The sequence below is a fragment of the Dendropsophus ebraccatus genome, chromosome 9 (assembly GCF_027789765.1).
Source record: "Dendropsophus ebraccatus isolate aDenEbr1 chromosome 9, aDenEbr1.pat, whole genome shotgun sequence".
In the NCBI taxonomy this organism is placed as follows: domain Eukaryota; kingdom Metazoa; phylum Chordata; class Amphibia; order Anura; family Hylidae; genus Dendropsophus; species Dendropsophus ebraccatus.
The window spans coordinates 42407178-42636024 of record NC_091462.1 but is presented as its reverse complement, the minus strand read 5'-3'; the positions used below and the strand labels follow the sequence as shown (position 1 = coordinate 42636024).

At 44.5% G+C, this 228847-nt stretch overlaps 5 protein-coding genes across 13 annotated transcripts; 3 read left to right on the top strand and 2 right to left on the bottom strand.

The window, feature by feature from the left end:
* Positions 1–17346: 17346 nt before the first annotated feature.
* NDUFA10 (NADH:ubiquinone oxidoreductase subunit A10) lies at positions 17347–111721 on the bottom strand. The gene is made up of 10 exons (XM_069983113.1): positions 111604–111721; positions 102873–103041; positions 102540–102755; positions 36006–36092; positions 34205–34326; positions 34049–34128; positions 33909–33963; positions 27142–27227; positions 24849–24957; positions 17347–17604 (listed from the first exon to the last, which is right to left on the bottom strand). Exons 1-10 carry the CDS (start codon positions 111664–111666, stop codon positions 17536–17538), a joined length of 1056 nt encoding a protein of 351 aa, XP_069839214.1. The 5' UTR covers positions 111667–111721; the 3' UTR covers positions 17347–17535.
* On the top strand, positions 63778–123718 carry LOC138800911 (microtubule-associated protein 1B-like). 2 transcript variants are annotated; one of them, XM_069983115.1, is made up of 11 exons: positions 63778–63863; positions 69026–69099; positions 85389–85460; positions 86183–86257; positions 91052–91126; positions 91782–91853; positions 95775–95849; positions 96590–96665; positions 101110–101189; positions 112452–112572; positions 123661–123718. In XM_069983115.1, exons 4-8 carry the CDS (start codon positions 86192–86194, stop codon positions 96605–96607), a joined length of 306 nt encoding a protein of 101 aa, XP_069839216.1. In that variant the 5' UTR covers positions 63778–63863; positions 69026–69099; positions 85389–85460; positions 86183–86191; the 3' UTR covers positions 96608–96665; positions 101110–101189; positions 112452–112572; positions 123661–123718. The 2 variants fall into 2 exon arrangements, with proteins under 2 accessions (XP_069839216.1, XP_069839215.1); XM_069983114.1 differs by lacking the exon at positions 123661–123718 and having other exon boundaries at positions 112452–112634.
* Positions 123719–124929: 1211 nt separating this feature from the next.
* On the top strand, positions 124930–126003 carry LOC138801765 (reticulon-4 receptor-like 2). Its single transcript, XM_069984861.1, has one exon. The coding sequence runs from the start codon at positions 124930–124932 to the stop codon at positions 126001–126003; it is 1074 nt and encodes a 357-aa protein (XP_069840962.1).
* Positions 126004–132062: 6059 nt separating this feature from the next.
* PRMT2 (protein arginine methyltransferase 2) lies at positions 132063–147965 on the top strand. 5 transcript variants are annotated; one of them, XM_069983109.1, is made up of 9 exons: positions 132063–132872; positions 134302–134490; positions 134567–134728; positions 138930–139094; positions 139835–140010; positions 143489–143618; positions 143705–143838; positions 146319–146487; positions 146570–147961. In XM_069983109.1, the coding sequence occupies exons 1-9, from the start codon at positions 132117–132119 to the stop codon at positions 146600–146602; spliced, it is 1914 nt and encodes a 637-aa protein (XP_069839210.1). In that variant the 5' UTR covers positions 132063–132116; the 3' UTR covers positions 146603–147961. The 5 variants fall into 5 exon arrangements, with proteins under 5 accessions (XP_069839210.1, XP_069839209.1, XP_069839211.1 ...); XM_069983108.1 differs by having other exon boundaries at positions 146319–147963; XM_069983110.1 differs by lacking the exon at positions 146319–146487 and having other exon boundaries at positions 146570–147962.
* DIP2A (disco interacting protein 2 homolog A) lies at positions 147659–210338 on the bottom strand. Of its 4 annotated transcripts, XM_069983097.1 has the most exons (39): positions 209950–210334; positions 171749–171820; positions 169031–169150; positions 168208–168327; positions 167743–167985; positions 167258–167386; positions 167052–167171; positions 166744–166941; positions 164941–165032; positions 162792–162902; positions 162584–162707; positions 162030–162139; positions 160187–160289; positions 159180–159244; positions 158994–159087; positions 157777–157896; positions 157560–157674; positions 157305–157444; positions 157081–157217; positions 156909–156989; positions 155721–155848; positions 154613–154727; positions 154321–154522; positions 154103–154212; positions 153935–154015; positions 153528–153651; positions 153264–153385; positions 152719–152830; positions 152151–152260; positions 151875–152005; positions 151549–151717; positions 151168–151338; positions 150937–150966; positions 150540–150601; positions 150404–150461; positions 149342–149416; positions 149086–149260; positions 148885–149008; positions 147659–148790 (listed from the first exon to the last, which is right to left on the bottom strand). In XM_069983097.1, the coding sequence occupies exons 1-39, from the start codon at positions 210038–210040 to the stop codon at positions 148538–148540; spliced, it is 4737 nt and encodes a 1578-aa protein (XP_069839198.1). In that variant the 5' UTR covers positions 210041–210334; the 3' UTR covers positions 147659–148537. The 4 variants fall into 4 exon arrangements, with proteins under 4 accessions (XP_069839198.1, XP_069839200.1, XP_069839199.1 ...); XM_069983099.1 differs by lacking the exon at positions 169031–169150; XM_069983098.1 differs by lacking the exon at positions 150937–150966 and having other exon boundaries at positions 147661–148790; positions 209950–210333.
* Between the last annotated feature and the right edge of the window lie 18509 nt (positions 210339–228847).

Genomic DNA, 228847 nt, shown 5'->3' with positions numbered 1-228847 from the left:
CTACCTGGACACCTTTATTATTTATGTAATTACAATGGAAAACTCCCTCCTCTAATTTCAAGGGGGTTTTGCACACAACTATTTTCTGACTGATTGAGAACAAAGGGCTCCGGCTTCTTTCTCTGTACAGTGTTATATGCTGGACACTAACAAGCAGCACAAAATCCCATTACAACCCCATAGGAAGTTGGTCCCCACTTTCCAGCTATACCTGCATTTTTGCCCATTAATCCAGCGATATCCCTCTAAATAACATGGAGGATAAGTAGCCTTCTCCATTATGTGCGTGTGCCCAGTAGGCCTGGATATTCATGAGGAGCCGCAAACACTGCCCACTAGCTGCTGATTGGCAGCTATCTATCCATTCTGTGTATAGGGAGTCAACTGTCAATCAGCAGCTGGGGGGCGGGGTGTGGAAAGAATCCTTTTCTCCTGCATATTAGGAGAACGGCTGAATAAAATGATAGAAGTAATACAGCAATCTGTTAAGCATTTCCGTCACTAGTTTATGCTGCCCTCATTTAAGGCAACATATACCTAGTGACAGATTCCCATGAACATCCAGGACTACTGGGCTCATGCACATAATGGAGAGGACTACTTATTGTCCATGTTAGTCAAGAGGAGGAGATCTCTAGATCAGCTGCACAGAACAATGTAAGTGATACCTCATTCTGTCCAGCTTCTCTGCCACTAGATTATGCTGTCCCTAGATAGGACAACAGAAACCTACTGACAGAGTCTCTAAGATTTCCCTTTCCCTGAAATAGGGGGTTCTAGGGTTAGGACCTCCAGATAAACATTGCAAACAATATGGGTTAAGGAGTTTATTATGGGTTCAGGTCACTATAGGCGCCCTCTGTCCACCAGGGATGGCAAACTTTGGCCCTCCAGCTGCTCCATCCCAGAGGTAACCCATGCTTGGACTAGCAGGTCTTGCGGACAGAGGATGATACAGTCTCCAGCAGGCCCAAACAGGAACCTTACTAAATGAAGCATCTTTTACCGGAGATAAGATGTTAATTACTTCTCTTTCCAGCCAACTGAACAGACAAGTAATGAAGGTGATGCCAGAATGCTAATTGTTTCTACTATAGGTGAACATGAGAAACATGAATGTTGCCTAGAGATTGGATTGTGTTGCCATTGTTCCATGGTTGAGTAGAGGAGATCAGGTGTTCCAGGGTCACACCTTTATTTTGTGAACAGGCCCTTTCCTTTCATGGCTGAGCCTTATACCTGGGGGCCGTATTACACAGCCCGATAGTAAAGAGTATGTACCACTGCTACATCGCTTTTGTGATTTTTGAATGGATAGACACTGGCGAAGGGATGTTGGCACCGGACAGGGGTGAAGCACTGAAGGCGGGTCATCTCTCTATCATAGAAAGAAAATTGGGTGTCTGGTTCACCAGTTGTCCTTGTTTCGACCACTTTTAGTAGATACTAACCTAGGCATACCAGGGACACCCTACTAGACACCATAAATAAATAAACATATATATATGCACAACTACTATATATTTTTTGACTAATCATATGATCTTAGGGTCCTATTACACAGAGCGATTTTTAACTATTAACGACTAACGATCACAAACGAGATTGTTTATCGTTAACCTGAAATCGTTCATCATATTACACAGAACGATAATCCTTAGTTACGATCGTTATTGCGATCGTTACTATGATCGTTTACTCCTTATGATCCCAGCAAAACAATGAACAATGTGCAATTACACTGAACGATTAGTAAGCAAATGAACGTGGAATTACACCGCACGATTAACGATAATTTTAGATTCAGATCTAAATCAACGATCAACGACATATGAACGATTTTTCAATAGTTGCCTGCAATTACACAGAACAATTATTGTTTAAAACGAATGATTTAAAGATTTTTCGCACGATAATCATCCTGTGTAATGGGCCCTTATTTTCCACATTTGCTTGTACCAATGCTAGAAAATAGATATACAAGTTGTTTGGACTATTTACAATCAGGATACACTGTAGAAATCAAAGGTTTCCGTTAATTTATCTGGCAACAAAGTGTATGGTGTGTGGAGGGATCATAGGGCATCCTAGGACAAGCCTATTAGTTTGTGCCCTAGACGGCAAATAAAGTTTACATGACTAGTGTGGGTGGTACCACGCTGAAAATTTTGGAACCAGCCTGAAAATTAATGATTGTTCAGTGTTATGATTTGTTTTGTTGTAAAGTATATTGTACATCTATTAGTTCAATGTAGTGCAAAGCCAGCACAGAGGTCACTCTGTTACACATTGGCACACAACTCAAAAACGGAACAAATTTACCCTTGAAAGATGCCAATTTGTTCACCCAAAAATGTGGCACTTTATGGGGTATTAAATAAAAGCGACAAGTTTATATTATGGACCTCTGGTGTTGTGATTTTATGATTTTGAAGTAATACATGTATTATCTGGTCTTTTCACCAGATCTCTTTTTAACCCTTAGGGGACACAGCCAGTTTTCATTTTTGCGTTTTCGTTTTTCCCTTCTCGTGTATATAAGGCCATAGCGCCTGCATTTTTTCAGCTAGAGACCCAAATGAGCCCTTATTTTTTGCGCAACTAATTGTACTTTGCTATGGCAGATGTAATTTTTGCCTAAAATGTGCCGGGAAACCAGAAAGAAATTATATGTGTGGTGAAATTGAAAAAATAAATGTTCTTTTTTTATTTGGGGGGGGGGTTGTTTTTACTCCGTTTGCCCTGGGGTAAAACTGACTCGTTATATATGTTCCTTAAGTTGTTACGATTACAACAATATGTAACATGTGTAACTTTTATTTGATTTGATGGCTTGTAAAAAATTTAAACCTTTTAAAGAAAATATATGTTCCTTAAAATCGCTCCATTCCCAGGCTTATAGCGCTTTTATCCTTTGGTCTATGGGTCTGTGTGAGGTGTCATTTTTTGCGCCATGATGTGTTCTTTCTATCGGTACCTTGATTGCGCATATATGACTTTTGGATCGCTTTTTATTACAATTATTCTGGATTTGATGCGAACAAAAATGCACAATTTTGCACTTTGGGATTTTTTTGCGCTGACGCCGTTTACCGTGTGAGATCAGGAATGTGATTAATTAATAGTTCGGGCGATTACGCATGCGGCGATAGCAAACATGTTTGTTTATTAATTTATTTATTTATTTTTATTTATAAAATGGGGAAAGGGGGGTGATTCAGAGTTTTATTAGGGGAGGGGATTTTGTGTTATTAAAAATACATTTTTCTTTTACTTTATACATATACTAGAAGCCCCCCTGGGGGACTTCTAGTATATGCACTCTGATCTCTCATAGAGATCCATGCAGTATAGTTATACTGCATGAATCCATGAGATCGGTGTTCTATTGCTTTTGGCTGCTGCAGCCAAAAGCAATAGAATGCCGAGCCGGGATCAGCGCCAATTACGGAGCAGACCCCAGCCCGGGATGGATGCGGGGATCGCCCCCCACAATCGCGCCGCAGGGGGGCGATCCCCCCACTAGACCACCAGGGATGGATATGAGCAAGTATTTAGAAGCAGCTGTCAACTTTGACAGCTGCTTCTAAGTACTTAATTAGCGGGCACGGCGATCGGACCGTGCCCACTAATAGCCGCGATCCCGGGCTACATGCGGCACCCGGGATCGCGGCAGTTCAGAGGGGGGTCGCCGCCCGACCCCCCTCTGAACTCCCATAGCGGCACGAGGACGTTCAGTAACGTCCTGGTGCAGCTATGGGTTAAAGGACAACTCCCACATTTTTTTTTTTTTGTTTTCTTCTTAAAGGGGAACTCCGGATAAGAAAAACATGTTTTCTATTAAAAGTACATTAAAAGTTATATAGATGTGTCTATACAATGTATTACTGTATCTGTACACTTCTGCCACACTGGTAGCTGATAGAAATCCAGGAAGTGAAAAAAAATGGCCCCTGTGCCAATTCACATTGTCTCCTGCTCCCACTGCTCTCCCCCCCTTAGGAGACAAATCTCCCATGCCTCTGTCTCACATTGTGTGTGTTTGCTGATGATGCAGACAGGGGGCAGGGTGTGATGTCACTGGAGGCTTGGCTGGATAACCCAATCCCCTGAGTGATCCACCATCTCTGACCGGCCAGAGGCAGCTGCTGCACTAATTTTACTGATTGTAATGGGTGGGGGCTGTGATGATCACATGAGGGAAAGCATTGCATTCTGGGAAATGCCAAACCAGGAAGAACAGAAAAACAAAACAGAGTAAACCCCCCCCCCCCCCCCCCCCCCCAAATGGATTTTTGGTAGTTTCAAAACTGGGGTAGACAGGTAAGTAATGCGTTATGCTTCTGCAGAAGTTTCATTTTTTTTATAATTTTTTGTTATATAACTTTGTAATAAGTGTCAGTCACCTGCCTGGAGCTGTTCCGACTCTTTTCCTTCCCCGACCACTAGGGATGAATGAACCTGCTGAGGTTCGGGTTCGTATGAACCTGAACTCTCGGCTTCTGATTCATGCTGTCCGCAGCCTCCGTGGAGAGGGTGGATGCAGCCTGAGGACCGCCTGGTAAATTGTGATACAGCCATAGCCATAGGCTGTATCCCAGTTTTCCAGGCGGTACTCAGGCTGTATCCACCCTCTCCACGGAGCGGGCAGACAGCAGGGAATCAGAAGCCGAGAGTTCAGGTTCAGGCGGTTCGCTCATCCCTAACGTCCGTCACCCTACCAACCCCCCCCAATGTCGTCACAAGCGCCCGGGGGGGGGGGGATTAGGGCCTGGTCTTCGCACCAGCAGCCTTTTTATTGGCTGGAATGCATCACATGGCTTCCAGCTTGCTCAGCTCTGACTGGAAGCCATGTGATGCAATCCTGCCAATTAAAAGGCTGCTGGTGCGCATGCGCATCGGCAGCCTTTTCGCTCGCGTTCATGCCATTGGAACCCAGAACTAAAGAACATCTGAAGACACGGACAGGGGTTGACCGTGACCGCGGCCGGTGGGATTTTTGAATGGCAATAAACTCAGGAGGGATGGTGAGTATAGGGTCTGTGTCTGGTTTTTTTTTTTTTTTTCCTGATGCCGGAGTTGTCCTTTAAGTTTATTTCTAATTTCATTTGTCCCTGAGCTTTTGAGGGACTAGCTGTTATGGCTTCCATACAATGCACACACAAGGGGGATACCTATTGCAAGCCTTCAGAACGGGTAACAGCAGCATGGAGGACATTATAGAGCACTGTAATCTGTGAATACAGTGACATATGGTGCCTTTTCTTTATGTCACTCTCTTTCTGCATCTATCTCTAGCCACTCCCATTCCATCTTCTACCCTTGATTTCTATGGGCAGCTGTAACATGACACTTATTGTTTCAAGATAGGCTTCTATATGTCCTGGGAGTAGGATTTTTTTTCTGACCAGTTTACCCCTCTGCAGGAGTGGGTGGAAATTAGCTGCCGAGATCTTTTCCATATACAGGACACACAAATAACAGAACATCCTATCTCTCTGTAGCCTTCAGAAGCAGCAGCTGCATGGAGGACATTATGGAGCAATACTGATCAGTGTAAACTGGGATTCCAGTTCTGGAGTAAGACAGTAAGCAAGCAGTGTCCCTGTTTGTGTTTCTGGCCCTTACTGTGCACTTCCTTTCTCATCCTCTATAGACTTCTATGGGCACACTAACCTGTTCTGCATAGTGATGTGGTGAACACATGTAAAGCAGTAGTTGAAGAAGGAAATTAGCCTGATGAGTGGAGCAGTGAGCATTTCTCTCCAATAAAATATGTTAGAGTTTAAGCAATTTTTTTGTAATGACAGCAACTTTTTAAGTGAATTGCTCTCCAGAGTTTGCACAGTTTGTTGAAAGTGTATTGCTTATTTAGGTGCCAGGCCTTCAAAACTGCAAGTCATTCATGCTAGTATATTTTGTTCACCCAAATCAAGGGGATTGTAAGGTGGCCAAGACCTACTTATGGCCCCAGATCACTATCGGTTTATCTCTTCATATGTTCCTAGTTTCTACTGTGTTATGACTGTCAACCTGTACATACTGAAAAAAACATGTTGGTCTAAGATCTCATGTAAGTACAATGGACGGGTACAGGAGAGTATATTACATAGCTACCTACAGCTGGAACTATAAAACAACCCAGACATCACACCAACATATGCATGTTAACAATAGGCACATAAGGAGGCATGGATGCACTTTGCACCCTTAGGCTATGTTCACACACAGTATTTTTGCTCAGTATTGTGCAACCAAAACCAGGGGTGGATTGAAAACACAGAAAGGCAGGTTTTTGCTGCCAAAGATTATCTTGGCTTTTTTGTGGCATTTTTGACCCTAGATGTGATTGGCTTTTTTTTTTTGCCTTTGCCGTTTTTCAAACGAACAGTATGCTGCTTTTTTTTCTTTTTTTCAACTGCCACAGAGCGCAGAAAACTTCACAGAGGAGAGAAAAACTTATTTTTTGCAATAATTTTGGCCAGTGTGAAACCAGTACACAGGAGACTGAGGTGCAGAAGAAGACCTAGCTGCATGGACTAAGCTGGATAGGCAGTGAAGAGGCTTTGGTACTTCGATGGACACTGCAGCCGCTTAATTTTACTGATCAGTAGGGTACTGTGCAGGGGTATAGCTAAAGGCTCCTGGTGCAGCTTGAGCCCCCCCCCCCCCATCCCCAGGCAACTTATATTTAATGTTGTGGTTGCATTCATTCTAAACCTCTGTTTCCATTAAGTGGGACGGCTACGTACCTGGAATACTGTATAAAGGAACATGATATACAGGATCACATATAATTCAGGTACACAGTATTAAATATCCCTGGTGGCCTAGAGCAGAGAAAGGGTTAAAGTGAGAATCCCTGGGATCTAGAGAATGAAGGATCCTTAACGGCCCAGAGCAGTGAGTGGTTTAGGTAAGGATCCCTGGTTGTTTTGTATAGCATAAAGTTTATGTCACAATTCTAAGGGGTCTAGGGCAGGTAGAGGGTTAATGTTAGAATCCCTGGTGACATCTTCTGTGGTTGGAGTAGTCCTTTTTCATTTTCTTTTCTATTCATCCAAGACCGCCATGAAACCCAGCTATGTCTGAACTACTGCGACATGCTGTGCTTCCTACATATAATACAGCCACAAACAGTTCCCCTGAATACTGCTACATGCTATCCCTGTGGATATAATACCGTCACAAACTGTGCTTCTAAATACAGTGCTACTAATATACTGTACCCCTGCATACAATACTGCCACACCTATGCCCCCAGTATCAGCATCTTAAAAAGACTGTGTACCCACAATCTGAGCCCCTCTAACCGCTTGTACCTTCGGATAGCTGCTTTTAACCCAAGATCTTTCCTGGGGTCCGTTTGGCAGGTGATGCAGTTATTGTCCTAAAAACCAACTTTTAAACTTGCAGCCCTGTGCCAAACTGGTGTGGCCTAGAGTGTCTGTGCATTAGGCTGGCACAACCTCTCTATCCCTCCTCCCTGCCCTCCTCATCATTAGGAATGCCCCTGGCAGGTATTTTCCTATTCATCAGCTGTGTGAACACTGCACATGGGCTGGATCGTTAGGCACCTGTGCAGTTTTCACTCCAGAGGAATAGGAAAAATCCTGTCAGTGGCATTCCTAATGATGAGGAGGGTTGGGAGGAGGGATGGAGGGGTGGTGCAAGGTTAGGGCACAGATACTCTAGGCCACGGCCGTTTGGCACGGGGCTGCCAGTTTAAAAGTGTTTTTTAGGACAATAACTGCATCACCTGCTGATGAGATCTTAGATTAAAAGCAGCTATCCAAAGGTACAAGTGGTTTGGGGGGGGGGGGGGGGGGGGGGGGGCAGATTGTGGGTACAGAGTCGCTTTAAAGACACCAATACAAATGAATCCAAGTCCTGCAGAGACCTCCTTTTGACAGTTCCTTGAACCGGCGGAGGCTCCTCCTTGCGATCCCCGTCACTAAATGTTGAAATCCTGTCCTGTAGGGCATTGACATATTCCACATAAAAAGTTGTGTTGCCTTGGGAATACATTACATTACCCATATCATACCTACACTAATTTACAATCACAAGCAGAAAACAGTTTTGTATAAACCTTTTCAAAATTATACTTGTTGCAAACCTTTAAGCCATATAAAAGCCATAACAGTCATTTCCCATTTTTACAGGATTGTCCAGGATTAGAAAAACATGACTGACCCAACCATCGGTTGGGTCTGGTATGTCAGCTCGGCTCCATTGAGGTAAATGGGACTTAGCTCCAATACCACACTAAACCCATGGTGTTACTTTTGAAGAAAGCAGAGATGTTTTTTTCTAATTCTGGGCAACCCCTTTAATAACATGCAACACTTTGCTGAATATCAGGTCTCACAGATGAAAATCTAGGCTACTAAAACATATATCCAAAGATTATTCGCTGTGTATGGGGCTTGTCAACCACTGTTCTGTTTTCAGTGGATGACATGACTATAATTTATTAGCATTCTGTTTATTATTTTATGATGCTTCGCTGGTAATTAGAAAAGGCTGCACTGAAGAAGGAAAGTACATAGCGCCACCTGCTGGGTATTAGGTAGCCCTACACTGGTACTGATGCATAATACTGGATGTTTTCTTAGGGAACGTCTCACTTTTCCTTAGTACTGGGATCTATTTCTATTTTTACATAAAACTCTTAAAGAGTAGATGTCCTAAACATAGTCTGAAGCCTTAGGCCTCATGTAGAGTATAATATTCTCTCGGCGCTTAAGCTGCAGGTAAACAGTCTTGAGAAGCATCTGACACCTTGTTACTTGACATTAAAGTAGTATTCCCATCTGGGACGTTTATAGCATATCCCATATATAGAGGATGACGTACATTGTCCGATGGTGATGCTGCAGCCAGCCGCTGGCCTTCACAGTCTTGCTCTATAATGCAAGCAGAGACACCAAGGCCAGTGACCGGCTTCAGCATCATGTTAACAGCAGGAGACTCCAGACGGTGGCAGCATTAGAGTGCTGGGGATGAATATTTTAGGTAGGCCACTCAAGAAGGTAGACAGGTCCCCACAGTATGTATTTTCCCCAATATACAGGTTCACCAGTTAGGCAGTTTCCCTAATAGTATATACAGTAGGTGCCCCAGTAAGTATTGCAGGGTCTGGTAAGTTAGCTGTATCTGTTTTCCAGGCAACATTAGGGTATGTGCACACTATGAAACCTGGATGGATCACCCTGCGCAGATCCTGCAGCTCGCCTCCACTCGCATCTCCACCTGTGTTCTAAACTCCATTCTATGCACTGGCAGACTCAACCATCCATGCAAAGAATGAACCTGTTCTGCCTGACTATAAAATGAAGTCTATGGGACCGGCGGAGATGCATGCGACCGCGAGCGGGGCGAGCTGCGGAATCCATTGTTGCTGATCTGCGTAGTAGTGTGCAGATACCCGTAGGGAGCATTCACCTGCCCTCAAAATACTGTCCGTGCACACACAGTATTCTGTGTAGCAGACCTTGGCGCTCCCGGCACTCAGAAACTGTTTAAGAGTTTGTGTTACCAGCACAAGCCGGAGTGTGGAGCAGGTAATGTATGCTCCGGCCGGCGGGGAGGTTAACTGGGCGGTCTCCTTACATAATTTTGCTATACAGCTGACTGGAACCAACTAGCATATTCTAGCCCACTCCACCTTAGACTTTGCTTCAGTTGACAACTTTTATTGGGGCCATATTTTCTTTCAATTCGAGAGGTACAGGCTGTAGGCACTTTGGGTACTAATACACAGGCTGATGGGGGCCCGATCAATACTGTAAACGATTATCAGGCCTATAACACGGCCTGATCATTATTTAGAAAGGGCTGCATGGACATTGTTACCGATGCCCGGCCACTCAGCCAATCACTGGCCGTGACCGCAACGGCCTGTAAGCTCAGACGGGCCGTTCTGAATCTGCAGCCTTCAGGACCAGGGAGGAAGTAGAGCGCAGGAGTAGCACTGGAGTGTGGATGGATAATGTACACTGTTTGTAGAATCATCAGCCCCACATTGCTATTACACATAGCAATGCGCGGTGGGCGCCCGATGATTTTAGGTTTGGGCCTAAAGGTCCATTTACACAGAAAGATTATCTGACAGATTATCTGCCAAAGATTTAAAGCCAAAACTAGAAACAGACTATAAACAGAGATCAGGTCATAAAAGAAAGCCTGAGATTTCTCCTGTTTTCAAATCCATTCCTGGCTTTGGCTTCAAATCTTTGGCAGATAATCTGTCAGATAATCTTTCTGAGTAAATGGACCCTAAAGAAACGATCAGCCGATGATCATTTCATCGGCTGATCCTTGTCTCTATTACACTGTTCGAGAATCAGCCGAATCTGCTAATAATAGGGCCCTTACCCTTTTTACTGCAGACTAGCCTGTACTGATTTTACTTAAAAAAAAATAAAAATAAGAAAATAAATACAGTAAGGTAATCCTTTATTGTTTTTCCCCAACACTGAGTAATGTCACAGTTCCCTTCTACATGATTTGGAAAAACATATGCCATTAATTACCATCATTTACTTTTCATTTGTTTGAGGGATATTTCATGAAGACAAGAATGTTCAGCTATTAAAAATTGTTTAGTGTCACATCTGTCCTTATTTATTTGCCAGGTAGGCAGGCAAGTCTCTAAACATGACTTTTTTTTTTTTTTGGTCAGGCGTTTTATGAAGTTCCATTCACTGGAGCGACAGTAACTTGTATTACAAATAAAATAACTATTCCCACAATGCATTGTTTCTAAGAATGCTGCAGTCCTTATGTATCCAGCCATGGATATATCTGTTACAATATATTATAGTAGGAAAGGAGCTCTTAGATCAGCAACAAAAAGCAGGATGTTGGGCAGCAACATAATGGAAAAAATTGTACTTATCTCAACTTCTTCTTCACCAGTTTCCTGTTTGTCCATCTGAATTTAGAAGGTCTCTGTAGTGTAGGAAAGCGTACATGAGGATCGTTTTCTTTATTTATATGATGCTCCATTAAAAGTTATCAATGTACAAACAACTCTGTTCTCCCTGGGACGGAGTTTAATGTGTGCACATTATTGTCTTCTGAATTATGCAGGATACTTAGTGGAAAACCTGTTTACAAGTTCAGTGCAAGTATATTAGCACCGAACCCCAAGAGCAAAGGAAGGAAACTAAAGTTAATTTGATCCATCCAGCAATGATCTCTATCTGAAGTAAATATGGATGTTCTTCGCTTACCAGGTGTAACCACAATATGTAATAAAGGGATAGATGGGATGTAATACATGTTACGTGGACGACACTGTTTTATAATTTGCTATCAGGCTCTAATATTACACTGACCAGGAAACGATGTACACATCACACATGCATCTCACTAAACAGTTCTTATTGCTCTACAGTATATGTTTGTGTGAGTGTATACAGTACAGACCAAAGGTTTGGACACACCTTCTCATTCAAAGAGTTTTCTGTATTTTCATGACTATTAAAATTGTAGATTCATACTGAAGGCATCAAAACTATGAATTAGCACATGTGGAATTATATACTTAACAAAAAAAAGAGTGAAACAACTGAAAATATGTCTTCCAGGTTCTTCAAAGTAGCCACCTTTTGCTTCGATTCCTGCTTTGCACATTTTTGGCATTCTCTTAATGAGCTTCAAGATGTAGTCACCGGAAATGGTTTTCACTTCACAGGTATGCCCTGTCAGGTGTAATAAGTGGGATTTCTTGCCTTATAAATGGGGTTGGGACCATCAGTTGCGTTGTGCAGAGGTCAGGTGGATACACAGCTGATAGTTCTACTGAATAACTTTTAGAATTTGTATTATGGCAAGAAAAAAGCAGCTAAGTAAAGAAAAACGAGTGGCCTTCATTACTTTAAGATATGAAGGTCATTCAGTCCGAAAAATTGGGAAAACTTTAAAAGTGTCCAAGTGCAGTTGCAAAAACCATCAAGAGCTACAAAGAAACAGGCTCACATGGGGACCGGCCCAGGAATGGAAGACCAAGAGTCACCTCTGCTGCGGAGGATAAGTTCATCCGAGTCATTAGCCTCAGATATCGCAGGTTACCAGCAGCTCAGATTAGAGACCAGGTCAATGCCGGCACACAGAGTTCTAGCAGTAGACACATCTGTACAACAACTGGTAAGAGGAGACTTTATGCAGCAGCCTTCATGGTAAAAAAGCTGCTAGGAAACCACTGCTAAGGACAGGCAACAAGCAGAATAGACTAGTTTGGGCTAAAGAACACAAGGAATGGAAATTAGACCATTGGAAATCTGTGCTTTGGTCATTAGTCATAAGCCCAAATTTGAGATGTTTGGTTCCAACCACCGTATCTTTGTGCAACACAGAAAAGGTGAACAGATGGACTCTACATGGCTGGTTGTCACTGTGAAGCATGGAGGAGGAGGTGTAATGGTGTGGGGATGCTTTACTGGTGACACTGTTGGGGATTTATAAAAAATTGAAGGCATACTGAACCAGCATGGCTACCACAGCATCTTGCAGCAGCATGCTATTCCAACCGGTTTGCGTTTAGTTGGACCATCATTTATTTAACAGGACAATGACCCCAAACACACCTCCAGGCTGTGTAAGTGCTACATGACCAAGAAGGAGAGTGATGGGGTGCCACAAGATGGTTTGGGGTGAGCTGGACCGCAGAGTGAAGGCAAAAGGGCCAACAAGTGCTAAGCCTCTCTGGGAACTCCTTCCAGACTGTTGGAAGAGCATTTCCGGTAACTACCGCTTGAAGCTCATCAAGAGAATGCCAAGAGTGCAAAGCAGTTATCAAAGTAAAAGGTGGCTACTATGAAGATACATATGAACAGACAGGGGCGTAACTAGGATTCATGGGGCCACATAGCAAAAAACCTTTTGCCCCCCCCCCCCACACACACAGCATGATGGGAGATGTAGTTCTACTGTGCCACTGCCTCCCCCCTCCTATACTATGTCAACCTCTTATCCCTTGCAGAACTTCAACCCCCACTATGAACTGTCAATGGGGCATGATGGAGGTTGTAGTTCAGCAACTTGAATGTCCATAGGCTGCAAAACTACAACTCCCATCATGAACAGTTAGGACATAGTGGGGGTTGTAGTTATCTGGGGGTAATCTCACCTGTCCTGGTTCCTGCTCTGTCCTCTGGTCCTGTGTGGCTTCTGTGCCTGCCTCCATCTTCTCTCTGGTCTGTGGGGGGCAGTGATGATGGTGATGGTTGTTCTTTACCACTGACGTAGGGGACACTATATGGGGAGGGGGGCTGCTGCTGGGGACACTATATCAGGGGGCTGCTGGGGACACTATATGGGGAGGGGGGCTGCTGGGGACACTATCAGGGGACTGCTGGGGACACTATGGGGGGCTACTGCTGGGGACACTATATGGGGGGCTGCTGGGGACACTATATGGGGAGGGGGGCTGCTGGGGACACTATATCAGGGGGCTACTGCTGGGGACACTATATGGGGAGGGGGCTGCTGGGGACACTATATAGGGGGGCTGCTGGGGACACTATATGGGGAAGGGGGCTGCTGGGGACACTATATGGGGAGGGGGGCTGCTGGGGACACTATATGGGGAGGGGGTTTGCTGGGGACACTATCAGGGGGCTGCTGGGGACACTATGGGGGGCTACTGCTGGGGACACTATATGGGGGGCTGCTGGGGACACTATATGGGGAGGGGGCTGCTGGGGACACTATATAGGGGGTCTGCTGGGGACACTATATAGGGGGGCTGCTCGGGACACTATATGGGGAGGGGGGCTGCTGGGGACACTATATAGGGGGGGCTGCTGGGGACACTATATGGGGAGGGGGGCTGCTGGGGACACTATATGGGGAGGGGGGCTGCTGGGGACACTATATGGGGAGGGGGGCTGCTGGGGACACTATATGGGGAGGGGGGCTGCTGGGGACACTATATGGGGAGGGGGGCTGCTGGGGACACTATATGGGGGGCTGCTGGGGACACTATATGGGGAGGGGGTTTGCTGGGGACACTATATGGGGAGGGGGGCTGCTGGGGACACTATATGGGGGGCTGCTGGGGACACTATATGGGGAGGGGGTTTGCTGGGGACACTATATGGGGAGGGGGGCTGCTGGGGACACTATATCAGGGGGCTGCTTGGGACACTATATAGGATGGCTGCTGGGGACACTATATAGGGGGGCTGCTGGGGACACTATATGGGGAAGGGGGCTGCTGGGGACACTATATGGGGAGGGGGGCTGCTGGGGACACTATATGGGGAGGGGGGCTGCTGGGGACACTATATCAGGGGGCTGCTGGGGACACTATATGGGAAGGGGGGCTGCTGGGGACACTATATGGGAAGGGGGGCTGCTGGGGACACTATATGGGGGGCTGCTGGGGACACTATATGGGGAGGGGGGCTGCTGGGGACACTGCACGGGACACTGTATGGGGGGGCCACAGGACTGGGACAGGGGCCGCAGGGGGAGACAGGATGGGGGGCCGCAGGGGGAGACAGGACGGGGGCCCGCAGGGGGAGACAGGACGGGGGCCCGCAGGGGGAGACAGGACGGGGGCCCGCAGGGGGAGACAGGACGGGAGCCCGCAGGGGGAGACAGGACGGGGGCCGCAGGGGGAGACAGGACGGGGGCCGCAGGGGGAGACAGGACGGGGGCCGCAGGAGGAGACAGGATGGGGGCCGCAGGAGGACACAGGATGGGGGCCGCAGGAGGACACAGCTTACTTGAAAATGCACTCCTCAGCCTCAATGTCCCTGGCTAGGAGGAGGAGAGTGTGGAAGCACTTCTGTTCCGTAGGGGGACGGGCTGTAATGAAGAAAAGCTGGCCACATGTTTCAATGCGGGGGCCCGGGCCCCTGGCCCCCCCCAGGCCCCATAGCAACGGCGTACCCTGCCCCCATGGTAGCTACGCCAGTGTGAACAGAGAAAGCAGCACTCCAATATACGTGGAATAAATGTGTACCTTTATTCACCCGCCATGTGCTGTGCAACGTTTCAATCACTGAAATGTTGCACAGCACAGCGCAATGGTTCACAGCACATGATGGGTAAATAAAAGTAATGCTGCGGGACCTAAACTCCCATGGCCCCACCACCCCAGAAACCCTGTTTTAGCAATAATGTCCACAGCACGGCACCACACCAGAAGAAGCAGATTGAATGTCTCACCATGTGCTTTCATCCAAACGGCTGGAGAGAGGGGACAGGGGGGTCTAGGTTTGACGGCACTGGGGTTACTGGACTAGTAGGTTGCTCCCTCCTTGAGCACTTTTGTTGTGGAGGTGATGGTCCCCATTTAGGTTAGGGACCCTCGTGAATCAGGAACCGTGAAGTGGTGTGTGGGCTTACACACTATGATCAAATTGTAACTAACTTCTGATGTTAGTACTAATAGTGCTGACAAGTAATCAGAAACAATCAGAGTTAGGCCTTATTCCCACGTTCCGTGTAAGGCCTATAACGGACTCTTCCTTAACAATATATTGTTTCCAACTTTTTTCCTGAAAAACAACTTGTAAATACTATAAATAATTTTTTTTTGTTAATATAAAAAGTGATTATACTAATTTCCGAGTGCACTCTCCTACGGCAGTCACATTAAGCTTTTAGAAAAGCACTTTGTGTTTTAACTCAGTTTTTTTTTCTTTGTATTTGACAACAGCTTCATGCAACTAAAAGCAGCCGCCATCAAATATTAACTATAAAGCTAATTACAATATTTTATTATTTAGCAGTCATGATACTTTCTGCTTTCTTAGAATTAATATTTTAAAACAGACTTGGTAATACAACCTAGATTACAGAATAAGATGTGTACTTACATTTAGAGCACTGTGAGGTGACACTGTCTGTCAGAGTCACTTTTAAAGGAGAACTATCAACAGGTTAGAATAATATAACCTGCTGATATCTCCCTAGTGCACACGAGAATGAAGGTATGTCTTACCTTTATCCTCGGCGCCCTTCCCGTGCTGTTTGTCGTGAATTGCTGTGCCCATTAGGATCACTGGGGGTTAGGCTACCAACCCTGACGGCAATCTTCCCCTTCTAATGATTATCAATGTAGTGGACCGGATCGATGTATGGGGGGCAGTAGCCCCAACCCAGTGCTCTTCATGGCCCTACTGGGCAGAGCAATTCACAACAGACAGCACAGGAACCACACCCAGGATGAAGGTAAGAGACATACCTTCATCCTCAGCGCCACGTGCGCTATATGGAGATATCAGGAGGTTAGATTCAGCTAACCATCTGATAGTTCCCCTTTAATGTGCTTCCTTAGTGTCCTGTCCAGCTAGATGCCAGGCATAGTCCACTACCAATCCATGTTGCAATATAGTGGAGTTTTATTGCTACTGTTGAACAATATTATTTAGCAATTCAAATACTAATTCTACCAAAAAACTAAAAGGTATGTTCACACAGCTTTTTGAGCTGTAATTTTACAGGTCAAAAAACAGCAGAGATTGCAAATTAATTTTTAGTCCTTCGCTATCTTTTGGGACAATATGCAATTAGTAAATATTTTGAGCCACTTACATCCCATTATACTATATACTCATGGGGTAACAAGCATTTAGAGATAATCTTTACAGCAAGTTTCATGGACATAGAAACAAGGATCGTGATCCTATTCCCTAGAATGGAAGTGTTTTTAGGCAAGCTCTGGGACCTTTGAAGGGGTCAATGTATAGGAAGGGGGAGGCGAGATTGGAAGATCAGGCTATTGTGCATCTTACCTATACACTGGTGTCACATCTCACTGTACTCCTTTAAGTAATAAGGAGGACACTGCTAGAAAAGCGCTGTGGAATCTGTTGGCACTATACAAATAAATTATATTATTGTTATTATTATTATTATTATTAAAGTGATCAGTACACAAAAAATGTGTTAAAAAATAAAGTGTAACATATAGTTACACAGTTTATACGGTTGAAAAAAAAAAGCGCATGTCCATCAAGTTCAACCAAGGAGGGGATAGATGCAGGGAAGGGGTATATACAAGGAGGGGATGGATACAGGGGAGGGGGGCGGATGATGATAGGTTTTATACATATGCATTTATGTTATTTTGGTCTAAGAAGCTGTCTAGGCCGGTTTTGAAGCCCTCTAACATAAAAACATATGTTCGTTTATGTTTAGAAGGCTGAAACAATGTCACATTTAGACTATGTTTGGTCTATTAAAATCTATAAGCACATTGGCCATGCTGTCCATGATGTTGGAAACTGTGAACAACTCTGTTCCAAGACCAGCACCTAGGTGTAAATCAGATAAATGCAGCCAATGACAGAGTAAAAGCTATGAACATAAAACATGACAATATCAACAGAAAACATATATTTATTAGTCACTGAGACTGACAGCTGTGACATACAGATGCATTCTTGGTGATATACACATCACCCATACTACTCCCTTATTGCAAATAATTGGATCTAAAGTACATTGTCAGTCATTGTGGTGGACACATTGGAGAGAGCAGATGCTGGGCCAAAAAGGCCTCTGAATAGTTCACTTCAGCCAAATGTACTTGTCCCCAATATCTTCATTGTATCCTTTAGCATATTTTCTTCCTTTCAACTGCAAGGGAAAATAACAATATCTCAATTATAAACAAATTAAAAATGACACCTTTGCTTTAGAGTCACATGCATTTATTTTTTATTTTTATTAGGCGTTCTAGTTCCTGTGTTGTTTTCAGCTATCACAGTACAGCCATATAATTCAATGACTCCTCTTTGTATCTCCTGTTTCATAATAAAATCTTTTCCTGACTGGTGAAAATTTCCAAAAAGGGGCAAGAAAAAACAAAAACTATGAAAGTGTATATGTTCCTTTTTCTTAAATGAAATTTGTCACCCGCTGTGACCCTTACAAACCAGCCACGCTATAATAAAACACCAATAGAGAAGCCTGAAATTAATTTCATGCTGCCCGAAGTCTTTGGCACAGTCCCGGATGGCTTCTCCCTGCCCTTTTAAATAGCTTGCCTGTACAGTGGAAATGGCAAAAGTCAAGTTTATTCCATCCAGCTGATGGTAGTGCCAAGATCTGAAAAGCCAAAGGCTGACTTGCATCTAGTCCAATGGTCAGTGACACTCAGAAAATCTTATGCATATGTCATGAGTGTTGATGTAGGTGCATGTTCAGAGACTCCCTCCACATGTGTTCAGCAATAGACTCTCAGAGGTTGCACTGCTCTGAGAGAGCTCTGATAAAGGTACCAGCAGTCTTAGTATACTTAAAGGGGTTATCCAGCGCTACAAAAACATGGCCACTTTTCCTCCTACTGTTGTCTCCAGTTCAGGTGTGGTTTGCAATTAAGCTCCATTTACTTCACACCCAAACTGGAGACAACAGTAGGGGAAAAGTGGCCATGTTTTTGTAGCGCTGGATAACCCCTTTAACCCCTTAAAGACAGAGCCTGAAATGGCCTTAAGGACAGAGACAAATTTTATAAGTTTAACCAGTGTCACTTTATTCATTAATAACTTCGGGATGCTTTTATCTATCCGGCTGATTCTGAGATTATTTTCTCGTGACATATTGTACTTTACATTTCTGGTAAATTGGAGTCGATACTTATAACAAATCTTTATGAAAAAACCCAAAATAATGTGAAAAATTGTGAAAAAATGCATTTTTCCAACTTTGAAACTTTTTTGCTTATACAGAAAATGGTTATGCCACATAAATTATATATTAAATAGCATTAGCAACATGTCTACTTTATGATGGCGGCATTTATTAAACTATCTTTCATTTTTTTAGACAATAGAAAGCGTAAAACATTAGCAGCAATTTTCCAAATTTTCAGTAAAATTTTTAAATCAGATATTTTTAGGGACCTGTTCAGGTTTAAAGTGTATTTGAGGGTCCTGTATGTTAGAAAGCCCCACAAAGCACCCCATTTCAGAAAATGCACCCCCTAAACTCTGCAAAAGCACATCCAGAAAGTGTTTTAACCCTTTAGGGGAGTCACAGAAATAAAAGCTAAGTGTGTAAGAAATTTTAAAATTTTAATTTTCTTTGCAGAGATTTTATTGTAATCCAATATTTTTCATAATTATAAACCTATTGCCAGAGAAATGCACCCCATTAATTATTGCCCCGTTTCTGCAGTTTATAGAAATACCCCATATGTGGCCCTATTGCGCTATTTGACACAACCACAAGCCTCAGATATAAAGGAGCGCCTAGTGAATTTCAATGCCTCCGCTATATTTGGTCATTTCTGACTGTACCACTTCAGGTTGGCAGAGGCTCTGGGGTGCCAAAACCTAAAAAACACCCCTAAAGGGACACCATTTAGAAAACTACACCCCTCAAGGAATGTAACAAAGGGTGTGGTGAGCATTTGGACCCCACAGGTGCTTCACAGATTTTCCGAACAATATGGCGTGAAAAAAGAAAAATTTATTTTTTACACTAAAACTTTGTTCTAGCCTTCAATTTTTCATTTTCACAAAGGGATAAAAGGAAAAAAAAACACAAAACGTGTAGCGCAGTTTCTCCCGAGTACAGAAATACCCCACATGTGGACATAAAGTGCCAAGCGGGCGCAGGACGAGCCTCCAAAGGGAAGAAGCGCCAATTGGCTTTTGGAAGCTGGATTTCACTGGAATGGATTTCAAGGCCCACGTCGCATTTACAGAGCCCTCGTGCTGCCAAGACACTTGAAACCCCCCACAAGTGACCCCATTCTGGAAGCTACACCCCTCAAGGAATCTAACAAGGGGTGCAGTGAGCATATGGACCCCACTGGTGACGGGCACAAATGTGGAACAATGTGACGTGAAAGGGAAAATTTTCATTTTTTCACTTTAATGGCACAAATGTGCCCGTCACCAGTGGGGTCCATATCCTCACTGCACCCCTTGTTAGATTCCCTGAGGGGTGCAGTTTCCAGAATGGGGTCACTTGTGGGGGGTTTCCAGTGTTTTGGCAGCACGAGGGCTCTGTAAATGCGACATGGCGTTCATGATCCATTCTAGCCAAATCCAACCTCCAAAATCCAAATGGCGCTCCTTCCCTTCGGAGGCTTGCCCTGCGCCCACATGGCACTTTATGTCCACATGTGGGGTATTTACGGACTCGGGGGAAATTGCTCTACACATTTTGTGTGTTTTTTTCTCTTTTAACCTCTTGTGAAAATGAAAAATTTAAGGCTAAATAAACATAGTGTAAAAAATGTAATATTTCATTTTCACGCCACATTGTTCCACATTTGTGCCAGTCACGAGTGGGGTCCATATGCTCACTACACCCCTTGTTACATTCCCTGAGGGGTGTAGTTTCCATAATGGGGTCACTTGTGGGGGGGTTTCAACTTTCTTGGCAACACAGGGGCCTTTTGAATGCAACATGGCTCTCGAAATCCATTCCATCCAAATCCAGCCTCCAAAAACCAAATGGCGCTCCTTCCCTTCGGAGGCTTACCCTGCACCCGCATGGCGCTTTATGTCGACATGTGGGGTATTTCCGTACTCAGGGGAAATTGCGCTACACATTGTGTTTTCTTTATCTTTTAGCCCCTTGTGAAAATAAAAAAATCATGACAAGATCAATGATTTAGAGTAAAAATTTTAAAAAAATTACACTAAATGTTGGTCTAGCCTTGATTTTTTTCAATTTCCACAAGGGGTTAAAAAAGAAAATAAATGCAAAACGTGTAGGGTAATTTCCCCTGAGTATGAAAATACCCCACATGTGGACATAATGTGCCATATGGGCACAGGGCAAGCCACCAAAGGGACAGAGCGCCATTTAGAGGCTGGAATGGAGGATGGAGGCCATGTCGCAAATACAAAGCTCCTGTGCTGCCAGGACAGTAGAAACCCCCCACAAGTGACCCCATTCCAGAAACTACACCCCATAAGGAATCCAACAAGGGGTACAGTGAGCATATGGACCCCACTGGTGACGGGCACATATGTAGAACATGCGCCGTGAAAATAAAAAATAAATTTTTTTCATTTTCACGTCCCAAATGTGGCCGTCACCAGGGGGCCATATCCCGGCTGCCCCCCTTATTAGATTCCTTATGGGGTGTAGTTTCCAGAATGGGGTCACTTGTGGGGGGTTTCTACTGTCCTGGCCGCACAGAGGCTTTGTAATTGCATCATGGCATCCTCTAATGGGAATGGCAGCCATACCTATTTAGTTGGGGAAAAGGGACAATTCTAATTTATTTGGGGGTATTAGGCCAATTATTAGTTTATAAGGTTGAAAATGACAGGTGTCCATCAAATTCAACCTGTGTTGATCCAGAGGAAGGCAAAAAACCCTTGTGAGGCAGACGACAGTAGCCTCATCACAGGAGAAAAATTCCCGGATCAACGTGACCCCTGAAATAGGAATAAGGGACAGAATTTAGATAATGTGGAACCCCGATGACGTGTGGTGCGCCTTGGAGCGATCCAGTATGCAGAGGCCGGGGTGATCAGCACAGGTGTCACACTGGAAAATGGTGTCCTTCCTGATCCCCCTGTTACGCCACACTCTGCACTTCTTCTGGGGTCTCCTGTTTTCCAGTGTGGGGGACGTCACCTGGAAAATGTTGTCCTGGTGCGATACGGGGTCCTTCATATCCAGAAGCGCTGGGTCCGCTCCATGGCTGCTAAATATTAGGGCTCTATTACTACTTCTGACATGTTCGGATCGTGCCGCAAGCTACAGTAGCTCGGGCAGCGAGGGACCAGAAGATGGGGGTGCTGGTATAAAAGTCATCCCCGTACAGGTGGTGACCTTTATCCAGCAGTGGGAAGATCAGTTCCCCAACGATCTCCCCACTAACTCCGAGGATGGGGGGGGGGGGTCATCTGGGGGCTGGATTCGGGTGTCCCTTCCTACATACACTCTAAGGGTACGTGCACACTGCGGAATCGTGACAGATAACCCTTCACACATTCCGCAGCTGGCACCCACCGGCGGACTGATGTGGGCGCGTGTCTCCACCCGTCTCACACTCCATTCTATGCACGGGCGGATTCCGCTCTCCATCCAACGTATTCATTCTTTGGATGGACGATGGAATCCGCCCGTGCATAGAATGGTCTATGACACGGGTGGAGACACGCGTCCACATCAGTCTGCCGGCGGGTGCCAGCTGCAGAATGCACAAAGGGTTATCCTTCGCCATTGCGCAGTGTGCACGTACCCTAAATCTGTAAGTGTACCCTGAGGTACTCTCACAGAGTTTGGAGAATTTCACGCCATACCGTCATCTCTTATTGGGACGGTACTGGCGGAAAAAACGTGTCTGGGGGGCAGCGTACGCTACACTACCCCCAGACACGTCACTGGATGATGATGAAGGATGAGGATGAATGGAGGGAAGAAGGATCCCCCCTTTCATCCTCACTGGCTGTTTCGCTGTCGGAGGCAATAATAGCGTATGCGTCCGACACCGGAAACACGCCAGGGGGCCACTTTTATATGGAGATTGGTATATGGGGTATGTAGTGGTGTAGTGTCAAACTTTATTCAATGTAGTGTAGTGTGGTGTAATGTAGTTTTTTTTTACGTGTTTTTTTTTTACAGTAAGTATTAAAAAAAAAAAACTACGCCAAAAATGGTGTTGCCGATAAATGCCGCACTTATGTGCGGCACTTATCAACAGACCGTGGCAGTAGGATATAGAAAAAAAACACCCTACGCCAAAAAGGAGGAGTTGCTGATTAGCAGCGCACTTTCGTGTGATGCTGATCAACACTCAGCGGCGATAGGGTGCAGAAAATAGAAAAAAAAAAATTGAATAGCGGTGCGCGGCGGACGACCAACGATTTGACAGCAGCAGCATACATTACCTGTCAGGTCTTCTCCGCGTTGTCTTCATCCCCGGGTCCTGCACGCTCTATCTTCGGAATGGCCGGTCAGCTGACGGAGCGCTCAGCCAATCACAGGCCGGGACCGCCGCGGCCTGTGATTGGCTGAGTGTGGCCTGTCAGCTGACCGGCCATTCTGAAGATAGAGCGCGCGGGACCCGGGGATGAAGACAGCGCGGAGAAGACCTGACAGGTAATGTATGCTGCTGCAAGGACATCGGTAACGATGTCCCTGCAGTCCTCGCTCAACGATCATCGGGCCGTGGAATAGGCCCAGTAAACAAGCGGCGATCTAGCAGATTGCCGCTCGTTTACATCGTTGATCGGGCCCTCCTCGGCCTGTGAAATAGGACCCTAAGTGTTCAGGCCCAGACTAATCATTAGAACAGGCAGTAAGAGAAGTCCACAGCTTCATGCTTCTCTCCTTGCTCTGTCTCGCTCTGAGCTTATTCCATAGACATGCAGTGTCTCGGTTGTGTGACACAGAGTCAGGAGAGAAAGCGCTAAGCATGGCTTTTTCTAGTAAAACAAAAAACTTTTACTACATTCTAAACATCCCTATAGCTGCTGATAAGTGTATTACACTTGTGTAAGTGTAATTACACTTATCAGCCGCTAGAGGGCAGCAGAGCGCAAAATCCGAAAAAAGACGACGCTGGAGCCGAAAAAAGCAGAACGGGAAGAAGCCGAAGACCCGATGAGGAGACGAGGACGCTGCGAACCCGGAAGACGCCGATCGGGACCCCGGGACAGGTGAGTAATGTACAAATACCTGCTCTGGACCCCTCAGCTACCTAGCTGAGGGGTCCAGAGCAGGTATTTATTACATTTGGGGACTTGTTCGGCGTGAACGGCCGCCCGTTCACGGCGATCGGGCCGGTGGCACCATGACCACCATTACTTTTTACAGTAATGGCGGTCGGTGCTGTCCGAGGACAGCACCGACTGCCATTTGCTCCGGGTCATCGGGTCACTGAATTCATCAGCCAATAACAGCGATCGTCAGCACGGGGGGGTGTTAACCACCCCCGTGCCGAGAAGCTTAGATGGACTGCTATGATTTATACCAGGCCATCTTCCCCGATCGCTGTGTGTGAACACACAGCGATCGGGGAAACCGCGGGCGTACATTTACGCCCTGTTGCGTTAAAGCCCAGGCAACGGGGGCGTAAGTGTACGCCCGATGTCGTTAAGGGGTTAAAGTGTCACTGTCGTTAAAATTTTTATTGCAGAAATCAATAGTACAGGTGATTTTAAGAAACTTTGTAATTGGTTTTATTAGCCGAAAAATTAATTTTTATCATGAAAAAGCAGTTTGAAGCTCTCACCCCTGTCTGGTTTTCCTATGGAGAGAGAATGTAAAAGCAGCAAAACAGGACAACAAAGAGTTAATTTACATTCACATCCGGAGGTCTCTCCTTTGTCAGGCACCATGGACCTTTCCGACCTCTAATTAGGGCTCTGAATAGTTTGGATGACAGCCGGCAGGGTCCATGAGCAGGACGTGGTTCTATGTGGGCACCGGGACAGGTGACTATAGTTTCTTTTTTTTTATTTCCCCCCCACCCCCTGCCCGCAATGAATTTTACATGTATTTGCGTTACAAATATCCCTCTTGTGTATCGTTTCCCATGTATTTTTTTCTGGTCTAATAAATGATCATATGAAGTATTTTATGTTTTCCAATGGTTAGAATTTGACAGTTCCGCATCTATACAATGTTTATGGTCATAAAAAGTCCTTTAAAGGATTGTCTCAATATTAATCCTGAGAGTAGATAATAGGTATCTGGTTGATCAGATACGCTGGGAACCCCTCGGTCACAAGAATTGGGGTCCCAGTAAAAGAACTCTCAACAATCAGCTAGTATTCTGTGGATTGGTGACTATCATCAGGAATATAGCTACAGCCTCCTTTACAAACACCTACACGGGAATTTGAAGAGCAAGAGCATTGATTATTATTCATAATTAAAAATCAGGAAAAAAACTGTCTTACAGCTCGGAACTGATAATACAGCTTGTCGAACGCTAATCCACCGACTGTGACTTCAGGGAGGAAGATGGGAAGGTTAAAAAGGTTAAGAACCTTGATTTTGTCCTGAACCCTGGAATTAACAAAGCACAAAAGACATAATGAAATTCAGACATAACACATACACTTATCTTATCTTGTAACCATTTATATAGGGTTGTATACACTGAACAAAAGGCAAGGTTTATAAGGTGCTGCCTCCTTCAATGCTAGATACTGTGGAAGGAAATGCATCTCATTGTGACACTTTTGCTTCTGAGGAGCAAGGTGCAGTCTAAAAGGTTTCCTGGATCAATTTAAACCTTTTTAGTTTGCTATAACAATAGAGGTCCTTGAAAAAGAAAGCAGAGACCTGACTTGTCCCCACTAGTATCAACCATCACACAAGATAGGACACATCTCCACCTGGCTGAACACACTTGAACCCTCTTAGATCCACGTCAAAAGTTTTTAATCGGTTAAGGTCTGAGGGCCCTATTTCACAGTAACGATAATCGGCCGGATCGGCCCCATTTGGCCGATTATCGTTTGGTGAAATAGAGAGAACGATCAGCCGATGATCGTGTCATCGGCTGATCATTCATTTAGGGCCAGACCTAAAATCATCGTTCCCCCATCACTACGGTTGAATAGCTGTGCGCGGCGGACAACCAACGATTTGACAGCAGCAGCATACATTACCTGTCAGGTCTTCTCCGCGCTGTCTTCATCCCTGGGTCCTGCACGCTCTATCTTCGGAATGGCCGGTCAGCTGACGGAGCGCTCAGCCAATCACAGGCCGGGACCTCCGCGGCCTGTGATTGGCTGAGTGTGGCCTGTCAGCTGACCGGCCATTCTGAAGATAGAGAGCGCGGGACCCGGGGATGAAGACAGCGCGGAGAAGACCTGACAGGTAATGTATGATGCTGCAAGGACATCGGTAACGATGTCCCTGCAGCCCTCGCTCAACGATCATCGGGCCGTGGAATAGGCCCAGTAAACAAGCGGCGATCTAGCAGATTGCCGCTCGTTTACATTGTTGATCGGGCCCTCCTCGGCCTGTGAAATAGGACCCTAAGTGTTCAGGCCCAGACTAATCATTAGAACAGGCAGTAAGAGAAGTCCACAGCTTCATGCTTCTCTCCTTGCTCTGTCTCGCTCTGAGCTTATTCCATAGACATGCAGTGTCTCGGTTGTGTGACACAGAGTAAGGAGAGAAAGCGCTAAGCATGGCTTTTTCTAGTAATTGTTCAGGATCTAAACACTCAGACACAGACCAGTTAAAACTTTTCATATCTCTATGACATATCAAAAGTTTAAAGAAGCATTCCACATAATTTTTGTTAATTTTTCCCCTGGCAGCAGGCTGGGACATATACTTCCCAATGATGATCAGTGTCTAGGTGCCCGACTTCGTTCCGGTCCTACGGTACTGTTCAAATCCTGTGCGCAGTGATGTCACAGCTCTTCTGATACCGCTTCTTTCTTCTTCCGGCTATTGATGGCTGGAAGTTGGGACCTCCAATGCATCTCTATGAGAGCGCTGTCATAGAGATGTATTGGAGATCATGACTTCTGGCCTCTTTAGCTGCAAGGCCAGTCAGCAGATAGGTCACAATGATGCCCGCGGGATTTAAATGGCGCCACAGTACCGGAATGAAGTGTGCGACGCGACACAGATTATCATTGGCACCAGTATAGTATATGCACCAGCCTGTTTCTAGGGGGAAAATAAAAATAATAGTAATGTGGATTGCTTCTTTAGGCTATGTTCATACTATGTATATTTTCAATAAATAATGGCCGTTGTTGCAGATGGCTGGGTAAACATGTCAGACAGCGGCCACTGTTCATACATAACATGAACATTGCCTTAAGTTGTGTTATTTGCAGGGAGACAAAAGCCACCTTTTATCTTATGTAATACCTACCAGAAGAAAATTAACACTTTGGATGTACACTAAAACTAAAAAAAAAAAATGCAATTGTAATATGTCGTAGAGATATGTATACAAGTAGTTACAGGGCCAGATACTAAAGTTGCGTTAAACTCCAAGATAACATCTGGCTGCCTGTTAAAATTGTAGCAATACTGCCATCTTTCATGTAAATTGTGGGCGGCCTATGCCGATCACAAGAAATCAAACTTAGCCCCAGAAAACTGCAGATTTAAGGGTGACATCTCAGCTTAAAGAACCTCATTTGAACTCTATTATAAGAATTTAGGGAACATATAATCCACCTAACCACAGTAAAAGCAAGAAAACAGAACACTCACAGAATTCGTAAGTGATGGAAGGTGGCGTCATTCTGTTCTGTCCAAGGAGCTTTAGTGATTTTTACATATTCAAGCTCTTCAACAATCTGCAAGATGGATATATCTCATTATAGCTTCCACACGCCACAGATGAATACACACACTAAACATCTTAGTGACCATAAGATGTCTAATGTTTAGGGAATGGGAATATTACAAGTCAGATTTGCCAACTAGTGGGAATTTCACACCAGTATTACACACCAGTCTTAAAGGGGTTGTCCAGCAAAAATATCTTTCTTTTAAATCAACTGATACCAGAAAGTTATATAGATTTGTAATTTACTTCTATTAAAACATCTCAAGCCTTCCAGTACTTATCAGCTACTATATGTCCTGCAGAAAATGTTGATTTATTTTCAGTCTGACACAGTGCTCTTTGCTGACATCTCTGGCCGAGCAGGAGCAGAGCAGGAGAGGTTTTCTATGGGGATTCATATAAAACCAAGACCGAGTTCCTGTCTTGGCCAGAGAGATCAGCAGAGAGCACTGTGTCAGACTGAAAATAAAACATTTCCTGCAGGACATACAGCAGCTAATAAGTACTTGAAGACTTGAGATTTTTTAATAGAAAAAAATTACAAATCTATATAACTTTCTGATATCAGTTGATTTGAAAGAAAAATTTTCGCTGGACAACACCTTTAAGTAAGCTCCCCGCCGCTGTCCACCCGGCAGATTTATTAAGAAGTAATGCCTTTATAAATATGTCACTATGCAGCTCTGCTTGTGAGCCACACAATGAAATCTATCCCAGCTCTGACCTGCTGTGGATTTCTGCTATGATTTATGTAAGGTCACTGATTTTTTTTAAGCCAGTTCTCTGCCATAAACCAATAATTCCCCCCCCCCCCCCCCCTCAACCAAAGAATTGTACTTCTGCAGATGTGCCAGATCTGCATAAGAAATCAACCCACTTATTTTCTGGTGCACAAGGTGATGAGCAAGGTATAAAATATCCCATTTGCTTAAAATGAATGACAGACAGCAAATTGGATGAAGATTTGGGTGAGAGTTCCACGATCAAATCCTCATCATACCATAAGAATGATACCTAGTCTAGCAAAAACTGTCAGATTAGAAGACTGGCGCACAGTGATCTATTCTGTAGTGCTAGTGAATTTGGATGTCACATACCAAGTTTAGCACACTGAACAGAGTCTACACAAATCATCTGATAGCAATGGCGCTACATTTGAGTACAAGCCAGACATCCAGCTACAGGTGCTCCAATGCCCTCATAGGCTATCAAGGCCCAAAGCAAAATGGCAACAGATGCTGGATATGAGGCCTATTTTCTTCAGCAATGAGTCCTGCTCTTGTCTCGGATGCAATAATAGCTAGAGACTGGTGCGGAGACGACAAGAGGCCTTCACAAGAACTCATCACACTGCTCCTACTCCTGGGATTGTGGTGTCGGGAGGCTAATGACCAGACCTCCCTAACTTCATTCCAGGAACACTAACAGCCCAGGGTTACAATGATTTGGTTGTGACTCTGGGGGCACGCCCAATCCCCTAAACTGTTCCAGGATTTGTATTTCAACATTTCAAAAATAGTAGTGAGAAAAATAATTAGGTGTATGACCACCTGTACCTTAGCACCTCCGGATAGCCGTCCTTTAGTATCTCCGGACTCTAGAAAGAAATCCCCGAAGTCTTGATCATCAATCCATAATCTTTTATTATTCAGAGTGCTGGTACAAACATTGCTCACAAGGCTGTTCATTCACCCAGCGTCCACCTGTTGTCTTGCGGACGTTTCGGAGGATAAGCTCCTCCTTCCTCATGCGCAAGAACGTAACGGGTGGGAGTTCAATATATGAGAAAAAGCATTAACTCTTTACCGCACATAACTTTTTAGCAATACATTTTTAGCAATACATTTTTGCAATTCATATAACACTCGCATGATCCTTACTGAAGGAGAACCAGTATTAAAGTACATTTATAGAAACACTCGAAAACTGCAAGTTTCATTCAGTCCTTTAGGACTCAATGTCTCAAGCTCTGTGATCCAATACGCTTCCCGTTGGAGTAACCGTCTGCGGTTCTCCTCACTGTTGTTACTAACCTCAAGTTGTTCTATGACTTGCCACCTTAAGTCACAAATATTGTGCCTATTTTCAAAGAAATGGCGTGCGACCGTAGTCTCGCCGAATTCACCCCTTCCTTCTTCTTTCTTCTCCTTTACACCATTAAATCTTCTAATAGCTGATTTATGTTCGTTTAACCCTTTGAGGACCAGGCCCAAAATGACCCAGTGGACCGCGCAAATTTTGATCTTAGTGTTTCCGTTTTTCCCTCCTCCCCTTCTAAGAGCTCCAGCACTTTCAGTTTTTTATCTACAGGCCATGTAAGGGCTTATTTGTTACAGGAATAGTTGTACTTTGTAATGACGTCATTCATTTTACCATAACATGTATGATGGAATTCCAAATATATTATTTATGAAGATATAAATAGGTGAAATCGTAAAAAAGAATGCAATATGGTAACGTTTGGGGGGTTCCTGTGTCTACGTAATGCACTATATGGTAACAGCGACATGACACTATTATTCTATAGGTCAGTACGAACACAACCATATGCAGGTTACACAGATTCTCTAATGTTATATATTTTTTTTTTAATGAAATCATTTTTTTTTGCAATTAATTATAAATAAAATGGGCCTATTGTGACGCTTATAACGGTTTTATTTTTTCACCTACGGGGCTGTATGGGGTGTCATTTTTTCCGCCATGATCTCTAATTTTTATTAACACCATATTTGTGAAGATCGGACGTTTTGATCACTTTTTATTAATTATTTTATATATATAATGTAACATAAAATCGGTAATCCGTGCACTTTTTTCCCTCTTTTCGTGTACGCCGTTTACCGTTCGCAATGACGCTTGTTATATTTTAATAGATCGGACAATTACGCACGCTACGGTATATTATATGTTTATCTATTTATTTATTTTTATATGTTTTATTTATATAATGGGAAAGGGGGGTGATTTCAACTTTTATTGGGGGAGGGGTTTTGGGGTAGTGTGTTAGTGTTTTTAACTTTTTTTTTTTTACACATTTGAAGTCCCTTTGGGGGACTTTTACATTCACTACTTGGATTTTTACACTGATGAATGCTATGCCATAGGCATAGCATTGATCAGTGTTATCGGCGCTCTGCTCATTGAGCCTGCCTGTGCAGGCTCAGTGACCAGAGCGCCGATCGGACCGCACGGAGGCAGGTGAGAGAGCTCCGGCGGCCCGTTTTACCGATCGGGACCCCCGCAGTCACACTGCGGGGGTCCCGATCGGTAGGTGACAGGGGACACTTAAGGAGTTAATGACACGCGGCAGCGCGATCGCTGCAGCGTGTCATTACCGGTGAGGTCCCGGCTGCTGATTGCAGCCGGCCCCCACCTGCTATGAAGCGCGCTCCGCTCCGGAGCACGCTTCATAGCGGGAGAAACACCCAGGGCGTACAGTTACGCCCTAGGTCGTCTGGGGACAGACTTCCATGGCGTAACTATACGCCCTGGGTCGTCTAAGGGTTAAACGAACCTTGATCTGTCTGCTAGTTTGACCAATATACACCATGCCACAAGGGCATTTTAGTAGGTAAATCACGTTGGTATCATTGCATGTATGAAACCCTTTAATTACATATTTTTTACCTTGCGTAGGGTGGGAAAACTCACCACCTTTTATTATGCTATTACAATGTTGGCACTTCATGCATGCAAAGGTACCCTTCCTGGCAGCCGCCATGAATGTCTGTCTACTCATTTTACGTTTCCTGATATCACTTCTGACTAGTTTGTTCGCTTCGCTAGTGATTTATTTTTCCTGTAACCAAAAATGGGTTTCTCTCTGAATAATGACCCATATTTCGGGTCACTGCTCAGTAAACCCCAATGTTTTAACACTGATTGTCTGATAAGTCTGGAATGCCTATCATAGGTCATACTATACATCATCTTAATTTCCTTTTTTTCTTTCTTTATCTTTCTTTTCCGTACCTCACTTCTACTCATCTGTCCAACCTCCCTGCACATTTTCTCAAGTTCATGTTTTTTGTAACCCCTCTCCATAAATTTTCTAGTTAATTTTCTTGCGTTTTTATTATATTCACCTAGGGAACTAGAAATCCTCCTAGCCCTAACATATTGGGATTTGGGCAAACTTTTAAACACATGTGGGGCATGTTGACTAGTTCTGTGTAGCATGTTATTTTTATCAGTGGGTTTGGAGTAGAGTGTGGTCTCAAATTTCTCATCTTTCTTGCTAACCTCCACGTCTAGGAAGTGAATCACATCCTTGTCGTACTCCAAGGAAAACTTAATAGATGGATGACATGAATTAATACCTTTCACAAACTCTTGTAATTTTTGTTCACTCTCCGTCCACAATAGGCAGACATCGTCCACGTAACGCATCCACGTGGACGACTCTGGCAGATTGTGCACGACAAACGATTCTTCAAAATTATGCATAAAAATATTTGCAACGCTAGGAGCCACCGATGAGCCCATGGAAACTCCATGCCGCTGCAAAAAATAATCATCGTCAAATCTGAAATAATTCCTGGACAGGACAAGATCCAGGAGCCCCATCAAAAAACCAATCATTTTATTATCCAACATTGCATTCTTGCAAAGCTGCTCTCTGACACATGCCATACCCTCATCTTGGGGAATGTTAGTATACAAACTCTGTAAGTCTAGTGTACATAGAAAACTTACGTCTTTGCTAGAAATCCTTTCCATAGAGTCTAAAAAATGGCCTGTGTCAGAGAGACAGCGATCAAGACCTCTCACAATACTCTGCAAAAATCCATCAACATATACCGACAAGGACTGCAGCAGCGACCCTGACCCCGATACAATCGGACGGCCGGGTGGGCTGCTGCAGTCCTTGTGGATCTTAGGAAGCAGATATAGCACAGGTATCCTAGGAGAATCCACACATAATAACTTAGCTGTTCTTTCAGTTATAATGCCCGAGATTACGGCTTCACCCACATATGTATCCACCAATTTTTTAAATTCCTTTGTGGGATCGCCCTTGAGTTTACAATACACATTTGTATCGGACAATTGCCGCATAGCCTCAAGGATATAGGAGGCGCGATCCTGGACAACTATCGCGCCCCCTTTATCCGCTTTTTTTATAATTATAGAGGCATCGTTTTGCAAATCCCTCAACGCCTCGGCCTCTGCCTTGGATAAGTTCGTATGCATTCTGGCAACTTGATTCCATTGGGCTCGTACGTCATATGCAACCATCCGTTCAAACATGGCTACAGAGTCACAGTTCACATTGAGATCATATGTGCTCCTTTTCACTAGTGTTTCAGGTACTATATCAAGGGGGGATGGAAAGTTACGTTCCTGTCTTTTGACATCGTAGAATTGTACCTTTATACGTGCCAATCTGCAGAACTTGTATAAGTCCACCAAAAAGTCAAATTCTGATATATCCTTCGTTGGTACAAATCCCAATCCTTTGTCCAGTACCCTAATCTCCGTCTCTGTTAATTGTCTATGTGAGATGTTGACCACCAGACTATCTTTGATTGACCTACACATTTTTGTTACTTCTTTTTTGTCTTTTGTTTTACCTTTCCATTGCCCCCTTTCTGTGTTGTGGTTTCCTCCGACTGTGCGCTGCTGTCCGTTTCTTCCGTGTTCGTCTTTTTTCCTAAAAAACGATATGGTCTTTTTTGGTCACCTTTCACACCTCTGCGGTTTTTTTCCGTGCTAGCTGTGTCTGTGGAGTAATCACTAGATTCATTAGATTTATCACTCCTTTCTTTCTGATTATCGTCCGCAAGACAACAGGTGGACGCTGGGTGAATGAACAGCCTTGTGAGCAATGTTTGTACCAGCACTCTGAATAATAAAAGATTATGGATTGATGATCAAGACTTCGGGGATTTCTTTCTAGAGTCCGGAGATACTAAAGGACGGCTGTCCGGAGGTGCTAAGGTACAGGTGGTCATACACCTAATTATTTTTCTCACTACTATTTTTGAAATGTTGAATGTGTGGGACGGAGTGGAGTCCCGAAAGTGAGAATTCATTGGATACGTATATAGTGCGGTTTTGCTGTTTTTTATAAGGATTTGTATTTCAACACTTTATCGCTTCACACTCATCATTAAATAAATCAAGATGTTGTGAATATTTGGTTTCCTTTAATAATTTTCTTATCATTGTCCATCGATTCTATGATTTACATAATCCCAATGACTTTTCCTTTTTGGTGCTGCTATTTCAATTATAGAGGGATGCTGGATCCTTAGGGTACTATTACACGGGCCGACTACGGCCCCAATCATTTTAGAAAACGAGCGCTGATCTGCTAGATTAGCGCTCGTTTACTGGACCTATTAGACGTTAGAGATGTCCATGCAGCACTTGCCCAAAAACCTGATCCCTTACCTCTCCCCGCTCCTGGTCTTCTCTCCTTGGCCCGTGATTTGCTGAGCAGCATGTCAGCTGACAGGCCGCTCAAGCGATGCAGCCATCAGCCGTGCATAGCTATGACATGTATAGATGCACGGTTGGTGCCTTTCAATTTTAGGTCCAAACCAAAACCAACAATTAGCCGACTGGTTGTTGTCTCTATTACACTGAGCGATAATCGGCCCGATTCGGCTGCTCATCACTATGTGTAATAGGGTCCTTAGAATCAGTGAACCATAGGATACTTGGCTCCCCCTCTCCTTACCTGCTCCACATTCTGTGCTTCAGCAGCAGTGTACTGCAATACCTCTGATGTCTCACTAGAATGGAGCAGAAAGACAAAGGGATCATCAAGCAATCGCTGCGTCAGTCGATGGCTCCACAGAGCAAACTCAAAATTCTCACCTAATTTGTGGGAGGAAGGATGATTTGTATGCGTCTTCAATATTCTGCAGGTAAGATAACTCAACTTTCTTCTCAGCTGCCTGAAAGGGAAGCAATGGCTGTGAGAGTGAAGATACATATGTTAGAAGACATTACGAAATACTCCTATTCATTTACATTTCCTCTTTCTTGTATTTTCTTGTACACATCAGCCACTGGAGAGTCCACGTATAGAACTATGTGCGGAGGCAGGAACTCATCAATGCTGACGTTCTTGATTTCATTGTAATGATTTACACCTGGGGAAAAAAAGAAGGAGGATTTCTAAGTGATGTTTATGCATAAGACTTAACACTAGAGATGAGCGAATTTACAGTACAAACAAAGCAAATCTTTGTTAGCCTGGCAATCTGCTTATCAGCGGGCAGACCTTGAAGTTTGCGCAGTTCCACCCCGGATGCCTCTACAAAAACTGAATCCAGTCCTGGGAAAAGTTTCCCAGGACTGGATCCAGCTTATCCAAACACTTGATGTGGAGTAGCACGGAACTGCATGGACTTCAAAAGAAGCAGGCTGATAAGAAGATTGCCAGGTTAACAAAGATTTGCTTTGTTTGTACTTTAAGGCTGGGTTCACACTACGTATATTTCAGTCAGTATTGCAACCAAAACCAGGAGTGGATTAAAAACACAGAAAGGATCTGTTCACACAATGGTGAAATTGAGTGGATGGCCGCCATATAACAGTAAATAACGGCCATTATTTCAATACAACAGCCGTTGTTCTAAAATAGCAGCAAATATTTGCCATTAAATGGCCGCCATCCACTCAATTACAACATTATGTGAACAGATCCTTTCTGTGTTTTTAATCCACTCCTTGTTTTGGTTGCAATACTGACTGAAATATACTGACTGAAATATACATATACTGACTGAAATAAACGTAGTGTGAACGCAGCCTAAATTAGCTAATCTGTGGTTGGCCACTTTATAGTAAAATTGTTTTGTGACTAGTATAAGTTAGTGTTTTCACATTACTTACTGACAGCAGCTCCCAGTGTACTTCAGAGCTAAAATCAGATTCTCCTTTTACAGGCTGAGCTGTCCTGCTCTGTAGTTTGTCCATAAGATGGCTGACACGGAGGAGCATGTTCAAAGGGTTGTTCACCAAATTATTTTTTCTTTGAAATCAACTAGTGTCAGAAAGTGCCAGAGATTTATAATTTACTTCTATTAAAAAGAATTCTAAAGTCTTCCAGTACTTATCAGCTGCTGTATGTCCTGCAGGAAGTGGTATTCTCTTCAATATAGAGAGCAAGAGAGGTTTTCTATAGGGATTTGCTACTGCTCTGGACAGTTCCTGTCACGGACAGAGGTGACAACAGAGAGCACTATGTCAGACTGAAAAGAATACTCCACTTCCCACAGGACATACAGCAGCTGATAAGCACTGGAAGATTTGAGATTTTTTAATAAAAGCAAATTACAAATCTCAGTCATCACCAGTTGATTTGAAACAAAAAATATCTGGGGCGAACAACCCCTTTAAGGCCTGATGACAGTGGCCATTTTACAGATCTACAATCTCTATGGGCCTATGCTATACCTCAAAGAAGAAAAACAGAGATCTTCTCTTTTTTTTTTTTTTTTTAAATCTCCTACAGAACTCATATATAACATAGACCCAAAGGGACCTGGCATGCCATTGTACTGGGGCCAGGCACAATGTTTTGCCAAGTGCATGGGCAAATAGAAGCGTCCCTGTCATTTGACAGAAGATATGAAAGAAGTTTTGATGGGCCAGAGATTGAACATTCATATCCCCACTGATGCTTAGAATGAGTAGGGAAAAGTGCAAGACTGTGCACTTCACCCCCCAAATCACTGACCTATGCCCAATTTAAGAAAACAGGATCTATTAGAAGCTTATGGAGCACAGAGAAAAACAAAATCATACTTAGCTGGAATCTACTTACATTCTTTGCGGATGTAATTGCTTTTGAACATGGCTTCAAGGAAAACGTAATCACTGAAGGGTGAGCGCTCCAAAATCACCCCCTGACCTGAAGAAGAAAATGAGCATGCTCCAGTTAGGGCTGGGCGATATGCCCAATAAATATAATCTTTTTTTTTTTTTTTTTTTTTTACATTATAGACGACTGTCGATTAAAAACTACATTTTTTTCTCCTAAATAAACTGAATTTAATTGTTTTTTGAGGCAGCAACTGTGCTGTTTCAGGCCATGTTCGCATGGCATAAGACACCGGCCGCTCCGTGACCCGGTCGGGTCATGGAACGGCCGGTGTCAGAGAAGAATATGCTGTCCGGTACTGCAGTACCGGCTGGATAATCTTTACTGCTGCTGAACTGGGATGCGGGCGCATCAGTGTGTGCCCGCATCTCAATTCGCCGCTGCACACAATGGAGCGTGCGGGCAGACATATCTAATGAATAGCAGCCACAGAAAACTGACATCATTTTTTTGCAGCGCCCCTAGGCATTCAGGCTAGGAGTCTATAGACGGCAGCACTGCGTAAGTTGCGTACTTATCACAGCCATTGTTGCAAATCTGCAACAATGGCCATGATTATTACGTAACTTACGTAGTGTGAACATAGCCTCACACTAACCCTCCTGTAGTAAAATCTCCCTATATGTTATGGGAATACTGGCTGGCATTATTGTGGCACTATAGGTGGCACTGTTATACTCTAGCACAGTGTACTTGCCACTCCATATATGCATTCATCTTGATATAATAGCATTAGTAAAAGTCTATGCATCCCCAGCCCCTTAACTACTAATCCCAACATGCTATGTTCTCATGCTTCGGTTCTACTACAAGTAAAGGCATGCCAAGCCGCAGGCCTTCCTATAACACAAGAGGCCGCCCGAACGATCATCATGCATGATTGTGGTCTTTTAATGTCTCATTACAAAAGATTATTGTCTGGAATGGCCCGTACTCAGTCACGTACGGCTGAAAATCATTAAGTGTAATAGGGCCTTAAGACAAGCTTATCTACACAAGCTAAGCTGAGTGTGTCACTTATGATGAGTCCTGCTCCTCGTTTACAGAACAGAGGTCAGAGGTTATCCGTGCACCCATGAACCCCTACCTTAATTTTTACTGGCAACAAGTAGGAAGATTTGGGGGACGTAACCCGGAAGTCAACAGTAACAGTGTAAGTCACCCAGAGGCGTGTGGCTGTGTTATTACAGCGCTGTCCATACTCATATCGTTTCCCCACTCCCAGCATTATATTGGAGATGCGGCCGTGCAGAGTGGGGGTGGGATTCCTCTACAGGCCTTCCGTGTCGTCAAACACGGAATGTTGGAATGAGGTCTCCAGGTGAGAGGATGATTCCACGTGTATTTTACCTGACCAGAATACCCCTTTAATAATTAAGATTCATATAAAAGCAGGATACTACCGTTGGTAATAATTACCCAATGCGATTTTGAATTCCCATTACATTACTACTTTGTATTATAGGACTACAATACAACGCAAGCGCATATGGGCGGCATATTGTTGCGGTATTTTGTTGTCTACCAATCCACATGGTTCTCTGCAGAGGGTAAAATATGATCTCATGCTGCATTATTGCTAGAGGCCCAGATATATTGTATTTGATATGCAGACAGTTGTAGTTAGGGATCAGGCTCTTTCTCCTTACCACTATAAGCAGGATATAGACTTGTGTATGGATACCTTGTGTTATTATGGATTGTTATGCATCAGGCCTTTACCAAACACTGTTTATTCTTATAAGATGCTTTCTACAATAAACTACATTTGATGTGCAGCCAATAACGTTTCCATAGCAACCTTATCTTCACCATCTATAGCTATGACATCATCACTGTTTAGCACTTAGAGCTATGCGTGTCAGCCACAAGTACAGTTCCTGCCTTATCCACCAGAGGGAGCAGCACACACACAGCCAGCAGGAGACGTGCAGGAGGAGATGGCCGCACAGGGGAGGTAACAAAATCCTAATTGTAAGTCAGAACAGATCTAAGTTCTAGTCTTTCAGGTTCTGGATAATCTTTGTGCCATAGATATAAGCATACTGTTTATTTATCCTCATCTGACATAACAAGTGCAGAGCGGCCCAACCTAACACCCCACATTTGGGATTGTAGACTAAGAATGACTATTGTAAAATGTGTCAAAATATTCATGTGAATGTAAAACATCTAAAGAGTTAACTAGACAGTTTTTCGACATGCAACTGGGCATGTGTATTTTTCATACTTCCTGTGTACAATTTATAGCTGTAACTATATACAGTACTTTGCTGGGTTTCATAGTCTGCAAAACATATACTGCAGGGGTCAAACTTAAATACACAGTGGGCCAAAACTAAACAATTGGACAAAGCTGCGGGCCAACCATGATAATTATTGAAGTGCGAATGCAGCGTTCCTGGCACTGTCAGTGGTGTGCGTCCCCCAGCCCCTTACACTATGATAAATGACATGATACATTACTATGACATGATTAAACCCCAAACCATATAATAGCCAATCCCCCAAAATTGCCCCAGATATTAGCCAGCCATCCCAATAGTGCCCAAATAGTAGCCAGGCCTCCCCAATAGTCTCATATAGTAGCCAGGCCTCCCCAATACTCTCATATAGTAGCCAGCCCTCCCCATAGTCTCATATAGTAGCCAGCCCTCCCCTGTAGTCCCATATAGTAGCCAGCCCTCAACATAGTCTCATATAGTAGCCAGCCCTCCCCATAGTCTCATATAGTAGCCAGCCCTCCCCATAGTTTAATATAGTAGCCAGCCCTCCCCCATAGTCTCTTATAGTCTTATAGTCTCATATAGTAGCCAGCCCTCCCCCACGGTCTCATATAGTAGCCAGCCCTCCCCAATACTCCCATTTAATAGCCAGCCCTCCCCAATAGTCCCATATAGTAGCCAGCCCTCCCCATAGTCCCATATAGTAGCCAGCCCTCCCCATAGTCCCATATCAGGGCTCCAGACTAAAAAATGTACCTAGGAGCCATTGGCTCCTAACCTGAAAAATTTAGGCGCCAAATAGAATATTTGGTCGCCAACATTTTAAACCATGTAAAATTAATGTTATGTTACATGGGACTTACTGTGTGCAGAGGCCACGGCAGCATCCTCCTCCTTTAGATTCTCTCTTTTCTTAGTTTGAAAACGTTCAACATGGAAACTTGCAACTTGACAACCATATACCCCCCTGCTGCCGGTGTGTTCCCTCAGCCAGCTGCCATCTTACCGGCAATGATCTACTATATATAGCCCCCGGCAGCCGATGACATATAGCCCCTGTGGCAATGTATATGGGAAGTGGTACTGTGCAGTGTATACATACACACACACTGAGGGAAGTGGTACTGTGCAGTCTATATATACAGACAGAAGGAAGTGGTACTGTGCAGTCTATATATATACAGACACTGAGGGAAGTGGTACTGTGCAGTCTATATACATACAGACACTGAGGGAAGTGGTACTGTGCAGTCTATATACATACAGACACTGAGGGAAGTGGTACTGTGCAGTGTATATATATACAGACACTGAGGGAAGTGGCACTGTGCAGTGTATATATATACAGACACTGAGGGAAGTGGCACTGTGCAGTCTATTACACATACAGACACTGAGGGAAGTGGTACTGTGCAGTCTATTACACATACAGACACTGAGGGAAGTGGTACTGTGCAGTGTATACATACAGACACTGAGGGAAGTGGTACTGTGCAGTGTATACATACAGACACTGAGGGAAGTGGTACTGTGCAGTGTATACATACAGACACTGAGGGAAGTGGTACTGTGCAGTCTATACATGCAGACACTGAGGGAAGTGGTACTGTGCAGTCTATACATGCAGACACTGAGGGAAGTGGTACTGTGCAGTCTATACATGCAGACACTGAGGGAAGTGGTACTGTGCAGTCTATACATGCAGACACTGAGGGAAGTGGTACTGTGCAGTGTATACATACAGACACTGAGGGAAGTGGTACTGTGCAGTCTATACATCCCCCCCCCCCCACCCCCACGCACTGACTACTGCACATGGCCGCCATCACAATAGACACACTACCCAGGCCGCGGTCCCCCCCACACACATTACTGGCCGGCCGCCACCCCTGCCGCCCCTCCGGTTATACTCACCCAGTCACCAACAATCTAAGTATGGTGCCGCTGGGGTGAACTTGAGGATCCGCCGGGTGAGGAGAGGCGGGAGAGAGGCGCTGGATGAGTGTGGCGCCTCTGCGGCCGTCCGTCCAATGAATGACGGACGTGCTAGATGACGTCACTGGAGAAGCGTGTCCCCAGTGTGCGGAGACACGCTTCGGTGCAGCGTGCGGAAGGCGGTCACTGTCCTTAAAGAGACAGTGCGCCGCCGCCGGGGCCAGTCGCAAATGGCGCCCAGATTAATAAATCTGGGCGCCATTTGCAAGATGTCAGTCGCATTGGCGACCATTTTGGTCGCCATCTGGAGCCCTGATATAGTAGCCAGACCTCCCCAATACTCCCATATAGTAACCAGCCCTCCCCACAGTCTCAAAAAGTAGCCAGCCCTCCCCAATAGTCCCATATAGTAGCCAGCCCTTCCCATAGTCTCATATAGTAGCCAGCCCTCCCCAATAGTCTCATATAGTAGCCAGCCCTCCCCATAGTCTCATATAGTAGCCAGCCCTCCCCAATAGTCTCATATAGTAGCCAGCCCTCCCCAATAGTCCCATATAGTAGCCAGCCCTCCCCATAGTCTCATATAGTAGCCAGCCCTCCAGAATAGTCCCATATAGTAGCCAGCCCTCCCCAATAGTCTAATATAGTAGCCAGCCCTCCCCATAGTCTCATATAGTAGCCAGCCCTCCCCATAGTCTCTCTTATATAGTAGCCAGCCCTCCCCATAGTCTCTTTTATAGTAGCCAGCCCTCCCCATAGTCTCTTTTATAGTAGCCAGCCCTCCCCATAGTCTCTTATATAGTAGCCAGCCCTCCCCCATAGTCTCATATAGTAGCCAGTCGTCCCCAATAGTCTTATATAGTAGCCAGCCCTCCCCCATAGTCTCTTATATAGTACCGAGCCCACCCCCATAGTCTCATATAGTAGCCAGTCTTTCCTATTGTCTCTTACATAGTAGCCAGCACTCCCCATAGTCTCTTATATAGTAGCCAGTCCTCCACATAGTCTCTTATATAGTAGCCAGTCCTCTCAAATAGTCTGTTATATGGTAGCCAGCTCTCCCCATAGTCTCATATAGTAGCCAGCCCTCCCCCATAGTCTCATATAGTATCTAGCCCACCCCCATAGTCTTATATAGTATCCAGCCCTCCCCCATAGTCTCTTATATAGTAGCCAGTCCTCTCAAATTGTCTCATATATAGTAGCCAGCCCTCCCTCATAGTCTCTTATATAGTAGCCAGCCCTCCCCATAGTCTCTTATATAGTAGCCAGTCCTCTCAAACAGTCTCTTATATAGTAGCCAGCTCTCCCCATAGTCTATTATATAGTAGCCAGCCCTCCCCATAGTCTATTATATAGTAGCTATGGCAGGCCAAATGTAATTAAAACTGAATTGCCTGTTGGGCCAAAAATAATGGCACCGTGGGCTAGAGTTTGACATGGACTGCATGGATAGATTAGGTTTATTCTGATAGTTTTCTTACTATGTAAAAGCGCCTGTATCCCAGCATCTGTATCCCAGTTAGAGAAATACAGCCCATTTCCTCTACTATGAACATGAAATCAAGTGATAAAGAAAAAAATATATATTTTGATAATGCACAAGCCGCAAAGCCTGTGCCCACAGAGGGGAGCAGTCCAGCGACCCCTGTGCCGCAGAACCAAGCTCCCAGGGCCAGAGCCGCACCACCCCACAGGCACGGCCAACAGAGGCAATGGCCGCCAGCCAGCACCTTGTGTGAACAAATCTAAAAGCCCACTCCATGTGCTCCCAGCTAGACCAGCTAGTACCATGCTAGCAGTGCCTCCTGCAGCAGCTCCTGGACCTTCCGCCTCCTCTATTATACAATCGCACAAGCTTGCAGGGCTGGCGGTCCCGATCCACCTCCTGCAGTTACCAGCGTACAGGGGATCCTGCCGGGTGACTCCCTCGCTGCCGGGGCTCTTCTAGATCCGACTCCCCTAAACGACTGAGCTCTCCTGACAGGAGACTCTGTGCCTGCATTAACCCCCCGTGTCCAGCAGCATCTCCAAATGTCCACCATGTCCCTCCAGCACCTCTCCAGCCATAAATGCCTTTGATATGCCGCCATCCCCTGCTCCCTCTTATATGAAATTTCTACAGTATACAGCGCCCCCGGCTAAAAACATTAGGTAGATACAGTACACAGGATTCAAGATGTAATTTTTTTTTTTTTTGAGAGAAAATGAAGCCTATCTGATAAACTACATTGAGGTAAATAGCACTATATGTGCAGGTCCCATAATTAGTGCATATTAGGATTTTGTCTAACTTTGCCTATGTAATAACGTATCAAAAATTATATTTTGGACAGAGGTCTCCTTTAAGTATTCCCTCAGTGTCAGGAACATGTCATTATAGTGTTATGTATATATCACGGAGTCCATTCAAGGAACATATTATCGCACCTGTCATTTTATTTTACTCTAGGAGGACGATAAGAAAAAAAAGAATCCGCAAGGAGACAGACATTCCTATCAGAAGGAAGAAGGAAGTCGCAGGACAGGTTCTTGAGTAATGGGCCGTTTACACAAAGCGATAATTCGCCCAATCAATCGTTCAACGATTTTGAAGCAACGGTTTGGTTTTTGAAAGATCACAATGAATAAACTGTTGGGACTTATTCCCAAGTTCCATGGACATGGAAGGCCTGTAGTGGGATCACCCCACCCTGCTTGGCAGCATCTAAATTATGATGCTGGGAAAAGAAAACTGTATGACTATTGGTGCGTTTACACAGATTTATCTGACAGATTCTTGAAGCCAAAGCCAGGAATGGATCTGAAAAGAGGAGAAATCAGTCTTTCCTTTATGACCTGATCTCTGGTTAGAGTCTGTTCCTGGTTTTGGCTTCAGAAATCTGTCAGATAAATCTGTCTGTGTAAACGCACCATATGTCAGAGATGTAATGAAGCAGCCGTGCAGCTGTGTCATTACAGCGCTGTTTACATTCATAGTTTCCCCACTCTTAGCATCATATTGGAGATGCTGCTGTGCAGGGGGGGGGGGGGGGGGGTGATTCCACTACAGGCCTTCCATGTCCAGGAAAAACAGGATGTGGAAATAAGGCCTTAGTCTCCAGGAAAGGGGATGATTCCACGTGTATTTTACCTGACCGGAATACCCCTTTAATAATTTATATTCGTAAAAAAAAAAAGCAGGATACTACCGTTGGTAATATTTACCCAATGTGATTTTGAACTTCCAATACATTACATTATAGGACTACAATACAACACAAGCGCATATGGGCGGCACTTTGTTGTGGTATTTTGTTGTCTACCAATCCACATGGTTCTCTGCAGAGGGTGAAATATGATCTCATGCTGCATTATTGCTAGAGGCCCAGATATATTGTATTTGATATGCAGACAGTTGTAGTTAGGGATCAGGCTCTTTCTCCTTACCACTATAAGCAGGATATAGACTTGTGTAAGGATACCTTGTGTTATTATGGATTGTTATGCATCAGGCCTTTACCAAACACTGTTTATTCTTATAAGATGCTTTGTACAATAAACTACATTTGATGTGCAGCCAATAACATTTCCATAGCAACCTTATCTTCACCATCTATAGCTATGACATCATCACTGTTTAGCACTTAGAGCTATGCGTGTCAGCCACAAGTACAGTTCCTGCCTTATCCACCAGAGGGAGCAGCACACACACAGCCAGCAGGAGACGTGCAGGAGGAGATGGCCGCACAGGGGAGGTAACAAAATCCTAATTGTAAGTCAGAACAGATCTAAGTTCTAGCCTTTCAGGTTCTGGATAATCTTTGTGCCATAGATATAAGCATACTGTTTATTTATCCTGATCTGACATAACAAGTGCAGAGCGGCCCAACCTAACACCCCACATTTGGGATTGTAGACTAAGAATGACTATTGTAAAATGTGTCAAAATATTCATGTGAATGTAACACATCTAAAGGGTTAACTAGACAGTTTTCCGACATGTAACTGGGCATGTGTATTTTTCATACTACCTGTGTACAATTTATAGCTGTAACTATATACAGTACTTTGCTGGGTTTCATAGTCTGCAAAACATATACTGCAGGGGTCAAACTCAAATACACAGTGGGCCAAAATTAAACAATTGGACAAAGTCGCGGGACAACCATGATAATTATTGAAGCGCGAATGCAGCGTTCCTGGCACTGTCAGTGGTGTGCGTCTCCCAGCCCCTTACACTATGATAAATCACATGATACATTACTATGACATGATTAAACCCCAACCCATATAATAGCCAATCCCCCAAAATTGCTCCAGATATTAGCCAGCCATCCCAATAGTGCCCAAATAGTAGCCAGCCCTCCCTAATGGTCTCATATAGTAGCCAGCTCTCCCCATAGTCTCTTATATAGTAGCCAGCTCTCCCCATAGTCTCTTATATAGTAGCCAGCCCTCCCCATAGTCTCTTATATAGTAGCCAGCCCTCCCCATAGTCTCTTATATAGTAGCCAGCCCTCCTCCATAGTCTCTTATATAGTAGCCAGCCCTGCCAAATAGTCCCATAAAGTAGCCAGCCCTCCCCATAGTCTCATATATAGTAGCCAGCCCTCCCCATAGTCTCATATAGTAGCTATGGCAGGCCAAATGTAATTAAAACTAAATTGCCTGGTGGGTCAAAAATAATGGCACCGTGGGCTAGAGTTTGACATGACTGATATACTGCATCGATAGATAAGGTTTATTCTGATAGTAAGAAAACTATGTAATAGCGCCTGTATCCCAGCATCTGTATCCCAGTTAGAGAAATACAGCCCATTTCCTCTATTATGAATATGAAATCAAGTGATAAAGAAAATATATATTTTGATAATGCACAAGCCGCAAAGCCTGTGCCCACAGAGGGGAGCAGTCCAGCGACCCCTATGTCGCAGAACCAAGCCTCCAGGGCCAGAGCGGCACCACCCCAGCAGAGGCAATGGCCGCCAGCCAGCACCTTGTGTAAACTAATCTAAAAGCCCACTCCATGTGCTCCCAGCTAGACCAGCTAGTACCATGCTAGCAGTGCCTCCTGCAGCAGCTCCTGGACCTTCCGCCTCCTCTATTATACAATCGCACAAGCTTGCAGGGCTGCCGGTCCCGATCCACCTCCTGCAGTTACCGGCGTACAGGGGCTCCTGCCGGGTGACTCCCTCGCTGCCCGGGCTCCTCTAGATCCGACTCCCATAAATGACTGAGCTCTCCTGACAAGAGACTCTGTGCCTGCATTAACCCCCTCTGTCCAGCAGCATCATCAAATGTCCCCCATGTCCCTCCAGCACCATAAATACCTTTGATATGCCGCCATCCCATGCTCCCTCTTACTTTTACATGTAATTTCTACACTATACAGCGCCCCCTGCTGGACACATTAGGTATATACAGTACACAGGATTCCAGACGTGATGTTTTTTTTTTTTTTTAAATGAAGCCTATCTGATCAACTACATTGAGGTAAATATCACTATATGTGCATTTCCCATACTTGGTGTATATTAGGATTTTGTCTAACTTTGCCTATGTAAAGACATATCATAAAAAAATTATTTCAAGTATTTACCACGATATGAATTTTTCTGGCTAACACGGTACCATACTATACAAAGTATTTTAGGAGTGATACCTTTATTGGCCAACAAAAAATTGTTAGAGCTGTGAGCTTTCGGGATTCACAAGATCCCTTTCTCAGACAAGTTCACAAATGAATGACTAACAGAAACAGCACAACATTTTAGGGATGTTACAAGCAAGAAGGGAGAGACATCTGTGAATATAGGGGGGGGGGGGGGGGGGGGGGTATATACATAAAATAGACAAACCAGCTTCTTAAATTCGGGGATTGTTTGAATGAAAGAAGAGGTAATTCTGGGAAAATCTCTTTCAGTCTGTTGTCCCTCTGGAATATTGGTTGTAGTTCAGCAGCTATCTTTTTTAGGATCTTCATGTGAGGGTTATAGGTGACCACTAATGGCACCCGGCTGTTCTCCTCCTTCTGCTTATATTCCAGGAGGCTTTGTCTTGGAATTCTTTTGGCTCTGTGGATCTGTTCATCAATCTTGGACTTCCAAATAACCTTTAATTTACAAAGTCCTTTTTATTGCCCTGGCTTACTTATGTTATGTATATACCCCCCATATTCACAGATGTCTCTCCCTTCTGGCTTGTAACATCCCTAAAATGTTGTGCTGTTTCTGTAAGTCATTCATTTGTGAACTTGTCTGACAAAGGGATCTTGTGAATCCCGAAAGCTCACAGCTCTAACAATTTTTTGTTGGCCAATAAAGGTATCACTCCTAAAAAACTTTGATTTCAAGTATTGACCACGATATAAAAACATATCAAAAATTATATTTTGGACAGAGGTCTTCTTTAAGTATTTCCTCAGTGTCTGGAACATGTCTTTATAGTGTTATCTATATATCAGGGTCTCCATTCCAGGAACATATTATCACACCTGTCACTTTTATTACTCTAGGAGCAAAAGAAAAAAAGAATATGCAAGGAGACAGACATTCCCATCAGAAGCAAGAAGGAAGTCGCAGGACAGGTAATTAATATATTATTAATTACTGAGAACTGTCAGGCTAGACTATTGGTCTAGACCTGCACAGGTGTGATAATATGTTCCTGGCCCATGTAGATATATGTCTGTAATGACATATATCTTCTATGGACACCTGATATGATAACACTGACATTAGGGAGGCACACTGACATTAGGGATGAAGAGAAACATGGCACATTTGCTAATTCTCTCCACTTACGGTAAAAAAACATTACACACACTCTAATATGGTCACCTTTCAAAGAGAAGTATAAGAAGGCCTATGTGATGTCCCATAGCGTATGACACACAGTGCAAACCCTGTGTAGTATAAGCAGGCCTCTGTGCTGTCCTATAGTGTATGACGCACAGTCCAAACCCTGTGTAGTATAAGCAGGCCTCTGTGCTGGCCCATAGAGTATTAGGCACAGTGTAGGCCCTGTGTAGTATAAGCAGGCCGTTGTGCTGGCCCATAGAGTATTACGCACAGTGCAACCCCTGTGTAGTATAAGCAGGGCTCTGTGCTGGGCCATACAGTATTACGCACAGTATAAGCAGGCCGTTGTGCTGGCCCATAGAGTATTACGCACAGTGCAACCCCTGTGTAGTATAAGCAGGGCTCTGTGCTGGCCCATAGAGTATTATGCACAGTGTAGGCCCTGTGTAGTATAAGCAGGCCTCTGTGCTGGGCCATACAGTATTACGCACAGTGCAACCCCTGTGTAGTATAAGCAGGGCTCTGTGCTGGGCCAAACAGTATTACGCATACTGCAACCCATGTGAATTGATTATTCATTTTTCCTTTAGCCTCTGAAAAATATTTTTTAGTGTTATCTATATATCAGGATCTAAATTCCAGGAACATATTATCACACCTGTCACTTTTATTTTTTAACTCTAGGAGGACGGAAAAAAAACAAAAATAAGGAAGGAGACAGACATTTCCATCAGAAGCAAGAAGGAAGTCGCAGGACAGGTAATTAATATAATTATTAATTACTGAGAACTGTCAGGCTAGACTATTGGTCTAGACCTGCACAGGTGTGATAATATGTTCCCAGCCCTTGTAGATATTAGGGATGCACGATTCATGGTGGGGATTTGTTACACCTGTTGTGGACGTGCCCGAAATTGCATTGGTATTGGAGTAATATTAGAAGGGTGATAGAAGAGAAATTAGAGGTTAAGATGGTTGAAGATCCCGGACTATATTTGCTATCTGATATATCAAGAATAGAATGCTCCACCAAAAAAAAAAAAAAAAAAAAAAAAAAAAAAGGTATTACATAAAGCTCTTTTCGCGGCAAGGATGTGCATCCTATGGAAGTGGAAGACGCCACAGTCCTTGGTAGTGGGGGATTGGAGAAGTTATAATTGCTGAACAAATAAAAGCAAACAAAAGAAAGATAGTTCACGAATTTAAGGCAATGGGGGCGGTTTGGATGAACAATGAGGGTATTGATATAAGCGATAAATAGGGGGGGGGGAGTTGGGGGGAGAGAGAGGGAGATTAGATTATTATTTACATTTATTATTAGATTTATTATTAGATATTATTATGAATATAGTTTTGTTTTTTTATTTAGTTATTTATTTATTTTTTATAGAAAATGAGGTAAAATCCAGTGACTTAAGGATTTGGTGTTGTGAACTGGAGGCTGGATCGGAGACCCCTGAAAGAGCATAATGATTTAGATCAGGGATGTAGGAGAGATCTGGTCCCACTAGGGGGGAAAGGGGACGGGGTGGTAGTGGCCTGGATGGAGGTGTGGGGTCGAGCTCAGTGCCATGAGAGGAGCCTAGGACCTAGGTCGCTTAATTACCTAAGATGTTTAAACAACAAGTAAGTTGTAATATTATTTAAATTTTTTTGGGTTAAAATAGAATAGGGGTGATACGGAGAGCTGTTGGTTCATTATATATGGATCTGGGCTTGAAGTAATGCCCCTGAGTCTAGGGGTATACTATTATTGTTAAGGTTCATAACTAGATTATGGAGTCTGAATTAAGGGGGAGTAACAATGGGGTTTAGAGGTTCATAATATATGTATTTCTGCCTCGGAGTGAAATATCCCTTATACGTATGTGCATAAGTTTTTGTTGTACATCGAGTATTTCAGGTGATTAAGGGTACCTGGCGACATAATGGTGAGTTGACTCGGCCCTACTATCCTGTGGGTTCGTGTCCTTCCATCCTCCGGCCTAACTCATGGGGATAGGATTATCTCATTAGAGGAAGGCTCTTCGCTTTTGTGCTCTCTCTCTTTCTGGGGCTGTTTAAGTTATCTCTTGGGTAAATAATTAGTAAGGGATACTTCTTTAAAGGGGAGTGAGGGGCCTCCAAAATGGTCTCCGGTAGGTTGTAAAATGTCATGGTAATAGTCATAGCCTTCTAACCCCCCAGATGGTATTAAAAAGAAAAAACCAAAATGCCTCTTACTTTTCTATCATTGTAACAAAAGTATATTGTCCATTGTACTACAATATCTCAAGTCACATGATCTTCTTATAGCATTTGGGGGGGGGGGGGCATCAACCTTTATATGACACTTGTTTTAAATTAAGTTTTATTAAAGCAAAACATGATTTAGTCATGCTACTATTACACTCTCTTGCAGGGGCGGATTACGTATAGGATAAATAGCGCCATATTTACTGTGTACACGGAGCAATGAGAAATGAGTCTGTCGCTGACATGATCATGATTTTTCAAACATGCTCAACGATCACAGTCATTTAACATGTCCTATTACACCAAATGATTATCGTCTGGAATGGGCGGCAATTGGCTAAATACGGCCGATAACCATATGATGTAATAGGATCTTGAGTAATGGTCCGTTTAAACGGAGCGATAATTCGCCCAATCGATCGTTCAACGATTTTGAAGCAAAAATTTGGTTTTTATAATGATCAATGTTTAGATGAAGTAAAAAATTGTTATTGCGATTGTTTTAAGATCGCTTAAGCCCATCTCACACATAGGGTGCATCGGTGAAAGTCTGTTTACACAAAGCGATCTGAAAATGTTTAGCGAACGACCAACAACGATTTGAGAACATGTTGAAAGATCACAATGAACGATTTCTCACACGTCACGTGATCGTTTGTTGTGTTTACACGAGCCGATTATCACTCAAATGTGATCGTTATAGCAAAAATTTGAACGATAATCGTTCCGTGTAAATGCACCATAAGACAAGCTTACTACACCAGCTCAGCTGACAATATCACTCATGATGAGTCCTCCTCCTCGACCTTCTCTGAGCTGCAGCATATCATTGAGAACAGAGGTTATCAGTGCACTGATGAACCCCTATTCTCAATTGTCGCTGCCATCAAGTGCGAAAATATGAGGAATGGGACCCGGAAGTCATCAGAGCAAGAGCCAAGGAGAAAAATGTGCTACTTAACGCTTCCTGTGCTGCAGCATGTAAGTGACGCGGAGCTTAATTACCCTGAATTTCCTGAAAATTAAATTTGCTATTTAAAAAACAAATAAAAAAAATAAATAATTATACACACACACACACACACACACAGTCAACCCCCCTCGGGGCAAATTAATTTGCTAGAAACATTTCTTCTGCTGGAGAACCCTTCTTTTAAACAAACCGCCTTAGAGATCATCTACAGTCAGCCAGTGATTCCTACACAAGATGTACTATATCTTTTCAGTCTCCTTCCCCCAGATCTAAGCCTGCTGCTTTGTGCTGTAAACACAGAAAACTGTGTGTGTACTGTTTGCCGCTTTCGTCCAGTGACAGCCTGGGTCTTATGTCCAGTTTGGGTGCAAGGTTTGCAACTCAGTTCCGTGAAAGTGAATGGAGCTTAACTGCAAACCATGCCTGAACTGGAGACAAGAGTCTGGTTGTCTATGGAAGAAAGTGGCCATGTTTTTCTAACACTGGATAACTCCTTTAACCCTTCTGAGACGGCTCATGAAAACAAGGTCCCTGGCCAGCTGTCTCTGCAAGTATTAAACAAAACTGTTGGGACTTATTCCCAAGTTCCATGGACGTGGAAGGCCTGTAGTGGGATCACCCCACCCTGCTTGGCAGCATCTCAAATATGATGCTGGGAGCAAGAAAACTGTATGAATATGTCAGAGATGTAATGAAGCAGCCGTGCGGCTGTGTCATTACAGCGTTGTGCACATTCATAGTTTTCCCACTCTTAGCATCATATTGGAGATGCTGCTGTGCAGGGTGGGGGGGGGGGGGGGGGGGAATCCACTACAGGCCTTCCATGTCCGTGAAAAACAGAACGTGGAAATAAGGCCTTAGTCTCCAGGAGAGGGGATGATTCCACGTGTATTTTACCTGACCAGAATACCCCTTTAATAATTGATATTCATAAAAAAGCAGGATACTACCGTTTGTCATAATTACCCAATGCGATTTTGAATTCCCATTACATTACTACTTTTTATTATAGGACTACAATACACAAACACAAGCGCATATGGACGGCATATTGTTGCGGTATTTTGTTGTCTACCAATCCACATGGTTCTCTGCAGATGGTAAAATATGATCTCATGCTGCATTATTGCTAGAGGCCCAGATATATTGTAATTGTTATGCAGACAGTTGTAGTTAGGGATCAGGCTCTTACTCCTTACCACCATAATCAGGATATATACTTGTGTATGGATACCTTGTGTTATTATTAGAGATGAGCGAACCAGGTTTGGGTTTGAGTCGATCCGAACCCGAACGATCGGCATTTGATTAGCTGGGGCTGCTGAACTTGGATAAAGCTCTAAGGTTGTCTGGAAAACATGGATACAGCCAATGACTATATCCATGTTTTCCACATAGCCTTAGGGCTTTATCCAACTTCAGCAGCCGCCGCTAATCACATGCCGGAAGTTCAGGTTCGGATGGACTCGAGCATGCTCCAGGTTCGCTCATCTCAAGTTATTATGGATTGTTATGCATCAGGCCTTTACAAAACACTGTTTATTCTTATAAGATGCTGTACAATAAACTACATTTGATGTGCAGCCAATAACGTTTCCTTAGCAACCTTATCTTCACCATCTATAGCTATGACATCATCACTGTTTAGCACTTAGAGCTATGCGTGTCAGCCACAAGTACAGTTCCTGCCTTATCCACCAGAGGGAGCAGCACACACACAGCCAGCAGGAGACGTGCAGGAGGAGATGGCCGCACAGGGGAGGTAACAAAATCCTAATTGTAAGTCAGAACAGATCTAAGTTCTAGCCTTTCAGGTTCTGGATAATCTTTGTGCCATAGATATAAGCATACTGTTTATTTATCCTGATCTGACATAACAAGTGCAGAGAGGCCCAACCTAACACCCCACATTTGGGATTGTAGACTAAGAATGACTATTGTAAAATGTGTCAAAATTTTCATGTGAATGTAACACATCTAAAGGGTTAACTAGACAGTTTTCCGACATGTAACTGGGCATGTGTATTTTTCATACTAACTGTGTACAATTTATAGCTGTAACTATATACAGTACTTTGCTGGGCTTCATAGTCTGCAAAACATATACTGCAGGGGTCAAACTCAAATACACAGTGGGCCAAAATTTTAAATTGGACAAAGTCGCGGGCCAACCATGATAATTATTGAAGCGCGAATGCAGCGTTCCTGGCACTGTCAGTGGTGTGCGTCTCCCAGCCCCTTACACTATGATAAATGACATGATACATTACTATGACATGATTAAACCCCAAACCATATAATAGCCAATCCCCCAAAATTGCCCCAGATATTAGCCAGCCATCCCAATAGTGCCCAAATAGTAGCCAGGCCTCCCCAATAGTCTCATATAGTAGCCAGTCCTCCCCAATAGTCTCATATAGTAGCCAGCTCTCCCCTGTAGTCCCATATAGTAGCCAGCCCTCCCCTGTAGTCCCATATAAAAGCCAACTCTCCCCCATAGTCTAATATAGTAGCCAGCCCTGCCCAATAGTCTCATATAGTAGCCAGTCCTCCCCATAGTCTCTTATATAGTAGCCAGCCCTCCCCATAGTCTCTTATATAGTAGCCAGCCCTCCTCCATAGTCTCTTATATAGTAGCCAGCCCTCCTCCATAGTCTCTTATATAGTAGCCAGTCATCCTCCATAGTCTTATATAGTAGCCAGCCCTTCCCAATTGTCTCTTACATAGTAGCCAGCAATCCCCAATAGTCTCTTATATAGTAGCCAGCCATCCCCCATAGTTTTGCTCATGAATATATGTTATGAGCAACATAATATAATATAAGCCCTATTACATAAGGGTGGTCGGGAAATATATCAGTAATAGGACACTGGCCCTATTACATAAGGGGGGTCATGGAAAAGTTCTCGGTCACTATTTGGCAGATTGTTTCTGAGCTGGAAGAGTCAATTGTGTGGGGGGAGATCTGTGCTGTTCTCTTCCTGAATGGTGGACTGAATATGAGCAGCAGTGTAATATGGAGATATCCTGTGTAATATAGAGAAGGAGGAGAAGACATAAGTAGTGTAGCAGTAACCTCTGTCCTCAGTGTGGTGTTTTCTCTTTGGGAAAAGATTGTGTATTTTTCTTCAGTGTTCTATGGCTGCAGCTGTGTGTGTGTGTGTGTGTGTGTGTGAGTGTGTGTGTGTGTGCAGGCTATGGCTGCAACAGCCTGTGTGTATGTGCGCACTATGGCTGCAGCAGGCTGTGTGTGTGTGTGTGTGTGTGTGTGTGTGTGGTGTGTGCTATGGCTGCAGCAGGCTGTGTGTGTGCTATGGCTGAAGCAGGCTGTGTGGGTGTATGCTATGGCTGCAGTAGGCCGTGTGTGCGTGCTATTGCGTGCCCCCACAGTGACCTTCTATATCACTATGTGTGACCTCTATATCACTATGTGTGACCCCCTGTATATCACTATGGCTGACCTCTATATTACAGGCATCTAGCATTGTTACCAGTGTTTCTGTGCGTATGGTGAATATTTAGTTAGAAACATAAAAGATTGTCAGCAGGAAAAGACCACCTGCTCCATCTAGTCTAGTTGTGAGTAGTTCAGGACAACGAGGCGGGAGACTGGCTGCATCCACTGCACGCACAGGAGAAGCTTCCTTTGTATGTTTCATAAGTCGCCCCAGGATCATGTAGGACAGTGGTACTCAACAACTTTTAGTGAAGGTCCACTTACCGGGGTCTATTGTCAGGTGAAGGTCCGAGCTGAACATCAGTAGGAAACGTGTTTTGTTACTTTGTCACAAACGTTCAACTATTTATATACAGAATTGCTGCTTATTAGCGGAAAAACTGGCATTTTTTTCTCTCTCACCAGGCCTTTGATATTAGGTACAAAGGGGGTGACTGCCCTGGTAGTATATAGCCCCCCTGTTGCTCCCCCAGTAGTGTATAGCCCCCCCTGTGCGCTCTTCCTTTAGTAGTATATAGCCCCCTGTTGCTCCCCCAGTAGTATATAGCCCCCCCCTGTGCGCTCTCCCCCTGTAGTATATAGCCCCCTGTGAGCTCCCCCCAGTATTATATAGCCTCCCCGTGCGCTCTCCCCCTGTAGAATATAGCCCCCTGTGAGCTCCCCCCAGTAGTATATAGCCCCCCTGTGCGCTCTCCCCCTGTAGTATATAGCCCCCTGTGCGCTGTCCCCCAGTAGTATATAGCCCCCTGTGGGCTCCCCCCAGTAGTATATAGCCCCCCTGTGCTCTCCCCCTGTAGTATATAGCCCCCTGTGAGCTCCCCCCTGTAGTATATAGCCCCGTGAGCTCCCCCCAAGTAGTAAATAGCCCCCCAGTGAGCTCCCCCCAAGTAGTATATAGCCCCCTGTGAGCTCCCCTGTAGTATATAGCCCCCCGTGCGCTGTCCCCCTGTAGTATATAGCCCCCCCCCCCCCGTGCGCTGTCCCCCTGTAGTATATAGCCCCCTGTGAGCTCCCCCCAGTAGTATATAGCGCCCCTGTGCTCTCCCCCCAGTAGTATATAGCCCCCTGTGAGGTCCCCCCCAGTAGTATATAGCCCCCCTTGTGCTTTCCCCCTGTAGTATATAGCCCCTGTGAGGTCCCCCCTGTAGTATATAACCCCCTGTGCGCTCCCCCCAGTAGTATATAGCTGCCTCAGTAGTATATAGCCCCCTGTGAGGTCCCCCCTGTAGTATATAACCCCCTGTGCGCTCCCCCCAGTAGTATATAGCCCCCTCAGTAGTATATAGCCCCCTGTGAGGTCCCCCCTGTAGTAAATAGCCCCCTGTGCGCTCCCCCTCAGTAGTATATAGCCCCCTGTGAGGTCCTTCCTGTAGTATATAGTCCACCTGTGCGCTCTCCCCTTGTAGATGCCCCCCAGAGAGAAAAAATAACAAAAACAACTCACCTAGCACCTCGTTCCCCGCTGCGGCTGGCCGACAGCGTACACTGAGGTCTGTGGTGCGCGCTCTGCTGGGGAATCCCCGGGACATCCCCAGAGCGCGTATCAGCCGGGGGCCGGACCGACACTGCCCCCAGCCCCACAGGCGTACTGACATCTAAGGACAGTACGACTATGGGGCGGGAGGCAGTGCGGTGGGGAGCGGGACCTCCTAACCGCCCCGGGACGGACCGGATCCGGGGCGTTTAGGAGGTCTGAGCAGGGGTCCGGACAGCCGGTCCGCCAGTTGAGGACTCCTGATGTAGGACATTAGGGAAAAGCTGCTGAGCCAGTGTGATAAAAAAAAAACTCCCCTGGTATATGACTGGCCATTTATTAAGGAGATGGAGTCGGTCCTGATAAAATTCAGGAGTCGGAGCTGCGGCTTACTGACTCCACAGCCCTGTTTTATAGCCAGTTCTCACCTATAGTCTCATATAGTAGCCAGCCCTCCCCAAACAGTCTCTTATATAGTAGCCAGCCCTCCTCCATAGTCTCTTATATAGTAGCCAGCCCTCCCCATAGTCTCATATAGTAGCCAGCCCTCCCCAAACAGTCTCTTATATAGTAGCCAGCCCTCCCCCATAGTTTATTATATAGTAGCCAGCCCTCCCCCATAGTCTCACACAGTAGCCAGCCCTCCCCCATAGTCTCACACAGTAGCGAGAGCTCCCCCATAGTCTCACATAGTAGCCAGCCCTCCCCCATTGTCTCTTATATAGTAGCCATGGCGGGCCAAATGTAATTAAAACTGTATTGCCTGGTGGGCCAAAACATGACTGATATACTGCATGGATAGATTAGGTTTATTCTGATAGTTTTCTTCCTATGTTAAAGCGCCTGTATCCCAGCATCTTTATCCCAGTTAGAGAAATACAGCCCATTTCCTCTATTATGAACATGAAATCAAGTGATAGAAAATAAATAATGCTCTGTGCCTGCATTAACCCCCCCCCCCCACCCCGTGCCCAGCAGCATCAACAAATGTCCACCATGTCCCTCCAGCACCTCTCCAGCCATAAATGCCTTTGATATGCCGCCATCCACTGCTCCCTCTTACATGAAATTTCTACAGTATACAGCGCCCCCGGCTGAATACATTAGGTAGATACAGTACACAGGATTCAAGAAATCATTTTTGTTTATTTTTTTGAGAAAATAAAGCCTATCTGATAAACTACATTGAGGGAAATAGCACTATATGTGCAGGTCTCATAATTAGTGCATATTAGGATTTTGTCTAACTTTGCCTGTGTAATAACGTATCAAAAATTATATTTTGGCTAGAGGTCTCCTTTAAGTATTCCCTCAGTGTCTGAAACATGTCTTTATAGTGTTATCTATATATCAGGGTCTCCATTTCAGGAACATATTATCGCACCTGTCATTTTATTTTACTCTAGGAGGACGATAAGAGAAGAGAATCCGCAAGGAGACAGACATTCCCATCAGAAGCAAGAAGGAAGTCGCAGGACAGGTAATTAATATAATTATTAATTGCTGATAACTGTCAGGCTAGACTCTTGGTCTAGACCTGCACAGGTATGATAATATGTTCCTGGCCCATGTAGATATATGTCTGTAATGACATATATCTTCTATGGACACCTGATATGATAACACTGACATTAGGGAGGAAGAGAAACATGGCACAGGTGCTAATTCTCTCCACTTACAGTAAAAAAAACATTACACACACTCTAATATGGTTATCTTTCAAAGAGAAGTTTAAGCAGGCCTCTGTGATGTCCCATAGCGTATTACACACAGTGCAAACCCTGTGTAGTATAAGCAGGCCTCTGTGCTGTCCTATAGTGTATGACGCACAGTGCAAACCCTGTGTAGTATAAGCAGGCCTCTGTGCTGGCCCATAGAGTATTACGCACAGTACAACCCCTGTGTAGTATAAGCAGGCCTCTGTGCTGGCCCATAGAGTATTACGCACAGTGCAAACCCTGTGTAGTATAAGCAGGCCTCTGTGCTGGCCCATAGAGTATTAGGCACAGTGTAGGCCCTGTGTAGTATAAGCAGGCCTCTGTGCTGGCCCATAGAGTATTACGCACAGTACAACCCCTGTGTAGTATAAGCAGGGCTCTGTGCTGGCCCATAGAGTATTACGCACAGTGCAAACCCTGTGTAGTATAAGCAGGCCTCTGTGCTGGCCCATAGAGTATTAGGCACAGTGTAGGCCCTGTGTAGTATAAGCAGGCCTCTGTGCTGGCCCATAGAGTATTACGCACAGTACAACCCCTGTGTAGTATAAGCAGGGCTCTGTGCTGGGCCATACAGTATTATGCATACTGCAACCCATGTGAATTGATTATTACTTTTTCCATTAGAGTCTGAAAAATGTATTTATAGGTGTTATCTGTATATCAGGGTCTCCATTCCAGGAATATATTATCACACCTGTAATTTTATTTTACTCTAGAAGAACGATAAGAAAAAAAGGATCCGCAAGGAGACAGACATTCCTATGAGAAGCAAGAAGGAAGTCGCAGGACAGGTAATTAATATAATTATTAATTACTGATAACTGTCAGGCTAGACTCTTGGTCTAGACCTGCACAGGTGTGATAATATGTTCCTGGCCCATGTAGCTATACGTCTGTAATGACATATATCTTCTATGGACACCTGATATGATAACACTGACATTAGGGAGGAATACTGACATTAGGGAGGAAGAGAAACATGGCACATTTGCTAATTCTCTCCACTTACGGTAAAGTAATATTATATGAATTAGATTAAGAAATTTTTTAGTACCAAACCAGACTTTACTCATCATATACCATATTGGCTCAGTTCTTCTACCAAATCTAATCCCAGTCTCCAAAATAGTGGGCAAGTCCGGAAGGGAATTGTTACCAATTCTATGCCATTTACCTGTACAGTCAAACTTAGTCCACCGAACTATATAAGCCATTTGTGCAGCTAAGTAGTACTTATCAGACTCAGGTAGTTTTAATTCCTCCTTTTCCCTGTCTTGTGACACGGTTGCATATCCAATCCTAACTGCCTTACCACCCCATATCAAGGTATTACACATCCTTGTTATTTTTTTTAAGTGTTCTTTATCTATCCATGAAGGGCTATTCGCTATAACGTATAGAATCTTAACTAAGCTTACTCTTGCGGCCATACCAATAGGTAGTCTATTCCAAACTCTGATATTCTTATATAATCTATCTATAACTGGGGACAGATTTATGTCCAAAAATTGATTCAGGTCAGTCGTTATATTAATACCAAAGATATTTAAACGGTTCGCCCGGTAGGACTACATTTAGACGACCACATGTACCCCTATCCTCTTCTGACAAGAACATGACCTATGACTTTTGCCAGTTCACCAAAAACCCTGAGAAATTGCCTAACTCATCAATCAAATGCATGACTCCAGCTAAAGATGACTGGATGTTGGACACAAAGAGCATTATATCGTCCGCGAACATAGATACTTTTTCCTCCCTATCCCCATATTGGAAGCCAATAAAAGCTTTATCTAATGCACAGTACTGAGTTTACTCCGCTATGGAGGAATCCACAAATCACACAATTGTATAAAACACGTGACTACACATTTTTGGGGGAGGTGGGGGGTGACTAAAGTAATGCAATTATTTGATGTTCAGGTTGAGTTGAAATCACTAGATACACTTTTTGCTGATCATGGGGATATACCATTGGTTCTATATAGATACTTACAAGTTGCACATGCAATAAAATGCATTAAAACTATTTTTTTGGTACATAAACATAAGGTTTTTGTAGAGTGTGTCACTAAAGCTACAAAGGCAATCACTGGAAAAATATATAAAATACAAAAAAAAATTATGATGAAAAAAGCAGAGTCACAAGGCATATGGGATTTAAAGAAAACTGGGAAAGGGATTTAGATCAGAAAGATTTAAATTGGGATAATGTACTCTCCGTAGTTAGATGGTGTAGTGAAATACTTAGTCACAAGATCTCACAGTTATTTATTATTTACAGAGTTCATTATACACCCAAAAAATTATATCAAATGAAATTGCGGCAAACTGACGCATGTAATCGTTGTAATGGGGATGGTGGAGATTTGTTACACTTGTTGTGGAGGTGCCCAAAATTGCATCGGTATTGGAGTAATATTAGAAGGGTGATAGAAGAGAAATTAGAGGTTAAGATGGTTGAAGATCCCGGACTATATTTGCTATCTGATATATCAAGAATAGAATGCTGCACCAAAAAAAAAAAAAAAAAAAAAAAGGAATTACATAAAGCTCTTTTCGCGGCAAGGATGTGCATCCTACGGAAGTGGAAGACGCCACAGTCCTTGGTAGTGGGGGATTGGAGAAGTTATAATTGCTGAACAAATAAAAGCAAACAAAAGAAAGAGTTCAGGAATTTAAGGCAATGGGGGCGGTTTGGATGAACAATGAGGGTATTGATATAAGCGATAAATAAGGGGGGTGTTGGGGGGGGGAGTTGGGGGTTGAGAGAGGGAGATTAGATTATTATTTAGATTATTAGATTTATTATTAGATATTATTATGAATATAGTTTTGTTTTGATTTTTTATTTAGTTATTTAATTTTTTTTTATAGAAAATGAGGTAAAATCCAGTGACTTAAGGATTTGGTGTTTGTGAACTGGAGGCTGGATCGGAGACCCCTGAAAGAGCATAATGATTTAGATAAGGGATGTAGGAGAGATCTGGTCCAACTTGGGGGGAAAGGGGACGGGGTGGTAGTGGCCTGGATGGAGGTGTGGGGTCGAGCTCAGTGCCATGAGAGGAGCCTAGGACCTAGGTTGCTTAATTACCTAAGATGTTTAAACAACAAGTAAGTTGTAATTCTATTTAAATTTTTTTTAGGTTAAAATAGAATAGGGGTGATACGGAGAGCTGTTGGTTCATTATATATGGATCTGGGCTTCAAGTAATGCCCCTGAGTCTAGGGGTATACTATTATTGTTAAGGTTCATAACTAGATTATGGAGTCTGAATTAAGGGGGAGTAACAATGGGGTTTAGAGGTTCATAATATATGTATTTCTGCCTCGGAGTGAAATATCCCTTATATGTATGTGCATAAGTTTTTGTTGTACATCGAGTATTTCAGGTGATTAAGGGTACCTGGCGACATAATGGTGAGTTGACTCGGCCCTACTATCCTGTGGGTTCGTGTCCTTCCTCATGGGGATAGAATTATCTCATCAGAGGAAGGCTCTTCGCTTTTGTGCTCTCTCTCTTTCTGGGGCAGTTTAAGTTATCTCTTGGGTAAATAATTACTAAGGGATACTTCTTTAAAGGGGAGTGAGGGGCCTCCAAAATGGTCTCCGGTAGGTTGTAAAATGTCATGGTAATAGTCATAGCCTTCTAACCCCCCAGATGGTATTAAAAAGAAAGAACCAAAATGCCTCTTACTTTTTTATCATTGTAACAAAAGTATATTGTCCATTGTACTACAATATCTCAAGTCACATGATCTTCTTATAGCATTGGGGGGGGGGGGCATCAACCTTTATATGACACTTGTTTTAAATTAATTTTATTAAAGTAAAACATGATTTAGTCATGCTACTATTACACTCTCTTGCAGGGGCGGATTACGTATAGGATAAATAGCGCCATATTTACTGTGTACACGGAGCAATGAGAAATGAGTCTGTCGCTGACATGATCATGATTTTTCAAACATGCTCAACGATCACAGTCATTTAACATGTCCTATTACACCAAATGATTATCGTCTGGAATGGGCGGCAATTGGCCAAATACGGCCGATAACCATATGATGTAATAGGATCTTGAGTAATGGTCCGTTTAAACGGAGCGATAATTCGCCCAATCGATCGTTCAATGATTTTGAAGCAACAATTTGGTTTTTATAATGATCAATGTTTAGATGAAGTAAAAAATTGTTATTGCGATTGTTTTAAGATCGCTTAAGCCCATCTCACACATAGGGTGCATCGGTGAAAGTCTGTTTACACAAAGCGATCTGAAAATGTTTAGCGAACGACCAACAACGATTTGAGAACATGTTGAAAGATCACAATGAACGATTTCTCACACGTCGCGTGATCGCTTGTTGTGTTTACACGAGCAGATTATCACTCAAATGTGATCGTTATAGCAAAAATTTCAACGATAATCGTTCCGTGTAAATGCACCATAAGACAAGCTTACTACACCAGCTCAGCTGACAATATCACTCATGATGAATCCTCCTCCTCGACCTTCTCTGAGCTGCAGCATATCACTGAGAACAGAGGTTATCAGTGCACTGATGAACCCCTATTCTCAATTGTCGCTGCCATCCAGTGCGAAAATATGCGAAAATGTGAGGAATGGGATCCGGAAGTCATCAGAGCAAGTGCCAAGGAGAAAAATGTGCTACTTAACGCTTCCTGTGCTGCAGCATGTAAGTGACGCAGAGCTTAATTACCCTGAATTTCCTGAAAATTAAATTTGCTATTTAAAAAATAAATAAAAAATAATTAAAAAAAAATAATTATACACACACACACAGTCAACCCCCCTCGGGGCAAATTAATTTGCTAGAAACATTTCTTCTGCTGGAGAACCCCTCTTTCAAACAAACCGCCTTAGAGATCAGCTACAGTCAGCCAGTGATTCCTACACAAGGGGTACTATATCTTTTCAGTCTCCTTCCCCCAGATCTAAGCCTGCTGCTTTGTACTGGAAACACAGAAAACTGTGTGTGTACTGTTTGCCACTTTCGTCCAGTGACAGCCTGGGTCTTATGTCCAGTTTGGGTGCAAGGTTTGCAACTCAGTTCTGTGAAAGTGAATGGAGCTTAACTGCAAACCATGCCTGAACTGGAGACAAGAGTCTGGTTGTCTATGGAAGAAAGTGGCCATGTTTTTCTAAGGCTACGTTCACACAGAGCAAAAGGGGCGGATTACACAAGGAAATATTTCCGCCTGAAATCAACTGACGCTGAATTCCGAGCAGAATATAAGCAGAATGCAAGCAGAATCCCTGCGTATTCAGCTAGGAAAGTGTTCAGGTCGTAATCAGCTCTTGACAAATTCAGCCCGGAATACTCGAGGAATCCGCGCTGAATCCGCATGCATTCAGCGCTGAAATTCAGCGAGTATTTGGCGAGTAAACTAGACTATACCAGAATATATACTAGAATCGTCCCCCCTCCCCATTTCCGTGCTGATTCAGCGCGTAATTTTCGCGCGTATTCCGCGCTGAAACAGAAGATTAGAGCCCCATTGGTTTGTATAGGCTTCCGCTAGCGGAAGAATGAACATGTTCATTCTTCTGGCAAAAAACGGATTAGTTCAGTGCGGAAATTCCACTGTGTGAACTGCAGAGCAGAATTTCCATTCAACACAATGGAAATTAGCTCTGCACCTATTTTAACGGCTGAAATTTCAGCGCTGATTCAGCGCAGAAATTCAGCAGCTTTTGCTCTGTGTGAACGAGCCCTAACACTGGATAATTCCTTTAACCCTTCTGAGACGGCTCATGAAAACAAGGTGGCCAGTTGTCTCTGCAAGTATTAAACAAAACTGTTGGGACTTATTCCCAAGTTCCATGGACGTGGAAGGCCTGTAGTGGAATCACCCCACCCTGCTTGGCAGCATCTCAAATATGATGCTGGGAGCAAGAAAACTGTATGAATATGTCAGAGATGTAATGAAGCAGCCGTGCGGCTGTGTCATTACAGCGTTGTGCACATTCATAGTTTTCCTACTCTTAGCATCATATTGGAGATGCTGCTGTGCAGGGGGGGGGGGGGGAATCCACTACAGGCCTTCCATGTCCGTGAAAAACAGAACGTGGAAATAAGACCTTAGTCTTCAGGAGAGGGGATGCTTCCACGTGTATTTTACCTGACCAGAATACCCTTTTAATAATTGATATTCATACAAAAGCAGGATACTACCATTGGTAATAATTACCCAATGCGATTTTGAATTCCCATTACATTACTACTTTGTATTATAGGACTACAATACACAAACACAAGCGCATATGGACGGCATATTGTTGCGGCATTTTGTTGTCTACCAATCCACATGGTTCTCTGCAGATGGTAAAATATGATCTGATGCTGCATTATTGCTAGAGGCCCAGATATATTGTAATTGTTATGCAGACAGTTGTAGTTAGGGATCAGGCTCTTACTCCTTACCACCATAAGCAGGATATATACTTGTGTATGGATACCTTGGGTTATTATTAGAGATGAGCGAACCAGGTTTGGGTTCGAGTCGATCCGAACCCGAACGATCGGCATTTGATTAGCGGTGGCTGCTGAACTTGGATAAAGCTCTAAGGTTGTCTGGAAAACATGGGTACAGCCAATGACTATATCCATGTTTTCCACATAGCCTTAGGGCTTTATCCAACTTCAGCAGCCACCGCTAATCACATGCCGGAAGTTCAGGTTCGCTCATCTCAAGTTATTATGGATTGTTATGCATCGGGCCTTTACAAAACACTGTTTATTCTTATAAGATGCTTTCTACAATAAACTACATTTGATGTGCAGCCAATAACGTTCCCATAGCAACCTTATCTTCACCATCTATAGCTATGACATCATCACTGTTTAGCACTTAGAGCTATGCGTGTCAGCCACAAGTACAGTTCCTGCCTTATCCACCAGAGGGAGCAGCACACACACAGCCAGCAGGAGACGTGCAGGAGGAGATGGCCACACAGGGGAGGTAACAAAATCCTAATTGTAAGTCAGAACAGATCTAAGTTCTAGTCTTTTAGGTTCTGGATAATCTTTGTGCCATAGATATAAGCATACTGTTTATTTATCCTGATCTGACATAACAAGTGCAGAGAGGCCCAACCTAACATCCCACATTTGGGATTGTAGACTAAGAATGACTATTGTAAAAGGTGTCAAAATATTCATGTGAATGTAACACATCTAAAGGGTTAACTAGACAGTAGGGCTGGGCGATATGAACGATATGCAAAAATATCGTCATCAATTCGGATGACGATATAGATTTTCGGCATATCGTCATATCGTGATACATGCCCATGGAGCGGTAGTGAATAAGCTTCTCACTTACCGCTCCGTGGTACCGCGCTGCAGGGCCTTCCGTTCACGCATCGTCAGCGCGTTAGCTGATGATGCGTGTGACGTCAGGTCTCTCCCAGTGCATGCTGGGAAGAAGACGCGGCCCGTCTCGCCTCGCGGACTCCATCAGCCAGCCCTGCAGGAAAGGTAAGTAGCAGAGGGGTCGGGGGGTGTAGATGGCTATGGCATGGGGCTGATGATGGCCCTGGCTGGGGGGACATGATGTGGCAATGGCATGGGGCTTGGCTAGCACATAGGGAAAGCTGATGATGGCATAGGGGAGGGGGAGATGACTGGCACCGGGGGGGGGGGGGGGCTGATGACTGGCAAGGGGGGGGCTGATAACTGGCACAGGGGGAGGACTGATGACTGGCACAGGGGAAGGCTGATGACTGGCAAGGGGGGCTGATGACTGGCAAGGGGGGGTGATAACTGGCACAAGGGGGGGGCTGATGGCACAGGGGAGGGCTGATGACTGGCACAAGGAGGGGCTGATAACTGGCACAAGGAGGGGCTGATAACTGGCACAAGGAAAGGCTGATGACTGGCACAAGGGGGGCTGATAACTGGCACTTTATTTTAAACAATTTTGTGTTTTACTAACACTTAATCTTTACATTGTTTGGAAAAAGATCTGTTATACAATACACATCTTAAAAAATTCTTAAAGTGTTGTAATTTGTATACACACACAAAAAAATTGATATATCGTTATATCGTGCATGCATCAAATTATATCGTGATATAAATTTTAGGCCATATCGCCCAGCCCTACTAGACAGTTTTCCGACATGCAACTGGCCATGTGTATTTTTCATACTACCTGTGTACAATTTATAGCTGTAACTATATACAGTACTTTGCTGGGCTTCATAGTCTGCAAAACATATACTGCAGGGGTCAAACTCAAATACACAGTGGGCCAAAATTTAAAAAGTGGACAAAGTCGCGGGACAACCATGATAATTATTGAAGCGCGAATGCAGCGTTCCTGGCACTGTCAGTGGTGTGCGTCCCCCAGCCCCTTACACTATGATAAATTACATGATACATTACTATGACATGAATAAACCCCAAACCATATAATAGCCAATCACCCAAAATTGCCCCAGATATTAGCCAGCCATCCCAATACTGCCCAAATAGTAGCCAGGCCTCCCCAATAGTCTCATATAGTAGCCAACCCTCCCCCATAGTCTCATATAGTAGCCAGCCCTCCCCCATAGTCTCTTATATAGTAGCCAGCCCTGCCCAATAGTCTCATATAGTTGCCAGTCCTCCCCATAGTCTCTTATATAGTAGCCAGCCCTCCCCATAGTCTCTTATATAGTAGCCAGCCCTCCTCCATAGTCTCTTATATAGTAGCCAGCCCTCCTCCATAGTCTCTTTTAGTAGCCAGTCCTCCACTATAGTCTCTTATATAGTAGCCAGTCCTCCCCCATAGTCTCTTATATAGTAGCCAGCCCTCCTCCATAGTCTCTTATAGTAGCCAGCCCTCCTCCATAGTCTCTTACATAGTAGCCAGCCCTCCCCTATAGTCCCATATAGTAGCCAGCCCTCCTCAGTAGTCTCATATAGTAGCCAGCTCTCCCCAGTAGTCCCATATAGTAGCCAGCCCTGCCCAATAGTCTCATATAGTAGCCAGCCCTCCCCCATAGTCTCTTATATAGTAGCCAGCCCTCCCCTATAGTCCCATATAGTAGCCAGCCCTCCCCCATAATCTCATATAGTAGCCAGCTCTCCCCTGTAGTCTCATATAGTAGCCAGCCCTCCCCCATAGTCTCTTATATAGTAGCCAGCCCTCCCCCATTATCTCATATAGTAGCCAGCCCTCCCCCATAGTCTCTTATATAGTAGCCAGCCCTCCCCCATAGTCTTATATAGTATCCAGCCCTCCACATAGTCTCCTATATAGTAGCCAGCCCTCCCCCATAGTGTTATATAGTATCCAGCCCTCCACATAGTCTCCTATATAGTAGTCAGCCCTCCCCCATAGTCTCATATAGTAGCCAGCCCTCCCATAGACGTATATAGTAGCCAGCCCTCCCATAGACCTACAGATGTAGCCAGGGTTAACTTGATCACGCATTTAACTCGACACTCTAATTGACTTAGCAAAGCTCCCTGACACAATTGTTGAGTCAGGGATCATGTTAACCCTGGCTACATCGGAGTCGTAGAGTCGGACTCAGAGCTAGTTTTGGCTTGATTCGGAGTTTGAGTCGGAGCTAGCTTACATAAGGGTGGTCGGGAAATAGATCAGTAATAGGACACTGGCCCTAATACATAAGGGTGGTCGGGGAATATATCAGTAATAAGACACTGGCCCTATTACATAAGGGGGGTCATGGAAAAGTTCTCGGTCACTATTTGGCAGATTGTTTCTGAGCTGGAAGAGTCAATTGTGTGGGGGGAGATCTGTGCTGTTCTCTTCCTGAATGGTGGATGACTGAATATGAGCAGCAGTGTAATATGGAGATATCCTGTGTAATATAGAGAAGGAGGAGAAGACAAGTAGTGTAGCAGTAACCGCTGTCCTCAGTGTAGGGGTTTTCTCTCTGGGAAAAGATTGTGTGTTTTTCTTCAGTGTTCTATGGCTGCAGCTGTGTGTGTGTGTGTGTGTGTGTGTGTGTGCTATGGCTGCAGTAGGCTGTGTGTTTAGGCTATGGCTGCAACAGCCTGTGTGTATGTGCGCACTATGGCTGCAGCAGGCTGTGTGTGTGTGTGTGTGTGTGTGTGTGTGTGTGGTGTGTGGTGTGTGTGTGGTGTGTGCTATGGCTGCAGCAGGCTGTGTGTGTGCGCTATGGCTGAAGCAGGCTGTGTGTGTGCGCTATAGCTGCAGCAGGCTGTGTGGGTGTGCTATGGCTGAAGCAGGCTGTGTGGGTGTGCTATGGCTGCAGTAGGCTGTGTGTGCGTGCTATTGCGTGCCCCCACAGTGACCTTCTATATCACTATGTGTGACCTCTATATCACTATGTGTGCCCCCCTGTATATCACTATGGCTGACCTCTATATTACAGGCATCTAGCATTGTTAGTAGTGTTTCTGTGCGTATGGTGAATATTTAGTTAGAAACATAGAAGATTGTAAGCAGGAAAAGACCACCTGCTCCATCTAGTCTAGTTCTGAGTAGTTCAGGACAAGGAGGCAGGAGACTGGCTGCATCCACTGCACACACAGGAGAAGCTTTCTTTGTATGTTTCATAAGTCGCCCCAGGATCATGTAGGACATTAGGGAGAAGCTGCTGAGCCAGTGTGATAAAAAAAACTCCCCTGGTATATGACCGGCCATTTATTAAGTCGGTCCTGATAAAATTCAGGAGTCGGAGATGGAGTCGGTCCTGATAAAATTCAGGAGTCGGAGTTGCAGCTTACTGACTCCACAGCCCTGTTTTATAGCCAGTTCTCACCTATAGTCTCATATAGTAGCCAGCCCTCCTCCATAGTCTCTCATATAGTTGCCAGCCCTCCCAAAACAGTCTCTTATATAGTAGCCAGCCCTCCCCCATAGTTTATTATATAGTAGCCAGCCCTGCCCCATAGTCTCACACAGTAGCCAGCCCTCCCCCATAGTCTCACACAGTAGCGAGAGCTCCCCCATAGTCTCACACAGTAGCGAGAGCTCCCCCATAGTCTCACACAGTAGCGAGAGCTCCCCCATAGTCTCACATAGTAGCCAGCCCTCCCCCATAGTCTCTTATATAGTAGCCATGGCAGGCCAAATGTAATTAAAACTGTATTGCCTGGTGGGCCAAAACATGACTGATATACTGCATGGATAGATTAGGTTTATTCTGATAGTTTTCTTCCTATGTAAAAGCGCCTGTATCCCAGCATCTTTATCTTAGTTAGAGAAATACAGCCCATTTCCTCTAGTATGAACATGAAATCAAGTGATAAAGAAAATAAATATATATTTTAATAATGCACAAGCCGCAAAACCTGTAACAATCGCACAAGCTTGCAGGGCTGCCAGTCCCGATCCACCTCCTGCAGTTACCGGCGTACAGGGGCTCCTGCCGGGTGACTCCCTCGCTGCCCGGGCTCCTCTAGATCAGACTCCCCTAAATGACTGAGCTCTCCTGACAGGAGACTCTGTGCCTGCATTAACCCCCCAATATCTTTATTAACATTAAACATACAATATAAAACCGAAAAAACAAGAGGCAATTCCAAACATGACAAATTCCAGACTATGTATTTAAGAATAGGGTTCAAATACAGAAAATGTGCAACAATTGTGGTCAGAAAAGTGCAAAAAACAGTGCAAATGAGAGGCCATGTAAAGGGGAGGACACAATGTCAACAAATAGTCTCAATTCTACACCCCAATGGTGTCTCTCTACCATGTGACCTCAATCTATTCCCTTTAGCTCATCTCACTCTGAGCCATCCCTGCACATAGCATCTGCCCAGCGCTCTCTATGTAAACCAAATGACCTTATTGCACAGTCCTAATATAATAATTGTTTATCTTACCCATACTCATACACGTCTGGTCAAATCCCCAACGCACGTTTCGCGATCGTAAAGCTATCTTTTTGCTTCCTCAGGGGGCGTTGCCTATTCTGTCATGTGGGCTCCCTTTTGAGGGAAATAGCACTTTATGTCCATTTCTCATAATTAGTGCATATTAGGATTTTGTCTAACTTTGCCTGTGTAATAACGTATCAAAAATTATATTTTGGCTAGAGGTCTCCTTTAAGTATTCCCTCAGTGTCTGAAACATGTCTTTATAGTGTTATCTATATATCAGGGTCTCCATTTCAGGAACATATTATCACACCTGTCACTTTATTTTACTCTAGGAGAACGATAAGAGAAGAGAATCCGCAAGGAGACAGACATTCCCATCAGAAGCAAGAAGGAAGTCGCAGGACAGGTAATTAATATATTATTAATTACTGAGAACTGTCAGGCTAGACTATTGGTCTAGACCTGCACAGGTGTGATAATATGTTCCTGGCCCATGTAGATATATGTCTGTAATGACATATATCTTCTATGGACATCTTCTATGATAACACTGACATTAGGGAGGAAGAGAAACATGGCACAGGTGCCAATTCTCTCCATTTACAGTAAAAAAAACATTACACACACTCTAATATGGTCACCTTTCAAAGAGAAGTATAGGAAGGCCTCTGTGATGTCCCATAGCGTATGACACACAGTGCAAACCCTGTGTAGTATAAGCAGGCCTCTGTGCTGTCCTATAGTGTATGACGCACAGTGCAAACCCTGTGTAGTATAAGCAGGCCTCTGTGCTGGCCCATAGAGTATTATGCACAGTGTAGGCCCTGTGTAGTATAAGCAGGCCTCTGTGCTGGCCCATAGAGTATTACGCACAGTGCAACCCCTGTGTAGTATAAGCAGGCCTCTGTGCTGGCCCATAGAGTATTACGCACAGTGCAACCCCTGTGTAGTATAAGCAGGGCTCTGTGCTGGGCCATACAGTATTATGCATACTGCAATCCATTTGAATTGATTATTAATTTTTAATTTAGCATCTGAAAAATGTATTATAGGTGTTATCTATTTATCAGGATCTCCATTCCAGGAACATATCACACCTGTCACTATTTTTTTTTACTCTAGGAGGACAAACAAAAAAAAAAAAAACGCAAGGAGACAGACATTCCCATCAGAAGCAAGAAGGAAGTTGCAGGACAGGTAATTAAAGGACAACTCATGCGGGGACCCCCCCCTGCCCCCCCCCCCCCCCCAAAAAAAAAAAAAACTAACACAGACACACACAGACACCATACTCACCATCCCTCCCAAAAACTATGTGTTGCAGCTGCTCATCCAGGACACGCTGTGTCTTTGTTATATGCACTCTTTTTGGATATCAAAGACGTTGCTTACAGGCCTGCATATGTCGCCAAATGGGAGAGGGGACTGGGGGGGCAGCTCTCTGATAAAGATTGGAACTCGATTTTCAGCCTGGTTCATAAATCGTCCCTCTCTGGCTATACTCAGGAAAAGAATTTTACATTTTTTTCCCATTGGTATTATCCTGACAGACTTCATAGACTGTTCCCCTCTGTCGACCCTGTGTGTTGGAGATGTGGGGTGGGACGTGGTAGTTTGGAGCATATCTGGTGGTCCTGCCCGGAGATGTCTAATTTCTGGACTTCCGTCTTCGCTATGTATAGCAAAGTAAGTTCAAATATGGTTAATCCCTCTATGAGTCTGGCATTGCTGTCTTCCCCGGTGGATTCCCTGAAACCCTTCTGTAAAGGCCTTCTTCGCCACTTTCTGCATGCTGCCAGACAGGCGATCCCACGTAAATGGAAATCCACATCTCCCCCTACCTCTGGGGTCTTTTTAGACTGTCTTCTTGAGAAAAAGCGTATGGAGGACCTCTCCGCACATACTGAACATGATAAGACCTTGTTCAATAGGACATTGTTCTAATGGGAGGTGTTCAGTGATTCAGGTGGAGTTGCGACCTGGATCTCACAATTTTGACGTTAGCCTTATTGTGATGCCTTTTATTTATAAAGATGTCTGTTGTTGCATTAGCGCTCTTTCTTTCTTCTCTTCTTTATCTCTTACTCTTCTCCTTCCCCCTTTCTTTTTCTATCCCTCTCCTGTATTGTCTCCCCTTGTTTTTAGTCTGGTTAGGCCCAGTTATTATTAGTTAGTGCCTTATATGAGATGATCATTTTCTTTTATTTTGCTGAGCTATAGAAGTGCATTGGGTGAGATACTGTGTCTTTCTCCTTGGGTCTCCTGACTTTACAGTATATATTGCCAAATTCTTGTGATAACGTGAGATTATGTGCCTTGACCTCTCGTGCACTATGTTATTTATTCTGTTGTATGATATTGGTCTCTCAATAAACCTTGATTTACCAAAAAAAATACTCACCATCCCTCCGGTGACGATCCCCACTCGATTCGCCCGCCTCTCCGTCGCCGCCGTCCAGCGATGTCTCTGACTTCCTGGTCCGGGGGATGGAAAAGTCTGCCAGTGCGCTTGCGCAACGGCAGCCTTTTCATTGGCTGGAGCGCATCACATGGCTTCCAGCAAGCTCAGCCAATCAGGTTATATAACTTTGTAATGTGTATTAAATAAGCTAAAAAAAAAATATTATTATTAATTACTGATAATTGTCAGGCTAGACACTTGGTCTAGACCTGCACTGGTGTGTTAATATGTTCCTGGCCCATGTAGATATTAGGGATGCACGATGCACCAAAATATCGATACTACTATTGATATTTTGGCCAAAAAAACGGTTCAGTACTCAATACTCGATACTCAAAGCGACTCTGTACCCACAATCTGACCCCCCCCCCCCCCCCTCCAAAACCACTTGTACCTTCGGATAGCTGCTTTTAATCCAAGATCTTTCCTGGGGTCCGTTCGGCAGGTGATGCAGTTATTGCTGTAAAAAAATACTTTTAAGCTGGGTTCACACACTGTATACTTCAGGCAGTATTTGGTCCTCAAGTCAGGTCCTCATAGCAACCAAAACCAGGAGTGGATTGAAAACACAGAAAGGCTCTGTTCACACAATGTTGAAATTGAGTGGATGGCCGCCATATAACAGTAAATAACGGCCATTATTTCAATATAACAGCCGTTGTTTTAAAATAACAGCAAAAATTTGCCATTAAATGACGGCCATCCACTCAATTACAACATTATGTGAACAGAGCCTTTCTGTGTTTTCAATCCACTCCTGGTTTTGGTTGCTATACAGCCTCACAAATACAGCCTCAAATATACATAGTGTGAACCCAGCCTTAAACTTGAAGCCCGTGCCAAACGGGAGTATCTGTGCTCTAACTTTGCACCACCCCTCCGTCCCTCCTCCCCACCCTCTTCATCATTAGGAATGCCACTGAAACATTTTCTTCATGCTGAACATTGCACAGGTCCTTAACGATCCAGCCCATGTGTCGGGCTGCCACTGGTGGGGAATAGGAGGGAAACTGCCTGGAGCATTCCTAATTATGAAGAGGGTGGGGAGGACAGATTGTGGGTACAGAGTCGCTTTAATATTAAGCTGCGTAATAGTGCAGGTTAACATACTGCGCTCACCCCCCGAGTTCACCCGCCCTTTGCTCCCAGCGGTGCCGCCAAATTCAAATAGCCGGCACATAGCGATTGCTAGTGCCGCCTATTTTACAGTGTTAATGCCAATGTCACAACTGACAGTGGCATTAACCCCTTCCCAAACCGCTGCATATGGAGCAGGGATCTGCCGCATATGGAGCGGGCCCTGCTGAGGAGGAGGAGATGCGGCCACTCCACGTCCAGCGTTGCTGTGAGGTGGGGGAGGCCGGCTGGGCTGTCAGGATGCTGCCAGTGCGGGCATGAGTAATGTGGGGGTGACTGGGGGAATCAGCTCTGGTATAGGGGGGGATGTAACCTGCAGATTACCCTCTCACACAGGTGCCGACTGTGCAGCCTTCATTTTATTAACAACATTCCAGTGCAGATAGCGTCCAGGCACTTCGTCACACTGACCAGGAAGCAGGGAGCCTGAAGATAACACTGCAGCCGCCCCACAGCCCGGACAGGTCGTCAGGACATAAATTATTGGTCTGTATGTGAGGCAGCTGCGGCGCTGGCATTCTTCATAGCACAGGCCGTGCTTCCCGGGCAGGGTGGTGACCTCTGCCTGGCCTCTGTCTCTCTCTTTCTCTCTGTCTCCTATCTATCTCTCAGTCTCTCTCTTTCTCTCTGTCCCCTCTGTTTCCTCTTTCTCTCTGTCCCCTATATTTGTCTTTTCTTTCTCTCTGTCCCCTCTATCTGTTTCCTCTTTCTCTCTCTGTCCCCTCTATCTGTCCCTTCTTTCTCTCTGTCCCCTCTGTTTCCTCTTTCTCTATCTGTCCCCTCTGTTTCCTCTTTCTCTATCTGTCCCCTCTATCTGTTTCCTCTTTCTCTCTCTGTCCCCTCTATCTGTCCCTTCTTTCTCTCTGTCCCCTCTATCTGTTTCCTCTTTCTCTATCTGTCCCCTCTATCTATGGCATTGCAGTGTCAATATTCTGTGTCAGTCTCCCCCATGTACATTGTGCCAACCCTGGCGCTGTGCATAGACCCGCAGCAGTGCCACAATATATACAGACACTTACATCTCACAGTATATACAGACACTGGAGGGGGGGGATAGGAACATGAGGGATTTAGCACTAAAAAAAATGAAATAAAAAAAATGACATTTAAATCGAGAATTGCCCATATTGCCAAGCCCTATACCCACTACAAAAGCAGCATACCCTGATATCTGAAATATTAGCATAACTACAACCCCCAACATGCCCAGATAGCTGAAATGTTATTGTCTGGACTATTTTGGCCAAATAAAAACCCAGAAAAAAATTAATAAAAAGTGATCAAAAGGTCATATATACACCACCACAACCAAATGACCCAACCCCCCCCCCCCCCCCCCCCCCCAAAGCACCAAAGGCTTACTAAGGGATCTCAGCAGATGCCAGAAGTTATGGCCTCTGCCGAGACCCCCTAATAAGTGTTTGGGAGGAGGGGGGGCGTTTGGTGCTGGTGGTATTATGCAGTCTATTATTAGAAGTAGAATCACAGCTTTAGTGCAATTAACCTAGAAGAAAACCAACTGAAACAATATCGCCAGTGTGGCACGACAAAGTGGGTGTGGATAACAAAAAGGAGTGTGTCATAATGATCGTTCCAGCAGCTACATGTATGATTAACCGTCATATTGATTTAGGCCATTATCGGCCATTACTGTTCGGGTCCCAGGAGAGCGAGAACGGGATCGTCAGTGCGGCCCTGGTGCTTTTGGTGAACATTGGGGGCATCTGTATGATATACCAGAATAAAAGTGAACAGCTATTGTCTGCACCCGGGGCTGCACAGCCGATGCCAGACTACAACTCCCAGCCTGCACTGCTGCTGCTTTTGTAGTTGGTATAGGGCTACGCAATATGGGCAATTCTCGATTTAAATGTCATTTTTTTTTATTTCATTTTTTTTAGTGCTAAATCCCTCATGTTCCTATCCCCCCCATCCAGTGTCTGTATATACTGTGAGATGTAAGTGTCTGTATATATTGTGGCACTGCTGCGGGTCTATGCACAGCGCCAGGGTTGCCACAATGTACATGGGGGAGACTGACACAGAATATTGAGACACTGCAATGCCATAGATAGAGGGGACAGATAGAGAAAGAGGAAACAGATAGAGGGGACAGAGAGAAAGAAGGGACAGATAGAGGGGACAGAGAGAGAAAGAGGAAACAGATAAAGGGGACAGAGAGAAAGAGAGAGACAGAAGGGACAGTGAGAAAGGAGAGACAGATAGAGGTGACAGAGAGAAAGAGGAAACAGAGGGGACAGAGAGAAAGAAGAGACAGATAGAGGGGACAGAGAGAAAGAGAGAGACAGAGGCCAGGCAGAGGTCACCACCCTGCCCGGGAAGCATGGCCTGTGCTATGAAGAATGCCAGCGCCGCAGCTGCCTCACATACAGACCAATAATTTATGTCCTGACGACCTGTCCGGGCTGTGGGGCGGCTGCAGTGTTATCTTCAGGCTCCCTGCTTCCTGGTCAGTGTGACGAAGTGCCTGGACGCTATCTGCACTGGAATACTGTTTTTAATAAAATAAAGGCTGCACAGCCGGCACCTGTGTGAGAAGGTGATTTGAAATCACTAGATACACTTATTGCTGATCGTGGGGATATGCCATTGGTTCTATATAGATACTTACAAGTTGCACATGCGATAAAATGCATTAAAACTATTTTTTTGAGTCACAAGGCATATGGGATTTAAGGAAAAATGGGAAAGGGATTTAAAATCAGAGAGATTTTAATTGGGATAATGTACTCTCTGTAGTCAGGTGGTGTAGTGAAATACCTAGTCACAAGATCTCACAGTTATTTATTATTTACAGAGTTTATTATACACCCAAAAATTTATATCAAATGAAATTGCAACAAACTGATGCATGTAATCGTTGTAATGGGGATGGTGGAGATTTGTTACACTTGTTGTGGAGGTTAAGATGGTTTATAAGCATGGGGCGGAGCTAAGGCACGCACAGTCTGCTGACCTCGGAGTATGACCTGACCTGGAAAGATCCTGCTCCTGGCTTCCGCGGAATCCCATGCAAGGGAACCGGTGAGGAGAATCTTTGGAGGCGAAGGGAAGCCGAAGTGGTGAGCAGAGCAGTGAGCGGCTTGCTGGAGGGGCTCGCAACTAGCCCGGTCAGGTGACGGAGGCACAGTTCCGAGGAGAGTGGCTCTCACCAAGACGCCAGTAAGAGAGGCGTCAGACGAACCCGGAGGTCACGTGGTCCGTGCCGGAGAGTAATGCAGTGCGGGAGAGGAGTGACATCGGTCCGAGAACGCCAGTGAGAGGGGTGACTCGGGAAGTCCGGCAGCCACGTGATCCAGGTGACAGAGCGCTGCGGCGTGGAGTGGCAGTGGTCTGAAGCTCAGTGATGCCAGTGAGAGTGACGTCAGGAGAAGCGGCAAGCGACAGGCCAGGAACGGAAAAACCGGGTGGTAAGGTGACTCCTGAGGAAAGTGCCAGGTTGAGAGAGGATACAGACAACGGAGTGACGCGACCTGGGAGAGCAGGTAAAGCGACTCAGGGTGACCAGTGAGAGGGGCACCTGAGGTCGCAATAGCCATTGAACACGGCAGATTTTGAAATTAAAAAGCCCAGTTGCTGGTGAGAGGAGCTTTGGGCTCGGCAGAGACGTGGAGCACTACTGCCAGGTGGCTACTAATTTGGTGCTGGCTCCCATGCTAGGTCTCTCACTGCATTAAGTGAAACCTGTGTCTTTTTTTCACTGGCATCCCTGAGCCTATAGGCATTGGTGACAAGAAAAGTATTGAGCAATAACCAGCAACAGACTTTGTGCAAGACTATCACAAACGGCAATTAACAACAGTAAATAATCATTTGACTATAATAACATTGTATGTGGATAACTGTGAGATATTAACGAGACATTGAGTTTCGAGGAGGTGTAACCTCTTTGGTAACTTCGGGATATTAACAAGGATAATACAGTTGGTGATGCTTCTCTTCCAATTAATATAGACATTTAAATCTTGCAGGACTTGACAATTTTAAAACTAACCATTAACAATAAGGCGGTGGAAGCTTTAGTTCTCACTTATGCGGACATTAAATAATTGTATGCAAAGAGCATCTTTGAACCTTGTTTTTTTTTTTTTGTTTTTTTTTTGTATTGGACAGGGTTATTTGGTTAGCAGTAGTTAGAAGTAGTCTTAATGGATCATAAGAAAAAGTGTAACAAAAAATCATTGAGCCCGGTTAAAGAGGGTAAGGATAACAGGGCCCCCCACAAAATGGAAAAATTATATTGGGTCTCAAGGAGTGAGTAAGGGTAGCAGAGGAGGAAAAGGGAGTAATGAGGAGAACAGAGAGGGGGTGATACCAAGTGAGTAAGAGGTACAAACAGGTTGTTAAACAGAAATACTGACAGCTATTAAAAAAAAAAAAGTGTGATAACTCAATCTCTGAACTCACTACACAGGTAGGGTCGATAGGAACTGAAGTGTCTATTGTAAGAAATTAGTTGGATAAGATCAGGTAAAGATTTAGAGAAGCCGAACAGAGGATTAGTGGGTTGGAAGATGAGATAAAAAAGGTGAAGGAAGATGTAGAAGAACTAATACTGGAAAACAAGAGTTTGAAATCAAAGGTTATTGATATGGAAGATAGGGCAAGGAGGAGTAATATTAGAATTATTGGACTCCCGGAGGGGACGGAGGAAAAAAACCCGGAGATCTTCCTGCAAAGATGGTTGAATGAAATTATTGGTAAAGAAAAACGGTCTCAACATTTTTATATAGAAAGGGCTCACAGAGTCCCGGCTAAACCCCCTCCCCCAGGAAATAGACCTCAGTCGCTGATTGCAAAAATTCTGTGTTATGGGGACAGAGATGTAATCCTGAGAAAGGGAAGGGAAGAGGGCATTGTGTATAATAATGCAAAAATCTTTTTCTATCTGGATTATGCAATAGAAACGCAGAAGAAGAGATTGAGGCATTATCAGGTAAAGAAAAAGCTACAGGAAAAGAAGATAAAATACGCCTTACTCTTTCCAGTGAGATTTAGAATTATATACGAGGAGAGAAGTTGGTTCTTTGAAACACCGGAGGAGGTGTTAACCTGGATAGAAGCTAGGGGTCTATGAGAGATATGTTTTTGTGCTGGTAAGGTCTGAGGTTCAGCGGAAAAAAATTAGTCTCAAGCCAGAGGCTCTAAGGGGATTCTTTGGAGCCACTGGGAGGGGGGGGGGGGGGGGGGGGAGGGTGGAGAAGGGGGGGATTGGTTATGGGAGGGAGGGTGGTCTGCCGAGGGAGAGTTGTAGGGGGGAGGAGGGAGGGGGGGGACACGAATATATTTATACACTTATGTATTTAGTTCATCTTGTCTCATTGAATAAATGGTTAATAGAATAGTATGTTGGAACGTCAGGGATCTCTCAGATAGATTAAAAAGGCTTGCGATATCATATTACATCAGGAAAATGCTACCAGCAGTTGTATGCTTCCTAGAAACGCATCTGATTAGTAATACAGTTAAGGTACTCACTAAAAGATGGTGGTCCCACTATTATCATTCAGTATATTCAAATTACGCAAGGGGTGTATCGGTACTGATCCATCTGAATATGGGTTGGGAATTATTAGATAAGAAAATTGATAAAGAAGGGTGTTATGTCTTTCTCTATTGTAAAATTGAAAGTCTAATTTGTGTCTTAGAATTTTTTTTTTTATCCCCCCTCCCTTCAGGTCAACCATCCTGAAGATCCTGTTTGATTATGCTACAGGAAAGAATAAATGCCCTATATTGATAATGGGGGATTTTAACACCGTTTTCGATGAAGGTTTAGACAGGACCAGGATGGTTGAGCCGGTAAGGGGTGTAAATAGATCCAGACTAGCAAAAGTGATTGGAGAGTTTGCTTGGCGAGATATCTGGAGGGAAAAAAATCCTTTGAAAAAATAATTCTCCTGTTGGAATAAATCTGCGAAAACCTTATCCAGAATTGATTTGGTGTTGGGTAATGATGAGATGGCACAAAAAGTGTGTAGAATTGACTATTTAAATAGATGTTTTTCAGATCACTCACCTGTGGTGGTGGTGGAGTTAGTTAGCACTAGGGAAAAAATAAAATCAGTGCGTATCAATGCACTCTGGTTAAAGTTAATACAGGATAGAGATGAGATAAAAGAAGAGTTTAAAGATTTATGGGCACTGAATTGGGGCACAGCACCGGGTTATATAGTATGGGACACATTTAAAGCTATCATTAGAGGGAAGTTTTTTGGAATTATTACAAAATTAAAAAAGGGTTATAGATATAAAGAAAGTGAGTTAATGGGGAAATTGAAGGAATCTGAGGAAACACACAGAAGGGAAAAGTGAGCACAATTTAAAAATAAATCAAGAAGAGTTAGAGAATTATTTAATAGAGAAGGCACAAAATCAAATGGAGCTTTTTGGTGAATATAGGTTTAAAAATTTTGGGAAGCCTAATAAAAAACTGGTGGCTATAGTGCAGAATCAAAAAGAGAGAAAGGGTATATCTACCTTGAGAGGGAGGCATGGGAATATAATCAATTCAAACAAGAACAGATAGGAGTGGAATTTAAAAGTTATTTTGAGAAACTGTACACCAAAGAGTTTAGGAGAGAAAAGGGGGATCTTAATGGATTTCTGGATAAAATTCATTTTCCCAGAATAAGTGAGGAATGTAGAGAAGCACTTGAACAACCAATTACAGTAGAAGAATTAAACAGAGCCCTGGATAGTATAAAAGGGAATTCGACGCCGGGAGGGGATGGAATCCCATACAAAATATACAGAGAGTATAGGGAAATCCTCATAGTGGGACTTCATAAAGTGATCTGTGAAGCCTTGGAAGCTGCCTTCGTCAATGAGGGAGGCAACAATAGTACTGCTACAGAAACCTGAAAAAGACCCACTTGATTGCGAATCATATAGACCTATTTCCTTAATAAACAGTGATGCAAAAATTTTCGCAAAGGCGCTGGCTATCCGGGTGGGAAAGGTGGTGGGGGAACTGGTTCACCCTGATCAATGTGGCTTTGTGGCGGGTAGAATGGCTAGAAGTAATATCCGGAGAGTCTTTGAGAACATGTAGATAGCTGAAGGGGGGGGGGGGGGGGGGGAACCCCCAATCCTGTCATTGGACGCTACCAAGGCCTTTGACAGGGTGGAGTGGGAGTTCCTCTGGGAGGTGTTGAGGAGATATGGTTTGGGGGAAAAAAATCATAGGGATGATTCAGGTATTGTATGAAGAAGCTAAAGCAGTGGTATTGATGAATGAGAAGAAGTCAGCACCCTTTGGTCTTAGTTGAGGCACTCGGCAGGGATGTCCTCTTTCCCCTCTACTCTTCGCCCTGGCTATAGAGCCTTTGGCAATACAAGTTAGAGAAGATCCAGAAATGGTTGGCTTTGGGGAGAGGGGTGGAGGGGATAGAATATCCCTGTATGCGGATAATATTTTATTTTTTCTTAAACATCCAGAGATAAGTGTACCTAGAGTTAGTGACCTAGTAGAGGTAAAGGGATCCTATTCAGGGTTATCCATTAACTGGAAAAAATCGGTGCTGATGGGGTTGGATGAAGAAAGGATTAGATCTTATCCTTTTTTGCGTACATTAGGAAAAGGGGAGAGTTTTAGATATTTAGGTATCCAGGAGGATTGAACATTTTAATTTCCTGAATACGAAAGTAGAGGTGAAGGCAATAGAGGATAAGATCAAAATATGGGAAAAACTAAGGCTCTCAAATGCAGACAGGATCGTTCTAATAAAAAGCATTATTCTGCCCAAGTTGTTATACTTATTCAGTGCTGCCCCAATCTGGATTGAAAATAATTATTTTAAAAGATTAAGGGGTACATTGAATGCATTAATCTGGGGTAGGAAACATGTGAGAATGAAACTGGAAGGGCTCTGTGAACTAAGGGAAAAGGGGGGGCTGGGAGTACCTGATCTGTATAAATACTTTGTAGCTGCACAAGGTGTTTGTGTCTTAAATGCGAAGGAAAAGAACTTTCTTAATTTCCTTATTAGCGAAAATGGAGAAGAGGGGAGTGATATATTTCAAATTATGGAAGCAGGTTATTTGGAGGAGGATAGATGGAAGAGGTGGATAATGGTTAGAGATCTAGTAAGGATCTGGAAGGAAATTAAAAAGATATTAAGGGTACTATTACACGGAACGATAATCGGCCGAATCGGCCCGATTCGGCCGATTATCGTTCCGTGTACTAAAGATCGGCTGATCGTTGATATAAGTTCAGACCTATAATCGTCGGGCGCCGACCGTGCACCGCTACGTGTAATAGCGGTGCGCGGCTGACGATTAGCAAAGAAGAATACATACCTAATCCATGGTCCAGGGCTCCTCTTCCTCAGAGCTTCTTACCGGGTCCCGTGCGCTTCGGCTTCTCAGCGGACTGTGTCAGCTGACAGGCCCCTCGGCCAATCACAGGCCGGAACCGCCGCAGCCAGTGATTGGCCGAGCGGCCTGTCAGCAGAGACAAGCCGCTGTAAAGCTGAAATGCGCGGACCCGGGGAGAAGTTAAGAATAAGAGGAACCCTGGACCATGGATTAGGTATGTATACAGTTTAAACAAAGGCTGCAAGGACATCGGTAACGATGTCCCTGCAGCCCTTGTTTAACGATTATCGGCCCGTGTAATAGGCCAAGTAAACGAGCAACGATCTAGCAGATCGCTGCTCGTTTACAGGTATTATCGGGCCCCTATCGGCACGTGTAATACCACCCTAAGAGTAAAAGGTATCCTTGACTTTGCACTTATTTGAAAAAATAAATATCTAGAGGAAGGGTATAAATTAGGAGTGTTGAAGAGACTAAAGGAGGCAGGTATTAACCAAATTAAAGATATAATTAGTGGAGGGAAAATTAAAAGTTGGGAAGAAGAGTAGACTTTCATTTACATGAGAGAGACTGGTTTGAATATAGCAGATTGAAAAGTGCATTTGGTGTGACAATAAGAAAAAATGAAACAAATTCATTGAAAGAATTAGGACACAGAATATTGATAAAAAAAGGGTTAACAATAATGTATAATAACTTAAGGCAAGATCAGGAATATGGTAAGAAAAGTAAAAGAAAATGGGAGGAGGATATAGGATGAATTGAGGAAAATCAATGGGATAATATACTTAAGAATATGAAGATGGTATCAGTGTCAATGGATTTTCAAATAATAAAATTCAAAACCCTGCATCGTTTATACTATACTCCAAGCTTCTTGTATAGGATAAAGAAAAGGGTAACTGATGACTGTCCCAAATGTATTCTAAAGGAAGCTGGATGTATGCATATGTTGTGGGAATGTGCAGAGTTAAGGAAATTTTGGCTCCAGGTCCATGATAATATTTCAAGGAAAACAGGAGTGGTCGTGGAACTGGAGCCAAAGATAAGTATACTTGGAGAAACCTCAGAAGTTAAAGCAAATAGGAAAACAAGACAAAAAATAATTAGGATGCTCTTTTATGCTAGATTACGTATTGCAAGAGGATGGATGGCTCCTGGGGGCTTCTAGTATAGGTGTAAAAAAATAAAAAGTAAAAAGCCCCCTCCCCTAATAAAAGTCTGAATAAGCTCCCTTTTCCCAGGTTTTAAATAAAAGTAAATAAATAAATAAACATGTTTGCCATTGCCGCGTGCGTAATCGCCCGAACTATTAATCACATTACTGATCTCGCACATTAAATGGTGTAAGTGCAAAAAAATCTCAAAGTGCAAAATTGTGCATTTTTGGTCGCATCAAATCCAGAAACAATGTAATAAAAAGCGATCAAAAAGTCGTATATGCCCAATCAAGGTACCGATAGAAAGTAAACATCATGGCGCAAAAAATGATACCTCACACAGCCCCATAGACCAAAGGATAAAAGTGCTATAAGCCTAGGAATAGAGCAATTTTAAGGAACATATATTTGTTAACAATGGTTTGAATTTTTTACAGGCCATCAGATAAAAGAAAAGTTATACATGTTACATATAATTTTAATCGTAACGACTTGAGGAACACTTAAGCAACAAGTTTTACCCCAGGGCGAATGGCGTAAAAACACTGTCCCCCCAAATAAAAGAAATGCGTTTTTTTTGTTCAATTTCTCCACACTTTGAATTTTTTTCTGTTTTCGCAGTGTACTTTATGCAAAAACTCAGCCTGTCATTGCTAAGTACAATTAGTGACGCAAAAAATAAGGGCTCATGTTGGTCTGTAGGTGTAAAAATGCAAGTGCTATGGCCTTTTAAGCACAAGGGGGAAAAAAACAAAAACGCAAAAATGAAAATTGGCCCCATCCTTAAAGAGTTAAATAAAGATTTAAAAAAAAAAAAAAAAAAGAATATTGCATACACTCTATGATGCTGGGAGCAAGAAAACTGTATGAATATGTCAGATGTAATGAAGCAGCCGAGCGGCTGTGTCATTACAGCGCTGTGCACATTCATAGTTGCTCCACTCCCAGCATCATATTGGAGATGCTGCTGTGCAGGGTGGGGAGGAGGGATTCCACTACAGGCCTTCCATGTCCGTGAAAAAAACAGAATGTGGAAATAAGGCCTAAGTCTCCAGGAGAGGGGATGATTCAACATGTATTTTACCTGACCGGAATACCCCTTTAATAATAGTATCCTGCTTTTTTATGGATATCAACCGTTGGTAATAATTACTCATGCTATTTTGAACTCCCATTACATTACTACATTATATTATAGGACTACAATACAACACAAGCGCATATGGACGGCATATTGTTGTGGTATTTTGTTGCCTACCAATCCACATGGTTCTCTGCAGAGGGTGAAATATGATCTCATGCTGCATTATTGCTAGAGGCCCAGATATATTGTATTTGATATGCAGACAGTTGTAGTTAGGGATCAGGCTCTTTCTCCTTACCACTATAAGCAGGATATAGACTTGTGTATGGATACCTTGTGTTATTATGGATTGTTATGCATCAGGCCTTTACCAAACACTGTTTATTCTTATAAGATGCTTTCTACAATAAACTACATTTGATGTGCAGCCAATAACGTTTCCATAGCAACCTTATCTTCACCATCTATAGCTATGACATCATCACTGTTTAGCACTTAGAGCTATGCGTGTCAGCCACAAGTACAGTTCCTGCCTTATCCACCAGAGGGAGCAGCACACACACAGCCAGCAGGAGACGTGCAGGAGGAGATGGCCACACAGGGGAGGTAACAAAATCCTAATTGTAAGTCAGAACAGATCTAAGTTCTAGTCTTTCAGGTTCTGGATAATCTTTGTGCCATAGATATAAGCATACTGTTTATTTATCCTCATCTGACATAACAAGTGCAGAGCGGCCCAACCTAACACCCCACATTTGGGATTGTAGACTAAGAATGACTATTGTAAAATGTGTCAAAATATTCATGTGAATGTAAAACATCTAAAGAGTTAACTAGACAGTTTTTCGACATGCAACTGGGCATGTGTATTTTTCATACTACCTGTGTACAATTTATAGCTGTAACTATATACAGTACTTTGCTGGGTTTCATAGTCTGCAAAACATATACTGCAGAGGTCAAACTCAAATACACAGTGGGCCAAAACTAAACAATTGGACAAAGTCGCGGGACAACCATGATAATTATTGAAGTGCGAATGCAGCGTTCCTGGCACTGTCAGTGGTGTGCGTCTCCCAGCCCCTTACACTATGATAAATCACATGATACATTACTATGACATGATTAAACCCCAACCCATATAATAGCCAATCCCCCAAAATTGCTCCAGATATTAGCCAGCCATCCTAATAGTGCCCAAATAGTAGCCAGCCCTCCCCCAATAGTCTCATATAGTAGCCAGTCCTCCCCAATGGTCTCATATAGTAGCCAGCCCTCCCCATAGTCTCTTATATAGTAGCCAAGGCAGGCCAAATGTAATTAAAACTGTATTGCCTGGTGGGCCAAAACATGACTGATATACTGCATGGATAGATTAGGTTTATTCTGATAGTTTTCTTCCTATGTAAGGGTGCGTTCACACCTACAGGATCTGCAGCAGATCTGCAGCAGATTTGATGCTGTGTTCAGTTATTTAAATGAAATCTGCTGCAGAAAATCAGCTGCAGATCCTGTAGGTGTGAACGCACCATAAAAGTGCCTGTATCCCAGCATCTGCATCCCAGTTAGAGAAATACAGCCCATTTCCTCTATTATGAACATGAAATTAAGTGAAAAGAAAATAAATATATATTTTGATAATGCACAAGCCGCAAAGCCTGTGCCCACAGAGGGGAGCAGTCCAGCGACCCCTGTGTCGCAGAACCAAGCCCCCAGGGCCAGAGCCGCACCACCCCGCAGGCACGGCCAGCAGAGGCAATGGCCGCCAGCCAGCATCTTGTGTGAACAAATCTAAAAGCCCACTCCATGTGCTCCCAGCTAGACCAGCTAGTACCATGCTAGCAGCGCCTCCTGCAGCAGCTCCTGGACCTCCCGGCTCCTCTATTACACAATCACACAATCGCACAAGCTTGCAGGGCTGCCGGTCCCGATCCACCTCCTGCAGTTACCGGCGTACAGGGGCTCCTGCCGGGTGACTCCCTCGCTGCCCGGGCTCCTCTAGATCTGACTCCCCTAAATGACTGAGGTCTCCTGACAGGAGACTCTGTGCCTGCATTAACCCCCCCGTGCCCAGCAGCATCACCAAATGTCCCCCATGTCCCTCCAGCACCTCTCCAGCCAAAAATTCCTTTGATATGCCGCCATCCCATGCTCCCTCTTACTTTTACATGTAATTTCTACACTATACAGCACCCCTGCTGGACACATTAGGTAGATACAGTACACAGGATTCGAGACATGATTTTTTTTTTTTTTTTTTAAATAAAGCCTATCTGATCAACTACATTGAGGTAAATAGCACTATATGTCCATTTCCCATAATTAGTGCATATTAGGATTTTGTCTAACTTTGCCTATGTAAAAACATATCAAAAATTATATTTTGGCTGGAGGTCTCCTTTAAGTTTTCCCTCAGTGTCTGGAACATGTGTTTATAGTGTTGTTATCTATATATCAGGGTCTCCATTCCAGGAACATATTATCAAACCTGTCACTTTTTTTTACTCTAGGAGCAAAGGAAAAAAAGAATCCGCAAGGAGACAGACATTCCCATCAGAAGCAAGAAGGAAGTCACAGGACAGGTAATTAATATATTATTAATTACTGATAGGTGTCAGGCTAGACTATTGGTCTAGACCTGCACAGGTGTGATAATAGGTTCCTGGCCCATGTAGATATATGTCTGTAATGACATATATCTTCTATGGACACCTGATATGATAACACTGACATTAGGGAGGAAGAGAAACATGGCACATTTGCTAATTCTCTCCACTTACGGTAAAAAAACATTACACACACTCTAATATGGTCACCTTTCAAAGAGAAGTATAAGAAGGCCTATGTGATGTCCCATAGCGTATGACACACAGTGCAAACCCTGTGTAGTATAAGCAGGCCTCTGTGCTGTCCTATAGTGTATGACGCACAGTGCAAACCCTGTGTAGTATAAGCAGGCCTCTGTGCTGGCCCATAGAGTATTAGGCACAGTGTAGGCCCTGTGTAGTATAAGCAGGCCTCTGTGCTGGCCCATAGAGTATTAGGCACAGTGTAGGCCCTGTGTAGTATAAGCAGGCCTTTGTGCTGGCCCATAGAGTATTAGGCACAGTGCAACCCCTGTGTAGTATAAGCAGGGCTCTGTGCTGGGCCATACAGTATTATGCATACTGCAACCCATGTGAATTGATTAATAATTTTTCCTTTAGCCTCTGAAAAATATTTTTTTGTGTTACCTATATATCAGGGTCTCCATTCCAGGAACATATTATCACACCTGTCACTTCTTTTTTTTTTTTTACTCTAGGAGGACGACATGAAAAAAAGAATACGCAAGGAGACAGACATTCCTATGAGAACCAAGAAGGAAGTCGCAGGACAGGTAATTAATATAATTATTAATTGCTGATAACTGTCAGGCTAGACTCTTGGTCTAGACCTGCACAGGTGTGATATGTTCCTGGCCCATGTAGATATATGTTTGTAATGACATATATCTTCTATGGACACCTGATATGATAACACTGACATTAGGGAGGAAGAGAAACATGGCACAGGTGCTAATTCTCTCCACTTACGGTAAAGTAACATTACATACACTCTAAAATGGTTACCTTCAAAGAGAAGTATAAGAAGGCCTATGTGATGTCCCATAGCGTATCACGCAGAGTGCAAACCCTTTGTAGTATAAGCAGGCCTCTGTGCTGTCCTATAGTGTATGAAGCAGAGTGCAAACCCTGTGTAGTATAAGCAGGCCTCTGTGCTGTCCTATAGTGTATAAGGCACAGTGCAAACCCTTTGTAGTATAAGCAGGCCTCTGTGCTGTCCTATAGTGTATTAGGCACAGTGCAAACCCTTTGTAGTATAAGCAGGCCTCTGTGCTGTCGTATAGAGCCGGGTTTCTCAACCTGCATTTTTTTTTACTGCACACATAAGTGAAACAAACAGTGAAAAGGAACCAATAGGTTGGGATGTAATGGTGCTGTCTGTACTCAAAGAAACATCATTACCCGGTGAGTAACTCCTGTTTTCCCCTTCGACATGACAGCACCATGGAGAGAATACCAGAGATGAAAGAAACTAGGGAGGGACTATAGACTGTAAGACTTTTCTCCCAAAGGCCACACTAGGGCTGGGCGATATGGCCTAAAATTTATATCACGATATAATTTGATGCATGCACGATATAACGATATATCACGATATATAAATTTTTTTGTGTGTGTATACTCACCCCCCCCCCCTTGCCAGTCATCAGCCTTCCCCTGTGCCAGTGATCAGCCCTCCCCTATGCCTTCAGCCCCCTTTGTGCCAGTTATCACCCCCCTTGCCAGTCATCAGCCCACCCTGTGCCAGTGATCAGCCCTCCCCTGTGCCATCAGCCCCCCTTGCGCCAGTCATCAGCCCCCTTGCCAGTCATCAGCCCCCCTTGCCAGTCATCAGCCCCCCTTGCCAGTCATCAGCCTTCCCCTGTGCCATCAGCCCACCCTGTGCCATCAGCCCACCCTGTGCCAGTCATCAGCCCTCCCTTGTGTCAGTTATCACCCGCCTTGCCAGTCATCAGCCCCCCGTTGCCAGTCATCAGCCCCCCCCCCCAGTGCCAGTCATCTCCCCTCTCAGTTTTCCAGCCATTTCATGTGCCAGCCATCATGTCCCCCCAGCCAGGGCCATCATCAGCCCCATGCCAAGCCATCTGCCGCCCCCGACCCCTATGCTACTTACCTTTCCTGCAGGGCTGGCTGATGGAGTCCGCGAGGCGAGACGGGCCGCGTCTTCTTCCCAGCATGCACTGGGAGACCTGACATCACACGCATCAGCGCGCTAGCGCGCTGACGATGCGTGAACGGGAGGCCCTGCAGCGCGGTACCACGGAGCGGTAAGTGAGAAGCTTATTCACTACCGCTCCGTGGTATATCGCGATATGACGATATGCCAAAAATCTATATCGTCAACCGAATTGATGACGATATTTTGGCATATCGTTTATATCGCCCAGCCCTAGGCCACACCAGAGGAATCGGAAAGATCCATCCTAGTGTGTCGGAAAAAAGTGTGCGGTGAGGACCAAACAGCCGCCCTGCAGATCTGAGAGAAGGAAGAATCACTTCTTTCAGCCCAAGAAGCCGCAATAGCTCGAGTGGAATGAGCTCTGAGCCTAAGGGGAGGAGAAAGACCAGCAGAACAGTAAGATGAGCAAATAGCCTGCCTTATCCATCTGGCTATAGTACTACTACTAGCCTTACATCCCTTATTAGCTCCGGAAAACTGTACAAACAGAGATCTAGATCGTCTAAATTGCTAGGTGATTTCTAGGTATTGTAACACTGAGCGCCTTACATCTAAACAATGAAATTCTCATTCCCTATTATTAGCTGGATTATCACAGAAAGAGGGCAGCACTATCTCCTGAGAACTATGAAAATCTGAGACAAATTTGGACAAAAACACAGGGTCTGGTTTGAATACGATTCTATCTGACAGAACTTTAGTATAGGGTTCACAGCATGACAGGCTTGCTAACTCCCCAACTCGTCTGGCTGAAGTTACTGCTACCAGAAGCACCGTTTTAAGAGTTTTTAATTTTTAGATTTTTAATAGATATTTCTGACACAGGTTCAAATGGAGCATCTGTCAAACTTTTAAGAACTATACTCAAGTCCCAGGAAGGTACAGTGGGAGGCAGCCTTGGAGAGATCCTGGTAGCCGCTCTGAAAAATCTAACTACCCAAGGATGAGTAGCTATCGGTTGTATAATGCTCCCAAAGCAGAGGCCTGTACTTTTAAAGTGGCTGGCTTAAGGCCTTTCTCTAAGTCCTTCTGGAGGAAGTCTAATATCTGCGCAATATTAGGTCTATGAAGATCTACCTTCTCTGCTCCTAAAAAGGAAAAAAAAAGTCCTCCATATCCTGAAATAAATCTTTCTGCTTTTCTTTCATGTTGATATGACCACGTCAGAGAGGCCATGACTTTTAACCCCTTCAAGACAAAGCCCTTTAATGCACAAAAGTCTGGGTCAAATTAATGCAATGTTCCTACAAACACTTCTAAGAGCCGTAACGCTTTTATTTTACCACCGACAGGGCTGGTTGAGGTGTCATTTTTTGCGCCATGATCTCTAGTTTTTCTTAATATCATATTGATGTAACAGAAAAATTTTGATTGCTCTTTATTAATTTTTTTGTGATAAATAATTTAATAAAAATCAGCTATTTTAGTGCGTTTTTTTCCAGCTTAGTCTCTTATATAGTAGCCATGGCAGGCCAAATGTAATTAAAACTGAATTGCCTGGTGGGCCAAAAAATATGACACCGTGGACTAGAGTTTGACATGACTGATATACTGCATGGATAGATTAGGTTTATTCTGATAGTTTTCTTACTATGTAAAAGCGCCTGTATCCCAGCATCTGTATCCCAGTTAGAGAAATACAACCCATTTCCTCTATTATGAATATGAAATCAAGTGATAAAGAAAATATATATATATTTTGATAATCCACAAGCCGCAAAGCCTGTGCCCACAGAGGGGAGCAGTCCAGCGACCCCTGTGTCGCAGAACCAAGCCCCCAGGGCCAGAGCTGCACCACCCCGCAGGCATGGCCAGCAGAGGCAATGGCCGCCAGCCAGCACCTTGTGTGAACAAATCTAAAAGCCCACTCCATGTGCTCCCAAGCTAGACCAGCTAGTACCATGCTAGCAGTGCCTCCTGCAGCAGCTCCTGGACCTTCCGCCTCCTCTATTATACAATCGCACAAGCTTGCAGGGCTGCCGGTCCCGATCCACCTCCTGCAGTTACCGGCGTACAGGGGCTCCTGCCGGGTGACTCCCTCGCTGCCCGGGCTCCTCTAGATCCGACTCCCCTAAATGACTGAGGTCTCCTGACAGGAGACTCTGTGCCTGCATTAACTCCCCGTGCCCAGCAGCATCACCAAATGTCCCCCATGTCCCTCCAGCACCTCTCCAGCCATAAATACCTTTGATATGCCGCCATCCCCTGCTGCTTCTTACATGTAATTTCTACACTATACAGCGCCCCCTGCTGGACTCATTAGGTAGATACATTACACAGGATTCCAGACGTCATTTATTTATTTATTTTATTTTTTTGAGAAAATGAAGCCTATCTGGTCATTTCCCATAATTAGTGCATATTAGGATTTTGTCTAACTTTGCCTATGTAATAACGTATCAAAAATTATATTTTGGCTAGAGGTCTCCTTTAAGTATTCCCTCAGTGTCTGAAACATGTCTTTATAGTGTTATCTATATATCAGGATCTCCATTCCAGGAACATATTATCACAGCTGTCACTTTATTTTACTCTATTATACAAAGACAAATCCAAAGAAGGATCAAAAAAATGCAGGACAATTCAAAATAAATATACTTATATTTCTTTATTAAAGTAGAATTTAATTTAAAATACATACAGAAAAAATAATAAATAAAAAGCACAAAAATTGGGGGAATGAAACAACACAAAATACATAGAACGGTGATGGGACATAAAGCAATGTTTTATGAAGTCATATATTGCACATGCATGAAAGTTAAATTAAACTAATATAATCATGGCAGTATAAGCACCCTCCATTAAGTAAAAAATAGTGTAGATAGTATTTAATTAGCAGCAAATAATAAAGTGCAAAAAGTGCATAAGGTAAACAACCTATTTAAAGCTGCAATTTGCTAAATAAGCAACTATAAAGGTGAAATCACCAACAAGTAAATATCAAATGGACATACAAACTAGGAGGATGCGTATACTGCAACAAGTCCCACACACCTACTCACCCTACGCACGTTTCGCGTGGCTCGCTTTGTCAAGGGAGCCACGCGAAACGTGCTTATACTGCCATGATTATATTAGTTTAATTTAACTTTCATGCATGTGCAATATATGACTTCATAAAACATTGCTTTATGTCCCATCACCGTTCTATGTATTTTGTGTTGTTTCATTCCCCCAATTTTTGTGCTTTTTATTTATTATTTTTTCTGTATGTATTTTGAATTAAATTCTACTTTAATAAAGAAATATAAGTATATTTATTTTGAATTGTCCTGCATTTTTTTGATCCTTCTTTGGATTTGTCTTTGTATAATACATTTTTTGGTGCGTTTAGGACTGTAATTATTTTTGGGCATTTTTTGTTTGGATATTTATTTTACTCTAGGAGAACGATAAGAAAAAAAGAATACACAAGGAGACAGACATTCCCATCAGAAGCAAGAAGGAAGTCGCAGGACAGGTAATTATTATATTATTAATTACTGATAGGTGTCAGGCTAGACTATTGGTCTAGACCTGCACAGGTATGATAATATGTTCCTGGCCCATGTAGATATATGTCTGTAATAACATATATCTTCTATGGACACCTGATATGATAACACTGACATTAGGGAGGAAGAGAAACATGGCACATTTGCTAATTCTCTCCATTTACAGTAAAAAAAAACATTACACACACTCTAATATGGTTACCTTTCAAAGAGAAGTATAAGGCCTCTGTGATGTCCCATAGCGTATGACACACAGTGCAAACCCTGTGTAGTATAAGCAGGCCTCTGTGCTGTCCTATAGTGTATGACGCACAGTGCAAACCCTGTGTAGTATAAGCAGGCCTCTGTGCTGGCCCATAGAGTATTAAGCACAGTGTAGGCCCTGTGTAGTATAAGCAGGCCTCTGTGCTGGCCCATAGAGTATTAGGCATAGTGCAACCCCTGTGTAGTATAAGCAGGGCTCTGTGCTGGGCCATACAGTATTATGCATACTGCAACCCATGTGAATTGATTATAATTTTTTACTTAAGTCTGAAAAATGTATTTATAGGTGTTATCTATATATCAGGGTCTCCATTCCAGGAACATATTATCACACCTGTCACTTTTTTTTTACTCTAGGAGGACGGAAAAAAAAAAATACGCAAGGAGACAGACATTCCTATCAGAAGGAAGAAGGAAGTCGCAGGACAGGTAATTAATATAATTATTAATTACTGATAACGGTCAGGCTAGACTCTTGGTCTAGACCTGCACAGGTGTGATAATACGTTCCTGGCCCATGTAGATATTAGGGATGCACGATGTACCAAAATATCGATACTACTATTGATATTTTGGCAGGAAACAGGATTTCCTGGTATCGATACTTAAAGTGACTGTACCACCAGGCCCAGACTAAAGCACTGGAGGCTGGCTGACCCACCCTTAGTGGGAGGAAACCCCCGCCCCTCTATAATAGAGTTCCATTGATTCTAATGGAGTCATGTCATAGAGGGGCTGGGGTCTCTTCCCACTGGGGGTGGGTCGGCCAGCCTCCAGTGCTTCAGTCTGGGCTTGGTGGTACAGTCACTTTAAAGCGACTCTGTACCCACAATCTGTGTGTCCCCCCCCCCCCCCCAAACCACTTGTACCTTTGGATGGCTGCTTTTAATCAAAGATTTGTCCTGCAGTCCGTTCGGAAGGTGATGCAGTTATTGTCCTAAAAAATTACTTTTAAACTTGAAGCCCGTGTCGAACGGGAGTATTTGTGCCCTAACGTTGCACCACCTCTCCGTCCCTTCTCCCCACCCTCTTCATCATTAGGAATGCCACTGGAACATTTTCTCCACGCCGATCATTGCACAGGTCCTTAATAATCCAGCCAGTCGCTTTAATGTTAAAGGGAACCAATCCCCTCAAAAATGCATATATAGCTTTTTAAATGTGCTGTTAGAGAACAGAACACTTTCCATACATGTTTCTATATACTCCCTGCCTCCCCCGTGTAATCCATAAAATAACTTTATAAAACTAGCGCCGGTATGCAAATTACATCAGGTAGTCACCTGAGCGGTGTTCAGCTAGATGGAAGTCACATTCAGTCCGGGTCCCCTAGGTGTTCTTCGGCGGTAATCATGCCCCTCTGGGCGTGATTCAAATTACCTAGTAGCTCCGACGTCACTCGGGAGCGCGCCGTGCACGACGTCTGCGCACCTACGTTCTTACGCCGCCGCACATGTACAGTACAGCCGCTTCCATTCAGGCTGTACAGCGTCTGTGCAGAATTGCCTCGAACTCAGTGTGAGGCGGGGTAAGAGGATATTCTGCACAGGCGCAGTACAGCCAGAATGGGAGCGGCTGTACCGTACTCCATAGCACAAGCCGTGCTTCCCGGGCAGTGTGGTGACCTCTGCACGGCCTCTGTTTCCTCTTTCTCCCTATCTACCGAATTTTTCGGACTATAAGGCGCACTTACAATTTCTTAGAAAATCATAGTATTTTAAGTGCGCCTTATAGTCCAGTGCGCCTTATATATGGACCGGGACAGCTCCGGCCTCCATGGGCAGATAGGCTGCTGAGCTCACATCTCCCCGCCACACAGCACAGCGCAGCACTCCCTCACCTGCACTCCCGGCCCATGGCTCCGCAGGCCTGTCCTGCTGTCCCCCTCTCCAGTTGTAGCGCTGTACCGCTCTCCCTGCTCTCCGCAGTCCGGATACAGACTCAGGCATAGGCTTTAGGCATAGACTTTCATTCAATAGCGCCACCTAGTGGCCGGAGGTTATAGGCAACACTGTACTGTACTGAGGCTCCTAACTATGGTGGCCGCAATGCTCCATGAAGAAGTCTGGTGCGCCTTATTTATGAACCTGGATGGCTTAGCAGGCTAAAATTGAAGGTGCGCCTTATAGTCCGGTGCGCTTTATAGTCCGAAAAATACGGTATCTCTCTGTCTCTCTCTGTCCCCTCTATCTGTCCCTTCTTTCTCTCTGTCCCCTCTATCCGTTTCCTCTTTCTCTCTCTGTCCCCTCTATCTATGTCATTGCAGTGTCTGAATATTCTGTGTCAGTCTCCCCCATGTACATTGTGCCAACCCTGGCGCTGTGCATAGACCCCCTGCAGTGCCACAGTATATACAGACACTAACATCTCACAGTATATACAGACACTGGGGGGTGATAGGAACATGAGTGATTTAGCACTAAAAAATTAAATTAAAAAAAAACAAACAAACATTTAAATTGAGAATTGCCCATATTGCCTAGCCCTATACCAACTACAAAAGCAGCATACCCTGATATCTGAAATATTAGCATAACTACAACCCCCAACATGCCCAGATAGCTGAAATGTTATTGTCTGGACTATAAAATGATGACATTCCTGATCTTGCTTAGTAAATAGCCTAAGTACAAAAAAGCCAAGTCTGCTGATTTTTGGTCACATCACAACCCAGGAAAAATGTAATAAAAAGTGATCAAAAGGTCACATATACACCACCACAAGGGGGGGGGGGGGGCGTAGAATCCCAGCTTTAGTGCAATTAACCTAGGAAAAAAAAACAACTGAAACAAAATATCGCCAGTGTGGCACGACCAAGTGGATGTGGATAACAAAAAGGGGTGTGTCATAATGATCGTTCCAGCGGCTACTTGTATGATTAACAGTCTTATTGATTTAGGCCATTATCACCCAGCCCTACTGTCCGGGTCCCAGGAGAGCCAGAACGGGATCGTCAGAGCGGCCCTGGTGCTTGTGGTGACCATTGGGGGCACCATCTGTATGATATACCAGAATGAAAGTGAGCGGCTATTGTCTGCACCCGGGGCTGCACAGCCGATGCCAGACTACAACTCCCAGCCTGCACTGCTGCTGTACAAGTCAGACTGTGACCAGACGTGCATGATGTGACTTGTAGTTCCTCCTGAGCTGAAAAGCCACAGGTTTTCCATTACAAAGTATATGAAATGTATGACTTACAGTTAGAGCTCCCTGTGCGATAATAGTTATGACACAAGTTACTGGCCAATTGCAGCTGTGTTCACATGCTGCAGTATGGCTATTTGCTGCAAGGTTTTTACATATTTAAATACCTTGCGGGCAATAACTGCATTGCAACCACCACAGACTCAAAGGGGTCTCCCAAAATATAGGATACAGAATAACTAGCTGATTGGTGGGAGTTGTAGTGCAGAAGGAGGTATGCTGGGAGTTGTAGTGCACAGAGATATGTTGGGAGTTGCAGTTGCACAGCAGCAGCCTCCTGACACCACTCCCAGCATACCTCCTTCTGCACAACAACTCCCAGCATACCTCCTTCTGCACAACAACTCCCAGCATATCTCCTTCTGCACAACAACTCTCAGCATATCTCCTTCTGCACAACAACTCTCAGCATATCACCTTCTGCACAACAACTCTCAGCATATCACCTTCTGCACAACAACTCCCAGCATACCTCCTTCTGCACTACAACTTCCAGCATACCTCCTTCTGCACTACAACACCCAGCATACCTCCTTGTGAACAAAGAGGTATGCTGGGAGTTGTTGTGCATAAAGAGGTATGCTAGGAGTTTTAGTGCACATATCCGCAGTCTGGGTGGGGGGCATTATGTATTTTGTATTTTTTTTTAGTTTGTTTTTTTCAAACTTTATTTAGTATTGAAATAGTATCGAGTATCGAAATAAAACAGCTGTTATCGGTATCGAACTCAAAATTCTGGTATCGTGACATCACTAGTAGATATATGTCTGTAAAGACATATATCTTCTATGGACACCTGATATGATAACACTGACATTAGGGAGGAAGAGAAACATGGCACAGGTGCTAATTCTCTCCACTTACGGTAAAGTAACATTACACACACTCTAATATGGTTACCATTAGAAATGTAGTATTAGAAGGCCTATGTGCTGTCCCATAGTGTATGACGCACAGTACAACCCCTGTGTAGTATAAGCAGGCCTCATTGCTTGGCCATAGAGTATTACACATACTGCAACCCCTGTGAATTGATTATTAATTTTTCATTTAGCATCTAAAAAATGTATTTATAGGTGTTATCTATATATCAGGGTCTCCATTCCAGGAACATATTATCACACCTGTGATTGTTTTTCACTCTAGAAGGACGACAAGAAAACAAGAATCCGCAAGGAGACCGACATTCCCATCAGAAGCAAGAAGGAAGTCGCAGGACAGGTAATTAATATAATTATTAATTACAGATAACTGTCAGGCTAGACTATTGGTCTAGACCTGCATAGGTGTGATAATATGTTTCTGGCCCATGTAGATATATGTCTGTAATGACATATATCTTCTATGGACACCTGATATGATAACACTGACATTAGGGAGGAATACTGACATTAGGGAGGAAGAGAAACATGGCACATTTGCTAACTCTCTCCATTTATAGTAAAGTAACATTACACACACTCTAATATGGTTACCTTTCAAAGAGAAGTATAAGAAGGCCTATGTGATGTCCCATAGCGTATGACACACAGTGCAAACCCTGTGTAGTATAAGCAGGCCTCTGTGCTGTCCTATAGTGTATGACGCACAGTGCAAACCCTGTGTAGTATAAGCAGGCCTCTGTGCTGGCCCATAGAGTATTAGGCACAGTGTAGGCCCTGTGTAGTATAAGCAGGCCTCTGTGCTGGCCCATAGAGTATTAGGCACAGTGTAGGCCCTGTGTAGTATAAGCAGGCCTTTGTGCTGGGCCATAAAGTATTACGCACAGTGCAACCCCTGTGTAGTATAAGCAGGGCTCTGTGCTGGGCCATACAGTATTATGCATACTGCAACCCATGTGAATTGATTATTCATTTTTCCTTTAGCCTCTGAAAAATAATTTTTAGTGTTATCTATATATCAGGATCTCCATTCCAGGAACATATTATCACACCTGTCACTTTTTTTTTTAACTCTACGAGGACGAAAAAAATAAATAAATAAATATGGAAGGAGACAGACATTCCCATCAGAAGCAAGAAGGAAGTCGCAGGACAGGTAATTAATATAATTATTAATTACTGAGAACTGTCAGGCTAGACTCTTGGTCTAGACCTGCACAGGTGTGATAATATGTTCCTGGCCCATGTAGATATATGACTGTAATGACATATATTTTCTATGGACACATGATATGATAACACTGACATTAGGGAGGAATACTGACATTAGGGAGGAAGAGAAACATGGCACATTTCAGGGCCGGACTGGGACTTTAAATCAACCCTGGCAGTCAGACCCCAGCAGCCCACACACCATATCATGGATAGCCATGTAAAATACGAGCTGTAGCAAATTCTGCTTCATTTAGCCATGTCCCCACTACTCCCTTAAACATGTGAACCCCACCATCAGCACCTAAAAATAATGATATAACATAATCTGCTGTGGATTTGATGCAGCATATTTATGCATTCATTTCAACTGATTAAATCAGAAGCATCAAATCCGCATTGGACTAGGTATGAACGTTCCCTTAAAGGGAACCTGTGAGGTCTATAGCAGGTACACAGCTGTAGATCCCAGGGTACAGATCAGGGACTGGATCTTTAGTCCAGTGTAAACCTCTATAATCATTCTTTTCATTACCAGCTGAAGTGTCAGAGAGGTGGAGCCACAGCAGCACCTTCTGCCCCACCCCTTCCTGCTCTGACTGATGGACGTATAGGGTGGTGCTGCTGCGGCTACTGTTGTGAAACTTTAGTTGGAAATGAAAACGACAATTATATAAGTTTACACTGGACTAAAGTTCCTGTCAGTGATATCTCCCTCACACCTGTCTGCTGAGATCTACAGCCCTAGACCTAGATTTCCTTTAAAGGAGAAAAACACGGCCACCTTCTTCCAGAAACAGCGCCACACTCTTCTTCAGTTTGTGTGAGGTATTGCAGCTCAGTTTCATTAAAGTGAACGAAGCCAAGTTGTAATAACCATACACAGTCTGAGGACAGGGTGGTGCTGTTTTTGGAGAAAAGTTACTATATTTTTAAAATCCCTTTTATCCTGACTATGTCTGCACCCCATATAATGGCGGTATAAGTAGTAAGGTTTTAATTATTAAAACGTGTCTGGTTGTGATCTCATGTGTAATCAAAGCTACATAATAAGCTGCTAGATAGATAGATAGATAGATAGATAGATAGATAGATATCCAGTAGGAAATGTCTGTCTGTCTGTCTGTCTGTCTGTCTATCTATCTATCTTATAAGTAGGGCCCCGGGACAAATTTTAGGATATATAATGGTAATATAGGTAAGAATTTTCTGTGCATGATAACACTGTCATAGTTAATAACACCAGGAAGCAAATATTATCACCACACTATACACGTTACTGCCATACTCTTACCAAGCAAACCCACCAATATTGCCAATACTACCAGTATATAAGTAACAAATAATATCACCACACCATGAGCACGGCCATTACCACCACATAATGACTAATACCGCTACACTGTGACTGAATACAATCCACTATATAAAACACTAATATTACCAATAATACGAGTAATACCATCACACCATGCCCACTACCCGCAGCATACGGTGACTGGATAATACCACTATACCATCACACCATGCCCACTACCCGCAGCATACGGTGACTGGATAATACCACTATACTGGCACCAAATAACAGCCACTATAAAGACCAACATTCTCCCAGAACAGTGACCATAGAACACAGGTGTCACACTCCGGCCCTCCAGCTGTTACAAAACTACAGATCCCATCATGCCTGGACAGCTAAAGCATGATGGGAATTGTAGTTTTGCAACACCTGGAGGGACGGGTTTGACACCCCTGATACTGAGGTAGATCCCAGCTGTATAAAGGTTCTGAAGACCTTATAAGGGTCTATTTCAACAGAAAGATTATCTGCCAAAGATTTGAAGCCAAAGCCAGAAACAGACATCAAGTCATAAAGGAAAGCCTGAGATTTTTTACACTTTTTAAATCCATTCCTGGCTTTGGCTTCAAATCTTTGGCAAATAATCTGTCAGATAATCTTTCTGTGTAAACGGACCTTTAGTGATATAGTGCAATTACATCCTGTCACTCACAGTAGGTGTCTTCTCTTCATGAAGAGACGTCCACTTTTCCTTTTCTTCTCCATCTGGCTCCGGCCATCATGAGGGCTTCTCTGGCCATGACTCCTCTCCACGGGATCTGTCAGACAGACATTTTAGGCTTCTTGCTCCAGCAACATCCTCATCTATACATCCCTCCATATAGAATACCCCCCCTGCTGTACATCCCCCATATAGAATAGCCGCCCTGCATCCCCGCATTTAGAATAGCCCCCCTGTGCATTCCCCCATATAGAATAGCCCCCCCCTGCATCCCCTCATAAAGAATAGCCCCCTGCATCCCCTCATATAGAATAGCCCCCCTCCTGTACATCCCCCCCATATAAAATAGCATACCCTGTACATTCCCCCATATAGAATAGCCCCCCCTGCATCCCCCATATAGAATAGCCCCCCCCTGCATCCCGCCATATAGAATAGCCCCCCCCTGCATCCCCTCATATAGAATAGCCCCCTCCTGTACATCCCCCCCATATAAAATAGCACCCCCTGTACATTCCCCCATATAGAATAGCCCCCTGCATCCCCCATATAGAATAGCCCCCCCTGCATCACGCCATATAGAATAGCCCCCCCTGCATCCCCCTATATAGAATAGTCCCCCTGAATCCCCAATATAGAATAGCCCCCCTGCATCCCCCCAATATAGAATAGCCCCCTGCATCCTCCTCCCATATAGAATAGCCCCCCTGCATCCCCCCCCATATAGAACAGCCCCCTGCATCCCCCTCCTATATAGAATAGCCCCCTGCATCCCCCTCCTATATAAAATAGCCCCCTGCATCCCCCTCCCATATAAAATAGCCCCCTGCATCCCCCTCCTATATAAAATAGCCCCCTGCATCCCCCTCCTATATAAAATAGCCCCCTGCATCCCCCTCCTATATAAAATAGCCCCCTGCATCCCCCTCCTATATAAAATAGCCCCCTGCATCCCCCTCCTATATAAAATGGCCCCCTGCATCCCCCTCCTATATAAAATAGCCCCCTGCATCCCCCTCCTATATAAAATAGCCCCCTGCATCCCCCTCCTATATAAAATAGCCCCCTGCATCCCCCTCCTATATAGAATAGCCCCCTGCATCCCCCTCCCATAAAGAATAGCCCCCTGCATCCCCCTCTTATATAGAATAGCCCCCCTGCATCCTCCTCCTATATAGAATAGCCCCCTGCATCCCCCTCCCATATAGAATAGCCCCCTGCATCCCCCTCCTATATAGAATAGCCCCCCCCCGAATCCCCCCATATAGAAAATCCCATCTGCACCCCCCTCCTATATAGAATAGCCCCCCTGCATCCCCCTCCTATATAGAATAGCCCCCCCTGCAGCCCCCCATATAGAATAGCCCCCCTGCATCCCCCTCCCATATAGAATAGCCCCCCCGCATGGCCACATATGAAGGGGTTAAAAAAACAAAAATAACAAACATTCTCACCTCACCTCGATCCCCAGCAGCTTCTTCCTCGGCTGGATCTTCGGTCCACGGCGGCGGCTCTCCTCTCTCTTCTCCAGGTCCTCAGCGGCGCGTCAGGGAAGTGACGTCACCGCTGGGGGCCTGGTGGAGGTGGCTGCAGACGTGCCTGCGCGCGGCACGTCTGCGGCCCTCGGCACTTGGGGGGGGGGGGGGGGGGGGGGGGGGACCAGGCGGGGCGGAGACACGCCACTGCAGCCCCCTCCCGCAACCACAGCCCGCTCACCTCGACCCGGCTGGCCCGCTCCTGACGTGCTCCTGTAACCAACGAGGGGCCGATGCGGCCGGCCACATCGGCCCCACATTGATTGGATTGGAGGAGCACGTCAGGAGAGAGCCGCAGCAGTGATTTTTTAATTTATTTTTTTCCATTGTGCGGCCCCCGGGCTGGTAATCTGGCCAGCCCAGCGGGCATTTGCCCGCCTTGCCAGATTACCAGTCCGGGCCTGGCACATTTGCTAATTCTCTCCATTTACGGTACAAAAAACATTACACATACTCTAATATGGTTACCTTTCAAAGAGATGTATAAGAAGGCCTATGTGATGTCCCATAGCGTATGACACACAGTGCAAACCCTGTGTAGTATAAGCAGGCCTCTGTGCTGTCCTATAGTGTTTGACGCACCGTCCAAACCCTGTGTAGTATAAGCAGGCCTCTGTGCTGGCCCATAGAGTATTAGGCACAGTGTAGGCCCTGTGTAGTATAAGCAGGCCTCTGTGCTGGGCCATACAGTATTATGCATACTGCAACCCATGTGAATTGATTATTAATTTTTCCTTTAGCCTCTGAAAAATATTTTCTAGTGTTATCTATATATCAGGATCTCCATTCCAGGAACATATTATCACACCTGTCACTTTTTTTTTAACTCTAGGACGACAAAAAAATAAATAAATAAGAATACGCAAGGAGACAGACATTCCCATCAGAAGCAAGAAGGAAGTTGCAGGACAGGTAATTAATATAATTATTAATTACTGATAGGTGTCAGGCTAGACTCTTGGTGTGATAATATGTTCCTGGCCCATGTAGATATAGGACTGTAATGACATATATATTCTATGGACACCTGATATGATAACACTGACATTAGGAAGGAAGAGAAACATGGCACAGGTGCTGTTTCTTTCCATTGACGGTAAAGTAACATTACACACACTCTAATATGGTTACCTTTCAAAGAGAAGTAGAAGAAGGCCTATGTGATGTCCCATAGCGTATGACACACAGTGCAAACCCTGTGTAGTATAAGCAGGCCTCTGTGCTGTCCATAGCGTATTACACAGAGTGCCCAATTTATTAAGTCCACATTAGTAGTCCGCTTTAGGTAAAAATTATTCATTATTACATTATTTAATCATTAATTTAGCATTGATTCTAATCGAGCCGTGTCATAGAAGGACTGGGGTTTCCTCTTACTGGGGGCGAGCCTCCTCCAATGCTTCACCCCCAGCCCGGTGCCCATGAATAGCGGTGTCGGTGCCAGTGCCGTACACGGGAACCAGGCCGCGGTTTAAAAAAAAAAACGACCGCAGCACCAGCTTCCCCACATCGGCACCTTTCTATACATCGGCAAGATATACAGCGAAAGTACCTGATGGTATATTCGTTTTATGTCAGGCGCCATTGTGTCTGATCTCTATGCTGTTTGTAGCCAGAACTTCCTGATCCATTTCCACAGCAACCATCTCCAGCATGAGCCCCAGAGTAATGTTATTCTACGGTGCATAGCTGGACACGAGTGCTTTGGAGACGGAGCAGAAAGTGTTATTACCTAACGCACAGTTAGGAACAACAGGGGGCAGAGACAACAATGCCATTAGGGTATTTTGGTGCCAAATTCAAAATGGTAATTTAGAAAAATGACTAGTGTACCCAGGGCCATCTCAGTACTCCCACCCCTACCCCCCAAATCAATTCACAACATAACTCCAGACCCCTAATTACAGACATAGGACACACACACAATCTGCTCTCATGTCCCCTATCTCACCCCAGCCTGGTCACCTTGTGCCCCTCTGCCTGGGTAGGGTCTGGCTTTTCTGTTGTATGCAGGCACTTTAAAGTGAATGTACCATCAGGTACATTGCTTAAAGTTTCTTACATGAATAGACCGGCGCTGGCTCTGAGATCCCGGTGCCACGGGCCACACCTCCAGTGCTTCAGGCCGGGTCAGTGCCCGGGAATAGACAGGCACCGTACACGGGAACCAGGTCATGGTTCAAAAAAAAAGGTCCACAGCACCGGTGTATTCATTCATGGTACATTTGCTTTAAGCAATCTTAAAAGAGAAGTTTAATGTACCTGTGCTCAGAAGATGATCCAGAGCATCGGAATACTGCAGCATACGCATACCAAACATCCATATCTGCATGCGATAGGAGTTTCCATCTGGGCATTTGGGATCTTCATAGAATTTCTCTAGACTCCAAAGGCCGGCAAACTTGTTAGGCACAATGCTTCCATCCCCGGTCATCCTGTGTGCGTAATACTGATCAGCTTCCGGCATATATTTCATACCTGGGTAATGGAAAAATGTTAGGAATTACTTAACCACAAGCCACTGGAAAAGCAAACTGCGAGAAGATATATCCCAGCTGCAGAAAAAACATCTTTTCAAATCCACAACTGACTCACCCATTTTCTCAGCCAGTGCCTGAGCAAGTTTCCCTTTGCCAGAAGCCAAATTTCCATCAACGGTGATGATCTTGCTGTTGGGTCCAAACCGTTTGTTGATTCTCTCGCCCAGCATGTACGCCAGGTAGCCATACTTCAGGCCGTGTCTGGAGCTGACATGGAGCTGGGCCTGTTTGAACACCAAACAAATGGGAAGAGGAGGTTAGCAGCTTATCAGTGTGGGACACATTAGCACTGCAGAGTTGTAATGTCAGTATTACTGACTGATGCCAGGACATGTATAGGAGAATAATACATAATAATATAACAGGCAGGGAGCAGTGGAACCAGACATTGCCCTTTTGATTATTTGGTGATATTTTGGTCTTTTCTTGGTTATACCGGCCCTGGTAGTTTTGCACCTTTTTTTGGTAGTTTTTCTACCTCATGATCGTTGTTTACAGTAGCACGGCATAGTTATCACTTCAGATTCATTGGTTTGATATGGTCCTCGACTTCTCGCTATTTTTGCTTGTCGGAGAGTCCTGGGGGATTTTCCCTATATGTAGTGGGCCCCCCTTGATGTATTTTGTGAGTTTTTATGTTTTTTAACTGTTTATGTCCCAGTGTGATGTTACTTTGATTTATGTAAAATTAAGACACTCTTTTTCTTTATATGTTCGGTGTGCCAGTGAGTATATATGACAGACCTTTCCTTTCTTTTTTATTGGTACTGTGTATATGTCCGCACTAAGCACACTGATAGTTACATATATGTGCTCTCTTACAGCACTGACCACACTCACAGCTCCATGTGTACATGCACAGCACTGAGCCCCAATAACAGCAATGCAGTCACATACAGTACTAAGCACAGGCAGCTCTGTGTGTACATGTACAACTCTATGGTGGAAATTTATCAGACATGGTGTAAAGTGAAACTGGGGCAACCAATCAGATTCCACATTTCATTCCTCACAGACTCTTTGGGAAATGAAAGGTGGAATCTGATTGGTTGCTAGGGGCAACTGAGCCAGTTTCACATTACACCATGTTTGATAATTCTCCCCCTATGTATACATATACAACACTGAGCACACTGGCAGCTCTATATATTCATGTACAGTACTAAGTACACTGACAGCTCTATGTGTAGGTGTACAACACTGAGCACAGCGACAGCTCTATACGTTCATGCACACTACTGAGCCTACTGACAGCTCTATGTATTACATGTACAGCACTGAGCACACTGACAGCTCTATGTATTACATGTACAGCACTGAGCACAATGACAGCTCTATGTATAACATGTACAGCACTGAGCGCGCACACACACAGCTCTATGTGATATATGTACAGCACTGAGCACACACACAGCTATATGTATTACATGTACAGCACTGAGCACACTGACAGCTCTATGTATTACATGTACAGCACTGAGCACACACACAGCTATATGTATTACATGTACAGCACTGAGCACACTGACAGCTCTATGTATTACATGTACAGCACTGAGCGCGCACACACAGCTCTATGTGATATATGTACAGCACTAAGCACACACACAGCTCTATGTATTACATGTAGAGCAAAGAGCACACTGACAGTATGTATTACATGTACAGCACTGAGCACACTGACAGTATGTATTACATGTACAGCACTGAGCACACTGACAGCTCTATGTATTACATGTACAGCACTGAGCACACTGACAGCTCTATGTATTACATGTACAGCACTGAGCACACTAACAGCTCTATGTATTACATGTACAGCACTGAGCACACTGACAGTTCTATGTGTTACATGAACAGTACTGAGCACACTGACAGCTCTATATGTTACATGTACAACACTGAGCACAGTGACAGTCTATGTATTACACGTACAGCACTGAGCACACTGACCGCCTATTAAATGTACAGCACTGACCACACTGACAGCTCTATGTATTACATGTACAGCACTGAGCACACTGACAGCTCTATGTATTACATGTACAGCACTGAGCAAACTGACCTCTCTATTACATGTACAGCTCAGAGCACACTGACAGCTCTATGTATTACATGTACAGCACTGACAACACTGACAGCTCTATGTATTACTTGTACAGTACTGAGCACACTGACAGCTCTATGTATTACATGTACAGCACTGAGCACACTGACCTCTCTATTACATGTACAGCTCAGAGCACACTGACAGCTCTATGTATCACATGTACAGCACTGACCACACTGACAGCTCTATGTATTACATGTACAGCACTGACAACACTGACAGCTCTATGTATTACTTGTACAGTACTGAGCACACTGACAGCTCTATGTATTACATGTACAGCACTGAGCACACACACAGCTCTATTACATGTATAGCACTGAGCACACTGACAGCTCTATGTATTACATGCACAGTACTGAGCACACTGACAGCTCTATTACATGTACAGCACAGAGCACACTGACAGCTCTATGTATTACATGTACAGCACCAAGCACACTGACAGCTCTATGTATTACATGTACAGCACTGACCACACTGACAACTATGTATTACATGTACAGCACTGACCACACTGACAGCTCTACGTATTACATGTACAGCACCGAGCACACTGACAGCTCTATATATTACATGTACAGCACTGAGCACACACAGCTCTATGTATTACATGTATAGCAATGAGCACACTGACAGCTCTATGTATTACATGTACAGCACTGAGCACACTGACAACTCTATTACATGCACAGTACTGAGCACACTGACAGCTCGATTACATGTACAGCACTGAGCACACTGACAGCTCTATGTATTACATGTACAGCACTGAGCACACTGAGAGCTCTATTACATGTACAGCACTGAGCACACTGACAGCACTATGTATTACATGTACAGTACTGAGCACACTGACAGCTCTATTACATTTAAAGTACTGAGCACACTGACAGCTCTATTACATGTACAGCACTGAGCACACTGACAGCTCCATGTGTTACATGTACAGCACTGAGCACACTGACAGTATGTATTACATGTACAACACTGAGCACAGTGACAGTCTATGTATTACATGTACAGCACTGAGCACACTGACAGCTCTATGTATTACATGTACAGCACCGAGCACACTGACAGCTCTATGTATTACATGCACAGTACTGAGCACACTGACAGCTCTATTACATGTACAGCACAGAGCACACTGACAGCTCTATGTATTACATGTACAGCACTGAGCACACTGACAGCTTTATGTATTACATGTACAGCACTGAGCACACTGACAGCTCTATGTATTACATGTACAGCACTGAGCACACTGACAGCTTTATGTATTACATGCACAGTACTGAGAACACTGACAGCTCGATTACATGTACAGCACTGAGCACACTGACAGCTCTATGTATTACATGTACAGCACTGAGCACACTGACAGCTTTATGTATTACATGCACAGCACTGAGCACACTGACAGCTCTATTACATGTACAGCACTGAGCACACTGACAGCACTATGTATTACATGTACAGTACTGAGCACACTGACAGCTCTATTACATTTAAAGTACTGAGCACACTGACAGCTCTATTACATGTACAGCACTGAGCACACTGACAGCTCCATGTGTTACATGTACAGCACTGAGCACACTGACAGTATGTATTACATGTACAACACTGAGCACAGTGACAGTCTATGTATTACATGTACAGCACTGAGCACACTGACAGCTCTATGTGTTACATGTACAGCATTGAGCACACTGACAGCTCTATGTGTAGGTGTAAAGCACTGAGCACACTGACAGCTCTATTTGTAGGTGTAAAGGACTGAGCACGCTGACAGCTCTATGTGTAAGTGTAAAGCACTGAGCACACTGACAGCTCTATGTGTAAGTGTAAAGCACTGAGCACACTGACAGCTCTATGTATAGGTGTACAGCAATGAGCACACTGCCAGCTCTATGTGTAGGTGTACAGCACTAAACACACTGACAGCTCTATTATATGTACAGCACTGAGCACACTGACCGCCTATTACATGTACAGCACTGAGCACACTGACAGCTCTATGTGTTACATGTACAGCATTGAGCACACTGACAGCTCTATGTGTAGGTGTAAAGCACTGAGCACACTGACAGCTCTATGTATTACATGTACAGCACTGAGCACACTGACAGCTCTATGTATTACATGTACAGCACTGAGCACACTGACAGCTCTATTACATGTACAGCACTGAGCACACTGACAGCACTATGTATTACATGTACAGTACTGAGCACACTGACAGCTCTATTACATTTAAAGTACTGAGCACACTGACAGCTCTATTACATGTACAGCACTGAGCACACTGACAGCTCCATGTGTTACATGTACAGCACTGAGCACACTGACAGTATGTATTACATGTACAACACTGAGCACAGTGACAGTCTATGTATTACATGTACAGCACTGAGCACACTGACAGCTCTATGTATTACATGTACAGCACCGAGCACACTGACAGCTCTATGTATTGCATGCACAGTACTGAGCACACTGACAGCTCTATTACATGTACAGCACAGAGCACACTGACAGCTCTATGTATTACATGTACAGCACTGAGCACACTGACAGCTTTATGTATTACATGCACAGTACTGAGAACACTGACAGCTCGATTACATGTACAGCACTGAGCACACTGACAGCTCTATGTATTACATGTACAGCACTGAGCACACTGACAGCTTTATGTATTACATGCACAGCACTGAGCACACTGACAGCTCTATTACATGTACAGCACTGAGCACACTGACAGCACTATGTATTACATGTACAGTACTGAGCACACTGACAGCTCTATTACATGTACAGCACTGAGCACACTGACAGCTCCATGTGTTACATGTACAGCACTGAGCACACTGACAGTATGTATTACATGTACAACACTGAGCACAGTGACAGTCTATGTATTACATGTACAGCACTGAGCACACTGACAGCTCTATGTATTACATGTACAGCACTGAGCACACTGACAGCTCTATGTGTTACATGTACAGCATTGAGCACACTGACAGCTCTATTTGTAGGTGTAAAGGACTGAGCACGCTGACAGCTCTATGTGTAAGTGTAAAGCACTGAGCACACTGACAGCTCTATGTGTAAGTGTAAAGCACTGAGCACACTGACAGCTCTATGTGTAAGTGTAAAGCACTGAGCACACTGACAGCTCTATGTATAGGTGTACAGCAATGAGCACACTGCCAGCTCTATGTGTAGGTGTACAGCACTAAACACACTGACAGCTCTATTATATGTACAGCACTGAGCACACTGACCGCCTATTACATGTACAGCACTGAGCACACTGACAGCTCTATGTATTACATGTACAGCACTGAGCACACTGACAGCTCTATGTGTAGGTGTACAGCACTGAGCACACTGACAGCTCTATGTGTAGGTGTACAGCACTGAGCACACTGACAGCTCTATGTTTAGGTGTACAGCACTGAGCACACTGACAGCTCTATGTGTAGGTGTACAGTACTGAGCACACTGACAGCTCTATGTATTACATGTACAGTACTGAGCACACTGGCACACTGACAGCTCTATGTGTTACATGTACAGCACTGAGCACACTGACAGCTCTACGTGTTACATGTACAGCACTGAGCACACTCAGCTCTATGTGTTACATGTACAGTACTGAGCACACTGACAGCTCTATGTGTAGGTGTACAGCACTAAACACACTGACAGCTCTATTATATGTACAGCACTGAGCACACTGACCGCCTATTACATGTACAGCACTGAGCACACTGACAGCTCTATGTGTTACATGTACAGCATTGAGCACACTGACAGCTCTATGTGTAGGTGTAAAGCACTGAGCACACTGACAGCTCTATTTGTAGGTGTAAAGGACTGAGCACGCTGACAGCTCTATGTGTAAGTGTAAAGCACTGAGCACACTGACAGCTCTATGTGTAAGTGTAAAGCACTGAGCACACTGACAGCTCTATGTGTAAGTGTAAAGCACTGAGCACACTGACAGCTCTATGTATAGGTGTACAGCAATGAGCACACTGACAGCTCTATGTGTAGGTGTACAGCACTAAACACACTGACAGCTCTATTATATGTACAGCACTGAGCACACTGACCGCCTATTACATGTACAGCACTGAGCACACTGACAGCTCTATGTATTACATGTACAGCACTGAGCACACTGACAGCTCTATGTGTAGGTGTACAGCACTGAGCACACTGACAGCTCTATGTGTAGGTGTACAGCACTGAGCACACTGACAGCTCTATGTTTAGGTGTACAGCACTGAGCACACTGACAGCTCTATGTGTAGGTGTACAGTACTGAACACACTGACAGCTCTATGTATTACATGTACAGTACTGAGCACACTGGCACACTGACAGCTCTATGTGTTACATGTACAGCACTAGGCACACTGACAGCTCTACGTGTTACATGTACAGCACTGAGCACACTCAGCTCTATGTATTACATGTACAGTACTGAGCACACTGACAGCTCCATGTGTAGGTGTACAGCACTGAGCACACTGACAGCTCTATGTGTTACATGTACAGTACTGAGCACACTGACAGCTCTATGTATTACATGAACAGTACTGAGCACACTGACAGCTCTATGTGTTACATGTACAGCACTGAGCACACTGACAGCTCTATGTGTAGGTGTACAGCACTGAGCACACTGACAGCTCTGTGTAGGTGTACATCACTCAGCACACTGACAGCTCTATGTGCAGGTGTACAGCACTGAGCACACTGACACCTCTATGTGTTACATGTACAGCACTGAGCACACTGACAGCTATGTGTAGGTGTACAGTACTGAGCACACTCACAGCTCTATGTATTACATGTACAGCACTGAGCACACTGACAGCTCTATGTATTACATGTACAGCACTGAGCACACTGACAGCTCTATGTGTTACATGTACAGCACTGAGCACACTCACAGCTCTATGTGTTACATGTACAGCACTGAGCACACTGACAGCTCTATGTATTACATGTACAGCACTGAGCACACTGACAGCTCTATGTGTAGGTGTACAGCATCACGCACACTGACAGCTCTATGTATTACATGTACAGCACTGAGCACACTGACAGCTCTATGTGTTACATGTATAGCACTGAGCACACTGACAGCTCTATGTGTTACATGTATAGCACTGAGCACACTGACAGCTCTATGTGTAGGTGTACACCACTGAGCACACTGACAGCTCTATGTGTTACATGTACAGCACTGAGCACACTGACAGCTCTATGTATTACATGTACAGCACTGAGCACACTGACAGCTCTATGTATTACATGTACAGCACTGAGCACACTGACAGCTCTATGTGTTACATGTATAGCACTGAGCACACTGACAGCTCTATGTGTAGGTGTACACCACTGAGCACACTGACAGCTCTATGTGTAGGTGTACACCACTGAGCACACTGACAGCTCTATGTGTTACATGTACAGCACTGAGCACACTGACAGCTCTATGTGTTACATGTATAGCACTGAGCACACTGACAGCTCTATGTGTTACATGCACAGCACTGACCACACTGACAGCTCTATGTGTTACATGTACAGCACTGAGCACACTGACAGCTCTATGTATTACATGTACACCACTGAGCACACTGACAGCTCTATGTGTTATATGTACAGCACTGAGCACACTGACAGCTCTATGTATTACATGTACAGCACTGAGCACAATGACAGCTCTATGTGTTACATGTACAGCACTGAGCACACTGACAGCTCTATGTGTTATATGTACAGCACTGAGCACACTGACAGCTCTATGTATTACATGTATAGCACTGAGCACACTGACAGCTCTATGTGTTACATGCACAGCACTGAGCACACTGACAGCTCTATGTATTACATGTACAGCACTGAGCACACTGACAGCTCTATGTATTACATGTATAGCACTGAGCACACTGACAGCTCTATGTATTACATGCACAGCACTGAGCACACTGACAGCTCTATGTATTACATGTACAGCACTGAGCACACTGACAGCTCTATGTGATATATGTACAGCACTGAGCACACTGACAGCTCTATGTGTTACATAGCACTGAGCACACTGACAGCTCTATGTGTTACATGCACAGCACTGAGCACACTGACAGCTCTATGTATTACATGTACAGCACTGAGCACACTGACAGCTCTATGTATTACATGTATAGCACTGAGCACACTGACAGCTCTATGTGTTACATGTACAGCACTGAGCACACTGACAGCTCTATGTGTTACATGTACAGCACTGAGCACACTGACAGCTGTATGTGTAGGTGTACAGCACTGAGCACACTGACAGCTCTATGTGTTACATGTACAGCACTGAGCACACTGACAGCTCTATGTATTACATGTACAGCACTGAGCACACTGACAGCTCTATGTGTTACATGCACAGCACTGAGCACACACATGTATCCTTAGTGGCTATAGCAGTCATCCTATGAGGAGGAGGATGGGGTGTGGTGAGGTGATACACAAATACCCACTGACTGTAACCCCCAATGACACCGGTCAGGGACGCGGTCTGTACACCTGACTACATTACATATTATAATTCCTATTCTCCGCTGTTTCGTCACAGCCTCAGCCCAACCCTCACCAGGCAGAGGACGCCGGTTCTCCCGGTCACCGTCAGGCCACGGAGCACAGTCCTCCCAAACATGTCTCTGTCCTTCCCGGGACAACCTGCGCCGGGGTCCTCACAAGATCCGACGCACGAAAATGACGTCACGGGCGGTCTCCAGCTGCCTGCTGGCTTCTGTACGCTGTAAGGCCGCAGGCAAGGGATGCCGGGATATGTAGTTTCTAATTAGATATAGAAAACCCTGAGGCAGGGCTGCTGGGCTGTGTAGTGTTATGTTACAGGGGCTCTCCAGTGAGTTATAGCCTATTTGCCGTATTACAAATAATATAATAAGAAGGACTGGTAGAGGTAGCAGTTAGAGCAGCATCACTATGGTCAGTGCTCCAGCCCTGATAACGCTATAGTCATGTAATGTACACACTATTACTAGCAGCAGTGACTTCAGACATGTGATGGAGGCAAAGATCACCTTTTACATTGGAACATTATTAATAACCAATAGTCATAATACATATATACATTGTACTGGTCTGCAGCACAAGCTAATAAACAGCATAAATCCATCCAGAAAGATATCTGTATACTGCTGCAATCTTTTAAATTGAGAGGGGATAAAATAAACTGCGCGATATAACAGTGCTGCAGGTAAGGGTCCACCGTCCATTTACACAGAAAGATTATCTGACATAGATTTGAAGCCAAAGCCAGGAATGGATTTTTACAAAAGGATACATCTCAGGCTTTCCTTTATGACCTGATCTCTGTTTATAGTCTGTTTCTGGCTTTGGCTTCAAATCTTTGGCAGAAAATCTGTCAGATATTCTTTCTGTGCAAATGGACCCTAACTTGTTTCTTTGTTTTAGGCCCGGGGTGCCGTGGACCCCCATATGGCATGGAAATGGCTGGTAGACGCAACTTGAGATGAGCATGAAAAGAAGAAGCACTGTGGGGGAAATTTATCAAGGACTTTGTGCCTATTTTTAGGTGAATAATTGGATTTTTCTCCCATTTTTGGTCTAATGGTGCGTATACACATACAGATTTATCTGACAGATTTTTTTAAGCCAAAGCCAGGAACAGACTATAAACAGAGAACAGGACTCTGAGGAACACTTCCAAACATACAGGAGAGCACTCCTTGAGTTCAAATCTGCCCTCACCTCTGCTAAACAGGACTACTTTTCTTCCCTCATATCTTCCTTATCTCATAACCCTAGGCAACTGTTTAACACCTTCAACTCTCTTCTCCGCCCCCCACTACCACCCCCCACATCTCTCATCTCTGCTGAGAACTTTGCCACATTCTTCAAGCAGAAAATCGATGACATCAGAGGAAGCTTCACCTTACAGTCCCCTCAGCCCCCCCTCATGCCTGTCTACTGCCCGTCCCCACTAACTCACCTCTCCACCATCACAGAAGAACATCTCTCCAAACTACTCTCCACATCACATCTCACCACCTGCGCACTTGACCCTATTCCATCCCACCTTATCCCCAACCTCTCCTCAGCACTTGTCCCAGCACTTACCCATCTCTTCAATCTATCACTAACTTCTGGCATCTTCCCATCTCCATACAAACATGCAACCATCACACCCATCCTCAAAAAGCCATCCCTTGACCCTACCTCCTTATCCAGCTACCGCCCCATCTCGCTTCTCCCCTTTGCCTCAAAACTCCTGGAACAACATGTCTACCATGAACTTTCCTCACATTTTTCATCCAACTCGCTTTTTGACTCCCTGCAATCCGGTTTCCGCTCCCACCACTCTACAGAAACTGCCCTCACCAAAGTGGCTAATGACCTGCTGACTGCCAAAACTTCGCGCCACTACTCTGCGCTCCTTCTCCTTGACCTATCTTCTGCCTTCGACACAGTTGACCATTTTCTCCTCTTACAAATCCTCTCATCCCTTGGTGTCACTAGCCTAGCTCTCTCCTGGATCTCCTCTTACCTCTCCAACCGCACTTTTAGTGTCTCCCACACCACCTCCTCTCCTCGTCCCCTTACTGTTGGTGTTCCCCAAGGCTCTGTACTCGGGCCTCTTCTCTTCTCCATCTACACCTCTGGCCTGGGACATATCAGAATCCCATGGCTTCAGGTACCATCTTTATGCCGATGACACTCAGATCTACCACTCTGGTCCGGATGTCACCTCTTTGCTATCCAGGATTCCAGAGTGTCTATCGGCCATATCCTCCTTCTTCTCCTCCCGCTTTCTAAAACTCAACATAGACAAAACAGAACTTATCATCTTTCCCCCATCTCGCTCCACCCCGCCTTCTAATCTGTCAATCACTATCAATGGCTGTACTCTGTCCCCTGTCCCCCAAGTCCGCTGCCTTGGTGTCACCTTTGACTCTGCCCTGTCCTTTAAACCACATATTCAGGCCCTGACCACCTCCTGCCACCTTCACCTCAAAAACATTTCCAGAATCCGCTCTTTCCTCACCCCTGAATCCACCAAACTGCTGGTCCATGCTCTCATTATCTCCCACTTGGACTACTGTAACATCCTCCTCTCTGGCCTTCCAGCTAACTCCCTTGCTCCCCTCCAGTCTATCCTTAACTCTGCTACCCAACTAATCCACCTTTCCCCTCGCTTTGCCTCAGCCTCTCCCCTCTGCCAATCCCCCCACTGGCTCCCCATTGCCCAACGTATTCACTTTAAATTGTTGACCATGACATACAAGGCAATCCACAACCTGTCCCCTCCGTACATCTCTGACCTGATATCCCGCTACCGTCCCTCACGCAACCTTTGATCCTCCAGTGACATCCTTCTGCGCTCCCCCCTTGTTCGTACCTCGCACAACCGCCTCCAAGACTTTGCCCGAGCCTCCTCCATAGTCTGGAACTCGCTACCCCGACACATCCGTCTCTCATCCACCATCAAGTCCTTCAAAAGTAACCTGAAAACCCATCTCTTCAAACAAGGCTACAACATACAATAACTCTGCATCACACTTGAATGGCTGCACTTTACCTCCTGTTTCTCTCCCTATACCCCATAGATTGTGAGCCCTCGCGGGCAGGGTCCTCCTTCCCTATGTACCAGTCTGTCTTTTGCCTTCATGTAATGTTTTCTGATCTTGTATTGTTCCTGCCTGTTGCCTATCTATTGTATAGCGCTCTGGAACTAAGGGCGCTTTATAAATAAATAATAATAATAATAATAATAAAAAAGGAAAAACTAAGGTTTCTCCTCTTTCCAAATCCATTCCTGGCTTTGGCTTCAAAAATCTGTCAGATAAATCTGTCTGTGTAAACACACCATTAGTTATATTTATGAACCAGTTTTCTATATTTTTTTATATGTAACTTTTTTTTTTTTTTTTTTAATCTGCCTGTTTTGAGTATTCACTCAAAAATTCACATAATCCGGGATTAGCTAAACTGGTGCTGGCCTACTTCTGGTCTTCCAGTACTTATTACCTACTGTATGTCCTGCAGGAAATGGTGTATTCTTTCCAGTCTGACATGGTGCTCTTTGCTGCCACCTCTGTCCATGTCAGGAACTGTCCAGAGGATTAGCAAATCCCCATAAAAATCCTCTACTGCTCTGGAAAGTTCCAGATAGGGACAGATGTGGCAGCAGAGAGCACTGTGTTAGGATGGAAAGAATACACCACTTCCCGCAGGACATACAGCAGATGATAAGTACTAGAAGACTTCAGATTTTTATGGTTCAATAGGTTTTTATTAAAGGATTTGTAAGATAAGCAAACATTCAAATGTATATGTATTCAACACTGAAGGAAAAGTTCAACAGTCCAGCACTTGCAAAGAAGTTTTTTGTTTATTCAGTAATGTTGCAATGAACAGCAGAACACCAACAGGCAGTGACCCCACAGATTAGACGCGTTTCGAGCGCATGCGCACTCTTGTTCACCTAGTGCCTTCCCCTCATTACCTTCCTTAAATAGTCACCATACAGGTGTACATACAAGTGAATAGAGGAATACAATTAAAAGAACTAATAACAAATGCTGTGAATACATGGACAAAAAATGCGGTTACCTGATTGTATGAGGGATGAAAATATGGAAGTCCATGCACCATATAAAGACCCAAACACAAACATAAACATAAACAAAGGCATAAATAAATAAATACATTTTTTCCATAATGGTAAAATGGATACATGTCGGATATCAAGCACACTTCTGTGCGGTAATGACTAAACCATGTGAATAGTGTCTTAACTGCATCTAAGCAGAAACTTTTCATGGGTGGCTATCCCGATATGTTTATATTTATTATTTTACATGAATGTCAACAAATGTGTGTTTGTTAGATGGTGCATAGACATAAAGAATGTAAGAAGGAAAAATGATATTTACATATCTAATAATAAAGAGTAATTTTATATTCCATAATTTATCAATAGTGATATATAAGTTCCTTACGTACATTCATTCCTTCTGGTGCTCTGGTACCCAACTTAAATTGCCAATATGCCTCCCGATTTCTAAGAAATTTTTCAGTATCCCCTCCTCTTAAGGTTTTTCTTAAAGAAACCGCAATGTTGGAACAGAGGCTGAAAAAAAGAGGGTACGCAAACCATTACCTCAATAGAGCCAAACACATAGTATCTAGGAAAAGTTGTGACATCTTAGTAAAACCCAAACAAAATACATCTTGCCCTAAAAAAAGCATGTCCAAACCAGTACTTTCCATGGTATATACACCTGCTTTTAATCAAATCAAATACATAATAAAGAATCACATTCATATTTTGATGGAGGATGCCAAATTGGCAGAAATACTAGCACAGGGCTGCGCCATTGTCCCCAAAAGGGCCAAAACATTGGGAGATTTGTTGTCACCAAGCCTTATTGTAACCGAGAAAAGGATTCCCACTTGGCTACAGAAACATGGTTTTTACAAGTGTGGAGGTTATCCTTGTAGAACGTGCACATATGTCAAACCATGTACCACATTTTATAATAATTCGAATGACCAACAATTTCTCATTAAACAAAGAATGGATTGTAACTCCACCAATATCATTTATGTCATTGAGTGTTCATTGTGCAATATCAAATATGTGGGATGTACCACACGTAAAATGAAAATACGCACATTGGAACATCTCAGTGACATAACTGGTAACCCATTACGAAATAAATCAGGTGCCTCTGCACATTTTCTACATTGCCATGGTGGTAGATGCGATGGTTTCACTGTCTATGGCATTGAAAAAATAACCCCGAAAATAAGGGGAGGGGATACTGAAAACTTTCTTAGAAATCGGGAGGCATATTGGCAATTTAAGTTGGGTACCAGAGCACCAGAAGGAATGAATGTACGTAAGGAACTTATGTATCACTATTGATAAATTATGGAATATAAAATTACTCTTTATTATTAGATATGTAAATATCATTTTTCCTTCTTACATTCTTTATGTCTATGCACCATCTCACAAACACACATTTGTTGACATTCATGTAAAATAATAAATATAAACATATCGGGATAACCACCCATGAAAAGTTTCTGCTTAGATGCAGTTAAGACACTATTCACATAGTTTAGTCATTACCGCACAGAAGTGTGCTTGATATCCGACATGTATCCATTTAACCATTATGGAAAAAATGTATTTATTTATTTATGCCTTTGTTTATGTTTATGTTTGTGTTTGGGTCTTTATATGGTGCATGGACTTCCATATTTTCATCCCTCATACAATCAGGTAACCGCATTTTTTGTCCATGTATTCACAGCATTTGTTATTAGTTCTTTTAATTGTATTCCTCTATTCACTTGTATGTACACCTGTATGGTGACTATTTAAGGAAGGTAATGAGGGGGAGGCACTAGGTGAACAAGAGTGCGCATGCGCTCGAAACGCGTCTAATCTGTGGGGTCACTGCCTGTTGGTGTTCTGCTGTTCATTGCAACATTACTGAATAAACGAAAAACTTCTTTGCAAGTGCTGAACTGTTGAACTTTTCCTTCAGTGTTGCATATCCACGCATCGAGCCATATGTGAGTCCGGGCACCAGAGAGGTTGCAATCTGTGAGCTGACACTACTCTCTACATGTTCATATGTATTCAACACATGCTAACACATAGCGCGGCATAACAGACTGCTTCAATATGGTAATTGAAAAGCCAAGTGGTAAAAGGCAACATGGTCAATCTATATTGTTCAATATGAGCCGTGGAAGAGAGAATCAGGCCCGAGTCAGGCCCAATCCGTAGCTTAGCCACTATACATGGAACTCTCTATTGGCACTCAGTAAGTTAACTTCGTCTATTGCCATCCAAAACAATAATGAGGGATAAACAAATATACACACGTCCACATACGCAAAAACACTTAGGGAGGGAAAAGAGTGTGGAGAAGGAGAAAAGCTAGGATACCCAAGATAGGGGGAAAAAAGGGGGGGGGACTGCTGTCTAAGGGCCCTATTCCACCAGACGATTATCGTTCGCATAATGGTTAACGATTAACAATCTCAAACGACCGCTATTGCGAAAGACCTGAAAACGTTCACTCATTTCCATGGAATGATAATCGTTACTTATGTTCGTATTTGCGATCATTTCTTCTTCGCTATTGCGTTCGTATCTACTGCGAACGACCGAACAACGTCTTATTCAATGCGAATGATTTGCCAACGTTTTGCGGACAAACAACGATAAAAATAGGTCCAGGTCTTATAAAGCAATCAACGATTTCTTGTTCGGTCGTTAATCGTTAACTGCATTTCAACCAAACGATTATCGTTAAGATTCGAACGATTTAACGATAATCTGAACGATAATCGTCCGGTGGAATAGGGCCTTAAGGATGCACTACGTTATCCATGGGTGTCAATGAGAGAGAGTAGGGAAGAGGAGGTTAAAGAGAAGAAAAGGGGAAAGTAGAGCAGAGAAGAGGGAAAGAGGTGTGGGAGCCCAACACCGCCAATGTGTCGGATGTCCTGCCCAGGGATTTATGTACCTCCAATGGAGTCATCGCCGGTCAGCCATCTAGCCATCTCAGGGGAGGACTGAAACATAATCCAAATCCCCCATTTAGTGGAGAATTTCTTGCTCATGTTGTGCTCGTCCGCCCTTATCTCCTCCATTGGCATCAAGGCTCCAAAAGCCTCCGCCCAAATGAGTCTAGAGGGAGGAGTGGTCGACCTCCATAATCTCAGTATAATTTGTCCGATTTGAGATTTTTACATGGAAGTAATTTACAAAGCTGTATAACTTTCTGAAACCAGTTGATTTGAAAAAAATAAAAATAAAAAATAAATATATATATATATATATATATATGTGTGTGTGTGTGTGTTTTCTCTGTAGTACCCATGTAAGTATTTTTATTTTTTTAGCCTAGAGATATAGGATGTGCAAACTATGTTTGTTTAATTGTGTTGAATCTAATACACATACTGTGTTCTCTATAGTCTGATGATAAGTGCATTCTGTACAAGCAGGCCCTCTCCTAATATTATGGGGGTCCCAACCATCCAAACAAAGCAAAAAGACTTTCCACCCCACTCATTTATCACCAGTAGTTATACACTTATAATACAATAAGAACGGACAAAAGAGACGCAGGTATGCTATTCTCCTATAGACATTCTTTTTTTTAGAATTTTCATTCATTACTTGAATAAGAAATGTTATATCTATATTTTTTAATTTATGTAATATTGACTGTAGCTCTTCCGAAATGAATAGGCCATATGCCTTGTGTATCCTTTGTTGCATATGAATGGAAAATATGTGTTGGTGGCGGTTACAATACATGTAGTTTTGTAACCTGAAGATAGAGTCCTGGGACTGAGGCATCACTACAGCTTCCTAAATAATTCATCAAAGGTGTCAGTTGCTGTCAAAGTTATCTCTTATAAGTAATAGACCACCTGTTCCACTGGTTATAGATGGTATTTCAGCTGAAAACTACTTTTCCCTTTATCTTAAAGCTACATGACACTTTAGAGAGACAACACATGTTGGGTCTACATCGGCAATCAAAGTAATAGACACTAAACATAATCTGTCATTGACACAAATGGGTATTCCAGCCACAGAATCTTCTGACATGTTATGTTGGGAGGGATGACAATGTCCTGAATTACAGGGGCAAAATTGTGACATCTACTCATACTCTTTTCACTTTTTTTATAATTTTATAATGAAAGGGAAAGTGAGGTTAATGAGGACAATAGTAAACAATGAAGAGATCATGAATCAACCTCTTAGGATATTATTACACGGGCCGATGGGGGCCCGATAATAACTGTAAACAAGCACCGACCTACGATCGTTTGCTGGGCCTATTCCATGGCCCGATTATCGTTTAACAAGAGCTGCATGGACGTCGTTACCAATGTCCTTGCAGCCCTTGCTTAAACTTTATTCATTACCTATCCAGGCTGCAGGGCTCCTCTTGCGGTCTTCTTCTCCCCGGGTCCCGCACGCTTCAGCTTCAGAGCGGCCTGTCTTGGCCAGTGATTGGCTGAGCGGCCTGTCAGCTCAGACAGGCTGCTCTAAAGCCGGAGCGCGCAATTATAGGTTCAAACCTACATCAACGATCAGCCGACGATCATTGTCATCAGCTGATCGTTGTATTTATTCCACGGAGCGATAATCGGCCGAATTGGCCAGATTCGGCCATTTATGGCTCCGTAGAAGGTCAATTTATATAGAAAGATTATCTGACAGATTATCTGCCAAAGATTTGAAGCCAAAGCCAGGAACACTTTAACTATAAACAGAGATCACGTCATAAAGGAAAGCCTGAGATTTCTCCTCTTTTCAAATCCACTTCTGGCTTTGGCTTCAAATCTTTGGCAGATAATCTTTCTGTGTAAATGGACCCTAACATAGATATAACATCAAGAAATATGAATATACGAGATGATGTAACAGTAATAATGAAAAGTCATTATAAAAAGCGAATATGGGGATGCATAGTGTTAATGCACATATAAGATATAAGATATAAGAAGAGAAAGAGAAGATAAAAAGAAAGGAGTGGAGGACAGCGGATAAAAGAAAAGAAGGGGGGCAGGGAGAGGTAGCGTGATGACTATAGATCAGCGAATTTCAAACATACTCTGCATTTGATTAACAGTGGCTGAAGAAGTTGGATGCGGCCCTTAGGGCCCTATTCCACCGGACAATCATTGTTTGCATAATCGTTAACGATTAATGATTTCAAAAGACTGCTATTGCAAAAGACCTGAAAACTTTCACTCATTTCCATGGAACAATAATCGTTACTTATGATCGTAATTGCGATCGATTTTTTCTTCGCTATTTCTTCGCTATTGCGTTCGTATCTATTGTGAACGTCCGAACGATGTCGTTTAGATTCGAACGATTTAACGATAATCTGAACGATAATCTTCTGGTGGAATAGGGTCCTTAGGCTATAGGCTGTATCCAGGTTTTCAAGATTCCCTAGGGCTGCGTCCAGCTTCTTCATCCACTGTTAATCAAATGCAGAGCATTCGGGTATAAACAAACCCAAGGGTGCTTGAGATTTGCTGATCTCTAGTGATAACATACAGGGTATGAGTGATAACATACAGGGAATGAGTATTCCGCCTCAGGCGGCAGATTCTGCACCCCTGTAGGGGGCGGCAGACAGCAGCCCTGCAGCCGCACACTTGTCCTGCGGCAGCCGTCCGGTCCCACCGCCAACGCTCACCGCTGTCCTGTGCCATTAATCAGCAGCTGTCATGGTCCTCCAGCGAGTCGTGAGTGCCCGGGGTCAGCGTGGGCCGCGATGAGTGGGGACAGAGGTTATCGTTGGTGGCGGGACAGCGGCGATGACAGCTGCAGACTGATTGGGCGGGACAGTGGTGAGCGTTGGCGACAGGACGGCTGTGACACCCAGGTGAGCGGCTGCAGGGCCGGAGCGCTGGGGCGGGGGTTGGGTTTTTGTTACGGGGCGTGCCGGGTACGCATTGTGGACCAGACGGGTACGGGGGGGGGGGGGGTTGTTTGGGTGCTAGTGAGGGGGCAGAGACCCCAGAATCGGCCCTGATTACATATATGTATGTAGTCAAATATAATGTAAAACAGAACATTATTAAAGCAGTGCTAGTTGTTTAGATGTAATAATCAGCAGCCAGCCAAGAGGCAAGTGCATCCTCATCCATCAACACCATTCAGGATGCCCTGGTATGAGTAAAGCCAGTCATGTTGGCTTGTGTCATCAGAGACCAGGTCTTCCATGTGCATGAAATAGTTAACTTAATCAACCCATTCATCAAAAGAGGGTGTCATCGACCTCCAGTGCCAAGGAATGACCATGCTGGCCGCAGTGTCAAAGTGATGACTCTGCCTGTCTGACCGTGAGTTTGGCATTATGTCTCTTCTCAGTTGAAATTGATGGGAGTTGTAGAAAAATATGAATGAGACTCTGCGGGTCTGCGGGCTTGGGTCCCAAGCAGAATTTCACGGCTGATTCCGTAGTGTAAATGGGGCCTTACTGCTAAACGTGCATTAAAGTGCAGTTAAGTGAATCAAATTTGAAGAGAGAAATCAAATTATACAAAACAATCTTTACCAGGAATCACCACACAGCACTAACTGGTTGCGTGACCCTCTCACTCACACAAGTTAATGGGGTCACAACCCTAAGTCACCAAAAATTCATCCAGGATTGATTTTGTTTTGTCACTACGTGGTTGTGGTCACCTTTGTGTTGAAATGGGACCCCAATCCTTTGTATGAGTGAAGGGGTCTCTGACAGGCAGCCTAAGGCCTGGCTAACTCATAGATGTGGGCCTAGTGAGTTTGATTCAAGACATTTTACAATAGACACTTTATGGATGTTATCAATATTCTTGTAGAATGAGAAATATAATTTATTGTTATTTTTAAGACAGTTTAAATTTGGAGTGAAAGACTTAAAAATAATATCATGTAATGCATAAATTACATCCTTCATTTGGACAAAAGATAAATCTAGAAGAAAGGAAAAAAGCCTCATTGATTGACAAAAATATATGAATAGTTTTCCCAGAATGTCCTTTGGATATTTATGAGTCTCAAAGGTCAACTATGAGTTGATCATAAATTAGCTAAGATTGTAAAGGAGAGAGAGGGGCTGGAGACCTCCCAGACAGCTAGTATGATGGATTTCACTCTGAACGGGACAGAGCAGCTTACAATGTATGTTAAAACATGCAGGCTACAGAAGAACAACACCAAAATAAAGAAACTTTCTAAATAGTCTCCATTAAAAATTTCCTACCATTTAGCTGGATCTGCCATGTGGACTTTCTACTTTCTCAGAGAAAGCCGGACAGTCTGGAGACAGAGAATAGGGAACACAAAAAGCTGTTTGCAGGGGGGAACCCATATAGGCAATATACAAATATATATACAGGTATAGAGAAAATAAAGCTCACACTGCAAGCTGCAGAAACAAAACTGAGCAAAATGTTTAATAAAGACCTATGGAGAAAATGTTTTTGCACCATAATAGGTACAAAGCAAAAAAAATAAGAAATGCTGATGATTTGAAAGTTGTACAGATGCAGATGGTAGAGTCCTGTACACACTAGAGACTTTACACTGAGTATGAACGTTTTTACAGTTCTAAATTGTGCACGCTGGCTGTTTGTATTTCATGCTCTGTAGTACTGACACCCTTCAGGAAAGTGTAGTCAGAACGAGCTGGAACACGATCCCTCTCTGTGCTTCTGATTGGCTGAGAAGGTTCAGAGGTGTTCGTTTACATACAGAACGTAAACTTTCTTTACTCTCCAATATACGGTTTACGCTCAGTTACGTGGGAGCAGTTGCAGTTGATCTTTTTTTTTAATTAAGCATCTTATAGACTTCCAGAAATGAAAGGCCCCGTCTTGTGACAGGTATCCTGTAAATGTCACTTGAGACACCTTTTAGTATTGGAACCATTTATGTGAACTGAGAAATGAATACCATTGATAGCAAATAGACTGACAGAATTGCAGTGAAGGGTGCACACATTGCAGTATTGAGTGACACCACAATTGACAGCGTTTCTGAAGCGTATAACTCCTCTGGGTGAATTTCACAAGCTCTCAGTGTCCCGTTCTTGTCTTACACACATATCAGCACCTCTCTGGGGGAACAATAGCTGTGACCGCCTGACCTGCCTAAGCCAAGCTCGGTCCCCTAGATAGACGCAGAAACACTCAGAACCCCTTCAGATAAAGGTAAGCTCGCCTTTCTGCAAAACGCATATACGGCACACTGCCTGACCATCTAAAACATAGCATTTGAAAATTAGTTGTTGTTTTTTTTTTTCAGAACACCATAACACCGATAAGACATGATATGGTGGAGTTTGTAGAAGATATGATATTGGAGTTTGTAGAAGATATGATATGATGGAGTTTATAGAAGACATGATATGGTGGAGTTTGTAGAACACATGATATGGTGGAGTTTGTAGAAGATATGATATGATATGGTGGATTTTATAGAAGACATGATATGGTGGAGTGTGTAGAAGACATGATATGGAGGAGTGTGAAGAAGACATGATATGGTTGAGTTTGCAGTGGATATGATATGGTGGAGTTTGTAGAAGACATGATATGGTGGAGTTTGTAGAATATATGATATGGTGGAGTTTGTAGAAAATTTGATATGGTGGAGTTTGTAGAAAATTTGATATGGTTGAGTTTATAGAAGATATGATATTGGAGTTTGTAGAAGATATGATATAGTGGAGTTTCTAGAAGACATGATATGGTGGAGTTTGTAGAATATATGATATGGTGATGTTTCTAGAAGATATGATATGGTGGAGTTTATAGAAGATATGATATTGGAGTTTGTAGAAGATATGATATAGTGGAGTTTCTAGAAGACATGATATGGTGGAGTTTGTAAAATATATGATATGGTGATGTTTCTAGAAGATATGATATGGTGGAGTTTATAGAAGATATGATATTGGAGTTTGTAGAATATATGATATGGTGATGTTTCTAGAAAACATAATATGGTGGAGTTTGTAGAATATATGATATGGTGATGTTTCTAGAAGACATGATATGGTGGAGTTTATAGAAGATATGATATTGGAGTTTATAGAAGATATGATATAGTGGAGTTTATGGAAGACTTGATATGGTGGAGTTTTAGAAGACATGATATGGTGGAGTTTGTAGAAAATTTGATATGGTGGAGTTTCTAAAAGATATGATATTGGAGTTTGTAGAAGACATGATATGGTGGAGTGTGTAGAAGATATCATATGGTGGAGTTTCTAGAAGATATGATATGGAGAAGTTTGTAGAAGGCATGATATGGTGGAGTGTCTTGTACCCAAACATAAATAAATCTTCTTTTTATTGTTTTTGTTGCAGTGACACAATGCATCTTCCCTTCCAGATGTTGCTGTTATCCCCAGTGCTATGGCATCAGCTGCTGATAGTGTTGCCCACATCTGTTATCTCCATTCACTCACGTTGCCCATCTTTGTGCCATTGTGACTCCAGGTCACGTTTTGTAAACTGCTCAGGAGCAAATCTGTCATCTATCCTAATCCTTCCTCCCCTGGTAACAGAGTTTTTGGACCTTTCTAGCTGTTCCCTGCACTCTCTTCCTCCTCTTCTCAACCTCTGGAGGCTCCATACAATTCTTCTGGCTCACAATGCAATTTCGCACGTAGGAGATGGATCCTTAAGGGGCCTACAGAGTTTGCAGATCCTGGATTTAAATGGAAACAAAATAGGGAATCTAAGTGCGAGTTTCTCCTTGGGTCTTGATTCTCTCACACATCTGTTTTTGGCAGAAAATCTTCTGCAATGGATTTCCAAATACAGTTTACAACACTTGCACAATCTGGAGCAACTGAATCTGCAGGGAAATCTCATTTCCAGCCTGGATTCTGGAGCTTTTAGGTCTCTAACTAAGCTCCGCCATCTTGACCTCCAAGACAACCTACTGCCGAGCTTAAAGAATGATGTCTTCTCAGTTCTTCAAAGACTTGAATTCCTCGATTTGTCAGGAAATCAGATTGACAATCTGCCTTCTGATGTCTTCACACCTCTCCATTCTCTGGCCTTCCTAAATCTACAAGATAACAAGTTACGCAACCTACGCTTCCAAACTCTGGGTAGCTTGCCATCGCCAGGGACTCTACTCTTGCTATCATCAAATCCATGGGAATGTGATTGTGACTTGCAACGTATGTTTGGCAAGTTGAGAAGTTTGCAGAAACTCAGTCTAGAAGATGAAGAAGATCTGAATTGTGCGGATCCACCAGCATTGCTGGGCAGAGCCATTACCTCACTGGACACTCAGCTCTGTGTAGCAGAGACTGTAACTGTGCTGATGATCACCCTGACTGTAGTAGTCACTGTGGTTGGTGCTATAGTAACTGCAAAAAGAAGTCGCAAAAAGAACCCCAGAAATCACAGTAACGAAATGTCTGGGCAAGAATAGAGATAATCGTGATGACTCAGGTCTCTACCATTGTGTACCATTCAGTTGGACTTAATAAATGTGGCTACTTTCAAATAAAATTTGAATTTAGAAAGATTTAAGCATTCCTTATAACAGAAAAGCAGGATAACAGTATTTATTTATACTCTACTATTTATATATTGTATTGATACGTCACTTGTGGAGCACTAAGCTGCATGCCTTGTGCAAATTTGAAAGAAAATTTAAAGGGGTTGTCTGGAGATAAAATTATAAGAGGCAAATTAGATTAAAAAAAAAAAAAAGCAGTACTTACCTAACTGAACCCCTGCTTTTCTGATACTGGTCTTGTCATAGTCATAGTAGACCACCTTAGTGTCAGAGAATTTCAGAGGCAGGAGGGACCGCTTTTTGGATATTTTTATCTTGTTTTTAAATCTTATCCTGCTGGACAAGTCTTTTAAACTAACATTTACTTTATTGGTAGATCCTGGCAAGATCTTATTTAAGGGTGCCTTCACACACACCGGATCCGCAGGTGATTTTCTGCTGCAGATCCGCAGCAGACTTCATTTAAATAACTGAACACAGCATCAAATCTGCACCATCATATCTGCTGCGGATCTGCTGCAGATCTGCTGCGGATCCTGTAGGTGTGAACGCACCCTCAGGGTGCCTTCACACACTGGATCCGCAGCAGATGAGCAGCAGATCTGCAGCAGATTTGATGGTGCAGATTTGATGCTGTGTTCAGTTATTTAGATCTAAATACTGAGAAACGGTGTGTGAAGCTACCCTAAGGGTACAAACCCACTTGCCGGATCCACGGCGAGTTTCTGTGGATCTTGGCCCTGTTTACTCAATGGCAGACAAACACTCAGCAGGGATGTACATCCCTGCTGCGAGTTTTTCCGCAGCCCGCCCCATTAACCCCCTGGCCGCTGGAGACTATACATCACCGGGTCCCCGCTCCCACTTGCTTCGGGGCTCCCGAAGTCTTCAAGTCCCGCTCAGCCAATGAGTGCGCTGCGGCGGGGCAGCGCACTGATTGGCCGAGTGGGACGTGTTGGGAACCGCCGAAGCAAGCAGGAGCGGGGATTCGTCATGTATAGTCTCCAGCGGCCGGGGGGTTAACGAGGTGGGCTGTGGACGGACAAACTCGCAGCAGGGATGTACATCCCTGCTGCGAGTTTGTTTGCCATTGAGTAAACAGGGCCAGGATCCGCAGCGAGTCTCGCTGTGAATTCGAAGTGAGAAACTCGCTGCGGATCTGGCAAGTGGGTTTGTACCCTTAAGGAGAAGTCCAGCGGATTATAAAAGCTGGAAGGGGCAGGGGGGGAAATTGATTACAAGTACTAACAGGCCCGGACTGGTAATCTGGCAAGGCGGGCAAATGCCCGCTGGGCTGGCCAGATTACCAGTCCGTGGGCCGTATAATGAAAAAAATAAATAAATAAAAAAATCACCGGCCCGCTCCTGACGTGCTCCTCCAATCCAATCAACGTGGGCCGCAGCGGCCCCTCGTTGATTGGCGGAGCACATCAGGAGCGGGCCAGCCGGGTCCAGATGAGAGGGCTGCGGTGGCGGAAGGGGGCTGCGGTGGTGTGTCTTCCCCCAAGTGCCGAGAGCCGCAGACGTGCCGCGCGCAGGCACGTCTGCAGCCACCTCCACCAGGCCCCCAGCGGTGACGTCACTTCCCTGACGCGCCGCTGAGGACCTGGAGAAGAGAGAGGAGAGCCGCCGCCGCCGCCGTGGACGGAAGATCCAGCCGAGGAAGAAGCTGCTGGGAACGAGGTGAGGTGAGAATGTTTTTTTTTTTTTTTTTTTTTTTTTTAACCCCTTCATATGTGGCTGGCCATGGGGGTGGGGGGGCTGTTCTATATTGGAGGGGGATGCAGGGGGCTATTCTATACTGGGGGATGGACAGAGGGGGCTATTCTATATGGGAGGGGGATGCAGGGGGCTATTCTATACTGGGGGATGGACAGAGGGGGCTATTCTATATGGGAGGGGAATGCAGGGGGCTATTCTATATGGGTGATGGACGGGGGGGGGGCTATTCTATATGGGAGGGGGATGCAGGGGGCTATTCCATACTGGGGGATGGACAGAGGGGGCTATTCTCTATGGGAGGGGGATGCAGGGGGGCTATTCTATATGGGTGATGGACGGGGGGGGGGCTATTCTATATGGGGGAATGCACAGGGGGCTATTCTATATGGGAGGGGGATGGACAGGGGGGGGCTATTCTATATTGGAGGGGGATGCAGGGGGGCTATTCTATATGGGGAAATGCACAGGGGGGCTATTCTATATGCGGGGATGCAGAGGGGCCTATTCTATATGGGGGGAAGTACCGTGGGGGGGCTATTCTATTTGGGGGGATGTATAGATGAGGATGTTGCTGGAACAAGAAGCCTAAAATGTCTGTCTGGCAGATCCCGTGGAGAGGAGTCATGGCCAGAGAAGCCTTCATGATGGCCGGAGCCAGATGGAGAAGAAAAGGAAAAGTGGACGTCTCTTCATGCAGAGAAGACGCCTACTGTGAGTGACAGGATGTAACTGCACTATAATCACTGAGGGTCCGTTTACACAGAAAGATTATCTGACAGATTATCTGCCAAAGATTTGAAGCCAAAGCCAAGAATGGATTTAAAAAGAGGAAAAATCTCAGGCTTTCCTTTATGACCTGATGTCTGTTTATAGTCTGTTTTTGGCTTTGGCTTCAAATCTTTGGCAGATAATCTTTCTGTGTAAATGGTCCCTTATAAGGTCTTCAGAACATTTATACAGCTGGGATCTGCCTCAGTATCAGGGGTGTCACACTTCGGCCCTCCAGGTGTTGCAAAACTACAATTCTCATCATGCTTTAGCTGTCCAGCCATGATGGGATTTGTAGTTCTGTAACAGCTGGAGGGACAGAGTGTGACACCTGTGTTCTGGGTGAATATTGGTCTTTATATAGTGGCTGTTATTTGGTGACAGTATAGTGGTATTATCCAGTCACTGTATGCTGAGGGTAGTGGCCATGGTGTGATGGTATAGTGGTATTGTCCAGTCACTGTATGGTGAGGGTAGTGGCCATGGTGTGATGGTATAGTGGTATTGTCCAGTCACCGTATGCTGAGGGCAGTGGGCATGGTGTGATGGTATAGTGGTATTGTCCAGTCACTGTATGGTGAGAGTAGTGGGCATGGTGTGATGGTATTACTCGTATTATTGGTAATATTAGTGTTTTATATAGTGGATTATATTCAGTCACAGTGTAGCGGTATTAGTCATTATGTGGTGGTAATGGCTCATGGTGAGGTGATATTATTTGTTACTTATATACTGGTAGTATTGGCAATAGTGGTGGGTTTGCTTGGTAACAGTATGGCAGTAATGTGTACAGTGTGGTGATAATATTTGCTTACTGGTGTTATTAACTATGACAGTATTATCATGCACAGGAAATTCTTACCTATGTTACCATTATATATGCTAAAATTTGTCCTGGGGCCCTACTTAGATAGGTAGATAGGAGATAGATAGATAGATAGATAGATAGATAGATAGATAGATAGATAGATAGATAGATAGATAGATAGATAGATATCCAGTAGGAAATGGCTATCTAGCAGCTTATTATGTAGCTTTGATTACACATGAGATCACAACCAGCAGACACATTATGATAATTAAACCTTACTACTTATACCGCCATTATATGGAGTGCAGATTTAGTGAGGATAAAAGGGATTTAAAAAATATAGTAACTTTTGTCCAAAAACAGCACCACCCTGTCCTCAGACTGTGTGTGGTTTTACAACTTGGCTCCATTCACTTAAATGGAACTGAGCTGCAATACCTCACACAAACTGAAGAAGAGTCTGGCGCTGTTTCTGGAAGAAGGTGGCCATGTTTTTCTCCTATAAAGGGAATCTGTGAGGTCCGTACCAGGTCTAGAGCTGTAGATCTCAGCAGACAGGTGTGAGGAGATATCACTGACAGGACCTTTAGTCCAGTGTAAACTTATATAATTGTCCTTTTCATTTCCAACTAAAGTTTCACAACAGCAGCCGCAGCAGCAGCACCCTATGCGTCCATCAGTCAGAGCAGGCAGGGGCGGGGCAGAAGGTGCTGCTGTGGCTCCACCTCTCTGACACTTCAGCTGGTAATGAAAAGAATGATTATAGAGGTTTACAATGGACTAAAGATCCAGTCCCTGATCTGTACGCTGAGATCTACAGCTGTGTACCTGGAATAGACCCCACAGGTTCCCTTTAAGGGCACGTTCATACCTAATCCAATGCGGATTTGATGCTTCTGATTTAATCAGTTGAAATGAATGCATAAATATGCCACATCAAATCCGCAGCAGATTATGTTATATCATTATTTTTAGGTGCTGATGGTGGGGTTCACATGTATAAGGGAGTAGTGGGGACATGGCTAAATAAAGCAGAATTGAAGCAGTATGTGGGCTGCTGGGGTTTGATTGCCAGGGCTGATTTTAAGTCCCAGTCCGGCCCTGAGTACTAACTTACCTCTCCCTGTGCCCACAGTGAGGAGCAGGACTAGCTGCAGGACTCCCACTGGGCTCCGGGATCTCTGGAGCTGACACGTCATGACCTGCCTGATGAACTGGCCGCTCAGCCAGTCAGTGACTAGGCCAGGACGCCACTCCAGTCACTGATTGGCTGAGAAGCCAGTCTATCTACTGGGACAGGCCTTTTTCCGTGACGTCATCGGAACTCAGGGATAAATGCCTTCCTGTGGGGGTCCCGGGGCCAGTTTCACTGTTCACTGTGGGCAGGGGGTAGAGGTAAGGACTTCTCCTTTAAATTAAAAAAAAAACAGGAAGGGCAAGGGGTGGTGGCAACATAACAATCAAGTGATACTTACCTTTTGTAGTGCCCCTGCAGTAAAGAACCACCACCCATAGTCACATGCTGGTCTCCTGTATCTCCTGAGCCTGGGGAAGGCTGTAGTATGAAATGCATAGCAGCCTGTGGAAGATACAAGTATATGCATTGAACCTCATATTGGAGCTCGATTTGATCAGTGTTTTACCAAATCCTGGAATGGATGCAAAGCACAGAAGAACCATTATATATAAGTCCATTATAGTTTTCCTCTATGTACCACACAATTGTATTTCCCAGGAAAGAACAATTCCAGGCCCGCTATACATTGTGCTGTTCTTATTATTCCAAGAAATGGTTTTCTGTTTTATGAAAGAAAAGACGTTGCCATGTTTCACCCATAGAAGACAATAGATACATTTTAAAGGGAATGTGTCGCAAAGTAAAAAAAATTGAAAGTGTTAAAAATGATTTTTATTTATTTATTTATTTATTTTTCTAAACATGCTATTCCACACCTACACCTTATTCCACAGATTGAATTGACTGACTGGCCTATTCAACCAGCTACAGTACATCCCTACAATAGTACATGTCACACAGCAAAGTACTGACAGTAGCAGTGTCTGTCACGTGGGCTCAGAGCGCAGGGACTGTCGGCATTCAGTAAAACGCTACATTCTAGACCGCTGAGAACCGCGCATGCGCTGTTCGCATTGAGCCGCGAGAACTACACTTCCCATGATGCTTTACCACACAGTAATGTAGCTGCGACTTGTCAGAATGAGAGGCGGGTGACTGAGAACTGAGCCCTAGTTTCCGTAGCAGGCTGGCGGTGGGCGCTCGGGTGTCAGCGGCATGTGACAAGAAAAGAGCGAAAGAAGTACCGGAGCGGGTACTGCAGGGGTTTGCTGGAACCTGTAGTTCATGTGTCAGCCTGTAGGTGGAGCCTGTCAGGGTGCTGGTGTAGAGCTGCAGGTGGTGTAGCACTGATAGAGCCCATACCTTCTGCTGCTGCTGCTGGGTGTGATATGTAAGGATGGAGAAGTATATATCCCTATATATATAATGTATCATTATGGGGGGCATAAAGGTGGAGCAGAATGCATAGGTGATGGGCACCATGCTGGGTAGGAGGGCAGCACCATAGGACAGTGCATGTATATAGCAGCATTATTCAGTGTAATGGAGGCAGAGGAGGGGTGGGGAGCACATGGGCATAGTGAGGAGGGGGCTTCTCTGAGCTCTGATGCCCTAACTGGGGGCAGCCATACAGATGGAAAGGAGATGGATGTACAGTCCATCCTGGGTGTGGTGCTGGAGCTAGAAAGTGAGCTGGGGAAGAATGATGGCCAGCCAATAGAGCCGCATGGCATCCACCACAGTGGGGGCAGATATTTGGGCATCCACCACAGAGATGGGGGCAGATATTCGGGCATCCACCACAGAGATGGGGGCAGATATTCGGGCATCCACCACAGAGATGGGGGCAGATATTCGGGGATCCACCACAGGGATGGGGGCAGATATTCGGGTATCCACCACAGGGATGGGGACAGATGTTCAGCCGATGCCAAATTTAAAGGGACGGAAGCAGCAGGTGACAGAGAGAGGGGCAGGAATCCGGGGGATGAAGAATCTCATGGTGTGGATGATGACCATGGGCATTACGTTAGTAGTGATATAGCGGAGGACAGGGCTCTCGGCCATGGCGGGGGTGATATTGATGAGTCTCTTGTCAGAGGAACAGTCAGGGATCCATTGGTCCCTCCAGTTAGAGAGGTAGGTGATCTCAGCAGGACAGGACAGTCAGTATACAGCCAGATGGAAGGAGGACGAGAGGAGATGAAACGCACTGAAGGTTTAGATGGAGCCTGTCCAGCAAAGGAGTACACAGCTGAGACATCTTATAAGAAGTTTCCAGGTGCTGCTTGCCTGGCATTGTCCCGTCCAGGGGATAGTATTGTGGATTATCCCTATGTGGACTTCAGCAGTTCTCAGTTAATGGTGATGGGTGACTTTGTTGCTGCTGATGATACACAGGTATGGGATTATGTTTGGAATATCCCTTTATTTCCATGCCCTTAAGCATGCACGATGTCAGCTGATCACAGGAGCAGTGGCAGCAGACCGCCGCTGCCTCCTATGGGTTGCCCGGATGATCTGACAATTGTCCAGGCAGCTTCCCCGCAGCTCCCCATGCCCCCCTCGGCTCTTACGCACTCCTCTTCGCTGGCTTTTGGCAGCGGACGTGGGAACAAAGACCAAGTGAGCACTGAACTGACCGGTCGGCGCTCGCTTGCTCTCCACATCGCCCTGTGTAACAATAAGAATAAAACAATGTGTGATCGGATAAAGAAAAACGGCTGTAAATAATGGGCTTGTTCATTGTTTGGAAAGTCGTAATCAATTATGTTTGTTATTCTATATGGCGTGTTCTCTGCTGGCCAATTTCTTACTTAAAGAGGATTTACCCATGGATAGAACGGCTAGGGGGGCTTCTAGTATAAGTTTATTATTAATAAAAAGCCCCCTCCCCTAATAAAGGTTTGAATCACCCCTGTTTTCCCATGTTATAAAAAAAATAAAAAAAATAAACATGTTTGGTATCGCCGCATGCGTAATCGCCCAAACTAATAATTAATCACATTCCTGATCTCGCACAGTAAACGGCATAAGCATTTTTGGTCGCATTAAATCCAGAAAAATTGTAATAAAAAGCAATGAAAAAGTCGCATATGTGCAATCAAGGTACCAATAGAAAGAACACATCATGGCGCAAAAAATGACACCTGACACAGCCCCATAGACCAAAGAATAAAAGCGTTATAAGCCTGGGAATGGAGCGATTTTAAGGAACATATTTTAGTTAACAATGGTTTGAATTTTTTAAAAGCCATCAAATAAAATAAAAGTTATACATGTTACACATCGTTGTAATCGTAATGACTTGAGGAACATATGTAACAAGTCATTTGTTACCCCAGGGCAAACAGCGTAAAAAAACCCCCTCCAAATAAAAAAATGCGTATTTTTTTTCTATTTCATCACACATTTATTTTTTTTCTGCTTTGGCAGTGTACTTAGGAAAAAATTCAGCCTGTCATTGCAAAGTACAATTGGTGGCGCAAAAAGTAAGGGCTCATGTGGGTTTCTAGGTGAAAAAAATGCAACTGCTATGGCCTTTTAAACACAAGGAGAGAAAAAACGCAAATGCAAAAATTGAAATTGGCCCAGTCCTCTCAGGGTTAATTAAAATATCTTTTTATTGCACAAAAATCCCCCCCCAAAAAAATAAATAAATAAATATTTTTGTTCTATCTGCGTTTGAGGTAACTCACATATAAACATAATAAACGTATAAATATATATACATATATGTATGTGTGTGTCTCTTTAAGGGGTTTAAAAAATGCAAGAAAAAAACAAAACAGGCTTTGTAGGTAAAGTTGTATTCATGTTGTCCCTGCAGCTGAGCCTTTCTCAGGGAGACACGGTCCATGTCCTCAATGCGGTGACTCCAGACTGGTGGTGGGTTGAGCATAATGGTCGCTGTGGCTATGCACCAGCTTCACACCTGCATGGAGTATATGTTGAAGAGGGCTCCGACATAGATGACCCATGGCAGGATGAGGAATATTATGGAAGTTACAAGACACTGGTGAGGCAATTTTGCCTATGTGAATCCTTACGTCTACCCTGAACAGAACCATCACTGCTTATTTCTATCCCACCAGAAACTGCACTTGGAGATGTTGTCTGATCAGCCCCGTACAGAGGCGTATAGAAACGTCATAATGCAAAACAGCACAGCCTTGAAGGGCAAGCGTATACTGGACCTGGGATGTGGCACTGGGATCATAAGCTTCTTCTGTGCTCAACTGGCAGAGCCCGAGATTGTGAGTATTCTTTACTTATGATCGATGTTTGTTCTAAGCATGTCTTTAGTACCTGTCATTAAGAGTAACATTTGACACGTGAAAAGTTATTGATCACAGCAGGTGTTACTGCTAAGACCCGCTGTGATCATGAGATATAGCCAGGGAGAGAGTCCTGCCGCAGCGTAATCTACTCCCTGGCTCTATCTCCATAACAGCTGATTGTGACAATGTAAGTGTATTATGCTGCATTTACACAAAGTGATAATTCGCCCAGTCGATCGTTTAACGATTTTGAAGCAACGATTTGTTTTTTATCACGATCAGCGGTTAGAAAAATCATAAGAAAATTCGTAAAAAAAAATCGTTATTGCGATCGTTATTAAGATCGCTTAAGCCCATCTTTTACATAGGGTGAATCTTTGACAGACAAAGCGATCTGCAAATTTTTAGTGAACAATGAACGACGATTTGTGAACATGTTGAAAGATCAAAATGAACGATTTTTCACTCGTCGCTTGATCGTTCGCTCTGTTTACACGGAACTGATATTATTTAAAGGGGAACTCCAGTAAAAACAAATCTTTCAAATCAACTGGTGTTAAAAATTTATTTAGATTTGTAATTTACTTCTATTAAAAAAAAATATCAAGTCTTCCAGTACTTATCAGCTGCTGTCTGTCCTGCTGGAGGTGGTATTTTCTTTCCAGGCTTCCAGTACTTACCAGCTGCTGTCTGTTTTGCAGGAAGTGGTATATTCTTTCCAGTCTGACACAGCGCTCTCTGCTCCCACCTCTGTCCAGAGATGGAGAGGTTTTCTGTGAGGAATTGCTACTGCTCTGGATAATTTGTGTTATGGACAGAGGTGTCAGCAGAGAGCGCTGCGTCAGACTGAAAAGAATGCACCACTTCCTGCAGGACATACAGCAGCTGATAAGCCCTGGAAGGATTAAGATTTTTATATAGAAGTTAATGACAAATCTGTATAACTTTTTGACACCAGTTTATCTAAAAGGAAAAGGGTTTTGCCTGAGTACCCCTTTTAAGAGCCCATAGCTCTTTCACCATGAAAGTCTGCCCACAACAAAATGGTGGAAATCAATGACATCTTTGTAGGTGCAGTAACAGTCATCTTAATTAAAGGCTGTGTCCTCCTTCACCTCTATTTAGTGCTTTGATTGACTGAAGGGGGTAGGTCCTGCTGAGATTGTTCCTCTCAGAGGGTTGGTTCACACTGAGGAATTCTCGCGGATTTTCAGGTGGATTCCGCGGCAAAATGTGGTCGGAATTCCGCCCGTAAAGAATGAACATTGTGAATGTACATTGGCTTTAATGGGCTTTACGGATCCGCTTTCCACCTCAAGAATCGACATGTCAATCTTAGGACGGATTCCGCTAGAGGAATCCTATAGAAGTCAATGGGGCTTTAATTCTGCTTGAAATTCTGCTCAAATTCCGTTCAAATTCTGCTCAAATTCCGTTCAAATTCTGTTCCTATTCTGCCAGAGCTGAATAGGCGAGGAATTTCAAACACAAGACTTTCTGCTTTAATTCCTCGAGAATTCCTCAGTGTGAACCCACCCAGAAACAGGAAAAAGTGGTGACAAGCGGGTAGCAGATGATGTCAGGCTGAGAGCTGCGGAGGATATGGGGAGCTGAGCATGACTTATTTTCTATTACAGTGTTTCCCCTAAAATAGGACAGTGTCTTTTTAAAATTTTTGCCCCCAAAGATGCGCTAGGTCTTATTTTCAGGTAATGTCTTTTTTTCCATAAAGAAGAATTCACATGTCACATGACAGCACACTTTTACAGCACAGCTGGGACAGTGTATGGTAAGACGGCAGGCAACGGGATAACGTTGGACTGTGTAGCTCTATATGTGCTGGTAGGGTACAATGGGAATAGTAATAGGCAACGGGCCTCTTGATGCCTTGCTGGCACATGGTCTTCATGAAGCTGCTCTGCATGGGGGCGGTGAAGGTAAGAGACAATGGCGGTGGGCTAAAAAGAATCACAGCTGCATGCCCTGGTGTTCTGTTCGGCGGGCATGCTTCCAAACAAAAACATTGGTAGCTCTTACTTCCAGGGAGGCCTTATATTTAGCAACTCGGCAAAACCTTATTTTCAAGGTATGTCTTATTTTCAGGGAAACCATATGACAACATCCCCAGACATATATTATCGTTCCAGTATGTCATCACTATATTTGCTTCCTTCTGATCAGACATTTGCAGAGTTGCATCATGCCCCCATTTATTTTCCCTAATAGCCATATTATTATTTTATGTTGCCGGGATTATTACTTTTTAGAGCAGTTTTGCATTTAAAGGGGTAGTCCACCCAAAAATTTTTTCTTTCAAATCAACTGCTGCCATGAAGTGACAGAGATTTGTAATTTACTTCTATTAAAAAATCTCAAGCCTTCCAGTACTTATCAGCTGCTGTATGCCCAACAGGAAGTTGTATTATTTCCAGTCTGGAGAGCAGGAGGGGTTTTCTATGGGGATTTGCTCCTGCTTTGGACAGTTCCTGACATGGAGAGAGGAGGCAACAGAGAGCACTGGGTCAGACAGGAAAGAAAACACCACTTCCTGCTGGACATACAGCAGCTAATAAGTACTGGAAGATTTAAGATTTTTTAATAGAAGTGAATTACAAATCTCTGGCACTTTATGGCACCAGTTGATTTGAAAGAAAAAAATTTTGGGTGGACTACCCCTTTAAGCTTACAAGTCAATGCAAGCCTGAAAAAAAAGATTCGCAAACATGGAAGCACAACCTTACAGATACAGCTATTGGTTGTGTTTCATTGCGGTTTGCAGCCTTCCAGTTTATCATTTCCTTTGGTGTTTCTTCATGGATCTGCTGACTCAACCTCTCTTATCATCTCTAGACAATAGATCCTCCAGTCATTGCACTGGGAACAATTACTGTACATACTAATAGCTGCATGTATGGAATCAGCTATTAGCTGTACTGTGTGCTTTGTGTATGTGTGATGCACCCCAAAAGGGACCAAAACAAAGTAAATAGCGACACATCTCCTCCTTTATGATCCAGCAAAATAAATTGTCGGTGTGAAATCTGCTTGTCTCGTTGATTTGACTAAAAATCTTGTTTAGGCTATGGTCACACTGTCGTTCTGACAATAGATGGCCATCTTTTGATAATTACAGACGCACATAATTCATGATGATGATTATTTGTGGCCGTAATTATCAAAAGACGTCCGCAAATGGTGTGTGTGACCATAGCCTTGTGGTGTGTTCACACATTCAGGTTTTTACGTGCAATTAAAGAAAACAAAACCAGAAATGGATTTAGAAAGAGGAGAAATATTAGTCTTTATGACTAGAGATGAGCAAATATACAGTAAGGACTAAGCAAAGCGCTTCGTCCCTAACTGTATTCCACTCATCGGGCTGCGGCGCTTTGAAGTGTGCTCTGCTCCGGGCCGCTCCTTCCCAGGTGCTGGGAAAAGATGTATCCCATCCTGGGAATCTTCTCCCAGTTTTCCAGGATGGGATCCATCTTTTTTCCAGCACCTGGGAAGGAGCGTCACGGAGCGGAGCACACTTCAAAGCGAAACAGGGACAAGCTCCCTCACTACCACAGTCTGTGACTTGCTGCAAAACAGTGCGATGTTTCAAAGGAGTCATAGCTAAACATTATCCAGGGAACAGTTTTGAGTTATTCTGATTAGAGATGAGCGAATTAAATTAAAAATAGTGGCGTACGAACAGGCCGCTAATTGTTCGTGTTCGCTGATACGAACAATTTTTTCGAAGATCAGAATGGTTATAACAATCATTTTCGAACATTTAGCAAATGTTTATCTCGTGGTGTATGCAACTGCGTAAGTATAAGATAACACGTGCGGTCACTATTGCGTCCGCCATGTTTAGCGAATGTGCAAATCACAAGGAGGCGTTTTTAATGCCAGATTCGCTGCGAATCGGAATTCTTAAGATTCACTTTGCTCATCTCTAATCCTGATGGTCCCTAGTGGCTTCTTCCTGGCCCACAGATGGGGAAAGTTCTATCAATTGAGGCCTGTGGGGCAGGGTGAAGGCACCAGAGATCACCCCGGTAACTCTAAGCCCTGTTTCATGGTTCGGGCAGCATGAAACTGATGATTTTGATGTGGTTCTGTACATGTGGAATATTGTAGATTTTCTCTGTGTGGTGTGTGAAGGTGACTACATCAGTCTTTTTTACAGGTGTATGCAGTAGAAGCAAGTGAGATCTCCAAGCAGACACGTAAACTGGTAGAGAAGAATGGATTCTCAAGCGTCGTCCATGTTCTGTGTCAGAGAGCAGAAGAGTTGCAGTTACCTTCCAAGGTTGACGTCCTCGTGTCTGAGTGGATGGGAACCTGTTTGGTGGTATGATGCTAAGCACTTTATTCTTGAGTTTAAGACTGGGGTTATCCAGGATTACAAAAAGCACAGCCCCCCCCCTTCCCTGCCTTCAGGTTGTATGTGGTATTACAATTCAGCGTCATTCTCTTCAATGTAACTAAATTGCAAAACCACATCCAAACTGAGGACAGGAGAGGTGCTGTTTCTAAAAGAAAGCCAACATTTTTTCTTAGCCTGGACAAGCCCCTTTAAACTTTTGTTTATTTTAAGTTACATTTCCATGTTTTGCCTACATTTCTACAGCGGGTATGTGATAACATTGCAACCTGACAGCGAGATCTGAGAAGGGAAGTATAATGTGTTGTCTCACACTTCTTGGACAGACTGCTGCCATTAGCAATCACATGTAGCTTGTGTTTTGTTAGAATAATTTAATATTTCTCATTCTCCTTAATATAAAATAGAGGAGCGTATGTATATACATTACAAGTGAAGCGCCTTCACTGCTGGGCCGTCGGATTATACGCCAGCTGCCTTGGATCTCCGTGCCGCTCCCCTCCGGATACCTGGAAAGCTAGATCCAGTCCTAGGAGAAGTTTCCCAGGACTGCATCCAGCTTTTCCAGGCACCTGCAGTGGAGTGGCATGGGGATCAATGGCAGCCATCGTATAAACCGACTATACAGAAAACAAAGTGCTTGGCTTTATTTATAATATTTAATTAATCTCCAATACACAAATCATTTCATACTCTTCCATCTGCAGTTTGAATTCATGTTGGAATCCGTTCTCTTAGCTCGTGACCTGTGCCTGAAGGAGGATGGAGTGATGTGGCCCAGCACGGCTTGTGTCCACCTGGTGCCATGCAGTGCAGATGAAGTGTATGCCTCTAGAGTCCTTTTCTGGGATGCTCTCTATGGCTTGGACTTTAGTGCCTTGAAGTAAGTGTCATGGTAGAATGTACTTAAGATATAAAGTAGAAGCCCTGTGTGTTAGGAAAAATGATCTGCAATGATTTATGCTACAGTGCAGTCATTACACTCCTAATAGTTACAGTAAAACATCTGCTCATAGCAGAAAATTGCCAGTGCCAAAAACTAATCTGAGTATTTAGACCCTCATCAATCTCTTAAAACAAGTCAGGAGAAGCACTCTGCTATGCGCTTCACTGCGATTTGTCTCACTGCACAAGAAGTCTGTGGAGCTAATCTTGTGCAGTTAGTGGGATAAGGCAGATCCCAATCGCCTTTATTTCATCATTATCTTCACAGACCAATGTGACATATAACAGGTGACCCCCCTATTATAAGCAGGTAACAGTGGATCCATCACTGACAGTAGGTGATAGACACAGCTCACCTCCTTTCCTGCCTAGGTTACAGAGCATGACCACAACTCACATCTACAGACTAGTGTTTCCTATGTCCATGTGGCTGCTGTAAAGCAAATCTCTGAACTGCGTGTAGCAGCTCAGGCAAAATGGTTACCTCCGTAGTCATAAACAGGTAAAAATGTACAATATAAAAAATAAAAACTGATAAAATAAGATACTACTAAACAAGCACTATTTTACCATAATCTATGCAAATCATGGTAAAAGCAACCCAGTTGTAAATAGCAGGGGAATGGTTGTTCAGCCCCACCTTTGATCACTAGAAAGCGTTCATCTAAGCACTGCTAGTCTCCGCTCTGTGCCTGCCACAAGAAATGGTCCATAGACTTAAAGTGTCACTGTCGTTCACATTTTTTTGCTGAAATCAATAGTACAGGCGGTTTTAAGAAACTTTGTAATTGGGTTTCTTAGCCGGAAAATGCATTTTTATCTTCATGGCTCTCTTATGGAGAGGGAAGGGGTTGAGGGAGATGAGGCGCCAAATAGAACAACAAAGAGTTAATCTACAGCTACATCACCGGGCTATCCCCTCTGAGGTCAGCACTGTGTAATCCTTTGTTCTCTGCTGGCGACTAATCTCCCTCCTCCCCCCTCCCCTCTCCATAGGTTACACAGGGCTTGACTGATGTAAGAAAGTCGAGATATCCTGATAATGAGCAGTGGATGAGAGAGAGGAGGGGGGGACCTGGGGAAAGTCTTTTTGAATGCAGATAATGGCATATTTGCCTAATAAACCCAATTGCAAAGTTTCATAAAATCGCCTGGATATTGATTTCTGAAAAAAAAAAAAAAAAATAAATAAATATATATATATATATATATATATATACACACTACAGTGACATTTTAAGGCCCTATTACACAAAGCAATTATCGGCTATTAAACGTCTCGTTTAATAGAAGACAACGATCAGCTGACATGCATGAATAGGAGTGTTTAATAGGAGAGGCGGCAGCAGACCGCTTCTATCTCCTATCGGCTGCCCAATCACCTGGGCAGCACTCCCCATCCCCCCCTCCCCCCCCCCCCCCACCGTGTAATAGTGCAGCAGCAAGCAAGCACTGACCTGACAGGTCAGCACTCGTTTGCTCCTCTATGTAGAAATCAACTTGGCTCATATAGCGTTAGTACTTTCCAGACACCCGGACATCCTCCGGGGGCACCAAAGCTTTAACTTGTGTAGTCAACTCCTGGTCTCAGGCTGGAGCGTCTCGATTGCGCGGGCTGTGTCTTCCACGAAGATGTTGTTCTTCCTGATCCAGCCAGCGCGTCGCATCTCTTGGGGAAGTGAAGAAATGGGTGTCCCCTGCCGCCACAACCCGTAACTTGGCAGGATACAGCATGGCATATGGCAACTGGAGACTACGCAGCCTCCTCTTCACCTCTAGGAACTGTGCTTGCTGTTTCTGGACTTCTGCGGAGTGATCGGGGAAGAAGGATATTTTGCTGCCATTGATAGTAGCTTCTGGCAAATTCCCTGCAGCTCGCAATATGATGTCACGATCACGATAATGGAGTAACTTTGCTAGTACTGCACGAGGTGGAGATCCAGGTGGGAGGGGGCGGGTGGGTACTCCGTGAGCCCTTTCAACAGCGTACATAGGGGATAGATTATCCTTCCCAAAAACTTCAGAAAGCCAGTTCTCAAAATATTTAGTGGGGTTGCACCCTCTATTCTCTCCAGCACTCCCACCAGTCTCACATTATTCCTTCTCAGACGATTCTCTAAGTCGTCCGTTTTCAGTAGTAGTTGAGAGAGGAGTTGGTCATGCTTGCGGGAGGTTGTGGCAATTGGCACAACCTTGTCTTCCAGGTCTCCCACTCTGTGTTCCACCTCTGTGGTTCTGTCACTGACTTTACGTAAAACTTGCAAGAGAAGTCCAACAGCATCCACAGCTATATTTCCAAACCTTTATTGGTGTCCAAGTCACATAAATACGACGTTTCGACCTCAGCAGAGGTCGAAACGTCGTATCTATGTGACTTGGACACCAATAAAGGTTTGGAAATATAGTCGTGGATGCTGTTGGACTTCTCTTGCATTATCACACTATACCCACTTGGGGATCGTGGGTGACCCAGCGTGCATCCAGAAAAGAATAATAGAAGGGACCGACAGGGACTATTGGTGCTGCAGGACCTACACAGATTGAATAGCCTTTACGTTAATCTTGGCGGAGGAACCCCACTTCTCCCTGCAAGCTGCCCACTTGTTGTGTAAGAGAAGAAATAGCAACATTACATTTGGTGATAGAGGAGTTACATTGTGAGACTGCCAGCAAAATGTCTCTCAGTGTGGGTTCCTGTGCGCATACTGCCTCTGAGACAGGTGGTGGGGCACTGCTCTGCTGTTCTTCCCCTGCCTCAGCATCTGTGCATTCCTCCTCTCCCTCCTTATCACTGCCGCCCTCTGTTATGTCTGCCTCTGAAGGTGCAGTCTCTATGGGGCTCCCCTCTATTTCCTCTCCCTCCACTGTATCATAACGGACACATCCATTGCTCATCCGTGGGGTCGGCGGTTTCTGGAACTCCGCCAGCCTGGCAGCAGTCCCTGCAGCCATCTGCCTTGTACTGCGTGGTGTGTGAGGCGGCGGGTCAGCGCTATCTTGGATTTCTCGGCCGCCGTCGTTTTTGTCCTTTTAGTGGTCCCTCCAGCCATCTGCCCGGTATCGGAATGCTCCACGGGGTTCCACACAGGAGTAGTAGATTGCCGGTATTTAGTGAGACCTGCAGGAGCTCTCAGGACTCGCGCCCGCTCACATGTCCGGCTAGGCTCCGCCCCCCTCATTTGCTCCTCTGAATTGCCTCGTGTTTTAGGGGCTTATATAGTATAAGTGAATATCCAGAAATCCACCAACCAAAACTTTTGGCATGTCTCTATGACTGTGACAGTGCCCATTTAACAGCATTACTAGGACTTGCACCCAGGACCAGTTACTGATGAACTAACTAAAAAGCCATGTAAAGCTACACTACTATACAGCTGCCACACCTCGCTGATCTCCACATCTTTCTTCCACCACAGGCCTATGGCCATTCAAGAGTTTTTTGCCAGACCAAAGCCTGATTATGTATTAAAACCAGAGGACTGTCTGTCTCAGCCTTGCACCTTGCTAGATGTCAATATGAAGACACTAAACATAGAAGACCTTGAGGTGAAAGTCATTTATCATTTGGATTTTTCTCTAATATTGGGAAATTCTATATAATTTTGAGAACTTTTTGCGTATGTTTTATGTAGAAAATGAACAGTGAATTTCAATTCCATGTGGATCGAGATGGCACTTTCCATGGATTTACTGCTTGGTTCAGTGTCCAGTTCCAGAATATCGATAACCAAGATAAAGTGGAATTAAATACCGGTCCTTTCAATCCGTAAGTAAGGCCGGGTTCACACTGTGTTTTTGGTGTCCGTTTAATGGATCAGTTTTTAAATGGTAAAACATGATCAAACACGTTTTTGTGTATGCTAAAAATGTATATATAACACACAGGATGGTCCAAAAGTAGGTGGACAGTATGTGTAATAGGGTTATAAAGGGGGAGATATATGAAACATGGTGTAAATAGAAACTGGCTCAGTTGCCCCTAGCAACCAATCAGATTCCACCTTTCATTCCTCACAGACTCTTTGATTTTACAAAGAGTCTGTGAGGAATGAAAGGTGGAATCTGATTGGTTGCTTGGGGTAACTGAGCCAGTTTCACTTTACACCATGTTTGTGTTATAGGGTTATGAAGGGAGATTTTTCATACAGTCCACCTACTTTTGGACCACCCAGTGTGTGTGTGTGTATATAGTCAATGGAAAAACTGATGCACACAATTGCATCCATTTTTGCATTGGTTTCTTTCCATAAAACGCACATGTGAAATGGACTGTAAAAACACAGAAAATTACTGCAAACTGCCCCGGCCAAGTTATAAGTATCTAAGACCAACTTTTATTTTTGTGTGGGAACAAAGCCAATTTTTCTATTGAATTCAGTGGGGAAACAAATTGACTTGGGACATAAAACAGACTATTTATGGGCCGTTTTATATCCCTTTAAGCTGTGCCTGAACATACAGATAGCAGCAGGTAGGGTATATTGCAGATTAAAGTGTAGAAAGGGGGGGGGGGCACAACTATGTTTATAGTGACTGCAGATCATACAGATGAAACAGTATTGGGAGAAGAGCACAGGAGCAATGGGGAATCACATAGGTTGTAAATTTACTCAGAGAGAGAAGAGACATGAAAGTAAATTGCAGGAGAGGGAGTACTCGCACACTATTCAGCGTCTGCGATATACTTACTGCTGCATAGTACAGGCTACAGATTCTCCTATGTCTTGGACCTGAATCAGTGGGTCTTTAGCTTCATGTTCTGGGTAGAGATGAGCGAACCTGGAGCATGCTCGAGTTGATCCGAACCTGAACTTTTAAGAATTTGATTAGCGGTGGCTGCTGAAGTTGGATAAAGCCCTAAGGCCATGTGGAAATCATGGATATAGTCATTGGCTGTATCCATGTTTTCCAGACAACCTTAGAGCTTTATCCAAGTTCAGCAGCCCCCGCTAATCAAATACGAACGTTCGGGTTCGGATCAACTCGAACCCGAACCCGGTTCGCTCATCTCTAGTTCTGTGGTTAAATAAGGCATCATTGCAGAAGGTTTTTCATAGTCTAGGTAGTTACCAGGCACGGTTAGTACCTTAGGGCGCCTTTACACAGAGAGACTTATTTGACAGATGTTTGAAGCCAAAGCCAGGAATGGATTTGAGGAGAGAAGAAATCTCAATCATTCCTTTATGACCTGTTCTCTGTCTGTTCCTGACTTTGAATTCAAAAATCTGTCAGATTAATCTCTGTGTAAAGGCACCCTTAGATTTTATTGGTTAGATTAGTTAACCTCTACAAATGGTCAGCAAGGGCCCACAGTACAGTTATATTGCCTCCTGTAGCCCAGCATTTCCATCCCCTACAGAGCACAGAACATTGGCTGTCAGTCATTGTTACAATGCATTTCCATAATCAAAATGTCACCTTCATGTTAGTTTCCATTTTCTATTGCTGCTTGCCCACTCCTGCTTATTATAGAGATGATCGAATAGCGCTGATGTTCTGGTTCGTACGAACTTGAACCATCGGCATTTGACTCCCACAGTCTTCCCGTTCCATGGGGAAGGTGGAGACAACCCGAGTCACGCCTGGAAAACAGGAATACAGCCTGGGCCATAGGTTGTATTCCTGTTTTCCAGGCGGGACTTGGGCTTTCTCCACCTTCCCCACGGAACGGGAAGACTGCGGGAGACAAATACAGATGGTTTGATTTCTTACGAACCTGATCATCTCTATCAATCATAAGCAGGAGTGGGCAAGCAGCAATAGAAAATGGAAACTAACATAAAGGTGACATTTTGATTATGGAAATGCATTGTAACAGCCATTAAAAGGGATTATTCAGCGAAAATCTTTTTCTTTCAAATCAACTGGTGTCAGAAAGTTATACAGGTTTGTCATTTTCTTCTATTTAAAAATTTTAAGTCTTCCCATACTTATCAGCTGCTATGTGTCCTGCAGGAAGTGGTGTTTTCTTTTCAGTCTGACACAGTGCTCTCTGCTGACATCTCTCGCCAAGACAGGAACTATCCAGAGCAGGAGAGGTTTGCTATGAAGATTTGCTACTGCTCTGGACAGTTCCTGTCTCGGCCAGAGATGTCAGCAGAGAGCACTGTGTCAGACCTGAAAATAAAACATTTCCTGCAGGACATACAGCAGCTGATAGGTATGGGAAGACTTAAAAAGAAACTTAAAAAGAAACCAGTTGATTTAAAGAAAAAAAAAATGTCATTGAACTGTCTTGTCCCCAAGGCTTACCCACTGGAAGCACACACTCTTCATGCTGGACAAGCCTCTCCAAGTGCACATGGGTGATCAGATCACTGGCTCTGTAGTATTTAAGAGAAATCCTCTCTGGAGACGTCATTTATCTGTCACTATAACCTGGTCTGTCACCAGTTCATCACTGACACCAGTGCAGGTGAGTAGCTTCCTGCTAGCTCTGGATTGGACGTTTGATCATCTATTTGATTAGTAAAACCGCTTCTTTTTTTTATTGACAGAACGGCTGCAAAGTATTTCCCATTTGGAGATGATACTAGAAGGGGAGAGGGTATTTGATGCCAAGTGAAATTATAAATGTAAAATACACCTGAAGAACTGTGCAGTAATGGGTGACTAGTCAGCTAAATACCAAAGACATCGCCTAAAGCTAGGTTAACCCTTCTCACACTGTGCTTCTAAACTCCTTTAAAACTATGCACTCTGCAATACACAGTAGGTTTAATGTACCTACTGCAGCAGTCAAATCACTGTAGTCAATATCTCCTATGTACAGTATGAAAGTACAGATCAAATGCTACAGCGTATGTGCCATAGCTGTCATATGTAACGGACTAGTAATGGTAGAGAGTTATGGTGCGTTTACACAGAGATTTATCTGACAGATCTTTGAAGCCAAAGCCAGGAACAGACTATAAACAGGCCATAAAGGAAAGACTGAGATTTCTCCTTTTTTTTTTCAAATAAATTCCTGGCTTTGGCTTCAAAAATCTATCAGATAAATCTGTTTAAACGCACCATTACGGTGCCTTTACAAAGAGAGATTTATCTGACAGACTTTTGAAGCCAAAGCCAGGAATGAATTTGCAAAGAGGAGAAATCTCAGTATTTCCTTTATGACCTGTTCCCTGTTTATAGTCTGTTTCTGGCTTTGGCTTCATTAATCTGTCAGATAAATCTCTCCAAACCTAAATTATCGATCAGCTGATGATCATTGTCTCTATAAGGCTGGGTTCACACTAAGTTTTTGTAATCTGTTTTTTTTTTTTTTTTTTTTGCAAAAAAAACAGATGGAAAAAAACCTTTTGATCCGTTTTTCCATTGTATTCCATAATAAAAAGATAAGGATCAAAATGGGTCAGTTTTTTTTTTTTTAGCGTACACAAAACCGTGGTTGACTTCATTTTTGTGTCCGCTAAAAAACGGATCTGTTTTTTTTTATAATGGAACACACATGCATCCATTTTTTTCTATCTGTTTTGCATCCGTTTTTTACACGTGTCCGTTTTTTCTACACGTGTGCCTCCGCTGAAGAACTGCAGTGAAGGCCATATACAATGGCAACTTAACATAAACAATGCAAAAGAGCTAGTAAGAGTATAAAAAAAGGTTTTTTTGCATATAACTCTGCATGAGGAACAATATAAGATGATTGCTTAGATGAGTCTCACAATACTGGCAGTGCCCCCTGACACCACTCAGGATATTTTTTAAAATGTTTAATGTGCTTTTTATCATTTTTGTAATATCACAGGTAACTGTCAGGCTCTGTAGTGCTCAATGGAGTTATTTTTTTTTTGTTTTTTTTCTTCCTTTTTTGCTATAAAAACTACAGTGTTAAAATTGAAGTGGTCCTGTCCCTTTTTGTTCAGAACCGGTTGGGATGTCTTTTAGGTTGTTGCAGGTAATAAATTATACAGTCTCTGTACATAATTACATTCAGTTCAGTGATGAGAAGTGAAGTAGCAGCTCACAAAGGGCTGGTGAACATTCACACTTTGGAAAAGTCCATCTTGGCTTAGGGGGCATTGATACCCCCCATGCGCTAAATAAAAGAAAAAAAAAAAAAAAAAAAAGGAAAAATCTATGTGCTCAGATTTAAGAGATCCAAAGATTCACATTATTGCATGGATTTGGGCTTTGTAAGGCGACACGACACAGGCGGCAGGGTATATGCTGCACAGGAAAGGTGGGGGGGTCAGGAAGCTACATCCAGTGCCACAGTAAGAGGTAAAAGTTTGCTAGTTACATTCTGTTCAGAACATTCTTGGCATCAAGAGGGTTTCTCTCCATCTGTGACTAGGAGCAGACCTGGGTGATGGGAAGATGGAACTGCCTGAGAAGGAAGACAGCAGCAATCCAGCACCTCGATGAATGGAAGTAGTATGGAGTCTCCCCCCCTCAGCCTTGTTTCATTCCCGGTACCCAAGTACATGGTTGAATAAGGCAGGAAGCAGCTTTTTCTTGTTTCACATGTTGTATGCCACATAGATTGGATCAAGTTGATCGGCTAGGAATCCATCACGTAAATGCATACGCTGTTTTTCTCCTCGTGAGTTGATGGGGATAACACCTGGGTCCACAATGACTACAACTCCAACAATCAGATAGTGCTCCTCCAATACTACGTTTGTCACCAGAGCTACTAAGTCAAGGGCCTCTTGCTCTGGCCCGTCTAGCTCTAGGACAACCACAAGCAGGTTTGTCCATGTGAAGACAGCACTGTTAAAGAGAAAGATAAATAAGTGACATGAAAACCAGATCCAGAAAACGGAAAAGGTGAGCTACAAGAAATCATACCAAGTTATGAACTTACCATTCAGCAATGTTCTTATGAGATCGAATCACGGACGTCTCTATATCGATTGGGTGGTATCTCATGCCTCGTAATTCCAACGTTTCATCGAGAGAACCGACCACATACAGAGCATCGTGCCTCTCTGTGTAAAACAATCCGTGTTAACCACTACAACTTGTGACTTTGTACTATGAGCAGTCTATTCATGCATCTTCTTACCCCCACTGGCATCAGTTAACTCAGTTCTGCGGAGAAAGCCAAGGTATCCCGTTCGTGCCCAAACAGTCTGTGTGTCCCCAAAGCTAAGTCTTGCATTGAAGTGATCAGCATGCAGGGCCTCTTCTCCATACACTGTATAATAACCATTGGCATTGTGTGGACTGCTCACCCAAATCTAGGAAGATATTTTAAAGACTAACAATGTGCCATTTTGGTTGGAAAGAAGCACTTAAAGCCAACCGTGCTGCTTACTTACCTCTCCCAAATGAGAGTCTCCAAGGGGACCTTTGGTTTCCGTGTGTGCAATAATGACTTTCACTCCAGGAAGAATCTACAACATTATAATCAAGGTGGTTTAAAATGTGCTTATTTTATTGTCACTTCAAAAAAAACTTTTGACTAGTGAGATGTTTTGGTTGGTCATCGGCTCAGTGTTCAGACCCCCACCGATTGCTAAAACAAGCTGGAGGAAGCATGACTTAAATACTTCTCTAGCCCGTCTTGTGCAGTAAAAAGCAAGACATGGAGAGAAGTGCTTGGCGCATGCTTCTTCTGCCTCCTGATTGATAGAAACTGCTGACATATCAAGTGGTCACACTGTCATATTTCTAGTTTCTAGTTTCACAACACGTTTTCGCCAAAAGTTGCAAATATACATGGGCGGCCAGCCAAAAGGGTTGGATGATATATCCTGCAACATGTTCCTACCAGACCCAGTAAGTTTAACATATAACTGCAACATGTGGCCAAAACAAGGCGTGAATGGTTCCTCACCTGCATGTTTCTTTCAAAAGAGAAAAGTAAGAAAATTTTCTCTCTCCTGGAAAAGTCTACATACTTAAAAGGAGAAGTCTGGCAAAAATTTTTATTAAAGTATTGTTTTGCCCCCCCAAAAGTTATACAAATTACTAATATACACTTATTACAGGAAATGCTTATAAAGTGCTTTTTTCCCTGCACTTACTACTGCATCAAGGCTTCACTTCCTGGATAACATGGTGATGTCACGACCCGACTCCCAGAGCTGTGCGGGCTGTGGCTGCTGGAGAGGATGATGGCAGGGGGACACTGAGCATCCCTCTGCCATCATCCTCTCCAGTGTATATTGGTAATTTGTATAACTTTTGGGGGGGCAACACAATGCTTTAATAAAAGATTTCACCGGACTTCTCCTTTAAGAGGACAGTATTATTATTAAAGAGGTATCCAGCCTTACAAAGTTGATGACCACCACCCGTCTGTTTTTCATGGCCTAATAATCCATAATCTTTGTGAGGTTGGATATCCTCCTTAAGTTGTACCAAACAGAGAATCTTACCTTTCCAGATTCCATTAGGGGCAGACTATGTGGTGAACCCCTCTCCACTAGTCGTACTCTAAGGATAAGAGGAAATAGTTAGAGAGGAATTTGTATGGAGCATCATGTAACGTAGGATGATGGTGACTGTCAGTACCTGTCGTGGCGTAGAGCTCGCATATCTACATAGACAGTGGTCGGGTCAGGACCTGCAGTGCCCTGTAAAATGAAGATTTATTTTTTTCTCCCAACTGATAAAACACGACTGAGACATTTTTTGGAGCAGGGACTGCCATGCAGGTGAGAAGCATTACAAACACATTCTAAAAAGCGCATGGTGTACAGTCCTGATCTACAGCCAGTTCTAGCTAAACACTACTTCTTGTTATGCTCTGTTGACATCAGTCACTTCTGCCTTGTGCTCGGCCTAAACTTGCACACATACCCCATCTGCCATTCCTGTGCTGACACACACCTCTGCTGCACTGCCCAGCGGAGCCCAGAGCAAAGCACGCCTCAGTTAGCATGTCAGCACACACATGCAGACCCCGTACCTGATCAGCAAGCTTGCCCAGTCTGTTGGGCTGAAAGAGGAACCACAAAGAAAAGTGAGAGACGAAACGGTATGAAAGTGACAGGGGGAGTAAACAGAGCTTGAGAAACTTATCAGAAGGCATAAATGTCAGTATGACCGGCTCCATATTGCCTCAATTATACACAATGCGTTAAGGACCTTACAGGTATTGGTTAGCTAAAAGGCAGAACCCAGCACCTGGTTTCCTTACCTGTAAACAAATGGCCACGTTGACCCGACAGCCGAATGTGGTGCTCACTGCTCGGGTGGACAGACCCAGGTCTTTGAAGAGCTTAGAGAAGGACTGTGTGAGCGAGATCCGCGGTCTTTCTTCTGCTACCACCATGCAGGTGCGGACACAGGACAGGTTCACACCCCGGGACTGGGCAAGGGAATGAACACATCAGGGAAAGGATTTAAGGTTTAGGAAAGGAACAACACATAAAAAGAAAAAGGAAAAAAATGGTTTGTAACAAGAGGGTGAGCTGGGGAAGTAAGCACAAAAGACTATTTTAGGACAGAATGAGGGAAGAAAGCTAGAAATGATGAACAGAAAAGAACCAAGATCTTGTAAGAATGAGCAGATCCTTACCTTAAGTGTACCGGTCTGTGTGCCCAAGCCTCTGGTACACATCTCCATGACAGAATAAGAACAGAAAGTGACACGTACTTTGTATTGACTAACTGCACTGAGCCATAAAGATGCATTAGTCTCCAGCTCGAGAGGGGGGACTAAGATAGACTGGTGCCCAGAGTAAACGCTGTATAAACAAGAACAAGACCATGTAATACACTAAGTACCACTGCAACTGAACACACACACACATACACTATTACACTACACAGGCATCGCTAGTATGCAACCCACATACTGAACAAACTCAACAATGTGAAAGCAGCATGAGAACAAGACTTTACCTGCACAAGCACCAAAGGGCAAAGCCTAAGCCACAGTAAGGATCTAAACAGATAGCAATCTGCCGAGATGGGTACAACTCGCATTGCAGTTTTATGGACCGACATAAGGCACTGCAGGCTGAATGAGACATCTGCAGATGAAACAGTTAAGACCAACTTAATATACAAAAGACACAATAAGTGGAAAATCCAACGTGGAACTGGTGGACTAAAGACAGGTATATAGGTGCATATACTGAAGATACACTCATCTAGGACAACACATTACTGTCCTACCTTCACTCCAGCTAAGATCCCTGTGGTAGACACACTAAAATCCAAGTAAGCAAGAGTCTCTGGTGACGTTGGCCTAAAAACATGAACTATTTTCTTCTTGGGCATGTCTTCTGTGAAAACATTAAAGCAAAGCAACAAAATTACTACTGCCGAAACATGCTCCTTTACTCTGTGAACCAGTGTTCATTCCTCAGGATGAGACTGAAGATGACATATTACTACAAATATTGGTTTAAGGGGTACTTGGAGTGAGATTAAAAAAGTATCAAGTAGGATCTAGGATTTCTAGAATGGGGCCCCAGGTCTCACATGTGCTTTACCACTACATTCATTGACTATGGAGTTGCAGTAGATAGAGGAGTACAATACTCTGCTACCTTTAGCAGCTCCCATAGACAATAATGGGAGCGGCAGTATACCTACTAAGATTCGCTGTTCCATGCATTACAAAATATGAAGCCCTGTTCTAAAGATTCTGGGGGGTCCCAGTAGCTGGATCTGTTCTGGAGGTCATGGGGTGTCCCAACATTAAGGCCTGACACTCATCCCCTATACTTAAGGCTCTCACCAGTGTCCAGAATGGTCGGCCAGGTCTTGATGTCTACAGCGGCAGCAGCTTCTTTTGATTTAAGCAAACGCATTATTGCTTGTGTTGTGAGGATACAAGCAGACTTGCTAACCTGTGTACAAGCAGAGACTTAATCTTCGATCAGGCAGGAGAATATGACTGAATAAAGAACATACAACTAAAGGCCCTTTTAGACAGGCTAACAACTGCACAATAAGAAGCGCTGTGCACATTGTTCACTACTTATTTAAAGCATCTTCCCACAGCTCAAACGAGGTCTGATTGCTGGATTGTTCATGGGACCCATTAATTTTACCGTCGGTCACACATCCCCCAATTGTACAGGGAATGTACAACCGATAACAATGACACTAACTGCTGCACAAAAATTCAGATCAGCTGACGAACAAGCGGTTTTCTTATTCATCTGCTGATTGCTGACTGTTATTGGGAATGCCCATTCCTTTGAACACTCATTTGACTTAATACCGGCCCATGTAAAAGGGCTTTACCAGAAGACTGACACTTATTCTGAAGACACTAACCTCTACAATCATCTTCACAGTAGGCAGAGTGGTTGCAAGGTTTTGCGGGTGTGGAGGACGCACGGTGATGGGAATACAACCAGCATAAAGGCATCCGAAAAATGTGGCTATAAGGTCAATACCTAAATAAAGCAAAACAAAGCGTTATAGAAGTCTGTGCCATTGTACATCACACACGAGTAAATGAAGCTGCACGATTAAACAAAAACACACACAAAGCCAACACATTATAGAATTATTACAGGTTAGATCCATTGCTCTCACCTGGAGGAAAAACTAGAGCTACATGATCCCCAACACTGAGGCGAGCTTTCTCTAGCAGCCCGGCAGCAATGCGTTCTGCTCGCTTGTGCAATTGCGAACAGGATGCAGAGCTGGCTACAGTGCCCTGTGAAAGGTAAAACAAAGATGGTATACAGTGATAAAGTGCACGAGCTATCGCATGATGTTGCATCCTATTCACTTAGCTTCTGTGTCTCCATGTGTTTAGAATGCAATGATCACATCCAACACTATGGGGGACATTTACAAAGCTTACAGACGGGGCATACTCCAGGGAGAAGGCACAGATTCGCCTGTTCTCCCTGGCGTACGCCTGCCGTATGTCCCGGTCGCCCAATGGGCGGGCAGGGGGATGGGGATCTCAGCAAAAATACAATCAAAAATTTTACCTTGGAATTGAGCAAAAGGAGCAAAAGATGGTCAGGGGTGGTCTGTGCCCTCCATTGTAAAACATCAGCCAAGTATAGGAACTGGAAAAGAAACCAAAGGGCATTAAAGAAAAGGTACTACAAATGTATTGTGCAAACCCATTAAGATCATGCACATGCGGTTTTCACCTTCTTAGCCTGGTCATTGTCTTCTAGCTGAGACACATCCCTCCCGCAAGCTTGTGCAATTCTTTTTCCAGCCACTAGGTTTCCCACAATCATGGAAGCAGGCCCTACATCTAAGACAATAAACAAAACATATTACTATATTTTTTCCTGGAACACATTTCTACATGCATAAACTAAGGAGAGAGTTATCAATGTGAGGCAGGATTCAAGCTATATACCTGGCTGTTTCTGTCGTGGTTTTGGCAGGTTGGTGACACACGTGTGCGGGCACATGAGAACATTGCATGGATGCAAAGAACCCTCCAAAAAGTGTTGCTTTGTTTCAGAGATGTGAATCCCACCTAGAGGTGCTTTGGGCAGAGTGTTCGCAGGTACAAGTGCCAGACAGTACACACCCACTTGGTGAATGCTGTCTATTGCCTGTGGATGCAAAAAGGGGAACAGTAAAAACAAAAACAACACACTAGTACGCTGACTCCAGCCCCAAACTATAGAGATCAGCTGAATTACCTGCAGTACTCTACTCATCCACTGGAAGCTGTCTTCTTCTGAGGAATCTGGACGTTGCTCCGCTACCAGCACAATCCTCTCATCATGCAGCACATTTACTGAAAACACGGCTATCCTAACAGGACAAAACATCCAACCAAACATTACTAACTCCTCACTGCAGCTTGTTCTCCACTGACATTAACAGAAAGCATAACCTGTCCTTTCAGGTACATTTCTGTCAACTTCTATATGGCATTTTTACTCTACAGGTTATCTAACGGGTTTCTTACGTTCACATGACAAAACAATGGTGACCATTTAAATATAAATCTAAAGGAGAAGTCCCATGGATTCTAAACTCCGCCAGTCAGCAGGGGGGAACTGAGTACTAACTTGCCTCTCCCTGTGCTGAGAGGCAGGACTGTCCTCGGGACCCCCATTGGAAGGCATTTTCCCTTGAGTTGTGATGATGCCATGACTTGGAGTAAAAAGCAGCCGCGCGGTGCTGTTACTACAGCGCGGCGCTTATGAATACAGTCTCCCCCGCTCCCAGCATCTAATTACAGATGCTGTCCGGGCGCGGCGGGACTCTGGTACATGCATTCCACGTCCGTGATCAGTCAGGATCACGGAACATGGGAATGCAGCCTAAGAGTCCAACGGGGGTCCCGCCGCTCACCATAGGCACGGGGAGAGGTAAGTTAGTACTTGTAATTAATTTCTCACTCATATCATTGGGGGACACAGACAGCCCCCCTGCCCTTGCTGGATTTTATAATTCTCTGGACTTCTCCTTTAACATTCAAAAAGATATTTAATTTTGGAAAACCTCTTCAGTTTGTCTTTTAGAGCATATGGAGGTTTTGGAGGAACCCCAAAGTGGTAACCTCTACTGGTTGGAGCAAAAAGCAAGGCCCACATTGTGACTTCTGCCATAAAGGACAGCTGGCATACATGAATACACATAAGAGTTGGCTGGGCTTTTTCCTCTCATTATTACAGATAACCATAGGTGGTCTAAGCAGGTGGCCTCCCTTTACAGTAGTTAAGGGTCATGGATGCTATTTTACATGCCCCTTAATCATTCCCCAGCTTTTTATAATTTCATTTTATTTAGCATCCTTACCTGCCTCTGTAAACAAACTTCATAGGTTCTACAGCGAGGGCTGTTGCTACTACATCATCACAGCTGTGCCTACGTCCACTTATGACCATCTGACCGTCTACTTTTCCAACAACAAAAACCAAACGCTCCTGAAAGGAATGAGATGAATTAAATGCCAAGCTGGCTACATAGAGGTAGGTTGCTTACTGCTTAAAGCATTACTGTCACAAAGACATGTCCAAAGCTTCGATTGGTCAATAACTTGGGGTACAGACCCCCACAAGTCCAGAACTGTGCACTTCTCCTAGCTCGTTCTAGCAATAGTCAAGGGTCTGAACACCTACACCTCGATCAATCAAAGCTTTTGACGTGTCTGATTGTCCAGGATTTGGAAAAAATGTCTGCTTTCTTTCTAAAACAGTCCATGCCCGTTTTTGAGTTGTATCTAGTAATGCAGCTTAGCTTCACTTAAAACACCATGTTTTTCCAATCTTAAACAACCCAATTTGTTGGCTACTGCACGGTCTGCTCCCCGCTCTGTCAGAAAAAAGACATGCCCCATAGACTTACATTATGAGGCTGTCTTGTCAAATGACACAAGAGCTGGAAGATGAATGTGCTGAGCGGGGCTTCTCCCAGCTCCTTAATGATCGGTCATAGTCTGAACACTCAGATCCGGACCAATCAAAACTTTTGTTGTTTAAAGTTTTTTGGGGGTTACAGTACCTCTTTAAATGCTATATACAGTATATGGCCATGTGCAGACTATGTATGAGACCGGACGTTCAGTGACGCGGCCGGTCTCAGAAAAGATCATCCCGGCCGGTACTGCAGTATCGGCCGGGATGATCTTTTCTGACACCGGCCGCGTCACAGATGAGCTTTCGTGCCGCAGAGTTCTGATGCGGGCACATCCGTGCGCATCGGCATCAGAACTCCCCACAGCACACTATGGAGCGCATGGCCGCTCCATAGTGTGCACTGACAGGGTTTTCTGAAAACTGACTACTCCAGCAGGGATCCCTTCAGCCTGCAGCACTACGTAAGTCCTGTGGAAATCACAGTCGTTGAAACAACAGCCGTGATTTCCATGGAACTTCCGTAGTGTGAACATAGTCTATAAATGAAAGAAATACAAATGAGTGATAAAAGCAGAGCTGAACACTTGAACACTGTGGTAAGGAAAAACCAAGATACAGGAATACTTACAGGACCAATGAAGCCTAAAAGCCCAGTTCTAATAAATGGCTGGCTAGAGACAGGATCTCCATTGGAAGTAAGTGGCATAGTCTAGGCAATAAGAGTAATAGACTTGATAAGCTCACAGATTACATAGATGTGCACAACATCTCTATATATGTGTGCAGCCAATACTACACACCTCAAAGATATTCTTGGTAATCCCATGAAGACCATAGTATGCTGTGCCTGTGGAGTTGGAGGAGACGCATAGCTCTCCTACTTCGTCCGTCTTACATAGATATGGAGCCCCCTCCATTTTCACAACACACATGGAGGCTATAAAAAGAGAATATAAGTAGGTACTGTATACAGGATATAATGTATTCAAGATATGCTGGACCACGAATCAGTGACTCCTCTTACCTCCAGGCATAACCTGTCCCACGTCCTGTACAGTAAGGACAGATAGCTTCTCCTCCGTATCTGCTCGAATGACACCATAACTTAACCCGTTCATTGACAGCACCACTTTTCCTGGAGGAACTCCACCTAGATCTGGGGGTCTGAAAATGACAAATTGAAGAAAAGTTACGATGACCGAACTACAAGTAAACCTATCAAATGCTATGGAAAGAAGTGAAAGGCATTCAGACAAGAGAATGGTAGAATAGAACTCACCTGCGCATGGACACTGTAAGAGCCTCAGCAGAGCTGGCACAGGGACAGATCACTTCTGGCCTCAGACCTCGGGACTGGAAGACGTTTAGGAAGGCATCACACGAAGATATAGACCCTGTAAATTCAGATTGTGATTTATATTGTGAACTGTTAGTTGAAAAAGCAGTCTTTCTACCCAAATGAATAGAGGTGAAACGTTGTCTTTGATAGAACTTACATGGATTGGCTCCATCGGCCACAATAAGCATCCTCAGGGAACCTAGGCTGACGTCCCGCTGGTCTCTCTGTGCCAATAGAGACCAATGCATGTCTCTAGACTTCACTAGTGCAACACGAGCTGCAGAGAGAGGCAACACATCAAGATCAACAAGACATTCTACAATACAGGAGGTATTTACATACCTCCACTTTATATAAATCCATTTGGAGCCATTACAGAATATTTGTTTAGATTAGGATGAGTAAAACTTAAAAAGAGATCACATGGTGGAAACCATTTGGTTTATATTTTCTAACCCTGAGGATGTGGAAACGCTGCTTTTGGTCAGACATTTAACACCAGTCATTCAAATAAAGTCGTGCATGCACCAGATCTGCCATGATGTGAACACTATAGAGATGGCACCTAAGGGTCATAGCCCAACCCTGTGATATAAATAAGTGCCAATCTTGTAGAATGGCGCTCATTTACAGAGCCTTTACATACCTCAAGCTCTGCAAAGCTCTGTTCTGACCGCACAAACAATAGTGGATCATTTGTGTGGCCCTTTGCTGCAATCAGTCACTGGCTACACATCTATGCGAAATGCAAACAATTAGTGTTTGTCTGTTTATTGGCTGATCGCTGGCCCTATAAAACAGGCCAATAAATGCTCCGTGTCATAGGAACCTTAAGGCCTTATTCAAACGTCCTGTAAAGTTGTCCGTAATTGCGGATCCGTAATCACGGTTCAACTTTGAGTACATTGATTTATATTGGGGTATTCACACAGTCAGTGTTAATTTTGATCCATAATCTGTTCCGTAAAAAAAAAAAAAAAAAGAAAAAAAAAAAAAAAAAAAGATCATGTCCTAATGCGGATTGTGATTGTGATTGCAGTACAGATTACCAATAGAAGTCTATGGGATCTGTATTTTTACAGACGTCTGTAAAAAACACAGATCAAATCTATGCAAACTAGTACCGTTCACATTTTATGGGAACGGAAACTGATGCAGTTATGGATCCAAATACGGATGATTTTCCAGGGATCACAGAGAAAAAAATAGCGTGAGGTTTTGCAGCCCAGAAAAATCACTGAACGTACCAAAAACCCTTTATCCTCAAGCACTGTGTTTTGCACAAACTTACCAACTATGGGAAAAGAATGTTATATAGCTCAATGTTCTTTTTGCTCAGATATATATTTTGTCAAACATAAGCAAGGAACATACCTTTGTAGGCATTGACTTTTTGGATCCAGGAGAGTGGATTCACCTTCATCAAGGCGTATGGGATGCTAACTACATGCATACGGTTCATAACACTCTGTGAGATAAGGAATACACGTTAATGGGTAATACTGGCAGCACTCTGGCAGTGTTCTGCTGTATATGTAGTCAAGAAGTAAAGGGGCTCACCGTCAGCACTGAATGCCATAGACCTGCATCCCTCTTAAAGTCTAATACATTAATCAGTGTTTCAGCTAGAATAATAAACAAAAATCAGAATGTTTGTGACAAATATAATTCAATTTTCACAATAATGCTGTTGACAAAAAACAATGTAATCTGGGGGGATATTCATCAAACTGATGCAAGGGAAAGGTGGAGATATGCAAAAGACCTCGGGTAAAAAGATCAAAATAACTCCATTGTACAAAGGAGTACAATGAAAGTGCACTGGACAAGGGTGCCTATAAACAGCTGTAATACGCCAAACAACCAGACTACACACCGGTAAAGCATGAATTACCATGGTATGGCTATGTGAATTCTTTTGCTATGGCTATGCGCTTTATTTAAAACTTGATAAATGTCCCCCCATGTGTAAGGCACACAAAAAAAACAACAAAAAGCAAATCACATAGCAGTACCATGCAATACCAGCAAATACCTCTACCTCAGCAGGACTTACTAAGAGGTGCGCACCTCTTAGTACAGTTGACAGGCCCTAAGCCTGGCTCAGGTATTGCTTAAAAGTCTACACGTAGCAAAACTAGCGGAATTCCGCACCGGAAAATGCTGTTAGCCTCACTCTCATAATGGGAGTGTATGGGAGGCGCGCGCTGCTCTTGTCACAGTGTCTCATCGCGTGGAAGAATGAACTTGTTCATTCTTCAGCGCGGGGAGAGCAGCAGTGCGCGCCTCCCTTAGACTCCCATTATGAGAGGGAGGCTAACGGCATTCCGCGGCCAACAATTCGGCCACGGAATTCTGCTAGTTTTGCTACGTGTGAACGTAGCCTAACATCTAGAACATTGTAGAGAACTGTGCAAAAGCTTCACAGACCTCATACATATAATCAAATCTTGATGAACCCTTCAAAAGCTTTATTAACCATTATGTGTAGTTTTCCTTTTCCCTTGTTGCACTTTAGATTAATGGAACATTATATATGTATATCTAACCAAATCTGATTCACTCACCTTCTGAGTAGCCACATGCTTGTGTGAGTGCATGACAGTGTGCCAACATGGCTGACTGAGATACTGTGACACCCATAGTGCTGCCTTCCTTGCTGGTCTTGTACTGCAGTTAAGAAAAATATAGGAATAAGTATAGCCAGTAGACATTTTTCTGCAAAGTTTCATAAAAGGGGTTATCCAGGACAACCCAAACGGAGGACAGGAGAGGTGCTGTTTCTGGAAGACATCAGTGAACAGTTATTTTCAGGTCTCTCCATGTTCTATTGGGTTCAAGTCAGGGCTCCGGCTGAGCCACTCAGAAATATTAATCACTGTCCCTAAGCTGCTCCTGTGTTGTCTTGGCTATATGCTTAGGGTCACTGTCTTGTCGGAAGGTGAACCTGCCTCATGTTCAGAGCACTCAGAATCAGGTTTTCATTGAGACTACTCAATGAATTGTACTCCGCTCCATTCAGTTTACCTTAACAAGTCCCAGCCATTGACAAACATTCCCATAGCACTGCATAGTACTGCTACCGTTATGCTCCACTGTAAGGAAGGGGGTAAGCAGTGCCTGGTTTCCAGACATTATGCTTAAAACCGGGGCCAAAAAGTTCAATGTTTCTTTCATAAGACCAGAGAGTATTGTTTCTCACAGTCACAGAGTTCTTTAGGTGCTTTTTATGCAAATTCCAGACAGGCTTTTATGTGTTGTTTACTAAGAAGAGGCTTCTTTCTGGCCTTTCTACCATAAAGCCCAGACTGGTGGAGGCTGCAATAATGGATGACCTCCAGGAAGTTTCACCTGTCTGCACACAGGATCTTTAGCGTTTAGCCAGAGTGACCATTTCGATTTTGGAAAGCTGTGGGACCCTATATAGACAGGGGTGTGTCTTTCCAAAGGATGTCTAATAATAGTATACAAATGCTAAAGAGAAATAGAAGGACACCAGAGCAAAGTTTAAAGTGTCACAGTAAAGGTTTTGAATACTTATGTCCGAACAAAAATATAGTTTAGTTTTTCCTTTTGAAAAAATAGGCAGAAATTTCTAAAATTCAGTTTTTCATTATCCTAATGGGTTACTGATCACAGATAGAAAAGAGAAAAGTTGTTTCTTTAAAATTAAATTTTTGCGTAAGGCTGCAACCTAACATGTGAAAGAAAGGGTTGACGACTCTTCAAATGCATTGTACATATGCTGCAGTCTCTTTTAAAGTACATAGTAAGTGATGGACAGTCTCTGCATCTCCTACAGATCTAATTTAGAGAAACAGAAGCCAACAAATGTTGTTCTGTAACGAAAGAAACCACAGTAGAAATTGCCGCCCAGTGGCGAACTGCTCTAAAGGCAAAACACTGAGCCTGCTAGAAACATATTCAAAGGGGTATTTCAAATGCCTAAACTTTTTTTTTTGTTATAAGAAATGCAAAAGAAAGCAATTTTGCAAATACATTGAATTAGCAAAATTTCTTCTTTTTGAAGTTTGATCCCTTTTTTTCCACTATGATGTTTAAAGCAATTACCTAGGTTCTCCATCACAGATAACAGCTTTAATAATGGTGGCCGGGCAGTGACGGGACTAGTGGTCGGGACCTGGTTAGTATGTTTGTACAATTTCATGTCTCCCTGTGACATCCCACACATCTTCAGGGCTTGGATTGTCCCTGGAGACATGTGTAATGCCAGAGAGAGACACAGCAGAGCCCAGCTTATTCAGCTTGGCATCGCTGTGCCCTGTCCTCGCAGCCTCCCTGCACCAAACCAGGGAGTGAGAGTGGGAAGCGGTGGGGTCAAGCAAAATGTACAACACCTTTAACTGTGGCAAGAAGCTTAGGAATAAAATTTATATTGTATTTGTTCACCTCAATATAAGCAGGGTCACTGCTGGCGTCCCTGATATGTGGGTACCAATCTTTGGGAGGCTTCATTAAGTGCTTTCCATCAATAACAAACCATGCCAGACGAGGCCAACCTGAGAATACAAACATATAAGAACAAGTAAAGTTGTAGCTGATACATTTCCAGTTCATATACTGTGCACAATAGATATCAATTCTATATTGGTTATTTACTGTGTACCCCTGGAATGACACTAAGGGCCCTATTACACAAACAGATTATCTGACAGATTTGTTTTTTTGAGCCAAAGCCAGGAATGGACTATAACCAGAGAACAGGTCATAAAGAAAAGACTGAGATTTCTCCTCTTTTCAAATTCATTCCTGGTCTTGGCTTTAAAAAATCTGTCAGATAACCTATGTTGGTAATACTGGGGAGGTGGGGGTGGTCCTATACTGTTCTGACATATCTAATTGATGGGTCTTAAGTAAAACTATGGTGTAATGGATTCTCCCCTCCCCCCCCCCCCAAAAAAAAAAAAAAAAAAAAAAAGAGACTGAAGAGATTGGATGTTCACCTTTAAATGTCACCACTTCTCCTGTCTGGGCTTTAGGTAGTCCTTTCTGACAAACATCTGTTGTAAGAGCCAGTGAGACCCCACAACTCCCCAGGAGGAAGCCGATCTGCTGACTGCCTGCATCCTATAAAACAGCAACACATGAATAATGGCTCAGCATACACTAATGTTAGAGCTTTGATGGGAATGGCTTGTTGTCATGAATTACCTTCCTAGTCAGTGGCACTTCGATGGGCACAGGAATAAGGTCTGAAAGAAGACAGCCATAAAATGCTACCATGAACATCACTGGGTCACTATTGGGAAACACAAGAGCCACCTGCAATATAAATGATAATTTGTCAGCATAACCTTATCTAAAAGTATAAAAAAGAAACAAAACAACAGACTGCATTCAACCGTACATGAGCTACTATTTGCATAGTTGGTCAAGGTAAAAGGCAATCTTCTCATCTGGCTTACATATAGTGGCCTTTCATCAGGAAGCTGTTATGAGCAGCATTGCATAGCCATCTATGGGACCATCTTGTTCTAACCACCTAAGTATGAAACCCAATATATCCAATCCTTTTCTTTCCCTGGCATAATCTGTTGGGGTAGGCATCAGTGGCCACCATATTTATTAGGGGTCAGCTGGTCCTGCAAAAATTGGCTGATTTGGCCTCGATACCTTAAAGTGGCATTATCAGCAGGTTCGGGCAAATGATCCTGTGGGGTCCGGTATTGCTGTATTGCATGTGCTGCTGTTTGATAATTGCCCATATGCTAATCCGCTGGCTCGGAGCATTATGGGTGTTCCCCGTTCGCCTGGAGCCCCCCTCTCGGCCTGCCTAGCCTGCCCCTCCCACTATGCATATTGATATATACATACTTAGGCAATTTGTTACAGGCTGCTCCCTGCACATGCGCAGTAAAAAGCAGCCTAACTATGCATATATGAATATGCATAAAGGGCAGACCGGGAGGGGCAGGCTAGGCAGGCCGAGGGGGTGCTCCGAGCGGACAGGGAGCGCCCAGAATGCTCCGAAACCAGGGATTAGCATATGGGCAATTATCAAACAGCGGCACATTGTCAGACCCCACAGGAATTAGAATAACAGCAGTGCAATCCTAAGGTAAAGAGCGGCTGGCTGATATCAGCAGGTTCACTGGCCCGAACCTGCTGAAAGTGCTGCTTTAAAGGGGTTATCCAGCGCTACAAAAACATGGCTACTTTCCCCCTACTGTTGTCTCCAGTTTGGGTGGGGTTTTGAAACTCAGTTCCATGGAAGTAAATGGAGCTTAGTTGCAAACCGCACCTGAACTGGAGACAACAGTAGGGGGAAAAGTGGCCATGTTTTTGTAGCGCTGGATAAACCCATTAAAGGGGTTATCCAGTGCTACAAAAACATAACCACTTTCTTTGAGAGACAACACGACTCGTCTCCAGTTCAGGTGCGGTTAGCAATAAAGCTCCATTCACTTCAATGGAGGAAAGTGGCTATGTTTTTGTAGTGCTGGATAAGCCCTTTAATAGAACATTTAAAGGGGCATTCTAAATTTAATGTATTTATAAGTGTGAGATCACAGGCATTTTAACTGCTGGGACACCCTGCAATCTCGAGAACAGGGCCCCAAACTCCTAATGTCTATGGAGTTTACTCCCTGACCTTGAAATAAAGGGCCTTTTACACAGGCCAATTATTGTGCAATACATTGTTAAATCGTTTGAATTTAAGAGATAGCGCATCTTTTAAGCAAACCTCCAAATCTCTATTAATGGTTTCAGTCTTAATTATGGTTAAGTCTTTCAGCATAAACCCTCATCGCTCACAGTATATATTACAAATGCAATTACGATCTTATTTCTTAGCAAATAATTTTAGCGACAAAACGCCTATCTTTAAAAAAAAATTCAGAAATTGTTGTTTGCTGAACAAGCACTTAAGCGATTTATCTGTATCTAATATCAATAATGGCTGCAATATCCATATGTAGACTGTAAACAAAGGGCCTGATAGCTTTAATGGATTATAAATGTACAGACAGAGACGTACATCAATGGTAATAACACGCAAGTCTTTCTTAAGAGAAAAGGAGAAGAAATTAAAGACCAAAAGACTTTTCATAGCGGCTCATGTGCTTAGTGGTCATGGTCAGCGCATGACTCTGAGCAGATCACATGACACTGTCCATAGATCCCATGTAGTCATATGCCCAGCCTCCTAGGTCAAGCACCTGCTTTCCACATCTCTATGCCTCTAAGCTAAATATCTATAATACAATAGTTTCTTTTTATACCATGTCAACACATAACAGTCTTTGGTCTTATCTCCAGATATACTATACACCTTTATTATTCATAATAAGTTACCCACCCTGTCTCCCGGCTTTAGGAGCGACTCATTTTTGCTGGTCAGCTTGTTTAAGAGAGTGTAGGCTAGTTTAACACTCCGACTCCACAATTTACCTTAAACAAACAAACAAAAAAAGCATTGAAATATATATAAAAAAAACACCTGTCAGATTATAAGGCTCTATGTGGCCATTTTTATTCCCTGGGGAAACCAATGCTATAGTTGGTGAAAACACGCTGGGATTAGATAGTAGCACTGAAATCCATCTGGACCCATTACTGGATTGCCCTACAGTGTAAACTTACCTCACCTGGATGGTCATGCTAAAGATGTCTAAGAACACAAATATTAATCCTCCTCAATTTCAGTGCCATCTAGGTGTTTCCTGCCTGTAAAGTGTCCTGGCCTCTTTACTAAATGCTTCCCTACCCCTCCCCTTTGATGGCTGTATTGTCTATCTAGAAAACAGCTACACTGTGAATGACAGCAAATAAAAAGGGTTGGGGAGCATTCAGTGCAAAGAGACCAAGACACTGCACAAAGAGAAACCATCTTTGTGGCGCTCTCAATTACAGTGCAAGGAGGAATAAAGGGAATCTGTCAGCACTGTAATGAAGAGTCAAAGAGGAGTTGTGGCTCAGTGTTTGTCCTGCACTCTAGCACGCCTCACTACTCCTTTCTCCTCCCTCTTCTTCATTAATAATCTCTGCCTTGGCCTCCTGCTTAGCCAGTGCCTCAAAGTGTTTCAGTCACAAACTATCAACAGCGGACTGAGTTGGAGCTATGGTCTTGGAGTAAATCACCTGTCTAGAGACCATAAACAGATTTTTTTCCCTAGGTTTGATTCCACTAATGAAAATGAAATTATTTATTTATTTTCATTGCTGTATCATTTTTAAAAAGGCAAAGAATTCCAAATCAGGTCCAAATTAGTTTTCAAGTTCAGGTTTTCTTTATAATTATGAGGAAAAAAATAATCATATTTCATTTCCATCAGGGGAATTGAACCCAGGAAAAAACTGAACTGTTGCTGGTCTCTATACAGGTAATTTACCTTTAGGCCACGTCTCCAAAACAATTAGGCTAGGAGATTTAACAATATCTAATTGCAGATCAGTCCTATGTAGGCAGTTTACGTCTGAAACTAAGAAACAAACAGACGCTGGCTGACAGCATGAGCGAGCAGGAGGGTGAGCAGCAGAGATTATTCATGAAGAAGAGGGAGTAGAAAGCAGTATTGTTGCCTGCCAGAGTGCTTAGCACGGTCTTCTTCAGACTCGTTCTCATGATCGGTATGGGTGCGAACCCTCAGATCTGGACCGATCAAAACTTTTAACATGTCTCTGACAGTGACAATGACATTTTCAGATAAAATAAAATTTCAGATAAAAACCCTGAATGATAGAAATTAAAGAGGTATTCTAGTATAAAAGAATCATTGTACATTGCTGGGTCTGGTGTAGAAACTAAAAAAAATAAAATAAAAAAATAAAGTGATACTTACCTTCCCCAGTCCCTCGCAACTCTCGTTGCAGTTACTTCCAGTCCCTTGCTGTTCGTCTCTTCTTCCTGTTTCCAAGATGAGAAAAGACCAGCTGCGGGGGACAAGGGTAGGTAAGTGTTTCTTTTTCAGCTTTCCACCAGTCCCAGTAACAAAAAAATTACTGGAATACCCATTTGACACTAAAGATGTTTGCCTTGGCAAAACTTTTTGTTGTTTCTAGAATCAGTATTTCAGAACCTGTTGTAAGATTTCATCAAAATCATTTGAAGAACGTTCAGTTATGTATTGCACAAAAGTGTTATTTTAAAAAATGCAATTACCATAGGTTAGGGTATACATTGCTTTGCCGGTAGTGTCCAAAGAGGTAAGACATGGGGCTTTTGGCTGTGTGGTCCCCCAGCGGTGAAGAGCTGTCAGCAGTGATGGAGGCCAATTAGACACAACTCCAAGAGGTTCCCCTTTGAGAAGTGCCATTTCTGTTCCTTCTGGTTTTGGCTGGTTGGGGTCCGGTTGTTGAACTATATAGGGTGAAAGCGGAGTAAAGTTTATAAAGGAAAATAATGCAAATAAAGAAAAATAAATAAATATATATATATATATACACACACACACACATATTTTAACATACCCTCCAGGAGCTCCTCAAAATCATCCACAAAGAACTCTCTTAGCGGTGGACGCTTTGGCCTTTTTAAAGTATTGAGAAGCTGCTGAATTTTGGAGGAGACTCTGCTGTTTACTGGCACACCTATTGGGAGGAATCAGTGGTATGAGACTACAGGGCTTCTCTTGTTTTAGTATGTCTACTCAAAGCATCTAATAATACTAACGCACCATCTGCTGTTTCTAATATGCTGCTGTTGAACCCCCGTGGCACTCCACGCACAGATGCCACCTGTGGACGCTCATGATGAGAGTTTCCTAGGAGTCCAGTAGTCACGTCAGGTGGTGCAGAAACACTCTCTGGTTATCAGGATGAAGAACATGACATATGGTTCTGATCACTGTCTGAAACCTTATGAAGGCACCCAATGATCACATACCCATCTTGGTCAATGTCATGACACAATATCAATAAAAAACACAGTATTATTTTGACTTCATATTTCTACTCGATTTAAAATTTAAAGGATAACAGCCATATAAGCATTACCTTGCATATGATTATCCAGCATCACCAACCTGTATGTTGATATTGTTACAATGTGCCATGACAAATACCAACTTCTATTTTGGCAGTCTGCCATGAAACTTGCTGGCCAGTATTACAGGGCTAATATCTTTCCATAAGATTTGGCAGCACATGCCCTGATACTGACCTATCTGGGCATGTGCCATGAGGTCTGCCAGCATGGTGGCAGCTGCGATGACAGGGCAGCTGTTGGAGGCGGCAGGCTTGGCTCCTGGGTGGGATGAGGTGGAGGATGCTGATGATGAGGTGGAGGAGCCCTGGGTTACTCTGCTAATCCAGGGCTCTACGCTCGAATGACCTTGTAGCGGAGTGGATGTGATGCGTCCCTGACGGAGCAATGAGCCCTCATCCTCCGAAGCCGACGAGGTGTCTATGAGTAAAATAACCATGGATAGCTAAATATCACAACTTGTACAATGGCTGATAAATTAAGAAGGGAGTAAATCACTGTTGACAATGGGAAACCAAATGCATTGCATGAATGGGGCAAACAGAAGACATAACCAGTTATTGGGCAGACTTGGTGCTATGGATCCTTTCCCCCTCAGTGTAGAGCTAGACGGCTAGAAAAAAAAAATCAATGTATAGTTACCTGGTGGCGTGTACGTCTCTACTGAAGGCTGGACGAGGGCAGAGCGGCGTTTAGAAGGCATCGGCATTTTTCTCTCCTTGTATTTAGCCAAAGCTGCTTGCACGGCTTCTGTGTGAACATCTGCACAAAACACAAAAGCCTGGTCTATGGATAGACACGTGACCATTACCCTAAAAAGACCTCTCAGCAGATTATAATGTAACCAACTGGCTGATTCCTAACTCCTATGTATACAAAACAGGTCAAAGCCTAACAAGCAAAGCATAAGAAAAAAAAAAAAAAAGAATGCACTTTGCAGCAGGGGATTTACATTGGCAGCAGGAAAAAAGTAATCCTAAGGGCGCGTACAGAACCTGCGTACACCCTTGTGTTAGTTTCTTAAAGAGGTATTCCCATCTCGACTTGTTATTCCCTATCCATAGGTTAGGTGATAACAAGCTGATAGGTGGGTGTCCAACCCTTGGGACCCTCTACAAGTTCTGAGAACAGGAGAAAAATTCTTCCTGGAATGGTGCAGGGCCGCCGAACATTTTTAATGTGCTGAACTTGGAAATGTTTGGAGACCCCTAGAAAATGAATGGTGCACTGGCTGCAGATCTGCAAGACCACATTGATCATTTCAAAGAGAATTCTGCCCCTGTTCTTGGGATCAGTGGTCAGGCCCAAACTGAACAGCTTAATTATACCCCTATGTACAGGGGATAACAAGGTGAGGTGGGAATACCCCTTTAAATGGGAAAGTGGTGACTGGTTCTGTCCAAAATTGGCACATGTGCTTATCAGCATGCACATGGACACATAGCGATTGTGCAGAAGCACTAACCAGATCGAAATCGCTCATCCCGTGAGCTGGTAGAACGGGACCTTTGCTGCTTGTTTGTGGTGGTTGTAACTTGTGATGTGCCCAAGAGTTTGCTGTCTGTTTGTAGTGAAGGGTCTACACCTAGTAGATGCAGAAGAAAAAGAAAGCATGTAAAAAAAAATAGTGTCAACTCCCAAAAGATAGGCACATAGGCCGAAACTGCAAAGTTCCTGGTGACGCTGCAAACTGATGTGGATCTAAGCAACCAATGTCTGTTTACCACAGGGTTTAATACAGAGTATTTCTGATTCCATTCCTAATATACATTTTCCTGCTGACCTGTAACAATTGACTCATTTGTTCCAAACATGGAGAAAAACAAAGCGGTTTCATCTGGCGGGGATCACAGAGATGGGGAGACAAGGTCTGCAGCACTTTGGCTCTAATCTACTAGGAAAACACTCTGTCAGCAACTAAACAACCAGAACGGCCTGGAAAACAGAACTGACCAGGAAACTGTAGACACATCCCAGATTCACTGTAATCTAGCTGACCAGCGAGCAGAAGGGAGGATACTGTGCTCGCTATTGATAACATTATCTAAAAACATAGCCAGAGCTGATGTCATTGAAAGGGAGACATTGTAATGAGTGAATTCTTATCAAAGACGTATAAGAGATCGCTAGAAAAATCTGCTATATAGGATATATGAGGATAATTTACTGTAATCGGAAGCTGGTGCCAATGGCAGATTATAGACGATCATACATCATGATAATAGAACATGCTTACACCGCTACATAGCATCCTTCAATGGGTGCTACGTTTTATATACTGCATTTGGCAATGCTTTAACTATAAATCACATTGAGCAGGTTTCTAGCTAATGAAGTGAGCATATAAAACAATCGGTCAGATGGCTTTGCTGGTACACAGTCGGTGCAGAGTTGAGAGTCGAGCACTATATGGTGGTCAGATGCTGACAGAAACCAATAGTTTGTTAGGATGTGAGATAGCGGAGGGTCTGATGCTGCAGATGCTGGGCATTGGAGCTGCAGCCATGATGAATGTGAAAGTTGTGCTGATAAACCAGTTCAATGCAATCTGTTTTCCTACAATTAGTTTGCCCATTAATGAACAGATCCTATATCCAGCTGATTTTGCAGGAAAATAGATTGTAAAAGTGCATGGCCATTTAAGAAACAATAGGAAATTGTGCTGAACACCATGTTTACCTAGTTTTCAACTGTGGTTACATTTCGGTCTTTGCACCATGAGACCCTACCCTTAAGCCCCTATTACACAGGGCGATATTGAGGAGATGTCAGTGCTTGCTTGCTCCTCGTTCACTGCTGCAACTATTCCACGTGTCGGCAGTAAGTGGGTGAGAGCTGCGGGGAGGCTGCCCGGGTGATCGCTAGATCGTCCGGGCAGCCCATAGAGGATAGCAACGGTCTGCTGCCGCCGCTCCTATTCCACAGAGCGACCGCAGCATATCACCGCTATCCTGGTCGTTTGTCTTTCAATATGTTGAAAGACAAATGACAGCAACGATCAGCTGACATCATACATGTCAGCTAATCGTTGCCTATCTATTATCTATTATCACAAGACAATTATCGTCCATAACGGCCGATATCTACCGAATGTGGCAGATAATTGTTTTGTGTAATAGGGCCTTTAAGGTGTCACATAGACATGTCAAATGTCAGAGTCTACATGTTTAGCAGATAGTACCTGGAGAAGTGTGCAGCTGAGTGCTTCTCCCCCATTCTGCCTTTTCCATCTTTCTGCAGAAGATGGGCTCCAAAGACTCAGGGGCCTATTCCACGAAACGACAATCGGACGAATCGACCCGATTTGGCCAATTATCGCTCCGTGGAATAGAGACAACGATCAGCCGATGATCGTGTCATTGGCTGATCGTTTATTTAGGTTCAAATCTAAAATCACCGGGCACAGACCGCGCATCGCTGCTTGGAATAGCAATGCGCGATGGGTGACCAACAATTTCACAAGCACCATACTTAATCTAAACATGTTGCAGATCTTCTCCTGCGCTTCTTCTTCCTCCCGGTCCCGCGCGCAGCAGCAGCTTCGGTGCTGCCTGTCTTAGCTGACAGACCGCTCAGCCAATCACTGGCCAGGACCGCCGCGGCCAGTGATTGACCGAGCGGTCTGTCAGTTTAGACAGACTGCACCAAAGCTGCTGCTGCGCGCGGGAGGAAGAAGGAGCGCAGGAGTAGACCTGCAACATGCTTAGGTAAAGTATGGTAAACAAGGGCTACAAGGACATCGGTTACAACCTGAAACCCTCGCTAAACGACTATTGGGCTGTGTAATAGGCCCAGTAAATGAACGCCGATCTAGCAGATTGGCGCTCGTTTACATTATTGATCGGGCCCCCAACGACCCGTGGAATAGGACCCTTACAATGGAGCCCATTTCTATCAAACAGGAATTATAGCGACCTGGAGACAGAAACGCTCAGCCATATACTTCTCTCAGCAACTGGTTGGTGTATGATAAGGTGTGGCATGTTAAAAGTAAATTACAGTGAAAGGCACACTGTAGTCAATTATGGCTGTGTCTGTCAGCAGAGCTGTGGTAGATTACATGCAACGACTAACTAAACTGTAAGTAGACTACTGGCGGAATATAAGTATTTTTGAAGTTATTCAAAACTGTATGCAGCTTACAATCACACAAGTCTGTTATATGACTGATGGACATTAGTACCTTGAATTAGCGGAATGTAGCGAGCCAGAAGCTTAGCTCTCTTCTTCTCATAGCCTTTCTGGGTTATGTCTCCTGGAAAACACAAGAGAAGGGGTGAAGTTTAATATCACATTACATCACATTATTGCAAGCTTGGAGCCTGTTCATGCTGCCTGAACCACAAGTCATTGTGGCAACCCCTGTTGGCTTCTGCATGCCCCATTGGCCTTGATCAATAGATCCCTCTCTGAATATAGATCTGCGTCTATCAATCAAGGTTGGCAGGGAGGGGCTGTCTAGATAACTCAGGGTTCAGGCAGCATGGAAAAGAAGAAGGGTTCCCTCTAAAAGGGGGGGGGGTCAAAAACATTTTTCTTTACAGGGTCTTTCCTATATTAACCATTTGTGTATTTTTTGTATTGCGTATTAAAGGGGTTATTCAGTGCTACAAAAACATGGCCACTTTTCCCCCTCTCTTGTCTCCAGATTGGGTGGGGTTTCAAACTCTGTTCCATTGAAGTAAATGGAGCTTAATTGCAAAGCACACCTGAAGTGGAGACAAGAGAGGGGGAAACGTTTTTGTAGCGCTGGATAGCCACTTATGACTGGAGTATTTACTCTCCGGCAGACAGTCACTGTCAATGCTCTATATTCTGCCCATCACACACCTCTCAGAAGGGCATGTACAATTCTAAAGAGCTCAAATGGGTGGAAATGATATATATTTTATCTATAATAATTTTAGAAAGATATTATTTTAGATAACATATGATAGCAATGTAAATTAATTGCCGCAATAATAAATGATGCCTCAAATAAACCAAGCAGCCAGTTCCCAGAGAACAGAAGAAGCAAAAATCAATAGTACACGAGTGAGAGATGAGCAGACATTGTTGTGACAGATCAGAGCCTCCATTATCCCTACAATATGCTGCGCTATGAGTTCATATCAGCCAGCGAGACAGCAACTGCAAATACAAGAAAAATCACAGACAGTCCCCGTGGGAGGTAAATTTAATGCACTGAAAATCTCTTTATTACAAGACAGCTTATCTCCCGAGACCCTGCATAGGGGCGAACAGGCAACATAAAACCCATAGTAAGCCCTCTAATAGGATTCCACGACTGGGCTTCAAACAGAAGATAAGCAGCTGTCCCTGGACAAAGTCCTGTGGATAGAAAAGTACACGCTCAGAACTTTCCTGTAAGAAGCCCGCCAGCGCTGTGCCAGGAGAAGCATATGCCTGTCAGCAAATCAGGCCGACAACCGGTCTGCAATGTGCCAAAGTTAATTTCAAGATGCTAAAACAAGAGGATTAAGCCATACGTTTCACCCTCCAGTCGGGCACACAACGCTACGTGCAGCGCACATGATTATTTTCTTAAACAAATAGTTTACTTTAATAATCGGATCAACGCTGATCAGTACAGACATGGATCTAGGGGGAACCGCTTAACCAGTTATACAGACTATACAGCATTAAGAGGGGTCGCATGTTTCATCAAAATTTATATATATATATATATATATATATATATATATATATATATATATGTGTGTGTGACTGTATGACTTAGTATGCCATAGGGATGCTGTAACATGTTACTGTGGCCTAGGAGCATAGAGAACAGGCACGGTCGCCACACGAGTCTTCCGTTACTAGGCAGCAACTATAACATCTCTGGCCTGCCGATCCCCACTGAGTAATTACAATTGGTGAGTCCCACCTTCATAGAAGACAGTGCCGGCTGAGTCACCCGATGACGTTTAAGGTTTTATTCCCTGCAAATCCTGGTAGGGGGGTCTGCCTGGACCTACCCCTTTACAAGCTGTAATGTTAAGACTCATTTATAGTGGCCAATAATCCTTACAATTTAGCTAATGTCAATGGGAAAAAAGGCCGGTGACACTCAATAAAACTACTGATGGTTAACTGACTGTACTGCCGTAAAAATAATCATTGGTTTACACCATCACTATATGTCGCTCACAGAAATAATTACACTAAGTGCCTAGCCCTTGTGAGGTAGCACCTCCTTCACATTTACTTTTCTCATGGCGGATTTTATTTCCCACATAGTGGCCCTGATTTATGAATGTGTTTCCTTCATCGAATTGATGTTTTTTGCTATTTTTTCCTTGTCGGTTTACTAATGTTGTGCACAATAGTCTCTAAAACCAGATATAATTATCATTTTGTGCTTTAAAACCAAAAAGCTGGCATGCTCTAAGTGTGTCCCTTGAAAACCTGCCATAACCCACATATTTGTCAAACAAATCGTAATTTTTTTTCTAAGGATTTAACAATCTTAAAATAAACAAATTATGGAATTGTGGGATGGTCAGGTTTTAGTTTTGTCATACTAAGGGCAAGAAGAGACATTAAACAGGAACGCCAACTAAATTTTTTCTCTCTTTCAAATGAACTGGTCAGAAAGGTATACAGCTTTGTAATTTACTTTTATTTAAAAATCTCAAGCCTTCAAGTACTTATCAGCTGCTGTATGCTCTTCAGGGAGTGGTATATTCTTTACAGCCTGAGGGTGGGTTCAGACTACGGAATTCGCGCAGATAAATTCCGTCGCCTGTACGCGCGCCTTTCCGCTGGCTCATAGACCCCATTCTATGGGCCAACTAATTCCGATATCCACCGAAATAATTGACGAGACAATTCCTTCGGCGGAATGTGGAATCAGCCGGCCCATAGAATGGTGTCTATGGAGCCAGCGGAAAGGCGCGCGGCCGTGAGCGCGTACAGGCGACGAATTCCGCAGAATTTATCAGCACCAATTCCGTAGTCTGAACCCGCCCTCACACAGTGCTCTGACACAGTGCAGGAACTTAAAGAGCAAAATCCCCAGTAGCACTCCAATCACCACAGGGGCCCAACCTGGCTTCCCTACGGACGCAGATTTCACCCGGGTCGTGGATCCCAATCGGCCCAGTGAATGCAATATATTGAGAATGGATGACAGCGTCCAATCGTGCAAAAATCTCTTTTATTCCTCCATTTAGCAGACAATGAAATAATAATTTCATTGTCTGCTAAATGGAGGAATAAAAGAGATTTTTGCACGATTGGACGCTGTCATCCATTCTCAATACAGTGCAGGAACTGTCCAGAGCAGGAGAGGATTTCTATGGAGATCTGCTACTAATATGGACAGTTCCTGTCTCGGACAGGGGTGGCAGCAGAGAGCACAGTGTCAGACTGGAAAGAATACCACTTCCTGCAGGACATACAGCAGCTGATAAGTACTAAAATTTAACTAAATTACAAATCTGTATAACTTTCTGATACTAGTTGATTTTCAATAAAAACTTTTTTTTGCTGGAGTAACCCTTTAATAAATCCTTCAGTTAGGGAAACTTTTTGTGAAATTTTCTGTGTTTTTGTAGGGAAACTAATACCCTGATGTATAGGGTCCTTGAAAACCATACAGATAATTTTAGTAAATCAGGGCCTGTTTGTATTAGTGCATGTTTTTTGTTGTATTTTACCACATACAAGTAATGAAATTCTTTGGCCATGAAAAAAAAATATTTGCGACAAGATGTATCCAGCATATTGTCACTTATTTTGAAACATAAAACAGTATAAGGGTGCCTTCACACCTACTGGATCTGCAGAGTATTTCACTCTGGGGATTACCAGCGAGATCTGCTGCGGATCCAGTCCCATTCATCCCTATAGAGCACATACTCGCAGCAGGATTAACATCCCGCTGTGAGTATGTGTGTTAACCGCCCACCACCGAGAGCATACATTACCTGCTCGGCGATGCGGCTGCATGTCAGGCTCCCGACTCGGGTCCCGCTCAGCCAATCAGTGCATGGATGAATGGGACTGCGGATCTGGTAGGTGTGAAGGCAGCCCTAAAGGGACTTAAATGGAGGGTGGGTTATAAACAGAGGAGGTTATGCAAAGGAATAGTGGGAGCAGTTGCCAGGAGCAACCAATCAAATTTCAGCTTTCATTTTTCTGAGCCTTTTTTTTTTTTTTTTTTTTTTTAAACAAAAGCTGAAATTGGACTGGTTGGAAACATGGCTGTATCCAGTTTTTCCAGACAGCCTTAGGCCTGCATCCAACTTCTTCAGCCACTGGTAATCGAATGCAGTCTGTTTGGGTTCGAAAGATGCCTAGAAGTCTGATGATTTACACCATTGTTTTCCTCTTAAAAGAGGTCCATTTTAAAGCAATGGCAGTATAAGCTGGCAATGTAAAAAGACTTCAATGTGAACAGAAACTACTGACTCCCTTTTTGATTCATGCACTGAGAAGTTTAGCATGAGCAATATAAGAAATTGGATATATATTATGTATTATAAAGTGAAAAAGGTAGGAAACTATTAGTTACATGTAATATTCTTTTAAAAGTCTTTTAAAATGAAGAATTCTGACCTGGAACATAACAGGATTAGGATTTAGGCCTGGCAGCACCCTTCAGCCTTCCGAGTACAGGGTCTAGGTCAGTGCTGTACAATAGCTGGACCTCAATTGCTTTTTAATTTCCATCCATTACGACCCCTGGAAGCCTAAGCCTTTGTATGTTACCCCCTTGGACAATACTGGTCTGGCTAACTGTCAGAGTGAATAGATAGGAGGGGCGATTGATCAGCTGATGGCGGGGAGCATGCAAGTGCTTGAGGGGGATGGTGCTTCACGGAGGGAAAATTGTTCTAATAGTATAACTATAGTATAGATTTGCAAAATACAGAAAAAAAAACATGAACACTTACAAATGCAAATTTTATTACACTAAAAAAAAGTAAAAAAAAAACAGTATTCCTTATGTTATCAATACAGCAGTAATAACATAAGACATAATTTAAAATACTTATATAAAATTAGTATTACTAGTATAGTCATTATAAGTAAATTCTAAAAAAACAAACTAAAATAAATAAATGGATAGACATATACATAATTCCACGTATAACATATACACTCATAATGAACACATGGATTTCTCTAACACTAAATCACACCTTATAGATCTTGAACAGATCTTACACGTTAAAGGCTTTCTACGTATTATATATTTATTACATAGGACCGATCATATGGTTGTTACGCAGGCCATGTTATGCCTTTTGTCTATGTATTTCCGTATACGAACAACAAAAGACTGACACAACAAAGAATCAAGAAAAAAAAAAAAAAAACGCTCACGACATAATACACAACAAAGACGCATAATATACCACCAAGCCAATCACAGTAATCTGAAGCATTAGCTCTAATAAATTCTTAACCCCAATTTGGACAATTAAAGCGATGGGTGCACAAGGCATTTAGCCTAATAGCCGGTATGGGGTATTCTTTAAACCATGGGAATGGTGTAATTTCTGGTTTCGATGTCTAGAAGATTATGTGACAATTGCATCCACCACAGCCTGAGGATAAACGCCCCAGACTTAAGGAGGCCTGCTCCAGCTTGTGGGACTAGAAGCCAGCTAAATAAGATTATAGGTTGTGTCTAGTCCATGTGCATCTGCTATACTCACCTTCAGTGCTTCAGCCAGGTTCACACCTAAGGGCGGCAGCTGTCAGTGGCTTCTGTGCCCATGCACGTTAAACTCCCAACAACGTGGCCAGGAAGCGATGCTCCACGACTGCAGAGGATGCCCAATGGTACAAGCTCCGTCTGGGCATCAACTATCAAAGACGGGTCCAAATTCAGAATGATCAGCAAAACTGCAAGCTCTGAAAGCTGTCCCCATTGCACTGATCACATCCCTTTGTTCCTCTTTGAATAGAATAGTGAGGGAGAATCTCTCCACCCCATAGAGGCAGATTAACCCATCATTTGCATTACCCTGGTTCCTAGACTCTCTAACTGTCCCATAAGCACATAGGGACAGCAGGAAGACAGCTGCTCCCCTAGATAAAAGGCAGACAGTAGAGCCTCTCCTGGGAGCTGAACACTGAAGATACACTATGTAAGAGCAGCAGATAAAACCATGTCACCATGCTGCTGCAAACCATGGAAGAGAAGGGGTTAAGAATGCTACATGGTACACTTCTATTGTGGAGAGTGGCAATGGCCAAGAGGATCATTATACAAGCAGCCTAGAAGATTCATTGACTGCAAAGCCACATCAGTGACTTCTCCTAGGAACATGCCTAACCCCTGCAGCACAATGACCATAGCCCTAGCTATCTATTCATCCACAGCGACCCCCATTCATGGGAATAAGCAGGCGTTGCCAGCAGACAAAATATCTCTGCCATTCATGTGAAAAGCCAGAATGCATCCATCTGACCGGACATTCAACTGGCCTGACAGACAAAGAACCAGCGCTGTGGACGGGACACGCAACCTCCCCCGTTTGGTGCCCAAAAGATCAGACTTCAACAAAAGCCTATAATAAAAAAAAGTCAAAGGTCCAATCAACTAGCAGGCAGGTCTGCTATATATCTGTAGCTGCGGGTTAACCAGTCGCTTTCACGCACAAAAGAATGCCAATACAGATATTTGACATCATCAATTTCTTGTCTAGATCCTCAATTGGTGTGTTTAATAAATACCCATCTCAGCTGGAGATCTCTGCTCGTAGATAGAGAAGGCTAAGAAAAAAGTTATTCAGGGCAGAATAAACCCCCGAAGCTAGTTAGCCAATGGGAACAGAAACTGTAAGTACAGATGAAGCTGGAAGTCCCCTTTAACATGGCTCTATACACCACTACAAATAAGTGCCAATCAGCGAGATCGGCAGTCGTTTGCACAGCCATTACAAGGCTTAATGGTGCACTGATGGTGACTGGTGACACTGATTGTGCAACCCATTAACCTCAGTGATATAAGGGCAACTACAGAGAATTTGAATGGCCGCTGAATAGATGTGATCAGTTGATAAACAAGAGATTTCACGTTCGCTGGCTGATCACTCACCTTTTCTACACTCGCCGATTACTAACAGTGAGCATTCCTGCCTGCCGATAATCAGGCCATGTAAATGAACTCTTATGCCACTTAAAGGAGATGTCCGGCGAAAGTTTTTATTAAAGTACTGTATTGCCCCCCAAAAGTTATACAAATCACCAATATACACTTATTATGGGAAAGTGCTTACTACTGCATCAAGGCTTCACTTCCTGGATAAAATGGTGATGTCACTTCCTGGATAAAATGGTGATGTCACGACCCGACTTCCAGAGCTGTGCAGGCTGTGGCTGCTGGAGAGGATGATGGCAGAGGGATGCTCAGTGTCCCTCCAGTGCCCTGTGTCCCTCAGTGTCCCCCTGCCATCATCCTCTCCAGCAGCCAAAGCCCGCACAGCTCTGGGAGTCAGGCCGTGACATCACCATGTTATCCAGGAAGTGACATCACCATGTTATCCAGGAAGTGAAGCCTTGATGCAGTAGTAAGTGCAGGGAAAAAAGCACTTTATAAGCATTTCCCGTAATAAGTGTATATAGGTAATTTGTGTAACTTTTGAGGGGTAATAATATATTTTAATAAGAATTTTCGCTGGACTTCTCCTTCAATGTGAACCTGTCCAAAAAAGAAAAAAAAAGAAAAAAAAAAAAAAAAAAAGAAAACCCTGCTGAATGATAACCTGAGTGTATTACTTTATCAATGGTTCATAAATGTGTACATGCTAGGTACCTGAATTACAGTGTAATGTGAGCGTCCATGCTGCATGGAATTGTGGGAAGAGGACAAAAATAACTAGCAGGAATAATTTTTAAAAATGTATCATGTGACTCCTGGGGCGAAGAGGGGTGACCACTTATTGGTGACACTACAGGCTTCCCGGAATAGCCATTTAATCTGTAAAGAGAAGAAAGTCACAGGGCAAACATTATAAGACAAAGGAATGGCCTCGTGCGGCAAAGAAAATGCATGACCAATGTGGTTATACTGGGGTTACACTGTGTGCGCCTGTAACAGACAGCAGTATACTGTAATGTTGTAGCTATTTACTAGTGTGCTGACCATGAATAATGAAGATCACACAACATTAATACCATAGGGGCCGGAGCGTCAGCCCAATGAGCAGGCCGCACATTACAGAGAATATGTGCAGTAATACTGCCCGAAGGCAGAGGGGAAACATAATTCAATGTATTATCTATTGGATATACTGTAAGGGGAGCGTCACCATGGGCTCTATCAATGGTCCATGTCTGGCGAATTATCACACAAGACCATGTTTGTAGATTAAGAGATTGCTTATCATGGCTCAGGCTTTCATTCGGGTAAACCAGATTACATAATATGCCAAAGATAAGATGTCAGCAGAACAGGAACGACTCAAGTGTCAAGTCTCTGTAAATCAGCTTTACGATAAGAAAATCAACTAAAAGTAAAGTCAACTATGAAATCCACAGGATTCGTTTTAACCGTTTACCATGTGATATTAGGGACATGTTAACTTCATTCTGCGGGCCTGTACAATTACAGCCATACCCAACATATACATTTTTAATGTTTTACGTTCCCATATTCTGACCCCTGTAACATTTCTTGTGTGTGTCTACAGGGCTGTGTGAACACTTTTTTTCGGGCATGGCGATCTGGTAGCATTTTTTATTATATTTTTTTTTTTCTAGGTACTGCACCACTTCTAATCTGACTAGAATGGCAGCTCTGCTCCATTAAAGAGGGGGCACTGTATTACGGGTAGATATGTAGAGCAACTTATTTGCCAGGTTCTTGTACTGTATATAGATATTAAATATTACATGATCTTTATAAATGACCTCAAAGCTAACTGCTGTGTTATCTGGAAATAACACCAGCCAGCCAAGCAAGGCGTACTTACATTCTGGAGCAGGGAGAGCTGGCTCTCATCTTCAGCCAGAATCCAAAAGCTTCTAGCTATGCCACAGATCACATGCACCCTTAAAGGTTATGGGGCATATTTGCATTTTTTTGTTGAATTACATGCATTGTGTATAAAAAAAAAAAAAAAAAAAAAATTAAACTGCTTAGTCTTGGTAGCTTGCATGTATTACAGAGATATTCTCATCTTAACAGAGTTAAACTTCTAGGGCTGTTCAAGTTATATATTTTTGCAAATACATTCATTTACCAAACTTGCTTATGGATTCCGGATATACCGCTCGTTCTCTCGTATAGCGATAAGGTATATATATATATATATATATATATATATATATATATATATATAAAGACTGCAGTGCGATATACTGAGTTATATGATGTATTGTTCATGATTATTTGCCTCTATCCTTCTCATTGTACAGATGTACTGTATACTGTTGAATTCATGCCATGTTGGCATCTATTGCTGTTATTGTTTGTAACGGATGTCATCATTCTCTAATGATAAGAGTCAATAAAACGGAGTTAAAAAAAAAAAAAATCTATCCACACACAAACACCAGCAAGACCACTGCTTTTACAGCAGAGTGGTGGTCTGTAACCTAGACAATCAGCTGTCAACAATGGGAGAAAAAGAGCTGCATATCAGGAGAAGAAGACAAGTTTGGTAAATGAATGTATTTGTAAAAATACTTAACTTGACAAGTCCTACAAGTATAACTATGTTAGTTGAGATGGGAATACCCTTCCCCGCGTACAGGATCCGCAGCAGATTTGACGGCACAGATGCAGTGTTGATGCTGTGTTCAGTTATTAAGATCAAATCTGCTGCAGATCCGCACCATCACATCCGCTGCTATATGGTACATGTGAAGCTACCCGAAAGATGAACTGCAAGCTGCTCAATTATTCCCACCAGCTGTGCTTCCAGTCAACTCAGTCTCCAGCCCCAAAAAACATCAACAAATCAGATCTGACCATCGATTCATGCTGGGAGGGAGGGGCTGGGGTGTGAGCCAACAGGGTGCCAGCCAACCTAAGGGAACTATTACACGAAACGATAATCGGCCAAATCGGCCCTTACCGGCCGATTATCGTTCCGTGTAATAAAAGACTGATCGTTGATATAGGTTTGGACCTATTATTGTCAGGCACCAACCTTTCATCGCTACATGTAATAGCGGCTGACGATTTGAAAAGTGCATAAAATTACTTATCCAGGGCTCCTCCTGCTCTCTGCTTCTCGCCGAGTCCTGCGTGCTGCAGCTTTAGAGCGAACTGTCTTAACTGACAGGCCGCTCAGCCAATCACTGGCTGGGACCACCGTGGCCAGCGATTGGCTAAACGGCCTGTCGGCTAAGACAGTCCGCTCTGAAGCTGCAGCGCACGGGACCCCGGGAGAAGCGGACCGCAAGAGGAGCCCTGGACCATGGTTAGGGAATGTATGCAGTTTAAGCAAGGGCTGCAAGGACATTTGTATCGATGTCCATGCAGCCCTTGTTAAATGATTATCGGGCCGAGTTATAGGCCCAGTAAACGAGCACTGATCTAGCAGATCGGCGCTTGTTTACAGTTATCAGGCCCCCATCGGGCCATGTAATAACACCCTAACACAATATGTCGTCAAGCAGCTTGCAATAAACATACTGCAGAAATAAAAAGGTTAAACGGTCATTGTCATTTCACAAATAACTCCGTACCCCAGAAAAACAGCTCCAAAGTCATGGCCACCAAGTGTCTCCCTTCCATGCTCTCTGCTGTCCACTGCATGTTTGGGTAAATCCAGCTCTAGTAACAGCAAGACAGATTGCAGGAAGTGATGGTGGAGCGTCCAATGTTCTATGTGCAGGACAGACAAGAGAGCCTGGGCTATATACTAGCAATCTGTGCGCCTCTAGGGGATCTGCACCATCCATACAAGATAAAACAAGGTGTGGATGAGAGGTATCTCCCTCTAATCTCTGCAGCAAGATTCTTTGTACATTTTTACTTGCTTTGCTTCTGCTCTTTGCTTTCTTCCTGCTAACAACACTTTGCAAACCCCGTGCATCAGTAACCCCCCGCCAAAGCAATCTATAGTAGTGTACTGTGTAAATCATCAGCTCAGCACAGGACCAGACAGTTCAATGCACCTTTAGGACAAGGGTTTGTTCACACTGAGGAATAGGCGAGGAATTAAAGTGGAAATTTTACTAAGAAAAATTTCCTCCTCTTGAATTGGCGCAGAATTCAAGCGGAAATTCCAAGACTTCTATGGGATTTTTCTAGTGGAATCCGCCAAAAGAATGGACATGTTATTTCTTTGGGTGGAAAGCGGATCTGTGGTGGAACAACCCACGCGTAAATTCTGCCGTATGAACAACAGAGTGGAAATCCAATTGAACACAATAGGACATTGCTCTGTACGTGTTTTACAGGCTAAATTTCAAGTGGAATACGCTTGAATTAAGTGTGGATTCAGCTTGAAATTCCTCATCTATGCCTTAGCGTGAAAGCACCCTAAGTTTCACACATACCGCATTGAAGTGGATTTTACGCTGCGAGTTCCAAAGCAAAATGCGCTGTCATGCTGTCCTGTCATTTCCTATAGATCTACATTATCAAAGTGGATTTTAATCCCACCAAGGGCAACATCTGCAAAGAGTTTGTATGTTCTCTCCCCGTTGCGTGGGTTCCCTCCCTCAACCAAAACATACAAATAGGCAAATTTAGAGTGTGAGTCCTATTGGGGACTATATTCTGCTGCGAGAAAATAGTCTCTGCCCACACTGCTGCCGGGCTAATATATTCCCTGCCAGCGCTCAAGCTTGATTCTCCAGCTCCCTGGCATCCCGCTCAGCCAATCAGTGCTATTTACCGCCGCAGCCACTGATTGGCTGAGCAGGATGGCAATGACCCGGGAGCCGAAGAAGCAGCCTGGAGTGTGGACAGGTAATGTATCCGCTTGTTAGCCCGGCAGATGCTGAGTTAAGTAGGCCGTGGCTAACAGTACAGGGCACCGCAGCGGATTTTGCTGTGGAATTCACAGTGTGAAATTCGGTGCAATACGGTACCCGTGAAACTGGCCTAAGGCTAAAAATTATGTCAGCACCTTGTTGCCAGGCAACAATCCACAGATACAGATGTTCTATGGACAGTAATTTCTTATACCATCCGTATTTGTCACAGACCCACTGACTTCTATGTGAAGGCCCTGTTTATTTTGCAGATCCAGATATGGATTCATAAAGGCTAAGAAAAAAAAATAACATAATAAAAAGTCATTTATACATTTTTTTATATTTTATATATTTAGATTTTTTCTTTTGGAAGCAGGTACATTAGTGAGTACCATGAACAGTTTTTATTTCACATAATACATGCAATAACATAAAAGACACAAATGTGTTCATAGCCTTGAAATCCCCCCCCCCCCCCCATTCCCTAAAATATAAGTCAACTTCCCTGAATAGAATTTTTTTTGTATCTTCCAGTTACAGATATACAAAAAGTAGCAGAACAGGGACTGAAATTGCATCAAGGACACCGATTACACAGAAGGTCATTAGTAAAAACAACAAACACATTTCCCTGGACAGATAGTGAACATTTGGCAGTATCAATAGAGATTGGGGACACTTGGCAGTCCTGGGCACTGTGAGCTCTGAAAGCAGACTGCATGCCTGTTAAATCCTCCTAGAGCTCCTCTCCGGGCCGCATCTATGAGCAGATGGAAGAAGAGGGATCAAGATGGGCACTCAGACCGTCCTAAATTAGCATTTCAATAATTAATCATAGGGCAATTAGCAACATATAGAAAACTGAGCGGATAACCAACTGGAGGACACAGTAGCGGAGGATGTCTAGCTTACCAGGCCGGCTAGGATCCATGCGTCTAAATGGTTTGCCGGGCACCGTATGAACACAAGAGGTCAGCAGACGTCCTGCTATAGACTACGCATATAGAGCAGGTACATCACCGCTCATGACAATACCTGCATTTTTTTCATGCTAACTTGACAGCTTTAGAGATTATTTCACCTGATAACTAAAACTGTAAACAGGAATAAAAAGTGCAGGTGCTATTACAGGAACATGCACCAAAAAATATAAAAGGTACTGGACTTTATCGGGATGTTAGGGCCCTATTACATGGGACGATTATTGTGTTCTGTGTAATTGCAGGCAACGATCGAAAAATCATTTGTATATCGTTGATTTATATCTGAACCTAAAATCGTTCGCTAATCGTTCGCTGTAATTCTACGTTCGTTCACTCAAGTTCCGCGTTTTTTCACTAATCATTCAGTGTAATTGCACATTGTTCATTGTTTTTCTGGGATCAGAAGGAATAAACGATTATAGTAACGATCGCAATAACGATCATAGTAACGATCGTAACTAACGAATATTGTTCTGTGTAATAAGGTGAACGATTTCAGGTTAACGATAAACAATCTTGTTTGCGATCGTTTATCGTTAGTTGTTAAAAATCGGTCAGCGTAATAGGACCCTTACACTAATATACACTCAACATATTCACTTCCGCTGTGGCTCTCCTATTGTTTCAAAACTACAACGGCCCCTATCGGTGGGCTGTCAATCTTTGGGCAATGGTGAACCACAGGATAGGCTATTGAAGTTATATGAAACCAGTCATCACATTCATGCTCCCCGAACCATGAACCATTAGAGCTTCCCCAACCTCATCAGCCTTGATCTGTAGATCTCTTCCTGTTTGGGTAAAGGGAGGGATATATAATTGGTCATGGTTGGCAGGGAAGGCAAAATCCACCAGGGACAACCTAGATGACTCATGGTTCGGGCAACATAAATCTTAAGTCTTGTTTACTTTCACAGGCAGAAGAACGGTCAATACCTTTCCCTGGGTGCTGGACCGGCAGGAGAAGCCACATGATTTGTCATTTTACAATGTTTCCTGCAGCTACTATAATACTTATAATAAAATCGTAAACTCTCTGACAACCTCTTTAAAACAAACAAGTAAACCTCAGATCTTAACCTACAACTAATTCCATCATAAAAGTCCTAAGGTATTATACTTACATATACAACTATACAAAGGCACAGGACCAAGTAGACTAAACATGTGTAGTATTAAGATCAAAGTCCACTACACCCCTCATAAAGCAGCATCATTTTCTCCCTGGACTCCCTCCACCCTATAAGAAGCAAGCTGACTACACTAATAATGGTGGGACAAGACAAAGCCGTCATAGACAGCCTCATACACACTGGGCGGGTTGTTACCCTATAAATCACTTCCTTTGCTCTGTTCTTCATGCTGTAGCAGATGAGTTGATGGAGTGAGAAATGAAGTTTTATATAATCAGTCCCGCTACTATATTGTCTGTATGCCCTGAAGCTGCTTTCTCAAGCAAAAAAATCACATGTAAGGATTGTAAAGTTACTAATAACAAAAACCTTCATAGCGGAATGATGTTACATTGCATCTGGAGGATGTAGTCTTTATCATACCAAATAATGGCCAATATTTACTAGGACTGGCAGTGCCCATACCAGACTAAGGGCCCTATTACACAAAGCGATTTTCGGCCGTATTTGGCCGATTATCAGCCATTACGACCAATAATCGCTTTGTGTAATAAAAGGCAACATTCAGCCGTCGGCTAATCATTGTCTTTCAACATGTTGAAAGACAAACAACCTTGATAGCATTGATCTGCTGCCACCGCTCCGTTCGATAGGGGCAGCGGCAGCAGAACACCAGCGAGTGCGGGGGCACACTTACCCACTCGCAGTCGCCGCCAGCAGCGAGCGGGGAACGAGGAGCAAGCAAGCACTGACCTGATAGGTCGGCGCTCGCCCTGTGTAGTAAGGGCTTAAAGTGGCACTATCAGCAGGTTCTGCTCAATCAACCTGCATATATGCCCAGCAAGCTCTTAACCTTCTGAGTGCAGGGCTGTTAATGATTCTTCTCTTCGGCATTTCTTCTATCGCTCCTAACTGCCCCTATGATAATCCGGGGCTTCAGAGCATTTGGGGCTTCGCCTGTCGACTCGGAGCACCCCTTCGGCCTAACCTGCCCGCCCTTTCCTGTGTCGCCCACTATGCATATTTATATATGCAAAGTGGGCGGCATGGGAGGGGGCGGGCTAGGCGGCACAGGAGGCGGCGGGCCGAGGGGGTGCTCTGGGCCAACGGACGATGCCCTAAATGCTCCGAAGCCCCGGATTAGCATAGGGGAAATTAGGGAAGATAGAAGAAATGCCGAAGAGAAGAATCACTAACAGCCCGGCACACAGAGGGTAAAGAGCTTGCGGGGCATATATGCTGGTTCATTTAGCAGAACCTGGTGATAGTGCCGCTTTAAGTAAAGAGGGAAAGTTAAAAGGGGTAATTTATTACCAGTGTAGTTGTGGGCTTGTGTTCAACAAATTTTTGGTCCCTGGTGCACCTATCAATGAAAAATGTATGAAGCAGCAAGAAATCTTATATGTATGGCTAACCTTATACACAAGTTTCTTTTATGTTCAACATTTTACACAAATTTATACTAGTTAGCACTGATCAACTATATAGTAGGTCGACATATATATGATTAAGTTTTCCAGCTTTCCAAGTATATATAGACTAAATGAGGTGCTAAAGTAACAGAAGGCTGTACCACTCTGATGGCAATTTAAAAGGAAACCAGAATCATTTAACCTGTTGATATGTCCCTTTGCCCCCCCCAGATATCTGACAGATTTTTGCAGCCAAAGCCAGGAATGGACTATAAACAGGGAAAAGGTCATAAAAGAAAGACTGAGATTTCTCTTTTTTTTTTTAATCCATTTCTGGTTTTGGCTGCAAAAATCTGGCAGATAATCTGTGTGTGTAAACGGACCCTTATGCTGGGTTTACACGGAGCGATAATTTGCCCAATCGTACGATTAACGATTTCTAAGTAATGTTCTAAGGAACGATCGGCGAATTTTTTGTGAACGACGAACGACGATTTAAGAACAAGTTAAAAGATCAAAATGAACGATTTCTCGCTCGTTGTTCGCTGCGTTTACACGTACGTTTATTGTTCGAATTCGATCGTTATCGTGCAAATTCACAAGATAATCGTTCCGTGTAAACCCAGCATTAGTCATATCCATTGTAGCATTTCCAAGCATTAGAGGTTGAAAAGTCAGAGTGTATGGTAAAAGCCATTCTCATTGTTACTGAATGACGGCCCTCACAGGATTTGTGCTCAGCCTGACAAACCTTTTTAACACAAGGGATGTCTATTTAACCATAACCCTTTGCCTTTGCCTTTGCTCAGGTCTGGTACAATGTGTTGGTTTTTTGCATGACCCATCCTGCCGTCCTGGGAGAAGATGACTGTCTTTCATCGCTCTTCTCTCTCTCTCTCTGATGTTTATCTGTGTATGTCCTGGCAAGCACTTTCCCTGCCCGGCCCCTTTTGTTTTTTTTTGCATTTTCACCCTGAAGCTTCCTATCAGGTTTCTCATACAGGTTGTATATGGATTCCACATTTCCCTTTAGTCCATTTGAGAAATCTGTGTCCTGGCAACGCGGTCACCATTTCGGTTCCTGAAAGAGTGTGCCTTTCTTCCCAATTACATCTATACGTAATATGGAGGACACCACACAGTGTATCCCAAATAGTAAAAAATACATTTATTCCAATAAAACCACATACAGACTACGCATTTTGGTGCTGGAGTGATGCTTGTTATAACTTGGTTAGCCCCACTATTCAGATACTTATGACAAGATGAGACCCACATACATATTGTGCAATGGTGTCTGTAGGCTTCAGGCCTGCTGGCTCCCAGGTTTGCTTTAAGGCCATATTACATGGCCCGATTAGTCATGTAAATGAGCGTTGATCAGCCAGATATAATGAACCTATTACGTGGCTTCATTATTGTGTAGCAAGGGATGCACAGAGATCAATAGCAATGTCTATGCAGCCCTTGTGTTAAAAGTGTAAAAAAAGGTATATATATATTATATACACATACACACACCTACACCTCTCCCCGGTGTCTTCCTGGCTTCTCCCCACTACTGCCGATGCATTTTCAGAGCTGGTCTCTAAAGTGACAGGCTGCTCAGCCAATCACTGGCCACAGCAGTCCCATCCTGGCCAGTGATTGGTTGAGCAGCTTGTCACTTCAGAGGCCGGCTCTGAAGATTATATTCTTTACACAGTCATCAGCCATGCATCACTATTACACGTAGCAATGCACAGTTGGCAGCCAGTGATTTTAGGTCAGGACCAAAAGACACAATGAGCCAATGATCGCTTTAGTCAGCTTATCGTCGTCATTATTATGCGGAGCAATAACCTGCTGAATCGGCCTGATTCCGCAGATTATCGCTTTGTGTAATAGGCCCTTTGTGTTGTCTGTAGTTCTCTAACAAGCTCACATTGTCTACAACCTTCCTGCATCTATTCAGATCAATATATAGACGGATGAAGAGTGATATAGGATCCAGTGCTATAATATGGACAGTTTATTGCAGCTGTATAGTCCTGATAAGCTGGTGCTAGGAGCCCTACGACAATAAAAAAAAATACTAGTAGAAAATAAATTATTAGGTTATAGTATCCATTTCCTTTTATGTTACCTTTGTGGCTTTTTTGAATTGATGAACTTTTTACACAGTTGTTGCACCAGGAAATATCACTTTTTAAGAAAGATTTGGTTTATCAAGCAGGAAGACGCCAATGCAATATTCATTCTTGGGTGAATAGTTTAGACTCAAATGTCAAGTGAATGTTTTTCTTCCTCTTCAACTCCTATTATACAGTCATGCCTCAAGTGGATCACATACAGGGGTGAGCACATTTTTTTTGGATGAAGGTTGTATTACTCAAAATGGATGATGAAGGTGTTATTATATAAAAGCTATTGCAAACTAGTGTTCCATCCAACAAGCTTCATTTTAATACCCACTTAATCTGATTTGATCTTTTTTTTATTAAAGGGGTACTCTGGAGGCAAAAAAAAATATATATATTGTTTCATAAAATTCTACTATGTAATGTATGTAAAATAGGTTTTAATTTTTTGGTAGTTTGGGCTACTTTACTATCTCTAGTGCAGAGAGACCTGCCTCGTTGGAACTCACTAGTAAGCTACATCTACTGTGCTACACACAACCATTCATGTCTGCAGGGCATCGCTATGTGTAGCAGGTGCATGCTGGACTTCAGGGAACCATGCCAGCTACTGTACTTCCAGCTGGTATAGTGATGGCTAGTGGCACACGCAGAGGAGTAGGTCTCCGGACCATGTTGAGTGGTGTGTTTGTTGACTCTCACTACTTCTTTCTGTGTTGTTCCTCTGACAGTGAGACTTTCCCCCCAAAGTCCAGCAGGCAAGCAAAGTCCAGAGTCATGTACTGCGGATAGCATCACTGTATGTAGCACAGTAGCTTCCTAGTGAGTCCTGAAATGGCTAGAGGGGGCAGCAGTGAGCCCACACTGAAGTCAGTAAAGTAGCACAAAGCTACTTTACTGAAAAAAAAAATTTTTAAAATCAACTGGTGTCAGAAAGTTATATAGATTTGTAAATGACTTCTATTTGAAAATATCAAGTCTTCTAGTACGTATCAGCTCCTTTTTGTCCTGCAGGAAGTGGTGTATTTTTTCTTGTCTGACATTGTGTTCTCTGCTACCACATCTGTCCATGACAACAATTGTCCAGAGGATTAACAAATCCCCATAGAAAACCCCTCCTGCTCAGGACAGTTCCTGTCATAGACAGAGGTGGCAGCAGAGAGCACTGTGTCAGACTGGAAATAATACATCACTTCCTGTAGGACATACAGCAGCTGATAAGTACCGGAAGGCTTGAGATTTTTAAATAGAAGTAATTTACAAACCCGTATAACTTTCTGAAATCAGTTGATTTAAAAACTCATTCAACAATATTTGTTTTCCAGAGTACCACTTTAATAATAGAAATGTTCCACTGTTATATATATATATATATATATATATATATATATATATTTCTTTTACATGACAGGGGTTCTGGTACTGACATGAAATAAGCAGTCACTATTCTTCAATATTCCTGAGATCAGCTGATCGCAGAGGATCGGTTTCAGGAATCCCTAGTAATCAGATGGATCAGAGTAATAGGTAAGGAATTCAGATCCTTTGTTCCCACAAATACTGTGTAAGCTAGAGATGTTACATTGTCACCATGGTACTTAATGATCTAAATTCTTGTTACATAGTGTAGCATAAAAACGATCAAAGCCACTGTAAAAGACAATAAGGGTCATATCACCAAGACGTCTTGCAGTGAGCAGTAACCCCCAGCAAGCATCATGCTATTGTCCTGCCATGATGCATTGATCTCTCACAATGACAGTACGTGTCAGCCGCCGCTGGCTTCTGCACATATCACACGTCTTTGTTTTAGGTTTTTATCCTACTACTGTTGAGTAAACCTGACTAATATGGCTGTGCCATAAGCCGGCTGAGGAGGCTCATGTTGGAGCAGGCAGCTCTGCCGGCTGACGGCAGTGACACAGAGCAGCAGGCGTCTGTCTCAGGATCCTACACACTCCGCCTTCCTTAGAGACACAAAACAATAGTGAGCAACAAAAGGGGCAAATGTTACAACTTATAGATTCCTACAGGGTCATCATTATCACAGCGTAATATATCAGGAAACTAATACTAATAAAGCTAATGAGGAACTATACACAATATATAAAGGCTGACAACTGAGAAGTTTCATTCATGCCGACTAATGCTTTACACCGCTGTATCCAATGGTGGGCTGAGCGGGACCCAGTGGGGTCGTAAGGGGGGGGGGGGGGGAGAACAACAATTGGGAGAAGGAGGCAAGTTTGCCAAATAATTGTATTTGCAAAAATACATAACCTGACAAGTCTTACAAGTATAACTATATTACTGAGATGGCACTACCACTTTAAACATCCCAAAAAAGATATCTATGGGGGAGATTTACCAAACACGGTGTAAAGTGAAACTGGCTCAGTTGCCCCTAGCAACCAATCAGATTCCACCTTTCATTCCTTACAGACTTTTTAGAAAATGAAAGGTGGAATCTGATTGGTTGCTAGGGGCAACTGAGCCTGTTTCACTTTACACCATGTTTGATAAATCTCCCCCTATATGTGTATGTGACGGGGTCAGAGGTGATGACACCATGCAGGGGTAGGGTTAGAGCTCCGAGACAAAATCTAGCCAAGCATCCTAAGACAGCAAAGCATGATGGGTAATCTCGGGAGAGAAGGAAGACCCAGGGAGCTGCTGGGAAAATACCACATTTAAAATAAAAGGACAACACAACTTCCTGTCAGGGGTAATTCATGCTAAATCACACTGAAGCCTGCGCTATTAGTGATAACACTAGATTAATAACTTATATATCTTGGTTTTATTTATACACAGTTTCCAGGTACCGAAATACACCTTACGCTGTATTTGCAGTGAATATTCTCAGCATATAGAAAAAGAATTAATAATTATGACCACATCGTCCAGAACAGTAGGAACCAAAGCAGATATATCCTGCATCACAGTATAGCTGCTATTTCAGTTGCCATATAGACCTTACTGCATTGGGGTCCCCTATATCAGTCATACATGGATGACTGTCACAATGCAAGAATAATCCGTATTGCACCATATATTCTCTATTAGAGAAGAGAAAGCTCCATACACCAGCACAGAACACAAAAAACAACCCCCATACATTGTCAGTGGAGGGGGCCACGGCATCGTCTGTCAACACACCACCGCACACTTCTCTATCCATTGACTGAATATTGATTCTCCATTGTCCAAATAGCTCCAGGTCATAAGGGAGGAATTTGGATTGCACATGTATATATTAAAGAATATCTGCAAAGGCAATAACCTAGTAGATAAGCAACATAAGCTGTACACATCATTTTATCCTAATGCACAGGTAATAATGCAGAACAAAGAGGTTTCAGGCACCCTATGTGATACTACAGACTACCAGGGATGTTCTGTTCACATTAATAATTGATAGAGCTATTTTAAAGGGGTATTCCAGCCAAAAAAAACAACAAAAAAAAAACAAACTATTGTTCAAATTTGTATAAGATTTTTAATTTACTTTTATTACAAAATCTCAAGTCTTTCAGTACTTATCAGCTGCTGTCCTGCGGGAAGTGGTGTCAGTCTGGCACAGTTCTCTCTGTTGCCACCACTATCTGCAGAACATACAGCAGCTGATAAGTAATGGAAGACTGGAGATATTTTTAAGAGACGTAAATTAGAAATCTCTGGCTCTTTCTGACCCCAGTTGATTTGAATTTTTTTTCCCGCTGGCGTACCCCTTTAATAACTGGTGATTTCCATATAATTATTTTTCTTTGAATTCATGCCACATTTGGAGGGCAAATTTTTTGCGTCGTATCACTGCTGCAAATAAAAAAAATAAAATAAAGAATAGTATAATTAGTATAAAAGAACGACAGGTACTTGGGGCCCTATGATTTTATGTGGTGTATATGACTTGGTGTGAACACCACCTTAGTGTGAACGGAGCCTAATCATTCCTGAACAGATTACTGCAGTGGTGAATTTACTTCTTATTTTTAGAAGGTGGATTTTGCACAGTTCCAGGAAGCCCCGAACAATACCTCATCAACTGTAACCACAATATTCCTAAATACATAGCTTCATCACTTCTCCGGCACTCATCTTATCGCACATCCATCACCGCTACAATAAACAATCCCACGTGTACTATCCGCAGACATTCTTCCGATACTGACACTAGGTCATTGTGCACCCCTCCTCCTTCATTCCAATCACATACTGTACATTATTCTCCAGCACCTACCACACCCTGTGTCAGCCTCATACAGTATCTGCTCTCACATGGCTTGATGACAATCCAATATGAGCCCCAATCTAGCAAATTGGTGCTCATTAAAGTGAGGCTTAATGAGGCTCAATTATTGGGAGTGATCGGCCTCACAAATGATCACTGAACTCCACCATTGTCAGCAGCACATGACTTGTTTATATGGAACCCGCACTGTACTATATACTTTACGTGCATTGTAACATACCGTTCAGGTTGTCATGCTGTCCGTTTAACGGATCAGTTAACAGAAAAAAAACGAGTCAACAACATTTTTGTAAACGTCGATAGATTCGGGATTGCAAATCTGAGAACATGGACCTAGGGTGCACTTAGATATAGTGGTAATGGTCTTCAGCTGCTGCATGCCTGATGTGGGCCAGCAAAAAGGGACCGATCACAGAGATCGGCACTTGTTTGCAATGACACAATTACTCAAGCGGCTGGCCCACACAAACAATCGCTGTATCCTTCGTGCAGCCATTTAAATGGATTCTTATTGGCAGCACATCCCAGTTAAGGCCCTATTACACAAAATGATTTTTGGCCGTTACGGCTAATGATCGTGTGTAATAGAATGCAACGATCAGTCGGCTGATCGGCGGATGTCGGCTGATCGTTGCAGTAATTTGTCTTTCAACATGTTGAAAGACAAAAGATTAATATAGCAACAATCTGCTGCCGTCACTCTCTGGAATAGAAGTGGTGGCAGCAGACCGCTGCTATCTGCTATGGGCTGCCCGGACGATCTAGCGATCACCCGTGCAGCCCCCACCCCCGCAGCTTCCCGCGGCCCCTCCTGTACTCCTCCCCCCATTGCTGCCGACGTGTGTAATAGCGGCGGCCACGAACGGGGAACGAGGTGACATCGCTTGTTTGCTCCTATCGCCCCGTTTAATAGAAGTGCGCCCATAATTATTTTACTGGTTGTGCAAAAGAACAAATCAGTCAACAAGCGAAAGCCAATTATAAGGTTAATGAGTGTTCCTAGAAACACACCTTAACGATAACTGGACAGAGTAATGGTGCATTTACACAGACAGATTTATCTGACAGATCTTTAAAGCCAAAACCAGGAACAGACTATAAACTGGGATCAGGCCATAAAGGAAAGACTGGGATCTATCCTCTTTTCAAATCCATTCCTTGCTTTGGCTTTAAAAATCTGTCAGATAAATCTTTCTGTGTAAACGCACCCTAAAAGGGCCTTTAGTCATTGCATCCAGCCCCTGGGGTTTCTAATCTAAGGGCCCTATTACACCAACAGATTATCTGACAGATTTTTACAGCCAAAGCCAGGAATGGATTTGAAAAGAGGAGAAATCCAGGCTTTCCTTTATGACCTGTTCTCTGTTCCTGCCTTTGGCTGCAAAAATCTCAGATATTTGTTGGTGTAACAGGGCCCTAAGCAGCATGAAGTCCGGGTGTCGTCTGCAGTTATTGGGGGGGCTCGAGATTTCCCAATGATTGCGGTTGCCACCTGGACTCTTCTGGCAATAATAAACTGATGAGATACCCACATGATCAGCTGTCATCAGTACCTAATCCGCATATGCACTACACAGTGAATGGGGCTGGGAAAAGTGTCCCCACGTCGTAGTGGTGGCGACCAGTTACTGCAGCTCAGCTCCTGTTCACGTGAGCTGTCCTCCAAAGGGTGTATGTACGTCCAACCACTGCTCCATTCATCCCATGGACAGGGGTAGCAGCTTTTAATCTTGGGGTAACCACTTTAAGTAATCACCAACTAGTAGTAGTTCTCCTTTACATTAAGACTTGACAGACTTTTTACTATATATCTACCTATATATCCTATATCAGCTCTGAACAAAATAATCAGTCAAATGGACTTTCAACAAGAAAAAAGAACAAATGTGCATTGAATCCATGAATTGAGTCAGCATTCGACTTCACTACATCAATAGTAATGACTAATGCCAGAAACATGGCAGTAATCCTGAAAGCTGACTGCCTCCCGGGATTTCTAGCAGGCACGGAATCTGTTTCCTTAGGCTATGTTCACAAACTCCAGTTTCAATGAAAATGTTGCAGTGCTGCAAAGCCTTAAAGGGGTATTCTGAATTACTATTTATTTTATTTATTCAATTTGCTCACCCTGGGGTGCATTAAAAAGCATATACTTACCTCCCACAGCACCTGCTCAGTCAAACAGCGGCTGAGGTGGGCTCTAAGGTTAGAGTTGGAAGACTCCCTTTTATGTGCTTGCCTAAAAGTGTTAGGGTACTAACTATCCGGCCAATTATCGCTCCCGTGTAATAAACACAACGATCAGCCGATGACAACAATCATCGGCTGATAGTTGATATAGGTTTGGACCTATAATTGTCAGGCATCAACCATGCATTGCTACATGTAATAGCGGTGCACGACCGGCGGCTGATGATTTCCAAACTGCATACATTACCTGTCCGTGCTGCAGGGCTCCTCTTGCGCTCTGCTTCTCCCCGGGACCTGCGCGCTCCAGCTTCAGAGCGGCCTGTCTGACATGACAAGCTGCTCAGCCAATCACAGGCCAGGACCGCCGCAGTCTGTGATTGGCTGAGCGGCCTGTCAGCTGAGACAGGCCGCTCTGAAGATGGAGCGCCCGGGACCCGGGGAGAAACAGAGCGCAAGAGGAGCCCTGCAGCATGGACAAGTAATGTATACAGTTTAAAGGGGTATTCCCCCCAAAATTATTTTTGCATTAATACATTGCCCACCCGTAGCTTTCAATCTTTCCAATATCAAGTTAATATGTATTCTGCACAGTTTTGCTGTTATCTAGATGCATTCACCCCCACGGAATCATCAGCTCTCAGTCCACTCCGACACGCTCCCTGCTCCTGGCCTGCACCCTCCGAGACGGCATCACGTGTCCTCAGTCTCTTCAATGGGCCGGGTTATCGCTCCTAACCCAGTCCACTGAAGTGAGGGAGGAGAGTGAGACGTTGACAGCTGCAGCCGTCTGCCTCTCTGATAGCAGCCCCCCCCACTGTGCAACCCCATTCACCAGCCCCCCAAACCCCCCTGATCCACTGTGTATTCCACCCCCCCCCCCCCCCGAAGCTCACCAGTACTGTGTATCCCCGCCAGCCGCCGGAGCGTACCCGCAGTGTTTGCCCCCCCCAGCATCTGCCCGCTCCGTTCAGTGCAGCGCCCCCCTCCCCAGTGTACACACAGACCCCACCGCAGCTTACCCGGCGCCCGCGGCGCTCTTTTCACTGCAGCCTCCCTCCTCCTCCCCAGGTGTCCCGGTGGCCGCCCGCAGCTCACCCGGCGCCCGCGGCGCTCCTTCCCCTGCAGCCCTCTTCCTCCTCCCCAGGTCTCCCGGTGGCCACCTGCAGCTCACCCGGCGCCCTTTTCACTGCAGCCCTCCTCCTCCCCAGGTCTCCCGGTGGCAGCCCGCAGCTTACCCAGCGCCCTTTTCACTGCAGCCCTCCTCCTCCTCCCCAGGTCTCCCGGTGGCCGCCCGCAGCTTACCCGGCGCCCTTTTCACTGCAACCCCCCTCCTCCTCCCCAGAAGTCCCGGTGGCCGCCCGCGGCGCTCAAGTGCATGCGGCACAACAGTCCTACCTCCGTGCGAACCCACACGGTCTGTGCCGCTCACCTGTGGACGCCGGCGGGGGCTGCCTTCAATGCAAGAGACACCCCCCCCGTGCGAGCACACCTGCCCCCAAGCGAGCACACCTGCCCCGTGTATCTCCCCCCACACTCTGTGCACCCCCCCAGTTCACCCGGTGGCCGCCCGCAGCCCACGGCGCTCCAATGTGTGCGGCCAATGTGTGCGACCCCCCTGCAAACTCACCTGCGGCCTTCCCGCAGGCCCCTCACCCCTGGACGCTTACAGTGCAGCTCTGCTGCATCTCCGCCACCTCAGCTCTGCTGCATCTCCGCCACCTCAGCTCTGCTGCATCTCCGCCACCTCAGCTCTGCTGCATCTCCGCCACCTCAGCTCTGCTGCATCTCCGCCACCTCAGCTCTGCTGCATCTTCGCCACCTCAGCTCTGCTGCAACTCACCATCACAGCTCTGCGGCAACCGTTACCATCACCGTCTTAGCTCTGCGTACCTGCGAACGGCAGCAGCTAGAAAGACGCGAGATGGCTCAAAATACTCAGGGGGCCTTGGTGAGTAAGACCAGCTAGGTTTGGGAGCATTTCATTTTTTTAGCTCTTGGGGGAATACCCCTTTAAGCAAGGGCTGCAAGGACATCGGTAACTATGACCATGCAGCCCTTGTTAAACGATTATCGGGCCGTGTAATAGGCCCAGTAAACGAGCGCCGATCTAGCAGACCGGCACCTGTTTACAGTTATTATCGGGTCCCCATCAGCCCGTGTAATACTATCCTTACTAGAGGTGGCCGGACACCTTCAGTTATCTCTTTCACCTGCTGCCCGTCCTCCCCATACACAGGAACGTTATGCATGGCCGAGCATTCCTGTATTGTCTATGGGGAGAGGAAAGCCACGGCCAGAGCAAAGGTGCTGGGCAGTAATTTTCTATCATGTCCAACCTCTATGACCACTGACAACATCTGTGGGTGGTTGTTTCGGAGAGCCCTATACACCTTAGGGTCCTATTACATTGAGCGATTTTTAACGATTAACGCTAAACGACCGCAAAAGAGATTGTTTATCATTAACCTGAAATCGTTCACCATATTACACAGAACGATAATCGCTAGTTACGATCGTTATCGCGATCGTTACTATGATCGTTTACTCCTTCTGATCCCAGGAAAACAATTGACAATGTGCTATTACACTGAACGATTAGTGAAAAAACGCGGAACTTGAGCGAACGAATGTGGAATTACAGCGAACGATTAGCAAACGATTAACGGTAATTTTAGGTTCAGATCTAAATCAACGATCAACAACATACAAACGATTTTTCAATCGTTGCCTGCAATTACACAGAAAGATTATCATTTAAATACGAACGATTTAACGATTTTTCGCACGATAATCGTCCCGTGTAATAGGGCACTTATACCAGGGGACAAACCCACTGTGAGGGAGTGTAAAGAGGAGGCTGATAAAGTGCGGCCGATAACAATGACCATGCAATTAATCGTACCTTGTGAACGAGCACCAATCGCCAATCTCACTGATCAGCATTCATTTGCTGCCAGTGACGGCTGAAGGTCAGGTAATGTAAAAGGAGCCTAAGGGTGCGTTCGCACCTACAGGATCCGCAGCAGATCTGCAGCAGATTTGATGATGCATATTTGATGCTGTGTTCAGTTATTTAAATGAAATTAGCTGTGGATCCGGTAAGTGTGAACCTACCCTTATAGTACTTTTACACGGAGCGATAATTCGCCCAATGGCACGATTAACTATTTTGAAGTAACGATTTTTTTTTTTTTAATAACGATCAGCGTTTAGACGGAACGATATATCGTACAGACAAATCGTTTTGCGATCGCTTAAGCCTATCTCGCACATAGATTAAATCGGTGAAAGACAGCGAACGACCAACAATGATTTGAGAACATGTTGAAAGATCAAAATGAACAATTTCTCGCTCGTCGTTTAAACATTCGCTGCGTTTACACGTACGATTATCGCTCGAATGCGATAGTTTTTGAATTCGAACGATAGTCGCTCTGTGTAAAAGGACCATTACTTACCACAGACACACAATGGAGCTGGTCTCCCATAACACTTTTGGATCAAGCAGCAAGTCGGGAAGTAAAGCGCATAGCCATGGGCTTCCTCCAAATATTCTCAATGATCAGCATCCAGACTCTGCTGGACACCACTGATGGCAGCTTATCACCTTCAAAAACTCAAGGAACTGACTGATCCCTTCTGACCCCCATAGCTCCTTGAGGGAGCATCTGTTGCAAATTGTATTTTTGCTGCTATCACTACAGCATGTAGCACTATTTTTTCTGCTAATGATAGTCATATAACCCAATAGATCCCATTATAAGTCAATGGGGTGCGTCAGGTGGTATTGGTGTCAGTCATATACTTGAACTGGCACTGATACAATTTTCAGGACTGAAGTCTACAGCTTGCAGTGGGTTAATAACCCAGAGATGTGCAGGCCGGCTGATGGAGCAGGCGCGTACACACTGCGAGGACTATATCCTCAGGCTGAAAGTGAGACATAAGAGGGATAAGAGGGGTCTGACACATACAGAAAGGAATCAGCAGTGCAGAGCGAGGTCACTCCGACTGCTCACAATGAACACTCTAACATCTGGGCCCTTTTCCTTCTTTACTTCCTGTAATAACAATAAGCCGGACAGAGAGCAATATCCAGCACATTCTCTGATGTATAAGGGCAAAACAGGACTCGTCACCCAGAAATTCCTGGCTTCATCCTTAACCATTTCACTAACAATCTACACTGATCTCATGGTAATATTTACTGGGCAATGAGGATTATTAGGTTTTTATAGTCAGATTGTCCACAAATTATGTGAAAATAAAAAAGTTATTTTCCTTCTGTCAATAGCATACTATAAAGGGAAGGCAGGGCGGGTATTTGAGGTCTCCATTTATGTGTATATATATATATATATATATATAAAAAATTTTTACACAGTGGTACCTTGGTTTAAGAGCGTTTTGGTTTAAGAGCTCACAGTTTTTCAAAATTGTGACTTGGTTTAAGAGCATTGCTTTGGTTTAAGAGCTCCCTGTACTAGGTGGGAGGGGGAGTGGAGGAAGGGTATGGTCTGCATAGCGGGGTCTACAGCACTGTACTCTGAGCCAGGAAGTCTCCCCCATCTTCCAAATCATAGCAGATCCACTTCAGGCTGGGGCTTACATCAGGGGACAGGACTGTGGAGGTAATCTCTTCATAGCTGTGACCCCTCTCTCCCCAGACACATGTCCGGCTCATTCAGTCATGCTCCCTGCAGTCTCTGTCAGCCCTTGTGTTTCCCATCCTCTCCATTACTGTACAGTAACTTATAATATCACATATTCTGCTGTTTCTGAATGTTTGTTTCATCTGTTCTACATTCTATTCAGAATAATAAATCATTATTTTTGGGGTGTAGAACCAATTGTCTACATTTCTATGATTTATTGGAAAACTTGCTTTGGTTTAAGAGTGAATTTGGATTACAAGCACGGCCCCGGAACGAATTATGCTCATAATCCAAGGCACCACTGTATATGGTCTTATAGAAGACAAAATAACATTGACCAGGAACCACTGACACATTCCCTTTAAGTCAACAGAAATTGTTACATGAGAATGCAGTTTCCTGAATGGAGGGCAGTAGTATAATAATCTTCACACGCGGATTAGCCGTGATCCCCGACATGTTGGTGCAGGTGCAGAGGGAGCAGTGTGGGTGCTTAAATACAGACTGTGACATAAAAGCCTAAATTGCAGTAAATGAAATGGGTTATTCACCTGGCAGCAGCAATGAGTGCTATTACATGCAGCCTCTCTGCATAGTACACATGGATTAGGGGCTCAACAATCACTATAGATATTCTGTATTCAATACATTTTTGTTACAATAAAGTAATCCAGTGGAATACTAACTTTTTTAGTTCTCTATTCATGTAAAATAATGCTCCACAGAGAGCACCATGACATTAACGCTCTTAGTGAACTCACTATTACGATGATAAATGTTCTTCAACATGAGAAAGTTATGAGAGGGAGGATCTGGAAATGCATCAACCCACAACACTGATCATCACCCGCCCCATTGCACACAATGGGAGACATTTAAGACTTCTGCTCAGGGAAATAAATACATATCTTCGTCTCTCTCCACCAGATGTTTGCCTCCATTGTTTAAACTATGCAAGAAAAAATACAGATGCTAATGGATTGCTATGAACTACACTCCCCTTTTCCTCTGCGCTGATTCTCATAAATATCCCCCATTCCCCATTATTGGGGTTGGCGATGCAATGATTTGGAATTTCCTTCCTGGTATGAAAGATTTTTGAAACAAAGAACTTCATTTTTGTTCGGTGACGGGCTGACACACTGGCCTGTCCTGCAGACTACAATGAATAAAGCAAAGAACTTAAAGCCACTCTGTACCCACAATCTGCCCCCCCCCCCCCCCCAAACCACTTGTACCGTCAGATAGCTGCTTTTAATCCAAGATCTGTCCTGGGGTCCGTTCGGCAGGTGATGCAGTTATTGCCATTAAAAAAAAAAAACTTTTAAACTTGAAGCCTGTACCAAACGGGAGTATCTGTGGCCTAACTTTGCACCACCCCTCCGTCCCTCCTCCCCACCCTCTTCATCATTAGGAATGCCACTGAAACATTTTTTCCATGCTGAACACTGCACAGGTCCTAAACGATCCAGCCCATGTGCCAGGCTGCCACAGGTGGGGAATAGGAAGCAATCTGCCTGGAGCATTCCTAATGATGAAGAGGGTGGGGAGGAGGGACGGAGGGGTTGTGCAAGGTTAGGGCACAGATACTCCCGTTGGGCACCGGGCTTCAAGTTTAAAAGTATTTTTTCAGGACAATAACTGCATCACCTGCTGATCGGACCGCAGGACAGATCTTGGATTAAAAGCAGCTATCCGAAAGTACAAGTGGTTTGGGGGGTCAGATTGTGGGTACAGGGTCGCTTTAATGTATACTACATAAAACCCACAATAAACCAGTGCCAACCCTGTCCTCAGGTTGTATGTGGTATTACAATTCAGCTCCATTCATTTCAATGGAACTGAGCTGCAAAACCACATCCAAACTGAGGACAGGAGTGGTGCTGTTTCTAAAAGAAAGCAGACATGTTTTTCTAATCCTGGACAGGCCTTTAACTTCAATTAGGATTTGTATGAAGCATGTCATAATATCCTATATATATTCCACCAGAAAATCTTTAGGTGTGACTGGTCTTTTTTGACTTTGGGGTTTTAGAGACAAACCGAAGAAATTCCCTTGAACTCTATGGGAGAGAAACACCACATTATTAAGGGAAAAAAAAAAAGTATATGAATGATCGTAATAAGGATTGTAATTAACAACCATCGTTCTGTGTCTTGGTATATATGGTGAATGATTTCAGGTTGTTTGCAATAGTTTATTGTAATTGGAAAAAATCACTTTGTCTAAGGCTCGGTTTACACTGCATTTTTGCAATCCGTTTAACCTATATGTTTTATGGAAAAAACGGATGCAAAAACGGATGCAAAAATGGATCAGTTTTTCCATTGACTTCCATTATAAATAATAAAAAAAGAGAGGAAAACAGTAATTTTTTTAACGGACACAAAAGTAGTGTTGACAACGTTTTTCTGTCCATTTAAAGTAACCAATTAAAAACGGATACATTCAACTGATTGCAAAAACGCAGTGTGAACCCGACATACCAGGACCCCAAGATCTTGCTGCATCTTCCATACATCAGCCTCATACTTATATATATATATATATATATATATATATATATATACACACACACACACACACACATATATATATACACATACATACAAGCCTCCTGTACAAATGAAAGTTCAGAGAAGAACAGTATATAGCGTCACCACATATGAGCTCTGGCACTCCCCTCCGGCAATGTGATCTGCCATCAGAGCTGGATTTTCCATAAAACGGTTGACATTAGTCTGAATATTACTGTGTACAGCATTAGGGTATGACATCCTGGAGCCCGCATGTAGTACACAACAAATCATGTTGCAATGCAACATCTAAGCCGACCTTTTCAAGGGACTTTTTTTATTTATTCATTTGGTTTAGAGGGTGTAATAATATAGGCATCTACTATTGCATCTTGTTATAGATAAAGGTATACCTTTCAGGTCAATGTAATATAATACTCGGCTTCATTTATGAAATGTATGTGGAAAATCTGTCCTGTTCCCTAGAGCAACCAATAAGGGCTCACCTTTCATTTCTCACATTGCAGAGGAATAATGGAAGCTGTGCTGTGGTTGGTTGCTATTGGCAACAAGGAGAAGCGAGGAGAGGACCGAGAACGTCTCATCACATGACACAGAGGCAGGAGAGGACCGAGAACGTCTCATCACATGACACAGAGGCAGGAGAGGACCGAGAACGTCTCATCACATGACACAGAGGCAGGAGAGGACCGAGAACGTCTCATCACATGACACAGAGGCAGGAGAGGACCGAGAACGTCTCATCACATGACACAGAGGCAGGAGAGGACCGAGAACGTCTCATCACATGACACAGAGGCAGGAGAGGACCGAGAACGTCTCATCACATGACACAGAGGCAGGAGAGGACCGAGAACGTCTCATCACATGACACAGAGGCAGGAGAGGACCGAGAACGTCTCATCACGTGACACAGAGGCAGGAGAGGACCGAGAACGTCTCATCACGTGACACAGAGGCAGGAGAGGACCGAGAACGTCTCATCACGTGACACAGAGGCAGGAGAGGACCGAGAACGTCTCATCACGTGACACAGAGGCAGGAGAGGACCGAGAACGTCTCATCACGTGACACAGAGGCAGGAGAGGACCGAGAACGTCTCATCACGTGACACAGAGGCAGGAGAGGACCGAGAACGTCTCATCACGTGACACAGAGGCAGGAGAGGACCGAGAACGTCTCATCACGTGACACAGAGGCAGGAGAGGACCGAGAACGTCTCATCACGTGACACAGAGGCAGGAGAGGACAGAGAACGTCTCATCACGTGACACAGAGGCAGGAGAGGACCGAGAACGTCTCATCACGTGACACAGAGGCAGGAGAGGACCGAGAACGTCTCATCACGTGACACAGAGGCAGGAGAGGACCGAGAACGTCTCATCACGTGACACAGAGGCAGGAGAGGGCCGAGAACGTCTCATCACATGACACAGAGGCAGGAGAGGGCCGAGAACGTCTCATCACATTACACAGAGACAGGAGAGGACCGAGAACATCTCATCACGTGGCACAGAGGCAGGAGAGGACCGAGAACGTCTCATCACATTACACAGAGGCAGGAGAGGACAGAGAACTCCTCATCACGTGACACAGAGTCGGGAGAGGACCATGCCGAGGACCATGGATTTCTCTCAGCTTGTTCTAAGCAACGGTCAGGGTCTAAACACCCAAACTCTGACCATCAAAACTTAGGGAGGGTTCACACATAATGGAACTGGAATCGCAGCGGATTTCACGCTGTAAAATCAAATTCCACTTCGATTCCCAGTACTGTCAGTTTGTATGGGCTTACATACTCGCAGCGGATTTTTCATTCCGCTGCAAGTATGTAAATCCCGCCCCCCCTTAACTCGCCGCGGCCCGGTAAATACCGATCTGCGCTCCGGCCTGGTTCCGTGGCCCACAGCTCTCTGACGTCTTGCTCAGCCAATCAATGTCTGCGGTGGGACAGCACACTGATTGGCTGAGGGGGACGTCAGGGAGTCGGGAGCCACAGCGGGCCGGAGTGCGGACCAGTCAAGTATTCCCTGGGCCGCAGTGGGTTAGGGGGATGGGTTTACATACTTGCAGCGGAATGAAAAATCCACTGCGAGTATGTAAACCCATACAGACTGAAAGTGTCAGGAATCAGAGCGGATTTCATATTGTGAAATCTGTGTAATTTCTGTACACAGTCGCTGTAATTGCAAAAAAACTTTTGACTGACAAGTTTTGGTCCAGGTCTGAGTGTTCAGACCCATAGCAAGTGTGAAAACAAGCCAGGAGAAGTCTACCAGCAGCGCTTCTCTCCCAGCTCAGTGGCACATGCTCAGTTAAAAAGTCTATGGGGCCAGTCTTTCCTCACTGACACAGCGCAAGGAGCTTCTAACACAGGGATGTCAAACTCAGGCCCTCCAGCTGTTGCAAAACTACAATTCCCATCATTCGCCCAGACCCTAGTGTGTTCGAGATTCACTCATCTCTAGCTGACTATGTTCAGTCCACTGAAAAGTATAATTAAAAATGGGAAAATTTATTTTTTTTCTCTCCACATGACAGCATGGCTGCAGCAGCAGCTACAAAAAAAATCATTTGTCTTTTTTTTGTTACTTAACCGCAGTCCCAGGGGAGCAAATGCAAACAGAGCCCTGCCTCTGTACTGGCCACACTGTACCTGACTGAACAGAAGTGGACATGTTGTCAGTAGAATCTTCTACCCGTTCAGCCTCAGGCTTAGGGCCTGGTACGTTGGATGATTAGATCTCAGCATAGAAGATATAAAAAATGCTTGTCACAGTTTACAAACAACAACACATATATACATAACAGATGTAACAAGTGTCATGGCCGAGGCACTCCTGTGATAACCAGTCTTCATCTGGAAGCCTGGGCCTTTGATGGCTGGGGTTAGGCCTCCAAGACAGATGCTTTATAAAGCATACCTCCCTTTTTTAGAGGACACTAGGTAAAACAAGAAAAAACTAACAAAGTTATTTTTTAAAGCAGTGTTCACCTACTCAAGGCTGTCAGGGCATAATGGGAGCTGTGGTGTTGGAACAGGCCGCTTTATTCTGCAGTATTCTTTCTGAAGGTAAAGCGTATACAGTTAACAAAATTGTTCTGCTTTTTATAGTTCTACTTGTCAGTTGGGAAACAGAAGGAACTTTCACACTTTCCAACATTGATTTCCCTATAAAACATTCCCGACCCCTCCAAAAAAATTGCTTTCGACATTTCTTAACATTATATAAACCTAAGCCCACATACAATATGGTAATAATAAGGTCTCTGGTGACACATTTATTCTGCATAACTGACACAATTAAAGGGCGGCTCCACTTACAGCACACAAAATCCCTATTATAACCATTCCAACAACTTCAGGTTACGATTACAGTGTGAAAGAAAATCCAACATTGCAGATCAAAACATTGGGGGCTATTAATCCACAAAAACTAAGAATAGGACACTTTAGCTAACACCTTGCATCTATGGCAGGGGTGGCACCTCACAGCTATTGCTAAACTACAATTCCCATCATGCTAAGACTGCCAAAACTTTAGCTTTGGCTGTCCAGGCACAATGGGAATTATAAATTCCTAACAGTTAGACGGCTGTGATTTTCACACCTTGGTCTCTGGCTTCTGTAAAGGGGTAGTCCTAGGACTGGACATTATTCGCTTATGGCCTGCCCGCAAACTTCTATGCTGTCAAGAACAAGGGGACCCTGCTATCTATTTTAAAGCACAAAAGGGTGCTGCTCCCTTATAATTTTTCTTAAAAAAAAGCAATGATACATCATACCAGTCAAGAGATATCAATGAACGAAGACGTGAATCCAAGGTCTAAACGTATACAGGAAAATAAGCAAGTATTATGCGCGACACTTTCATTCATCAAATTGCGTTAGAAAAAAATCATCCATCAAATAGTCATCACCACCGGCCTCAATAAGAGAAGCCTCAGTCTATAAAACAGCGGAAATGTCACACTACCAATAAAAGGGATAAACTGCACTACCTGCCGGCGGGCAGCGAGCAGCACCAAATCCAAGACGCATGGAACAAAACTGTCGGGTATCAATAAAGTCGCCGACCAATGATCCATTAATCATATAGCGCCTGTCAGGAAGATGTATAGATCCACCACAGATATGCGTATAGTGCATGAACGGCCAATAAATAACTTTTGCTGCTGTGCCATTCTCTATCCAGTCCCTGATATTACAGTGTAGTAATGTGATCAATAGCCATTTGCACAAGATGGTTAAAAAAGTCATAAAAAACCCAACACACCATATCCTTTACAGTTTTGTTGCATAGTTTTTAACAGCATAAAAACTTTTTTTCTGTAGAAGGATTTCCTAGAATTGCTTCTTTAGGTATATGTTCACACATTAAGTACTGTGTACCCTGTGGATTAAATGTTGTGCTCAGCTATTTGTATTGATTTACATCTGCAGAGTGTACAGTACATGTGAACACACCCTTACACTGAAACACGTGAGGTTTTTTTTTTTTTTTTTTTATATTACTCTTGTGATATGCCCGGAGGAAGGCGGCAAAAAGTCCCAATACGATATAACAGAGCAAAATCTGCATTTGCAATCAACCTGATGTGTAATTGCTCTTGCATGAAGAAACCCTGACTAGGCAATCACCCATCATATGAAGCACGTCGGCACAACGTGCAAGGAGCCTGTATGACAGTGTCCAAAGCTGCTCAGCCTCCGGGATTGGTCTATGTAGTATATAGTAGAGGACGTCTGTGTCTGTGCTGCTTGATGTAATTCACTTGAAATTGTTTCTTTATTATAAAAAAGGGTTAAGAAACATCTTACTGAACTAGATGACACTTTACACCATCCATAGTCATGGCCCATACATATTTCTTAGATCAATGCATCTTCAGGAAGATATTTTAACACATAAGGAATCCAAAGGAACACGTAACTCTTTCCTTTCAGTTAGATCTTTATGAAATTCAGCCGAAAATGTCTTTTGTATTAAAAAAAAAAAAAAAAAGGGGGTAGACATGCGGAGGCCTCATAGGAGACATATTACAGACGAGCCATAATAGGGGCAGATACATGAGGTCTATACAGTTGGCCCCGGACCTTAGCTAGGTTAGCAGAACCCATCAATTTTAGTGGGGTACACACTGATCTAACTTCTATCCAGAACACCAGATAATACGCCATGAACGGACCATTAATTTAGGAGTACACCGCTATGGTAGACGCTTCTCCCATCCCATGTGCAGAGGTCACAAGTAAAGACTTTTCTATGTCGGACAAGAGCAGCCTCCGTGTTTCTTCCATGGAGGATCATTGCCATGGATCCATTAGCTTATCCCACATGTACAGTAATGTGGTGAAGCCCAGACGAGGCTGACTGTGTTACACCCAATGGAATTGTATGACATAACACACAGGCTGAAAAACAGCCACATGTTATACACATGACTAGGATAGCCCGGGCCCTGTCCGCTGACAGAGAGCTGGAGCATCATCTATGAGGGTGGTACAGGCCGGACACATGACAGCTGTCAGAGCAGCAGGGGGTCCCGCCTGGTATGCATCACTATGGTCCATGGTAGAAACATGCATATTGTCACTACTGGTCTATATCCTTCACAGACACCCACTGTGATATTATCTGGTGTGGACCACCGAGACAGATTGCTGGGACTCTATCATGTGACCTGGAGTGTACTGTGATAGTGTCATGTACCTGCACTGTGATAGTGTCTGCTGCGGACCCCTACTAGGGCAGATCCGGCTGCGGACCCCTACTAGGGCAGATCCGGCTGCGGACCCCTACTAGGGCAGATCCGGCTGCGGACCCCTACTAGGGCAGATCCGGCTGCGGACCCCTACTAGGGCAGATCCGGCTGCGGACCCCTACTAGGGCAGATCCGGCTGCGGACCCCTACTAGGGCAGATCCGGCTGCGGAACCCTACTAGGGCAGATCCGGCTGCGGACCCCTACTAGGGCAGATCCGGCTGCGGACCCCTACTAGGGCAGATCCGGCTGCGGACCCCTACTAGGGCAGATCCGGCTGCGGACCCCTACTAGGGCAGATCCGGCTGCGGACCCCTACTAGGGCAGATCCGGCTGCGGACCCCTACTAGGGCAGATCTGGCTGCGGAACCCTACTAGGACAGATCTGGCTGCACACAGACATGCAGAATCACATACACGGCAGCATAGGTAACTAATAATCACATGCCCTGGAAATATATAAAGATGCTGGGACCACCAGTACATGGGAGCAGGCAGGATGCTGGGACCACCAGTACATGGGAGCAGGCTGGATGCTGGGACCACCAGTACATGGGAGCAGGCAGGATGCTGGGACCACCAGTACATGGGAGCAGGCAGGATGCTGGGACCACCAGTACATGGGAGCAGGCTGGATGCTGGGACCACCAGTACATGGGAGCAGGCAGGATGCTGGGACCACCAGTACATGGGAGCAGGCAGGATGCTGGGACCACCAGTACATGGGAGCAGGCAGGATGCTGGGACCACCAGTACATGGGAGCAGGCTGGATGCTGGGACCACCAGTACATGGGAGCAGGCTGGATGCTGGGACCACCAGTACATGGGAGCAGGCTGGATGCTGGGACCACCAGTACATGGGAGCAGGCAGGATGCTGGGACCACCAGTACATGGGAGCAGGCTGGATGCTGGGACCACCAGTACATGGGAGCAGGCAGGATGCTGGGACCACCAGTACATGGGAGCAGGCAGGATGCTGGGACCACCAGTACATGGGAGCAGGCAGGATGCTGGGACCACCAGTACATGGGAGCAGGCAGGATGCTGGGACCACCAGTACATGGGAGCAGGCAGGATGCTGGGACCACCAGTACATGGGAGCAGGCAGGATGCTGGGACCACCAGTACATGGGAGCAGGCTGGATGCTGGGACCACCAGTACATGGGAGCAGGCAGGATGCTGGGACCACCAGTACATGGGAGCAGGCAGGATGCTGGGACCACCAGTACATGGGAGCAGGCTGGATGCTGGGACCACCAGACAGAGCTGTCCCCATCACATACAGCTGACACAGCTACATACATAGAGCACACTGCCATCACACCTTACATCATGTCCTATACACCTTTACAGCTGTCAATGTGGAACTACAATTCCCAGCATGCCACCCAGGCAGAGCGGACGAGGGGAATGCTGGGAGTTGTAGTGCTCCTTACCTTCGGACAGCTCCAGCTCCAGCTCGGCCAGGCTCTCCCGTATCTCCACGGGCAGGGACTCCAGGATCGCACATCCCCCTCTCTCCGCCATCCTGGTGCTGGTGTCATACGCCCATACAGCAGCAGCAGCTATCCTCCTCGGCGCATACCCGGAGGCCGCTGGGTGTGACCTCCCTCCTGTGACCTCGGTGCTGGCTCCCGATGATGCCTCTCCGGTGGTCTCTGTCAGGGCGGTGAGCCTGGTGTTCTGCCCTGCTCGGCGCTACTCAGGCCTCTCCTCTCTCTCTTCCTGCGCTCCCATCCCCATAGGACTGGCTGGCGGGCACGCGCTTGGGAGCGGTCCGGGCACGCGCCTCAGAAAAAAAGGGGGCGTGATTGTTATGGGAGCTGGGAATCTGCCTGGTAACAGCCTGGGGCGGGGCGCTGCACACGTCATCGGAGCTCATTGAGAACTACTGTCAGGCACGCCCACTAAGCGCGTGCTCGCCTCCAAGCCGGCATCCCGGTCCCTGCCCACTTTTTTCTCCCATTGGTTACAACGTAAGTCGCCAGTAGCTCATTGGATGAATAAAGCCACGCCCACACACGTGCTGCGCTAAGACGCATGCGGCGCGTCACCCAAATGTGAACATGTGTCGTTCAATGACATGATACATAGTATAGACTGCATGGTACATAGTAAAGGCTGCGGCTCTCTGTAGTGATACATGATTGTATACAGCCAGGAACAAGCAGAGACCAACATGACGTGTTATTCCCACAGAACTGTATGCTGTATATCAATCTGCTCTATAACATAATGCTAATAGATTGGACTGTTCTCCTGGGAATTTATGTTGATAGGTCCTAATTAAAACAGGGGTAGGGAACCTTGGACCTCCAGCTGTTGAGAAACTACAACTCCCATCATGCCTGGACAGCCGAAGCTTTAGCTTTGGCTGTCCAGGCATGATGGGAGTTGTAGTTTTGCAGCAGCTGGAGAGCCAAGGTTCCCTACCCCCGTTTTAAAAGAAGGGAGAAGAATGGGCAAAAAACTACAATCACCCTATGGCTATGTTCACATATACTGTAAAGACAGTGGGTTTTAGGCTTCGGATTTCAGTGTAGTGTTCAACTATTTATTTAGATGTATTTGCGCAGCATAAAACCCAAAGTTTATATACTATGGGGCACATTTATTATCTGCCCCCCTGGTATACGCCACAGAAAAGACTCTCAGTTTTGCACAAAAATCTGCACCCCTCTTTTGTGGCGTAAAAACACTGGCTTATGTTTTTGTTTTTAGGGGTGTTTGTAATCATGTTTCACAATAAAGATTATTTATTAATTTAATATCAATATATTTTCTTTTCACCTCATACAGCATCTATTTGATTGGGGTTTTCCTGAATTGCAGGTGTACTTTACAGACAATAATCGTTTGGTGTAATACAGCCTTAAAGGAGAAGTCTGGCGAAAAATGTTTATTAACCTCTTAAAGGGGTTGTCCGGCGATAAAAAATTATTCACAGAATAACACACATTACAAAGTTATACAACTTTGTAATGTATGTTATGTCTGTGAATGGCCCCCTTCCCCGTGTTTCCCCCCACCCACGCTAGACCCGGAAGTGTGGTGCATTATACTCACCGCATCTCGTGTCGTCCACGGTCTCCGATCGTCAGCAGTGACGTCTTCTTCGGGAGGCCAGCGGATCTTCCCGAGTGCCGGCCGCCCTCTGCAGCGTCATCCGAAGCTCAGCCGCGATTGGCTGAGCATAACTGTGCTCAGCCAATCGCGGCTGAGCGGCTGATGACGCGGCCACGTCATCAGCTGCTCAGCCGCGATTGGCTGAGCACAGTTATGCTCAGCCAATCGCGGCTGAGCTTCGGATGACGCTGCAGAGGGCGGCCAGCACTCGGGAAGATCCGCTGGCCTCCCGAAGAAGACGTCACTGCTGACGATCGGAGACCGTGGTCGACACGTGACAGGTAATGTATAGCGCACCACACTTCCGGGTACACGGGTGGGGGGGGTGGGACACGGGGAAGGGGGCCATTCACAGACATAACATACATTACAAAGTTGTATAACTTTGTAATGTGTGTTATTCTGTGAATAATTTTTTATCGCCGGACAACCCCTTTAAGGACGGGGGCGTGGCCTGGACATGGCGCCGAACGGACGTGCACAGTGAGAGCTCCGTCCTGCCGTCGGCCCTCACCTGCGCCATTAGCGTCTTTAAGCAGCAGAGACGTGCCTCCATGAGGGGGAAGTCCCACACCCAGTCCCCGACTGCTCCGGTACCCACTCCTGGCCGCACTCACAGCGGCATCCAGCGTTTCTTCACCGGGCAGACTCCACAAGGCCGCACCAAGATGGCCGCCCGGTCTGAAGTGACTGCCTCACAGCGCGGCTCCCCGGATCCAGGGAGAGCCCCATCGGCTTCCACGGAGCTCTCTCAGGACTTTCCTGCACTGCTCCAGGAGCGGAGCCCACAACAGCAGGCTGCCGAATCGCTACAAGACTCAGCTACCCCTCAGGGGACTGAGCTGCAGGTACTGCAGGCACAAATGGCGGCCATCCCCACAAAGGCAGACATGGAGGCGTACATAGGGAGAATGGAAGCAGTATGCAAACCAGAAATAAGATCTCTGAGGGAGGACTTGGTATCCCTGACTTCCACAGTGCATACACTGGAGCAATCTACTACTGAGCTGCAAACTACCCAGCTTTCCCAGCAGCAACAGTTAGACTTACATGCACAGCAACTACAGATTTTATTTGATATGGCGGATGATGCGGAGAATAGAAACCGCCGCAATAATATATGGGTGAGGGGCATACCAGAGGCAGTGAGGCCCACCGATATTATTCCTACACTTCAGGGAGTGTTTAACTCGCTTTTGGGCAGACCCCCAATGGCGCCCATGGAAATTGATCGAGCCCATCGGACCCTGGGCCCACCTAGTACTGATCCGACGAGACCGAGGGACATAGTGTGCCGGATCCATTATTTTCAGCTTAAAGAGGAGATTATGCGCAAAGAGCGAAAAGCGGGCTCCATTGATTTTGACAGAGCCAATCTGATGCTTCTTACTGATTTGTCCCGTGCCACGTTAGCAAAACGACGGGCACTCCGCCCCCTGCTCGCTCTCCTGAGGGGGAAAAGTATTCCATATTCGTGGGGATATCCATTTCAGCTACAGATTCGCCATGGTAACCGCACTCTCTACCTACGCACCCCAGACGATCTACCACATCTACTGGAGGAGCTCCAATTACCCCAGGTCACCATAACTGACTGGCCGCTGCTCCCTCCTCTCACTCAACCCTCCCAGCGCAGAAGGATCCTCGGGCCGCAGCGCCCCGTGCAGAATCGGAGGAGGAGACGGCGCTCTTCAGACCGAGAACAGGATCCCAGTCGCCCGGAACTTTGAGAGGCAGCTGTGTGCCAACCTGTTAACGTATATGTTTATATAGGGATATCCTGCCTAGCTGTAATGCTCTGTGCCCTTGGCTTGATGGTGTGACTGAGGTGTCATTAGATATCTGTGGCTGGACTGAGCCTTATGTCACTCCTTACAATGTGCCTGGACATTCTTATCTACAGGGTTGTTTCTCAAGATGTGTGTGTATTAGCCTTTCGTGAGCGGATGCGCCGGTTTTTCTACGAATTTTCTAACAAATGCGGCTCGGCGTTAGCAAAATTCCTGCACCCTAGAGCCTTAAATACATACGTCCCCACGATCACCACGCCTACTAGAGGTACCTGTCACTCTCCAATGGACATAGTAGAGTCTTTTAGAGACTACTACCACTCCCTGTATAACTTATGAGGCCCGTTGGCAGATATGCCGCCGGCCCTCTTTCAGGAGAGAGTGGAGTCCTATATTTCCTCCACTAAACTTCCATCCCTTAGGGCGGATGTGGCGACTGAATTAGACAGCCCATTCTCACCAACGGAATTGGCAGCAGTCATTAAAGATACCCCTAGTGGGAAAAGTCCGGGGCCGGACGGCTTCACGGCACACTTTTACAAATTATTCTCCCAACAATTGTCACCTTTTCTGGTTAAGGTTCTTAACGCCATCTCTCCAACTTGTCCCCTCCCGGCGCAGTCCCTCATGGCCACGATTATAGTAATCCCCAAACCTGGGAAGGATGTGGCCCTATGTGCCAATTATCGTCCCATCTCTTTAATCAACATGGACGTGAAATTTTACTCCAAACTGATAGCCAACAGATTGGCGCTGCATTTACCTTCCATCATCCATTTAGACCAGGTGGGATTCGTGCCACGGAGGGAGGCAAGAGATAACTTAAACAAAACTTTGTGTCACGGCCGCGGCGGCGTCCCGTGCTCCGGGCCGCCGCCCCGACTCCTCTCTCCCCCATGCAGCAGCCGGTGTCCATAGGCAGGGACCCAGCGCTGCTGTTACTTCGGCCCCGGGGGGCGCCTCACCTCTCCACGCTCCTGTCCGTCGCTGTGCCGGCCGGCGCGCGCGTTCCCGCCTCCTAGGGCACGCGCGCGCCGGCTGTCTCAGATTTAAAGGGGCAGTGCGCTCCTAATTGGTCATGCTCACAATCACTCCCTATAAATTCCAGCCCTGCCCCACTGCAGGTGTTGGAGCCTCTACATGCTTCCCATAGCGTTTGGCCCAGCTCCCTGTTGTTCCTGATTCCTGTCCGCTACCTGGTCCCTAGTCCTTGTTCCTGATTCCTGTCCGCTACCTGGTCCCCACTCCTTGTTCCTGGTTCCTGCTTCCCCGTTACACTTTAGTTCCCGTGTTCTGCCTGTCACGTGCGGTCTCACCTACAGACCATTGCCAGTACCATCTCCTGCCTACTGCTCCTGCCACGCCTCGCCTGCCGTCACCAGCAACCAAGCCAGGGGTAGCGACCTGGGGGTCGCCTGCCGCAGCAAGTCCATCCCGCCTTGCGGCGGGCTCTGGTGAAAACCAGCGGCCCCTTAGACTCCGCTCCCTGGTGAGGTTAGTGCCATCGCTGGTGACGGTCCAGTGGATCCACTAGTCCAGGGGTTACAGTAGGCTCCAACCATGGATCCCGGCGAGGTGCCTGATCTCCGTGACGTCGCCAGAGTGGTCGCTCAACAGGCTCAACAGATCCAGCAACAGTCGCAGCAAATCCAGCAATTGACTGCCGCCCTACAGCAGCATACTACAGCCCAGCGCCCACCACCACCTGCAGCCACCTCGAGACTTCGATTGGCCCTCCCGAGTAAATATGGAGGCGATCCCAAGTTGTGCAGGGGATTCCTGACTCAATGCACAATGCATATTGAACTTTTAAGTAGTCAGTTTCCCACCGAGCGCTCTAAAGTGGCTTTCATCATCAGCCTATTGGAGGGTAGAGCTCTGGCCTGGGCCACGCCACTGTGGGACCGTGATGAGCCTGTTGCTGCCAATCTCCGGGCCTTCCTGGCCGAGTTTCGCTCCGTCTTTGAGGAACCTGCCCGTGCTACTTCAGCTGAGACTGCTCTTCTCAACCTCTCTCAAGGGAGCTCCTCTGTTGGTGACTATGCCATCCAGTTCCGCACCCTGGCAGCTGCATTGGACTGGAACGAGGCCGCCCTATTAGCCACCTTCAAGAAGGGCCTATCCAGTCGAGTGAAAGACGTGCTCTCCGCCCGCGACCTCCCTACATCTCTGAACGATCTTATCCTACTGGCTACCAGAGTCGACAACCGATTTTCCGAGAGAGAGGAGGAGGTCCGGCAGGAACGACGACTGAGCCTGCCCCGTCGCCACCCTCGGCTGGCACCGGTGTTCCAGAGTCTTGTTGCTCCTATGCCCCAGTCGTCTCCAGAAGTCCCCATGCAGGTGGAACGAGCTCGCCTGACGACGGATGAGAGAGCCCGTCGAATGGAGCTGAATCTCTGTCTCTATTGCGGTGGCGCTGATCACTACCGGCAGAGATGTCCCCAACGTCCTCAGCGTCCGGGAAACGCTCGCACCTAGGTCCGGTGGGAGAGGCCTCCCTAGGTGTGAATGCCACCTCTCCAAGGTTGACTATGCCAGTCTCCATCCAGACACCCACAGGGCAAGTTCTCCAGACTACTGCCCTTATCGACTCTGGCGCTGCTGGCAGTTTCATTTCTGCTTCATTGGTCCAAAGATGGCAGCTACCCGTGATACAGCTAACCCAACCCCGGTCTATCTCTTCGGTCACGGGCGAGATTCTTTCCGAAGCTGTGCACTGCCAGACGGAACCCCTAGTCCTCCAGGTGGGCGCCTTACATCAGGAGAGGATCTCCTTCTACGTTTTGCGCCATTCCTCTTCCAACATCCTGTTGGGTCTCCCTTGGCTGCAACTACATACCCCTAAGCTGGACTGGAGAACTGGGGAGGTTCTCAGCTGGAGCCAGGACTGTCCAAATAGGTGTCTGAGACCTCCTCAACCCAAGTGCTCTACGAGGTCACCTGCTAACGCCAAGCCTCTATCGGGACTACCGCAGGAATACCATGACTTCGTTGATGTTTTTTCGGCCAAGGAGGCGGACTCTCTACCACCTCATCGGCCCTATGATTGCCCTATAGACCTTCTTCCAGGAACTTCTCCTCCACGTGGTCGAGTATACCCTCTCTCGGTGCCCGAGACGGAAGCCATGTCCTCCTACATCCGGGAGAACTTACAGAAGGGCTTCATTCGTAAATCCACGTCTCCTGCTGGCGCAGGATTTTTCTTTGTGCAGAAGAAGGACGGTTCCCTCCGCCCATGCATAGACTACCGGGGCTTAAATAAGGTGACTGTCAAGAACCGCTATCCTCTTCCGCTAATCCCCGAACTATTCGACCGTCTCCGTGGAGCTAGGATCTTCTCTAAGCTGGATCTGAGGGGAGCGTATAACCTGATCCCAATTCGTGAAGGAGACGAATGGAAGACCGCTTTCAACACCAGGGATGGGCACTACGAATATCTGGTCATGCCATTCGGCCTATGCAACGCCCCAGCGGTCTTCCAGGAATTCGTGAATGATATATTCCGCGACCTCCTCTATGTCTGCGTCATTGTCTATCTTGACGACATCCTGGTCTTCTCCCACGACCAGCAGACCCACGTGTCCCATGTACGGCAGGTTCTACGAAGATTACGGGCCAACCGTTTATATGCCAAGCTGGAGAAGTGCGTTTTCCATCAACGCAGCCTGCCGTTTCTTGGGTACATTGTCTCCGACCAGGGCCTACAGATGGATCCTGCCAAGCTCTCAGCTGTTCTCCAATGGCCTCGCCCTGAGGGACTTAGAGCTATCCAACGATTCCTTGGATTTGCCAACTACTACCGGCAATTCATCCCTCACTTCTCTACCCTGGTAGCACCCATAGTGGCTCTCACAAAGAAGAGGGCGGATCCCAAACGCTGGCCTCCAGAGGCCGAACAAGCCTTCAATAGCCTAAAGTCGGCCTTTGCCTCCGCTCCTGCTCTAGTTCGCCCGGATATCTCCAAGCCGTTTTCTCTTGAAGTTGATGCTTCTTCTGTGGGCGCAGGAGCCGTCCTCTCGCAAAGGGACACATCAGGCAAGGTCATAACCTGCGGGTTCTTTTCTAAAACTTTTTCCCCGGCCGAGAGGAACTATACTATTGGAGATCGTGAACTCCTGGCTATCAAGTTGGCACTGGAGGAGTGGCGTCATCTCCTAGAGGGGGCTAGACATTCCGTTAACATCTACACGGACCACAAGAACCTCCTCTACCTCCAATCGGCTCAACGCCTCAATCCCCGGCAGGCCAGGTGGTCCCTCTTCTTCTCTCGGTTCAACTTCACCATTCATTTCCGTCCAGCCGAGAAGAATATAAAGGCCGATGCGTTATCCCGAGCATCCGATGTCATGGGGCAAGAGGAACCTCCTCGTCACATAATTCCTCCCGATCGCCTAGTACCTGTTGCTACTTCTACTCTGCAGAGATTGCCTCCCGGTAAGACTTATGTGCGCCCTGCACTCCGTAAACGCATCTTGAAATGGGGTCATTCCTCTATGGTGGCCGGGCATCCGGGAGCTCTAAAAACCGGGCAACTAATCTCCCGCCACTGCTGGTGGCCTAGCCTACTCCAAGATGTCAAGGACTTTGTGGCGTCTTGTACCATCTGTGCCAGAAACAAGTCCTCCCATCAAAAACCTGCCGGCCTACTTCAGCCCTTGCCAGTCCCAGACCGCCCCTGGTGCCATATAGGCATGGACTTTGTCACAGACTTACCTCCATCTGCGGGTGACACGGTCATTTGGGTTGTAACTGACCGCTTTTCCAAGATGTCCCACTTCGTGGCTCTTCCTGGATTACCATCAGCTCCTCGCCTAGCCCAGCTGTTCTTTCAGCATATCTTCCGCCTCCATGGTCTTCCTCTTCATATAGTGTCTGACAGAGGCTCACAATTTGTCTCCAGATTCTGGCGTGCTCTCTGCTCTCAACTCCAAGTGAAGCTGGACTTCTCTTCGGCCTATCATCCCCAGACTAATGGGCAAGTGGAGAGGGTCAATCAGGTCCTTGGCAGTTATCTTCGACATTTCGTCTTCGCTCACCAGGACAACTGGTCCAGTCTGCTTCCATGGGCGGAGTTCTCCTACAATCATCTGGACTCGAGCTCCACAGGCAAGTCACCCTTCTATGTGGTCTATGGACGTCATCCTCGCCCTCCTCTGCCTCTCTCTCCATCCTCTGAAGTCCCAGCCGTGGAGGAGTTGTTATCTGACCTGCAGTCAATCTGGGAACAGACTCGACAATCTCTGCTCAAGGCATCTGACCGCATGAAGGACCAGGCGGATAAGAGAAGAAGACCCGCCATGAATTTTCTCCCTGGGGACAAAGTCTAGCTCTCGGCCAAATATGTCCGACTCAAGATTCCCAGCTACAAGTTTGGTCCTCGATTCATCGGTCCTTTCTCGGTGCTAAAACGCCTCAACCCTGTCACCTACAAACTCCGCCTACCTCCTACGATGCGGATTCCGAACGCCTTCCATGTCTCCCTCTTAAAGCCAGTAGTCCTCAACCAGTTCTCCGATAAGGCTTCGCTCTCTGCTCCACAAGCCGTCTCTGACGACGTCTACATTGTCAAAGACATTCTGGCCATGAAAACTGTCAGAGGGAGACGGTTCTTCCTGGTGGACTGGAAAGGATTTGGTCCTGAGGAGAGGTCCTGGGAACCCGAGGCTAACATCCTGGACCAAGATCTCATCAAGAGGTTCCTACAGGCCAGAAAGAGGGGGAGGCCAAAGGGGGGGGGGTACTGTCACGGCCGCGGCGGCGGCCCGTGCTCCGGGCCGCCGCCGCGACTCCTCTCTCCCCCATGCAGCAGCCGGTGTCCATAGGCAGGGACCCGGCGCTGCTGTTACTTCGGCCCCGGCGGGCACCTCACCTCTCCACGCTCCTGTCCGTCGCTGTGCCGGCCGGCGCGCACGTTCCCGCCTCCTAGGGCGCGCGCGCGCCGGCTGTCTCAGATTTAAAGGGGCAGTGTGCTCCTAATTGGTCATGCTCACAATCACTCCCTATAAATTCCAGCCCTGCCCCACTGCAGGTGTTGGAGCCTCTACATGCTTCCCATAGCGTTTGGCCCAGCTCCCTGTTGTTCCTGATTCCTGTCCGCTACCTGGTCCCTAGTCCTTGTTCCTGATTCCTGTCCGCTACCTGGTCTCCACTCCTTGTTCCTGGTTCCTGCTTCCCCGTTACACTTTAGTTCCCATGTTCTGCCTGTCACGTGCGGTCTCACCTACAGACCATTGCCAGTACCATCTCCTGCCTACTGCTCCTGCCACGCCTCGCCTGCCGTCACCAGCAACCAAGCCAGGGGTAGCGACCTGGGGGTCGCCTGCCGCAGCAAGTCCATCCCGCCTTGCGGCGGGCTCTGGTGAGAACCAGCGGCCCCTTAGACTCCGCTCCCTGGTGAGGTTAGTGCCATCGCTGGTGACGGTCCAGTGGATCCACTAGTCCAGGCGTTACACTTAGCTCCTTATGTCCCATGTCCAAAAGAAGGCCATACCCTCCTGTTTGGTCTCGGTCGACGCCGAAAAGGCGTTCGACCGGGTCCATTGGTCCTTTATTCGGGCTACCCTGCAACAGATCGGCCTGGGCGAAGGATTGCTGGGAAAGATCATGGCTCTCTACAATGGCCCAACGGCGCGGGTACGAGTCAATGGCCTCTTGTCCGCCCCGTTTGCCATAGCAAACGGCACCCGACAAGGGTGTCCGCTGTCGCCCATGTTATACATTCTTGCTATGGAGCACCTTGCTGTAGCTCTACGGGCGTTGGCGGATATCTCTGGTATTCGGCTCCCCCGCTCTCACCACAAACTGGCGTTATACGCCGACGATCTTTTGCTATACGTGACGAACCCCTTGGTCTCTTTCCCAGCGATCCTCCGGGAGTTTGTTAGGTGTGGCCAAGTCAGTAATTTTAAGGCAAATTATACAAAAACAGAGGCTCTTAACGTCTCTCTTCCCCTTACCATGGTGACGCAGCTACGTGATTCTTTCTCTTTTCGGTGGCAGGACAAGGCTATCAAATATTTGGGGGTGAACGTTCCCTCTGATCTCTCACAGATATTTGCCCTGAATTTTCTCCCTCTTTTGGCCCGGACGAAGGCTGAGCTGACGTCCTACCTTCGCCCACAGTTATCCTGGTTTGGGCGGATGAATGTCATTAAGATGGACATATTGCATCGCTTTTTATATTTTTTCCAGTCGATCCCCATACGTCTCCCCCTCTCATACCTGAAGCAACTCCAGGGACTCATCAAAAAGTTTGTCTGGGGCTCTCTGAGACCATGTCTAAAGTACAAAACCCTCACACGCCTCAAACAGCAAGGTGGGGCTGGCTTGCCTGATCTCACTCTCTACCACAGGGCTGCAGTTTTGTTACGGGTGGTGGACTGGTTCCATGGTCCCGAGACAAAACAGTGGGTCAGCGTTGAGGCGGAATTGACACCTTTAGCTTTAAGATCGCTACCTTGGGCTATGCCCATACAGAGACCTCCGTTGTCCTCATTTACATTCTTGACTGGTGACTTCCTCAGGGTATGGGACATTGCACTGCCGCGCCTGGGATTGTCACACCGACCTGGTATCATGAGCCCTTTATTCGATAATCCAGCCTTCCCGCCAGCTTGTGGCCGAGACAGGTTTTTGGTTTGGTCGGCAACTGAGGGTGTCAGGATTCAGCAGGTGCTTGGTGGAGCTACCTCCTTACCGTCATTTTCAGAGCTTCGGCTGACTAGACCCGAGCAGGCCTTATCCTGGTTGGAGTATGCCCAACTTCAGGCCTTCCTTCGACTCCAGTTCCCGGAGGGACTTAGGGTGACGGCCGCCACTGACCTGGAGTCCATAGTGCTGCAGTCTTCCCCGCCGTGCAAAACTATCTCTCAACTCTACCGTATCCTACTGGGAGGAGAGGCTGATAGAGATCTTTTTTATATTGCTGCTTGGGAAAAAGAACTAGAGGTCTCCCTAACGGCAGCAGACCAGCTTAAGATCTTCACCCTGACCCACAAGATGCCCACGGTATGTCTGGCGCAGGAGAAAAATTTTAAAATTCTGACGAGGTGGTACAGGTGCCCTCAGCTACTCCATCGCTGCTACCCCGGGGTGTCTGACTTATGCTGGCGTTGCGGCACGGAGGTCGGCACCATGTTGCATATTTGGTGGGACTGCTCAGTCTTGCGTCCATTCTGGCAGGCAGTCTTTGAAATTTACACACAGGTCACGGACAAAGCCATTACACCCTCGCCAAGCTTGGCCTTGCTATCTTTGATACCCGGTCCGGTCTCTGCCGTGAGGAAAGGACTGTTGCGTCATTTTTTGACTGCAGCACGTACAGTCATTCCCCGCCATTGGAAAGACACAGATCCACCCTCTATTACTGAGTGGGTACATGAAATGGATTTTCTGTTCAGAATGGAGTCTCTGATGGCGGAAGACCAGGCCCGGGGCTCTAAGATTGAGAAACAGTGGTTTCCCTGGACTCTGTATAAGGCAAGCCCACTTTTTGCACAAAGATTGGTATGAACGCTTTCACAGAGGCCTTCTCCCCTCTGTTGCCCTAGAGATGGCATGGTGCTCTCGTCCCTACCTATTGGATTCTCTCTGCTCCCTCTCCCCCTCTTCTGGTCCCCCTGTCTCTCTGTGCTTCCCCCTTCTTTTTCTATTTCCGTCTCCGCCTACTGTAAACCCTTCTTGTTCTTTTTTCTACTCGCGTGCAAATGCATATTTCTCTCCCAGATGTCAGAATGCATAGTTTGCCGACTTAGACCGGAGAGGTCATTGGGTATGAGCATGATGGTCGGTGATGCGACATTCCAGGTCATACATATTGACAAGCCGGCCACTTGTCGCAGTTTTGAATTTCTCGTGTGTAGACATACTTTGGATGTGCAGGTATATGGTTATGGTGTTGTCTTTTATTAGTTTTTACCATGTGCCTCCTGGGGACTGTTTTTCCACCTAGACACCCACATGAGCCCTTATTGTTTGCGTCACTAATTGTACTTTGCAATGACAGGCTGAATTTTTGCATAAAGTACACTGCGAAACCAGCAAAAAATTATATGTGTGGTGAAATTGAACAAAAAAAAAACGCATTTTTTTTATTTGGTTTTTTTTTGTTTTTACGCCATTCGCCCTGGGGTAAAACTGACTGTTATATGTTCCTTAAGTCGTTACGATTATGTAACATGTATAACTTTCATTGTATCTGATGGCCTGTAAAAAATTAAAACCATTGTTAACAAATATATGTTCCTTAAAATCGCTCCATTCCCAGGCTTATAGCGCTTTTATCCTTTGCTCTATGGGGCTGTGCGAGGTGTCATTTTTTGCGCCATGATGTTTACTTTCTATCGGTACCTTGATTGCGCATATACGACTTTTTGATCGTTTTTTATAAAAAAAATTCTGGATTTGATGCAACAAAAAATGCACAATTTTGCACTTTGGGATTTTTTTGTGCTTACGTGTTTACCGTGCGAGATCAGGAATGTGATTAATTAATAGTTCAGGCCATTACGCATGCGGCGATACCAAACATGTTTATTTATTTATTTTTATTTATAACATGGGGAAAGGGGGGTGATTCAACTTTTATTAGGGGAGGGGGCTTTTTATTAACAATAATACTTTTTTTTTTTACACTTATACTAGAAGCCCCCCTGGGGGACTTCTAGTATAATTATACTGATCTCTCATTGATCTATGCTGTATATAGTTATACAGCATAGATCGATGAATTAGGCACTTGATTGCTTTCGGCTGCTGCAGCCGGAAAACAACCAAGTGCCGATCCGGGATTAGCGCCATTTTGGCGAAGACCCCGGCAGGTAACTGACACAGAGATCGCTCCTCCGGGACAACGTACCTTTCATCCCGGCCAGTGCTGCAGTACCTGCCGGATGAACTTAATTTCTTTTGAATAGGAATGCGGGCGCATTCGGGTGTGCTCACGTTCCAATTCACCATAGCAAACAATGTAAAGTGCGGCCTGAGCCGCACTTTATATTGTCTGCTCTTTCAGTCTGTTGCGGCCACTATTCAATGAATAGCAGCTGCACAAAGCTGATATGTCAGTTTTTTTCTGCGGCTGCAAGGAATCCTGGCCGGAGCGTATACAGAGTGTATGCACTCCGGCTGGGATTCCATTAAAATCAATGTGATCGTCAATCTAATTAAATAACGGTTGTGGACGCAAAACTGCAACTACGGACGTTGTTTAATGAAATTATACGTAGTGTGAACTTAGCCTCAGATGGTAAGTTAGGCACTTTGTTGCGATCACTGACGGTTTCTCCTGCATGCATTGATCGCAACATAGAACCTTCAGACCATCTCAGCCAACCTCCTGCTGAGAAAATGTTATAGTGCGGAGACAAGATAGAGAAAGATGTAAGCTACCAGTGACTTAGGATAGGTAATACCTTTTCTACTCCATGGACAACCCCCTTATGGGCAAATTACAATAAGTAATAATGTGACATCATCAGTTCAGTAAAATGCTGCTCAGGAGTAAAACAAAGGCTATTGTAAATTCATCACAATATATCGCAAGCAATAAAGACAAACGCTTGCTGCATAAAAGAACACGGCTACACAACATCAGAGAGGCGATCATGTGATGCGCTCTCAATGTAGAGATTTAGTAGCTGAGAGTGTATTGTGCTAGGGCGCCATCTCCTGGTGAAGATGAGCAACACACACACATATTATATAGTATTACTATTACTACTAAAGAAAAATGTTTCTTGAAGAATGTTGTGTCCATGTTGCAACTGTTATTGTTTTACTACTCTGTGTGTAGTAGGCTATGACCGCTGACATTCTTTGACTGACAGTAGGAAATGCCAGTATTATAGGTTCTTCCACCTCCTCTATGGTGTGTTTGATATGAAAGTAATTTATGTAAAGATACTTTGTATAAACACTGATCTGAAAGCCTTTCAGAACGCTTCAGGAAACCATCAGCATTTCCAGACTGTAAAAAAAATGAAAAACATATTCATCTGCTGGAGGCTTCAGTGGTGCTCCTCTTAGGCTTCTCCCTCTCTCGTCCTGGTTTGTGAGCACACGAGTGGCGTCACTCTTGCGTCGCAATGCAGGGGAGGTGGCCAGCTTCTTGTGGCCAGAGGCATAGCACTAGGGCTCTATGGGGCATCTGTGACAGAAATCCAGACAATTATAGGACATGTCCTATCATTTCTAGGTCTGATTTCAGACAAGGACACCCTTCAGGAAAAATCCTGAAGGGTGTCCATGCCCAATAGAACTCTATGGGACAAGAAATCTATCCAAATTTCCTGATAAGAAGTAAGGGGCTTCTGGCTATTTAAAGGGGTCCTCCAGCGAAATCTCAAGTTTTGTCAGAACTTATTAGCTGCTGACTGTCTTTCCAGTCTGACACGGTGCTCTCTGATGCCACCTCTGTCATGACAGGAACTGTCCAGAGCATTAGAAAATCCCTGTAGAAAACCTCTCCTGCTCTGCACAGTTCCTCTCTGGGACAGAGGTGGCAGCAGAGAGCAGTATGTCAGACTTGAAAGAAAAGGTCACTTCCTGCAGAGCATACAGCAGCTGATAAGTACTAAAAGACTTGGGATTTTTAAATAGACGTAATTTACAAATCTGATATAACTTTCTGACACCAGTTGATTTGAAAGAAGTTTTTTTCAACAGAGTACCCCTTTAGTTGGTTTACTGCAGTCACAACTTGTCAGCGACTTCATCAGGGGACAAACGAGTGTTCAGCCCCTGGCCGACTAGTGTGTGACAATACGTGTAGGGTTTAGACCGGTAGCTGTCGGAGCTCTGGGTGATATCCTTTTCTATTCATATTATATGTTTACCAGTCCAGTCTTTCTCCTTGGGGTGAATTGTTTTAAGATTCAGGCTAGAGGTGCAGGGAGGACCATAGAGGATTGATGTACGATATCTTGTTTTATATCCATACAGGCATCTCTTTAGCAGGGATCATTCGTTATTAATATAGTTAGGTGGTATATGCACTCACTTCTATTGGGTTATAGATATATGAATTTGTAGTAGTTTCACTTTATATAATATTTTGGTTGTGTGTACATGAATTTACGGTGATTATTATTTATTTCTAATTTATATGTGAACCCTAGCACATCAATAAGGGAGAAAGTGTGAGACTTTGATGCATTTGTATATGTACCTTTATAGTATTTGGGCTCTGGAATAGTGGCTGATTGTGGACAGCTTCCGGTGGGAGGTGTGTGGAATTTCACCACTTCCCAGTAATGGTTTATACAGTATGGGTATTTCAAGTGGTTTTAAATATGTCTAGTGGTTTTTGTAATTCTTTGTTTTGATTTGTTACATAGTTACATAGTTAATACGGTTGAAAAAAGATACCATCAAGTTCAACCAAGGAGGGGATAGATACAGGGAAGGGGGAGGGGTGTCAGGTTCTATACATATGCATTTATATTATTTTGCTCTAAGAACTTGTCTAGGCCTATTTTGAAGCCCTCTACTGTTGTTGCTGTGACCAGATCCTGGGGTAGACTGTTCCACACATTCACAGTTCTCATGGTAAAGAAGGCTTGTCGCCTCCGGAGATTGAACCTTTTTTTCTCCAGGCGGAGGCAATGCCCTCTTGTCCTTTGAGAGGGTTTTACCTGGAACATCTTTTCCCCATATTTCTTGTAGGGGCCATTTATATATTTAAATAAATTAATCATATCTCCCCTTAAACGTCTCTTCTCCAGACTAAACAAATGTAATTCTTTTAATCTCTCCTCATAACTAAGATGCTCCATTCCCCTTATTAGTTTAGTTGCCCGTCTTTGTACCCTCTCCAGCTCTAGAACATCCTTTTTATGAATCGGGTTCCAAAACTGGACAGCATACTCCAGATGAGGCCGCACCAAAGCTTTATAAAGCGGTAATATTATATCCCTGTCCCGAGAGTCCAGGCCTGTTTTAATGCATGACAATATCCTGCTGGCTTTAGAAGCAGCTGACTGACATTGTGTGCTGTTCTGTAGTCTATTATCTACAAGTACACCCAGATCCTTCTCCATCAGTGACTCTCCCAGAGTAACTCCCCCCAGGACATATAATGCATGCGGGTTATTAGTACCCAGGTGCATAACTTTACATTTATCCAGGGCCGTTTTAATACATTGGTGGGCCCAGTGCACAGCCCTCAAGAGTGGGCCCCCCCCCCCCAACCCAGCGTTATCAGAATCGGAGCTCCACGCACAGTATAATGTCCTGAAAATGCCCCTACACTGTATTAAGAGCCCAAATACATACAGTAGTTACCGTATAACCTTATAAAGATATTACCAATGATACCATTACATAATACCACCACACCATGACCACTATCACTACAGACCCTATAACAGAGTGCAGTTACATCCATTTACTCACATAGGGCGTCTTCTCGATCAGTCTTTCACCTTTTCTTTCACTCCATCTAGCGTGGGCCACCTTTAAGTCTTCCCCCGGCTACTCCAATATAGTAGTAAGGTCCCTATATAGGCACCTCTGTGCAGCCCCAATGTTAGTATAGACCCATGTGCTGCCCCCAGTAGTATAGACCCCCTGTGTGCTGCCCCCAGTAGTATAGACCACCTGTGTGCTGACCCAATAGTATATAGACCCCTGTGTGCTTCCCCCAGTACTATAGACCAACTAGGTGCTGCCCCCAGTAGTATATATACCCCATTGTGCTGCCCCCAGTAGTATAGACACCTGTGTGCTGCCCCCAGTACTATAGACCACTAGGTGCTGCCCCCAATAGTATATAGACCCCCTGTGTGCTGACCCCAGTAGTATATAGACCCCATTTTGCTGCCCCCAGTAGTATATAGACACCTGTGTGCTTCCCCCAGTACTATAGATCACTAGGTGCTGCCCCCAGTAGTATATAGACCCCCTGTGTGCTGCCCCCAGTAGTATATAGACCCCACTGTGCTGCCCCCAGTAGTATATAGACCCCCTGTGCACTGCCCCCAGTAGTATATAGACCACTAGGTGCTGCCCCCAGTAGTATATAGACCCCCTGTGCACTGCCCCCAGTAGTATATAGACCACTAGGTGCTGCCCCCAGTAGTATATAGACCCCCTGTGTTCTGCCCCTAGTACTATAGACAACTAGGTGCTGCCCACAGTAGTATATAGCCCCCTCTGTGCTCCCTAGTTATATATACACCCCCCTGTGCATCCCCCAGTAGTATATATACCCCCTGTGCACCCCACAGTAGTATATATATATCCCCTGTGCTCCCCCAAGTAGTATATAGTCCCCCTGTGCACCCCCCAGTAGTATATTTATCCCCTGTACGCTTTCCTAGTTATATATACCCCCTGTGCACCCCCCTCCATATAGAATAGTCCCCCTGTAAATCCCCCTCCATAAACAATTGCTCCCCCCTGCATCCCCCCATATAGAATAGCTCCCCCCTGTGCATCCCCCCGATATAGAATAGCCACCCTGTACATCCCCCTCCATATAGAATAGTCCCCCCTGTACATCCCCCTCCATATAGAATAGTCCCCCCTGTACATCCTCCCATAGAATAGCCCCCCATGCATCCCCCATATAGAATATCCCCCCCCTACATCCCCCATCCATATAGAATAGTCCCCCCTGTACATCCCCCTCCATATAGAATAGTCCCCCCTGTACATCCCCCTCCATATAGAATAGTCCCCCCTGTACATCCCCCTCCATATAGAATAGCCCCCCTGTACATCCCCCTCCATATAGAATATCCCCCCCCGTACATCCCCCATCCATATAGAATAGTCCCCCCTTTACATCCCCCGCCATATAGAATAGTCCCCCCTGTACATCCTCCCATATAGAATAGCCCCCCCTGTACATCCCCCTCCATATAGAATAGACACCCCTGTACATCCCCCTCCATATAGAATAGTCCCCCGGTACATCCTCCCATATAGAATAGCCCCCCATGCATCCCCCATATAGAATAGCCCTCCCCCTGTGCATCTCCATCTAGAATAGCCCCACTGTGCACCCCCCCATATAGAATAGCCCCCCTGCATCCCCCCAATATAGGGTAGCCCCCCTGCATCCCCCCAATATAGAGTAGCCCCCTTATGCATCCCCCAATATAGAGTAGCCCCCTTATGCATCCCCCCAAATAGAATTGTCCCCCTGTGCATCCCCATATAGAACCCCAGACAGCCATTCCCATGTGAAGGGGTTAAAAAAACAAACAAACACACATTCTCACCTGTCACCTCGCTCCCAGCAGCTTCTTCCTCAGGCCAGATCTTCAGTCTGCAGCTTCTTCTTCATTCTGCAGCGCGGCGGCGGCGGCCTCTCTCCTCTCTCACCTCTCAGGCCCTCAGCGGCGCGCCAGGGAAGTGACGTCACCGCTGGAGGCCTGGCAGAGGCGCCTGCAGACATGCCTGCGCTCGGCGC

Bases quoted from the DNA above. Each gene is read 5' to 3' on its own strand.
- DIP2A (XM_069983097.1), bottom strand. From the start codon at position 210,040: ATGGCGGAGAGAGGGGGATGTGCGATCCTGGAGTCCCTGCCCGTGGAG. The intron at 167,172-167,257 runs GTGCGTTAGTAT...TCCTCCCAATAG, and splicing joins CATATTAGAAACAGCAGATG to GTGTGCCAGTAAACAGCAGA. The intron at 153,386-153,527 runs GTGAGAGCAATG...TGCTTTATTTAG, and splicing joins AGCTCTAGTTTTTCCTCCAG to GTATTGACCTTATAGCCACA.
- LOC138801765 (XM_069984861.1), top strand. From the start codon at position 124,930: ATGCATCTTCCCTTCCAGATGTTGCTGTTATCCCCAGTGCTATGGCAT.
- LOC138800911 (XM_069983115.1), top strand. From the start codon at position 86,192: ATGAAAAAAAGAATACGCAAGGAGACAGACATTCCTATGAGAACCAAG. The intron at 91,127-91,781 runs GTAATTATTATA...TTTTTACTCTAG, and splicing joins AGAAGGAAGTCGCAGGACAG to GAGGACGGAAAAAAAAAAAT. The intron at 91,854-95,774 runs GTAATTAATATA...TTTTCACTCTAG, and splicing joins AGAAGGAAGTCGCAGGACAG to AAGGACGACAAGAAAACAAG.
- PRMT2 (XM_069983108.1), top strand. From the start codon at position 132,117: ATGGATGTACAGTCCATCCTGGGTGTGGTGCTGGAGCTAGAAAGTGAG. The intron at 134,491-134,566 runs GTGAGGCAATTT...CTATCCCACCAG, and splicing joins ATGGAAGTTACAAGACACTG to AAACTGCACTTGGAGATGTT. The intron at 143,839-146,318 runs GTAAGTAAGGCC...CTTGTCCCCAAG, and splicing joins AATACCGGTCCTTTCAATCC to GCTTACCCACTGGAAGCACA.
- NDUFA10 (XM_069983113.1), bottom strand. From the start codon at position 111,666: ATGTTTGGGAGGACTGTGCTCCGTGGCCTGACGGTGACCGGGAGAACC. The intron at 33,964-34,048 runs GTGAGAATTTTG...GCTCCATTCTAG, and splicing joins TCCTTCCTCCCACAAATTAG to TGAGACATCAGAGGTATTGC. The intron at 17,605-24,848 runs GTAAGACAGTTT...TTTCCCTTGCAG, and splicing joins TGTATTATCAGTTCCGAGCT to TTGAAAGGAAGAAAATATGC.